We start from the raw sequence: 278564 nt of genomic DNA, 5'->3' as shown, positions 1-278564 counted from the left end.
GCACAATGACTTCAAGTTCAGGACAGACAAGGCACAAAAATATCACGATAAAAATAAAGACCTTGTGGGAGATTTTCGAGAATCATAACACGATGCAAATACCAAAAACGCATGGTTTGCATGCTGCTCTAAGCTGGCCGGCAACCACAAAGGTAGACAATACAGGCAGTTTATAATTCGATAACAGCGCAATAAACATTATAAATACGTAAACCGACAATTTTCTTTTACAAACGTTTTACGTCTAATAGTAAATTTTCCCTCAACAATTTTTTGTGAAGCACTTGCAAACCACGGTTTTATAAAATAATTCATCATTATTATTTTTTACTTCTCGGATATTGTAAAACGTCATCAGCAAAATCACAAAAAAAATTTCATTACTTCAATGTAGTAGGCCTAAGAATTTCTTATAGAATTGTAGCCACGTTGTTTCAACAAAGAAGCCATTTTTTAGCAATATAGAGTTATAGAAAATAATTTGCAATCATGCAAATGGTTGGAAAGAATCTAGGAAGTCTTCTCACAATCTGGCACAAAATGATTATGTTTATTGTATCTCTGTAAAATGTTTTACGACAAACTTTGAAGCTTCGTTATAATCATTTTTATCTTTGAAGTCAAAAGTTATTTTTTTTTTTTTGGCCAGAAACATAATCACTGCCTTGCTGATGTTGTCGATATTACGCGTATTTTTAGTGCTTCAAACAATAAGGACCCAGTCAGCAATCCAGTCCTTTTACATTGATTCAACATTTGTAAACGTTAAATTTATGTAGATTTGCTGACTGTGGGTTATTTCACATTTCCTTTGTTTACGCACGTTCCTCAATTCGCTGTTGCATTATTTCGACGCTGGCGGCAATTCGCTGTTGCATTATTTCGAATTGATTGACACAATCTTCAATAAAAAGTGAGCTTCGAACTTAGCTTTGTTGATATAAATGCTGTATTTTTTGTGGATGTAATTTATGAGTCATGTTTATAAACACCCGTAAGCGAAATGACTTATGATGTGGCCTGCATGATATTTGTGATGCGACTTGACACAAATCCACAATTTCAAAAGCACCTAATTTGAACTTAGAAATTTCAGATAATTTCAACAACTTGTTCAACTGTCTTCTCTCTACTAAAAATATTCATACTACAAACTCAATTGTAGACCTAAATACACAAACGAAGATGTAAACAGCTATTCAAGCAGGCTAAGGTGTTACTTATGAGAAATTTGGTTCCATAAAACTAGAAGCTAGCCATGAGTTTGGGAATGCATTAGTTTAGGATAAAAATGTAAGACAACAAACGCAGTTTTGTTTTTTTTTCAAATTCGTGTAACAATGTTACTTTGATTGTAACTATTTTAGAATCAGTGAGTAGCTTACAATAAGATTTGCTCGCAAGTCGTAAATTCTAATCAATGCAATGATTCGGCACACCGCACACACACTTCGTGCGTTCGATCGAGCTCTTTGTTATTCAGAAGTTTGCATGAAATCGGATTAGCACGGTAATTAAATAGCGGCAAGTTAAATCAAAATTGTCGTTTTTGGGTACCTTTGCAAAAATTGAAATATCAAGTTTAACATATAAAATTTTAAAATAATGACTTTTCAAACTTATATACAAATGATTTGCTTTCACACCAGTGCAACTTCTGTTCAAATAGCATCAGCGGATAACACGTAACAGCTGATTGAATTTGATCCAAAAACGGCCCCCCCTTGAGCAGTTAACTTCCAAAAAAACGTTGAAAAGCAAAGGGTTAAAAGGGCACCATTGCCCCCTGCCCCTCCATCCACAGAAAAATTAAGGGGCAGGGGGCATCCGCCCCCTCGCTTCCGGTGCCTCTGACTGACCTACTGTGTCATCAGGGGAGAATAGTAAAGAGAGCGTAAAAATATAATTTTTAGAAAAATTTATTTAAACATTCGCTCAAAGTTGGCAAAATCTGGAAATTTCTGCAAAATGTGACAAATCAGACCATACCCAGGTAGCAATAGTCGGCGTGCAGCTGGCGTCATCAGGGCGACGAGCGCTCACATTGGCGACATCGAAAATCGTTAGCTGTAGGACAGCGCCTCACTGGCGAATATCGTCATGATTTTTTTTCTTTAAAGTCATGACGATATTCGCCAGTCAGGCGCTGTCCTACAGCTAACGATTTTCGATGTCGCCAATGTGAGCATTTTCTGCTAGCTTCGCGCCGTCGAGTTTCGAGCGAGAGACGCGCTTCCGATTTTCGCTCGCTTTCCGCTGGCAACGCGCCGTCGAGTTTCGTCAGATGGTGTTGGTTTCGTACGAAAGGCCGAGCTTCGCGCTGGATTAGAAAAATTTCGCCATCATACCGTTTAGTTGCGCTTGATTGAAGTCACGTGCCATTTCAAACACGCGGTTGATTTGATTTGAAGAGCCTGTTTGTCTGATTAATTGTCATTTGCGCTTGTTCAGTTATTGAGTAGAGTGGTAGACTGCTGTACAATAAAGCTTACTTTGCACTTTTTTTGCTGTACCCGATTACGCCTACAGCATGTAAGAAAGTGTCGAAAGAGGGAACTGTGTCCTAGTCTGTTGTGTTTTAACCATAATTACATGAAGATTTAAGCAAGCTAACAAACGCTCTCTTTTTGATCTGGAAGAAAAGTTAGAAGAAGATGCGGATGTTTTGGCAGCTATTGTAAGTCACTGTACTCATTTGTTATACACTTTTATGCCACAAGCTACATATGTGTGGTAGGCCATGTCGGAATAGGTACATGCAATCCTATTCCGACATGGCTACACCAGTCTTATGTCATGCAACAACCGATCAGTTAAATTCTAACATGACGTGTTGACAAAATATTTGTTATTGCACCTATAAAGTAACTGTTGTCATATTAGTTACATGTTTGTTTTCGCTTTGCAGGTGGTAACTACAGTAAATCATACTCAAAAAAGATTAGAACCTCCCAGACAGCAAAACCCGTCATTTTTACATTGATGTGACGTCTGCGGACATTGAACCAATGTAAAAATGACAGATTTTGCTGTCTGGGCTTTTAATTATTCAACTGCTCAGTTTCAATTTTTAAAACTTGTTTGTTTTGCTCTAAATGCTTCCACATACATTTTGTGTGCAGAAATAATTTAGTTTGTAAAATAGAATCATGTTTATTAAACCAATTTATGATGATTTTTAAAGAATAACCTAACGATTAACCAATATATAGAACGTGTGGTTGTTTGGTTTGTGTTCACGATCTAGACTTCGCTTGTTACCTTGTTCAGTTCTAAACTGACTATAACGTGTGGATGTTCATTTAACAGCGATGGAAAATAACAACGGTTGGATGAAATGATTGTACAGAAACTGTGTGGAGAGTTATGCGACTTTTAATGAATTACGATCTGGCCGCTCAGTTTAATTGAAGTGGAAAAAACGAAAAAACTGCCTTTCTTGATCTGAAAATAAAAAAATGTAATTTGGTAAGTTTGTATTTATATAATTGTAGCCTATATTTAAGTAGTTTTACGAGCTACCGTCAGTAATAAGTGCTGCAGTGCTATTGCTAACACCATGCATACTACAGTACGATGGTGGAAAATGCCAGGCTTCTTTGTTTTTATGAATGGAAGTTAAATATAAATCAAATCAACTGAGGATTGACAAATTGGAAGATTTATCAAGGAATGGAATATTTTTCTGTAATATAAACGTTAAAATGTGACAACGTCCTGTAATAAGTTATATCAGTTTCTACTATTTAGCCATGCCTTCCCAATATCACATGCGTGGTTGTTGTTGCAAGATAAAACACGGGTTTCAGCAGCACCTTATCACAAAAGATGTTTCAATAATGCTGAGTATTATCACTGATGAATTATATTAAACCCCCTCCCCCACCGATGTGATGCTAACGTAACGCTTTACATAACCCCCCCCCCCCCCCCCCGTCGAAGGCGTTACGTAATATTTGAACGTTCCCTAATTACAATTTTTTTATATTACTACCCGTCTTGCTACGTCATAGGGGGGTTTATACAGTACATTTAATTGTAATGAACCCCGCTCATGTCCTCATGCAGGTTAAGGATACTTGCCATCGGTTCGATCCCTAATAATGAGTTAGTAGTGTAATTAAGTTGTTGTTGTGAGCGAAATTGTTTTCACAGAGAGCTCATATTGTATTATTGCAGATGTGATTCGAAGGCAAGCCAAGGCGACGGACAAAGTTTACAAATCTGCAGTGAAGCGGTATTTGAAGGCGGCTGGTGACAGAAATGAAAAAAAACGACGATACATGGACGATACATGAACGCTATCTGTTTTTTGATTGTTTGTTGACCTTTTAGTGTTCTATTTTAACATCTTGCTGCGAATTATTATTTTTGTGCCTCTTATTCGGTTTGCTTCCTTCGTACAGTAGTTGTATTTGGGAAAATCTTATCCCGACAAGCTATTGCCAAACACTGTTGTGCCGTCTATTCACTAATATTAATTCTTGTAGTGAAGTCGAGTTCAATGTTATTAATCATTTAATTAATATGTTTAATGTTGTTATTCAAACGTGTTTTCGGAGGGGTGTTTTGCCGCCAGTCCTAATCCCTAACATTACCCCAAACCAAAGCTCTTTGGCGTCAAAACAACCTGTTCCCATTTTTTTTTATTTACCTAATGGATGTCGGAACGCAATAATCACTTATGATTGTTGGTATACTGCATGTATCATACGTGGATTTACATTTGTTTTCATGCAATGGTATGTTACAGTATGAGGGTTTGAATTTTGTGCTATCTGGCTTTGAAGGTTGCCAACATGACAGCCACAACAGATGTGCAAACGAAAATGCGTTATGGTCGTCGTTCAGGCGGCCCTTCCCTATAATTGTGGTTGCCGTGCTGGCAACCCTCAAAGCCAGATAGCACAAAAAACTCATTAATTTGAATTTCCCTGCTGGCTACGTATTAATCTTTATTACATCATAGAGTACAGTGCAAGCAATAGTAGTGTTCTTGATGTTGCTGTGTATTTTCTTCCAGTGCTGTGATTTTGACGTATTGCAATACCTATCATATATGCTTAGCCTATATAATTATGACACTGTCGTATGTAGTACACAATTGGTTTCTAACCGGGAGTAAATTTTACTTACCCCTACCCTAGGCCTAAGGTAAATCTTGCAAGCAAAGATTTTAATCAGTTTGGAAAACCAAGAAAGTTTTTTTTTAATAGAATTTTTTGCTTAAAAATTATTGTTTCGCGAAAACTGTCAAAATTCACTTAACAGCTGCTGGGCTTTTACAACTAATTTCATGTTTATAGTCTTTAGCTTTGCTCTCCCATGGCTTGGACTTGTAAATTGTTCTGTTATTTGTATTACAAATGATCAGAAAAACCGCCATTCATATTACTGAAACATTTTTTAGCATTGTGTTACGAAAACGGAGCTGTGGTAAGACAGTGTAGGCTATTAAAAATCTTCATTGTTTTCGTTGTTTTACATTCTTGAATTGCGTCTCGCTTTAACCACAAAAAGACAATTAATACACGAAATGCTCAAGAAGTTTTAGTGTTTTGTTTTGATAATTTCGCAAACAACAGCTGCTGCTGGTGGCCGAAAAAAAAGGGCTTCAGCAAGGCGACATTCGTCAGTCCAGCGACAGCGCGCGCAGCCGCAAAAACGTGCCAGTAAGTTTAGCGAAATTCGTTGGCGTACAGACAGCGCGCCGTTAACTAACTTGAGCGACTTTCGCGATCGAGGCGCTTACGCACAGCCGACTTTATTGTCGAATTTCGCCAGCGTTACGCCGGCTATGCGATGAGCAGATCGGTGGCGGCTAGATGGCGATTATCGCTGGCGCGTCGCCAATAACTTCGCTAGCGTGGAGCTGGCTAGACGCCAATCTTTGCTACTTGGGTATCTTTAGGTAGCCATGGTGGGACTAATTTCAGCTGTTTAGAACCACTTAATATCAAACCATTTGATGAGGAAACAATACAATTTTAAGAATTCTTCACAAACTTTCGGGGGGGGACGGGCCCCCTGGGCCCCCCATAAATCCGTGCCTGATCACTCATATAGTGAGCAGTATCGAGAACGAGGGATGAGAGAAAGAGAAAGCGAAAAATCAATGAATGTCATCGCGGAGGTTCAAGAAACTTTATTTCAAGAGCTCTATTATAGCATTGTACACTCGCACCTACAATATGGAATTGTCAACTGGGGATGCGCACCCACAAAATACTTGAATAGAATTCAAGTTAGACAAAATAAGATAATTAAAATCGTTACAGGAGCATTTGAAATGAATACTGAATTACTGCCACTCTATCAAGAAAATAAAATACTAACTGTTAATTCTACTTATAAACTAGAAATAAGCAAATTTATGTAAGTTACAAATTTTATAATTATAAACTACCAGAAAACTTCAAAACTTTCTTTACACATGTATCAGCTATTCATTCGTATAACACCCGACGTTCAAGCTCCAATTCACTTTATACTAAACACTAACAGGCAATAAATACCCAATTATTTCAAAAAAGTTTAAAATGCATGGGAATCAAGGTATGGGACAGTTTACCTCAAAATATGAAAAAAAAACATGAAAAATGGCTTCAAATTTTTCAATAAAATGTGCAAAAAACACTTCTTCAATAATCAAGAGCTATAAAAACGACATCCACTACCTGACTATGTTAATTGTTATTATTTTTTGTAGTATCTGTATTTGTTTTTTGTTTTTTTCTGTTTTTCTTTCCTTCTTCTTTTTTTGTGTCAATTTGCTACAATATTTAAAAACGCAATACTTTCTTTCGTATAACTATTTGAATGAGAGAATGCAGACTCGACGACCTCCTACGCCTTCAGGGCTATACGGTCTTTCGCACTCTCTCATTGGATGCACAGTTGCACACTGTCAGTTTTTGTTTTATGTATGTTTCGGCGTTTCGCATCCAAACAAAAATAAAATGACCATCCATCCATCTATGTCCCTGAAAAGAACGATGTTGGTGCAGTGGACCTCGTTAAAATAAGATTTAAGCTTATATATGCTAAGCCATCACAGCACGCTTGAAACAGTGACAGGCTACCTTTCCGAGTAAAAGTTTTTAAGACTTGTTTTTGAAATACAACACACCAATACCATTCAGCGCTTCTGTGGAACGCTTGTTTTTGCTTGGAAAGTTCAGTTCAGTTTATTTTTTGTTTTGTTGGCGAAAAAGAAAGACACAAAAAGCAAAAACCCAATAAACACAAATAATTCGCACAACAAGGACATTATGTATCCCAAAAGCAGCAGATTGTCAGACAAACGTTTTTATTTCTACAATAAAATAACTAATAAGCTATAAAGCAGCTAATTACAACACAGTCTCAAAACATAAAACCTGCTCTTTATTTGTAGTTATTGTTAGCCTAAACTTGGTTGAAATACTTCCGTTTTGTGAGACCCTGGCTAAAATAGCGTTAGAAATTAGCGCTGACGCCGTCAATTTCTTTGAGAACTGGCGCAGTATTTTACGCCGTAAAGCTTTTAGGCAATTTGCGCTGACGTTGACGACGTCAATTTATTTCATTGACACGTACAACACTGCTCATAACTTTGTGGCATGTAGCGCCTGCGGCTTTTCTTATGTTTCCTTGCGTCTTATTGCCGTTGTGAAATCTGTGTTTGTTAATTAGGAATTCGAAACGCTGGATAGAATTCGGGTGTTTACTTAAGAATTTGTACCACTTATTAGGGTTTGATACACATATACGTAGATTTACGTCGTTTTACCGTTGTGCATCTGCCGCATGCTGCATTTCTTAGAGCACTGAGCTTATCTTAAATCAACCGTTAAACTAGCATATCAGTATGTTTTTCTCAGTCATTGGGTGGTGCAGCGGGGGAGGTTGTCGAAAGTTGTGCGTAAATGTTCCACCGAATTTGATGCGAAAATCCACGAGGCTTTGCTCATAAAATCCTGCAATCTTCGCCTCAATACGCAGTTGTTTGCCGCAGGTGCTTCCTATCTCCTGAACGTTTTTTCATAATTTGTTGTGTGATGCACTTTTTTGCCTAGCGTGATTAACCGCCATGTGATGTGCCTCAGTGTTGGGGCGATAACTCATTTTTCAGTTAAGCGATAACGATAATCGATATACGAAAAATGCCTCAAGCGATAACAATAAACGATAAATCAAAAAAAGTTACGCGATAACGATAAAAGATAAAATTATCGCCGATAATGTCTGATAACGATATTTTTTTTATTTTTGATTAGCGCTGCCCCATCCCATGCAGCACGAACTGTTTTCATCAATATGACGAAAAATCGAACATAATATAGCCTACTGTAAAGGGATAAAGTTTTTTTGTAAGTTATGTATGAATAGAATCGCAACAGAGGCAGTGGGTATCGAATCTTCAACCTCTTGATCCAGAATCAAACCACTGAGGTAACCGCCGTGCTTATAATTATACTTTCAGATACCAGTTGGATGCTTTTGTCAATTGAGTTACACTGCCGCTTACGTGCAGTAAGCAAAATAATTAAATCAAATGAAAATACCATAAAAAATTCCAAACTTTGTATTTTGCTTTCTGCTTAGGGCTGTTTACAGTTAAGTCTGCAATGATTGAAAAAATTCCAAAAAACGCAAAATCAAACGAAATTTATATCGGAACAACAATATCGGATTTTTCAATGTTAAAATTAGCCATTTATAATGCCAAAAACTCTCTAATAAACTCCTTGAGCTTCCGATCCTCGGATTGCCAAAAACTCTCTGATACACTCCCTGAGCTTCCGATCCTCGGATTCCACTGAGTGAGTTTGCAGCGCTTCCCCAGTTCTCTGGCTGAATAAATTTTAAATGATTTTTCATTCAACTTCACTTGGCTATTATTTGTTACGTTTTTGTCTCTGTGGCCTCTCCTTATAAATCAATTTCTTATTATGTTGATTAGTTATTTGTTAACTCTGATTTTCAAAATTACCATTCAGCATTCATAATATTGTTGCCCCACAAAAACTTATGACGTTTATTATGTGACGGCTTTTTTATGACTTGTTTATTAGGTTAACATTTTGGTGCCCCCCTTCCTACTTTTTTCACTCTGGCGAGAGCACTGAACTATATGCCTACTGTACTGTTTTTGCATATTTTCTCGACGGTCATACATAGCCTATCTACTTCATACTTACTGCATGGCTAATTTTTTTAGATGATGAACTGTTTTATTTTGATCAACGACGCACGAGTACAAAATAATTGACACGGCGAGAAGAACACAATAAACATAGCCAGGTCAGAGACTTTAAAGAACCGGCCTGCCACGCCCCGTGGAGGCGGGGAGCGGCGTGATTATGGGGTGGCGATGCACTCGGAAGGGAAGTCCACCAGCTTAGGTCGCGGGGGCCAGGCTGGGGAGTTTAGGTACCTGTGGAAGGAAAGTGTGGATCGAGAATTTTGTGCGACTCGTCCGCAAAAGTTAGAATGGTGGAACAGGCCAGGGAGACGGGCTTAGCTTTCTGCAAACGCAAAAAGGTCAGCTCACGACGGACCGGGCGACAGAAGTTTTATAAAGCCAGGCAGCGCCCACGTCTCCATCACGTGACCGTAACACAGGTACGTTTGACTCCTATACCCGGTCTGCCCGTAGGCAGAGCGGATAAACTTTGGGGTCTCCCACGAGGAAGAGAAGCTTAGCTACAAGGACGATTTGAATACTCGTGGAAGACGAAAATTATATAAAATCTGGAGCAATAGCTCAATTAATTGGTGTAAAAAAAGAAGGTATGTGGGAATATATTGTATGCTTTACTTACTGGAAAAGTGTTGACGTTGAACCAACGAGCACAAATGTGCACTGGCTAGACGTTGAGGCAGGTTCGCCCAGATGGGTCGGGGAGACTAGCGATCGAAGCGTAGATATAACTAGGCTACGTTACCAGGAAAAATATAGAATAGTGGGATGAAACTTTGGAGGTTGCATCGAGTTGATCAGAAAATCATGTTTATCGATGAGTTAAAAGCAACGCGAGGTTGATCCGAGCGAGAAAGAGCAGCATATCGGGAGAAGGTAGTGTGTTTAACTTGCAACGCCCGTAATCTAAGCCTAGGCTATATGCAATAATATCCCACTCTCCAGAGTCTTGATCTTGAAAAGTGCGCTAAAATGCACCATGTGACATTTTCCTATTTGTGGTACGTAAGCACCAAAAATAGTACGGTACTACTGCCAACCTTGCCAAAGTGCTCAAACTGCAAGCAGTGAACTTTGCGCAATGCATAGCAAGGTGTCTCCAGTGAAGTGCTCAATCGGCGTGAGCCAAGAGCATTCATAACTGCAGACAGTGCACACCATTTCTTCTGGTCTCCTCAGAGAAGTAGGTACATTGGTATGGCCATGGAGATATATAGCCTACCTCCTATTTGTGGTACGTAAGCACCAAAAATAGTACTACTGCCAACCTTGCCAAAGTGCTCAAACCGCAAGCGTCAGTGAGCTTTGCGCAAAGGAATGTATATATATATCCAATCAAAACTATACTTAATTGCTTTCAATCAATTTTTTGCTTGTTCAATTTCATTTTGTGTTTGCTTAAAAGATCAATAAAAGTCGTTTAAGACAACAAAAAAATCTCAAAGTCTAGACAAATGCTGATCGAGGTGTATATCATATTAGTATGGGTTGCCCACAAACCTTTGAATCACTGTGAGGGTAGCTCATGGTCTGCCCGTAAAAAATGTGGGCAGCCCATGGCCTGCCCAGAAACAAAGTGGGAAGCTCATCAATATTTCACGCTTAGCCCATGATCAATAATTTTATGTGGCTAAATTTATTAAAATGCATTTATATAATTACGTATTTGAAGATTGGAAGTTTTATATTCCACCTTGTCATTTAGCAACACATTCTGCAAGAAAGCCTGTATTGGACACATATGGCAAAAACACAAAAACCCACATAGAACCCACATGCTCACAAGCCCATCAAAATAGTATATGGGGCCCATATGGGCTTGCTGGCTGGGCACGCTCTAACCCCCCACCAGTTTTATTGCTTGCCTTGCTCAACCCACCAGGATACGCCACTGCACATCAAGTGGCGATGGCTTAAATCAAACACTTTGTTGTTCTCTTCAATTCATCAAATGTTTGGCCCCCAAAATCTTTTTTCTGGCTACGCCACTGCTCGTATTGCGACACTTTCACAAACCACTTGCCAATTTTTTTTGCTTCACTTCAAAGGAAGCTGTGGCGCCTGTGCGCTTACATTTTAATTGTAAAATCCACTCGCGATTGCCAATTGCGGCAAAACAACAAGAGAATTGTTGCATGCATTTCATTGCATTGCAATTTGCAACTTTAAAAATTATGGTGTTGTCAGGGCCGTCGCTGCAGGGGGGCGTACCCCTCCCCTAACAACTACCTGTGCACACACCAGGCACTGAAGAAGAACTGGTTTCAATTTTAGTTTCATTAACTAGGTGGCTAGTAAGAATATTACTTTTCATGGTCCTTCCACTTGTGTGTTGATCCGAAATAAAATTTATCGGCGATTTTTTGTTGTTGTTTTATTATCTTTAGCCTATCTTGCATTGCGGGAAAGCGGACTTGAGCGCTATGCATCGGTGTACGCCTTCCGACGTACACCTGATCCACGCTGCAGCCGACGGCATTGTCTGTTTCCGGTTGTCTTACTCTACTTGTGACTTAAATTTGGTACTACTCATTACTCGAAATCGATCACTGGGTGGGTAGAGGCAATTATCGTAAAGTTTCTTGCCCAGAGAAACAACAGCAAGTGCGGGTGGCTGGAGTCGAACATGCAGGCTTTCCACTGCGAGCCCAACGCGCTAACCACTCGGCCACTGCTGTCATCAAATATTGCTTTAGGCGATAACGATAAACGATAACTGAAAAAATAATTGAGCGATAACGATAAGCGATAAAAATTTATCGCCGATACTTATCGCCAGTAATTATCGCTGATAATGCCCATCACTGTGTGCCTTTCTCCTCTGCTTTGCTGTTTCTATGTTGTGCATTTCGTTTTTCAATTCATTGTGTAGATCAGTTATTGACATTGTCAATGTAGATGTTATTGTAAAATCAGTTATTTTCGTTACCGTACTTGAGAAGAGCTAACTTGAGTATGGCCGAAAGCGTTCGTAGTTTGTAGTTTTATGTTCACTCTAATTGTATGATGTTAAATGCGGCGTGGTTGCTTGGTTTTATTTGTCTATGGTTAAAGAAAGTCACCACGCTACCAAAATTGTATTAAATCTGCAGCCTACATCTCTGCTATTTGTCGCAATGACTCTTTTATATTGTTAAGATAACAATGCAATCATCAATGAAACAAAATGTTTGATTTCACGTTTTTCACTCCGGTTTATAAGATTTAAAAATCTGGTGAAGTTGTACCGACTGCTGTCTTATATTCGTCACCAGCCATTATTCTGCAGTGCAGTCCAACGTTCTCATAATTCCATAATTCTACTGTTTAGCCAACGTTCATGTTTTATTAACTCATTTCCTATGCGCCTGGCAGCACCGGCGTATAAATACTTTCGTGATAAAATACACTAGCTTGACAATATTCGTTCCTTTTCAAATTGACACAACTTGGGATAACACGTTTTTGTCTGGGCAATCTGATGACATCGACTTGTATGCTGGGTAATCAATAAAGAAACCCTTTTGAGAAACAACAGTAGTGCTCTAGCTATGTATACAGAATGTTAGCTTAACCACTTCTGTTACAAAGTCCTAATTATGTGTCATCTGGTGAAACTTGGAGAAATTCCTGGTGACAAACCTATTTGAGAATCTGGCAACGCTGGTTCTCGTTTGTGGTGATGGTGACGTGTGCACTGTGCAGTGTGCAGGCTGGGCAGTGTTGCCAACCTTGCGGTTTTCCCGCGAATTTGGGCTTGTTTTTTTCTGGGTTTGCGTTTTTTTTTAAGACTTGCAGGTTGCTTTTTTTGTGTTTGTTGTTTTATTGTTATTAAAATATTTCATTTTATTGGTATAATTGTTAGATGTTTTAAATTATTATGACATTTTTAAATAGTATGGAACTTTTGCTGTTTTAATTTTCTGTTTAAATGGATTTTGTATCTGGCAACACTGGGCAGCAGTTTCTTTTTCCACCAGACACTTTCCAAGAATTCCAGCACACATATCAATGACAGTGACCAGTCAGCAACTCAAGTCACAAGTTTAGTCATAAGTCAGTAGTTCAAGTTCGCAATGTCACAAGTCAGTAGCCATAGCCAGGTAGTCAACAGGGGTAACTAGTGTGTGCTTCTGCCTGGTAGTGTCACTATAGCCTAGTAAATCCTTATTTATTCCTTATCACATTTTAGTTACAGTGCAAAGTGAAATTTATCATACGATTTTTCATTTTATGTACCGTATTACCTTAAACAGTAAAACTATTACCTTAAATAGTTGTACCGTAAACAGTAAAACTGCAGTTCATATGATCAGTCACAATTGGCGGTGGAAGTCTCATGCAATTTCATTCTTCAAGTGTAGGTAGCTACACTTCTTTCGCTTAATAAAAATTCATTTACAGAAATTCTTAAACTCCAATGCAATCGAAAAAGCATGAAAAGCACGTACCCTGAACAGTTCGTACCCTGAAAAGATCAAGAAAAAATTAAAAAATTGTTAGCTTGCAAGGCTATAATTTTGTCCACTTTAATAGCAAACAAACTGATGCTAAAATACAAGCAGGTGGTGTCGGGCTATACGTAAGCAGTTCAATAAAGTATAATCAAATTAATAATTTAAGTCTAAACTTACAGGAATGTGAAGATCTCTGGGTAGATATTACTTTATCAAACAATAGACAGTGCACAGTTGGTGTAGTATACAGGCATCCCAAAAATAAGTTAATTGAGTTTCAAACCAAATTCTGTGAGTGCATTGATTCGTTAAATAATTTCAAAAAACAATATTACATTTGTGGTGATTTTAATATTGATATGTTAGCAAAGACAAAAAATTCTGCTGTAAAAAATTACTGTGATGCGTTTCTCTCTTTAGGCTGCAATCAATTAGTACAATCCCCAACCCGTGTAACTTCCACAAGTTCAACTTTAATCGATCATGTATACAGCAACGACCAATCAAATAAAATTCAATGCCATGTTCTTATTCACGATGTTTCTGACCACTTTCCTATTGTAGTTGTGATAAACTCTGTAAAACCAAAACAAGAAAAATATACACAAAAAGTAAGGAACATGAAAAACTTTGTTGCTGATGAATTCGTTTGTGATCTGGAAAATAGCTTGACCAACCAATACACAGAAAGGAATGATTCAGTTCATAGCAAATTTAATCATTTCATCGACACTTTTAATGACACTTTAAACAAGCATGCACCTTTACGATTGTTGTCTCGAAGAGAAAGAAAACTCAAGACCAAACCATGGCTAACAAAAGGAATTTTGAACTCCATCAAAACTAAAAACAGACTATATCACTTAAAAATAAAAGACCCAACAAACACTTCTGCACAAGCAACATACAAAAAGTACAGAAATGTACTTACTCATACCAAAGAGCAAGCAAAAAAAATGCATTACAGTTTTCTTATTACGCAAAGCAAGCACAACACTGGAAAAATATGGAAAACCATAAATGACATCATCAAGTACAAACATAAGCACACAGCTCACATACCAGAAGAAATAATTAGCACTGACAATGAAAAAATATCTGACCCTGTACAAATAAGTAACTGTTTTAATGATTATTTCACAGAAATTGGTCCTTCCATGGCATCTAAAATCCCTCTACCGTCTCCTGGCTCATTATTAAAATTGCAAAGTGTCCCATTCTCCTTTTTCCTAAAACCTGTCAATCAAGAAGAAGTATTAAAACATCTTAATAATCTTTCTGTCTCTAAAAGTACAGGACATGATGGAATACCTATAAGATTTGTCAAACTATCCTCACCAATAATCGCCCCTTTCCTCACCAACTTATTCAATGAGTGTATCGATAAAGGTGTATATCCTGATGTACTAAAGGTCGCTCAAGTTACCCCAATCTTCAAAAGTGGCTCCAGGAAAAATTGTTCCAACTATAGGCCCATATCACTATTGTCCCCCTTCACCAAAATATTCGAAAAATGCCTGTATGAACAAATGTACAATTATCTAACAAAAAAAGACCTGATCACACCACATCAGTATGGATTTAGACCACAATATTCCACTTCGTTAGCTGTGTCAAACGTTTGTGATAACATCTTAACTAACCTAGATAATAAAGATACAACTTGCTCTGTATTTCTTGATTTAGCTAAAGCCTTCGACACAGTTGATCACACTATTCTCATACAGAAACTGCAAACATACGGTTTTCGGGGCCTTCCATTACAATTGTTAAAAAGCTATATCAGCAATCGTCTACAGCACACGGTCGTCAATGGAATCTCTTCAAACTCAAGACAGGTTACCTGCGGTGTGCCCCAAGGATCGACATTGGGACCCCTTCTTTTCTTACTGTATATAAATGACTTACCAAATTCAACAAACATGAATGTTAAACTATTTGCTGACGACACCAATCTTACGATGAGCGACAAATGTGAAATAAATTTGCAGAACAATGTGAATGCCGAAATGCAAAAAGTTTACAACTGGTTGAAGCTTAATAGATTATCATTAAATTTCTCAAAAACTGAATACATACTAATAACAAATAAAAAACACATAAAAAATTTTAACATTAACATTGGTAACACAAGCATTCAACAAAAAGATCAAATAAAATACCTTGGCGTTTACATAGATAACAAATTAACATGGAAATATCACATAGATAAAATTTGCGGAAAAGTAGCAAAAGGTTCATGGGCGTTGCTTAAACTCAGAAATTATGTCAACACAGACACTTTAAAAGATGTGTATCACGCTTTGATTTACTGTCATTTGCAATATTGTATTTCAAGCTGGGGAAAGGCCTGTGACAGTGCACTGGATCCATTAATAAAATTACAAAAAAAGGTTATAAGAATAATTACGAAACAAAATTACTATGCTCACACTAATTTTTTATTTTTCAAAATGAACATCTTGAAACTAAAAGACATACATAACATTGAAATAAAAAAACACATGTACAAAGTTCATATGAATGAGTATCCGTCTACGTATTGTGATTTATTTACAAATGCTTCATCTATTCATCAGCATAACACAAGATATCAAACAGGCAACAATTATTTTATAAATAGATCAAACACAGAATTTGGCAAGAAGTCCATGCAGGTATTGGGACCAATGCTCTGGTCAGAGGTTCCAAGCAGGCTAAAAAACTTATCATTTCATTGTTTCAAAAAAGAGATCAAAACGTTAATTTTACAAAGCTACAGTGCATCGTAAGTGATATGTTATGGAAACCAACTTGTCAGTTGCTTCGGAAACTTTATTATTCTCTGCTTGCTTCATGGAATTTTGTGTTTTGGCCTACGTTATCATCAATATGTTTTTTTTTTGTTTTTTTTTTGTTTTTTTGTGCGTATGCTGTTGTTGAAGCGCGGGAACGTTTCAATTATTATTTTTCTCTTGTAAGCTTATTTTAAATGGCAAAATCTTAATTTCCGTAGGGTGGCAATTGACTAGTAGACCGTATGGTCGTCTCGTTGTCTCCCTGTCGGTATGGGAACTTGTGTAACTTTTGTACTGTGTATATTGCATATTTCAAACATGTACCTATGTTCCTGTTACTGACAAATAAAACATTGATTGATTGATTGATTGAAAAGAAGCGGAAGTCGCTGATCGCAGCTTCTGCAAACATTTTAAAATTTTCCTCCTGAAAAGATTAAGAGAAAGATAGCACAAAACCGAAGTCGCTGATCGTAGTTTCTCTAACCGTAACCCTAACACTAACCCTCGCTCATCGCAGTTTCCGCAAACATTTTTCCGCAATTTTCGCTAACCCTAACCATAGAGTAATCTATGCTCTAACCCTAACCTTCGCTGGCCGCAGTTTCTGCAAACTCGCAGTTTCCGCTAACCTTTACCCTAACCCTAGAGTAATCTATGCTCTAACCCTCGCTGATCGCAGTTTCCGCTAACCGCAGTTTCCGCTTACCCTAACTCGGCCCTAACTCTAACAATCGAGTAATTTATGCTCTCTAACCCTAACCCTTGCTGATCGCAGTTTCTGCTAACCTTTAGGCCTACCTTAACCATAGAGTAATCTATGCTCTAAAGTTTAACCCTAACCCTCGCTGATAGCAGTTTCCGCAAATATTTTTCCGCAGTTTAATTTTTCCGTAGTTTCCGCTAACCCTAACCCTCGAGTTTGTTTGCGGAAACTCCGATCAGCGAGTTCGCCTTTGTGCTATTAAACTGCAATCAGCGACTTCAGCTTTTTTTAATATTTTTTCTCGATCTTTTCAGGGTACGAACTGAGGGTACGAACTGTTCAGGGTACGAACTAGGTTGCACCCCACAAAGTAATAGATAGGTCAGTGTAACTGCATCCACTGCCTGTAATTATTTTTATGATAGCACAGTGCTATCATAAAGTAACGACTGAATAGCAGCATATCTTTATTAGTTGTTTACTGTACGTGATTGAAAGATGAATAAGCACTCTGCTTTACAACATCTCATATATTATTATTATTATTATAAGTGATGATAGGTTTTTGGATGGATGACTTTATCCAATATATCCATTTTACCATTTTTTATTTATTGAACCATAGAGAAATAAAACAAAGTAACTTCAGCGGGTTTAACATGATGTATTACATACACAAATATAACATAATTAAAATAAACTCAAACGTTTTCGACACGTACAGTATGTGTCCTCATCAGGAATTACATATCTGCAATATAAATAAAATGAAAATTGTAAGGTAAATTTGACTTTGCATTATAACTGTAACTGTATACTAACGACACTCCAGACTGAAAAACACACAAACTGAACGAGAGACACAGGAATGATTACAAGTAAATTATACGGTGGAAACAGATCACATGAGGTGTAAACTACAGGCATTTGACAAACAATTAGAACACACAATAGGAACGATGAGCCACAGGCGAATAACTGCCGGTTGAGAGACGGATTATTGCGTTTGATTCTTAAGGCTTTCATGATCTTAGTCTGAAATTCAGATCTGCCTCAAATTTTTGAAATGTAAATTACCGAACCTAACGGTGTACAAGAAATTGGACGACATTTTCCAACTGGTCCTCAGAAAAAAGTTGATAGAGATCTAAGATAATTTAAAATCAATTAACCACATGAAAACTACAGAGATTGCAACTTTCATGTTTAAATATTCAAAAAAGCTGCTTCCCACAACATTCAATGATATACTTATGTGTAAACAATCAAGTAGCCTAACAACAAGAAGTAATTCTCCTTATATTCCGATATATTGCAGAATTAACACTTGCAAACAATCAATACGGTACATGGGGCCTAGGCTGTACCAAATTTTGGTAACTTTGTCGGATTACTTAGCAAGTTTCCCAAAAGTTGTGGCTTAGGTACCTAATCAAAATGCCATATTTATTTTTTGAAAAAAAATTGGTCTTACGCCTCCTCAATGCTTGTTTCCATGACGACGGGCCCAAAATTGACGAAACAGCTATAACTCCGGAACCACAAGAGGTAGAACCAAATTTTTTTTTTCAAAAGATGCAGTACACCCAAGTTTCTATCTGTTGTCAATACATTTTGTAGGCCTATGTGCAGCACTTTTCCCAAAATTTACAAAAAACGTGTTTTAGCCTATTTATCAGCAACAACTGCAAACACAAAGCAATGAAAATGAATTAGTATAATAGCTAAAATCCTATTTAAGCAAATCAACAAAGGTTAAATAGTTTCACACATCAGTTAGCAAATAACACTTCTCTAAACTTGCACATTTCAGCATGTCTACCTTGAATAAAACATAAAGTATTATACTGTACAAACAGTCAGCAACAACTAAACAACAATCGATTGGCAATATTAAGCTGAAATCTCACGTTGCAACCAAAAAAGTTTAGCTTTGTATATACAATTGATATTGACATTCCCAGGCAAAGAACATTACACAGTGTAATAATACCATTATAGAATAGAATTGCTGAATAAGTTTCAACAACAAACTAAAAAAATTCATAGCAATAACTAGTTTATGCCAGAAAGCACAATGCAACACAACAGGCTGTGGTCCACAGTCAATTGATTGTTTAATCCATCACAAAACTCATCCTTGCAGCTTCAACAATAGTTTAGGTGCTGGTGTTCATGGTCTTGAAAAGACTTTTTTAGTCACTCTTTCACTAGAAATTGCTGCTCCAAGTTGAATATGTCGTAACTGAGAGACCATTTTTAACAATATTTGCTGTTGTTGCAATGAGGTGCTGCTGTTCGGACAGGATTTTCCTAAAAGAGGTCAAATTTCTGACCCAGTTAAAAAAGACCACAAAGAGTTCCTGTGCTTAAGCTTGATCTATTTAGGAGGAGTCTTACCTGAAGACACAACTTTTTCAATAAATGCTCCTGGTGCCATTTCCCATGCCCGTTGGATAGCCAAAGTAATTTATATTATATATTAGGGTGGCTCTTAAAATTGAGTTTTTGAATTTTGCTTGGGACACCCTTTCAAATGGTGAGGTTGTCAGAAAAAATAACTCTTGCAAATTTTTTTTTAATTTGAAGTTGATTTAGAGGTGGCCCTCCCCCCCTAAAGTTCTGTGCCCTCCCTCGAAATACCAAATCTGCGTATCTCGAAAACCAATTGAGCTAGAGATACAGTTTTTGTGTTAAAAGATGCAGAAAACATGGTTTTCTATCTGCTTTCTGAACATTGAATGCATCTATCTTGAGTAGAAAAGCAGTTATTTAGAAAAAACGCCTTTGACCAAATCTTGATTTTACAACCTTTTTTGTGACCACGAAACCGTCTACAAAATTTTGTTTTTTTGTCTTAATTTTTGCACCTTAGAGGGAACACTGGTAACGATATTCATATCAAAATGTAATTCTGGTCAGTATCATACTGGAAGAAGCGATATTATCGACAATATTTCACATATTGCCTTGCGCATCGTGACAGGATGTCTGCGACCTACACCATTGGACAATTTCCCTGTCCTTGCAGGCAACCAACCAGCTGAGTTTCGTCGCGAAGAAGCCATCCTGTCTCTTTCTCGCCGCACTACGAACCCCAACCACTTGCTCCACTTAAATCTCTACGAGTCTGTGAGCGAGCAATCGAGCATCCTCGGCAACTGAAATCGAGACACCCATTTGTATGTGACGCACAACTTCTGATGAAAACCGCTGAAGACCAATCCATCAGCGCGGCTACCTGGGAGAACAACAAATGGAGCTCAGAGTGGAAGAAGAACTCCTCAAGACTCTAAAGTTGTATCTCCGACACCAGCCCCCATCCAACCGGAATGCATAATTTGCCAAGGAAGGCCTGGGTGCGGCTCAACCGCCTGCGTACTGGGCTAGCCTACTGGAGTCAGACTATTTCGCACCAACATGCACAAATTGGGGATGGCTCCATCCGCAATCTGTGAGTGTGGCAAAGAGGAACAAACCACAGACCACACCATCTGTAACTGCGCCAAATGGTGTGCGTGGTCTGCTTGAACTGGATGACGAATCAATGGACGAATCAAAGGATTGCTGCTCGACACCTGCTCAAGCATCTAAACCGCATCGCCACTGCCCAAGAGTGGTAAAAGACAGAGCCCTTGACCCCTGGAGTAACAAAGAAGGTTTAAACGAAGAAGAATAGACAATATTGTTCTTGTTGGAATTTGGAAACAGTTTTCTGTGTTCAGTAACAACTTGCAAAAGAAACTGAAGTTGGTACTCATCTTCAGTTAAGATTTTGTTAAAATCCTGGATTAGACTTAGAGCAACTCCTCTCTCTGCTCTGTCATTGACTACTGAAAGTCCCTTTGCCATGTGTAAAGCTTGAATAAATGCACCATCTTCAGTCCAATGAGCAGGATCCTTTGAAAGTATAATTATTGCTTCATCTTCACCCAACAGCTGAAGAAGCCATTTTGAATTAGAGGTGCAATACTGTTCTAGACCCTTATTGCTAAGAAACGCATCTACTTTGATGCTTGGTCTCCTTGGTGGACGTTCTCCTGTTTCATCTAACATGGTTGCCACCATTAGCTTTTTACTTTCCACAGACAATCGAGAGTCAAACAAGGCTAGTCCAACCATTTCTTCGGACAGATACCATAAATGCACACCAAGCTTTTTGCATAAATCGCCTTTGCCATCCAACAAGTGCGATGCATAGCACCTGAAGCTTGAAAGCGGATTCCACGCTCAGGAGTTTCTCCAAGGAATATGATACAAAACGGGCATATTAGCTATGCATGAATGCATAAAAGTTTAGGAATACTTATTTCGTTTATTGCTTTACCAGTTTTACCGGTTAGTTTATGAACTTTGTTTATTGAATAGCTTGGGCCACAATACTTGTTTAGCACCGTTTTGTGCTAGAATACCGAAAACAGGTTTTTTCTAAATAACTGCTTTTCTACTCAAGATAGACGCAATCACTGTTCACAAAGCATATAGGAAATCATGCTTTCTGCATCTTTTGACACAAAAACCGTATCTCTAGCTCAAGCAGTTTTTGAGATATGCAGATTTGGTATTTTGGAGGAGGGAGCAAAACTTTAGGGGGGGAGGGCCACCTCTAAATCAATTTCAAATTCAAAAATTTTTTGCAGGAGTTATTTTTTCTGACAACCTCACCTTTTAAAAGGGTGTCCCACACAAAATTCAAATTTTTTTCATTTTTTGCCAAATAAGAGCCACCCTATTATATATACATTGAAAATTGATTTGTTTTCGTCTTCCCTGCAGCACAATGACTTACTGGATAAACAGTTACTGGAACAGATCAGATATTCGGCTTTGTTTCTTGTGACTTATCACTTGAAGCCTTGGTTACCAACCCAACTTTAGCGCCAGCTGCCGATTTGAAACTGCATCAAACCCTGAGAACCAACTTAACATCCATGGAAAGAACCTCTTCAACCCATCAAACTGCAAGGATGATGCCAATGTTTTCAGCATACCTCAAAAAACTGTACTACCATTTATGGTATTTGTCAGAAAGACTAGTCGTTTTGGCCGTTTTTAGTAATGTCGTACCCATTGGTGACAAGAAAGCTATGGTGAAATCTCGTTTAAAATGCAAGAATAGCAAAACCAAACTTTCATTACAACAAATGCCGGTTCTTTATGACACTACTGTACAACATTGGCAGACTTGATTGGTCCTGATTCTTGGACACTGATTGATATTTTGAATGTTGACTGGTCTTTTCTAAAGACTGATCCAGGGTGTAGGAATGTTAATACATCATACAAACATGCTCAAGCCTTAGTGCAGTCACTCAATGTTGTGAATGATGCAGCAGAACGGGCATTGGGTCTGTTGACTGCCTTCCACACCGGTAAAGTAACTAAAAATCCAAAACAACAGCAATATTGCTAAAAATGGTGTCTCAGTACATGTTCAACTTGGAGCAGCAACATCTAGTGAAAGAGTGACTAAAAAGAGTCTTTTCAAGACCATGAACACCAGCACTCCAACACCTAAACTATTGTTGAAGCTGCAAGGATGAGTTTTGTGATGGATTAAACAATCAATTGACTGTGGACCACAGCCTGTTGTGTTGCATTGTGCTTTCTGGCATAAACTAGTTATTGCTATGAATTTTTTTAGTTTGTTGTTGAAACGTATTCAGCAATTCTATTCTATAATGGTATTATTGCACTGTGTGATGTTCTTTGCCTGGAAATGTCAATATCAATTGTACAAAGCTACACTTTTTTGGTTGCAATGTGAGATTTCAGCTTAATATTGCCAATCGATTGTTGTTTAGTTGTTGCTGACTGTTTGTACAGTATATCATGTTTCATTCAAGGCAGACATGCTGAAATGTGCAAGTTTAGAGAAGTGTTATTTGCTAACTGATGTGTGAAACTATTTAACCTTCGTTGATTTGCTAAATAGGATTTTAGCTATTATACTAATTCATTTTCATTGCTTTGGTTTGCAGTTGTTGATTGATCATCATCATTTTCAGCCTGTGAGAGCCCACTGCAGAGCGTATGCCTTCCCCTTTTCATGCCAATTTACATGATTATGTGCTAGTTGGTACCAATTGGTTGTATTGCATTGTTTGTCAATGTCGTCCCTCCATCTCACTTGTTGATTGATAAATAGGCTAAAACACGTTTTTTGTAAATTTTGGGAAAAGTGCTGCACATAGGCCTACAAAATGTATTGACAACAGATAGAAACTTGGGCATTCTGCATCTTTTGAAAAAAAAATTTTGGTTCTACCTCTAGTGGTTCCGGAGTTATAGCTGTTTCGTCAATTTTGGGCCCGTCGTCATGGAAACAAGCATTGAGGAGGCGTAAGACCAATTTTTTTTCAAAAAATAAATATGGCATTTTGATTAGGTACCTAAGCCACAACTTTTGGGAAACTTGCTAAGTAATCCGACTAAGTTACCAAAATTTGGTACAGCCTAATGGGGCCAACAGTTTGGAACAAGCTTCCAACTACTATAAGAAATGAATGTAAAACTGTAAAAGGCTTTAAATCAAAAATAAACAAGCTAAATCTTCCTTGAAATAATCCCATCTAAGCATTACATCATGCACCAAACATACTAATATTTTTTTTTTTTTTTATTGCCCAGCAATGATTAGCCAATGTGTGTAGATTTATTAGCAAAATAATAAGATTGTAAGTACTCCTACTGGTCTTCTGGTTCTTGTGTTTTTTGTCCACAGAAGTTCTACAGAGTCTGCAGAAGTTTTTCCATCCTTTTTGACCAATCTCCATCTTTCGGTGAAGCAGTGGCCATGTGCTCCAACCAGTTGTTTATTTCAATATCTTGGACTGGATCGTCATGCTATTGTCTGATTGTTTATCTATTTTTTTAACGTAATATGCCAAATTGGATATTTTTTGTCACTTTAATATGGTTTAACGTGTAAAACATACGGTAACCCAAATGTATCATATTACTGGGACATACCACTACTACATCCCAGCTGGCGATGACTGTCATTTTTGCATTAATTCAACGTTAGCCAACGTTGGATCGGTGTGGAAGTGGCGAGTTTAGCTGACAGGGGTCTAAAATTATCGCTTTATCAACGCAACTTTTATCAAAGCACGCTTGATATCTTTTAAGACATAACTTCCCTGGGTATAATTGAATTTCCGCAAGATGATGATGTTGTTTTTTGCTAGTTTGATTTATTTGTTTTTTGTCATTGTTTTTTGTCATTGTTTCATGTCAAGTCATAGCCTATCTATTTTGTGAGTCGTGCAAGGCCTGGTGCGTTGCGCTTGAAATGGCTTTGCCCGTGGTAGGATTTCTTTGTGGGGTTTTCTTTGCCTGCCTTGCTCTTTGCTATGAGCTAAACGCATCAAGACGTGTTCCCCTTACGACCATCAGCACTCTTGATAACGCACCATGGCCGATCTTCATAGCAACTGTCCATACAAATCTTCAATATATCAGCTAAAGTTATGTAGGCTAATAAAGTTATAGCCTATATATATATGTTTATTTGTTTTGTAACATTTTTTATTTTTTTATTTTCCCTTTATACCTTAAATTTTTCTGAAGGTGTTGCGACCGTGCCAAATTTTTTTCAACTCATTAACTTACTTTGATCACAAGCACGTTTTAACGTTTGCGTTTTGTCGCTTCTACCTTTTTCTTGACCTTTGCTATGTTGACGTGTATTGTTTTGATATGATGGTCAGAAATAAAAAAACAACTGAACTGAACTGGGTACTACTGAAAAGCGTTACCAAGATATGAAAAATCGAACTCTTCCACTTCTCTCTTTTCTGGAAATACTTGTCTGATCTCTTTGCTTACTGATTACTACAAGCAGATGGCAACAACAAACCCTTCAAAAACATCACAAGAAACTCACAAATTTATGGAGACAGCAAAGACAAAAAAGCCCAAACTGCATTATCAATCTAAGCAGAAAAGCCTTTAGCCTAGAAGAAGAGGACACCCTACGTTATGGCTTAGACCACCACATCCTGCCAAACAAAATAAAACTGGAAGAAGGAAAATGCAATGTAGAGCAGCTGGTAGCATCAATAAAGCGAAAGACAGACATACCCATCGATGACGACACAAAAGACCAGGTCGTTAGTATACAGTTACAGTTGTAATGCAAAGTCAAATTTACCTTACAATTTTCATTTTATTTATATTGCAGATATGTAATTCCTGATGAGGACACATGTACGTGTCGAAAACGTTTGAGTTTATTTTAATTATGTTATATTTGTGTATGTAATACATCATGTTAAACCCGCTGAAGTTAGCCTACTTTGTTTTATTTCCCTATGCATGGGCGCCTAACTATTTTTTTGGCCGTGGGGGCGAAAGCGTGTTTCATCAGCAGCAACGTAAATTCAGCAAAATGTCACGCAGATGGATGACCTAATTATGTCGTCACACTAGGATTGCTTTTATTGCCACACTCGGAGTTATCGCTACGTTCGACCTACCGTTAATTATTCTAAACAAAACTCGACCAAAACACATGCTATGCGTCTGCGTTGGCTAGCGGTTGGTGGACTGCGACTCTGCTAAGCACAACATAAAGTTTAGCAACGAACTAGATTTAATTAAAGTAACGAACGAACCAGATTTAACAAACTAGATTTATTAGTATGAAACAAGATACGAAAAGGTTTACTAAAAGGTATACTGTAAATGGAATGAAAATACTAACTTGATCATACGCTTGAAAATATACCTGTTGAAAGCAAAATCATTCATGTTTACATCAATTCAACAGCACGTCACCTTTGAATAAATTTAAAAGTTGCTGACATCCGTAAACAGCCCTTGAAAAATAGTTACGGAGAGACGTTTGATTAAGTTTTCGACTTGATATTGCTCCCTTTTCACTACAATATCGGAACTTATCGCTTACCTGCTTTCAAGTTTCAATTCGCTGTAATACGCCCATTTTCGTGTTGCAGATGAAACAAAAGATGCGCATATTCCCCGATCGGGTTTCTATGGCAACGGTCGTGTGTGCGCCATGCAGTTCGCGCGAGTCCGTTGTTGTGTTGATTATGCCACGTGTGCGCAATGCGGTTTGTACCAGCCCTTGTTACGTTGGTTAGTGGTTACCTCGGGCCGAGACTTCAAGTTCATTTTCACAGCAAGCGATTCACTGCCGCGACAACTCTCTGCAGAGATTTCGACTTTCGAAAGCGACATCGAGTCTGTTTGCAAGCGCATTAAGCTAAACGCACGCTGCGTCAACGTAGCAAATTATGTTGTTTTTGGGTGCATTCAACATCTGATGACATTGAATCGACGCAAAATGGTAGATTTTTGCTATGTCTTAGGCAGCAAAATCATTGCTGCCTAAGACGCAGACGTCTGCGTCTCCGTCTGCAGACGTTAAATCAATGTAAAAATGACAGATTTTTTTGTCTGGGGTGGGATTGTAGCATCGCTACTCGTTCTAGTGATTATTTATCGCGAAGCTGTTGCGGTTCGCATTTAAAAATGTTTTCCTGCTGCCGATCGCTAGTTCATCCATGTTTTATGTATCAATGCAGCATAAAAAGTTGCTCCCACGCAGAAATATGCGTGGGGGCCTGGCCCCCACGGCTTAGGCGCCTATGTCTCTATGGTTCAACAAAGCAAACTCTCTACCAAAGCTTTATCATTTTTTATTTTTATGATTTTGTAGGTCTACCTCACTTAAAAATGGTAAAGTTGAGCTATGTGGTTGTGGCAGTACTGCTTATTGTAAGCTTTTGTCAATTGTCTCTGGCTCATGGAAATCATCAGGATGAAGAATCGGAAATAAAGAAAGGCAAGGAAAAATGGTTTAAACCTCCAACAGAAGATGGACATCCAATACCTGAAAGCATGCATGAACATCATCATGATAAAATTAAGTCTAAAAAAACTCGTGCATTTTCTGACACCGTAACTTTGTGGTGGCAAGCAATTTTGGCAACATTGTTGATTAGTGCAGCTCCATTTTTTATATTATTTTTTGTCCCGTTAGAAAGTAATGCAGAAGCATATCAGCCATTGTTAAAGGTGTTACTTAGTTTTGCTTCTGGAGGCCTTTTAGGAGATGCATTTTTGCATCTGATTCCACATGCAATACATCCCCATACTCATGGTGAACATTCACATGATCATGGACACTCTCATGATCATGGACACTCTCATGAACATTCACATGATCACTCAGCCACAACAGCTGTAGGTTTGTGGGTCTTGGCTGGGATTGTGACATTTCTTGCTGTGGAAAAGTTTGTTCGTCACATGAAAGGAGGCCATCATCATCATCATGCAGGAAAACCTGTAAAAGACAAGAACAGTGATTCGGAAGAAGATGAATCCAAGGATCAGAAGAAGACAGGTACCAATGCCTGGGTTTTTTTTTCGGTCATTTATTGGTCATTGACCGATTTTTTAGCAAAATGCCTGAAAAAAATATATGGTCAATTCTGTCAAAATGTCCGAAAAAATATTGTGAAACTCAATGTTGTAGCTAGTCAGGAAGTGCAAGTTTTGGTTTGTCTATTACTTGAAAGGAAATATTTTCATCAGAAAAAATGACCGAAATAAATAAAAAATTACCGAATTTTTTCAAGTGATTTCGGACAAATAACCGAAAAGTCTCAGCGAAAAAAAAAACCCAGACTTATGCTACTAGGGGTCTGCTACTATTCGGTGAGTCCGATTCGGTTAGACCGATTCGGTGAGTTCCTAACCTCTAACCCTAATCCTTAACCCCTAACCCTAAAACGGCAATGATAATTAGGCTACAGTACACGATAATTCAAAAAAAAAATTGAAAAAATTCCTCGTTAAGGGGTCGGACTCACCGAAACGGGCCATTCCGGCTACTAGGCTGCTTGCTTCATATATACATCCATGCAGGATTGTAAATGCATTTGTAATTTGACCCACTTGACAGACAGTCTTGCATAAAGACTTGTGCTATACAATGTGTTATACTATACTATATTTGGATCCAGAATTTTTTATGTGAAAAATTGCTGATGCATGAGAACGGCTTTATTGCAAGACTGGCTGCCTAATTGTTTTTGTGTTCTTTTACATGGATTGTGTTTAAATGTATTTATGACAAAAACTATCTTTGCCGCAAACTCACAATTAATTGTTTTAATAATTTTGTAGATGCAAGTGTTAAAGAGAAATAAATTTGATCTGAAATAATCTAGTTTAATCTAATTCTTCTGTGAAATTTTCAGCACAATGGAACTACAGTATCTTGTGTTCTCTTATATTTAGATGAAAAGAACCAAAAAGAATCGAAACAAGATGAACCCACTGAGCATGAAGGAATGAAGGTGGCAGGCTACTTGAACCTTGCTGCTGATTTTACTCACAATTTTACGGATGGCCTTGCTATTGGTGAGACGTTAATATATACATCACAACATCTACAGTATTGTTCGAATTAACTGTCTAAAAACAGGCTGAATTTGTGTACTTTTGGTTTATTGTGATAATTTAACAGATGTGTATAGTTTAATACCTAATGTGGCCTCTACCTTCTTTCAATATTGCACGAACACAGTTTGGCATAGATTCGAAATTTTTTTGCAGTTTTCTGCAATTTTTGGGTCCCGAAACCACACCTGAATGATGGCCTCCATGAGCATGAGGGAGATTAGTCATCTTCTGCTCACAGAAATATTGTATATACAGAACTTTATATTGCATGTAATCAGACCAATTCAAGATATTGTAAATTGATTTGATTGTAAGCAGAGTTGGTTTATCAAATTTCATAAACATGAAGTTAATTATATACTGTATATTGTTGAGTTACTCCGAAGCTTAGAGTTTTAAACAAGATTGTAGTGCCATCAACCGTAGTAAAAGAGTGGATGACAACTTCAATTACGATGAAACGTTTTAATTTTAATCCAGGAGCTTCATTTCTTGGTGGTCAGACGTTGGGTGTCATCACCACAGCCACGATACTTCTCCACGAGGTTCCTCATGAGATTGGTGACTTTGCAATTCTTGTGCAGTCAGGTTGCACCAAGACCAGGGCAATGTTCTTACAGTTGTCAACCGCAACAGGTAATTTGTCCTTCTAGAAGCATCCTCTCAGGATGATTGGTAATTTCACATTTAAACGTTGAATGGATCTGCAAGGGCCTTTGGCTTTTAAATATGCCATGCTGTTTCAACACTCTGCTGCATCTCAATATAATTGTGAAGAAGATGATCAGAAGTTTACGGAATGGCCCGTTTCGGTGAGTCCGATTCGGAGAGTTCGATTTGGTGAGTTCCCTATTCGGTGAGAACCTTTTTTGGAGAGTTCCCTGTTCGGCGATTTTTTGAAATTTAAAAAAAAAATTATTGGGAACCGTAGCCTAATTATCATTGCCGTTTTTACATCGCTAAACGTTGAAATCGTGCAGAAAAAATAGAAATAAAATGTTTGAACAATTAAATGAAAATTCGTCCTTCAGAAAAATTTAAGATATGAAGGAAATAAGATGAAATGAAAGAAAACGAAATAAAATAAAAGTGAAAGATATAAGAAATAAAAAAAGAAGCTGTTACAAACAAAAAATAACAGATAACCAAATGTGTGGCCTATCGTTTTAACGTCGCTAAACGTTGAAATGGTGTAGAAAAGGGAACTTTTGCTGACTAGGATACGGTGAAACTGAGAAACGTTCACAGAAGCCCTTCGATTTGTTCGACAAGAACCCAGTTAGCCTAACAGTTCATTTTTACATTGTAGTAACAGATAACCAGATGTGTGGCCTATCGTTTTAACGTCGCTAAAATTTGAAATACCATAGCCTAGTTAGTAGTTATCCCGACCAGCAGAAAATCGTGTAGAAAAGAGCACTTTTGCTGACTAGGATAATACCATACGTTAAAACTGAGAAACATTCACAGAAGCCCTTCAGTTTGCTCCAAGAACCCAGTTAGCCTAACAGTTCATTTTTACATTTATTCAACGTCTGAATACATTGAATCACCCAATTGGACTATCGTTTTCTTTACATGTTGATTCTATGTAAAAAAGAACTTTTTTTGCTGACTAGCGTGATGCGCTGGTAAATGCAATGTGTCGTTTCATCGATCAGTCGCAACACCGATTTGCACCAAACTTCAAAAGGCTTTCCGATTGTTTGGTAACAGATTTTTTCATTACCATGGCAACAAGAGGAAGGCGCTACATGACCTGGAATTCCTTCGATTTCAACGTTTAGAGACGATAAAACGATGTAAAAACGGCAATTTCTGCTGGTCGGGATAACTAGGCTACGGTATTTCAACGTTTAGCGACGTTAAAACGATAGGCCACACATTTGGTTATCTGTTACTACAATATTTAAATGAACTGTTAGGCTAACTGGGTTCTTGGAACAAATTTTTGCTGGTCGGGATAACTAGGCTACGGTACCCGATAATTTGCTTTCAATCCAAGCTGTAGGCCACACATTTGGTTAGCCTTTTCATTCTGTAACTACAATGTAAAAATGAACTGTTAGGCTAACTGGATTCTTGGAACAAATCGAAGGGCTTCTGTGAATGTTTCTCAGTTTCAACGTATCCTAGTCAGCAAAAGTAATAACTTACTTCGGTCACAAGCACATTTTAACGTTCGCGTTTTGTCGCTTCTACCTTTTTCTCGACCTTTTCTATGTTGACGTGTATTGTTTTTGATATGATGGTCACAAATAAAAACAACTGAGCTGAACTGACACGACGAATTCAAGCACGTTTTAACGTTCGCGTTTTGTCGCTTCTACCTTTGCTATGTTGACGTGTATTGTTTATGATATGATGGTCACAAATAAAAACAACTCAACTGAACTGATATGACAAATTTTCATTTCTTTGTTCAAACATTTTATTTCTATTTATTTCTGCACGATTTCAACGTTTAGCGACGTAAAAACGATGTAAAAGCGGCAATGATAATTAGGCTACGGTTCCCGATAATTTAAAAAAAAAATCAAAAAATCGCCGAATAGAGAACTCTCCGAAAAAAAGCTCTCACCGAATAGGGAACTCACCAAATCGTACTCACCGAATAGTAGCAAACCCGGATTTTTAGAAGATACGTATCCGACAGAAAGGAATTAATTAATGTCTGAAGTAATAAGAACATTTTCATTTTATCTGGCGCTCGATCACCGAGGGTTATAGGTGAATTGTTCGTAAACAGTTGTTCGTAAAGCAATTGTTCGTAAACAGTTGTTCGTAAAATCAATTCTTCGTAAAGCAATTCTTCGCAAAGCAATTCTTCGTATGCATCAATTCTTCGTATAGGTGAATTATTCGTAAACAGGTGATAGGTGAATTGTTCGTGAACAATTTTTCGCAACAGCAAGGTTTGTCTTGCAATTTCCGATGAAGGTGCGTATTGCAAATTTGTAGCCTACATCTTGTACTCCTTGTACTTCTTCTTTGGAGGGGGTCCTGCCTGGCCACTGACATACTGTTCAATGCGAACCTCATTTAGGTTTTGCTCTCGCTTGATTGCAGATATGAACTTCCAAATATCTGGATGATTTGCAGATACCTGGAACATGAACCGTCTGTGCCATCCTTCAATGCTATTATTAGTTTTGAGAAGGCCACTGAGGACGCCATCATAGCAGTTCCACATTTGAATTGCAAACATTGGAGGACGGCGCCCTTGACGACGATCTGGGCGCCCAACCCAAGTGTCTTCAAAGTAGTCAATTACTGGCTGAGCAACATCTGGTAATACATTTCCATGAATGAGAATGTCAAAGGCCCCCCGGCTGACTTTATCAATAGGCACAAAGGCCAGAGACGACAACATGCGCAGCCTCAGAGCAAACTCTGCACTTGTCTCGTACTGCTCCTTCAGGCCACTTGATTGCGTCTTTCTCCAAATGCACTGGCACAAATGGAAGAAACAGCCACGGTGAGTTGAAAGTGGGTACTCTTTGCTTACTGCATTAACCATGGCCATCTCAAAGTCAGTCATGATTGTCTCTGCAACAGCAGGTAACAACTCCTTGATTTTTGCAGCAGATGAATGTATGTCCCTCTCCTTTTGTACTCCAGCAGGGCATACACCAGAGGCACTGGAGTGTTTTCCTTCAGTCCGTGTATTGTGTAAAGCTGTTCAAACAGTGAAGGCACTGTCTTGAAGGTGCCGTCAGCATACCGGTGCTTTGAACGGGCAAGGAGCTGCAGATTTCTTTCAGTGGCAAAGAGGACCATACGGTTATCTCCAGGCCCAGAATCATCGGCCAAGAATGTTACACCAGCAAACGTTTGCTTGTACTCTACTGGAAGCACAATGTCACGGAAAGGATGTGGGATTGCCGGGCCTGCATTTTCCTTCAATCGCACTTGGGTGACTGCCCTTTTCATGCTCTGCACACTTGGCAGTTTTGCTGCCGTGGCTTGACTGAGTCCAATAGTTTTTGCTGAGACGAGTTAACTTGGGGCATCACGACTGTCTTTTGCTGCACAACGAATATTTTCAATAACCTTTGCTGCTTCGACATGGCCAGCATCTCCAGCATGATTGTGCTCACCTCTGGATTGTACATTGTACAATGGCGGCCATAGCAGTTGTCACTCGTGCAGGACATTTCTTATTAAATGCTCACATTTCCAATAAGTAGTTTCTTGCCCTTGTGCGTTAAGTGCACTATAATCTTTGTAATAAAGCTGGCCACTATACAAAAGTTTTGGCTTTCCTTTTTCGCTGCTCACAAACTGTAATGCCATTCTGAATCAGGGACTCTACACTCTACAGGTACAGCACGTCTTTAAGCACAATTAGCACATCTCTAGCATATAGGCTACCCTAATTGATTGTTCGTAAACATTTGTAACTGTTTTTTTTTTAAAGCTGTAGCCTAACTTTTATGAACAATTAGTATTATGGTCAATTGCATGCCCGAAGAATTGCTTTACGAACAATTGTTTTACGAAAAACTGTTTACGAAAAAAACGTCGGACACCATCACCGAGTATGAGATCTGCTACTGAACATGTGTTTCTAACACAAATACTGATTTGTGAAGCTTTGAGAGCAAGTAACCAACTCATATCTGCTATGGATACAATGTAACACGACATGCACGACAGCATGTACGTTTTGCGTGCTTAAAAGATTCATAAAGCGACTTTGTCGGATATGTAGCGCTTGTAGCAGTCCGTCTTTATCACCTATTTTGATTGAAGAGTATTGAATGAATGAACTTACCGTAATGCTTAACAATCGATTAATTATGTATGTCTTCGTTTTAACAGGGGCGATGGCTGGCTGCATTCTCGGATTGTTAGCAGAAAACATTGGAGAATCAGCCGTGTCATGGATCTTGCCTTTCACGGCTGGTGGCTTTGTGTACATTGCCACTGTTGCCGTGATACCCGAGTTGCTCCAAGACTCCAATCCTAAGCAAACGGTTAAGGAAATCATCGCCATGCTAATTGGCATCGCAATGATGGTTTTGATCACTGTGTTGGAATAAAGTAGCTATCACGTTAGAGATATGCAGCACTGCGAAAATGTGTGATAACATAAAATCGATGGTCTTTTGCAGGTATTTGTCATTTATTCACTTGTTAAATCAAGCATAGAAGAGATATTGCTACGCACTGCGTCATTGCCAATGTTTGTTTTGATTGACTGTTTGAACACTAAACAGATTTGTGCTGTGTAGTACTCATGCTGCGTTGCTCTGTTTCATTTATGATTGTCCAGCGGTGAAAGTATAAAGACATTGATATTGTAGCGAAGGAACTAACCAAGCTGGTTTTGTTTTTACGTTTCCCGCCTGTTTTGACCTGTTGTTTTTGCCAATGATTATATGTTATATATGTTTAGCAGGAATATTCAAGTATCACATGACGCCTCTGGTTGTGCCAGTACGTGACGCGACAATTTATCGAAAGACAATTTATCGAACGACAGTTTATCGAAAGACAGTTTATCTATCGACAATTCATCGAACGACAGTTTATCGAAAGACAGTTTATCTAACGACAATTCATCGAAACGACAGTAAATCGAACCGACTGTTTATCGAAACGACAGTTCATCGACCCTCTGTTTATCGGACGACGAATCTCTCGAAACAAATTGTATCTAGGGTTAGGGTTAGTCGCTCGATTAATTTTCGTTCGGTAAACTGTCGTTCGATGAATTGTCGTAGTACCGTGGCAATGCATTAAATATACACAGTAGGTGTGACGATGAACGTTCTCTTTGGCGTCATAATGATGTTTGAAAAAACTCTCACCATTGATTTGCGCGTTGCTGCACTTTTGCTGACCATGGCAATACATTAAATATACACAGTAGGTGTGACGATGAACGTTCTCTTTGGCGTCATAATGATGTTTGAAAAAACTCTCACCATTGATTTGCGCGTTGTGAGTTCCATTTTCATTCCATTAAACTAGCCAACACGCCTGGAGAAATGGCTTTGCTTATTTGGAAAGAGTTAATTTTATCGAAATAAAAAAATAAACCGTTTACCCCTGCGTCTACCCAAGTAATAAGGCTTAAGCAAACGCCTTTTCTCCTGTCCCATGAAAGGGCCCTTGTTTTGCGCTTGCAATCAATCGTCCTGAATTTTATTTTTATTATTCTTGCAACAAAAACCTTTTTACAATGATTCACCTGTTGTGTGGTTGTAAAAATTTGGTTTTTGTTAGCTTCGAATTCATCCAAAAATGGTCGTAGACCTTATCAAAGCACTCTATGGAGTCAGCAGACTCGTTACATTCAAGTGAAACTCGATCTACGCAAATACCTATTTATTCATTTATCGATCGGTCGTATGCTACAATCTAGATGCATGACGTCGCTTCAACTGTACTGCTGTTGTGAGAATTTTGAATTGCTTTTCTGAGTCTCCATTTCCAGCTAACAAAATCAGTACTTTTTGATTTGTTGCAACGCATGGAGACAAAGACGATTCAACGTAGTAGACCTTAAAGTTACCTGTTTTGCTGGTTGGATTATACGTTCCTTTTCAGAAGTAGGCTAATACCTATAACGGTATTTCTAAATCCTTTTTTATCAGCAGAACATTGAACTTAATACCATCGCTTTTTTCCTGCTTGCAATGTCAGTGGTTTATTTCCGTCAAGTCTGTGCTAATATTCTTTTGGTTTAGTGCTTATATCAATTCCGCACTGTCGTCTGTTGCTAAATAGATAATGTCTTGTAAATATTTTATTGTATTATGAAATCGATGAGATGCAAATATATCATTCGAAAAGCATTTGTTGCCTCTATGCATAGGTTACACTTACAGATCAGCAAGCTGGAACCTTGTGTGATAATAGCTGTCTTTGAAGCTGATGTTGAAGGTTCACGCTTCTGAGTTGCAAAACAGTGTAAATAGTTTTTGTTGGTGATTGTCTTAGCGCAAGTAGTTGCTATTCGGTAGCTTGCATTTTTGTCATTGAAGTGTCTACACACTCTACAGCTTCACTGCAATGAAGTTTTGTTACTTATTGCAAGAGAGGAAGTTTGAATCACTTAAGAAATTATCGCTATAATTTCCGGTTGTGCAGATGAACGGATCACCGCGGTTCGGATTTTATTTTATTCGAAGTCGATAAAAAACGAAAAGTCTCTTGAACTTCGAAACTTGATAAAAATTTGGTGAGTTGGAAGAGATTTAGTCTACCAAAGATACGATTTGGCAAAAATATTTTATTCTGACTCTTTATCATCTACTGGTTACGTTTGTATGATAGTTTGGTAGCCTACTTTTTTTTCTAATTTGATTTCAATAGGCTACATTTGGAATATGAATAACTTTGCACGAAGGATTTGAATCACAAATTGGTCTTGTAGCGTACAAAAATTTAGTGAATAATAACGCCTGTGTAGTATAAATAATTAAGAACTAATTTCTTATGTCCTGCCAAACACTAATCCTAATAACGACTTATTGTCCCGATCTCCACCCCATATCCTCCATTCAGCGATTCCTAATGGATGGAACAATTCAGAGACAAAAACACTTTAACAGCAAACGGTAACTTTATTTTGTCTATCTCGATGACCGGCCTGCGTCAGTAGTTCAAAGCCTTTACGAATTATCGTAGTGTTATTGTAAACACCCTAAAAGAAGGTTGAAACTACTGTAACTTAATGTTCTTTAAAATAAGTGAGTTTTACTTTACTAAGCACAGTGAACATTCAGTAAACCTTGTCAGTTGCATTGCTTTTATATAGGTCACATTTTATTTTTGCATTGAAAAACCTACATCCTTCAACATTATCTCACAATCAGACATTTTTTTTATAGATCAACTCGCTTAAAATAACATTTGCCATTCTTCTCCTTATCTGGCAATCTTTTTAGGTGCTTTTGGCATTTTTTGAGATTTGGGTTGGCAACTCTATCTGGGTGCTGTGTAAAAAAAAAAAACTGTATAATAAATCATATCATATTCAATTGTAGGTACAAAAGCAAAATGCTGTAGCTTACCGGTACCGTATTTAGATTTTAGAGTATTGAAAATGACGTAGGAAAAGACCACAAAGACGTCAAGTTGTTCTTAACTCACTGTAGGAAAAGACCACAAAGACGTCAAGTTGTTCTTAACTCACTGCTGTGATTTTCTTATTAAAGCAGTGAAGCAAGTTTTAACAAGATTTGCTAGTGTAAACGAGTTTTGTTTTCTTTCATGCTTATCTCCAACTGTTGCATTTAATCTGGAAGTAGCTTTATTGTCTGCTGTTTATGAAAAGTTGCCATTTTTAAGTAAAGTGGCAAAATTGGAAAACGTTGATACAGAATGGAGAGCACATGCACTGCATGGACAATTAGGTCCAAGCACGACTTTCAGCATATATATACTGGCAAATAGTACCTAGGCTAATGTACTAATTTGTAAGGAAATTTAAGCTCTGTGCAAGGAAATTGTAAGGAAGTTTTTAGCCAATTTTACTAGTTCAGTTCTAGGTTGTTTTTTTTCGGTCATTTATCGGTCATTGACCAATTTTTTAGCAAAATGTCCGAAAAAAATATACGGTAGTCAATTCGGTCAAAATGTCCGAAAAAATATATAGTGAATTCGGTCAAAATGTCCGAAAAAATATATAGTGAATTCGGTCAAAATGTCCGAAAAAATATATAGTCAATTCGGTCAAAATGTCCGAAAAAAACAACGTTTCTCAGCGAAACGTAATGTTGTAGCTATAATCAGGAAGTGCAATACAGGCCTCGAAATTCGTTTTTGTTGACGGCTGACAAACGTGTCCGGTCTGAGCAGCTATCTCGGCGGCGAACGCACCAGTTTTAGCGTCGATCGTCATGCTTAATCACTTTATCTTGATAATTCTTCGCCATTTAAGAGGTACCGTATGGCTACGGTTTGGAAGGCTTTTTAATATTTCAGCGAAGGTTTTCATCAGACTAACGAGGCGCGCTTGAAGAGTCAAAGCGCCGTGTAGCTGCATACGCCGCATAACTGATTAACTTCCACCGAACGAGGTCGTGTGGAATTTTGCGTCACAATGCTCTGGGCACAAGTCGGAAAACTTCTACACTAACGCTACTATTTTCTGCTGTGCAAAGTTTCACTAGGCATTTTTCTTTAGGTATATTTTTGCATGTTCTGTGAGCGAAAGTAAATTTTCCATGGCCCTTTTCTTTCTTACTGTAATACGAAAACCTAACAAATTTTGCTGCATCCTGCTGTAATAGGCTAATAGCCTATTTGTATAATCTAATTTTGTAAACAACCTTGCCTTATCAATATTACTCGGAGATCAAAGCCAGACATTGTGATGTAAGATTTGAACTAAGTTGCGCGTGCTCCTGCTCCCATCGATTCTTAGCAAAGAATTCACCTTTGTTACGCTGATTTAATGTCATCAATCGTTGAAGCAACCTAACAACCGAAAGTTTTTCTGCTTCAATGGAATCTAAGGGATATATACAATATTCACATTTTCTAGATGCGCGGAAAATTATATTCTCCCAATCGCAACAATTGTTCGTGCTACGGTATGCAATGACGATTTGTATCGCTAGTTCCTGTGTTACTTCTTGGCGGACAAATAGACCGATCTAGATGGTACTTCCCGCGGACATCTCATGCTGTGACGGCGGACATGTCCGCCGTGAATTTCGAGGCCTGTGCAAATTTTGGTTTGTATCAGCTACGTATTTGAAAGGATATATTTTCATCAGAAAAAATGACCGAAATAAATAAAAAATCACCGAATTTTTTCAAGTCATTTTGGACAAATGACCGAAAAGTCTCAGCGAAAAAAAACCCAGGTTCAGTTCAGTTTATTTTTTTTTTTGTTGGCGAGAAAGAAAGACACAAAAAACAAAAACACAATAAACACAAATAATTCGCACAACTAGCATGTGAGGAAATTAAAAATTGAATTGTGGAAGCACTGTATTCATGTTTCAAAGTATATAGTAGGAGCATAAATCAAATGTAGTTATTACTATCTGAAGCCTTTACAAATTGTTTCACCTAACGGATCATCAGAAGGTCTGCAAAAAACATGTAAACAGTAAAGAATCGATAATTCTGAAAAGATATTAAATATTACAACTGTAAATTAATCTGCCAAAAAAAATCTTTAAACCTGTACTTCCTGAGAAGATATTAAATATTACAGCTGTAATTTAATCTGCAAAAAAAACCTCTAAACCTGCATTCCTGAAAAGATATTAAATATTATAACCGTAATCCAATCTGCAGAAAAAAAACTCCAGAATTACTAAGGACAGCCTCCATCCGCCACGATAAAGTATCAATCAATTTGTCCCAATGGAAACCAAGCAACAATGATGGCAACATCTATGACATCACAAAGAAGCAAAATGCTTGCTATGAATATGCTTATGAATATGAATATGCTTGTGATGTCATAGATGTTGCCATCATTGTTGCTTGGTTTCCATTGGGACAAATTGATTGATACTTTATCGTGGCGGATGGAGGCTGTCCTTAGTAATTCTGGAGTTTTTTTTCTGCAGATTGGATTACGGTTATAATATTTAATATCTTTTCAGGAATGCAGGTTTAGAGGTTTTTTTTGCAGATTAAATTACAGCTGTAATATTTAATATCTTCTCAGGAAGTACAGGTTTAAAGATTTTTTTTGGCAGATTAATTTACAGTTGTAATATTTAATATCTTTTCAGAATTATCGATTCTTTACTGTTTACATGTTTTTTGCAGACCTTCTGATGATCCGTTAGGTGAAACAATTTGTAAAGGCTTCAGATAGTAATAACTACATTTGATTTAATTCGCTCTGCTTTGCCTTTTTGCTTGGCATTGAGCACTTTTTGTAGTATTAATAGTTTTCATTGTTTTAGTAGGAGCATAGATATCTTACATTTAGATATGCAACTCAGTGGTGCGTAACAATGTTTGAAGGCTAACAGCGAAGCTATGGCTGTATGCATTGACTTCAAACTTGGCAAAGCAAAACAACTTTATTTTTAATATATTTTTTTGGTTTTTGTTTAAATAAAACTTTCTTTGTTTTTAAGTTGACGTATAGATTGCTTGTGATGACGTCACATTCTCGTTCCGCATGGACTGCTTTATGGAGATTCTGGCGATTGAAAACAAATCACAGTCACAAAGGGTACCTTTAAATACCCATTGTCAGGCATTGTAGGCATTGTCGGGCATTGTCGGATTTTTGGGGGGTTGTGGAGCATTTTCAGGGGTTGTCGAACATTTTCAGGGGTTTCAGGTATTGTAGAGTAGGCTAACTACTTTCAGGCATTGTTGGGAATTTCTAGGCATTGTGTAGGATTTCTAGGCATTGTCGATCATTATCAGTGGTTGACAGGCTTGTGAGGCATTGTCGAACATTTTCAGGCATTATCGAACATATTCAGGGGTTGTCGAGCATTTTCAGGGGTTGTCAGGCATTGTAGAGTAGCTACTTTCAGGCATTGTTGGGAATTTCTAAGCATTGTCTAGGATTTCCAGGCATTGTCGATCAATATCAGTGTTTGACAGGTTTGGTAGTCATTATGGAACATTTTCAAGCATTTTCGAACATTTTCAGGGATTGTCGAGGATTTCCAGGGGTTGTCAGGCATTGTAGAGTAGCTACTTTCAGGCATTGTTGGGAATTTCTAGGCATTATCTAGGATTTCCAGGCATTGTCGATCAATATCAGTGTTTGACAGGTTTGGTAGTCATTATGGAACAATTTCAGGCATTGTCGAACATTTTCAAGGATTGTCGAGCATTTTCAGGGGTTGTCAGGCATTGTAGAGTAGCTACTTTCAGACATTTGTTGGGAATTTCCAGGCATTGTCTAGAATTTCCAGGCATTGTCGATCGATATCAGTGTTTGACAGGTTTGGTAGTCATTATGGAACATTTTCAGGCATTGTCGAACATTTTCAGGGGTTTTCAGGCATTGTAGAGTAGCTACTTTCAGGCATTGTTGGGAATTTCCAGGCATTGTCTAGGATTTCCAGGCATTGTTGATCATTATTAGTGGTTGACGGGTTTGCCAGGCTTTGTCGAACATTTTCAGGGGTAGTCTAGCATTTTCAGGGGTAGTCAGGCATTCTAGATTAAGCTACTTTCAGGCATTGTTGGGCATTTCCTAGCATTGTCTAGGATTTCCAGGCATTGTCGATCATTATTGGTTTTTGACACGTTTGTCAGGCATTGTCGAACATTTTCATGCATTTTTATTCCCAGCTCTGCATGCACAGCAGAATGATCCCTTTCTATTTTGCGTAGGTTGTAAACGTATTTACGGTATACACAAACACAGCAGCGTTTAAATGACCTGGCTATCATAAGTATCGACAATGCCTGACAAACCTGTCAAAACCTGGTAATGATCGACAACCCAAGAAAACGTTCGACAATGCCTAACAAACCTATCAACCACTGAATATGTTCGACAATGCCTGGAAATCCTCATCAATCCAGCACTGCACAGCATTTTGCAGAAACCACAAAAGCTAAAAGAAAAAGAATCACATTTTTTTTACGTAGGGGGCCCTTTAAAAATCGGAGGGTCCGGGGTACCTGCACCATCTGCCCCCCCCCTAAATCCGGGACTGTTTTCACATGCTTTTTCTTGAAGGGGCGGCAAAATCCGAATCCACCCCGGGCAGCACATTCCCTAGCTACGCCATTGCCGACAATGCCTGCCAGAAAAAATCTAAAGTACTTTACAATGCCTGAGAACCCCTGACACCTAAAAATGTTCGACAATGCTTGAAAATTTCCGACAATGCCTAACAACAAGCCTGTCAACCATTGATAATGATCGACAATGCCTGGAAATCTTAGACAATGCCTTGAAATTACCGACAATGCCTGAAAGTAGCTACTCTACAATGCCTGACAACCCCTGAAAATGCTCGACAATGCCTGAAAATGCTCGACAATCCCTGAAAATGTTCGACAATCCCTGAAAATGTTCCATAATGACTACCAAACCTGTCAAACACTGATATTGATCGACAATGCCTGGAAATTCCCAACAATGCCTGAAAGTAGCTACTCTACAATGCCTGACAACCCCTGAAAATGCTCGACAACCCCTGCATATGTTCGATAATGCCTGAAAATGTTCTATAATGCCTAACAAACCAGTCAACCACTGATAATGATCGACAATGCCTGGAAATCCTAGACAATGCCTGAAAGTAGCTAATCTACAATGCCTGACAACCCCTGAAAATGCTTGAAAATTTCTGACAATGCCTAAGAACAAGCCTGTCAACCATTAATAAGTAGGTAAAGACCTTTTTTGGAGCTGTAGTTCCAGGACAAGCTGAAGTTTTATTCAATTAATCTACTGAGTGTTACCAAAATGAAAGTTTACTGCTGGCTACCGAAAGCTGTGCTATAGCATTTGGTAGCCTAGTTATGGTGTGTACCAAACATTAAAATTGTCTTGGTTTGGCGGTTTGATCCGTGATGCTAATGAAGCTGTCTCAGCAGGGGGGAAGATGCCCCCTGCCCTCAAATTTTCTCTGGATGGGGGGCAATGGTGCCCTTTTAAGGTTATATGTAAGCTACTGCAAATTTTGCAATATAGGCTAACAACTTCTGCTATTTGCTTTTAGCCAAATTATAGGGCCTATAGCCTAGTGTAGGCCCACACAAATTATCCCGTGGACACATTTTATACTTTGCAGCAGATTGTGATGCTATGAATGTGAAATTTACCTTTCGTTTCTTGTTCAAGCTATTGCAATTATTCATCTGTCTCACATTTCGACTTTCATGGCTATAATAGCGGGAAAACGAACGAGTTGCCCAGCATTATCGCTACCGTATATCTCACCCTAAAATTGTTCCGGCGCCCCTCTATCTCAGGTTTGTAAACTGCCTACAACAAGCTTTAATGAGTCACTGGAAATAAGCTTAAATGATAGTTCCAACAATCATGAAACAGAACTTGCATAACCTACGTGAAGAAAGATTATTGTCTTGATTTTTCATAGTAGGCTATTCTGTGAAAATTTGAAATATACGCCAAACAAAATATTCCAAAGGAGCTCAAAAGCCACCACTCGCCAAGCCCAAACCGTACAATAATAGCCTACCATAGATACGCTAGCCAAGCTGGCAACCTTGATTGTTGATTGTGTCCATAAAGTCAGTAGAGCGTGACGATAATTCCACGATTGCTGAGTTGCATATCTATATGTAAGATATCTATGGTAGGAGTAGCCCTACCAGACCATCTAGCTCAGTGGTTCTTAAACTGGGGGGCGTGTGAAGCTCACAAGGGGGGCACAAGAAATTAAAAAAACTGTGCATGATTTACGACTAAACATGTCTTCAGAGGCTAGAAGTACAGCAGTATCTCCAACTCTACTATAGTACCATGCATGATAGCATAGCATGATACAATAGTATCATGCGTAAACTACTTTTTTACAGCTACCGCAAAATGACTTGAGACCTACCTTATTTTTAAAGAAAAACACAGGTTTATTTGTAATAACGCTTTTATTAAAAATAGTCACTTTTGTTAATATTTTGTCATATTGCCCTTGTTTTTGATAACCATTTGCAAGCGTTTGGGCATAGAGTCGCTTAAATTTCTAAAATAATCCGGTGTCATTTCCAGACACCACACTTTTTTCAGCTCTTCTTTAAGAGTATCCAGGTTAGGAGTTTTTTTTTTCGGCCATTGTTCTCTTCATTTTGTGCCAGCAATTTTCGATGGGATTTAAATCCGGGCTGTTGCCAGGCCATTCAAGAACATTTATTTGTTGGTGTTCAAGGAAGTTGTTACTTTTTTAGATTTGTGGCAGGGTGCACTATCATGCATGAACACCTCGGAGCCATGAATGTGGAAGAAATTCAGCATATGCTCCTCCAAAACTTGCATATAGAGATCAGCATTCATTTTTGTGTTTTTTGGAAGAAAGTGCAGGCCTCCCCTTCCCTTCTCTCCAGAAAAACTTCCCCACACCATGACTGACTGTGGGTGTTAACAGTCGGAACCGTATATCGAGGATCAAAACGATCAGATGACCTTGGACGCCGAACCGTAGTAGACTCCATCTTAAAGACCTGGAAGTTGTTCTCATCAGAGAACATTACTTTTCTCCATTGCTCAGTGGTCCAATGGGCATATTTCTTGGCAAATGCTAGCCGTTGTTTTTTCATCTGCTCATTGATAAGAGGCTTTTTGACAGCTTTACGGCTCGGAAGATCCAAGTCCTTTTGGAGGCGGTGCTGAACTTCCTCTGAATTCTCATCACCACTTTATTCTAATAAAATGCCCAAAGCAATTTTACAGTAACATTGTCTTGCTAATAGCCCATTGTGTACGTATTATACATCATAATTGATTTGAGTGAAACAATTGCCTTTTATGCAATACACAATGGTTTAATACTTATTGCAATTAAAAACGTGTGAAAATGATCGAGGTCTCAAGTCATTTTGCGGTAGCTGTAATTTTAGCATTTATTTAATTAAGTTTATTTTTGATTAATCAGTTTTATTGACATAATATGAGTGGGGAAAAAGAGAAAGTATGACGAAATTATCTGAAGTTTGGCTTTATAGATGCCATAATAAATGACCAAGTTGTACCACATTGCGTCGCATGTTTTTAAAATTTGAGCAACGACGGTTTGAGACCAACTCGTTCGCAGCGTTATCTTGAAAAAAAAAAACACCTTGCCTACCAAAGTAAACCTTTAGCTTATTCCCAAAGACTCTTTTACAAAAAGAAGATTGCAAGTAGCGAGTACTTTCGCCAATTGTCGTCGGCGGAAGTTGTAGAAGCGTTATTCGAAATTTGGCATCGTTGAGTTGGCCTACCTCGTGGACGTTATTGAACCCCTTAATAATTTAAATCTGTCCCTGCAGGGCAAGAATACTAATCGCATCAAAGACTATGGTGCCATCCATGCTTTCATAGCAAAACTGGGGCTGTGGCATCGTCGAGTTCAAAAAGGAAACGCAGCTTGATTTTCCAACCTTGATGCCGGAGAAAAACCAAATTGAACTGAAAGGTGAGCCTAAGTTCGAAGTGGATTGCCACCGTCAACTTTTGAAACAAGAAATTGAACGCTATTTTCCAGACTTGGGTGACACCGAACTTCCAGAATGGTAGATGACAAGGAATTCTTTTCGTCTAAATGAGGAAATTATTCCTGACAATTTACAAGAGGAATTCTTGAAGCAATGCCACTAACTGAGTTCTTGGCGAAATATGTGCACATTTACAAGAGTGTGGGTGCTGTGGCTGTACGCACGCTTCTTCCATGTTCATCCACTTACTTGTGCGAAAATGGTTTTTCTACTCTCGTGAACATAAAGACAAAATCTAGAAACAAACTTGAATGTGAAGCCGATCTGAGATGTGCATTATCTGCTACTAATCCCAAAATTAAACATTTGGTATCCAAAAAAAGTTACCGGTTACATCCTTCACATTAATGCAACTTACCTGAAAATGAATTGCTGTCCTAAATAATGTTTTTTTTTTGATTTTGAAACAAGGTGGGGCGCGAATGTTGTTCATCATCATCATAATCCATCGTCGGTTTGTTCCCCACTAGTGGGGGTGGCCGATTGTTTCCGCGCAGCAATTGTCTTAATCCCTTTTCTCCATTTCACCCTGTCCCTTGCATCTTCCTCCTTCAGTCCGACTTTTTTAAATTCATTCTTCACTTGTTGTTTCCACGTTCTTCTTGGATGACCGCGTTTCCTCTTCCCATCCACCTTTAGATCTAGTGCCTTTCTAAGAAAACTTCCTTCCTCCCTCCTTATCACATGTCCATACCATCTTACTCCATTTGCCCTTGCCAGTTGGTCTATGGTCTCTCTCATCTCTAGCATATCCAACAATTCTTCAGTCCTTTTTTCCTTTCTCGTTTTCACCCCACACATTGCTCTCACCATTGACCTTTCCGTTCTTCTCAGGATTGCCAGTTCACTCTCTCTCAATACCCATGTCTCGCTACCATATAGCATTGCAGGCCGCACACAGCTCCGATATACTTTTCCTTTCATCCTTAGTGAAAATTTTCTGCCATACAACATTTCCCCACATTCCCTGAACTTTGCCCAGCCCAATCTTGCCCTTGTTGTCACCGCTGCTTCACATCCACCACTTCCATTTATTTGATCACCCAGATAACAGAAGTCTGTCACTGTTTCGATGCCATGGCAGAACTCATCATCATGGCCTTCCACTTCATTCCTTCCTTTACTGCATTTCCCACAAACAAAACACTTCGCCAATCTTGTTGCGGCTCTCTTGACATTAGCACATCTTGCATGTACCCACTTTCCACATTCCTTGCATTGCATTGAATTTCTCATCACTCTCTTGCCACATATTCCACGAGAATTGTTAGAATTGTAAAAGGGAGGCATGCCTCAAAAAGTTTAAGAACCACTGATCTAGCTTATAAATGTTTTGCCGCCAAATTTGCTGAATTGTTTTTAGTCAAGATTTTCTATGTGAATTTGAAAATGTGTATGATCATAAGCGAAAAACAGTGATGAGTTTGACTGTGCTTTATGCATTAGCATATTATTTTATCTTAAACATTCAATGTTATATATTTTCAGGAATATTTTACAACTGTTCCCTATAGTTTTTAATGTTGCATTGCATTTGTAATGTCAGACATAATTGCACAAACCAGACAAAATATTTCCTACATATCTCAGGTGCGTAGCAAACACTATGCTTGGTTTAGTATCAGTTTTAATTATGGTTGGTTGGGTTGGTTGGTTTTGAATCTTTATCGTCGGACTGACAAAGCCTTGAGTAGTTATTCCTGGTAGTTTTGCATACTTCTAGAGGCTTTTGACGCAGGGCTGGCTACCGAGATTGGCAGAATGAAGTTTTCCAATTATTGAAGTGTTGTTGCCAAGGAATTGTTCCATTCACTAAGTGCCGCTGAATGGAGACTTCAAAGTCCTTAACGTGCGTTGCTCCAGGGCTGCGATTTTTTCTTTCTTGTCGAACGACCAAACTTTCTGCGTTTGTTTGTCGAATAGTAATATGACGTCACAAGAGTCAGATTATAAGCGTTTGGCCGCGAGTTACCGCACAAGTTGTGTGGTATCAGAGTCACTTAAGCTTTTAATCGCACGCTGGTTGAGTGATTGCAAAGGAGTATCAAGCGCTAAGTTATGTACCTACTGGACATGTATACATCCCTCGAAATTAGCTTGTATCTACGACGGCAAAAACATTGCCGTCGCTAAGTCAACAAACCTTGGATTACGGCGGCAATTGCCGTATGCTTTAACGTTTAATCAAACGAATTTTTATGCGCTTCTTCATCGCGTGTCACACGGCGGTAGCCCAGAGCATCACGCAAGCTATTTTATACGCTGACAATGCTCTTGTGAACTGTAAAAAGTTTGCAACCTTATAAATACCGGCCTGTTGTTACGCAAAAGTTATTTTTTCATCGAATGCTTATTGTTTACCGATGTCGTTGCGAATATAAATTATGGTGAAATAAGATACAGTTAAAAAGTAGAATTTACCTGCTATAGATTTTATCAAACAGAAGGAAAAGTTAGCGGGTATTTTGCAATATTTGTAAAGAACTTTATGACGGAAACAAATCGGAATTAGAAAAGCTACGGGTCAAGTTAAAAAATTAATACGAAATTCGATAAATGGTTCTTGGGCAGTAAAGTAATGCTTCCGATCATATGGCATCGCGCGTTCATGAACGGGCAGTTTTGCGTCTTCAAGTATTCTAGTGACGACGCGACAACCTCATCCTCCGATACAGCATCTGATAATTCCGATTCTGACAGCTAGTTCTTTATCAAACAGACTCGTGTTTGCTCGCAGTATCCCAATTGTGCCGAAATTATGTTAGTGTAAACGTAAATCGAGGCAATCATCTCGCAGTGAGCGCTAAATTTGTTACCGGTACCTGGTTGAACAATTAACGTTATTTTATGAGAATTCAATTCAACGTTGCTAGATGTCGAATTAATGTAAAACAAACGTAAATCTCTTCTTGGGCATTGATACGCAGGCATCAAAATTCGTTATTTTTGCATTGACTTCATGTCTGTAGACGTTGAATAAATGTAAAATGATGATTTTTGCTGTCTGGGTAGCCTACGCAATATAACCCTCCAGGAAATTTAAATCGATTTGTGCTGTTAACTTACTTTAAAGGTAACCCAAAATTAACTTACTTTTCCTCCCTGAGTTATTTAAGGTGAATTAACGTAACAGCGTGCGTATCGCTACTTTTGGTATTATTACATCACAACAAATCAAAAAATGCGGTCGTGATAGACTACTCTAGTATATTTTTCGCTTCTCGTTTTTTCGATTCAACGTCTGCAGACGTTGAATCAATGTAAAAACGACGGGTTTTGCTAGCTAGGTTGGGTGCTTTTGTGAATGCAAGTGCAAAATCGCCCATTACGTAATCACAGAAACCCTTTTAGTGGAAGGAAGTCGAGTTGCAACCGTGTTTATCTGTCTACTATTCTTTATTCACATTGCAAAAAAATTCTCTATTTTTGGAACAACAAGTGCATAAGTCAGACATAAATACAAACTTGCATAGACGTTGACAAGTAAAAGTAGCCTACTTCGAAGAAAGTTAGAAACTCGTTGTGTCGAATAGCACGAAACGTGTGTTGCGAAATGTTTGATGCCAGGCGTTGGAACTTCGATCAAAGCATTCTACCGCTGTGTTCAAAATGGCGGCGCTGACGCCTTGGGAGTTTCTCGTGTGAAGCGTCGCTTTTAGACCTTGCTTTGAAGAACCTGGCGAAGGAAAGTTTACGTAAGTCAACACTCTTACGCTTGCACCACGTGATGCTCCCCTCTCCCCGATTGTTCTCGACCTGACGATGTTTAGTCCTCTCTCATTTTTTTTCCTTTTTATTTTCAATTTTTTTTCGTTTTTTTTTTTCCGCAAGGCACGGCGTTTGTCGAATAGTGATGGCGCGTGTCGAGTGACCTCGTCACCGAAAAAGGCAAAAATCGCAGCCCTGCGTTGCTCAAGTGCACACCCCGAGAGTTCAACTTGCGCCGCATGATCTTCAGCCGGGCGGGGCAGCACTAAAAGGCGGAAACGCGGAAATAAGCCGGGCGTGAAATGGCGTATTGTCCGCAGAAGTAGCGCTTTAACACTGATGTAGAAAATGCGGAAATACGATCTTGGCATCCATATTGTTTAACATAGCGATAACTCCATCATGAAAGAATGAAATGTTGCAACATTTGCATTTTGCTTCTAAAAAATAAGAATGCAGTTCTAAATGACAATTTTGTGAATATGCTTTATGACAAAAAGCAAATATATATATGAGATTTCATAATTGTATATATATATATTTTTATTTGGTTGAGTTTTTTGCTTACTCAAAAGCCAACCTAATGTGACGCATTTGAAAGTGTTGTTTCTCATACTAAATTAAAGTCGTTGTTTAACTTCTACTTGTACTTTACTATCGTTTCAACTTTACAAAATGTCTTCTCTTGAGCTGTTGACAGTTTTCCGCGCTTATTTCCGCCTTTTAGTGTTGTCCAGCCGGGCGCGTAACCACTGAGCTAACGGGCAGGCGGACAATTAAAGTGCTTTGTGTGTATCAGTAGGTTATATATTAGGTGCTCTTTCACAGTTCACCCTGTTGGTCAACTCAACTCGATGATGACGTCATCATACGTCATTGGAATGGCAATTATAAAGGAGGAAGTACGGGGTGGAAATGCACTGAAAAATACCTGAAGGAAATTGTATCCCATTTATTCATTTGTTGTTCAAGTTCAACAAATTTGCTATCGTTAGAAAGCATAAGCATAGATCTAACCAACTAAGTTAATACCAAGTCCTAAAATACTACTAGCTCCATCTGGTGGCCACCTAAACTTGACCAAGTTCAAACCATTATAAAAAGTTAACTTTAAATGATAAAAACATTAAAGACAGCCAATTAAAAGAACATGTTACTGTGTATTGAAGTACTTACTTTCATGTTTATATCTTATTTAATATGCAAGCAATCGTTGTTCGAAGACAGCCCCCAACGAAGCTTTCGCCCAATGCATTTCAATGGCGAATCGATTGTCTTTCAGGATTTGCCCTGCGTGATCGCGATAATTAATTGTCTCTCATTTATTCATTTCTTGCTCAATTTCAACAGATTTGCTATCGTTGGAAAGCACAAGCATAGATCTAACCAACTAAGTTAATACCAAGTCCCAAAATACTACTAGCTCCATCTGGTGGCCACCTAAACTTGACCAAATTCAAACCATCACCAAAAATTTATTTTAAACGATAAACAATCTAAATCAAATCCAATTGAAAGAACATGTTACTGTGCATTGAAGTACTAACTTTCATGTTTATATCTTATTCAATATACAAGCAATCGTTGTTCGAAAACAGCCCCCCAACGAAGCTTTTGCCTAATGCATTTCAATGGCGAATCGATCGTCTTTCAGGCTTCGCCCTGAGTGATCGCAATAATTAATGCATTGGGCGAAAGCTTAGTCTGAACCCATAGTCGAAACCGGCCGGATGGGTCATGATGATAATGTAAACGATTTTGCCCACAATTTTGTATGCACTTTTTATTAAAATACACATTGTGAAATCGCAAAGTCTCATTTCTGTAATAAAAACAGCAGCAAGACAAAAAAATTTGTTTAGTATACTTCTTACTTATGTACCCCATCCTGAATTTTATCTGCAGGCTGCAGCTCTAGTTTGAAGTTTGAACATGCGAGTGGGCGATTAAATTTCGGGTCCACGTCTTTTAGGTGCTAGTCAAATAAGCGCGCACACTGTGGCGCTCGTTCATTTAGGTGCTATTCCTAGTAAAGTTTGCAGATTGTATCAGCTCAGCTTTGGCAAAACCTAGTCCGGGTTTGATGGAAAACTAAGTTACTCTTCACTAAAGTCTACCACCCGCTTGAATATAGGCTACGGTATATTCTAGTAGATCACTCTGTACTCTCAATCTGCGCTATTGATCGACTAACCGCAACACTAACCTTAACCTCGGACCCCCAATTCCAACAAACATCAGTTTGTTTTTGTATTTTTTAGTGATATACTACTTGGCAGATGACATAACACCAATGCAAAGCCAAAACATTCCATAAAATGCACTGTTTTTTTTATCTTAAGTCAACAAAATTTTTTGGGGTAAAAAAATACACCTCAATAATAATTTACACAAACATTTGGGGGTCTGCTACTATTCGGTGAGTCCGATTCGGTGAGTCCGATTCGGTGAGTCCGATTCGGTGAGTCTGATTTGGTGAGTTCCTAACCCCTAACCCTAAAACGGCAATGATAATTAGGCTACGGTACCCGATAATTTAAAAAAAAAATTGAAAAAATCCCCCGTTAAGGGATCGGATTCACCGAATCGGACTCACCGAAACGGGCCATTCCGAACATTTGAGGTCCCAGTCTTTGTTGCATCTAGTAGCCTCACAATATAACATTAAAACATTCATGCTACCTATCAGTATCACTAAAATTCAGCATAAACCTTTAATAAACTCCTCCGAACCTTTTTTTGCACCCTTTGCTGGCCATATTTACTCTATTTAACATATCTCTTCTTTGTCAAATCCAATCTTGTTCCTCTACCCCTCAAACTAATCACCAGAGACCACTTCAACAGACACTAAAAAGGTTGAGTGAATATCTACTCATTTTAGATGTGAGATAATAAGTGTTTTTTTACCCCAATAACCCCACTATTTTTTTTACCCCACTCGACTATAAATGTTTTAATTTTTATCTTCACAAGAATAATTTTATTATCTTGGTTTCCTTAGATAGGAGATTATGTAATCTTGATTCTCTCTGTATGGTATTTGTCTGATTGAATAATTAAGCCTAGTCTGAAGCTTTAAATTGAAGCAAATGCCAAAATTATTAATCATTTCAGGCAATTTCTGCAACACAGCAGCTGAGATCAACTGTTACGAATGTTTTCACACTTTTGTGTGAGGGAGTTAAACCAGATGAAGATCAAGATTCAAAAGCTGAAACTATTGAAACTGTTGGTAGTGTGACAAAGGATTCAAAAAAATTTTTGCATCGCTTTCAGGAGTATTTGCAAGCTGTAAATCAAAATTATAAGTAAGTAGCCTATTAACATTGCTGAGTAAAATATGTTACAATGTTATTCATTTAACTATGTATATATCTTAAGAGAGTTTCTTTGTTATAAAACATGTTCATGCTCCTCAGCTTTAGAATTATATCAAGGTTCTTTCCACTGACCAATTTCTTCCTACTCGCACATGATGCACTAAAAGCTGAACTGGTGTTGTGATAAACTAGCAAATTCTTTATGATTGTATAAAAAACTTCCTGCTTATTATTTAGAAGTATTAAAGCACCATAACAATTTATTTCCTTTTTCTTAATGTCAATACCGTAAGTAGTTTGTTGAAAGATGAAATGTGTTTTATATAATAAAGAAGCAAAAACTCTAAGTTCAAGTGGAAGGCTGAATCAAGATTAATACTTTTTTTTTATCAGTGAAGTGGAAAAATTTTGTAACTGCATGATCACCACTGCTGACTTTCCTGTTCTTGGGCCATCTGGAATTCTTAGTCAAGATTCTGTTCTAGACAAATCGTCACTGTATCGAGATGCGTCTTTAACATACCAGGTAAGAAGCTCAACAGTGAGACATGATGGTTAGAAAGTTGTATTTCCTAAAGTTTGTTTAATTCTTTTATATTTGTATCAACTGTGTTGCTCAACTGCATACAAGAGTTGAAAGTCTGTTGCTTGTTATTGTTGTGTAATTATGATGTACTTTTTTGAATACCAAACTACTTACAGTACCGTACACTCAGCTTCGGAATGGCCCGTTTCGATGAGTCCGATTCGGAGAGTTCCCTATTCGGAGACAGCCTTTTTCGGAGAGTTCCCTATTCGGAGATTTTTTGAAATTTTTTTGAAAATTATTGGGTACCGTAGCCTAATTATCATTGCCGCTGTTACATCGTTTTAACGTCGCTAAACGTTCAAATCGTGCAGAAAAAAATAGAAATAAAATGTTTGAACAATTAAATGAAAATTCGTCGGTATCGTTGCCTAATTTAGTAATTATCATTGCCGCTTTTACATCGTTTTAACGTCGCTAAACGTTCAAATCGTGCAGAAAACAAATCGAAATAAAATTTTTGAACAATTACATGAAAATTCGTCGGTACCGTAGCCTAATTATCATTGCCGCTGTTACATCGTTTTAACGTCGCTAAACGTTCAAATCGTGCAGAAAACAAATAGAAATAACATGTTTGAAGAATTAAATGAAAATTCGTCGGTACCGTAGCCTAATTATCATTGCCGCTGTTACATCGTTTTAACGTCGCTAAACGTTCAAATCGTGCAGAAAACAAATAGAAATAACATGTTTGAAGAATTAAATGAAAATTCGTCGGTACCGTAGCCTAATTATCATTGCCGCTGTTACATCGTTTTAACGTCGCTAAACGTTGAAATCGTGCAGAAAAAAATAGAAATAAAATGTTTGAAGAATTGAATGAAAATTCGTCGGTATCGTAGCCTAATTATCATTGCCGCTGTTACATCGTTTTAACGTCGCTAAACGTTGAAATCGTGCAGAAAAAAATAGAAATAAAATGTTTGAACAATTAAATGAAAATTCGTCGGTATCGTAGCCTAATTATCATTGCCGCTTTTACATCGTTTTAACGTCGCTAAACGTTGAAATCGTGCAGAAAAAATAGAAATAAAATGTTTGAACAATTAAATGAAAATTCGTTGGTACCGTAGCCTAATTATCATTGCCGCTTTTACATCGTTTTAACGTCGCTAAACGTTGAAATCGTGCAGAAAAAATAGAAATAAAATGTTTGAACAATTAAATGAAAATTCGTTGGTACCGTAGCCTAATTATCATTGCCGCTTTTACATCGTTTTAACGTCGCTAAACGTTCAAATCGTGCAGAAAAAATAGAAATAAAAAACAAACATTTTATTTCTATTTTTTTCTGCACGATTTGAACGTTTAGCGACGTTAAAACGATGTAAAAGCGGCAATGATAATTAGGCTACGGTTCCCGATAATTTTCAAAAAAAATTTCAAAAAATCTCCGAATAGGGAACTCTCCGAAAAAGGCTGTCTCCGAATAGGGAACTCTCCGAATCGGACTCACCGAATAGTAGCAGACCCACTCAGCTTACCTCAAAGATATTAAATTTTATAGATTTGATATATTATAATAGCTCTTTTGGTATTTGTGATGGATTGAGATCCCTCAAATTTGTATTGTTTTAAGTGTGTCCCGTTATTGGGGAGTGGTACCCTTTCGACTATATCATTTTTCATTTCTCATGATTATGAACAGTACGCTGCTCTAGAGAGAAATTCCTATGGCCCTCTGCGGAAGTGTGTCCTTACTCCTTAGCATTTATTTGAACATTTGTACAGTTTTTCTTTCTTGTTTAGTGGAACCAAAAGCTGCATGAGTATGCCCAGATTGCATCCAGTCTCATGCAAACAAACCCGATAAAAAAATCTCAACAGCAAAGTGGACCCCATCTTCTGGCAAGAAGAAGACGCCCTTTGCCTGTTAAATTCAACACCACCAACCGCCAGTGAGTAGACTACTTGTACACACAGTACCTTGTCATCATTAATAACCTAGTTTGCATAAAAAAAAATTATCAACATGCAACTGTTAAACTCTTTAACCTCCCCCGCCCAATATTGAAAATCAACACATTTTACACCTTTTCAAGGCTTTTGCTCTAATTATTCTAAAAAAAGCAAGAATAACCACTCCACTTTCGCCTCCACAGATTATACACTTGCTTGATTTGCATAAATTTTTACCATTCCTAAAATTGCCTTTGATCTAACTGCGTATAAGTTTTTAGTGGCAAGACATTGTATGATCCAATACTATAAACGCGATTACAAAATACTGAAAGTAAATTTAGATAGGATAGATTTCATTAGGGAATCTTACTTCAAATTTCAAAATAAAAAGTATTTTTGTACAGTACAGGGATTCATAGTATAAGGATCGCCAACTCAGCTGGATATCTGACAACCGGAGTGTAAAAGTGTTGCCAGATATTTAATTTTTTAGAAATAACATTATTTTGGCATTTTTAAAGTAGTGGTCGCCCAAAACTTGCCTGTTACTAATCTAAAGCAATTTTATTATTCACTTATCAAACTATTATATTTTTTGCAAATATAACCTTTCTTTCAAAGTTTTATTTAAATTTTATGCAGAAATTCACATTCTTATTGCAAAGTAAAACAACCACAAACTACTTTCTCAATCTTGTGCAACTTTAAACTTCAGGTTAGTTTTAAATGGACAAACTTTGGGCAACCACTACTTTTAAAAATGCCAAAAAAAATAGTTTTTCTAAAAATTGAAAAAATATCTGGCAACACTTTTACCCTCCGCTTGTCAGATATACAGCCGAGTTGGCGATCCCTATACTATGAATCCTTGTTACAGTATTATACATTAGGAAGAACGTATGCAACTAAATTTTTAAATGACTTAAGAAAGGTACTTTTAAAAAATTCCACAGGGGTTGCAAAAGTTAAAACATTCATTTTTTTTTAATTATTTTATTTTGCAAAGTAAACCAAATTGAATGACATACATTTATAATAGAATTGCACCGATGTGTAAGCGTAGTGCATTGTGACAATGTGACAGTCTTTCATTAGGAACCAACAGAGTTTGAATTTTCAAACACCACAAAAATAAGGTTTTGTGGCTTCACACTGCTATTAATGAAAATATTTATACAGGCATGTGGAAGGCATTGTTCAGTTATGCACAGGTCAACTTAAGCAAGATGCCTCGCTCAAAGTAATTCTTTGTGCTGGTGAGATGAGAGCACTTCAGTTGACTGTTAAGCGTGTTTTCAATGCTATTATCGTACTGAGGAGTCTTTATTTAGAGAAAGTTTTGGTGAGAACATGTTTAATTTAAATACATTCATCAATTGCATAAAAATTTAGCGAAATGTTACTGTTTGCCATTTAATAGCTCGCTAACAAAATGGTTAGAATTTTCGGGAAAGTGTTGGACGTGGTTTGAATGATGCGATCGGTATGCCACCACAGCCGAAGTGTAAGTCTGGCTTTTCCATATTAATGCACGCTTATTTGCATTAACACTGTGTATGCAGGTCAAGATTCAAAAATGATTTGAACATTAATCATTACAAATGGATAAAATTAAATTGTAAAATACTGCAAAAAGTATTCTTGACCATTGACCATAAACAATGGCGCTATGCTTATTCAGAGATTTAATTTTGTTATAGCAGCCTGTAAGTGATAACTCCAAACAGTGCAAGTACAGCAGCAGACACAAGTAATAACCAGGCTTGACTGTTCCGGTTGAATTCATTGCATCATCGCGGCATTGGTGTGATGACATACGAATCGCGTCATAATGTCATGGTTCTGAGCTCAGAACATGTTTTAAAAACTGACCTTTTTTCATCTTCAATGATAAAATTAGATCATAGAAATTCTCTTACAACCAATTGTCTGAAATTCAACTGTGGGCCTGTGGGGAACGTCACAACAGCAACGTAGAAATCACAATAATGTGCTCAACTAGTGCTAAAAGAAACGAGGCAGACCACCACGACGATGACATGACAAGTTGACAACATCCAGGCATGGACCGAACTCAATTTGGCGACGCTGGACGAGCTAGCTCAAAACCGTGACTCATGGGGGCAGATGATCCGTGTTGATGCGCAGTCTGCTTCCATCGGAGATGGCGACTAAACATAGTCGTGCCAAATATCAAAACGCGAAAAATTTGGAGTTGTTTTTTTTTTCAGCAGACAATGGCTCGTACTGCAATACATATTTTCAAAATTACTTAATTGTACATTTTTTTTCTGAGGATGCGCGAAGCATCAATGCAACAATGAAAACAATATATATTATATAATGGTCTCGCTTTTTGCGGTTGCTCTAACGGGCTGCACCAAGACCGTCTTTAAAAGTCGGTATTGGCTGTACGATTTGGCTAGCATACTGAAAAAACTTTTCATTCAAATCAAATGCAACTTCTGCTTTTTGAGATTGTTTTTGTTGTGCTCGTTGATACGCTCAATTGTTTCAGTTTGACCCATTCTTAAGTGAACCTTTTTGTTTTGAACAGAACACAGAAGTACAGTTTCTCTCTTTGTGTGCCTGAAACTTAGCTTATAACGTTATTTTTCAATGGTTCTGCGCGAAAACGGCGTGGCATAAAACGTAGAGAGTCAAACGTTTTAGCGCAGGTGCCCAAGTGTCAACTTAGTCGTCGCGTTTCTTCACCTGTTGGAAAGAGCTTGGAGTTTTTGATGTTTTGTATTTATTGAAATATCCGTTTTTTTGAATATCTACCTTTGTGTTCAGGTTCGAGGTTTGGATGAGGATATATGTGATGACAATGGCAAAGTTGATTTATTCACGCCATCACAATTTGAATGCATGAAGAAAATAAGCGACCACGCCACCTCGGCATTGTTGGAGTACAGTTCGTGTTATCCTGGTCAAGTTGAAGTGCCCTTACGATACATACTGGTAAACAATAAGCAGCACTATGATGTCAATGAATGTTATCCCAGTTGTCAAATCATTTCTTTTCAACATTTTTTTTTTCAATGTGGAAAAGAACTGATTTGTTGCTGGGCTACGCTTAGTACACAGTTATTTCGTATAGTACATAGTACACAGTTATACACATTTATTAGTATATACACAAAGATTTCGCAACGTTGCGTTTTTGCTGGTCAATGCTAAGTTATATTCTGCTAGCATGATTTGTGGTTACTTTTATTAAATTATAATGCCATTTCAAAACGGCAATAGATTGATCATATAGTTTTATCTGTCACTTTAACAAGAAATACTGGATTTCCTTTACCACTCTTTTTCTTTTGAAATCATTGGGTGGTTACAAGAGTAGGTGCTCACTGCCTTCCTACAATCCCTCCTCTGTCTGCCTCAATCATACTTGCAATTGTTTCTTGTTGTTTTTTGATTTATTGACTTGAGTTAGTGAGTTGGGATAAAACCTTGATTTTGTATAAACTTATAATGGCTTTAAGAACGATAACTTAAATCCGTGGTATACATTGGCATTCCTTTAGCTTGCTATTTCAATAATGAAATGAAACCCAACACAATGGCAAATAGTCTCCAGAAACCACGGCTCCCGGTACGCGACAAAGGCGACAATCAGAGATTAAACGTCTCGGTCATCAGGCGGGCTACGTGACGTAGAACAGTGAAAGAATGCAAATTCAACGTTGCTTAATTTAGCTAGCCAAGTTACAAAATTCATCACAATTATAATCAAGAGGGAAATTGACCCGCCGGAACATTGGGTTTCTCTGTTTAATTCAGTTTTCAAAAAACTATTTTCCGAAGTCGTAGGCTGTGTAAGCTACAGTTTACTATTTTTGATTATTCCCTGGTGAGTGTTTTTTGTCGTATCTAAGCTTTCGCCCGGTGGTTGAAGATTTAGATTAAGTGGACGGGTAGGCAAGGAAGCTTTTACCACTCGACAATGCAGCCGCCAGCCGGGTGAGGTTTGTTTACATACACCTCAAATCAGCATTTCGCACGGATCAACAATGATGTTAGCAATATGTTTTTCGACAGGCGATTGTGCAGTAGCAAGAATTAACAGCCATAGGTGATGCTACATATTAGTACTGTACAGTGTACAATCCGCTGCCGAGAAACATATATTTGATTGGATAGTAGTTGCAAGTAGGCTACGAGATGTCAGAAATGTTTTGAGAAGAACGCTCACAATATCAGGTTCATGTAACACTCCATCTGCTGCAGCTACCTACAGATTACAAACAAACACACCGTTATAGTTAGCGAATCACGATTTCTCGCTGCTCTAGTGAGTAGGTTTCTCAGCCTTGTGCTGTCAGATAGAACGTTCCTTTCTTATACTTAGTCATGTTAGCAATATACCGAAGCTAATTGAGAAAGTTTCTAGTAAAACAGCCTGTAAGGGCTTTAAGAGGCTTGTAACTGCATTTGATGTAATTCGCTCGGCTTGGCATTGGGCACTGTTTGTAGTACAGTATTAATATCGTAGGCTATTTATTGTTTGATTGCAATTAAACATGTTTTCCCAAACTAATTTTGTGCTATAGCATTGACTTGGTCGCGTCGCTGTGATGTCACATCCTGTGCTGAGTGGTTATTCATCGAGCCTGTAGCGCACCCAGCATGGGGCTAAGGGGGCTCAAGCCCCCCCCAAACCCGCCACTAAAAATGAAGTTTTTGTATGTTCCTCATTTAGCCTATACATTTTGCTTACAGGTTAGGTATGAATAAGACACAACAATACAACAGGGCTGAGCATTATAACAATATATTTTACATATTTAACTTAAAAATAGTTTTAACAGTTGAACATTTTCGGTTTAACTTAAGCCCTCATCAGGAATCTGAAAATATTTATAAAAATGCAATAAATTTCAACTTCTTGAAGGTAAAATTACATTAGGAAAAGGCAACTACATAAATAACTACCTACGAAAAAACTTGCTCCACGGGGAAGGTGATACATCAAGTAGGCTAAATGTTGAAGAGAATGGACTTGACCAGCAAATAATTGTTTGTTTAAATTTGAGTTATAGCGTTTGATTAACAGTGCTTCCTACATTTTGGTGTCAAATTGGGATTTGTCTTTGCGTAAAATTTTAAATGAGTCGGCAGAGAATTTTCGATCAGAGCAAAAAGAACATTCCATGATATGGTCTTTGATGGCACTTTTCTTTAACTCCCTATAAAGTTCAGATGCTCCTGTACTCTCGTGGTCAAATGTCTGGTGGACATACGTACCGATGTACCGTACGGTACGTGACGTACGTCAATGCCGAATCACACGGACATGTAAAACTGTTTACGACGTTTGAGCAGAGAGACGAAGGCGTCTGGGACTTTAGTTGAAAATACGAACTAAATTTGAATGTTTTGTAAGTAGAAAAAACGTCCACATCAAATTTATTGTTTACAAATTTAGTGTTTTGTTTCAAAGTGTTTTCGTGCTAGTTGTTGTTTTCGCACTTATTTGTGTTGGCAAACGAAAATCTAATTCTATTTTGTTTTTGTCATACATGACGAAAACGTCGAGATCTATAAAAGATTGCAAGAGTGGACGTAGGGATGAGGAAGCTGATGGTGCTAGTAGCATGGGGTTCACTAGGCCAACTTATAATCTGATTGAGAGAACGAATCCTGATGTATCGGCAACCGGTGGGTTGTGGGCTGTGAGCAGTGGCGTAGCCAAGGGGGGGGGGGGGACTTCAACACCCCCCTTTGGCACGCGTGTTACGTCACGATATTGAGAATGATGCTTTCAGTTTCTTTATGTCTTTAAAACAAAGTTTGCCTAATTTTAAGCGAAACTGCATTAAAAGAGCGAGTTTTGCCGATACCAAACATTCAAATATCTCAGCCAGGAATTAGCAACAAGAAAACATAGAGACTTAGTTTTATTTCGAAAAAATGCCGAAGAAAACATGATCTTATCCTTTTGCTATGCCACCAGACAGCACCATTTTACAGGAATATTTATACCCACATTGTTGTTGAAAATGTTCTCAGAATGCACCAATTCAAAGTAATTTTTCAAAATTTTCTGCGGGAGGCCCCCCAGACTCCCCGCCGCTGGGTGTCGTCTTAGGCGAACACGACGTCGGGCTTCGCCCGCCGGCCGTCAAACCCTTCCCCCCCTTCAAAATTCCTGGCTACACTACTGGCTGTGAGTGCCTTTAAATATTAATCAAGGGATGGGTATTGGCCTATTGTCGCAAATCACTCGGCCGACATCTCTGAATTAGCCCCCCCCAAACTTTTTTTCTGGGTGCGCTACTGCATCGAGCAATGTAAACCAATCCATTTCGTTTGCTGTAGTTCGCGAAACAGCTTGTCAAATGTCATTGTACAAACAGTTGTTATGCAGTCAGATATTATGTAAAAAACATTTTTCTTTGTTTTCAATCATTTTATCCATGTTTCAAGCGACAAAGAACAATATCAAGTTGAGTTAAAATTAACGTTCAGAATATGGCAACTTAGTACTTAGATCTATTTGCAGGTTTGCTAGAGCCCAAAATGTAGATTAGTAAATTCATGTTCAGTAAACGTTTCGAAAACTCTTCTGTCTTCATCTTCAGTGCTATAAGTGTAAATTTATGCTGTTTTTTCAACAACTTATACTCGATCATGTTTGAGACCATAAATATTGAGAACTTCGCAATAGCACATGGTTAAGGAACTGTGTTCCGAAAGCAAGTGCAATTCGCTATTATCAGAGTCCACAGCGAACTCACAGCATCGTGCTAAAGCAGGTCGTTAGTATCTACATTGTGAAATAGAGAACTCCCTTTTACTTGTGGGATCATTATCGGGTTCTTTGTAATGAAATTTGATTGTTAAAGTTAAATTTAAAATCTCAAAAGAACCACGTGATGTGTTATTTTTATAAAAGAAAACTGGGCAAGGAATATGGACCACTCGTTAAAGGCATTTGCAATATAGACGAAATGTATAAACCAAGAAATGATAGGGATAGACCTAAGTGAGGTGAAGGTTTTATGATAGATGCTTCAAGAAATCGTTGAATAAGAACATATTTTGGCAAAGAGGTGACTTTACACAACCATAGACAGATAAAACCAAGCAACCACAGGGCATTTAACATATTACATTAAAGTAATCATAAACTACGAACGTTTTCGGCCATACACATGTTAGCCCTTTTCAAGTACCGTAACGAAAAATAACTGATTTTACATCTACATTGAAAATAAATAACTGATCTACACTATGAATTGAAAACGAAATGCATAAGAATGAAACGGCAAAGCAGGGGAGAAAGGCACATCACATGGCGGTTAATTCCGCGAGGCAAAAAGCGCATCATATGACGAATTAAGAAAAGACGTTAAGCAGATAGGAAGCGCCTGCGGCAAACAACTGTGTATTGAGGCGAGGATTGCAGGATTTGCAGGGTGTTCCACTAAGACTAAGAGTATCTTGTTTCCCATTAACAAGCACCGGAATGGCATCTTGCAGAGTTGATTGTTTCCGCTTGTGGTGATGTTCTCTTTGCGTTTAAACACAGTGGATTTGTTAGTAGACCTACAACACTGTGCGTATAACATAACAGTTGCTTACAAAACAGTTCAGTAAAGTCTTAGTAGAAAAATTTATTTGTTCATCTTTTTGGGTCGATTGCATTATGTTCTTGGGGTGGTCTTGTAGCCTAGTCTTGATTGTGTTATTCTTTTAAATATATCGTTATGTTTTTTGTGACTGGTGAGTAAATCAAAATTAGGCTACCACAGAGCACAGAAAAAACACAAGATGTAAAAATACGACCATCATTTATTTGCTTTCATGTTCCATCCCACAACTCAAAAGAGACTAGCTAATGAACATGTATTCTGTTCACTTTAGATGTCTCGTTTTCTGAAGTTCTGTGTTGATTTGATTTGCTTATCTTGGTTTAAATAGCAAGTAAGTCAGTATTACATGTAGGCTACCCAGTATTTTGTGATTCATAAGTTTCTCGTGAGAGGTAATAATACAGAGTAGAAACTTAAAATGGATGTATGTTTGTATCTGTTTCAGATTTGGCTTCAAAGCTACAAGACTCTATTCGTCGAGAAATGCAGTGTTTGTGGAAAGCACCTATTTGCAGGTTTACCACCCTTGTGGAGAGATTTTAGAAGTGCCATTGCTTGCCACGATACCTGCAGACCGTAGAAGATGATTTTTGTCAACGTTTTACTGTTTGGCTTTGTAATGGCAACTGTACAAGAGAAGACAATCTAGATATCTAAAGTGATTGTTATCAATCCAAAGGAAAAGTTGCAGCATGGAGCTTGTAAAAAATATACTTTTTGCTTTCTGAAGAGTATATACTAAGCTTATATGCAGACGATAATGAGCAACAAGACGGTATTTATCATGACCTGTATCAAAACTTATACAGACTTTCGGTTGTATACCCAAAACAAGCTCTAATCGAGTATATGAAAACTGATTTCAAGTACACAAAAGCAGGAACTGCTAACAATAGATAACACTAGTCAACATTTTTTTTTTTTATGAGATTTTTTAACGGATTCTGTGTGAGTTTGGAATGCTATAAGGTACGCAAGGTTTCAGGAGCAATGGATTTAAGGGTGGAAATGTTTTCTGAACTCTAAAGCTATGAACATATTGCAATAGGCTATTCTAAAATAGATTCATTGCTCATTTAACTACTAACAATTAAATTGAGCCATTTCAATGTTTACAAAAATGTGAGGTGAAATGTGTTTCAAAATATTGCTAAAAGACTACACGACACTAAATAAACCTTGAAAAAAATTATTGAATCCTTCTGTGGTCAATGGTCATAAAAAAGCTTGTTTGAAACGTAACTTCAATTTTAAACCAAAACTTGTCGGTCAAATCTTTACGGAAATCCAGTTTTGATTTTATAAACTTGGGAAGATACAAAATAGAAGGCTTCATAACCCAAAATGTTTCCTCAAGTGCATCACTAATTACAACTTGCAAGTCAAGCTAAGCACTTTACATACTGGCTATCACATGCTGGCGTACAGCTATCTCCACAATAGCTTTTTGATTGCACTAGGTGGGCCTACTTTTTCATGGGTAGAAGTATCATTTTGAACATGTCTTAACCGGCAACACTGTCAGCATTGAACTGCTTATGATCTCTAACCACATTATTTATTTTCACTATTTTGCTGTCAAGGGTACACTCCTGATGGAATATCAATTCATCACCGCGCTTAATACATTGGTCGAAAAATGTGCTTAACTTTGTGTTGTTTGTTTAAAAATAAAATATACTAAATCTTAATTTGAAAAAATCTAGAGCTTGCAGAAAATACTAAGGTCAGATTCGGAATCAGCGCCCCCAAGTTATGTAAGAACAAGTGTTGGTATAAATACAGTAAAAACTTTGTTGACCTGTGTTATGAAATTATCAGCTTTAATATTCGCACACACCCAATGAAATGTACGAGAACCACTCTGATGGCTTCCCCATGTCGTGAAAGTCTTGAGAATTTTTCATCATACATAGGCTAATTGCCGTTTAATTGCGGTCAGTTAGCAGTGGTTGAGTGCTGCTGGAGCTTCGCTTCATCACCTCTCCCCTGGAAATCCTAAAAGGACCTGGCAACACCGGAAGTAATGAAAAATTTTGTAATTGATGAAAATTAAAGCTAAAGTTCAATCATGGCTTCTAGTTGAAAGCCTAGTAAAGTTCTGGAATTTATAAAATATTCACTTTACCGCTGCTAATTAATAGTGACCGTTCATCCATGCTTTGCGAAATAAACTTTTTCTATTTTTTCTGGTGTTGATTCATAACTCAAGACAGAATTATGTACGGTAGCTGTTTTATAGCAAGAGGTGGCCAGCCATCAACGATTGCAAATTTATTTTTTCCTTAGCCTACATAAGCCGTAGGACTATAACTTATTTATTTAAGGCTAACGCTCAAATGTGAGAACTCATTTTATTTCAAGTTAAATCGCTTAATTATCGTACAAAAAAGAAAGCAAATTGCAAGACACATGTAGGCTATGAAGTAGAATTTGTGTAATTGGTCAATTCGTGCAGTGCTGCGTTAAAGGGGGCCCACGACTTTTGGGTTTCAATAGCAACATGTTTAGGTTAAGCGCCCACTCAAGATGAAGTGGTGTTGGTTCGGCTCTCGGAGTGTGCGCTTTACACATTTCTGGACTGTTTTCCATTCAGCGACACTTAATTAATTGAATCATTATCCTCTGACTGGGAATGCTTCTTGCAGAGTTTAATCCCCTGGTTTAATCCTTACAGTTTCGCATACTTGTAGAGGCTTTGAATCACTGACGCAGGCCCGGTCACCGAGATTGACAGAGTTGAAGTTTCCGATTGTTGAAGTCTTGTTGCCAGGAAATTATTCCATCCATTAGATGCTGCTGAATGGAGAGCAATCCATAATGTGCGTTGCTCAAGCGCACACCCCTAGAGTCGAACCAGCGCCGCTTGGTCTTGAAGCTTCTTCGTTCCAGAAGCCACGCCCTAACCAACTGAGGCTATCGGGGCGGTAACAACTTCGTGGATGAAATAATTCCTCAGCAACAACTATCACATTATCACAAACTTCACTCTGCCAATCTTAGTAGCCTAACCGGCCCTGCGTCAAAATTCTCTACAAGTAGGCCTATGCGAAACTACCAGGAATAATTTATCAGAGGCTTTATCAGACCGAGGGTAAAGATTCAAAAAACTGCAAGCTAGCTACTGCTTTAGCCTTTCGTTCTGAGCAAAGAAAAAGCTGTGACTTGATTGGTGGTGTTAGGAGTATGGTTACATTGGTTAGGTCAATGTTTGTGGTTTGGTGCAGTGGGAGTGGTTAATTTTAGCATGCATGTTCTTCGCTCGAAGTAGCCTATTCTCTGGTATCGTATTCTTCCTGATCGGCGATGATAAGAGTGTGGTTTGATAATGTTTTTTCGTAAATTGCTTGGTGCAAAAGTCACTTGTAGTAGCCTAAATTACTGATTCGGATGAAACAGTTGTAAAACAGAAAAAGCACCATTGTAGGCCTACGGTGTTAGTTTCAGCATGCATGTTCTTTGCTCTCACTAGCCTATTCTTTTCGATCGCAAAGTTAGGAGTGTGGTTCGGTCGTTCGGACCATGTTTTTTTTCGTAAATTGTTTGATGCAGAGTCACTTGTAGCCCACTGTGACATGATTGATAGACTTGTGTTTGCTATTACTTACATTTGTGTTATTTTCTTTACTAGTTAGGATATCTTCGTGCAATCTTTTTTTTCTGATTTTTGTCAGATTTGCGAAATTGGACTGGTTTTGTTGTTTTGAGTGGCGGGTTTTGTACCAGTTGATTTCGTTTCGTTTCAAACCAAATTTTACAAAATCAATATGCCTACCATTTCTAGGTAAAAATCTTGATTTTTGACGTTAACTTGTGCAAAATTTTAATTTTGAAGTTTATTTCAACTTATAGCCTACATCAGTGCCGGTCGGTATTTCGGGCCCTGTGCGGAATATGCTTTGCGGGCCCCAATGACAATGATCCAATTCAGTAGCGTAGCTAGGTATTTTGAAAGGGGAGGGGAGTTTTGACGGCGTGTTCGCCGAAGGCGACACCCAGAGGCGGAAGGTCTGGGGGGCCTCCCCCAGCAAATTTTAAAACATTATTTTGAATTTGGTGCATTCTGAGAGCATGTTCCACAAAAATGTGGGTATGAATATTACTTTAAAATGGTGCTGTCCGGTGACATAGCAAAAGGATAAGATCATGTTTTCTTAGGCATTTTTCGGAAATAAAGCTGAGTCTCTATGTTTTCTTGTTGCTAATTCCTGGCTGAGATATTTGAATCGAATTGAATTTTTTCCATTGGAAATAACAAAAATTACTGCACTTTCTGAGTAAATTGCGGGCCCCCCAATTTGCGGGCCCTGCGCGATCGCACGGTTTGCACACCCCAAAAACCGGCACTGCCTACATAATCGAGCTATTTTTTGTGGCAATTGCCCTGGACATATAGGCTAGAAACAATATCTGGCAACTTTGCTAATTTGTCATTTGCAAATTTTGTCTCCACATTGAAGCGGTAGCCACTCAAGTCGAAATTCTGCCACTGCGAATGACTACAATGCAACCGCCAACCAATCAGAACATGTTATAAGAGGCTACCGTTCAATTGTGACCCTTCTAGCACTCATCCAGAGTGTTAATGCTTGTTTTGATTGAACTTTATTTGGTAATTACAGAAGAAAAAGAGCAATAGCAGTGGTGGGAATCGAACCCGCGTCAATGAAATGACTACTTTCTAGCCCTAACCCCTAAGCCAACCAGCTGACAAAAATCCATCACTTAATTTGCTTTCTATCATCTTCCTTTCGCCATTTTTTACGTCACTTAAACCGTAGCTTATGATTGGTTGGCGGTTTCATTCTAGTCAAGTTTAGTGGCAGAATTTCGACTTGTTAAAGTGGCTACCCATTGAAGCGATATTGGTAGCATAGTTGACAGAGTTGCCAGCTCCACGGTTTTATCACGAAATTGTGCTGGTTTTGTTTCTGAGTTACGGGAAGAATTCAGCAGTCACCGGTTGCTGGCCAAGTTATTTGGATTGCGTATGACTTCATGGTTTTTCATTAAAAGTGGTTTGCTTACATTTCACGGAATCATAGGCAAAGCTAATTTCATGCAAAGTTTTCTTCTAGTTTCATTTTGCATTTGTTTAGGATAGTGTAGTTATAACCAGTGGTGCCACTCCTAGTGTTTTTCCACTAAATCTAGTGTTTTTGGGTTGCATCTAGTTTTCTAGTGTTTTTTTTTTGCTATCTAGTGTTTTTTTAGCGATTTACCGCTATGTCGGTGTGCATATGTTTGGACAGTGTTCAAAGTAGCCCCACCTATTTTTGTTTGGCTGCATCAATGTGGTTGCAGTGCTTTTCAAAGTGGACTCGAGTTTTTTGTCTAGTTACACCCACGTGACCCAGTGCAGTGCCGGTCTTAGGGTTTTTCGGCCCCTGTGCGGAATATGCTTTTGCGAGCCCCAATGACAATAATCCAATTGAGTGGCGTAGCTAGGTACCTTGAAAGGGGAGGGGCGGCGTGATCGCCAAAGACGACAACCAGCGGCGGGGGGTCTGAGGGCCCCCCCCCAGAAAATTTTGAAAAATTACTTTGAATTTGGGACATTCTGAGAGCATGTTCAACAAAAATTTAGGTATGAATATTACTGTGAAATGGTGCTGTCCGGTGGCATAGCAAAAGGATAAGATCATGTTTTCTTTGGTGGCATTTTTCGGAAATAAAGCTATGTCTCTACAGTATGTTGAGTCTGGATGCAACCTATTTCGTCCCCTGAAATCGTGTAACAAAATTAAATTTCGACTTATTTCGTCCCCTGAAAAGATCGAGAAATTTTGAAATGTTTGCGGCAACTCCGATCAGCGATTTCGGCTATATCGTTTTTTTTTCTCGATCTTTTCAGGGTACGAAATATTCAGGCGACGAAATAGGTTGAATTCGTTGAGTCTCTATGTTTTCTTGTTGCGAATTCCTTTGCTGAATTCACTTGTTGAATTTTTCCTTTGAAAATGACAAAATTACTGCATTTTCTGAGTAAATTGCGACCCCCCTAATTTGCGGGCCCTGTGCGATCGCACGGTTTGCACATCCCAAAGACCGGCACTGCCCAGTGATCACCAAATTTGAGATATTTAGCATAAATACTTTAAAAAATACACACAAATGACTGTGAAAAGTGTTCAAAGTAGACTAAAGTAGGTAGCGTACCGGTAGTCTACCACAGGGCTTGCATTTCGTCGGCTTACATTTGATGAGTGTGGAGGGCTTAGACTACGCTACCTCAGAGATGATTGTGACTAATATTGCGTTTTTGACAATATATTTGCAAAGGCCAAATTTGGGAAAATTTTGTTCGCCTCCCCCAAAATATTTTACTCTCCTACGGCTATGACTTCATGGCTCTCACTTTCAAGGAAATTCAGTTGTACTTTGAAATTTTAAGGACTTTTAGCACTCACTAACGCCATTGGCTGTCATTTTTGTACATTATGCATGTAAATGATCGTGTATTTATGATACTAGTGTTTTTTTTGGGGAATCTAGTGTTTTTTTCAGTTAAATCTAGTACTTTTCCATGACAAGAGAGTGGCAACAGTGGTTATAAGTTATGACTAACCATGAACTAACCAAGCTCAGAATACTCATAAAGAAGCTTTGACGAAGGTGGCCTAATGGGGCAAGGCAAGTGGGTTAAACACAGCAAACTTTTTTACAAGGTTAGAGTAATCTACTACTGTAATTGCATTTTGGTAAATATTTTTCAATGACAATGTTCTGGCAAAACGGCCACAAAGCAGCAATTTATTTTGTTTAAATAGCGCCACGTATAAACAAACAGCAGAGTAAATGATTGACTAAATCTTCATCCTCGGACTGGGAAAGCTTTTTGTAGAGCTTAATCTTGGCAGTTTCGCATACTTGTAGTAGAGGCTTTGAATCACTGACGTAGGCCCGGTCACCGAGATTGACAGAGTGAAATTTCTAGCACTAGTTGCAACGTTCATTTGATGAACGCTACAACTTAAAACGGATAATATGGTAGCTCATTGCTTCCGACCTCAAGAGAACAAGCACAAAATTAGCGAAATCACGCAATATAACTGCTTGCAAACTTAACTGTAGGCCTAGGGTTAGGCTAGGTTACATTAGCTGCCGTCATAACGAGTAGGCCTACCGTAAGCTAGCCTTTTATACTGTAGTAGCCTATTAGATAATGTAAAAATTGAAACCCACCTAGTCGCAGATAGGTTATTATTCTCACCGGTAAGTCTTTGGGCACACCTGATTTACACAATTTAGTTGTTTGCTAAAAGTGTGATGTGTCAAAACAAAGCGATAAAGCTGTTCGATAGCCAACAAACTTAACAAAGTTTGCCACGATAAGTAAGCTAGGCTTGTGCATACCAGCGCAACCTTTTAGATTAAACAGGTTTAATATTTAATCCAATTAGTATAGGCTACGTATAACGTGGATGCCATTCCTTAACACAGTTGAATGGGCGATGAATTGTAAACCGCCAGGCCACCAATGAAGCGTTAAAAATAAAAATAGCTTCAAATTTTATAGATTTTCAATGTCTTCTGCAACAGTTTTCTTTATTGTTTAAGTCTGAACTTTGTCGATTAACAACAGTTCTTGACTTTAGGGCAATGGTTTCCAACAGGAAAAGAATTTTAGCTGAGAAAGAATTTTCGTTTTTCAAGTTGACATTGGCATCAATTGATTACACAGCTTCACTGCATATTGTAGGCTACAATTAAAACAATTTTGAAATTAGGTTTAGCCTATGCTGTGCAGGCCCGGATTTAGGAGGAACAGAGAGTGCAGTTGCCCCGGTCCCTCCTTTTGAAGGGTCCCCCGACGTGGAAAAATGTGATTTTGTGTTGCTATTATTATTTTCTCTCAGCCTTCGAAGTTTCTGCAAAATGCCTCCGATTTCTTACAAGGTTAATTTTTAGCCACAATGTGGCGACTGAGCGTGGCGTAGCCTAAAGGCATTAGCAACGGTAGTTACTTTAACGTACTACACTTTCCCAAAACAATAACGCAATCATGCATGATGCTGTGAGCGTTCTTCTAGAAAGTTTTTTATACAGACTAAACTAAGTGAACGAATCGCCGTCACCAGCGTAGCCTAGCCCTAGTGCAGTGATTCTTAACCAGGGTTCGATCGAACTCCTGGGGTTCGACGAAGTTGTTTCAGGGGTTCGGCGCGAACGTCCTCTAACATTAACACACGGCCTACGAATGACATATCAGCGAATGTTTTTGGAAAGTATTGTCCAGCCGAAACTTGATTGCGGCTTACGTGATGGTAAATAAACATCTGTGTGTTTGACGCGTGATGTAATGATGCCATCTGCATCTACAAAACGCTACTTTCATTACTCGCTGACGTTCTCAAAATTGTTGTTGAAACGATCAATTTTGTGCAGGGTCGGGCTTTGAATCATCGAATTTTGATGCAGCTGTGTGAAAAAATGGAGTCACAATTCAAAATCCTTCTCTACACTTTGAAGTACGATGGCTATCGATGGGGAAAGTGATGAATCGCGTTTTTGCTTTGCGTACAGATATATTGGAGTTCTTGAAAAGTCACCACCATCGGCATTCAAAACACTTTGAGAACTTGTTTTATCCTTACTTTGGCTTACATCTTTGGTGCCCTCAATCAGCTGAATTACCAAATGCAAGGAGGTGGTTGTTTAAACAGGAAATATTACATCAGCTTAAAACACCTGTTGGAATGACTTCATAATTGTCTTTCATTTATTGCGTCACAGTTACTTTCTACGTGAATTTGAGATATTGATATCTATTCTGGTCATTCGTAAAATAATTGTTTGAAAGTTGGCCGCACATTTAACTGTTGGCTTAGTGCTTGCTAGCTGGACAAAAGTTCCGTCTTTTATCCAAGTAATCTGTTGTGTAGTGACAGTTTAAGTGGTGTAGGCGTTGCACCCCCTCGTTTTCGGTAGCCTCGGGCTAATTTTACAGGAATACACTGTTTGAAAAGAAGTTCAAGTGTGTGTTTCTTCGGTCATTATATACAGACGAACGGATTAGGGAACTTTATGTTAAAATTTTCCCAAGAAGAGATTATGGTTTACCGCTGTGACCAGTGGTAAAAATGTATATGACTTAATAGAAGCTGAAAAGCAAATGAGTGCTTTTCAGAGGAAATTGCAGTTGTGGTAGCAGCGATTGGAAAATAACAACTTCGCTAACTTTCCACATCTGGACGAGGTAGTAAGTAGTTCCGATACAGCAATTAATGGCGAAGTTGCAGAACTTCAGAGGCCAGTTTAAGCCAGTTCAGAGGCCAGTTTAAGCCAGTATTTACTGAGCATTTCCCAGAGATGTACGTTACGCCGCAAATTCTACGCCTTAGACTTGCGACGTAGACTTTTTGTTTACGCTAATGCTTACGGCTACATTTTTTGGATAGTTGTCGATTGAGGTCAGATCAGGAGCATTAGTAGAACTTCTACAAGTAAAGTGTAATCCTGTACCACCTGTTGCATAGCCCTGCTGCTTAACCAATAGGGTGGATCAAAAGTGGCAGAAAAAATTTTTCTCAATTTTAATTAGCTAGATATTTCAAGTTGGCTCTGAAAAAAATTTCAAAGTATTTATTTTAGTATTTATTTAACCTTGCTGTGATGTTGATTTGCTACCATTTGTGACATTTCTGGAAAAGTTGAACACTGAGTTTTTAAGTAGGTTCAAGGAATTTTATGCAATCAGTTCAGTCATAGACCTTGTGTCACATCCACTGTCCACTGATGTTAATGGCAGTTGGAAAACCCAACTTACAGCTGAGTATGCATTACGCCTACTGGTGCCTCAAATACAGATAGAGCTGTGCACTTGTGCAGTCTCAAAGGAAATGAGATTTCTATTTCAAACTCAAATGTGTTTTGGTCATCGCCTGTAAGCTTGGAAAGGTACCCAATTACTGCTAGGCTAGCTAGAAGACTATTTACTTGCTTTGGCTCCACTTACCTGTGTGAATCGTTGTTTTCAGCAATGAATTTTGTGAAAAACAACCATAGAACACGACTTACAAATACTCATCTTCATGAACTTGTAAGAATCGCTGTAAGTAGCAGGAAACCGCATTTCGATAGTATTGTGAAATCAAAACCCATTCATCATTTTTCTCACTAATACCAGACCTGTTTATAACAGCACACGCCTTGTTTTAGATGTACACAAATAATTGCATGTTTTTTGTATGATACAAAAGGAAAAATGCACATCTTCAGCTAATTGTGGATCTCTAAGTTGTCAGATTTGGCGGTAGTGGATCATGGCCAAAATTATTTGGCCATCCCTGGTATATCAGATAAAATAGTAAACATTATCAAAAATACATACACAAATGGCACTGCACAAATCAGAACCGAGAAATTAAGTGATAAAATAAAGATTCAGAAAAGGGTGCGCCAAGGTGACACTCTTTCACCTGTTAGCCTATGTTTACAGCTGCAGTTGCAGAGATATTCAAGAGGCTGAAATCTAAGACTGGACTTGTCATTAATGGACAACTGCTGACCAATCTCAGATTTGCAGATGACATCCTTCTTTTTGCACAGTCAGACTGTATTCTGCAACAATTTCTTGAGGAACTGAATCGAGAAGGGAAACGAGATGGAATGAAGATGAACAAGAAAAAGACAAAAATAATGCGTAACGGGGAAATAATGCGAAACGATAGCAGGGAAACAACCAAGGACGGGTATTTTGATAGATGGAGAAAAGATAGAGGAGGCTGATCAATACAAATATCTAGGGAAAATGATAACAGCAGGAAACGACATCGAAACCGAGATCACCCAAAGGATAACATCAGGCTGGAGAAGATTTGGTCAATATAACACTTTTTTAGAGAGCAAGAATATTCCAACTAGCCTAAAACAAAAAATCATGGACGCAGTAATATTGCCAATATTAACATACGGAGCAGAAACATGATCACTCACAAAACAACGAACAAGAAAACTGGCAGCAGTACAAAGGAACATGGAAAGAATAATACTGAACATAAATAGAAAAGACAAAATTAGAAATGAAATCATCCGAAACAAAACTTGTATCAAAGTTGTCATAAGAAACAGCAATAAACCTAAAGTGGCAATGGGCAGGACATGTTGAAAGAATGGCAGACAACAGATGGGCCAAGATAACCACAGAATGGAGACATAGAAGAAAAGCTTGGCATCACCTGGATGAAAACAGCAAAAGACAGAATGGTGTGGAAACATATGTAGAGGCCATCTACCAGCAGTGGCATGACCGGCTGATGGTGATGATGACGTCACTTGAGGCTACGCCGTAATGTTTTCGCGGTTTTTTAGCGTGTAGCGTCAACGCATACTTTCAATGTCTTTTTTTCGCTACAACACGCCAATACCTTCCAGCGCTGCAGTTGAAAGAATGTTTTCAATAGGCAAAGATAGGCCTAAACCAAAACGCAGCAAAAGGTCAGATGAACACTTTCAGATGCTGTTTCTTCGTAGAAATTCAAAATATAATTTGTTTGTTTCGAGTGTGTCACAATCAATGTGCAAGGCCTCGCGTCGGGCTGCTTTGCGTCTTGACAGAATGTGCTGTTTTCATTATGGAATTCTTGAGCGGTATGTTATTATCGGTCAATGACCAGTAGTAACCTCTAATTGTGAAGTCGTTGTTCTGCAACGTAATTCTAGATCATTCTGTATCTGGAACGTTCTGTTGTTTTCACAATTGCCAATATCGTTTGTCATGATGTCACAAGGTTGTTTACGAACGGACCTCTGATTACGAAATCTGTATTATGTAACAGTCCTCTACTCCTACGTGAAATTCTTTAGATTTCTTTAAACTTGCTTGTTTATGCCGCTCAATGCTACGTGACCGACGATGAGTTCGTGTGATGCAACACTACGTAACCTTCTCGAAGTTACTGGACTGAACAACCAACTATATAAATAGTGGTGTAGTTTGTGTAATATTATTATTATGGCGATTATTATGAGTTGATTATGAGAGTTGTGCTATGAGTTGTGGATTGGTAGTTGATGCAGAAATTAGAGTTATTTGAGAAGCCGTTCGTTAAAGTTCTTCAAGAAGTCAGATTATCATTTCACTAGTAGAATTATTCGACATTTAATTGACTGCTTTTCGGTTTGACCCATTAAACTACGTCATTGAACCTTTCCAAGTCTTTTTCCTGGTAAGAGATAGAAAGAAATCGTGACAGAGTGGTTTATACCGTGTGAATGTTTGGCACATAGCAAACAAAATGAGTTTACGCTAGTGTATGCGCTGACGCCGCCAACTTTTTTTACAAGTTACGTTGACGCATACGGCGTATGGTTTTTCGAACGTTTGTGTTTACGCTGACGGCGTCAATATTTTTTGTATACGCGTATCCATCACTGGCATTTGCAAAAGTTGCAAAACTCATTTCAAAACTATTTTCCTGAACAAACGCAATATCTAAGCTCATGGATAGCCTACGTCAACCATTTGCTTATGATACTACAACAGCAGATATAAACAGTCTATACTTGGATGACCTAATCGAACTTCAAGAAAGTGAGGTGCAAAAAAGAAACTTCAACACAACAAATCTTCAAACGTTCTGAGCTGGTGCAACAAATGGAAAGTTATCCTCTTATTACAAAAGTTACCCTTGCAGTTCTCATGCCATTAGTAACCACTTGTTTATAGGCTACGATGCGTTTTCTATTCTGGTTGATGCTAAAGCAAAAAAAAAAAAAAAAACGGCTTGCATGCGAAAATGACATGAGAATTGCTGTTTCCGAGACAAAGCCTCGAATCTCACTATTGGTCTCAGAAAAACTACAGCAGCAGTCTCATTGATACAGTAGTGTATTACTATTAAATGTAGTAGATTTTTGTTTTTGTGACTCAGCGAAAATTTGGTGTTCAACGAAAGCTTGCAGATTAACGTAAGGGTTCGACAGTTTGGTAAAGGTTTAGAACCACTGCCCCAGTGGATATGAGTTTGAGCAAGAGATATAGTCATTTCGATTGCTTGGGTTCGATTTCCATCTCATGTCTTTATTCTTATTTATTCTGTAACTGAACTGAGTGCAAAAAGAATCTTTGGCTGCAATCAGGTGGTTTCAAACATTAGTGATGTCATACGTCACGCATGATTGCGTTATTGCTTTGGGAAAGTGTAACACGTTAAAGTGCCTACCATTACCAACGGTGTAGATGACTTTCAGGTATCCCTCCTTTCAAGTTATCTTGCAAAGTTTTTCTCGCTTTTGGCGCGAAATTTTTTTTCATGTTGTGCCCCGATTTAAAAGTTCCTTGGCCCCAGTTGAACTCGCCCCTGATGTTGTGGTATTCCGGATAGTTAAAGAGTTTTGCTTACCTAGATTGAACAGGAATCTTTGTATCCAACTTTAAAAAAAGGTAGTAGACTATGTGGCTTGTATCTTTTAACACGTTGCGACCGTGCCATATTTTAAGTTCATTAATCCTGCTTTGGTTTCATGCATGTTATAACATCCGCGTTTTGTCGCCTACCTTTTTCTAGACCTCTGCTGTGCTTGGCATAATATAAATTATTATTTTTTGTTGTGATGGTCGGAAATAAAAACAAACTGAACTGTCATTGCAACATACCCATAATAGGCTAGTCTATGTGTTAAAATTGACAGAGGTGGGCAATACCGCGCTACTTTTGTAACGTGGCGCTACATTTTTCTCAGAGTAGCGGCGCTACACTTTTTCAATGCAGTGGAGAGGCACTATATTTTTTTAATCGCAACCCGCTACTTTCTTATTTAAAGTTTAAAAGAATGAATCATTTTTGGAGATTTTTATGGTAACACTGCGTAAAAAAAATCAAGGCCGAAATAATTCGATTATTACGGGAAACATCAAGTCACGTTCATATCGACAACAGTAACACCACCAGTCAGGTCTCCGAGGATGAATTATTTAGTGCGTTGGTGTCATCGCATGAAACGTTGGTACGGAAAGAAATGTTAATTGTGGAGGTTTGTTATCAGACAGAAACAAGTTCTCGAACTTTTCAAATACCGACTTAAAACGACTGTTCATTAAATACACCACTCCATTCACCATTTCAGCGGTTGAGAGCTCTGTGACACAGTTTAGTAGAGCAATAGACCTACTGATAAGCCTATACAGTTATAGACGAAACATGTATTTTTGCTCTGAATTTTTGTTAGCCTACACTTGATTGCTAAGAAACGTTTGTTAATTGGAAAAGTCTTCATGGCTATCATGGAGGTAACACCGGTATGGTTAGCAAAACACAACGCTCGTTGTGTTAAGTGAGTATGAATGTGCAATAACCTACTCAACCTTGTGTATTATATCACATAGATTGTTCCTTCTGCATAGGCTAGGCCTGTGGTTCCCAACTCATAGGTCGCGACCCAAAGTTGGGTCGCCTGATAATTTTTTTGGGTCGCTTGTTTTTCAGGCATATTGTATCTTGGGCGAAAAAAATAACAATAAAAAAAATTTAAAACGTGATGAGATCGATCACAAAACTGAAAAATATAAACACAAGTCATGAAGCGTTTCATGTCGAGACATCGGAAAGATTTGTAGCATGATCGTAGTGCAAGAAGTTTTAACAATTTTCGCTTTTGTTGTTGTTATTATTATTATTAAATGTAAACCCAACAAAATTTCAGTCTCAAACATAAATTAACATGACAAAGTTACGGGATATATATTGTAACGTGCACTATATGTCACGAACTCTATGTCGGACAAACTATGACAAAGTTTTCCACACGTTGGACCACGCATAGTCTGGTGTGGTAAAACGCATCAAAGACAAAGCCCCAAGTGCTGTATGGACTTATTGCTTTCTCCACAGAAAGGCCTTTGCTGCAAAAAAGCTGTCTCAAGAGCTGCACGAAGTGTTGAATGATGTGAAGTGTGTAAACTTCATCAAAACAAGTCCACTAAATCGGCATTTGTTTTCGTCTTTGTGGATTCTGATTATTATTATCAAGCATTGCTGTTGCTGGACTGGACACGCAGTAGCCAACATGTGGCCAAACAGTTGGTACAACAGTTGGCCAACAGTGGGCCAACAGGGTTAGTTTCTTGGCTGTTGGCTCACTGTTGGTCAACCGTTGTACCAACTGTTTGGCCTCATGTTGGTCACTGCGTGTCCAGTCCAGGTGCTACTATTTAGAAGTCCTTGGCTGTTGCACACAGAAGTGCGATAGTTGTCACGACTCACGAGGTCGTGTCCTGAAGCGAGTTTGTAATTTGCGAGAGGAGATTGCTATTTTCCTGAGGTAACAGAACTGTGTGAGAATAGCCGAGAAGTTTTTGCAAGAAGATTTCAAGGCAAAAGTTGCTTACCTTGCCGATGTATTTGACTCTCTGAATTGTCTAAATTTATATATGCAAGGCAACGGTTTTACGGTGATTGATCATACCGCAAAAGTTTCTGCTTACCACAAAAAACTCATATTCTGGAAAATTTATGTCACCAGCATTCGTTGGAAAAGATCTGCCTCAACTTTCCACCCATGTTGCAGAACAGTTTATGGACATAACGACAGAAGTAGCAAACCGTATTTCTTTTGCGTCCTTCAAAGACAAATACCCCAAAGATTCTGCAAACATCCACTTTTGGGCTTCCATGTACAAAGTGTATCCCACAGTTTCACAATTAGGGACTCAAAAACAGATTCCATTTGCAACAACTTGGCTTTGTAAGATTGGATTTAGCGCCATGTGTGTATTGAAAACTGAACAGCGAAACCAGCTGGAAGTTAAAGCCGACATGTGGCTATGCCTAAGCAAAATAACGCCTCGATTTCAAAAACTCACTGACAGCAAGCCAGCACAGCTATCTCATTAGTGATTTGGTAAACATATTATTTTCGGAAAAAGTTACTGCTTTTGTAGTGCTGTTTGTTTGCAACACAATCGTCAATCTTGTATGGCTTTTAAAATATTAACTTACGACAATTTGCTGGGGTCGCAAGATTTTACCGAACTGAATTTTTTTTTAAAATGGGCAGCCTTAAAAACGAGTTGGGAACCACTGGGCTAGGCTATATGTTATTTTTTGCATAAAAAAAAAAACACAAAATATTATCTGACAAACACAGTTTTTTATAGATTGACTCCCTTAAAATATCATTTAGTATTTTTCTCACTGATTTAGCAGTTTTTTGAGGTGCATTTGGCATTTTTTAAAATTTAGGTCTGGTAACCTGAAACTGGACTTCTTGTAGCCTTTTTTGTTTGTCGTATCCAGGCTTACACCCAGTGATTGAAGATTTAGTTTAAGTGGACAGGAAGGCAAGGAAGCCAATCTTCGTGTCCACCTTCAGGTATGTCTTTAAGTGTCCTGCCAGAGACACAGCCGCATGCCCTTGAGCGGTATCGAACCGGCGCTCTTTGGATTGCCGTTCCAGGGTAATGTGCTAGATCAGGAGTGCGCAACCCAGGGGAGCTGGAAGCGGGGGGGGGGGGGCAGGGGAGGCGGATGCCCCCCCTGCCCTCAATTTTTTGTGGATGAAAGGGCAGGGGGGCAATGGTGCCCTTTTGAGGTCATGTAAGCTACTACACATTTTGCAATATAACAATTTCTGTTATTCGCTTTTAGCCTATAATCTTTCATTTTTGCCGCAAAATTCTATTCGTGGCATAAAATTCTGCGGTAGTCAAAGGTAGACTGTAGACAGCAGGTTATGTGCGGTAGACAGTAGGTTACATCATTATAACATAGCATCATTACCTTCTTTGTACACCGGACACTTGTATCACTACTCGATGGTGAGCTGATAGATGAGCATTATCGTTATATCTTATATTAAAGCCTTAAAAAAGAATGTCCTTTCAGCAATAAAAGTGCCCTTTTTTCATAATCCTGCCCCCCCCCCAGTCAAAAATCGTTCCGGCGCCCCAGGCGCAACCTTCTGCCCGCAAAACAAAAATATTTGGACCGAGGCAAGCTTTGGTTTCTGCCCTGGCAATATGAAGGGTTACACACCCCTGTGCTTGATTGTTAGAGAAAAACGTAGCCAAGTGACCTAATTGCTTATCAAATCTTTTACTTAATCGGGCTGAGCTCGAGTTGTAGAGAGGCAAATGATGCTGTTGTTTTACGTTTGTGCAGACAACTACACTCATGCACAAACTCATTTTTGCAGGATGTTCCCGAAAAAGGAAACTGATCTGGTAGCCTACGGCTGTAGGCCAATGTTTCAAACTATGTTTGTGTGAAATTTAGTTTTGTGTTTGTCTATGCTTAAGATGAAGCACAATGACTGAAAATGCTTCCACAAGTAACGCAGCGACTGTTGGTCCTGGTACCAAGGTTCCACCACTCTTTTTTCAAGCCATTGACAGTCATCCCAGTGCAAGCAAAAAAGAAAAAAATATTTTAAAACGGAAAGCAGTTCATTTAGCATCAAAGTTTTGGAATAACTGCATTGATCTTGGTACTGAAATTTGCTCCTATGAAGCAGCTTACAGATTTAATCAATTAGGGCTTATCTACAAGCTTTATGGAGCAAACCCAGAGCTGACCCATTTTTGTGCAAGTTTTTTAAATGCTGCAATAAAACGCAATCCAAAATGCTCAAAATACAAACAAGACTTTAATGACCTTTGGAAGTTTGCGCTTGATCAAGCCAAAGCAAGTCATAACCAACTCAGTCTTGATGAAATTACCAGAAAAGTGCATAACCAGTTAAAGCAAATGAGAGACTTTGCAAAGGCAAGCTTGAGTCGGATAGAAGTGATGCCAGAAAACTTGACTGGGAAGGAGGAAATGGATTTCAAGCACAAATACATTGGTACGATCCAAATTTTGCAAAGATCTCTTACCGAAAAGTACACGGCTATAATGAAAAGTGTATTAAAAACATGTTTTGAAATAATTGGCACTCCATCCGGAAATTTTGTGTTTTTGGATTGTGGAAGACTTGGTGCAGGAGACGTCACCCCCTTTTCAACCTTTTTTCCTTTGTTTGTCACAGATAACTTTTCCTCAGACTTGACACCAAATGAACAACCACTTGCATTATTTAACCACCTCCAATGGGCAGCTGTCATTTTCAACATGATTATTCTAAGTCTGAATGAAACCACTTTGTTTTGCTTCTTTAAGACTGTTTCTGCCAGTTCAGGCAACAATACTTGGTATGAAAAAAAAGTTGGCTGTGAAGGTGTTGCTTTTCGATTTCCGAATCTGGCCATGAATTTTCCATATTTGCTCAAAGAGGTCACCGTGGTGCAACCATTAGACAATGCTGTCATACAATTGAAGCGCTACTTAAAACCAATTTGTTATATTGATGGAAGCGTAACTTTGTATCGCCAAATTGTTCAAAAGATCGGCAACGATTTCGATACAGAACACATTATGCGAAGCTTGAGACTATTTTCTTCTGACTTGAGACCATTTTCTACCGGCCTGTCGTTCACAGCAAACCTATACAACGCAAAGATAAAGAGTGTGATTTACAAATGTACATATCTGTTTGTGCGTATGTTGGGATCAGATCATTCAATCACAAGCAATTCTGTGGTAGAGGTGATTGATAAACTAGAAAGTAAAAAACATATCGCTGCTAAATATGCTTATTATTTGAAATTTGCTGTAAGCTATGCAACCCATGTTCGTCTTGCGGGCTTTTCTAATCAAAATTCTCGCTACGACTACATAACCGAAGACAGCTACTACACTCTTGCAGATGGTAACTGTGTTAAAGACTTGATTAACATTGCAGGACAAAGACCCTTAGTGGATGCTACTGAAACTGCATTCGCAATGTTGCGGTTTTGGGACATTGGAAAGTGGTTATTTGAACAGTCTCCAACGATTCAACTTACCATAAAGTTTAAAATATGGAATTTTCTACAACTTAATCAGACGATTTATAACCAATCACGTGTATCAGCTCCAAAAATTAAGCAAGCGTTTAGTAACTTAACAAAATTTTATATTGCGATGGCGAACTACAACCTACAGCATTTTGGAACTGCTTTGGATCTTTTAATATCAATTGAAAATCAAACCGATGACTATCCTTTGAAGGTAAAAACAGCATTAGTTTTTATTAGATGCTTATTGTCCATGCAAGACTATTCTGGTGCATTGGAGAAGATTGCTCTAACCAAAAAGCGGCTTCCAGCACTAGAACCTGAGGAATCCTCTCAACAAGCTACCTTAAACAAGCTCATGTGTTTATCAGGAAAATGCAAACTTCGATTGGGTCGTTACGGAGATGCTATAACTGACTTCAAAGAACAGTTGACGCACGTGACACAACGGAAGCACGCAAAAGTATTTAGAAGAAGTATTGCTGACGGCGTGTGTTATGCTTACATGGGAAGGTGTTGCATGTTGCTGGGAAATGATACAAAAGCGGTGCCATATTTTCAAACTGCAGTGGAAACACTGAAAAGACTTTGTGTTCCCCAGTCATGGATTTGCAGGATATATCATTTGCAAGGGATTTGTTACAAGAGAATGACAAAACTAAACGACGCGTATGAATGTTTCAAACTGGAACTTCAGTTGAGAAGTAAATTTGTAAAACCAGAAAAAAGATTTTTTGACAAAGACTATCAAGCTGCCCAAGATGAAGAACGTCTTATCCGCTTGTCGCAAACTTTTTAGCAATAAAGCAAGATGAAACATATTGACATCTATAATGCTTTTCATCATGTTACGGTACATGAAGTTTTAAATGGTTGGTTGGTTTTGAATCTTTATCCTCAGACTGACAAACCTTGTTAGGTTATTCCTGGTAGTTTCGCATACTTGTAGAGGCTATTGACGCAGGTCAAAAGCTAGGCTACTAACTTACTGAAGCGTGTTTACTTTTGAGGATCAAACTCGTGGACCTGAAAAAAATGTTTGGTTTACGATGAAAAAAAAACTTTAAAGTTCTTGTACTGGATATAAGTTTCCGAACACTGATCAAGTTAAATATTTTACAAATAAGCTGCTGTTTTATAAAATTTAGTTTATCATCAGAACGTCAGTTGGCTCCAGTTGACGCAAATATGTTATTGATTTCAAGCTTGACAATCACATATGTTGCCTAATTATTGTGGATGCATTATCGAGCTTCAATGCGCCATGAAATTGAGAAAATATTTTTTTATTGGAGAGATTATGACACTGTACCGCAGTAACGCGCTTCTGATCATTCTGTTGTTGCCAGTGACAAATCTGAGTGAGAAAAATGAGTGACGCGCTTCTGTTGGAGTAAACCAGGAGCGCAGCCACGGGAGTGGAGGACTTGGGAGACCAATTGCTTTTCAAAACTTTATCTTGCCTCCCCTCACCCAAAAAAGTTTTTAATGCTATTACAACATTTTAATGACGTTTTATTAGGTCTACATGTTTCATGAACGTTAGGCTGATTAAGCAAATCTTCTGTTGAGCAATTAATTTGGTGGACTATTTTTTCGTTATCATCATAATCACGTGCCGTTTCCGATCCGAAGGTTGGCTGCCATTTTCTTCCACAAGTCACGTTCTTTCGCTACTCTTTTTGTTTCTCCGACGCTTGACAAATCAGCCCGCTGTATTACGTCATCTCCCATGTTCGTCTCCTTCTTCCACTACACTTCTTTGCTTCCACCATACCTTCAATAACCAATTGATGTAGCTGTCCTGCCGATCCTCTCAAAACATGTCCCGCGAATTTCATCTTTTGTTTTGCTAAGTCGTTTGCCCATCTATCTTGCACTCCAATTCTTTTCGTAATTGCTTCGTTTGTAGTGTGTTTTTATATGATACCTATTTTTAATATTCTTCTGTAGCATTTTTTCGTCGTGCATGAACCAAAATTTGCTGATTAGAATTGCTGATCAATGATCCACTCAAAAACTTCGTGCGAATTGATTCTCGATTATCAATTCAGTCACATAAGTGTTATGTTTTGAAGCTGATTACAAATCGAATCACATTTAAAGTAATCATAAGCCTAATCTCTAGGGAAAGGCGGGGAAAAACGGACATTTGCTTTTTTGAAAAAATTACAGACAAAAATAAAACTTTTTTCTCTATCTTCTAAAACTACTTTTATGAATATTCCACATAAAAAGTTTAAAACTTTCGCGCGACACTCGGTCGCAAAGAGGTCGAAGTAGCTTTGTCAGTAGCCTACTTTGTTACAAAAACTTGTCTATTGAAACTTGAAGATATTTACGCCAAGGCGTTTTATGAAAATTTCTGCTTCTCTTTTAGTTTTGAACATGGGTGTACCATGGATCACTTTATCCTCTAAAAATGAGCTTTCTACATATTGTAGTTTTTCCTATAATTATAGACTTTTTAGGGAGCTTGTTTGGGGCAAATCGGACAATGAATGATTGGGGCAATACTGACATATCGATATCACTTGCAACACAGCCTAAAAGTAATAACTTACTAGTTTTGTTTGGCTTGGAAATTGTTTTCAAATAGGTAGCCATTAAATTTGTTTTGGAGACCCGAAACAGCAAAAATCCATTTGTCAAGTAGCATAGGCTACTGTTTGACAAACAGTTAGTTTGATTATATTTGAATAAGAATACTGAAGAAGTTGATTTTATGGCGGCGAAAGATTTCTTTATAATGGCTTTACTGGTTACCAAACTTTACTGTTTTTATTAATAGATATTCATTCTAACACCTTTACAAAAAATTGCTTGATCTTAGCAAATGATTAACAAAATAAACTTCCTTGCAAAGCGGTCATATAGCCTACTATTTCCGTTTTTCCCCATGCCCGGGGTAAAACGGAAACCCAGAATAAAAATCATTTTTTGTAAATAAACAAAAAAGCATAAACACATTAAGCTTCATATTCTGGGCAGTTGTTACGTGACATGTTAATTTAAAAAACGCAGTAGGCCTGGGTACTGGGTAGCCTATCTGATTTGTTTCCTCAAATAGACCACTTTTAAGTTAGAATGTCTGTTTTGCTCCGCTTTCTCCTAGCAGCGGTTCTCGACCGGGGTCCACGAAACGTTTTCGGGGGGTCCGTAAAAGTTTCCTGGTTTGCAGCTTGATTGGCAAATTACGACATTTGGAAAATGAAATATCTACTGACAGGTGTCAAACCCACAACAATGCTTGATATGAACGACTCGGTTACATGTCTTGTAATGCAAAGGAATTTATTCTCACACGAGTCAGTTCAATCATAAATAGCTAAAAATCGATTTCGATCAGCTAGTATAGCTAGATCATCTTCAGTTAAGCTTATTCAAATAGAATAAATTATATTTGAATAGATTCTATTTTATTTTTTATTTTAAATAGATTCTATTTGAATAAGCTTAACTGAAGATGATCTAGCTACTATAGCTGATCGAAATCGATTTTTAGCTATTTATGATTGAACTGACTCGTGTGAGAATAAATTCCTTTGCATTTGAAAATTTGGTTTTGCTTTATTTGTGTATTACAGTAATTCTGCAACTCTCTGCTGTGATGCGTCGTTTGAAATTTCAAAGGATATCGCACAAAAGTTTGGTGTCATAACTAAAAAAAGATATATATGCATTGTTCACGAAATTATGGCCAAGCTATCTGTCTCCGTATTGTGACATAGATTGTAGCGCAATCGTGACGTCATCATTGCGATGCACTGTCACGCTTGAGCGACAATCTCTCGTCATTCTTTCTCTATTTTTACTGACTTGTGTTTTCCAAACGTGTTTCGTCTTTCTTTTACGATGTGTGAATCTAAAGGACAGACGTAATAAGAGTGTGAAGTGACTATTCCACATCACAATTGAACCCGTCTTTTGTTAACAATATACAATCAATCTTCACTCAACACATGTGGAACTTGAGTCGAAAGTTAGGAAGAAGACAGGTTGGATAGCAGTTCATACATAGCTGTTATCAGAAAGAAAGAACATCGATGTTCTACAGACTCACGATTGAAGTGACCAGAGCCACACAATTGAAGATGGGTAACTACAACCTCACGATTGAAGTGACCAGAGCCAACGCAATTGAAGATGGTACTGTAACTACAGACTCACGATTGAAGTGACCAGAGCCACACAATTGAAGATGTTCTTTTTTTCTGATAAATAGTTCTGCTAGTGAAATGATATATGAACACGCTTGAAGGACTCCGACGAATGGTTCACCACTTCCAGCAATTAATCAAAGTAACAGTAAACAGCAATAGATTCCAATACTTGCGACTATTGATCGAGTTTAACGTAATCCACTCACAGCTTCTCATACGATTCTAATTTCAATCAGAAATTATATTAGCATCAACTTTGCTTTGCTCGTATTTAATAACTTCAACTCTCGATCAACAATAATCTTTGCATCTACTACCAACTGCCACCACTACAACAATGATCTCTCACAATCAACTCATAATAATCAACTCCCATAATAATGACTCATAATGATTACGCAAATTACACCACTATTTATAGAAGGTTGTTCGGTCTAGTAACATTAAATCGTAAACAAGCAGAAGTTTCTAGATTGTCACGTAGGGTAGCCTAACGGTTCTAGAAAATACATTACAAAATAATGATTTCGCAATCAGTGATCCGTTGGTAAACAACCTTGTGACATCATGACAAACGATATTGGCAATTGTGAAAACAACAGAATGTTCCAGATTCGCATCTTACAGAATGATTTAGAATTACGTTACATAACAACGATTTCACAATCAAAGGTTACTACTGGTCATTGACCGATAATAACATACCGCTCAACAATTCCATAATTAAAACAGCACGTTCTGTCAAGATACAAAGCAGCCCGTCGCGAAACCTCGCACATTGATTGTGACAGTAGGCTACAGTCTTAAAAAATCCCAACATGACATTAAAAACTAAAATTAAAGTTTCAAAATCATATGTAAAATCAAGTTTAACCGACGAATGCGATTGCTGGACGATAAGTAATGAAATGAAGAAAAGATTAGAGGCTGCTGAAATGTGGTTTCTCAAAAGAATGTTAAAGATCAGTTGGAGAGAAAAAAAAGTATCGACAATGTTCTGGAATTGGCAAAACACAAAGGAGTTTAATAACAAAAATTACAAAGCGCCAGACAATGGTCGCCAACGTCTGCATTTGATCAAGCACATAATCATCATAACGTTATGATTGTAATATGGACCATCTTGAGTCTGATGCAAACACAATAAATAAATAAAAAAGGGTGCGACCTACTGCATTATAGCCAGGGTTGGAAGTAACCACTAGTTGTCACTATTCGATAGCATTATTCGTTGCTTTCTGAATATCAAATGCTTATATCCATTCCTTTTTTTAAATAAATATTGAATGCGCGTTATTCACTGCTTTTTTATGCAAGCAACGAAATCATTATTTGTTTTTCACTAATCAATATTTAGGAGAACTGCTGAATCATTTTTTGTTGTTTACTTACTTCGTCGTCAAAACGAATTTACGAGATTTAGTTTTCGGATTACTATCCGACCTACTGTAGTCCCCTTTCGGTTTTCGAACTTTAAAGGATTAAGGAAAATTTTGTAGCAACACAGTTCAGAAAAACCATGCCAGTGAGAGTCGTTAACAGTGTTGCGAACCTTGCGGTTTTCCCGAAAGTTTGGGCTTGTTTGTTTCGAGTTTGCGGGTTGCTTGTTATTTTTTTAATTATTTTTAGTAATTGCTATTCATTGCTTTTTATAAGTATCGATGATGATGATGATGGCGTATGAGCGATCTTTCCAGGCTAGATTGGAGGGCAGGAAATCTTCAGCCACTCAGCAGTCTCGTCGTCCAGGATTCTCAGACCATGCGCACCGTGTGGAGGCCGGTGGGTTAGGCAGTGGTGGATGACATGGTCTGCGGTCTGTTCCGTGGTACCACACTCGCATTCTGATGAAGGAGCCAGGCCCCACTTGTGCATGTCCGAACGAAAGCGGCCGACGCCAGTTCGCAGGCGGTTAAGCCTGACCCACGCAAGCCTTGCGAGGGACATCCCTGGTGGACAGGGATCGGCGTCGGGTATGAAGTCACGGAGCGTGGAGGTGTGATTTTGCCACTCCGTGTTCCACATGTGGTTCGTCCAGTGTGCCGCACTTAAACCAAGTTCTTCTGCGTTCTTAAGGAGTTGTTGTGCGGCAGGCACAAAGGGGCGTCTTGATTTCAACCGCTGCTTTATAGGTGGTGGTCTCTTGAGTGTTGCATGGAGGAGATGGTCGGGGTCCAAAGCGCGGCGAGCGAGAGAAATCGTGGCTCCTTTACGGCGTAGCTCAGCGGGTTGGATGCCTGCTAGGATGGGTAGGCAGTCCGTTGGAGTGGGACGCAGGCATCCAGTCACAGTACGCAGTGCGTCGTTGATGGCGGTATCAATCTGGTGGGTGTGAGAACTACGACACCAGACCGGCGCGCAGTACTCAGCGGTGGAATGAACAAGGGCTGGGTAGCTGTACGAAGAGTTTTAGCACCAGCTCCCCAGCCGGAACCCGCCAATAGCCTCAAAAGTGCGACGCGTGTACATAGTTTTTTGCGCAGTGACTTCAAGTGCCGGCGGTACGTGAGTGACCTGTCCAGGGTTATGCCGAGGTATGTAGGTTCGGCACAGTAGGGCAGGCGTTCCCCATCAATCTTGATGTTTATCTCACGCTGTGCCTCCCGGTTGTTAAGGTGGAAGGCCGCCGACACTGTCTTTGACTTGCTGAGCTGTAGCTTCCATTTCTGGAGGTATGCTGATAGTGTTTGCATGTCTTGGCTGAGGTTCCTCTCCACTGACTGCCAGTTTCCTGCTGAGTGCAGGAGTGCCAGGTCGTCTGCGTAAGCATATTTCCTGGAGGTGGTGGGGGGAAAGTCGTAGGTGTATATGTTGAACAGGAGAGGAGCCAAGACTGAGCCCTGTGGGACGCCGTTTTTAAGTCGGCGTAGTCTGCTTCGACGACCGCTACCGGTTGTGAGGGTAAAACTGCGGTTTTGCACAAGTTCCATCATCATATGGACCATGTGTCTGTCAGGGAGCAGACGGAGTAACTTGCAGGTAAGGCCGCTATGCCATACGGTGTCATAGGCAGCCGTGAGATCAACAAACACGGCGCCAGCCTTCTTCTTAGCCGAGAAGCTGTCCTCAATGTCTTGGGTCATAAGTGTGACCTGATCTACGGTTGATCGTCCGTGTCGGAAACCAGCTTGTTCACGGGGGAGCTGCGGATCTATTATTGGTTCGACACGGGCGTAGATGAGTCTCTCGAGGATCTTGAAGGGGATGCAGAGCAGTGAGATTGGACGGTAACTCTTCGGGTCCCCCGGGGGCTTCTTCGGCTTAGGGACTGCAACCACAAGGGCTCTTCTCCAGATTCTGGGAATTCTCAGGTGGCGCAAACAGCAGGAAAGGAAGTCTTTTAACCAGGACTTTAAGGGGGCAGCAGCATGGAGTATCAACTCCGGGCATAGGTGGTCAGGGCCCGGGGCTTTACCTGGCTTTATGTGCTGGAGGGCGGCGGAAAATTCTTCCGGGGTGAACTCACCCGAGATGTTGTCCCCGTCTGGGGTTGTTACCCTCCAGAGGTCCGTCATTTCTTGCAAGACGGATCTATCAGATTCACGGTCTCTCGATTTGTATTTCCCGTTCTCCACAAGTTGTGAGGCGATGGAGTTTGCTGAAACGGGACATTGTTGACGAGAGGCACGTGATCTGCCAGTTAGGTTGTTCAGTGTACTCCATGCTATGCGGCTGGAGTGCGTGAAGTCGATTGATTCAACGGCTTCTGTCCAGCGCTCCTTCCTCTTTAAGTCCAGCCTTGCCAGCAGAGCTGTGGCTGAGCTGTTGGTGTCATTGCCCTGAGGGGCGTGGAGGAAGTCGGAGTAGAGGCTTTCGCACTCCTTATCCCAGCACGGTATGTAGGTCTTTCGTCGGCCGCGGGGGATGGATTGTTTTGCCGCTGATGTTATTGCATCACAAAAGTCCTGGTAGGCTTCTTCCACGTTGTTGGTGTGAGGGGATGGGAGATACTGTGTGGCTTCATTGGTGAGGAGGCTATAGTACTCCCAGTTAGCCATTCTGAAGTTCCATCGATTAACAGGCTTGCTCGGGACAGGCATTATGAGCGTTGGAGCCGTGATAATCGAGGGTCGATGTTGGGACCTGGGGAACTTCTCTAGCACACGTCTGTCCGGTTGGCAATTATCGGGGTCATCACTTGCGAAAGCCAGATCGGGGTTTGTACCAGTGTTCCAGCGTCCGGAGAAGAAGCTCGCTGCACCCTTGGGATCGTGCAGTAGGGTGAGGTTGTTATTGGCTGACCATGAGGCCAGGCTTTCTCCGTCGGTGTTGGTGGTGTTGTAGCCCCAATCAACGTGGTGGCAATTAAGTTATAAGTATCGATAACGGAAAGTCATTGCTTTTTTGGGCACTATCGAATAAGTTAGTAAAATAGCCTAGTCATTATTTTTGACTAACGACTTTCAACCCTGACTATAGCCTACCTACATAGTATTAAAACAATTAGTTTTATGCAGCACCAGTACGCTACTGCACATTAAAGTAGACTACTTTCTTTGGTGTGTTTTTTATTTGTCTTTAACTCTTTAAAGGTTGGGGGAGGGGCTGTCAATTCAACTCTTTTGTATCAACACTTGTATCTTTAAAACCACTGAGGCTGCGACTACAACATTTCTTGACTTTTCCTACCTTTTATTCACCTCTATTGAGCTGAAATTTTAAGCGAAAAAAGATTATAAATTGAGAGATATAAGGCATTTCTCAGCACATCCTCTGAAATATTTGATATTCTATTGTTCAAAATTTTCCCACCAGTTGGATGAAAGTAATTAATTTGGCCTTCCTAACTGCTTCACAGCGTGAAGGGAATTGGCTGTATGTAAAATTATGTAAATAAATTTTAATCACAACATTGCAATGCATGTTCTTCATTACTTTACTAAAAAATAATGTGTAAACTCACGCGACAATTACAGTCATAAGTCACCTCAACATTTCAACGTATATCAGCAGTTCTAAAATTCACATAGTTTTAATTTTCGGATATGCTCAGCGTGAATAATTGTAGGCTACAAAGTGAATCCTAAATTTTGAAATCGTGCCTTAAAAAATAACAGAGATATCACTTCTAAACCATAAGAAGAATCGACAGCCCTCCCAAACGGAGCAAGACTCCAGGAGCCCAACCTTCTAATGGTTAAGATTTCTGTCTTTTCTGTTCTTTTTGATATAACAATGCAGCTATTATACAGTACAATAGAAGCATAGCATAGGCTAACATATCAGATCAGCTGTAACTATTTCGTAAATCGATCAAGCACAAAAATTCATAATGGTAGACCTACTTATAGTAGGCTACCAATAGTCGTCAGTGGTCACAGATTCCAAGCAGCTGAATAAACTTATCATTTCATTGTTAAAGAGATGATAACTCTAATTTTACAAAGCTATGGATAATCGTAAATTGTATGATATGGACATTCAATGTGTGCTTATTTCTTGAAATTTTGTTTTAACTTCATTTCAAATACTTTGGTGTGTAGCCTATGTTGAAAAGCGAGAACAATGTATTTTTCTTTTACATATTTTTTTTGTATCTGAAATGACAAAATTATCATTTCTGTATGGTGACAATTGACTATAGTAAACCGTTTGGTCGTTTCGCTTTCTCCCTGTCAATAAGGGAACTTGTGCCACTTTTGCAGTGTATAGGCTATAGGCCTACAACTTGCATATTTCGAATATGTAGCCTACTGTTCCCATTTCTGGCAAATAAATCATTAATTGATTGATTTATAACCTCTTGGTTTGCAGCCCAACTGTAGTGGTGAGACTAAAAGTAGGGAAAGAGGGAGAAGAACTTTTATTTTGTCTGTTGTGAAGATAGGCTACTACATTAGCCTACGAGTATAGCCTAATCAATATGGAAAAAGTAGCATCTTAAAAAAAAATAAAACTTTTAACAGATAGAAAGCAGCAAAAGACTACATCAGCCATTGAGTTTGCTGTTTGGCGCGTTCTCATCACGTTTGTCAGGTGGCCTAAAATTCGGACAAAAAAATGATAAGTTGGCCTAATTTTATATAATGTGTCCGACGGCTAGCAAGTCATTCGAACATTTTTTCGTACAAACGTTTGGTTTTTTGTGGTATCAGTGAAATGCCGGACCATAAATGAAGCATTTGCACATCGCAAGCAAAAGCACACCAAACCTCACATGAGTGCTGAACCCTGAAAACCAGTGACGAACAATCCAGACGCCCCGTCGTTTAAGGAATGACGTAGGCCTATCACGACCTTGTTTAGCACCCATATTATACAATATTTGCATTACCACACAGTACAGTTATGCAAACGATCTGACACTACCATATACAAACAAATCTGACCAAGGTATAAGATGTCCTCACCAAGGATATGAAGCTAATCTCACAATACTTCATGAAATGGAGACTAAAACTCAGCATAACTAAAACTACAATCACACCTTTCCACCTCAACAACAAGGAAGCTGACCGTCAGCTACGAGTCCCTCTGGTCTAGACTCTAGACTAGATCAAGGGTCTCAAACTCAAAAAGATCTTAGGATTAAATGAATGCCGCATGGGGCCCGCAGCCAGCATGCTTGAGGCCCTTACTTTAGATGGAATCCTTTCTCTACATACCTGGCAGTGACCCTAGATCGGCAATTCACGTATGAAAACATTGTGACTAAGATTGTGCCAAAGCATCAGCAAGAATCAACCTTCTCAGATGCTCAGTTGGTTCGACTTGGGGATCCGAAACTCCAATACTGCGTACAGCGTACAAGTGCCCCTGCGCTTGTGTACAGTACTGCAAATACGCTTCTCCAGCAGTGGCTCCGAGAGGGGAGGGGAAGTCGGGCCAGTTTCCCCCCTAGCAAAACATTGTAAAAGAAAAACGAGTAGTTTTTTTGTTTTTGCACTTTTGGAGGGGGCCCATTTTTAGTACTAAAGTAAAAATGTACCAACTAAATAATCATTAATCAACAATTTCTTAAATGAAGTGCGTAGTTCCCAGTATTTCTGAATCATTGTCAATGTCACTCTCGATGCTTCTCATCAAAAACAAATCATTTTTGTGTTAAGGTAGGCGATGTTGAACAGCTTCAAAACGTAAAATCTGAAGCTGAAATGATTTCTGTATCACTGAACGGTTTCGATTGTATTGATAGTTTCAACTTGAAAACTGGTGCTGTTTTAGCTAAGAGGGAACTATTTTTGCTTGACAACTGAACCTTAACTTCAAAATCTGCGTTGGCTAGGCATAGGATGTTGTATCCAACATAAGTTATCTGGGAAAGTTATAGGTATCAGTTCAAGCACGCTTAAAGAAAGTAAATCCTGTAGGTATTTTTTGTTTATGGATCATCATCATCATCAGTCAGTCATCATCTCAGCTTGCAGCAGATTGCACATCAACATGAGTTATTTGTTTACAAGAGTGGCGATTTTGAGCCAGCTCGCCCAGTGTCGCCAAGTTGAGTCCGGTCCGTGATTAGATGTTGTCTTGCCATCATTTTGGTTGTCTGCCACGTTTTCTTTTTCCTTCTACTTTTCCTTCTGTGCAAACTTTGCTGATTTCGAATTGTGATCTTTTAGTGTGGCCGAACAGTTTTAAAACTTTTGATTTTATTATTGCTGCAATTGAATGTAATTTTATCATGGTTAAAAAATCTTCTGTTTTCGTATGGTCAAGTAGCCTTTTGTTGGTCATGCTTCTCATGATGTGATTTTAGAAGGTAGTGAGTTTTTTCTTTATGGATGTTGTTGCTTAGGCCAAATCTAGTTGGAATTCATAATGTTGCCTACAGACAGCGTTGTTCAAATGTTTTATCATTTTTGGAGTAATTGATTATTTGTAAGCTTGTGGCATCTTTAAAGTTATAGCCCAGTCAGAGAAAAAAATCTGAAAAACCTAAAGAAAGCTGTCCTATCATCTTGCAAAGAAAATTGACTTCGAGAGGGTAATCAAGGTGTGGTGCAGTCAAACCCAATGCTTTACATTACCCTTTTGCAATTGAAGCTCTAAAAACGTTTCTTAAATGCATCAAGTTGGAACCAACAAGAGCTTGGTCGGAAGCTGAGTTAATGCTGAAGTAGCCTACAACTAGCAGTTTTAAATTTGTGACTGCTTTGCATTATGTGGATCACGGTCCTAAACAAGATTCACTGATGAATTTAATGAAATTAAAGGAAGGTGTAATCTAAGTAAGAGAAAGCTGAGAAGAGTAGGCTACTACTTGCAAGCTAAAGTTGCAGTGGCAATTATAAATTTAAAAGAAAATGACTTTCTTTTCCTGAGGACAGAACGCTTTTATAACTCGATCCACTTAACTAGCTGAATCATTTGAAGGAAATGTACCAGCTCAGTGGCCGAGTGGTTTCGCCTTCGGCTCTGGTGCTGGTAGATCTGAGATCGACTCCAGGTCGGGTCAAACCGAAGACTTTAAAAACGGTACCGATTGTGTTCTATCCTGCATAGCGCAGTGAGAATGAGTCGGGTAATAATGTGATAACATCGTAAACCTGATATAAATTAAAAATGAGCCCTGTCGCTAAAAGACCTTAGCTGTTGTAGAGCGACAATAAATAAAACCATAACATTATTATTATTGAAGGAAATGTATTCTACCGTACATTGCAGAGGACTCGATAGTTGTTGGAATTGACAAATGTAGCCTATCAACAAACTCAAACATATCGTCGATGAGTTTGAAGTTCCATGCAAATTTCATCGTATGTCTGTTGTGCAGTTGCGGAGTGTGGGACAAATTTAAACCATTTGTAGGCTACCCACAACAATGACATGGTTGGTTGGTACTTTTGACAGAAAGCCACACAGCAAACTTCAGCTGCAAACAAGAACGAACCACTCCATAATCTCTACACAAGGAATTATTGATTGCAACTTTCGAAAAGTTTTTTCAAATAGTTTTGTTATAATTTTTTTTGTGTTCCCCTAGCTAACGTGGTTTTAGCAATTACTGAAATTTGTAAAGAATTGTTTGCGCTCCAGTAGGCCTATGACTCAAAACCGATTGAAAAGCCTAACTATACATGTTGTGCATCAAATCAGACGTCGCAAAATTTTATCATTTGATGCTGTGATTCGTAACGTTGCATTGCAAAAAGTCCAAAAATGGTTGAATTAAATCAGGAATGTCCAAAGTCCGGCCCACGGGCCAACTCCGGCTCACGAGACGTTTTTGTATGGCCCGCGCCTGTTGTTTTACAATGTGTTATTTTTGGCCTGCAGACACACAAAATCATATAAATTCAACTTGCAGTTTTCAGAAAAATTATTGTGGCTGTTGGCCCCCGAACACTTATTATCAAATCTGGCTCGCGTGGGAAAAAGTTTGGACACTCCTGAATCAAATGCTTGGTTGAACTATTTTCGTTGCCTCAAGGCCTATTGTGTGTTTACAAAGCTTTCTAGACAAAATAGTTTGCCTCAATGGCATTTTTGCTGCAAGTGTAATCCAGTAATTATTGATGATTTTTACATTGAACGAAGTTCTTTTCATGCTGAGAAAAGTAGGCTAATTTCAGCTTAACACGAACATGCAACGCAAGATAGAAATTAGTTGTATATTTGCTAAAAAATATTATGGGGCCCATTTTTCGTATTGTTTCCCGACCAGTGCTGACTTCTCTCGGAGGCCCTGTTCTCCAGTCTGGTGCCTCAGCACACATGCAGGAAAGGCAAATATCGCCTTTAACGACACTATGCGCATAATCACTGGATGCCTGCGTCCAACCCTTACAGGCCTATTACGGACGCGAAATTTTTTTTCCCACGAGCTTTCTGTCTCATTGATTCTAGTCACTCTAAAAGTAAGACTTTCCGAAAGTGTTTTGAGAGATTGGTTGATTCAGATTGCGAAATAACTATTTACCAATGAACTTCTGCAATGATAATAAAATATAAGCTTTCCCTAACCCTACTTTTTTTGAAAAGCTCTTGTGCACTGCAAAAATTAATTTAAAGAAAAAAAAGTTTGACTTCGACGGGCGTCGAACCCTCGTTCTCATGAACACTAGGCAGAGGATGAAACTACTGAACCAACCGTGCCAACGAGAAACTGTTGCATTCACACGGTTTTAATACAAACTTTTACCAAAATATGTAAATGGGACAGAAAGTACGTGGGAAAAAAATTCGCATACCGGACACCGGTGTAACATGTACCATGAACAACCGGTATCAGTGTTTGAAAACTCCGGTATCAGTGTTTTCAAGCATCGCCCCACCAAAACGACGCAGAGAGCACTCTACCATATTGCTCGCGATAAAGGCAGAGGTCAATGATCGCCATCTTCTCCACACTGTAGTCTTTGACACACAACAGCTCATACGTCAACGCTTGCCTTTCAGGCGCCCCTTTTCTCGACACATTGTGGGTCTTAGTGCAGATCACTTCAACGTCATGTACGGTATAAGTCATGGAAAGACTGCTGGGAAGATATTTCACGGTCCGACCGACTTCAAGTTGACTTAGACCTGCCCGAAAAATAATAAATGACATTAAATTGCCTTTGTAGCGTAGCCTAGCCTACATGTGTTGGTCGCTTCAAGCACAACATATTTTCTTGGGGTTTGTGTGATTCACCAGCCTGTGTTTGGGGCGAACCTCAAACAGAACAGCACATCATAAATCATTGCCCAGTGTTTCTACATGGAGAGCATGCGGATCTCATAGTTTAATATGAAGATATTGCACTGGTTGCAGCAATTGGGAGATGTTGCCTGAATTGCTGCCTCATAAACAAGAAGAAGATTTCAATTCAATTTTATTTTTTGCTGCTGGCGCAAACATGTACAGAGCGGCAAAGTAAACATACGAATTTGACACCAACAAAAGGGAAAGATGGCAAAACCCAAAAGCTCAAAATATACATCGATAAAACAGTGTTACCACTATTTTATAATTGCACAGCCACCAAACCTAGAAGCGAGATAGAAAAAATATTTCGTTGGTGTGAAATAGTCCTACAATTACAATTAACACTTGCAAGTGCAAGGGCGATTAAACTTTATAACACAAAGAAAAATTTCAAAAGATGACAAGTTTCCTGAACTTTTGCTTTGTGAGTCTTCAAAAGCATTTAAAAAAATTGATTGTATAAAAGATTCAGCAAGGCGAAATTACAGGAAACCGACTCAGTGTGGTGTGACCGCACAAATTTAGAAAAAAGTAAAAAAAAAAGCAAAGATACGATTAAATATAAAAAAATACATACATAGCTCAACTACATTTTTTTTCTCAGTTTCACAAAAAAACAAAAACGTGCATACTGTACTGTACAATTTTATTAAGTTATTAACACTTGCAACAAGGGCGATTTAAACTTTACCAAATTCAAGACGTGAAAAGTTTCTCAAGGTTTTAAACTAAATTATGAAGTCTCAAGACAATTAACAAAATAAAACTGTGATGTTATAAAGGAATGACTCAGAGAGAAAAAGTTACATAAAACTGGCTCAGTGTGACCACATAAATTCAGGAAAACAAAATACCGGTAGTAAAAAATGAGATACAATTAAGCGAAATAAAAAAAATATATAGGTGCTATTTATTTATTTTTTAAATAATGTTGGATTAACCAAATTTAATTCAAAATTTCAAAAGCTTAATGAAAATCACAAATAAAACAAGTTTTAACAATTTAAGTCGATTTGCAATGCCACCAAAAGGTAGCCTTAAGCGATGAAAAGTTAAAAACAAGTATTTAAAAGCAAATTAAGAAAAAAGATTATTATTGCAACAGTTTAAGTAACAGAAGAAAAAATCATTTTGAATTAATTGTCTTAGACAGTTTCAGTTTGTTTTTATTTCTGATCCTCACAACGAAAAAACAATATTACGACAAACATTGCAAACTTAAAATGTCCGAATTTCAAATTAAAACTGTCCGAATTCTTTTAGGATTACCTGGCAACTCCGGTTCTTATAATGTGACATTGTGACAAATGTCAAACATCGGTAAATTGTGTTCCAAGTAAAGATAGGCTGATGTCCACAAAAATTAAAAAAAAAATTATTTGCTGTAAAGTCTTAAGGTTTTATTCAATAGTTTATTCAAGAGAAAGGATAACGCTTCATTCACTCATTTTTTGTGGTTTTGCCATCTTTTCCTTTTAGGTGTGCCAAACTCGTGTGTTTACTTTGTTGTTCTCTACATGTTCAGTTGTTCACGCCAGCAATTAAAAAAAATGCATTGGATTGAGCACAATGGAAATGAAAGGAGCTTGGTAGGATTTCAACCAGAAGTCTCAATCCAAAAATCGTATTTTGGCATCATAATTGTGCTTGTGACGTATCTACTCACTTATTAACAATGTTTTTATATCAAAGCAAAAAAATTACTGTCAAGTGTTTTCAAATGTCTGAATCATGAATGAAGAAAAGAAGGATGACTCTAAACAGACCAAAAATAATCAATCTTCGTCCAGTATTCAATCAACATCCTCCAAGAAAAATGATCAAACGAATCAGCCTTCATCACTTACCAGCAAAGAAAGTAAGTGGTGAACCAATGGCCAATGTACAAACAAAAATTACGGAGCGCTAACCTTCTGACAAAACAAAAAATTATGAGGGAATGAGCAATGCAAAAGTTTAGGTTTAAAAAAGCAAACAACTTAAAGGATGTTAGGATTTGTCCCCAGAACATTTTTCAAAATTTTATCTCGGTTTGGTCTTCTTTGAGTATTTTGTGACCCAATAATAATAATTTTTGTTTGCCACGCGCTGTTTGTATTCGACCATGGTTTGGTTGGTTGGTTTTTAAATCTTTATTCTCGGACTGATAAAGCCTTTGATAGGTTACTCCCAGCAGTTTCGCAAACTTGTCAGAGTTATCTTTGGTCTGAATCTGTTATTACTGGCCGAAGCTAGTGGTCACAGCGGTAAACCATAATCTCTTCGTGGGAAAATTGTAACATAAGATTCCCAAATCCGTTCGTCTGCATGTAGGTGACCGAAAAATAAACACTCTTTCGAAACGTCTTTTCAAAAGTGTATTCCTGTAAAATTAGCCAGCGGCTATCGAAATCGAAATGCAACGCCGTACACCTCTAAAACTGTCACTACGATACAGATTACTTGGATAAAAGACGGAGAATTTGTCCAGCTAGCAAGCACCAAATAAACCAGTTAAATGTGCGACCGACTTCCAACAAACAACTTTGAGAATGAATCAGAAAAATTTGTGATAACTCAAAGGCACGAGAGCAGTTCGTGTGACGCAATATTTCATGTTTAAACCGGTTTCAACAGGTTTGACACAGGTCTTACGATTGATGGTGCAATTTTGGCACATGTTTTAGGAATTTCCATGACGTAATATTCAGTAGACCCGAACGGTTTCTACATGACGTTTGACCAGGCGAACAACCGTCTGGAACATAGCGGCCCCTAGTTATGACAGTCTGACATGGCATAACTAAAAAAGAATTGACGACAATTGTGAGCCAATGAATAAAAACACATGATACACAAATTGTTTGAATCACTCACGTTTAACTTAATACGCAAATACAAAGGGCATGCAAAGAATGAACAGCAATAAGAATAAACACGACGATACATGAAATTGGTACCATAGGTATTAGGTACACGCAAAAAATGACGCTATATACCATGGTTGCGATAATAACCGACTGTTCTGGGCTCAGACAAGTGTCGGCCACCGCAGACAAAACCAGGCTCAAACCCTAACACTTAGGTGTTCTTTACGGGGGCGAGGCACGAAATATCCCTCAACACACAGTCTACTTTCACTTTCCCCGTACTCTCATCATAGTTGCAGACGGCAACTTTAGCTCTACGAACTACAGGCTTCCCTTTCCTAATTTGTGGAACTACCTCATGCACCCTCCCAAGTTGATACTTCCCACGTTTACCAATGTCCTGGAGAGAACCTACCACTACAAGTTGACCAGGCTTCAAATTCTCGGCCATTTTTTCCGGCCCTGAAGACCTGGCAAGTAAATATTGATCCATTTACTCCAAAACTGCTGAGAAAGTGACAAATTGAACCGATAATCCCTTCTTAATTGGTCACGATCATGTGGTTGCCCAACAGCACAGTATGGGTCTAAGTATGGGGTCAAAAGTGAGGCAGGGGTGATGACAGCAAAATCCCTAGGGTCGTCACTCAAAGGTACCAAAGGGCGTTCGTTCACGATCCGAACGGCACTACTGGTGTACGTAAGCAGTTCAATAAAATTGGGCTTACGACTTGAAGAGTCCAAATTGTGAAAAAATGCAATTTTAAATTGTTTAACCATTGCCTCCCAGGCGCCACCTTGCGCTGGAGCATCACTAAACCCATGCAATTGATATGAAACAATATCATCCGGACTGCACACACCAGAGTTTGCAAAATACCATCTCGGTAACGAAAAATCCTTAAGCAGGTCCAAAGAGCGAAGCCACGACTCCCACTCTTTAACAAAGCTATCAGGGACCTCGGTGTCCCAATCAAACTTGTCTATCGCCAATTGCTGAAGTATAAGGCGTGCTTTTAGAAAAAATGGCGCTCCAAAGCCTAGCGGATCAAAAACGATACGCATCTCGTCAGACTCGGTTTGCCACACACAACCCAATGTCTTCGCTGATGGCAAAGTCATATTTTCAGTCTGAAAGTCAATGTCACGAATCAAAGGTGAAAGCATCTCATTATCCAAATTTGACAAGACAATCATAGCCTCCTTGTTAGCACTCCACTTACCAAGTTTAAACCCACGGCTATCAAACAAAGCAATTGATTCATGAGTGATTTGCTGAGCTTCCTCTAAGCTATCAGCCGAAAATATAAAATCATCCATGTACATATTATTTGCAATATTGCAGAGAGTCAATTCACCAGCACTGCTGGGATTCTGCTCGATCATTTTCTTTATAGCCAAGCAAGCGATATACGGGCTACTCTTTATTCCCCAAGGGTGTACACAAAAACGAAATGGTACCATCCTACCATTTTCAAGGTCATCATCTTCAAACCACAATATACGAAACAAATCCCTTTGCGACTCAGGTAACTTTATTTGAAAGAAGCATTTAGTCACATCAGCCATGAGACCAAATCTACCAAGCCGAAATCTAGCCAAGACATCTACCAGAGGGTTTAACAAGTCAGGACCCGAAAACATTACATCATTAACACAAGTTCCTCGAAATTCAGACTTGCCATCGTAAACAATGCGCTTTTTTAATTGTGACGTAACAAAGTATGGTAAATACCATTCAAATCCCTTGACATTTCCTGCTTCACCAGTACGCTCAATATAGCCATTTGATTTAAGATCTTTCATGGTGTCAGTAAGGAAATCACGAAGTTCAGGTTGTTTTAAAGCTTTCTTTCTTAAAGCAGCAGCTCTATCTGACGCCAACACAAATTGTTAGGTAGATCAATATCTTCCTTCAACGGAACAGGTATCTCAAATCGACCATCTTTCAACTCAATATTCGGTTCGACAAGTTCTCTAGCCAAATTATCATTGCGAGACAATTCACAGGTTTCATTTTGCAACGTCAAATCCTGAATGACTTTATTCAGGTCTGCTATTTCCATATCACGAGACTCAATTTTACGCTGAAAGCCAGAGATGACATCCGACTCTGAAGACGTCTGCACTCTGCACACTTTAGCAACGCTTTCATCTAAGGGTGACTTACCACCACAAGCCAACCAGCCGAGAGGAGTGAGCAAAGCATGTGGTTCACTACGATTTTCACCAACACGCTCTTTTTTTGCACACATCAAATAAGCGTTGTCGTTGCCAATCAGTACATCTACAGTACTACAATCATTCAAATGAAACATATTCACGTCATGAAAATGACGGAAACCATTTAAATCTTGTTTATGCGGTAAAGTTTTAACATCATCAGCCCAAGCTGGGTTAACCACCGAGGTTATATCACAAAACAGTTCATCTGTCTCTAACGACTGGATGTTGAGTTTGACAAGGTCAGCACAAGTAGCTTTCTGACCAGCCAGGGTATCCATTTTAAACGACGCTTTATCGTACGGTTTAAGATCAAGTTCACACACCAAATCACTCGAAACAAACGTCAACTGCGAACCAGGATCATGCTGACAATACACCAACTTCGATTTGCCAGTCATTGGATTCAAAACACGAGCAGCAGTAACGCGGTTAAAGGCTGCTTTAACATTTCCAATCTTAACATTACGCACAGGAACTCTGGCACGAGCATCATCTTTCCCAACCGAATCCAGAGAATCACGTGACGTCACATAAAAATCATGCAGAAGAAAATAGTGTTTCCTATCGTTGTTAGGCCCACACTTACGACAGTTATTTGCATGAACGCAATCCCTAACCATATGCTGGCGCAAACAATTCAAGCATTTGCCAGCTTTCACAATGACATCTTTCCGATCTTTAGGTGTCAAGCGCAAAAATTCTTTACAATTAGACAAAAAATGATATTCAACTTGACCACGTGACGAACAACAAATGCATGCCGGTAGGTTTTTACGTCTGGCTTCACCACCGCGCGGTGCGCCAACAACAGTCGAGTACTGCGAACTCCCTGACATCACATCATCATGGGGTTTTACGGACGTCTGCCTAACCGGACATGAAGGCAGTTTTCCTTTGCCAAACTTTTTAAATTGCTGCGACTCACCAGAATCGCCCATTAGCATAATGCTAAAATCAGTCGACTTACGCGTTTCCTCCCGTACTACAAATTCAAACAAACTCTGAAAAGTAGGCTCATCAGTGCCACCATACTGATCACCTAAAAAGTCAAGATAACGCTGCTTAGCGTCAAACGGGAGTCGCTTAGCCAAATCCAAAACAAAACGTCCTTCCAATTTGTCACGCTGACCATAAGCTTGCGCGTAAAGCAAACACTGCGATAATTCATCTTTAAACTCTTTCAGATCACTGGAAGAGGTCGAAGTCAATTTGCTACCATAGCGATACTTTCTAATTTCCGGTTCTGCAAAAAGACCTCCACGAACCCCAAAACGCTGGGACAAGCGAGCTAACGACATTTCTATCCTGTCTTCCTCTGACAAGCCAGGGGTGTCAGAAACCAAATTAGCAATCGTTTGCGCAGCTGTTCTAACACAAGCTGCTTGTAACAAAGTCAAACGAGTCCCCTTAAAGGGCGAAGCTGCCATTAAGGCCGTAACACGATTTTTAAAGAAGATAAATGGCATATTGTTACCATCGTAACCAATCAAGGCCGCCTTATCGAAAAACGTCCTACTATTTTGGTATTCAAAAAAGCAATCCTGCTGTTGAGAACTCGATTTAGCGGGAAAAGACAAGCTATATCCCTTAAGGGGCTGAGTAGGCTCAGTCACGTGCACAGCCCGATCACGATCCTCACACACGTTAAAATCAGGAGACGCGATACGCCTCTCACAACCACCCAAATTACGTGTAGCTGGGCGATCAAAACCTAGCGGCGCAGAAAACTGTGAAGGGGGCAAAGCATTGCTACTAATGGCGGCCCCGTGACCTGTACGCTCTGGGGGAGGAGTTCGGTTGTAATTCGCAGACCTTGGCTCTACAGCATTCGGAAGACCCTTAGCCGCGGCCCCGAGACCTCCTGAAACAGCTGGAAAACGTGTGGATTGCCCTGGTCCACTCACAGGTTGAACAGGCGTTTGGAAAAGGTTATGTAAATTAAACTGCGATTGATGTTCATTTCTGGAATGCCTAAAAGAGCTCTTCTTAGAGCTACGCCGGGAGCCCGCCTCTGATCGATATTCAGCTAAAACTACCTCTTTACGTTGTTTAGCCCTCAACTGAGCGTCTTTGAGTGCGAACTCAGCAGCTCTCGCTTCGGCTTTCGCGGCGGCTTCAGCAGCTCTCACGGCAGCCTCAGCTCGTATGGCCTCAGCTCTCGCGATGGCCTCAGCAGCTCTTGCTTCGGCCTCAGCTCGTATGGCCTCAGCTCTCGCTTCGGCCTCAGCTTGTATCTGGAGCTCCTCTCGTTTTAACTGTAGGTTAATTTGTGTAACTATCCGTGACGAGCTCTCAGACATCCTAGTGCTTACGTTTGAGGCGCTATCCTCAGGATGTATGTCAGCATCCAACCTATCTGAGAACTCACTTTCTTTTTGTTCGAAGTTATGTTTTAAAGAGTTAAATTCGGGATCTACCCTATCACGAAGTTCTGCCAAGATTGCAGAGTTAAAGATTTTAGTCAAAAGAGCATGGAAATGCAGCAATTCCTCTTCTAAAATAGATAACTTAGATCGAAAAATTAACAGTTCCTGCTTATCACTCAAAGAACCTAGGGCTACAGAAAGTTCCCCAATTTGAGTCAAAATATTCCGTCTAAGATGCCGGGCCTCTCGAACTGACTTAGCCTCATCGTTATTGGGTCCCTCCCCAGAATGGCCTGCCCGACCGCAAAGAACATCATCAGGCTTAAACTCAGTCGAGTCTACGGCGGTCGAGTCCTTGTCGCCACCGAGTGTAGACATATTAAATGTTGGGGCTAAATTAACAATTAAAAAAAAATGAAGTTACACAAACACACAAAATTATTAGGCTACAGTAGTTATAAAAAACTTAACTGCCAAGACCGTCAAAATACAAAAAAGAATTTAAATGCACGATACCGTAGCTGTACGAGTATGAAGTCCTAAAGTCCACAAAACTTGCTTGGATTCTTCCACTTGAATCTACAAGCACAGATGGATTGTCTTTTAATCTTCTTTCTTGCCAATAAATGTCAAAGTTATTTTTCTTCTGTACCAAACTGAGAAGAATTGTCTTTACTTTTCTTTGCTTCTGTAAGAGTGTAGACTACCAACCAAAAAATCTTCTTTTATTATTTCTTGTACTTCTAAGTAGTTTTTCTGCACTAGCTGACAACAAACACGTCGTTTATTTTTATGCCTTCAAGTGCTTCTTGGCCTACCAGCTAACAAAAATCTTCTTTTATTTTTATTTTTTGCTTTAATTTCTTCTTGACCTACCAACTGACAAGAACTCGTCTTTTATTTTTTCTTGTTTTAATTTCTTCTTGACCTACCAACTGACAAGAACTCGTCTTTTATTTTTTATGGTCACAGCGGTAAACCATAATCTCTTCGTGGGAAAATTGTAACATAAGATTCCCAAATCCGTTCGTCTGCATGTAGGTGACCGAAAAATAAACACTCTTTCGAAACGTCTTTTCAAAAGTGTATTCCTGTAAAATTAGCCAGCGGCTATCGAAATCGAAATGCAACGCCGTACACCTCTAAAACTGTCACTACGATACAGATTACTTGGATAAAAGACGGAGAATTTGTCCAGCTAGCAAGCACCAAATAAACCAGTTAAATGTGCGACCGACTTCCAACAAACAACTTTGAGAATGAATCAGAAAAATTTGTGATAACTCAAAGGCACGAGAGCAGTTCGTGTGACGCAATTTCATGTCCAAACAGGTTTCAACTGAAACAGGTTTAAACAGGTTTGACACGAGTCTTACGGACGATGGTGCAATTTTGGCTCATGTTTTAGGAATTTCCATGACGTAATATTCAGTAGACCCGAACGGTTTCTACATGACGTTTGACCAGGCGAACAACCGTCTGGAACAGCTAGTAAAGAATAGCCTAATGAAATTGCTTTGATATATTTGCAGAACTTCGAGCGTCTAAAAAAAATCTGCGTCTGAGGAAAGAAAAGGTCAAGACGCAGAATGCAGGTAATTAATATCTTTATTTTGTTGCTGAGTAATTTCCTTAGATCAGGGGTGTGCAACCTACGACCCGTGGGTCAAAGGCAACGTGCAAAGCTAGAATATGTGGCACGAGCGGAGGTGTAGGCATGCAGGGCATGCAGATTTGGAGTATTTGGGAGCCGGAGTCTCGAGTATTGGCAAGAGTCGGAGTAGAGCTGGAATCTGAAATTTATGGCAGAAATAGAAGCTGGAGTCTGATTTTTTTGTTAGTTGACACTGTTAGCGTACGGCAGCCTACAAATATTTTCGCTGCTCTTGGGACAATGTACTCCTGTTGTTTTTGTGGGTGTCCGACGTTTTTTTCGTAAACAATTGTTCGTAAAACAATTGTTCGTAAACAATTGTTCGTGAAATTAATTCTTCGTAACACAATTCTTCGTAAAGCATTTCGTCGTGCATGCAATTGACCGTAATACTAATTGTTCGTAAAACAGTTACAATTCTTTACGAACAATTAAGGGTAGCGTATATGCTAGATATGTGCTAGATGTGACGTGCTGTGGACGAGCAGACAGAGTGTAAAGTTCCTGATTCAGACTGGCAGCGAAAAGGGAAAGCCAAAACTTTTGTATGGTGGCCAGCTTTATTACAAAGATTATAGTGCACTTAACGCACAAGGGCAAGAAACTACTTATTGGAAATTTGAGCATTTTCAAAGAAAATGTCCTGCACGAGTAACAACAAGGGCACCGAAACAATTTTTGACTGGGGGGCAAGATTATGAAAAAGGGCACTTTTGTTGCTGAAAGGCCAATTTTTTTAAAACTTTTAAGATAAGATATAGCGATAATGCTCGTCTATCAGCTCACTATCGAGTAATGATAGCCTACAAGTGTCCGATATACAAAGAAGGACATCATGCTATGTTATAATGATGTAACCTACTGTGTTGCAGAATTTGTGCTGTGAATATTATTTTGAGCTTTTGATTGAAAGCTTTTGATTAACGATTTCAAAAATATTTTCATTGTCGAATATCTCGAAAACTAGAGCCAATTTGAAAAACTAAGTGTTTTTTCGGAATCAGGGGCCTTGAAATACTTTACAATGACTCTCACTTTTTTTTGTGCCAAATTTTTTTTGTTGGTCTGTGTTATAATTAGGCTAAAAGCAAATAGCAGAAATTGTTATATTGTAAAATGTGCAGTAGCATACATGACTTTAAAAAGGCACCATTGCCCCCGGTCCCTCCATGATGCCCCCCTGCCAACCGCTTCCGGTGCCCCTGAGTAACAACTGAAAAATTGTTCACAAACAATTGACCTATCACCTGTTTACGAACAATTCGCTATACGAACAATTGATGTACATGAAGAAATGATTTACGAAGAATTGTTTTACGAAGAATTAATTTACGAACAACTTTTTACGAACAATTCAGCTATAACCGTTTTTGTGTAGGCTACTTGTGTGGTTTTATTTTCTAAGCAGTCATTTTTACTTTTAAAAGTGTGTTTTTTTGTTTTTTTTTGATGTTAGATAAGGAAAGTATAAGTTACGGTATAAAACAACCTGGACTGTGGTTTATGGTTTGCGCTCGGAGTCGAATTGGAGTTTGGAGTCAATATTCCTACTAAAATTGGAGCAGGAGTACAAAAATCTGACTCCGTACACATCTGGCCGGCTTTAATTTCTGGTCGGCGACACGAATACTTTGAAATGAAGCATATTTATATAATCAATGAAAAATGCAGGCTTTGCCCTCGGTATACGGATGCGCATATTTGGCCGGCGGTGTGAAAAGTTGCACAGCCCTACCTTAGATCAACAAATATGAATCCCATTGTTCATATTATCTTGTTTGAGTCCATCATTTCCAAATTTTTTTAGAAAAAAAAAACATAAACATAGCTTGTTTTGGCTGTTGTTGATGCTGCAGCCGAAGCTAACATTGTGCCAGCGGTGGCTCGACATGAGAAGCAAGGTAGACATTGCGTATTGAAATGTCGTTGAAGCTTTTTATCATATTGCGTAAACTAATTGTACAATTCTATGTTCTGTTCATCCTTGGCTAGGCGGGCTAGGCCATAATTGGATAACAACATCAGAGGTTGCCAAATAACAACACAAGGGAATCTATAGTGTTGCCAGCCAAATGTGAAAAGGTATGTTCTAAAATTTACATGATTAGTCGTGTTTGTTCATCCTGCTCCCTTTGCAGAACCGGAAGAAGTTTCTGAGTCTGAAAATGAAGAAGTTTTGCAGCCTGAGAATGGAGAATATCTGCAATCTGAAAATCCAGGTAGGCTAAGTAATTTATTTTATTAGGAAACTCATAGATCATCAAAATGAACACATTGAGTAGGCTACATTTTTGAAATTTATCATATAGGAAAAGCAGTTGTCAGTAGGCTATACCCATTACTCAGGGCTGTTGAAAGAATAACTTGGGTCCGGTATTAATGACATCTTCTGGCCCCAAATTAAAACACTTCCAAAAAACGCATTATAGCTAACGAATAAAAAGTGGTTTCGTCAAGTTCCGGGCCCCTTGGAAAGATTACAGACCCTTAAATTCATCTCGAGTCTGGGTCCAAACAACCGTTGTCAACCCTACTGGCCATACCTCGTTATTTTGGTCAATAATACTATAGGCAATACGAATTAGCTCAGCAAACTAGTATAAACAGTTAAACACTCATTGCTCACTAACCTACATAGTAGGCTACATAGCCTACACTGGTATGGCTTGTCTGTCAAATTTTAAAAAAAATGAGGCACCTGTGTCAAAAACTTTGTGGACCCCTGGTTTAAACTCCCAAGCAGACAATTATAAAATTTAGGCATAACAAAAATAAAAAGATTGTCATTATTCTTATAAAGTATTAACAGTGCAGTAAAGGAGGTAGGCTAATTGAATTAATTGGTGATGTAATGGCTGGTCCAAATCAATAATATAACAAACACTGATCAATAAAAAAAAAGTAAAAAGAAAATTGAGAAAGCACGTGTTCTTGTTCTCATAGTTTACTGTATCCTACAGTAGGCTATCACACGAAAATGTTATATACAATGTCAGGCACGGTACCTTAAATAAAACAATAAAAGAATTAGGCTATGCGCTATTATCGGTGATTACAGATTAAATTTTCTGATAATAAAATATGGTCTATAACAATAATTAAGGTAATATATATCATGAATACTGAAAAGTTTGGGTGTTCATCAGGACAATTATCGTTTCTAGCACTAGTTGCTACGTTCATCTGATGATATTGAAAGTAAAATTAACAACAAACAAGATAGTTTATTGTTTCACTGACGTTTCGCGCACCATGACAATGCGCATCTTCAGAGCGAATAACATACAAAATAAAATTTCACCAGGTTATATACTACTGTTGTGCAATTGAAGGCAAGAAAAAATAAAACACGCAATATTTTAAAAAATTGGCCAATGATGTGTGAGCGGTTACTTTCCACGTTAAAATTACGTAAACATTTCCAACAAAAACATAAAAATTCGAAGCAGTGACGACCAACAGAAAAAAGTGCGATTGAAGGCAAGAGAAATAGAACACAATGTTTTAAAGATTGGCTAATGATGTGCGGTTACTTTCGACGTTAAATTACGTAAAAAACTTCCAACAATAAACATAAATTCGAAGCACTGAAGACCACTAGAAATTCGAGACAAAATTAGATACTCCATACATACAAGGAGTTTCTGAGTCGATAAGACGAGCATTGAATCGCGCCGGAGTTAAAGTCGCTATGAAACCATTTCGAACCATCGGCAATATGTTATCACTACCAAAAGACCCTACCCCTTTTCACAATAAATGTGGTGTTGTTTATGAAATACCGTGTAATGATTGTGACGCAGTTTATATTGGCCAAACTGAACGTAGTATAAATTCCCGGGTCAAAGAACATCGCAGAGCTGTCAAAAAATATGGAACATGAAAAGTCAGCCCTTTTGTTCACACATGTTAGAAGAGGATCACAAAATCAACTGGTCAGAAACAAAAATTTTGAAAAATGAAAGTAATTATTATCAACGCACCACCGCAGAAAGTTGCTTCATCAACATTACATTTCAAACATTGCAATGTACTCAACCGGAACGACGGAAACTTTTTACCAAAACCTTATAAATCATTATGGTCTCGACGTGCAGGCTTCAAGCCTACTTAAACACAATTGGAAACGTTATTGCAATCTAATTTTGTCTCGAATTTCTAGTGGTCTTCAGTGCTTCGAATTTATGTTTATTGTTGGAAGTTTTTTACGTAATTTAACGTCGAAAGTAACCGCACATCATTAGCCAATCTTTAAAACATTGTGTTCTATTTCTCTTGCCTTCAATCGCACTTTTTTCTGTTGGTCGTCACTGCTTCGAATTTTTATGTTTTTGTTGGAAGTTTTTACGTAATTTTAACGTGGAAAGTAACCGCTCACACATCATTGGCCAATTTTTTAAAATATTGCGCGTTTTATTTTTTCTTGCCTTCAATCGGACTACAGTAGTATATAACCTGGTGAAATTTTATTTTGTATGTTATTCGCTCTGAGGATGCGCATTGTCATGGTGCGCGAAACGTCAGTGAAGCAATAAACCATCTTGTTTGTTGTTAATTTTACTTTCAATTTCATCAGATGAACGTAGCAACTAGTGCTAGAAACGGTAATATATATCATTATAACTCACAATCATTCAGTTTTCAGAACCGAAGATTAAAACAGTTTCGTTTTCAAAACGTTTATAAATTTATTTTTTGATTTAGTTCAGCTACATTTTGAAGGTTTAGCTCTAAAAGTAAGAACCAAAAGGGTTTTGAAGGTTTTGTGTGCAAATGAGTCTTCTGTGAAGCTTTTGAAGTCTTCTTTTGTTGACATAAAATTAGTTATTTTAGTACGTGCATAACGCTGCGGGACAAAAAGGTGTTAAACATAGGTTACTGAGTTTTCCAAGGCATTCTGTTTTCGGTTTGCAAAGATGAAACTACTAACTTTGTTAGAGACATTCGGATGTTGATGCCAAGATGATTTTTCGCAAAGATAAAAGGAAATATTGCCAAAAGTATCTTTAAAGAGCTCATATCAATAAACTCAACCGTAAAAGTGATTTTTGTAAAGTAATCCTGGCAAACAAAACGTAGCCTGTGTGCGAGGTTGGAGATTCATTTATTCAAGCCAATGTTTTATTGCAAGTTAACTTTGGTGTGCTTACAGCTTTCACAAAATATTACTTCATCAAGGCTTCGATCGATCGAAAATGGAAGACGTTATAGTCGAGTTTTACCCTTGTTTGAGATCATCAGTGATGTAGGCTATGTCGAATGTCCATGTTGTTTTCAGCGAGAACCGATCGATCGAGGACTTAATGATTTTACAAAATCCCACATCTCCAAAGCTTAATTCTTCAAATATTACTTCATTTTACTAAAGGAGAATTAAACTTTTTTTTATACTTTTGTAAACATTTTACGTATGTATTGTAGAGCTCACTGAAGAACCTCTGATAGAAGATGAAGAAAATAGAGAAGTTTCACAGTCACACATAGGTAGAAAATGCACTTGTTGTCGGTTTATTAGTCTCATTTTGCACATCATTCACTGTCCAAGTTTTGTATTGAATTTTAACTTAACACTTTCTTTTAGAACGTTATTGCTCTTTTGCTTGACATGCTTTATATCTTCTAATGAAGATCGAGGAGAAAGTGAAATATTGTGACACGTGGAAGAAACAGGCTTCCTATCCGAAGATGTTTGCATTGGGCACCCTGTTGAAGACTATGACTGGTTTACAATAAATTAGCAACATCTAAATGCTTGGCAAGAAACCAAGGCTACGGACTTTATAAATCCTTGCCCATATGACAACAAGCAAATTTAGAAAGCATTAACTTGGTTTCATTCTCAAACTTTACTGTATTCTCGAGAGACATCATTTTTGGCTGCTTGTTGTTGGTAAATTGCTTGTAGGCCTATACGTTAATTGTTGCACTTTACATTCAGATGACACAACTAAACAATCTGAAACTTCTTCAGAAGATCAATTCCTCGACAATACAGGTTAGTTCAATAAGCCAAAACATACAGCCGGTGGCGTAGCTTACGCAGGATTTTCTTGAAGTTAGAGCAGGGGATATTTTTTTTTCTTTCTTCAAAAAAAAAACATATTTTATTTAAACGCGTTCTTGATGAAAATCAGTAAGCCACAGCACAAAAAACTTTAAGAAATGTTCTGAAAGTTACAGCAATAGACAAATACAATATGGTCCAATTTTACGAATGGCCTCACTGAGCGCAATTTCAAAATTAGTCTTACTTGGCCAAATCATGCTTTAAATTTTTGTGGCCAACTTATTGGCAAATAGCGCAATATTATTGGGTCGAAGTTTTAGTTTTCAATATATTTCTAGTACTAGTTTGGAGTTTAGATTTTTATGATTCCTGCTATTCTAAAACCATCCAAAAATTTAGTCCTCAAAGGACAACTTTAGAGGGAAAGGGCTTGGCTTAACGATCCTCCTCTGCATGTACCCCATATATATTTATAACACAGGCTAAAAAGTGATTTATTGTGTCCAACCCATCGAAGATGTATGTTTTTAGTACCGTACTGATATGGCATGTCAAGCAAGAACAAAGTAGGCCTAAACTAATGCCTATAACCACTCAGGCAAATGAAAACATTTATTAGTTCATTTGTAGATCAGATTTTGTGTAATGGCTAACTACAATCTATTGTTTCTTTTACAGATGAAGCAACTGAAACTTTGGCAGGTAGGCTACAGTAAGTAAAACCTATGCACAATGCATTTTATTTTCCTGATGCATTTTATTTTAAGACATTTTAACAGTCATCCAAATTGTATGCGTTCGAATCTTTATTCTCTCTCGTGTCGCTTCGTCTCTCTTGTGTCGCTGTTTGTCCCTCTGGTCAAAGGGCGAGTGTGAACAGTTTTATTATCTGTTCCCTTTTTTTATGTAGAGAAGCTTAAATGGGAAAATACAAAATTTTACAAAATGACGTATGGGTTAAAATGGTTCATTTTTTAGGAATGAAAACGTATTTGCCATGATACTGGCTTGCTACATTAGTATCTACATTGTGAAGTAAACAACTAACCTATAATACTGCCAAAAGCGAAATTTAATCTACGTAGGCCGATGGAATAAAAAATAAATTTTGGTAGCTAAAACGTCAATGATGCAAGAGACACAAATACTTATCACTTGTTGGTGTGCGATATCATTGACGTCACAAAAAATAACGTCATATTTTGCTCAGATAAGTTTTGATTCGTTAGAAGATCACAACAGCTCTTTTTAGAAAACTAACAAATCTTGATGGACATAGTAGGCAACTAGGACATAGTTTTTTTAAAGTGCTTTCAAAGCTGTTTTTATTACTGTTGTATGTTTGGTTATAGATTCTATAGAAGAAGGTGGCGGCCCATCCAAACCTCATATTGCTGTCCGATCCAAACCTCATATTGCTGAAACTGGACAAAGCAGTAAAGCGACTTTTCAAAGTAAACTAACATCTTAGGCTACTTTTCCTACTAACTACACGTTTGGTGTCTTGGGTGTCGTACTTGAAAGGAAAACAATGAATAAAACGTGAAGATCCCGTTACTCAGATACTGCTTCTGCTTCGCTATCTCAGCTGTCATTCTTTCAGCAACCAGCTTACTCCCAACTAAATTACTCTTGGTGTTTTTTTAATCTCACCAGGTTCGTTCTATTAGAAAGCAATTTCTTATCTGCTACTTTATCCCACTGTTATAAAAGTATAAAGGGGTAATATGTATAATTTGAGTAAATTTAATAAGAGAAACCTGCAGACATTATGCCAAAATTTTCTTCGTTGGACAGTGTGCTCCCAATTCTCAGCCAGATCGTTTTATCAAGGAAACTAAAAAACAAATCATGGTCAATATGTTGTACAAAGCCAATATGTTTTGAGTATTTACAACCGCAGGCTATTTCCAGTTTATGCTCACATGGCTGAACTTGCATATTTATTTACAGAAGAAGGTATCCCATCCAAACATCATATTGCTGAAACTGAAACTAGACAAAGGAGCAAAGCAACTTTCCAAAGTAAACTGACAGCATAAGCTATAGGCTATTTTCCTCCTAGCCAAATAGTGTCATAAATCTGTACGCGCAAAAAGTAAAAAAAAAAAGGGCAAAAGAATGGGCTACTTTTGCTGAAATCTATTTTCTTGAATATTTTTGTAAGCTATACTGTAGGCCAAATCAAAGTCAATTTCGTAATTTCAGTTCAATCTCATTACAGTTATAACTACAGTGTATCGAATTTTTCCAATTAAGTTAGCCTACAATTAAGCTTAATGTGTAATCAATTTTACAGCAACAAAAGTCTCAGTTGCAATTACATGAAAATGTTACTTGAAATGTTACTTTTCGTTCCTTGAAAAGGGTAACATGTGTAATTGTGTATAATTGTGTATGGCCGAAAACGTTCGTAGTTTATAGTTTATGTTCAGTTTAATATATTATGTTAAATGCCGTGTGGTTGCTTGGTTTCATCTGTTTATGGTTGAAGAAAGTCACCTCTTTACCAAAATTGTACATGACAATGTGTAATTGATTACAGTCAAATGCAACTTTAATTGATCCATCTCTGATATCCTAGACTGAATCAAAATTTTTTAATTGGAAGGAACGATATTTTTGTAAAGATATGTTTTGAAGCTCATACTACGTATGACAAGAGAACTGTCTTTCTTTCAAAGTTATTGCGTAGTTTAATTTTGGAATGAAAATCAATTTCTTAGCTTTTTAGCAATTGGAATGTTGGGTCATTTGATCAATTATTTCATAATTATGTTCCAAACGAATGGCCCTCATGCCCACAGCCCACTGTATTTAAGGAGTGGTTTATTGATTCTACTCATAGTTTTATGAGTGACCATGGTGCAGCAGTTTTCTAACAAACCAAGGTCTTTAAATCTTATTATTTAATCATCCCAGAGGAACCCGTCAAGCATCCTGTCATTCAACAAAAGAAGCAAAGTATGAAGTCTAGTCACAAGAAAAGTAAGCTTATAAAGGTGTTAACTTACTCAAACACTTTGTTATGTTTAATATTTTGATAGGATAAATTTCTTCCATTTTAAACAAACTCTTCACGATGCAAAATTTCACCGATGTTGTTTTATTTGGTAACCTTATGCTACGCATCTCACTGAGAAATACAATCAAACAATTTAAAACTCAAAAAATTTTGAGATCAAACAAAATTACGATCTTATATAAGACTCCAGTTTTTAAGACAAAATTTCACAAAAAGTAAGTAGATTACACCAAACATGTTATTGCTTACTCCTATTACAAGCTAGTCTTTTCTTCTGTTGTTTTTATCAAACAAACTGTAAATAAATTATTCCTAAAACCTATTTTTATTAGCCTACTATGAATGAATAGCTATAGAAAATAGAAAAATTAATTCCAAATAAAAAAATCAAAGTAGCCTTAGCTAAAAATAAAACTGCTATTGTCCTGCTGGAACTCTAACTTAGTCACTGGTGAACGCTTCCACTGGCTGCTACTAACTTTCTTGTATTCACGAACCACTATCAAAGAATTATCAAGTCTGTTTGTCCACTTTAAAAAGTGACCCTCAATTAGCATGTTGAAGAATAATTCGTACTTAAATAATCGTAGGCCTATTTTATTTCTTACATATTATCACGTTTTTCTATAATCTTTGCATTCACGAACTTTATTTCAGACACCAGTTTGTTAGATCTATTACAAAAATTAAATAATGTTTTCTTAATTTCAACTTATTGCAAAATTCAACAAATGTTAGCAGTAATAGTAGGCTAATGTTTTTTATTAGTGTTTTAAAAATATTTCATCTTGCATTTAGGACCTGGTCATTACACATACAGAGGAAGCACAAAACTGCTTATTTTTGTCACCATGTTGGGGATTATTCTTGGAGGAGGTGCTATATACTTTGGCAATACAAACTTCCAAAATTCGATCGAATTTCAAAAAAATCAGACAGCTCTTCAAAAGAATGTAAATAGGCCCTAAAGATACAACATTGTTTTTATGAAGGCTTAAAATACTTTAAAATATTTTCATATTTATATATAACCTACTGTAGGCTATGTGTTCTACAATGACATGTAATATTGCTTGCAGACGGTACAGCGCATAAAGTAGCTTTATAGAAAGGGAGATGTGAGACCTATGGATACAGTGGAACCATTGGACCAACGGATTATCTAGTTTGTTATAAACTGTACAGATTTTTTCCGTTGATGAAATCTTTGGAACCAATAAAGTTTTTTTTTAAGTTTCTTGCGATACACTATTAAAATAGTAAAACTGGAAATTGATTAGTTGTGAACAGGGAATGGAATGGAATGGAAGGCATATTTTCGGATGGAAGATGGAAAATGTCAAAAATGGAATGGGATGAAAGATTTGGATGGTGGGATGAAAGACAATCTTCTATTTTTCTATTTGAATTCCATAACTTTCTAATGCGGTTTTAAAACATAAAAAAAATTGTAAATAATTTGAGTCTTCTTCTTCTATCGTTTGACTTGTAGTAGCTTAGATTGACAATGCCTCCTCGTGCAGCCAAGATACGGTAGTTGGGTCCAGTTGTCGAATACCAATGATTCCACTTGGGGGCCGTAAGATGGAACATTCGTGGAATATGTGTTGCATTGTTTGTTCTACCGCTCCGCAGACACATATCGGCGTATTATGCAAACTCCACCTAAACAGATTAGCGCCAGTGCAGCCGAAGTGGTCAACCTCCTCGTGACGAGCCCTGGATTCGACTGATGACAACAAACCGACAAGTAGCAAAGAGAATAATTTGAGTAAAAGTTTACGTTTGTTACACCATGGCCACCTAAAGATTCGGCCTGATTTGTCACATTTTGCAGAAATTTTCAGGTTTTTCTAACTTTGGGCAAACATTTAAATAAATTTTTCTAAAAATTAGATTTTTACACTGTCTTTACTCTTTTTCCCAGATGACACAATAGGTTTTAACATCCTCACATGTTGAAAAACAAAGAAAATTTGATTTCGAAGATTTTAGTCAGACTGTTAATTTTTCAATAACAGTCTGATTTTGCGTTTTTCAACTTACTTTTTCTCATTTGCTACTGCTTTCCCAAGGCAACAAAAAAGTTTTATGTCATTAGGAAACCGCAAAAAGTAAAAACATCTCAAAAAACGTCAGTCAAGCACTAGCAGTAGCTGTAATCAAAATCTGCAAAATGTGACAAATCAGGCCACATCTCCAGGTGGCCATGGTTACACTTAAAAATCTTAAATTTTGATTCGTATTGAGCCAATGCGATTGTTGCGCGAACGGCTGCTCGAAAACGAGAATTCGGCAACATCAAAGTGAAACCAGCATCCTCGTGAGTACCATGGTTTCACTCCAATCATTTAAACGCACTACATCGCTCTCGACTCATTCTATTTGTGTGAAAGCGTAAACAATTAATCTAACAGTCTGCGAACCAATACAATTATGTGCCAGCATGCAGAGCTCTTTGAAGACCAAAGCGCTAACGGTGTTAATAAATCAATCAAGTTTATTTTAGAATTGCTTCACATACCGGTATGGTAAGCTACTTTTGACAAAAGTCCGAGACAAAATAGTAGGCTATATCAAACACATAGCTTATTTGTTATCCAAATCGACTCTCCTTCTTGGAGGCACCGAAACATGCGATAGTTCACGACAAAGTACCTCTTCCAATTTAAACAAAACTTGAGCTATGGAAGAGTGGGTAAGTTTGCCCAGCTATACAGTAAACTCCAACACACACCGGACAGAAATTATAGCGAAATCAGAACCAACAAGGATGGGTGGTCATTTTATTTTTGTTTGGATGCGAAACGCCGAAAGGTACATGAAACAAAAACGTACAGTGTGCATCCAATGAGAGAGTGCGAAGCTCTGGAGGCGTACGAGGTCGTCGAGTCTGCACTCTCTCGAATGCACACTCTCTCGAACAAATGCAGCCGCTCCCACGCTTCACCAACCTGCAAAAACATGTTGACGATGCACTTGGAGAAATGGAAGTCATCACAAGAAAACAAACATTTACCTAAGTGAGATTCCTCTGATGTTTCACATGAATTGACGAAAAACAGGCACTCTACTACGCTTCCTGTACAACAAGGGTTGAAGTTGCACCAAAACAAAACCACTTTCAAGACTACAGATATAGGTCTTCTAGTTCTAACTTCTGACACCACCAGTTTGTACGTAATTCTTAGAAAAATCATGTTGTTAGATTTTTAGCTTAAATTGGCTTATAGTCGGTGAGCTTACATGTGACATAGTCTTCCTATACCAGTGTTTCTTAACCTTTTTAGCGCTCGTACCCTTTGAGCTTTCATGAAAATTTCTCGTACCCCCATTTCAGTGCCGGTCTTAGGGTATTTCGGGTCCTGTGCGGAATATGCTTTGTGGCCCCTAATGACAATGATCCAATTCAGTAGCGTAGCTAGGTATTTTTAAAGGGGAAGGGGGGTTTGACGGCCGGCGGGCGAAACCTGACGGCATGTTTGTGGAAAGCGACACCCAGCAACGGGGGATCCGGGGGGCCTCCCCCAGAAAATTTTGAAAAATTACTTTGAATTTGGTGCATTCTGAGAGCATGTTCAACAAAAATACCGGTACTTGGATAGCGGTACTCGCTTGTGAATCGAATTAAATTTTTTCCATTGGAAATGACACAAATTGCTGCATTTTCTGATAGGGACAGTACATTAGGTCTACAGTATGATCTACAATCCCTAATTTTCTGAGTAAATTTCGGGCCCCCTAATTTGCGGGCCCTGTGCGATCGCACGATTTGCACACCCCAAAGACCGGCACTGCCCCTGTCTACAATGGCCAACGGAAGCAAATGAAATTGTAATAATAGGATTTAAACTCAGTGTATTTATAACTTACGTGTTAAATGTATGCATTAAAAACAGTCTTGTAAGTTCAACAATATTCATCAGTCAATCTACAAATCGCTATTTTGTTGATCAATGTCAATGATCATTTTGAAACGAGGTTTTTTCTTTAAAATGGACATACGCATATCATCTCATGGATCTGTAGCGCCAGAGAGCTCTGTCTCTGACGTCACGCGTTCCACGTTACTAGAATTGTATACCAGAAGATTCTGGCCCTTGACCACACACCGCGGACTGCTCTTTACGTCTCGAAAATTCAATCTAGCAATCAACCTTTTGTAAGGCACCTTGCCGAATTCCAACTATGGTTCATCGATACGTAGATCTGCCGTCGTGTTGCGTTGTATGATCGTGTGCAAAGCTCGCTATTCCAAACTAGAACCTTTCTTAAGAAGTTTAAACCATGATTCTATATAACCAGTATTATCGTTGCTATTGCTTCTGCTGCTGCTGCTAGTAGCCTGCAACGTTTTTGGATCAGTATAGTATTATGTTTAGAACTTGTATGCTATGATTTTGGTGCAGCAGTAATATGATTTCTGACTCAAGACTCAATTCTCAAGTCGATTCCGGTTGTAATCGAGCTAGTTAACAATGTAGAAGCGACAATAGATTGTATCCAGTTTTGGTGGTGGAGCGTTAGTCATTCGGGTGTTTTTCTCACTTTTTGTGTTACTGGATTCTATTCCTTGAAAGCGCTACTCAGTCGAAGATTAAAGTCAATAAACAAATACACTCGTATGCAAGCACTATTCGGTTGAATTTGAGTCAGTGGACGATACAGCAGTAAAGACGACTTCGTGTCCGATCCTTCCTTGCTGACTTCGCCCAGGAATGTCGCCGTCCTACTGATGGCTATGTATGAGCGTATATGCTGAACAGCAGCGTCCGCTACAGATCCAAACGATTCCTCGGCTTAGTTTTGATATTTACAAGAGTTGAAAACCCAGTTTCACATCGGTAGGTTGTCGCAAAAGCCACAAGGATTTCTAAAGCTTTTTTGCTAACTGGGAAAATACGTTGAATTGTGCACACCAGAAGGCATCCAACTGCATTGGATCAAACTCCGTTTTGCTTTCACTACTAGCTTTCATCTCAAGAAGATAGTCTTTCATTTGGTCATTAAGCATTCTTTACACATATGCCTAAATAGCGTATAATTTCACACTGCATGTCGTACCCCCTGCTTTGGTGCTTCGTACCCCCAAGGGGTACACGTACTCCTGGTTAAGAACCCCTGTCCTATACAATGTGGAAATCACAAAATTTGCAGATAAAAGTTGAAAGAAAATTTTGAGATGGAATGAAAGATTTGTATAAAGAAATGGATATGGGATGGCAGAAAATTTCAGGATGGAAGATGGAAAAAACTACTTCCACTATTACATCTCAAAGCCTAGTTGCGGAGGTAGATCGATCACACCACAATGCAAGAAAAAAAGGATGTTTTAATTGAATTTGTAGGCATGGTGGTCAATTGACAAAAACTGTTCCATGGGTCTCATACTTCCTTAGGTACCTTAACTTTTGTGCAAAATTTATCCGCTTTTATTAAAAGGAATAACTTAAATTTGAACTGAACACTTCTTGGTGTTTAGGAAGAATATTTGCTTCCTTAAAACTCTGCTGCCCCTCCACCCCCGAAATTTGTCTACATCCGTTACTGGCTATGCATATATACTTGTAGCGAGGCTAATATTTATCCGTATTTTCATCGAAACAAGAAAACGTGCTTACCTTTTAAAGCATTTTTTTTTGGTGTTTAGTTCTTAAAGGAAATTGTCACAAAGGAAAATTACACGTTGCACTTAAGGAAGGAAATCTTGGAAAAAGAGGAGGAGCTTAAAATCATCAGAATAAGTAAAGATATTATTGTTCTTTAATTTTCTTAGTTAACGAAGTTTAATATTTGGCCATGGTTTGACGTCATTGGAAAATTATGAGATTAAAGACTAGGTCCTTGTCAACTCTTCATGTTCGAGTTAGGTATATAATTGGTTTGAACATATAAAATATATGTTTGATTATGCTGCCCATATATATTTGAAGATTTAATATGAAAGATAAATTTAACTTTGAGGGCCCGGTCTTGTGGTAATAGCTGTGGACAAAAATGTTTGAGACCTATAGTGTACTTAAACATCTAAAACATTTTATTGAATCATAGATATTGTGTCGATGCAATGTCAATAACTCGGTTTTGAGCACTGAGCAGGATAGAAACCATTTTGATATTTAAAACGTTACAAAATACGATTTTAAGAAAAAGTGACCTTTGAAATTAACTAAGAAAGAAAATCTGGTGACATTACCACCCTCTTCCAATCTGCCTTGAACCAGCATGGAAGCAGTAGCCTACGGCTCATAAAATCACATGAAACACTGTCAAGTAGGCTAAGCTAACCCATGTTGATGAGCAATCTGCTGCAAGCGGAGATAGCGAATGATTATTAAGAAAGAAAAAAAACAAAAAAACAATTCAAACATGCATTCAATTTTATAATCTCGTTTGACGGCCTACTTCAAATAAATTTCTCCCGAACAGTTAAAACATACAGGTTTTGTTTTTCCACGTTTCTTTTTAACTACGTTGTTTGAGTCTACCATATTAGTTACAGGCTTAAGTGTGCATGCACATTGAACAATTTTTTCCGTATGCCTCATTGTTTATGCTGTTGCAGGCGATAAACTGTTTTCTGTATATAGCGCGAGTGTTCTAATGTGGATTAAATCACGATGATATGAATAAACTTTTCAGGAAATGTCAGCAGATTACTGAAGAAAGTTCGAAGTAATGACAGGGAAAGCCTAGCCAATGGTAATTAGACTACAGTGGACCATATTATTAATTTTGTGCAGTTGCTAATATTACGTCAGAACAGTTTAATGTGTACTCGTAAATTTTTTTTCTTACTACTGCGGGTAACCTTGAAAAGCCATACATCACCTTTTTGAAATGCCTAGCCTAGAATCAGTGCAGGATCTATAAAGGAAAAAATGTGAAAACCTTCTATGGATAGTCGCATTTTAGAAATTAGGTTTGTATGATTAATTGCAGTGTTGTGATGTATAGCCTCCATTAGGTAAATGCTTATTGCTGTCTCGACCAAGGGTCTTGAAGCTTTTCCGTTTATAGCAAAACATAGGCTAACTGCATGGCCAAAATTAATACAGTATAACTTAACCAGCTGCAAGAACACTGAGTATTTTGATGAAATTACCCAATATATACTTTTTACACTACAACAAAGGTATATAGTCTGTAACTCCCTGGCATTTGTAGACCAGGTGTTTTCTTAAACATTTAGAAAAAAGTTGAATTTTACTTTAGGTGTTACATTGCAATGTTAACATAAATTGGCCTTTGGCAATCGGTAAAAGTTTATACAAAAAAATCGACACAGAAACACAGAAAGTATTTATACAAAAAACATTTCGACTGAAAAATATACATACGGAAAGTATCAATGCCAAAAATATCCTCTCTGTTGAAAAATAAGGGCATTTTCGGTATGGATATTTGCCTACATTCTAGCCTACAGTGCATATAAACTTGACCAGTTTACTGCGCTAATTTGCAAAAGGAAAATTTATCTTTTGTGAACTGATATGATCATGTCACCTGCTCATGTTCATTTTAAATCTGAGATTATCCTATTTATTGGATAAATCTGTTTTACTACTTTATACGTGTGTAATGCGATGCAGCTGTAGTTTTCGCATAAAATAATATCTAAACCTAAAAATCTAATAAAACGTATGTCCTATCCCCAAGTGTTTTGATTGAGGATTTTATAATTTGGGGCTTATTCTTTGAGGTTCCACAAGCAAATACGTTCAATTCCCCCTACACCATCGTAGCCTACTTGCTTACTGTGGTGAGCTAAGCTGGTGAAGTTGCTACTTGAATTGAGTTTTGTATTGCTTGCATGTCCATTCGAATACTTGAGATATATTTTGAAGAATAGGCCTACCTTGCCTTTCTAAACCAACCAAACATATTTAGCGGGTTAACAAATGGCTGTAGACTACTTAAAATATCGGGCCGCTTACCTTGAAGCGTCGTGTTTGAAACTTCGAGCACAAACGATCAGGCCTGTTGTTCAATTTTGTTCCTGTCTTGTGTAAAGGTTCTTATTGCCAAATAAGATAAGTTAAGCCTGATGTTCACTATCAGCGAGTTGCAAAAGGTTGCTACCTGCCGAATTATTTTACTTGGGCTATCCTAATTCGGTTGCAAGCACGTCTGCACTTTTGCATTTTTTCGCTTCTGACGACCTTTTTCTAGACCTCTCCTGTGTAGCCTCATGTTTTTGATGTAGCCTACGGTTCCGAATTAAACACAAACTAAACTATCATAGCCTAGTGTTAATATTTCTATAACATCAAAAATAAAATCCCCATAGTTTGTCGTTGACCAGGGGTGTCCAAAATGCGTCCCGCAGAAACAATATTTACGGCCTTGTCTGGGCTCATAACCTACTTAAGTTAATGCACCTCATGGCTACAAATTTTTGGGCATCTCTGCCATAGACAATTGCGCACCTACCCACTTTTGTAAAGAAAAGAAACTCCTCCGTAGTTTTATAATGCAGTATTATTGGTAGCTTGGCACCAAGAATGACTTTCTATAAGTGAAAAAAAGTTATACTTTAAAAAAGCAACAATTTTGGCTTGCGATGATCGATGAATGCAAAAATTTTAATAAAAATTATATTTCATTTATTAAATTACTATTTAAAGAACTTTGAACTGGCATAATGCATGTTAAATTGAACGAACTGGATGATAAAATAAAATAATCGAAACTTTGTGCCCAATGTCATGGCCAAACACAAAGATTTTTTCAATGGTATGCTCTTTATAGCTTATGTCACCGTACCTAAAAAAACTTGGTAAACGTCGGCTGCATAGCCAAGTGGTGAGGGTCCTCGTTTGCCATTCGAAAGGGCCCGGGCTCGATACCGCTCTTGAACAGGTCGCTGTGTCTATGGCAAGACACAGGCATACTTGAAGGTGGACACGGAGTTTGGCTTTCTTGCCTTTTCGTCCACCCTGTCTAAATCCCAACTACTGGGCGTAAGGTTAGGTACGGCCAGCTAAAGCAAAATAAAATGTGTGAATAAGGATGATTGCAAGGTATGCCTGTTTTCTAGAGGTACAACTCAGGAGAGCAACTGGTAGAGTTGGAAAAAGTTGCCGCGACATATCTATTTTGTTACAAAGAAACATATCTGGAGTATACTTCATATCCCCCGTGAGTAACCTCACCAAGCATGTTTATTGCGACTTGGAGGCTGATGAAGGTGGATGGACGGTAAATTATAAAAGTATTTTATTTGTTTCTTCTTCTCGTATTGTCGCTATATATCAGGGCACCCATCGGACAGCCACCGCCTGTTGTAATCACTAATAATATCAACGAAAACTTCCATAAGGTGGTCTGTACAGCAGGAAATCCTTGATTATGTGGGCTGTCGTCTGCATTTCACTACATTCACAGGCAGCACTCTCTGCCAATCCCCAACGCAACATTTCTGCACCTGTCACTGCTAATGTCGCTGTAAAATTATCAAATTTACTTCTTTAAAACATTGTTATGAAACGTTTGAATAATAAGCTAATTAGCTACTGTCTAAAGCCAAATTTTTCTATGGAAACGTGAAAGTTGGCGTATATCAAGCGTGGTAGGTGTGCGGCAAAGGCACTATACCATTCGGTATTTTAGTTAAACGTTAGATCGATTCGACAGCACTATTGTTGTAGGGTAAGATAAAAACAATCATGATTGTCGATAAGTTTGAATTAAACCTGTGTTGGATCTGGGAGGTTTTCAGTTGTTGAATATGTCAAAATGTATAAGATACTGCACAGTAGCCTACACTCACACACCTAAACAAATAATTGCGAATAAAATAATAATGTTGAAAGACTGATGAATAGTTACAATTTATAGCCTAATATTAACGAGTATTTATTTTGTTGTTTATCTTCTATCTGTGGTATTTTAAAATTACTTTTCTTCTAAAGCTATGCTATTTTATCACTGATGAATAGCTTGGCGTTTTCATAATTGAATCCTACTACAGTAATCTAAATCTTATGACGAACATGAATATACAGTATATAGTAATTTACTGTATACAGTATAAGAATAAGCTACATTCAATAAAATTGACCAACGCTTTCAGAATCTTTATTATCTTCTATACACAATTACACATATTCAATTTGCGATTTATGGGATTGAGATACACGTTGCCTAAATATAGCGGTAGGCATTCTCGTTAAAATTATCAGTAATTTTTCTTTCATTTTTAACTCAACATCTCCCATCATACACTGCTGTAAATCGAAGTACACTAAAACCGCTTTCAATTTGTGCTCATCATGAAATACGTTTGTACCGTAGTTTTCACTTAAAAATCAACCAAAAATATATCATTAATATATTAAAATTTAACTGTGTAGTGTGCTATTGTTTCAGGTTATCCAAAAGAGAGTTGATGGAAGCGTAATTTTTGGCAAAGGCATACTTGAATATATAAGTGGCTTTGGAGATGGTGACGGAAGTTACTTTTTAGGTTAGTGTTTTATGAAACTGTCACTTTATGAGGCGTTAAGCGCTAACAAGCAAATTAGTGGCCTAATCTAGCAATAGAGAAATAAAACATAGTAACTTTAGTGGATTTAGCATACTTTATTTCACACAAAATATAACATAATTAAATTAAATAAACTCAAACGCTTTCGACACGTACCTATCATTTGTTCCGTTTGTGCTTTCAGTCCAGAGTGTCGTTACAGTTACAGTGCATAGTCAAATTTATCGTACGATTTTTCATTTTATATATTGCAGATTTAATTCCTGATGAGGACACACGTACGTGTCGAAAACGTTTGAGTTTATTTTATTTAATTATGTTATATTTTGTGTGAAATAAAGTATGCTAAACCCGCTAAAGTTACTATGTTTTATTTCTCTATGGTTCAACAAAGCAAACTTTCTACCAAAGCCTAGGTAATCTGATTTGATTTAGGAATCTTTATCTTCGGACTGACAAAGCCTTAATAGGTTCCTGGTAGTTTCGTATACTTGCAGAGGCGTTTAAGGCAGGGCCGATTACCGAGATTGACAGAGTGAAGTTTTCTGATTGTTGATGGGGTGTTGTCTGTGATTTATTTCAGCCACCGTGGGGCCTCTAAATGGGGAGTTGTCCTTGAAATGCGTTGCTTAAGCACACACCCCGAGAGAATCGAACTAGAGCCACTTGAGCTTGCGGTTTTTTCCTTCGAAAGGTTAAGCACTTTGAATATGATATTTTATTGACTAGTTACTAATTTGATTATTTCGACAATGTTGTGTTTCAAATGCAGGTTTAGAACACATCCATGCGTTGGTGGAAACAGAAAGGCACACTCTTCGTATTGAATTGGAAGATTTTGATGGGAACAAAGTATACGCACAATACAGGTTTTGACCAATTGTTACATAACTTTGTTTCACCTTATGAAGAATACTAGCTTTGTCACTAACTTAACTATTTTATAATGTAGGCCTAACCTAAAATTGAAAATATTTAAAATAATTTTATTATTTTTAATCAAACTCTGTAAAATTTTACAAGTTACTTTTACTACACATAAAGTTTTAGCCTACTCGTAGTAAGTTAGTAGAAGTAACAGTAGCCTTGTAATTTGCATTCAACAATTGCCGGAGTTTGCACAACACTCCTAATATCTTAACAATCTATTAAAGAATCGATTTCATTATAATAATAGCATCTTCGGCTTGTTGAAATAGAACAAGAAATGTATTTTCACAAAGCATGCTCTTTTAGATGTGTCAGATGCAGAGGGAGTATTTGATACGTTATTTGATATTTCATACGTTGCTTCTTCATGTTTGTTTTGCTTTCAGTTCGTTCTATGTTGGAAACCGCAATTCAACTTGGGAACTGAGAGTCTCTGGCTATTCTGGAACTGCTGGTAAGAATATTGCTGAAAAGACAGAGTTGTTTTTAATGTACCGTAATGTAAGCTACCATAATAGCAAGCCAAAATTGCAGTACGTATGATAGCTATATCAGCAATAGCGTTGACAGGAGGAGTTCAGGGTTTTGGGACGTGCTGCTCAGACTCGTACCAAATTGTTTTATTTTTTGAATCTGAACTTTTACTTGTCCATTTATCTTACAAACCTTTCTTTTGTTGAACCATGGTTGTCTTCCACAAAAGTTTATTTGTAGACCCCCTATAGGCCTACTAACTGTATCAACCTCCAGCAGAAAGAATTATTTTCCCTAACATTGGAAATTCAACTTGCATCATTGAAAAAATGGTGACTATTCCAGGTTCGATGCAACAAACAATATGGGGATAATTGGATTACTCTTACCACCATTTCTGTACTTTCCTAAATCCAGTTTAGCAAGCAAACCTTGCATTTCGTGGCAACCGGTTTGCGCAAACTGATGAATCTCTCTCCACTGCATCCTAACCAGCCTGTATAAAAACCTTGGTTGGCAAGGCTTGTGTGTATAGCTTATACGTCGCTATGACGAATTGAGCTGTACCGGTAGCAAAAAAGTTGGGATACCCCAAGGCTTTAACAAAGCCAAATTTGTAACATAAAGTAAACAATATAAAATTTTTAGTTTGATAAATTAATTACAAGGTATTTTGAATGGGGTCTTGGGGATTGTGCCAGATAATTTTAACAAATTTTAAGTTGTTTTGATCGCTTTGCGCGTATTTTGCGACCATGCCTGATTGTCTAATCTGATTTAACTAACAGCGTTTCTTTTTTTTTTGTAATGATGTACACTTTGTAGTTAACTAAAAATGAAACTAGGTTTCTTTAGAAGTAGGAATATTCTAGATTTGATGCAAAATTACAGTTAAGCTTTAAATTACCTTTTATATGGCTAAAAATATATTTAAGAAAATTTGTATTTGTCAAAGGTTAGTAGACTAGCCTGCAGTAGTCTAATTTTAAGATTTGCATCTAAAATTTGTTATTGAAGTTGATACTGAGTTGCTGTTTTTTCTTTCTTTATAGACTACAATGCACATTTCGCTTCATAGCTCTGTCGAAGCTAGATAAGCTAATTTAATCGTTCACTATCTGAATCCGGATCTGAATGACCAATCTGTTCACTTTACAATACAGTAACGCATTACTTTTGGTTTTTTAGGGTCCAACTTTTTTTTGTACAACGGATGGCGCAGATCATAATTGACATGTTATTCTAACTTAACATAAGCTATCTAAAAGCACTTGAAAACAGCGTTGACATTGCTTTCATTCAAATGTCTTTTGCCGATGATTGATATGTTATTGTGGTGTCCGACGTTTTCTTCGTAAACAGTTTTTCGTAAAACAATTCTTCGTAAGCAATTCTTCGTAAAAGCAATTCTTCGTAAAGCAATTCTTCGGGCATGCAATTGACAGTAATACTAATTGTTCGTAAACAAATGTTCATAAAAGTTAGGCTACAGCTTTTTTTTTAAAAAACAGTTACAATTGTTTACGAACAATCAATTAGGACCTAGCCTATATGCTAGAGATGTGCTAATTGTGCTTAAACACATAATTGTGCCACTGAAAGAAATCTGCAGCTCCTTGCCCGTTCAAAGCACTGGTATGCTGACGGCACCTTCAAGACAGTGCCTTCACTGTTTGAACAGCTTTACACAATACACGGACTGACGGAAAACACTTCAGTGCCTCTGGTGTATGCCCTGCTGGGGGACAAAAGGAGATGGACATACATTCATGGAGTTGTTACCTGCTGTTGCTGTTCCAGAGACAATCATGACTGACTTTGAGATGGCCATGGTCAATGCAGTAAGCAGAGAGTACCCACTTTCAACTCACCGTGGCTGGTTCTTCCATTTGTGCCAGTGCATTTGAAGAAAAACGATGGGAATGTATTACCAGATGTTGCTCAGCCAGTAATTGACTACTTTGAAGACACTTGGGTTGGGCGCCCAGATCGTCGTCAAGGGCGCCGTCCTCCAATGTTTGCAATTCAAATGTGGAACTGCTATGATGGCGTCCTCAGTGGCCTTCCCAAAACTAATAATAGCATTGAAGGATGGCACAGAGGGTTCATGTTCCCGTATCTGCAAATCATCCAGATATTTGGAAGTTCATATCTGCAATTAAGCGAGAGCAAAACCTAAATGAGGTTCGCATTGAACAGTATGTCAGTGGCCAGGCAGGACCCCTTCCAAAGAAGAAGTACAAGGACAGTGCAGAAAGACTAACTAGAGTCGTCCGAACCTGGCGTCAAGACTTTCAAGATGATGAAATTTGTGATTAGCCTACTTGCGTGGAATTGCACACAATACTTCATACTAAACTTGGCTTGTGGACAATTTGTACGAAGTTACTTAAAGTAGTATTGGTAGTGTTAGCAAAGAATTGCTAAACACAGACAATTGTTGTATTCCAATAAATAACAAAAAATGCGCTTTTTCATTGTGCTTATTTGTTTATGTCTCGTAACTTGGTTATTCAGGAAAATTTGCATTATGCACCTTCATCGGAAATTGCAAGACAAACCTTGCTGTTGCGAAAAATTGTTCACGAACAATTGACCTATCACCTGTTTACGAACAATTCACCTATACGAAGAATTGATGTATACGAAGAATTGCTTTTACGAACAATTGTTTACGAACAATTGTTTTACGAAAAACTGTTTACGAACAATTTGCCTATAACCGTTTTTGTAATAGTTCATTTATCAAACTGGCAGAGTTGGTCACTCTATTGTCTGGTATCGTTGGGGAACATATTGTCTTTCCGAATAAAGCACCAAACTGTGTGTTTAATTTTATCATCACTTTTTTCAGGAGATAGTCTACTGGCAAATAACGGAACAAAATTCTCAACCTATGACAGCGATCATGATAATGTGGGCCTCAATTGCGGCTTGACACATTACGGAGGTTGGTGGTTTACTGACTGCGGGGAATCCAACCTAAATGGATTATATGTGAGACCAGGGGAAACAGCTACTTATACCATCATCTGGACATCTTGGTCTAAGACTGTTCGTATTAAGAAAATGGAAATGAAAATTAGACCAACTTTGAGCAAAGATGTGAAAGCTGGAGGCGGTACTTAAACGAAATCATTAAAGTTTAATATGCTTTCGCTTACGTGTCTTTGGGGTTGATTGCAATATACACCCGTGTGCTGTTACTTTTATACTTTTTGCTTATACCCAAGGAATGGAAATGGCAGTTAGGCTGGTTTTAGTCAGGGATGTAAAAGCAATATTTGTTTGATGAAGTGGAAAACCGAAAGATAAATTATCGACGTAGTTTCCATCATCTTTACTTCGAGAAAGACAAAAACTATGATATTGCTTTGTATTATATAACAACCCGTCTTTTTTTAAATTTTGTGGCAAACATGAGACAATGTGACGTCATTGCTTTTAAACTTATTAGTTATCAACCTACCATCAAAAAAGTTCTAATAATAGAACATACCCAGTGACGTACCGTACGCAGGAGGAGATGGCTTCGGACATGACATAGCCTACCCCTCTTCAAAAATATTAATTTTTTTAGCGTTGTTGTGATTGTGTAGTACACACATATTATTGTGTGGTTTTAGGTAGCAGGACTATATTAACCGCTTCTCGTACCCCCGGGGGGGGGAGAGGCACGGCTGTTTAGGGGCCCACTTATTTTAGTTTGTTTAACATTTTTTTGACAATTTGAAGTAAAAAGAATGTACATATTGCTACAGAAGCTTGATATGCAGTAGATTAAATCACGCAAGGCCCCATTTACCGCTTCCAAAACCCCGGTTAGTGGGTCCACATCTCTGTTTAGGGGTCCACTCCACCCATATACATGTTTAATTGGAGCAGCGTTTGCCGACAATTTTAAATAAAAAATGTGACAATACTGCTACAAAACTCTACATTTTGTGGCTTGACTGCATCCATCGGTTTTCTATTGTTGATCATCATTTGAAATGACTATTTTAAATCAGCGTAACCAGTAAATCTATGCTATTTTGTTGGAGTTTACAAAAATAAATAATACTACGCTTTCGCTTTATGTTTCTCGGCAGCCGATTGTAGCAAGAATTGATACAAAATTAAATGCTCGTGAAACGACGAAGATATTCAATAATGTCGCCCAGAAGCGTTGACAAGGATTATCCAGCGTATAGCCTACTTTTGCATTCAACATGATTTTTTTAATTTAAAAACTTTTTTGGAGAGGGTAGTTTGCATACGAAAGGAAACTCCATGTCGGCAAATGTTTTGTAACCACCTTGTTGAAGTAGGCTAAGCTGTTTTGCATTCAACCCAGCGTCTTAGCCCTATTTTATTTTTTCAAGACAAACACTCCGTCATTGTTTTCCTTAGTGTTTAGTTTTTGTAGAATGTGGAACAACAAACTGGTATAAAGAAAAAGAAACACATGATCGACTACATTGGCAAAAAAGGGAAGGCCTTCGCTCAGCAGTGGGCTACCGTAGGTTGAAAATGATGGTGATGATGATTGAAATCTTTTAGTTATTTTAGTTCAACATCATAGTCCTTTGTATAGTTATGTAGTCAAAGATGGTGTCCCAACAAATTGTGGAGTCAGTCTAATGTTTTTGATCTAAATTTACAACTTATGGTTTGACAATTTTTTTAGGAACCGTACCTTTACTAAAAAATAGAGACCCACTAGTAAATTTCGAAGGAGGGAGGAGCGAGTTGGTGCTCACACAGCCCTGTAGGGTAGGCCTTCTTTTTCGTCATGTAGGCTACGGTATGTTCAAAGTGCTGTAATTTTTGTTCCAAGCACCGTAATAAATTGCATTCGATGTTTAAATTTTTATAGAAAAGTGCAATTTTGCTTTAATCTGAAAACATTGCTTGTTAATCAAACTATTACAGTTTTTGCTTATCCAATTAGGCCTACTATCATGCTTTTCGTATTCACATATCTAATGATTCAATCCAAAAGTACAGTGAAAAATACGCAAAGACCGTGAAAATTTAATATATTTCACCAACAGATAGCCTCGGCTACCTCACACCTTGGTCAGACTATAAAGTAGCATTAGGCTATTAATAAAAGATGTCAAATTATATCGAACGCTTACTCTCCTCCAGCAAGAAAATCCTGCGTACGCCACTGAATGTATCCTCAATACGCGTGTTTCATTGGATTGAGCAAGCTAACTACGTCTTCTACGTAAAGCACCTATATGCGAGACGTCAAAAGTGTTACGGTATATCATATTTTTTCTGTTTTCAGTATAAAATCTATCTAAATGTGTAAACTAGTTGCTGCAAACTAAAATTATATCGTCAATGCAAGTTGAGTATGTACGCAATATGACTTACTGGTTATTATTAGAAAATGAGGGTTTTTTTTTCAATTCGATTCGAAAAAAAATAGGAGCTCAAGTTGTACTAGACGGTGAAGACATTATAACACGGAAAATAGTGAAATTTGTTCTATCTTAATCCGATCATCAGCTAAATTGGACCAGTTTGGCTTGGTTCCGAAGTAGTTCTAATCTGACTAAGCGGGTTGACGGCATTATAGTAACTACCGTATAACAAAAGTTGATATTTTTGCTAAACTTTATATTAGGCTTATTAGCCTGCGTTTTATTTTATACCACAGCTTAAAATAGCAAGTTCATTGTCTTGGTTCTCAACCTGAGCGCTACCGTCTTCTAGGGAGCGCTGTTGATTTTTCGAGGAGCGATAATACTCAGGTAGCGCTAGATTCAGAAGGTGTAACGATATTTTCCTCACTGCAAATTTGCTTTAGTAGTTCTGCTGGATCAAAATCTATGTATATTCGTGCTTCGTATACGCCTACAAGCCCAATGGTGATTGCATAGACCTAGCAAGTAGATCTAGAATCTATAAGAAGCATTCTATTATGCAACGGTTGTACTTTGATGTTTTAATGCGCCTTATCTGAAGTGATGTTTATACAGTTATGTCATAATCCTAGCTATCTGCATAATCCTAACCTGGCATAATCCAAAGCTGACATAACCCTACCCGGCTACAAAGCCGAGTGATGAGAGCATTGGAACAGTACTCGAAAGGGTGATAGTTTCGATACCACTCAAAAGCAAGTAGCTGTGTCTTTGGCAGGGCACTTAAAAGGCATGTCTGAAGGTGGATACGAAGATTGGCTTCCTTGCCTTCCCATTCATTCAATCTAAACGAACTACTGGGCGAGAGCTTAGATACAACAACAAAAAATAAGCCTATAAAACTTCAATGTTTCACTCATTATATTTAGTAGGCCTACAGCCGTTATACTATGGTGGGCGCCAGACTATGGAAACTCTCAAAGGAGGCGATGAGGAAAACCCATTGTGAAATATGGACCACCGAATTTGTTAGAAGAAAACAACTGTTCTTCGTCTAATGTTGACTCAATTAACTACCCAGTTCGTAAATATGAAAAAATAATTTAATAATTGAAAGATTTTAATCAAAATAAGAAACCCAAAACACAATCAAACAACAAACTAAAAACACATCACACAGTACTTAAAAGTTGATACACAAATATAAAAAAATGTTACTTATTCTCGCAGAAACATAAATTTGCCTGAGGTAAAACAGCATAACCTAAGCCTTATGACTATGTGCCCCTTCTTGATCTTGATTTTTATATTTACTTCACTTTTGTTAATAGCTTATGAAAAATTAAGTTAAAAAAATGTCAGGCATGCTCAGGATAAAAAGAATAATACCAGGGCATCGTTATGGCTGCGATATCAACTAATTTGCCAGCCAACATACGTTTTTGCATCATTGGTAGGTAGGCCTATGAATATAAGTAGCCTAGTTCAGAAAGTCAAAATGGTAATGATAATAAGGACGATGGGTTGAGGACTCAGATCGGTTTGAATAGGCATCAAGTGAGTTAAATTGACAAAAGCAAAGAGCAAATAATGGAGTTTACAATTGAGGTAAGTTCAAGAATAGAGTAGCTTACGCATATCAACAATAATATAAAAAGTTATCCAGTGACGTAGGAGTATATGCTGCTGCCCCTGGCTTTCGTTGAAAATGCCGCCCTAAGTAGACTGCAGCAAAGTTTGAAATAGTTTCATGTTCAAGCAATCTTTTCAATAATTCAGTAATTTTAATTACAAATAATGTGCCGCGTCTCAGAAGTTCTATCTTGCTTGAGAAAGAAGCCTCACTGTCTCAGCGTTAAGGCCAAATATAAAACACAAAAAATGAACAACAAATGTATTAGGCAAATAAAAGATCAATAGCCGCCTCAAAATCGAACTTTTCGAGCTTTCGCCGAAGCAAAATCAGCGATAATATCTTTAAAATCAAGTTTTTGAACGTAGTCTCTTTCTATAGAAAGAATCGATAGAGCTGATAGCCGATCATCATTCATGGTAGAACGTAAATACGACTTTTTCCTTTTGAGCTTTGATTTGTGCTAGCTGTCTCTTTGTTAACCATTTTCTTGTTTTACTTTTTATTTATTTTTGCATTACTTCATTTCTCGTGCTGTGTGCACTGTGCAGCCTCATTTTGTAGCCCCCTTGCAGCCTGCCGCCCCTGGCGCAGAGCCAGAACCGCCAAGTGGCTGCTACGCCACTGTGTATATCATAAAATTATTAATCTCGATTTAAAATGTTACTAATTCACTGGTGCTTCAAGCATTCACTTTTTAAAATTTTCCAAAGCGATCCGCTTTTTTTTGTTCCAAAGTAAACTTGAGCAGAAAGGTACTCATCTAATCTCAGCTTCCTCTTTTTACTGATAAACCATTTGGTGGTACCGTAGCCTGCTGCAATATTGTGAAATACAACAATTCACTGCTTTGGAATTGACTTTGGACTTTGGAAACTCAGATATCAATAAGGTACCTGCAGCTAATAAGGCCCGGTCAGTAGTAAGGCCCACCCCCCGGATCTCCGTTGTTCCAAATATTTTATACAAAAGTGGAAGCTATGATTGCTGCTATGGTGAATTGAGACTGACTGGTAAAGTTTGACAGACTAAAGTTCAGAACTTTTTGAGTTACGGAAAGTTGAACTTGTGGGGACTGAAATTGAGTGGTTTTCTTAATTTTCACATGTTTTAGACTGCTCTGCAGTTAACAAACCGCTTTGACTTCCGTTTTTTTGCATTTTATGTGAAAGATATGTGCATGCTGATGCAGTAAAAGTAATAAATTTGAACTTTTTTTCTAATTAAAGCAAGACTGATAATGATGATCACGACTAGGCTAATGTTGGCAATAAGGTCCATGGGCACATGGGGTAGGAGAATTGTACCGTTGTGCACCACTGGTTAAGAAAGCGAGGGTTAAAGACTTGAGTATTGAGTAACCCAAAAAATTCTTGTTACACCATCAATCCAATTTGTTATTGCAAAGGAAGTATCATAATTTCAGTATCAAAATACTTTAGTATCCCTACCACATCTAAAAACACCATGTCGCTTTGAAAAAAATGGAGCATGGGGGTGAGAGGGAATAGTTGTCTCTGTGTATTTAGTTATTAGTTCTGTATCTGTGTTGCCGATTAGAAGTTGTTTTTTTATTGTGAAAATACACCTTTTCTATCATTTTTGGTGCAAATTCAAACCGGGCCTCATTCACAACACATGCATCTAATAAGGCCCGCTTGAGATTTTTTTATTTTTTTAATATTTCACAACTCCTTTTACTTAGAAACTTGTTTCATGTTGTTTAATGTTTAGATAGACCAAAAGTATCCGTATTCCAAGTTTCGTTGAATTATGCAGTATTTACAAAAATATTGAGGTTTGAAAATTAGCGGGCCTTATCAGCTGCAGGCCTACCTTATGATTAATGCAGTCTCTACAGTCTACAGTCTCACCAATACGGAGTGACGAGTATTGAGTGCTTAAAATACTTAGCCTACTACACCAACATTGAGTGCTTGCAATACTTAGCCAAACTACAAACGTTTTATGAGGAATTGGATGCACCTTACATAGCCTAAATGTAACCTATTCTGAGACTGCAATGCATCTGACTTCAGCTCCTCTGGTACAGTGCTAAGTAGGTTTTCCAAGAGTATGACCTACTTTTGTCCGATAAAATTTTACTGTCCAAAGATACAGTAGGCTACATTAACATACTTCAGTGGATCTCATTACTCAAGATGCCTAGCTGGAACATCCTGGGGTGCTAGTACATCCACACTCCGTAGAAGTGCTCTTGCACTTGTTTACAGCACCTCCGAATATGCTTCCCCCACTTGGTGCCGCAGCGTACACACTTCCAAAATTGACACTGCCCTCAACACCAACATGAGAATAATCACCGGTTGCCTGCTTCCAACTCCCACTGACTTTCTGCCGGTACTATCAGGCATCGCCCCAGGTAGACTTCGTAAGGAAAACCACGTACGTAGTCTGGTCCTACAAGCTATGTCAAGGGATGACCACCTTCTCAACCAGATTGTTCTAAACTCGCACTCCCAAAAGCCCCAGCGCTTGAAATCTCGACGCCCGTTCTCCCGACATGCTGCAGCTATGTGCAAATCGAACTTCTACATTTCCGAAGTTTGGAACCGTGAATGGAGAGAAGTTGCGAGACCAACCCAATTCACAGTCCTTCCCAATACCAACACCCCACTTGGAGCAGAATTACCCCGGAAGGAATGGGTGAAACTCAATCGCCTGCGGACTGGAGTGGGCCGTTTTAGCAGCAACATGTTCCAGTGGGGCCTCGCCGATTCACCATCTTGTGCGTGTGGCTCAGATTTTCAAACTGCACACCACATTATCTATCAATGTCCTGTATACCAACCACAAGATAGACATGAGGACCTAACAACGCTCGATGAATACACAATCCATTGGCTGCTGCCCCTGGACGTAACAACGTGATCTGTGGCGGCCTCAAACGCAAGAAGAAGAAGAAGAAGATTACTCAACTAGTTGGTTAAATCATTGTTTATCTTCTATGATTGTTAACCAAACAATGACAGACATGTTAGTTTTATATACTGTACATTAAGTGCATGAGAGCCTGAACTACTGTAGCCTACAAGTGTACAGTAGACCTTTTACGATCAATGTTCTATTGATGCAGAGATTGAGTAGGTGTGTATCAGACTATACAATGTCAATATTTACAAGCCCAGCTTGTAAATATTCCGTCCTTCCTGTCTTTGCCATCATTTCTTCTTGTTCCTCTTTCCCGGCCTCTACGCTGATGACTTCAAAGACCAGCACAGTAACTGGGCCTACAACAACAACCCAAACCACGACTGAGAACTGGCTGAGTGTGCCGCTACAATCCGTCTTGCCCTCCTATACCAACTCAAAAGAACCGGCCAGTTTTAACTCAGACCGCTGGGGAACAAAGAAAATTCCTGATTTTGCTTTGTAGTTTTCGACAGCTTTCTTCCAGACAAACGTGTGCTTGAGAATTTCCAGCAATCCGATAGTGCCCCCCAGGGAGGGCCATGTGAGCACCATCTTGGCCTTTCTGCACGAAATCCTCAAGTGGACCCACATGCTTAGTGATGAATCTTAAAAGTAGGACAAGAAACCGTTAGGTTAACCGCAACTCTTTCAAATAATAGGAAAAAATTTACATTCATCATTTCAGCAGGAATAAACAAGATTTTTTAGAAAATATAGTAAATAGGCTATGCCGACAATGCAGTAGCGGATCTGGAAAGAAGTACGGTAAGGGAAAGAACCAGAGTTTTGATGAAGCAAAGTTAGTAAGATAAATAGATAATGCAAAACTTAATGTTCAAAAAATTAAGCATGACAGGAGTGTGGGTCCGGGGACTTGCCCTCAGAAAATTTTTAATTAGTATAATTTTGCTTTAGTCACTTTTTAGGCATTTATGCTATTTTAATAATGATATTTTTATCATGATGCAGACTTTATATGGTAACCATAGGTCGTTTTGTATGTAACCAAATTCATCGAACTAAAATCGGATTTGCCTAGAAGGTTTAGTTTAAAATTTAAGTTCCTGTACCTATTACCATTTAAAAAAAATCATTTACGAACACACGAACACGAACACTAGTGTTTCGTGAAGCACCGGTTGAAAATCACTGCCATAGCCCATAAACTTGTAAAAATTCCAATCAAATTAGAAGTGAGTATATTTCAATTTATAGCTCTTTCGCTTCACCAAAAATGCATCACTACAAGCATAATTTTCAAGCAACCTCTCTTGATGTAGGGAAAAGACAGTGTAAAAGTAGAAACACATGGTGCAAATTGTAATCATCTCCATTAAGATGCAAGCGAAAGTGGACTGAAGTTCAATGATTCCGCTTTTATCTTAAAAGCACCGTTTCTGTTTTACACATTTGTGTTTTAGGCCGGTCTAATTTTCATTTCCGTTTTTTTGAGAGGAACATCTTTTGACCATGACTCCCAAAAAATTGTTCTGTATGTTGGCTTTCCCTCCGGATTTATATATCTTCCGTTTAAATTGGAGTCTCCACAAGTAGGCGTGAACCACCAGCCACCGAATCGATTCAAAGCACATTGGAAAGCATCGTCGTTGTCAACAGTTGCAAATGGAGAGCCGTTGCTGGCAGACAGACTGTCACCTGTAAAACAAATCGTTGAAAGCCTACACTCAATGTGTAGTTTTTCTTTTGAAAAGACAGGTAGGCCTACTTAGTAGAGTTGACAGGGGGTTCTACGGGTACGTTTGAACTTAGGTCCACGATGATTTTAGGGGCTTGCAATCTGTCCAAGGGGCTCGGGATGTGAGGCCTAACAATGTTATTAGTATCAGGCCCAAATTATCCTCACAACAGCCTCACTGGCGCATACTGCAATGGTTTTGCTGTGTAACTGTGCAACGAAGTTTTCTCAAGTGATTTTGTGTTAACTTTTCATTCATGGTGCGTCTTTAACTTGAATATTGTCGTTTTTGATTTATCGATGTTGAAGTGTGTGCTTTTTATTGTTTACGGGTTTTACTTGCTTCTTTTTCATGTAAGAAGAAATCAAGTTAAGAAATTAAAAAATATATTTAACAATTATTTACAAACATTTTAAGTTTCTGTTTCCTAATTTATAAACTTACATTCATTTATTTACAAATTTTATTTACAGAGTATTTTAAAACTTGTGTTCAGAGTTTTTCGGTATGTTTCACGCATCCTCAAGTGCGATTATGTGTTGCAACAATTGTGGTAGGGTTTGTTTGTCGTTTTCCTGCTTGTCTGGCAATAACAATATGATTATTATTTGTGCTAGATTTGTTTACTTCTCCCAGTCTTGAGGTTCTAAAAATATGTGTTGCAACAAACTGTACTTCGGGTGTTTTCATTGCAAAAAGGGAATGTTGCTTGTTGAGTTGTTTATTAATATACAAACAAAAAAACGAAAGCTATTTACACACACATAAAAAAAGTTACGTCATTTATTTTTTTATTAGCTAATAAAATTAGTTTCCAGGTTTGTTTCGGTTATAAAGAAAAATACTACCAAGATTTTAATTGAAACCGTTGTTGTACAAATCTTGACAAAGCGATCACCTAACAAGTACATTACGCAGGTTAACAATTTGAAGTGTCAACCATTTTTTTCATGAAAAATCGTATGCATATGCTATTACCTACCGAAGAATTTCAGAGCTGCAATGGAAATTTTTAATTTATTTAACAACCTTTTTACCAGCGGTTCCATTATAACCAGAAACGTTCAACTTCCACATTGTGTCATTGTTTCCAATAAAGAATGAACTAAAAAAATGCAAAACGTAATGTTGGTTCACTTCGCATTCAACACCAGATTTACAGTAGAACATTCCCTATTTGATGACATTTCTGGTTATTTAGGCTATTGATGTAGCCTACAATAATTTCTAGAAAATGTAACTTTTTTTGTTTGTCGTATCCAGGTTTACACCCGGTGGTTGAAGATTTAGATTAAGTGGACGGAAAGGCAAGGAAGCCAATCTTTGTGTCCACCTTCAGGCATGCCCTTAAGTGTCCTGTCAACGACACAGCCGCATGCTCTTGAGCAGTGTCGAACCGGCGCCCTTTCGATTGGCGTTCCAAGGCTCTCACCACTCGGCCATGCAGCCGACAAAAATTTAACTCAAATACTCTCAATGCTCATTCTTGTATGCCATAAGTAAAGTTAGTCTGAGCCGAGTGGTTAGCGCGTTGGGCTCGCAGTCGAGAGCCTGCGTGTTCGACTCCAGCCACCCGCACTTGCTGTTGTTTCTCTGGGCAAGAAACTTAACGATAACACTGGTCTACACGATTTTTGCTCTGTGAACTTTGAAAACTGATTTAGAGTAATTTTGGGGTGCTGAATCCGAATATGACCTCAGATTTATGCTATCACGTCAGGTTTGTGAGATATGATAACAGCATATTGTTACTTTTGTCAAAAGTGGAAGATTTGACGTTGCGTTTATTGCACATACACATTGTGCAAAATCCAGAAATCCAGGCCATGTGGTGCATAAGTAGCTGAAATACACCTACCAATTATAATTTTGATACCAATTTGTTTTCTAAGCAACATTATTAACAAGGCAGTAATAACAAGCTAAAAGGGAGGCTATAAGTGTAACTGACCCCCTCCCCCCGTCAATGTTTTGCATAAAACCACAAAGATTTAAGCAAGCCTATGGCAATGCTTGTTCAGTAACCATATTTAGGCTGTTTTGGCCTGTCTAACACTAACCTTTCGTTACAGCACTGCATATGTTGGTGGTAAACGCAACGCCAAATCTTCCACTTTTGACGAAAGTACCAATTTGTTGTTATCATATTTTACAAACCTGACGTGATAGGATAAATCTGAGGTCAGATTCGGATTCAGCACCCCAAAATTACTCTAAATCAGTCTTCAAAGTTCATGGAGCAAAAAAAAATTTTTTTTTTGTAGACCAGTGTAATTGCCTCTACCCAGTGATCGATTTCGAGTAATGGGTAGTACCAAATTTAAGTCATAAGTAGAGTAGACAACCGGAAACAGACATTGCAGTCGGCTGCAGCGTGGGTCAGGTGTATGTCGGAAAGCGTACACCGATGCATAGCGCTCAAGTCCGCTTTCCCGCAATGCAGGATAAAGATAAACAAACAAACAGTGCTTTGTTAAGCTGTTTATGGGCCCAAGGGCCAAAATAATTTTTGGACCCCAACAGGCAAGAAAATCTATGATAATATAGTGTGTATTTTCACTGCATCGATATGGAAAGGTGGTTTACATTCATAGATTTTCTGACCAGTTTGGTAAATAACATAAATGTAGGCTATAGGCTAAGGGATAGCAAACACAAGTCTATTGTGTCATAGCTACACGTCCATTGCTCGGAAAGAAAGCCAAAAGCATTAAGCATAAATACTCCCAATGGTCATGAACATTGCGGTCATTCAACTCAGAATTTATATCACACAGTAGAAGCTATAGCATGGTAATTTGGCATGCTCATTAAATTGACTTTTTTTTAAATCGGGCAAGAATTGAAAAATTTGGAGATTTAATTGGCTTAGCTACCTTTGAAAGCGATTTTTCCCTAAAATTACAGTTATTCGAAATTTTACTCACATATCATTTTTAAATACGTAGGCGTAACAGAGCAAAATACTTTCTGGATGCAACAAAATTGGTTTTAACAAAAAGAACATTTCAACACTTTTACCCGGTGGATATTATGTTTTTCCTGGTAGGTTTAAACCACTCCATTGTAAACTCATGCTCAAATAAACCTACCTGATTGCCAAATACTACAGGGGCTCAGGAAGTTATCTGAGGTCACTCCACTGCATATTAGCCCCGTTAATTATGATATTTTTATTGTAAAAGAATTTAATGTAATGTAGCCTTAGGTTTCCCCGTTCAAACTCGAAAAAATTGTCTCAAAAAAGAACAAAAAATATTTATTGTGCTTATTTTTATTTCTGAAGAGCAAAAGTTTAATTAAAAAGCCCCTGTGCAAATCTAAATGCGTTTGACTTAATCTATGCAGCAATCGGTCAAAACCTGTATTGTGCGTACGCAGTTTCTCCATCAAAGTTTTCCAAGTCAATACGAAGGGTGTAATTTCTTCTACTCGTCAGTTCACGGATGGGTTCTAAACCTAGTAGAAATTAAAAGTCATTGAAACAATCAAATTTAAAAAAGGTAAATTAATTTTTATTTAGGTATAGAGTAGGTTGCAGTACATTTATGCTTTGTTTCCTCTCCCCTAGTTTTGCCACTCTGAACAGTCAATAGATTTTATTGGCTTTGCTTTCTGTGCTTTTTACTAATCTAGTACCGGCAGTCTGCAGACCTAAGCTATGTGCCGCACAATGCTTTCTGTGTCAGAATATATTTATCTGACATTATCTCATCCACTGATGTTGGTGAATATTTGGAATTTATAACAGACTTGTGATATTAACCTTTTAATGCCCAGTACAGCCAAGTGGCGAACCCTAATTTCAGGGGATTAAGCTTATTTCTTTTTTTTCAATCAAATATGCTCCTAATATGTCGTAATTTAGTTCATCATTTTATCTCTTGTCAAGGCAATGACTTCTTTAAGACAATGACTCCTTGACTCCTATAAATAACCCTCTCGTTTCCAAATGGAAAAATGTGTGTGTGTATCATTTGTTCCTGGTCGCTGGCTGTTGAGTTTCCTGAATAGCTTGAGATTGATCTAATTGTATTAATATTAAAGTTTATATGTACTGCAAATTGAGAACCTTTTTATGTGCTACACGTAGTGATAATACTTTTTAATGAATTGATACTATATTGCTGTTACTTGATGGCAGGCAGCACCTCGACGAGAAAACCGCAAAGGTTATTCGGTGCTACCAGTCTTTTCTCCATGATACATATGTTCTACTGTGTAACTATTCGATTTTTTTCGTATTGGCAAATAAAAAAACATTTCTCTCTCTCAATGAAGCAAACAAAGTAGCTAAACACTGATTGCTAAAAAGTAAAAAGACGACTTAGGCTACAAATAAAGCTTAATATGGTTTTGGTTAGCTGATATTATTTGTAAAATGTTTTCGGCTTAACCTCAGCCCTCATCAGGAATCTGAAAATATTAATAAAATGCAATAAATTTCAACTTCTTGAAGGTAACTAGCTAACTAATTGTAAGCATCAAGAAATACGCAGCGGTTAAAAGCAATAGTGTGGAAAACAAACAGACGGACGGAAAACAAAATTACATTAGAAAAAGGCACCCACATGACTACAAACGAATTAGCACCACAGGGAACGTGATCCATCTAACTTAGTAAATGTTTAGTAGAATGGATTTTTACTACTAAGTTAGATGGATCACGTTCCCTGTGGTGCTAATTCGTTTGTAGTCATGTGGGTGCCTTTTTCTAATGTAATTTTGTTTTCCGTCCGTCTGTTTGTTTTCCACACTATTGCTTTTAACCGCTGCGTATTTCTTGATGCTTACAATTAGTTAGCTAGTTACCTTCAAGAAGTTGAAATTTATTGCATTTTATTAATATTTTCAGATTCCTGATGAGGGCTTAGGTTAAGCCGAAAACGTTTGATTGTTAAACTATTTTGTAAATATGTAAAAATATATACTGTTGTAATGCTCAACCCTGTGGTATTGTTGTGTCTTGCCTGTCTTTGGTATAAAAAAGCAAACTCTCTCCCGAAACTATATTATTTGTAAAATGCTGATGATATTTCTGTACTGCTTTTTCAGTTTGCAATCTTCAACATTTGAACTTTCAGGGAAATCCTCTATCTAAGATCTTATTTGTGCATTCTGTATGCCAATGTAGCCATTTGGCAACGCTTTTAAGTTTTTATTTAAAAACACAAAAACAATTTTTTGATAAAAATGGGTTTATTGGTTTACTAACAACACTAAACCAATCAACTTTGTTTGGTCAATTTTGATGTACGGATGTGCAACCTGGACGCTAACGTCAAAAACCTGAAAATAGCTTGAAGCTGCAGAAATGTGGTTTTACCGAAGAATTCCTAAAATTCCATGGACAGTTTTTCGAACCAACAGAGCAGTTCTCCAACAGATGGGCCAGGAGCAGCAGATAATGAGATCTTTAGAAATGCGGCAGCTGAAGTTCTTGGGTCACATCATAAGGAAAGGCAAACTTGAAGATTTATCTTTAAGTGGAAAAATACTAGGAAAACGGTCAAGAGGAGCTTAAAGGGATACTAAATGAAAAACCTGACTTGGCGATTTTCCACGTTCTTTGTGTTTAACATGCTACCATAAAACGATTTTCAATAAAACTTTGCCCCATTGCGGTCTGACCACCATTGTGCGCGTGCTTTTGTCAGAGCTTTCAAAACTAGATTCGGCCTGAGCAACGAAGCGTGCGACTGTACAGTGTACAGTCTACGTAACAAAAGACTAGCAATCAACCGATTACGCAATAATTGTTACTGCGGGCGATTTGACTGTAGGCTATGTATGTATGTACATCAAAACAGCACATTTCAACACCAAAACAGCAGACAGTTTGCTCAAAACATCAGATGTGCTAACGTGGCTTTTGTTATTGCTGTCTTTTATTACGTATTCTCGAGCAGTGTTTGAACGTTTTGGTCATTTTGAAAAAAATGAAAATAAATGAAACACTGGACTTTGGGCCTTGCCAGCGCCATTGAAAACAATTTTTTTTCGGTAATTGTTTTTGAAATGTATTCTTGAATGTTCAGTTTACTCATTTTAATGCTTAATTCCGGTTTGAAATTTCCCTTTAGTATGCCTTTAAAGATTCACATTTTTGCACAATTTTCAACCACATATCAAAAACCCCTACTAAAATTTGGCAAGACGCACGAGACCGATCAAACTGAAACATCATTGTACATCGAGGGCTGTATCAGCTATGATACCTCGGTTACAGAGAGAGAGAGAGAACAACACTAAAAAGCAAAAGGAGTTTTTTTTTACAAAAAGTCATCCAAACATTAAAAGGTTCAATGATCACGTGTCTAGTGTGACATATTAACTTCAACTGTCAAATTGAGCGCCAATGAACAAAATTATATGTATGGAAGCTTTCTTGGTTAGTTGTAATAAATGTTTTTATTTCAAAGATGTCATTATGTATTTAGTATTAAAAATGCTTGTCATTGCATACAAGTAAAAATGCCATCTTGCAAAAATGAACCATATCTATGACCAATTAAGCCATCACAAAAATCAGTTACTCTGTGCATATAAACATCCAAAGCTAGCATAATTAAAATTTTGATGGAGAAAAAACTTGACCTGATTGAAAAAAACTGGTTGCATTTTTGAAAGCAGCACAAAAAAAGGGAGTCAGGAACAATAAAACATCTTTGCCTTTTGCAAAAAAATTCAAACGCAGCGCAGTGTTATTAGCTTAACATTTCAATATCAGATTAGGCCTAACAGTTAACCTACTCGCTTTTATTAACTAACTATAGTGGGTCTATCTTGTCCTTTGTAACCACAAATTCGCACTTATTGAACAATACTCTTGTTATTACAAAAAATACTGGATTCTCGATAATACAGTAATGCGCTATTTAAAATAATCGTTACTGTTTTTCAGGGAAACGATTTCGTAATATGCTTACCTAAAAAATATTCTTTTGGGGCATGTCCGAAGCCACTTGCATACTGTTCTATATATCTAGAAAAGATAGTCATGTCGCTTTTTCGTCTTTGAATAACCTAAATAAGCAAAGATACGATAAGAATAACGATGTAACTTAAAATTTCAGAACATCTCTGGACAGGTTAAACATTTCAAACACACTTTCATCTTGTAAATTACTTAGTCATTATGCAACATGCATATAACTAAACTGCCTATAAATTCGCAACCCATTCGATACACCTTCATCTGACCATGTTTTTCAGCAGTTGAAAGTTGAGCGAGAATTGACAGCGATAGACACGTGTTTTTCCCATTAGATTGGGATACTATTTTCCGGCCATACCTTCCAGTACCCAATACAAATTTAATAGGTCACTGTTTACTGAACAAAACTAAAACTATCTTTGGTAGCCTACAGTGTGAAGTGTTGGTCAGCAGTTTTTTCAACTTTTTACACTAAGTTCCACTCGAGGCAGGGCCGGGTTTAGCTGATGAGGAGCCCTGGGCACTTTTAGATCCGGGGGCCCCGTGCAAAAAATTTTTTCGCGCCCTTAAAAGTAACTTAAAAGTCACCCACACCGCTAATGCCTTTACGCCAAGCTCAGTCGCCACCTTGTGACTAAAAATTAACCTTGAAAGAAAAAGGAGGCATTTTGCAGAAACTGTAAAGGCTGAGAGAAAATAATAACACAAAATCGAATTTTTCCACGTCGGCGGGCCCGGGGCAACTGTACCCTCTGCCCCCCCTAAATCCAGACCTGACTCGAGGTTACAACACAGTTACGTTAAAAGTCTTGCCGGTAGGCTACGCCATACAGACACTGTAGTCATTTAGTGTGTAATCTATTAGTCACTATCACCAAAAAAAGAGGGACTTCCAGTGAATTTCGGGAGGATAGTGGCTGAGATGATGCTCCTACGGTCCTGGTTATGCCAACTCTTCGAAATAATCAATGAGTAAAATATATTAATTTTATTAGTTACCGTCCATCCGCCTCCATCAGTTTCCAAATCACAATAAACAGGTTTAGTGATGTTACGCACGATGGTTATGTAGTACAGTCCGCTTCTGTTGATGCCTAACTTTGGATACAGGTCATGGCAACTTTTTACGACTCTACCAAGGGATCTTCTCATCTGATAATCTGAAAAATGTACATAGCTTACTCACAGTTTTGGTCAAAGTTGCAAAATCATTAGCCATTTTTAGACTGAGGAGCAGACCGCAAACCACATCCTCAACGACCGTAGCCTACCATCTTCAAGCCACCTATGGAGTGAAAGGTCTGGGTGTCTTGGATGATGACTGGCCAAAAACTGTGTTATTTTGTAATGTAATAACTGCTTTGAATGTGGTGCCGAGGAACAGGCCGCAGACCACATCATCAATGACTGTACCATCTTCAAGCCACCTAACGGAATGGAAGGTCTGTGTGTCATGGATGATGAAACCAAAGACTGGCTGCTCTCTAGTTGCCATCCAGGGTAGTCCGGGAACATCGTGAATCGGGTGGTAATAGGATAGATCCTCGGCCTCAAAGGCTCACACGACGACGACGACGATGGTAGTAGTTAATAACGGTATGCAACTTTGAAAATGCATGCGTTGCTATAGGCTGCTAGAGATGTTCATTGAATCCGGAGGTAAAAGATCATCAAATAACCATTGAAAATGGAAAACTTAGAAAAGTGTCCGGATTAAGATCAAAACCGGATCTTGAATTTCACAGAAAAGCAGGATTCTAACAGGATTCAAAAGTTTTACAAGAGATCAAAGGTTCAGAACAACGTACCAGATTTTACTTTTTGCATGACATAAAACTAAGCTATATTTCGTATGCACTCGCCACTCAAGTTCTATGGCATTGACATGTCATTTGGGATTCAGTTAAGTTTTTGTTAGTGTGTATGCCTCTGAATCGGTAGAAATGGATTTCATGCACTGTCGTGTCATACCAAATACTTTTTAAAAGTGTAGCCTACTAATTCTTGTTTCTGCTTGGCGCAAAAAGAGCTCAGCGCTAGGTAAAAATGCATTATTACATAATTTATTTTTGTTTCTGCTATTCAATGAGGAATAAATTGTTTCTAATATTTGAAGGGAAAATTTTATCTGTTTTTATTTGATTTGACTTAGGTATACAGTGGATTTGGATAGTGGATACCCGTCATTCACGGAGAATACGTTACTGTCATGGATGTAGCATTGAACTTTTAGACTACTGTGTGGTTATCATCATCACTTAACATTTGTCAGCTAACAATAACACTGTAATTACCATTGTCTGAGCTTTGTTGGAAATTGTCTCGAACATTCTTGCGAAAATTAGTGATATTTCCTGAAAAGAAGTCGTACGGTATACTGTATTTACTATTACTGGCAATTACAAACATTAATGTATTTATTTCATGAAGTCATGAGTTAATTTATTATTTATTATAAATGGTCTCCACTCTCGAAAATTAGAAAAACAGCATAAGAATGTGACATACCTATGCGTCAGCTATAGCAGTATAATTTAAAAGCAAGAACGAATGTCTGCCCAATAGCTCAGTTGGTTAAGCACCTGACTTCACAAACGAAAAAAACTGCAAGATTTAGCAATGCTTGGTAAGTGGAATAATTCACAGACAAACAATTGGAAACTCTACTCTGTCAAGTTCGGTGTCCGAGCCTGCGTCAGAGGTTCAAAGCCTCTACAGGCATGCGAAACTACTAGGATCAAGCATTCTCAGTCGGAAGATTAAGATGCAATCAATCCCACAAAATAAATATTATAAATTGTGAAAGTAAAGAACAAAGTAAATGACATGTCATGAAATATAATAATGATGCTTCTTTTGTGAATCGTTTTTTTTTTGTGGTCTTTATAACATATCGAAATTTCTTAGATAACACCATAAAACCAAATCAAAAAAATTCCGCGTTAAAACCAAATTTATCTTTATTATAATGCCTATAGTATTTGCCACGGGACCCAATATCATTGTATTTGCATAGTTCATTGTATTTGCTTAAAAAACAAAAACCAGAACCATGTGTGATCACGAACTAGATGCTTCCGAAATGGTTAAAAAGGATTTTTGTATTTGCATGAGGACTACAAATATGCATTTTGCTATCCCCTTCTCAAACCCGGTATGGAAAGATCTAAACTTTTTTGCTTTCCATAGATTTGAGTTGCTTTTTGTAAAGATATTGCTTTCCAAATACATGTTGCTTTCCATAGACACATATCAAGTGCTGAATCTGGTCGATCTTGGTAAAATGGACCTTCTGTAAGCTGGGAACTATATGCTCTCTTTCTAGGAAGTAATAATGGTTCTAGGAAATTTTTGAAATAGTTGTGATAGGCTTAGGAAGTATTCGGGCAGTGCGTACCTTCAGGCAGAGCGTTGAAAACATAATTTGGCCCGCTACCAATGAGATTTGAACCCTAACTCAATAGACGCGATGGTTCCTAAACATTTCCGGGCTGTCACTCCAAAGATCATCTCGGTGACAAAAGCATCCGCCTAAACCCCATGTCAACGCCACTGCCTACAGGTGTCACACTGGGTTTGCCTATATGTCCCATTAAGGGGTTCTCAAAATGATATGTAAGCTATACTGAGAAAAAAACGCTTATGACAACCTTACAATTCTACTTAGGCTACAATTCGTTAACGATATGAAATTACAATTACTTTGCTTTGCTGAACCAGATAAATCAATGAACGCTGTTGGTTTATTTATCTGATTTTACAAAGGTTTTAACCTTTTTGCATGATTTGAACTTCTGCCTCTTTTTCCAATATTTTTTTCCTCAACTCCAACGTGTAATTTTCTTTTGTGACAACTTCCATCAAGAACTAAACATCAAAAATCCTTGCTTTTAATGCAAGAACGTCTTCTTAATTTGATGAGAACACCGATAAATTTTACAAGAAATTTTCTTGCCTAGAGTAGCAGACACAATCTGCGATTGTTTATTGCTCTGTTCGCAATAAAAGGATGCAGAATATTACTATAAACTATAAAGCAACAAATTCGTACACCATTATACAACTAAAACATACCGGTAGTCAATAAAAACCAGGGATACCTAAACTATTCATCTGCGCATCCCTAACTATTCATCTGCCCATTCTGCGCATCCCGTACTAGTTTAGGTATCCCTAATAAAAACTAAAAGAAAATGAAGTAGGCTATAGCGTATACTTACATTTTCCTGAAGAGCTGTCTGATTTCTTTGCATTTCGAATATAGTTTGTAAGTTTGTGTAACCAATGTACCCACCACCTCCCGCTAAAAGAATTCCAAACACCACGACAGAGACAAGCAGCTTCGAACCCCCTTTGTACGTGTAATGCTGTACTTCTAAATAAAATATAAAGAATTTGTCAAGAATTTTGTTATAAACTTTAGTATAGGTTATTATGAAGAAACGTTGCTTACTTTAAAAAGTTTTATGGCAGACTTTCTACAATAAATGCTGACCTTCAAGAAAACAAATAACTGTTTATATATCTAAAACAGCCTGTAGGCAAAGCTAGGCATCAAGAATATGTGATCTTGAAGATCTAACTCAGATCACTAAAACAAAGTGATCTTGAAGGTCTAGATCACTTTCAATAAGATCACTTTCTGTGCGGCTGCGTATTTGAAAAATGCAATATTTGATCAATGAAGTTGCAAAAACAATTTTTTCTTGTAAGCAACCTGGTAGAAGGTAGTAGGCTAAGTATTGCTAAGTTTTGTCTCATTCGCTGGCCTAAGAATTGTAGTACGTCAGTGACTGTTGCTTTACTATTATGCCTATCACTCGTATAAGTTAGTAGTTTAAGTAGAATCGCAGCGACACACCCACAGCGGAGTGTTATTAAAATACTGAAGGAATCACAAAGTTCTGCATTACATTCATGCTTTTTTTAAAAGAACACCTTTGAACTACACCATATTTCAAATTTTAGTGTTTATATCTACATTTATTGCACCATTTTGTCTGTTATCAAAAAGTTTAGAAGTCTAAGGTCAGACAAAGCGCTACAAACAAAATGAAAAACAAAAGCTATACGAAAAAGAGGCAGCATATATAATTATATATGCTGCCTCTTTTAATGTATTTATTTGTATTCAAACCAGTGATTCCAAACCGGGGAGGAGTTTCAGAATTTCAATGGATGAAACGTTTACTTGAGTTTTTCATGGTTATTTGAGTAATTCATGGTTTAGGAAAGTTAACTGTTGACTGCCTGTTGAGTGATTCAATGTCCGCTGCCCCGTTAGCTGAGTGGTTACGCGCCCGGCTCAAGATCACGCGGCGCAAATTCGACTCTCAGTGTGTGCGCTTGAGCAACGCATTTCAGGACTGCTCTAGTCTCCATTCAGCAGCACCTAGTGAATGGAATAATTTTCCGGCAACAACACTTCAACAATCGGAAAAACTTCCCTCTGCCAATCTCAGTAGCCGGCCCTGCGTCAAGAGCCTCTACAAGTATGCGAAACTACCAGGAATAACCAACCAAGGCTTTGTCAGTCTGAGGATAAAGATTCTAAACCAAAACCAAATCATTTAAGCGTAGCCTATGACGCCAGAAGGTACCTATAGGTGCGACGCCAGAAGAACAAGACACTTAATTTTCAACTACATTGAACGCAAGCCTGAACACGACAAAATAGCATTTTGATTTTAAAATTGGCATTGGCTTCATTAATTAATTCGTCCGCTTGTGTTGTACAGTATAATTTGGAAAAAATTTTAACTTATTTTATCGCATCCAGATTTATACATTTTGGTTATAAATGGGTATAGGCTATCTCTACAAGGCAAGATCAAATAAGCTTAGTGATGTTCAAGATCAAGATCACACCCATCTCTTGCTGTTGCGTAAATCATCTATTGTAGCCTACTGCTTGCATTCTTTGGCTGTAATCTAAAAGAGCAGACCTGCCAAATCTTCTGTGCATTTCCAGACAAAAAGCTCTTTTTGATCACGTAGCTCAAAAATCACACATATTGATTTCTAGTTTTAAGCCTCGATCACAGTTGGCAAAAACTGCATAGCCTATACTACTACAGTATCATAGCCGATGCGGCCTTTGATAAACTAGATGCTGAGTTCGTAAATTATTCTAATGTTCTCTTTGTCGTGCAGTGTCCCAAAGTGTTCTTGATTGGCCGATTGATGTATTTCGTTAAAAATTAGATATAAATGTTATTCGTTGCCTGCCACGAGCACGTCTCCCGAAAAGGCGACCGCTTAGACAAAGATTTTCGAATTCTTTATTACTGATGATGTGACCGAGAAATTTGAGTTATGTTGTTCAATAGTTCCTTATCTTGATGTACATGGTTTAAAACTTCTGCATTTGTGATGTGATCAGTATATGAAATCCTGAGCATCCTTCTGTAAAACCACATTTCAGCTGTTTCAATGTTACGCCGAGTTTCTTTGTTGAAGGTCCATGTTTCACAACCATACTGGAGAACAGACCACACCAACACTTTGAGAAGTCGCACCTTCAGAGGAATAGAAAGTTTGCGATCCAATAGAATAGGTCGTAGTCTATTAAATGCGTCTTTGGCTAGGCCTATTCTTCTTCGTATCTCTTTTTTACATCGTGCGTCCGCTGTTAAGAGAGAACCAAGATAGTTAAAAGAAGACACTTGTTCAATTGTGCTGCCTCCCTGGTGAAGTGCAAAGTGGGGTTCAGGACTTTGTTTTGAGATAATCATGCATTTTGTTTTTTTGTCATTAATTTGGATTCCATATTTTGCACTGATGTCTGCAGTTTTGTTAATTAGTGTTTGAAGAACGTCCGGGGATGTCGCTATGAGCACAGTGTCATCAGCATAGCGAATATTGTTTAAGGAGATGCCGTTTACTAAAACTCCCTCATCAGTGACTTCTATTTCTCTGAGAATCATTTCACTATACAAGTTAAACAGATCTGGTGACATCACGCAGCCTTGTCTGACCCCACGTTGAATTTCAAAATATTTAGATAGACCTTCAGGTAGGCGAACTGCAGCTTGTTGTTGGTAATACACATTCTTAATTATGCGCAGGTCCTTGTCATCAACGTTAATGTTGTTCAGCATCTCAAAAAGCTGTTCGTGACGAACTTTATCGAAGGCTTTTTTGAAATCTACAAATGCAAGATATAGGTCTTGTTGGACTTCAATTGCTCTTCCACCAAGCATTCTCATGGTGAAAATTGCGTTGGTTGTTCCTCTGTCTTTCATGAAGCCAAATTGATTGCTTAATATTTCTGGAAGCAATTGCCTTCTAAAGCGTTGAAGGATGATCTTTAGCAGCAATTTCATAGTGTGTGAGATCAGACTAATAGTGCGATGTTTGTCACAATCAAGTGTTCCTGGGACTTTAGGTAGTGCAATGAATACTGATTTTAACATTGTTCCGACAATGGTTTACCAAATCAAACGTCATATAAAAACCGTTCAGGTCTACTGAATCTTAGCGTATTACGTCATGGAATTTTTCCTAAAAATGAGCCAAGATTGCACCAGCGTTCGTAAGACTTGTATCACACCTGTTGAGAATTACTTCACAATGTTTCACTATGACGTCACAGTAACTGCGTACGTGAGTTTGAGATATTGCAATGTATTCTAGTCATTCGTAAAATGGTTGCTTGAAAGTTGGTCGCATATTTAACTGTTTGCTTAGTGCTTGCCAGCTGGACGAAAGTTCCGTCTTTATCTAAGTAGTTTGTATCGTAGTGACAAGTTTTTAGTGGTGTACGGTGTTGCATCCCAATTTCGACAGCCAGGTGGCTAATTTTACAGAAATATAATTTTGAATAGACGTTTTCAAAGGAGTGTTTCTTTCGGTCATTACATACAGACGAACGGATCCGGAAATCTTATGTTACAATTTTCCCACGAAGAGATTATGGTTTACCGTTGTGACCAAACATGTCCTCAGGAATCACACCACTTTCGTATATTCTGTCTAAGAGCTTCCAGATGATGTCTATTCCTTCTTCGTCTAGGACTTTAAGCATTTCCACACAGATTTCATCTGGGCCAACAGCTTTTCCTGTTTTCAGTTGATGCATAGCCCACTTAACTTCGGCTTTCAAGATCGGTGGACCTGTTACATCACGAGATACATCTTCAGTAGGCTTGCTTCTGCTCGCATCACGAAAGAGGTTCTGTATATATTCTTCCCATCTTTGAGTTACATCTTTTGGGTCATGAAGGATGTCTCCATTTGCCGCTCTGATACACTTCGATGTTGGTGCTGATTTTTTGCCTACAAGCTCGTTTATCTTTTTGAACATGTTTTTCCCATCAAGGCGAAGTTTCTCAATTTCTAAACATTTTTCTTTAAGCCATTTTTCTTTAGCTTTATGACACTCTTTTTTAATTTTGAGGTTTACTAAACGATATTGTATTGGATTTTGTTTCAATTTACGACGTTTGTCCATTAAATTTTTTATTTCAGAATTGAACCAATATGTTGAAGTTTTCTTGTTTGTATCCATCTTAGGAATATTAGTGTTTGCGGCTTCCTTGGTGACAGTTGAATATACATTCCAGTAAGCTTCATGGTCTTGCGGCAATGTATCTGGCAAGTTTTTCAGGACATCATGTTTAAAGTTTGCACAAACATCTAAATCACCAAAAGACTGTAGGTTAAGTTTTTGTTTTAGTTTTGGTTTTGATGCGCTTGAAAAACAGTTAGAATCTTGCAACGACTGGATCGTGGTCCGAGTCAATATCTGCTCCTGGATATGCATGGCAATCTTCAACAGCGTTCCTGTATCTAGTGCTGATCAAAATGTAATCTATTTGATTTCGTGCTCTGTCTCCAGGACTTTTCCAGGTGTATCTTCTTCTTCGATGTACGTTAAACCAAGAGTTAATAATTGTCATGTTTTTGTCCCTACACCAGTCAACCAGCCTGTCACCTCTCTCATTTCGTTCACCAAGACCAAAATTGCCAACAATTTTACCTTCCTCCATACATCCAACTTTGGCAATAAAGTCTCCCATAACAATTGTAACTTCAATTGGTTTGCAAGTCTTGTAGAGATCATTCAAGGACTCATAGAACTTATTGATTTCATGTTCGTCCGAGTCAGCTGTGGGAGCATATTATACAACTATAATGTTTACGTTGAAAGGACCATGGCCACCTGGAGATGCGGCCTGATTTGTCACATTTTGCAGACTTTGATTACAGCTACTGCTAGTGCTTGACTGACATTTTTTGAGATGTTTTTACTTTTTGCGGTTTCCTAATGACATAAAACTTTTTTGTTGCCTTGGGGAAGCAGTAGCAAATGAGAAAAAGTAAGTTAAAAAACGCAAAATCAGACTGTTATTGAAAATTAACAGTCTGACTAGAATCTTCGAAATCGAATTTTCTTTGCTTTTCAACATGTGAGGATGTTAAAACCTATTGTATCATCTGGGGAAAAGAATAAAGAAAGCGTAAAAATCTAATTTTTAGAAAAATTTATTTAAACGTTTGCCCAAAGTTAGAAAAACCTGGAAATTTCTGCAAAATGTGACAAATCAGGCCGTATCTTTAGGTGGCCATGAAAGGACTTGATTTCAGTTTCACCAATAGCATTCGTTCATTCTTCGGCCAGAAGGAGAGCACTGACTTTGTTAATTGCTCAGACAGTATTAAAGCTACTCCATATTGATGTTTTAAGCAGGCTGAATAAAAAATCCTTCTTTTTATTTTTTGTAAATTCTCCCGAATTAACCCATCTAATTTCACATAAACCCAAGCAATCAACTTTCATTCGGTCTAGCTCTGCCAATACGTTATCTAATTTTCCTGCTTGGTGGAGTGTTCTAACATTCCATGTTCTAATTCTAGATACCTTTTTTCAAAATTTTCCTGCATTGTTTGAGTTGGCATAATGTACCACGGTTGCTGAATGACGATCCTGTGGACCCCGTGGTCAGTGCTCTGCCTCTGCCTGTGGCACTTGTAAAGATCCTGCGTTACCGGACGCGACACCTGCACGCATTGAGCGGCGACTGGTCTTGTTTACGTCGTTTGTCGTTCTTTCAATTTGATGCATCATAGTTAACTAGGCCGAATACTGGGGTGGGTGGCCTATGTATCCTTCCCCAGGGGACGATATTGGTTCAAGAAGAGACGCGGTTAGCAAGATCTCCTCTCTATTCAGGAGCGCCGGTGATTTTTTGTTTGTCGTATCCAGGCTTACAGCCGGTGGTTGAAGATTTAGATTAAGTGAACGGGAAGGCAAAGAAGTCAATCTTCGTGTCCACCTTCAGGCATGACTTTCAGTGTCCTGCCACAGACACAGCCGCATGCTCTTGAGCAGTGTCGAACCGGCACCATTTCGATTGCCGTTCCAGGGTTCTCACCACTCGGTTATGCAGCCGACAGCTCGGCTATGCAGCCGCCGGTGATTGAAAATCGATCACACACGTGGAGGCTCCGTCTCATTAGCTCCGCATAGCCGATAACGGTAAAACAACGATAAAAAAGTGTTTCATGCACGAGACGGACTCATCAGCATTGTAGCGCAACAGAGAAGGAGTATATTTAGCCTAGTCCACAGGCCTGTGTTCAAAACTATATTGCTGTCACGAACAGTTTGCCTAACTCCTGAAAATGTAATTAGCTATCTAGCAATAATAACTTTCTTTAAGATGTAAAGCTGAATGCGGCTTGCCAGGTTATCAACAAAAGAATAGGTTAAAACATTTATGAGCTTACTTTTCGGGATCTGGGGGTTGGGTTGCACAATTGGCTTTTTAGGTACAACAGTCTTGACAGGTTTCTCTGCAATGATTATTGTAAAACGTTTTAGGAATTTTGTCAAAGACTCATTATAGCCTACACCTTAAGTCTGGCTTACCCATCAGTTGTTGACCGATTGTTGGTTTAGGCCAGGGGCGTCCAAATCGTGGCCCGCGAGAAGATTCTGAGTGGCCCGTGTGATATTTTTCGAAATGACATATATTATATAATCAACTCAATCGCCAACGTAATTTATGGCGCACTTACATTCCGATAAATTGGCATTTATTGTTTGCTTTCTTTCTCTATTACTCTATAATCCCTAGTGCACGGGGTGCGCAACTGTTCAAGTTAATTTTATTGTATCACAATGCACATTGTTACGCATCACATTTTCCACATTGTTACGTCCACCCTTTTCCACACAATAGTGCTGGTGCTTCAAGAGTCAGTCAATCAGCAATATTTCTTGCTTTTAGCGAGAGAAGTTTAAAACTTTCTATTGCTAGAATTTTACAAAAAAAAAATTGTTTCTTAAGAAAAAGATCAGATGATTCATAGATTGGCAGTTTTCGTGACATCATTCGGCAGCACTTACTTGTGCGAGCAAGTTTTTCGTGGATGAACCTAGGGACAGCCGGACAATACATTACGGGACGCGCAACTCCGCTGTTCCAGCAACATCAGAAGGGTCAATTGCCAATTTGCCATTTTTTAAACTTTGCTGCTGGCTTGCTTTCAACTAAAAACCTTAAACCACTTTAAAACCAACTTCACTCTTCTTATATAACCCATAAAATGTACAAACACATTTCTAAGATTAGAATTTGGGTGTGAGGGTTTTAATTAGAAATTATCAGACAGTCATCTTTAAGATTACAAATTAGCAGTAAATACTCAATTGGCCCGCGCAACCATTCGTGAACTACATGTGGCCCTTTGGCCAAAAAGGTTGGACACCCCTGGTTTAGGCTACAACTGTCAGCAGTTGTAGGGAAGAGGAGGACCCGACCCACGGGTCCACCGGCTCAGGGGATTAGAGCTTCAGTAACAACCTATTTATCGTAGCCTACTGCTTTAGACTTTTATTCCGAGCAAACGTGTAGCTATGACTTGATAGATCTGTGTTTGCTATTAGTTACAATTAGCCTATATTGTTTTCTATACTGGTCAGTGCTGTATTTTTTAGTTACATAAACAAAATGAAATAAGTTAAGTCAAAGAAGTGTCAACTGTAACACCCAAGAAGCATAAATGTAGGAGCTGGTGGTGCAACCACACCTCAAACTTTTAAATTTGTCCAGGATTCGGGAAAGTTTCTTAAAACATTGAGCAAAAACTTCAGTATGTTTGCGTAATCAAGGTTATGCTCGTTAATCGAATTAATTGCATGTAAACTTAGCGTATAGGCTACATCTAAAAATGTGCATGTTTTAGTTTGTAGGATTTTAAACATAATTTTTCATCTATTGAGATTTTGGACAGATAGGCTATGCTGAGATGTTAAACTTTGTTTTAGTTTTATCTCTTTGTGGCTTAAAATTAGTAAAATTTGTACAAAGTTCATAGCCTACATGCTAAGCTGAAACTGTGCTTGTCTTAGTTTGTCAGATTTCAAACATAATTTTTAACTTTCAAAAACAAAACTTTCGTTACTAAACTTTTCATCAAATCTTATTATGACTTTACCGATATAATCCAAAAGGATGTGATAAATATATGTGTGAAAAGTGTAAAACAATGAAAACTATTAATACTATTAATACTACAAAAAGTGCTCAATGCTAAGCAAAATAGCAAAGCAGAGCGAATTAAATCAAATATAGTTATTACTATCTGAACCCTTAACAGCCTGTTTCACCTAAATAAGGTACTGATAACGTAATAACCAATTTATTGCTTTTGCATGTTTTTCACTTTCTTCTGATGATCCTTATTTAGATGAAACAGGCTGCTAAGGGTTCAGATAGTAATAACTATATTTGCGTGAAAAGTGCGATAAATATACAATAATTTTTAACCTGCTGAAATTATAAACACCTGGTCTAAAACTTTGGGCACAAAATGTTAAACTTTTGTTTAGTTTTTCTTTTTTAGATAAAAACTCACTTTGATTGCTGGCAGCTGAGTCCAATCTCTTTTCTTCATCCATCATTCAGATATTGTTGAAAACTTTAGTCAAACATATTTCCGTTTGGCTTAAAAGTATGATGGTCACATAAATAGGTGTTGCGTCACAAGCACTATTATGACGACAAAAGAAAAACCAACGAATTAAAGGTGTATGGATCAGGTTTTCTAAACTCTTGTCCCACTCCGACTCCGAATTATGTAAATCCAAACTCTACTGTAACTCCAAACACTTCTCCAAATGTTTGGGCATATTGATTCCATGCTCCGCTCTGACTCCGAACACAGACCATAAACCACAATCCAGATGTTTATATTATACACTTATATCTTTCTTATCTCCGATTATTATGAAAAGCATATTTCCAAATAAAAAAACTACTTTTCCAAAACAAAACTTCTTTCCTAAACTTTTCATTAAACTTTCTTATAATTTAACTGATGATCCAATTGGATGCGCGGTGTGATAAAACATTTGAAATAAAGTTAACAATATCACACCAAATCAGAAAAATCAATTTATTAAAATATTATATTTAAAAAAAATATATTTTGATTTTAATAAATTGATTTTATGATTTGGTGTGATATTGTTTACTTTATTAAAAAAACTACTGCTTGGAAAAGAAAACTATAAAAGTACCGTACACAAAAATGACAACTGCGCCAAGCACAAGCGTAAATATTTGTGTTCTAAAAGTATAAATTGGCTCAAAATCCAAATCCAGATCCAATTCGGCTCCTGTTTTTGGAAAGAATTTCAGACTCCCACTCCAGTTCGACTTCAGCCGAAACACGAGACTCCGGCTCCTAAATACTCCAATTTATGTATACCTCTGCAACAAATAAACTCATTATGTCTTCTAGATGTTTGGCACGGATCTACTAGCTTGCAGTCCCACCAAGCGTCGCACAGAAAATTCTCATTGTAATTGAGATTTACTCCATCGCCTGGTCTAAAATTCTTGGTCTTACTTTTGCTCGACTGAAAGGAAAACCTACACATATGACAGATCACTAAACGTACCGATGGGCTTACGATGAATGTTCTGATGGGAATTTCTCCCAATGCAAAATTCTTTATGGTAAGAAACTCCCGTTTAACTACCGGATAAGTGGCCTACACATTCCAACTGTCAAAACACCCCGATTCAAGGTACAATTGTAGTGTATGTTGTAAAAACTTTAAATTTTGTATTTAAAAGATTCAGTTAATGTATAATTATCGAAGCGGTGGGACCACACTTAGAAGAAAGCAGTAGATGAAGTATCGTGGAAGTAGAGAAACCTGAAAAATGACCCTACATTCTACCATATAGCCTGCATCCTAGCTCCTCAACCTTTTCGTCATCGCCGAGCCCCTGATTAACGTTCCCGTTTGTCACAGAACCTTACTAACAAAGTTTAGCTTAAAACAATAACGTTCTTGTTAATAGAATGACAATGAACAAGTGTTTGTTTCTTTCTCAGCAATTGACTATATTTAAACTCTTCTCTACCTGCGACCTACTTGGAGTGTGAATGCAGCAGGGTGATTTAAAATTTAGAATGACGCAATAACAAAGCCTATTAAACCAACTTCTTCCAAAAACGAGGAAACTTCACGAAACCCAACTCACGGAACCTCACTATAAGTTCCACAGAACTCTGCGTTGCGTGGAACCCCTTTTAAAGAGCACTGACCTACGTAGTCGGATCAAAGGCAGAAATCTTAATGCAGAGTTATGTTTTGTCATCATAATAGTCTTTATGACGCAAAACCTGTTATTAGAAAAATCATGCTTTCAACTTGACACGAAAAAGTTTCATCTAAGTTTTTTAAACATCTTTGCCATGAGAGAGGAAAGTAACAATGGCTCAGCTAAACAGTCTGAAACCGATCAACCTACATCACTTGTCAGTAGTCAAAGTAAGTTTAGAACTTTTCAATGAAAAATAAAGATTTTAAGGGTTTGATTTATGTTAGCCCTGATTTTTTGGGCTACGTTGATATGTGTTGTTGGTAGATAATATTGCTTAGTTTTTGGCTTAATTCGTAGAGTGTAAAAATTTTGTTTGTTTATCGATAAATTGATAAAATAGAGTAACTCTTTTTCAAATAACTTTAGGCAGTTAAATCATGTAATTTCCAGAAATAAAAATATTTGCAGTTTTTTCCGAGTTATTACTATTCAATGAATATAAATTCAATGTTATTCAATGAATCAAAATTTTGCAATAAAAAAATCTTAATTTTTTTTCCTTTAGTGCACCCAGGAGCAGATTTGGCCTGGACGGCGCTCATTTAAACTAAAACACATCAATGCACTCGCTTTACCATTTACTTCAGCTTTTATCCTTTTCAACTTCAGACAGCGCTGGCACACCGTTTCGGCCTTACAGCTTTTTAATTGAATACAGTATAGCTTATCAACTAGAATTAAAGCATAATTTTAATGACGCAAACAAGCTGAATTGTCTTCCCAAATTGTTATCAAACTTGCCCAAATCCTCGACAAATTGAAACTGTTGGAGGTGCGCTCGCACCTCCAGCTTCCACACCTATATGGTGGAAGGCAATTTAATTTACCGTTCCTAATAATAAAGCTTAAAACATATCAATGAGACGTGATTAATAACGGGTAGGCTATGAATTAGTTTTAAAATTTGTGTTTATCGCTATTTGCGTTTTATGTCACTTTAGGTGAGTCTACCACTGTGGTGCCACTGCAATCGACTACAATATTTCGCTTCGACTTGTTTTGCCTCTTTTTGATTTGTTCTGTCTTTTGTTAAATACAAGTCTGGTAAAAATACAGCATTTATGTGCAGATCAACGCGTTGTGCCATCAAAACCTGCTATTGCTGAAACTGAACAATCGAGTAAAGAAACTGTTCAGAGTGAGTCAATGTAGGCTATAGGTCAGGTTTTCGACCGGTCATAATTTGTTAGCAAAATAGTGAATGAACTCGGGCAAAAGAGTGCTTTTGCATGCTGTTGATTACATTAGCATTTGTGCATATATTGTGAAGCAATTCCTCCTTTGTCAGTATGTGTATTGGTGTGAGCAGTGGCGCCGGAACTGTTTTTCTCTAGGGGGAGCTGAAGCTGCCGTAGTGTTGTCAGTTTCTGGGGGGCTTCGCCCTCCAAACCCCCCTTATGCGCGACAACATGTAAAAACTGGTAGTGGGCATCCGGGCACTTCCTGTGTAAAAAAAACGACTCCAAAACACACACATTGGAAATTGTAACAAATGAAGAACGGCGAACAACAAAAAAGCTGTTTAGGAAATTAAAATGAAAACGAACAAATTAGAAAATGATATGAAAACGATAGTTTGGGGAAATGAGTTCTCACACGCTTCCGAAAATTGATTTTAGCTTAGGTGTTTTCTCTATGAACTGTGTCATGAGTTCTTTGACATCGACAGTGTCAAAAATGCTTTGGTGGACATGCATCAACGCAACATTAGTAAGCTACCGTGGGTCTTTTTTGTGTCATTGAGCTTTTCAACCACATTTTCAGGCGTCTTAGGGCAGAAAAAGAACGTTGTGATGATGCAGCTGAAACTGAGAAGCAAAAGAAGAGCTCCACGAATTTTCGCGTTTTTTTGAAAATATCTAGTGTTTGAGGGTTTAATTGCGATAGTATCTCAGCAACCTTCTGAACGGAGTTTGCGGTTTTTCCACTTACAACATCGCTGAGCAAAGTAGGGTAAGTTCCGTTCTTAGGCGATCTTTTCTGATGGCATCGGATAAGCTGATCTCAGTAGGCTAGCAGATCTATGCTCACCGTTTGCACAGCTCAGAAGGGCCTTCTCTCTGTTCGCTGCTGTAAGCAGATCCGCCTGGTTGCATCTTCGATCAAGCTCAGCTTGAACCAAATCAAATCGATGTAGTCCTATTGCCGTTTCCACGCTCCTTCTCCCGCAGACGACAAAGCATCCGATTCCTTTGTGTTTCGAAATCTTTCTGGAGTTTTGCTCACTCGGGGATCCTTTGGCGTCTTTAGGTTATTGACAGACGCAAAGACGTTCGCTGCTTCCATAAGCTTGGAAACGGATTCATCTTTTCTGAGATTTTTGATTGGTTCGCGGAGAATGGTGATTAATTCCAAAGCTGAAGAAGCATAGATCTTCTTGTTTTGGAGCTGTCTTGCGACGGCTTCTGCAGGCAGAAAAACTTCACCGCTGCAGGTAATCGCAAATAAAGCCGCATCGTGCGTAGGCTACTTAATAGTTTTACCAAGCCGAATATGTTTGCACGTGCGTCTCCTCTCATTGCACTATCTTCTGTCATGTCAGTCAGACATGACAAAGCAATAGGCCTATCATGTATTATAGTAATGTTCAGAAGTACGTATGAAATGTAAATATTGCAGAATGATGTCCAATAAACGATGGACCGCCGTGTTAGTAGGGAGGGTGGCTAGTACCGCTACTGCGAGGTATAACTCCCTGTGATTGACGACTCTTTATTGCGAATGATGAGCGTGACCACACGCAACAGGAACTCGAGTCATCGTAACAATTATTGTTCGAAAAAATGCCTGAAAATAAGTTATGTAGGCCTACCTTAAATTGTCAGAATTTTCTAGGGGGGGCTGAAGCAATTATAGAAAATTCCAGGGGGGCTGAATTTGCTCTAGGGGGGCTGCAGCCCCTTGAGCATCCCTACTTCCCGCGCCCCTGGGTGTAAGAACGTGTGAATACGGCGTTCCAACACCTTTTTGGTGAGGAAATAGCGTTTACACATTTATTTCGTAATTGTTTATTCGAAAATCTGTATTTCTACTCAAACTATTGGGTGGACTCCTTGATATGCTGTAGAACAAACGTACAAACCACAAATTCCAAGCAACTCTTGCTTGAAACTTAAGGACTTCTTGAAAGACATGAACCAAAAGTGCCTTTTGAAAGTGAGGGCGGATCCATGAACAAAATAAAAAACAGAGCAGGGATACGTTATGGTCTACATTTGATCTTGCCAGTCAAAGGTCCAAGTATGCCTCCAACCCGATTATATACCAACCAACTGGGAAAAAAAAGAAACTAGTGAACCAGACAACAGAGACCAACCAGACAAGTCAATTTGTTTTTATCATTAAAATGTAGAAGACTTTTCCAAGATCAAAAAGATTACATTTTGATACGGATCTTTTTTTTCTTGATTTACATAGTGCCTGTCAATGCTTTCCTTGTTTTAACTCAGAAAGAAAGGTGATTCAGTATTCAATGTATGCAGAAACATTTTGTAAATTTTATCTGAAAAATGTTTTTCGAAGTTTATGTATATGGTCAGGGGCGCCGGAACGATTTTTGACTGGGGGGGGCAAGATTACGAAAAAAGGGCACTTTTGTTTACTAAAAGGCCAATTTTTTTTCAAGTTTTAAGATAAGACATAGCGATAATGCTAATCTATTAGCTCACTATGTATTGAGTAATGATAGCCTACTTGTGTCCGGTATACAAAGAAGGGCATTATGCTATGTTATCATGATGTAACCTACTGTCAAGCCTTAAAGCAGCCTGCAGCCATGGCCGCTAAGTAGTGCTTGAATGACCGCCGGTGCTACCTCCTCAATCGGCCAAGTTTGGCCGCCGGTCTCTTCTAGCCAATTATTTAATTTCGCAATAGAATGATCGTGGATTAACTGTGGAAAATATGTAGTATCAAAGAGTGGCGCAAAATTAGGTCAGCGCGTCATAATCGCCACTGTTGCATTGTGCGGGAATATTGATGGAATATATCCATCTGCGATCACCAGCGCTTGTAAGTCTTGTTTGTAATTCCCGACGTTTATTTTAACAAAGTCTTAATCCAAAGTGCTAATTTACATCGGCTGGCAATATTGTCGTTTTTATGTCGATTCGATGTTGTCGGACATTGAAGCGTTGTTAAAAAGGAGAACTAGGTTAGTTGACATCCGAGGGGAAAACATTTTTGGATCATAGCCTATTATGCAAAAATTGTGCTTCTTTTAGAAATGTCCTTCACATCATTGAAATACTTATTTTATTACCTTGCCGTCATCGTCAACACATGTCGAAAGTTGTTTTTCGTTGCTAAAAAGAATTCTAGGGGAGTGTCGAACTTTAAAATCAGCCACATTGGAGACACTCGTGCGAGTGTCGTTAGATAGTCCCGCAGTACTGGATTACAATCTATTGCGTGGTGCAACGATTCTATTGTAGGACGTCGCCCAGGCCCAAACTTCAACAACGCTAAGTGATCATTTTAGCACTGTTGCAAGTTTAATTCTATTTACTTGTGCTATCGTTATTTTTTTTTGTATTTTGGTCTCCAAGCACGCAGATTTGGCCGCCGAGAAGGAGCACCCGGTAGTCCACGATGGCTGCCGGAAAAAAACGAGTTTTAAGGCCTGTAGCCTACTGTGTTGCAAAATTTTGTGCCGTAAATATTATTTTGAAGCAAAAATGAAAGATTATAATTAGGCTAAAAGCGAATAGCAGAAATTGTTATAATGCAAAATGTGCAGTAGCTTACATGACTTTAAAAGGGCACCATTGCCCCCCCTGCCCTCCATCTGCAGAAAAACTGAGGGCAGGGGGGCATCCGCCCCCCCCCCCTTCCCCCCCGCTTCCGGCGCCCCTGTATATGGTAAGGTGTCCTATACCGTTTTTGTGATTTTGCAAACTTACTGCATTGCCTTGAAACAAGGTAACGTAGGGAAGGGGCATTAGATCAATTGTTTTAAGAGAAATTTTGTTTCAATGTTAAATATTTAAATTTCCAACAGTTGTACTGTTCATACTTAATTAATCGTAGTAACGTGAGTTTAATAAATAAATAAGCCACACTTGTCAGTTGTTACTGAGAGATTCTAATTTGACTATTACATTAATCTACAGTAGAACTAAACCTGAGTTTTTATCTTTATTTACTTTAATCATTGCAGATGAACCTGCCAATCATCCTGTTAGTCAACATAGAAAACCAACAATCAAGGCCAGCCAAGTGTCCAAGAGAAGTAAGCTCATATTATGGTATAATAAGTTGATATTATTTCATATTCTCCTGAAACTTGTTTTACGCTTGTCGTATATTTTGAAGTGACAGAATCATTTCACTTCAAACTTCATTATGATGTTGTTCAATTATGACATCAATTGACGTGGTTCAAATAAGTAAAATCAGAAGGCTTGGCCATGTCTTTTCTTCCGTTTTGTAGCAAATGCTCAGAAGCTTTAAATAAAAGTCGAAACTAAAATCATGGAAGTATAGCTCTATTGTAAATGCTACAAAACTTTAAATGTCAAAAACGAAATAGATACTTATTCAATGACCAATTTTACTCAATCACTAGAGATGGAACGGTGGAAAAGACATTAACAAAAGCTAGTAAAAATACACAAAACATTCCACCATGTTGCTTTTCGACTAAGAATTGCTGCGCTTTCTGTTTAACTTGAACATTCGATTTTGTAAGGACAAGTTGAAAGTTTCAATTTAGTAGGCCTACGACCCCCTGATGAAGAAGATTGTACGAGTTCGTGAAACATCATTAATCCGTTTATAGCATAAACTTTTGGACGGGAAGATGCCTTAATTGTTCATTTAAGCTGCATAAGTTTAACATTAACTCAAACTTAATGTTAAAATTGTGATTTAGGCCTTAGTAGTTTGTAAACTCAGGTCATCAGTACCGTGGTTTGTTTATGCAAAAAACAACAATCTTTTTTGATTCGGATGTAAAAAAGTTAACAACAAAGCAACACTTGTCCCTGATGAAATAGCATTTTTCAAGAAACCTGCTATATATATAATATATTTTTTTACATTGCTTTTAGAATCTAAGCATCACAGGTACAAAGGAAGCAAAGACCCCTTGATAATTGTCACCGTAGTAGGGACGATTTTAAGCGGAATTGGTTTTATTTTCGGAATTTCCAACTCCGGAAGTTTGTCCGAAATGCAGAAAAATCAAAGAGTAATTCAGACAAATGTAAATATGAATCTCTTATTTTTTGGTTTACATTGTTGGTTGTAGATGCTTTAAGTTGCTATGCAAATGACACAGTAATTAATGTAGTATACGCGCAGTAACAGATCTAGAAAAAAAGTTGTTGGGATGGGCAGTAGGCACCAAATTTCTTAGGAAGTAAAATTGAAGAAAAAAGACATAAGCAATGCTAAAAGTTTGTCCGGAACATAAATTGTTGAGAAGGGGCCTGGGGAATTTATATTCAGAAACATGGACAAGTTTAGTTTATTAAAAAAAAAAAAAAAAGTTTATTGTGACCACTTTCTGCATAATTATTTCATTTCCCACTAATGCTTTTTTGTTTAAGACTCACAATTTTTGTTTGACCAAAATTTTATCAAGTTCAGGCTTATAGTAGATTGTTGTAGAATTTGGAATAAAAAAGTTTGGTTTAAAATTGGAGCTTAGCTTCAATGTTTTTTATGACCACAAAGGGATTTTGGAGATGGTTTTAAATGGTTTAAAATGTTGTTGAAGAACCTTTCAGTCAAAAGGATCCACTATGATAGTGGATCCTTTGGATCCGTTATCAGTAATCCGTGGTTGTGGATCCGTTGACAGTATAGTGACTATAGGCTACTGTCAACGCGTATAGTCTACGTTTATTTCTGCTCAGCGCTTCCTAATCGGTCGGCCACGGCTCAGTAGCGTATACATGGCACATTGTAACGGGGAGGTGGCGTTGTGTTCCTAATGTTATTTGTGAAATAATTTTTATCTTCTTGAAGAGTGAATAAAAAAGCTGGTGTGCCGTTTAACAAGACACATATGCAATAATTTAATCAAATATAATTATATAGATTTTATTTGAATAAGGACCTTCTGATGATCCTCCTTTTAGGTGAAACAGGCTGTCAAGGGTTTAAATAGTAATAACTATATTTGATTTAATTCGCTCTGCTTTGCTTTTTGCTTGGCATTGAGCACTTTTTGTAGTATTAATAGTTTTCATTGTTTTATGCAATAATTTATACTGTATATTCTTTTTTATTTCAAAATTTTCCCTACAAATAAACTATGGCAAAATATTCAATTGACTCTGTTTTTGAGACAAAAGTTGATTATTCTTGATGTTCTCATGATTAACACAAAACTATTACATTGGTTTGTCTTGGACAAATTAAAATGGGACGTTATAATGGGACTTTGGGACTTTTGAATGGGACTTTAGACTTTGGGACTTAAAATGGGACTTTGGACAAATTAAAATGAACAAATTAAAATGGGAAAAAATGGGACAAAAGTTTTAAGTTACGCCATGGCTATACCGTAGGGCGTAGGCTACATCTTGATTACACTAAATTAAGACAAGGTGACTTCGAAGTCAAGAAATGTATTCCAAATCGAAAGCATAAACTCACTTTATTTTAAAAGTAGTCTATGTTCACTTTGCTAGAAATATTTACTTTGAGTAAAAAAGCGGCTAAATCTAAGAGCAACTATGATTCGACGCTCAGCATTTGCTATTGAGCAAAACACTTTAAAGATACAATGAAAATGACTTTATTGCAGGTGGGGATGCTCAAAAGCAAGAACACGATTTGCCCTGCTATTTAGCCTATTCAGTATTTAGCCTATTTTTGGCATCTCAGTAAAAATTATTACTGTCGTCGCGTCAGAAAAATTGCAAAAGGTGACTAAGGCTACTTGCTTGTACGAATAACCGTTCACAGAAGTGTACCTCGCTTTACTCTACGCTACTGGCGCGGCCACTGGTGAATCGCAAAGTGTTTTAACTGGCTAAACTGTTTAAGCATTCAACCGAACATGCAGCTCCAAATTGGCTCATAGCGTAGCTTCGATCAACAGAAGTAGGTAAAACTGCGACTCCTTCCTGACAGGCACATGGTCCATATGATTATGGAACTTGTGCAAAACCGCAGTTTTACCCTTTCCACCGGTAGCGGCCGACGAAGTAGACTTCGTCGACTCAGGAACGGCGTCCCACAGGGCTCTGTCCTGGCTCCCCTCCTCTTTAACACTTACATCTACGACCTGCCTGACACCATCTCCAGGAAGTATGCTTATGCAGACGATCTGGCTCTCCTGCATCCAGCCGGAGATTGGCAGTCAATGGAGAGGAACCTAAGCCAGGACATGTCAACTATATCAACATATCTCCAGAAATGGAAGCTACAGCTCAGCAAGGCAAAGACAGTGTCGGCGGCCTTCCATTTAAACAACAAGGAAGCAAAACGTGAGATCAACGTTACCACCGATGACGAACACCTCCCCTACTGCGCCGAACCTACCTACCTCGGCGTAACCCTGGACAGGTCACTCACGTACCGACGACACCTGGAGTCACTGCGCAAAAAACTATCTGCGCGCGTTGCACTTTTGAGGCGGCTGGCGGGTTCCGGCTGGGGAGCTGATGCGAAAACCCTTCGCACAGCTACCTTGGCCCTCGTCCATTCTACCGCTGAGTACTGCGCACCAGTGTGGTGCCGTAGCTCTCACACCCGCCACATTGACACCGCCATCAATGACGCACTACGCACTGTGACTGGATGCCTGCGTCCCACTCCAACGGACTGCCTTCCCATCCTTGCAGGCATCCAACCTGCTGAGCTTCGCCGTAAAGGAGCCATGATTTCCCTTGCTCGTCGCGCACTGGACCCCGACCACCTCCTCCACAGTACACTCCAGCGCCTACCTGGAGGACAGCAGCGACTGAAATCAAGACGCCCATTTGTGCCCGCCGCACGACAGCTTCTGAACAACGTTGAAGATCTTGGAATAAGTGCGGCACACTGGACGAACTACACATGGAACATGGAGTGGCAAAACAACACCTCCCGACTCCGTGATTTCCTACCCGACGTCGATCCCCACCCTCCGGGAATGTCCCTCGCAAGACTTGCGTGGGTCCGGCTTAACCGCCTACGAACCGGCGTCGGTCGCTTTCGTTCAGACATGTGCAGATGGGGTCTGGCTCCCTCACCGGGATGCGAGTGTGGCGCCACAGACCAAACAGTAGATCATGTCGTCCATGACTGCCCAATCCATCAACCACCACATGGAACGCTTGGACTGAAGGCCCTGGATGACGAGACTGTCGAGTGGCTGATGACATCATGTCCAAACATATAGTCCGGAAGAACAGCTCATACGACGAAGAAGATCAACAGAACGTAAAGTAAACTCGCCAAAATTTATTTTACGGTTTACTACCAGATACCTGCGCAACTGTCTTCTCTACTACCCTAAAAAAATCGAAGACACAAAACTGTCACTATGAGGCTTATCAAAGCTTGGTTTGATTTTACATCGATCAAGCAAGGTCATGTTTTCAATCGGCGGTAAACTTCAAATTTTATTCGATTTTGTGTTATTCGTATTCGTACGTTTTTCAAAGTTAATTTTCTTGTAAATTCATTGAAAAATATCACGCTGGGCATCGAGGTTAATGAATATGAACCGCGAGCTGAAAATGGTTGGGAAGCACTGCTTTTGGTTATAATATGTAACCTATGCCAGCTCCTTAATTAAGTAGTCAAATTTATGTTGGTGTACTGTAAAATATACATTTTATGCTCTTAAAAGATTAATCCAAATATTAGTATTCAGCTTGTCACCTTTTTATTGCTTGTGGCTTTTCAGTTGAAGCATCGCTCGTCGTCGTCATAGATCCGCCGCCAATGTGTGAGACCGGGCTGGAGGCTTCCAGCTCTACCAAGCCTACCCCGTTACCCGTAATATCATCGCCATTGGGCTTTGTTCGGTCCTGGTCCAAATTGAGACAAAGGCCATTCGCTTGTGTGGTTGTTTAAGGTGGTCGTGACTAAGCGAGGGCTACGCACACACTCTTGGCCAGCTCCATGTCCACTGCGGTCCAATAAGATCAGAACGTGCAGATTCAGGGGAACCGGTTGCAACGAACTGCCGGGTGCTCTGTTCATTGAGGCCCGCCTTACAGGATGCCTGCTCGTCAGACATTGCCCTCTTCCGCCAAAAAGAGATTACCGTTGGGGACTTTTACGTGTGTCTATTAGCCCCAGGAGTTGCTAGGAATGAGCCTAGTTTTCAGCTTGGGTTCACCTCTACACCACGTTGAGGCATCTCTATAAGATGGGGGCTGAAGAAAGTCAGCTCCCTAGACACTTCGATTTCGTAGAGGAAGCAGCGCTAAAAGCATCGCTAAATCTAAGCTTAAAACAACAACAACAACAAAAAATCTTGTCACCACAAATAGGACTTTGTTGTGTTTAGTTCTTGAGAGAAGTTGTCGAGAAGGAGAACCACACTTTGGAGTTAAAGAGAAGAATCGTGGAAGCTGACGTGGAACTTACAAACATACAAAGACGTAAAAACATTCATAACTAGATTTCTATACTTTTTCAAGTTAAGTTTACTGTGTGGGCGTAACTTTGTTTGATTGTTGAGTCTTACGATGGTGACTCTGTCGTCTTCTGCGCGTGTTCAATTGGAATTGCATTCTGTCTAAAAAAGAATAAGTGTGACTCGGGGCGACGAGGAATGTGATTTTGAATGCACAACCTGTGATGAGGCAGTCGCATGATTTTTAGTTTGTCAAAAGTGGTTTTCATCTTGTATGATTTAAAGAAAGGCGTGATATTAACGGAATTTTGTGTAGATGATGCAATACGGTAACTTGGTCTTACAGAAGATAGTTTCTGATTTTCATTATAGGCTATATGATTAAAATGCAGTAGCCTACAATTTTAGAAGAAATTGTTTGTGTTTAGACAAGTTAGTAGCCTACTGTAAATGGACATTGGACAAGTCAAACAATGTTATTTATCAATACTTTTAAAATCCTAAACCAATCCTGTTTTGACGTAGATTAGGTTTTGTGTTTAAGTATTGACTTCTAAAAATAGACGTACCTTGCTCAAAGTCTATAATAATAATATAGTAATTTCTTTAAAAAGAAAACACTTGGAAGTTAAAATGATTAGTTGTTTACTCAATTTTACATTTGTAAGGCTATTAACTAACATCTCGTATGCTGTAGCTGACGCTTTTCAATCTGGAGACTTTATGAATTCAAATGAATTTCCTGTCAATTCATAGTGATGGTAAAAATATACCTTCACTTCAGGAAACGTCAGCAAACTACTTAGACGAAGCTACAGCAGTGAAAACCGAAGCAAAAGCAACGGTAACTATTTTATCAAATTGTAAGATTGCAAATTCGTGTCACACCGAGGCCATCGTGAGTATACAGTTATAATTTAAGTAAAAAGTTGAATAAACCATAGATTATGGAAGTTTGTAGGCGTTAGACATTGAGAACCATATCAAGGGGGGGGGGCATTATTGGTTATCGTAACTACGGCCCACAACAAAGTGTGGCACCATGGCTAACATACTAACTGCTTTTCTGTGCTCTGCCAGGCATATGATCTTTTTTAGTCGAGTCAAGGAGCTCATTTAAAAAACAAATTCTACTATCAGAAATAACAAAAAGGAATTTTCAAGACACCTAAATATGGTATCTCACAGAGATAGGTCCTTTCCCTCATGCCTTTTTTTTTATATCAAAATCTAGAAACTGTAAATACGTTTTTGCTGTTTTCCTTGTTATCCTACATTCGTTGAAACAATTAAAAAACCTTGAAACATATTTTATAGTAGGTTATGTGGTGACGTAAAGCCTACCTTCAAAATAAAGTTTAACCCTAAGAAAATCCAAACCCGTGATGATGGGCTTCCGCTCAACATTAGAATTAGTACAGTTATGAGATTCTTACGTTTTAAATTATTTTTGTTTGTCGTATCCAGGCTTACACCCGGTAGATGAAGATTTAGTTTAAGTGGACAGGAAGGCAAGGAAGCTAATCTTCGTGTCTACCTTCAGGCATGCCTTTAAGTGTCCTGCCAGAGACACAGCCGCATGCCCTTGAGCGGTATCGAACCGGCGACCTTTCGATTGTCGTTCCAGGGCTCTCACCACTCGGCTATGCAGCCGACATTTAAATTATTGAAATAGGCACATGTAAAAAAAAACTTGCATACTTTTACTTTCAACGTTGGCCTCCAACCCATTGGAATTTTTCAAAGAATAGCACCTGACTTAGGTATCAATCATTGACTCACAAAAGTTGAAAAAATTTGCCGGCATGTTGTTTTAACGAAGCTGATTCATGGTGACCATTTAGCTATATTGCCAAATATTAGCACCCCTTATAGTCAATTTCAGCACTCCCGACTAAAAAAACACTGGTGAAACACGGAACTCATGTGTAGAGTTAGAGTATGCACGTTTTTCAGATGAACAGCTCAGGAGATTCCTTGGAAAAATCGCAAAAAGTTGCAGCGAATTATCTTCATTGGTTGGTAAAAACAAAAGCGGAGTTTACCACATATTAGCCAAGAATCACTTCACCAAGCCTGTTTATTGCGATTTGGAAACTGGTGAAGGTGAATGGACGGTAAGCATAAAGTTCATTATTTCTATGCAAACATTGTCATGAACTTATAAAACCAACTTTGATATGTAGTTTGTTGTTATGTAAGTATAAGCAAGCTAATGGAGTGGGCTATTTTAAGACCTCCGATATAATTGTTTTAAAATTTCTATCCAAAACTAAAACAATATAAAATTATAACATAAAAGTAAAAAATAAGGTATAAGTTTTGTTATTGCCAACAGTTCTTAGACTACTTTTTGTTACCATTTTTTTTCGCCATGGACGAGTCCGGGACGAAAAAGATTGCACCAGCTGCATTAGTCGGTGAATAACGTATCAATCTTTTGTAGGCTATCTGTATATTTTAATTTTCTTTATTATTCTCTTCAACGCTGAGTAACTTTAAGAAAATTTAAGGCCCCAATATTTTTCTATATTGTGAAGAAACACACTAAAAAAGAAACAAAAAAACTTTAGGTTCAGGTCTTTGTTTAGGTTATTCAAAAGCGAGTGGATGCAAAGATCTATTTTTCTAAAAGTATGTCTGATTACACAACCGGTTTTGGAGATACTAACGGGAGCTATTTTTTGGGTAAGTTTATAGCCTGTTATGCATTCCATTTATTTTTGTTGATTAGCTCATATGACGAATTATTGCCAGTGAGAACCCAGTAGGCCTACTAAAACTAATATAACTAATGAATGATGTCTCAAGCAATTGATGAATGGTTACATAGGGTGCAAATATAAGCATTAGAGACAAAGCTAAGAATGTAAACTTGTAGGCCCAGGAATTTTTTAGGCTTTATTTTTGCAATTTGTACGTGTGGAAAAAAGTTTGAAACCGTTGTAATCTACTAGAATATTGCAAACTTGAGTGCAAGCCAAGTTGGCTGTGTTGGCAAGTGGTTTGCAAGGAAAAAACGTGAAAACTCAAGATAAGACCATAGGCTATACACATATGGCAGATTAGTTGACATTCTAACGTGATTGTTTCAATATTGACAACTTTGGAATGCTTGAAGGGTTAGAAAACATCAATAGACTGACAGAAAGAGGAAATCACTCCCTTCGTGTTGACTTGGAAAATTTTGATGGAGACAAAGCATACGCAAAATACAGGTAACTTAGCCTACCAACCGATTGTAGCACAGGTTTTTAAATTGTCACGTTGTAAAAGATGTTTGCTTTGTCTGTAACTTCGTTTTAACTAGGTTACCTAAATTGAAAACATTTGTATAGATTTTTGAGAAGTATTTCAATGCTGTATGTTTTCATTTATAAAATCTTGGTTATTTTTTTTTAATTTGGACGGACTTTATTTCTTATTTTAGCACAGTAAAACAATGTTCCATTACGCCGTTAAGCTTTTTCATTTCAACCAATCAAAAATATCCAATTTATCTCATGCGTAAATTTTAGCACAAATCTAGGTTATCAGTATCACAGATCTACAATCATTGTATCAGAGTAGCCTACTTTAACTGAAGTTTGTGTAACCTAATGTTTTCACTCCTATAGGCCACAGTAGGCTAATTTGTCGCCTCACGCCAAACACACTCTTACCAATGTTGGTGTTGCATGCAGAAGATGTATTTATTTACCTGGCTTTCATATTGCTTTTAGCTCGTTTTCTGTTGGAAACAGCAGCACATCTTGGGAGTTGGAAATCTCTGGTTATACTGGAACCGCTGGTTAGAACTTTATTAAAAACACTAAGTTTTTTCAAATGTGAAATTCATAAAAACAGGTTTCGTGGTTTAAAATATACCAATAAGAGCGGTTGTTTATAACTTAATAGCTTGTTTAAGCTGGCAAATGCTGGGTCAATGGAGATAGCTACAAATACACAATTTTTAACAGGTGGGCAAACAAAATGTAGCCCAAGGTAAAAATTAAACCAAGCAATGCGAAGGCTCGCAGCAATTGGCCTTTTTCTTACGACACTAGAAGGGTGGTAGTTGACACCGCGTTAAACATGCTGCTCTTTTTTAGATGACAGAAAGTTGAGTAGTGCTGCTGGTACAGTCAGCTCTGAAACGGTAGGCACTTTAACAAGCAGATTTCTAATAATCCACGCGCGTATCCAATCCAACCACGAACCAATGAGATGCTACGTTATCTGCTATTGTGACCATTCCAGCATTCAGCCAGAGAATTAATAATTACTTTGAACTTTGTTTGGTAATTAAAGAAGAAAAAAGAGCTATAGCAGAGGTGGGAATCAAACCCACGTCATTGTAATGACTACTACTGCCCTAACCCAATGCGCCAAGCCAACCGATGGCAACGCATTGATTTAATTTAGCTAAAATTTGCGTTTTTCCTTTATTCTTCCCAAACGCAATCTTGATGACGTCATGAAAAGCGTAGCTTCTGATTGGTTCGTGCTGGATTGGATATCTGCATGTTAAAGTGCCTACCCTCTGAAACGGTTGAACTGCAAAAATGCTGAACCACCTGCTAAAATGCAGCGTACTGCACGCAAGCATAATAGCAAAGTCAGTGCTAAACAAACTTAGCATGCAAATTAAATTAAATTCGGCATGCAAATTAAGTTAAATTCGGCATGCAAATTAAGTAAAATTCGGCATGCAGATTAAGTTAAATTCGGTATTCAAATTAAGTTAAATTCGGCATGCAAATTAAGTAAAATTCGGCATGTAAATTAAGTTAAATTCGGTATACAAATTAAGTTAAATTCGGCATGCAAATTAAGTTAAATTCGGTATGCAAATTAAGTTAAATTCGATATGCAAATTAAATGGTACAATAAATACTTAACGAGGTTAACCATACACGCTATTTAGGAGTTATAATAGCAATCCTCGAAATTAGCGGCGGCACACGGCAATTGCCGTGGTAAATGCTGCCGCAAACGTCATAATGGCCATTCTGCTACGGCAATAAAAATGCCGTCGCAAAATGAGCATTTAATTTGGACAAAAATTGTTCAAAATTTCTTCCTGTTGGATTTACTCGCAGCTGGAGTTTAATCAGCAGAAACATCGCACCAAGAATTAACCTCGGACTATTTTACTTGCTGTGAACACTCACACAGTCTTCGCAATTAGCATATTTTACTTCGCAAAAACGTTGACGAGGCCAAACGGCAAAAGTTGAAATTGCCTTGGCAATTGCTGTGAACGTTTATTACGAAAAAATTGTACCGAAACATGTAAAACGAGAAGAGAAAAAAATAATCGAACAGTTGATCACGACCGCACTGTTTGATTTGTTGTAATGTAATAATACCAAAAGTAGCGATAAAGCGAGCAACGCGATACGCACGCTGTTACGGTGATTCACGTTAAATAACTTATTGGAGGGGAAAAGTAAGTTAATTGTGGGATGATTCAACGTTCGAGTCAGCACGTTGAATTATCATGAAATAAGGTTAATTGCTCAATCAGGTACCGGTAACAAATCAATAGCTCCCTGCGAGAAGATTGCCTCGATTTACGTATACAGTACACTAACATAATTTCGGCACAATTAGGATACTGCGAGCAACACAAAGTCTGTTGGATAAAGAACTAGTCCGAATCGGAATCATCGGATGCTGTATGGGAGGATGAGGTTTTCGCGTCGTCACTGGAATACTTGAAGACGCAAAACTGCCCGTTCATGAACGCGCGATGCCATATGATCGGAAGCATTACTTTTCTTTACTGCCGAAGAACCATTTATCCAATTTTGCACCACTTTTTATATTCGCAACGACACCAGTAAAAAATAAGCATTCGATGAAAGATAACTTTTGCGTAACAATTACGGTTAGCCAGTATTTATAAGGTTGCAAACTTTTTACAGTTTACAAGAGCATTGTCAGCGCGTAAAATAGCTTGCCTGATGCTCTGAGCAACCGCCGTGTGACGCACAATGAAGAAGCGCATAAAATTTCGTTTGATTAAGGCATGCAATCCAAGGTTTGTTGATTTGGCGACGGCAATGTTTTTGCCGTCGTAGATGGAGGCTAATTTCGAGGGCTGTAATAGATAGGAAGCTCAACTGGAATCAGCACATTGATAACCTTTCGATAAAAACATCCTCTTCAAATGTACTTAGTAAACTTAGACAATACAGTATATTTCTAGAAAAGTTCTCATAAATGTTTATTATACAGTAGCATTGCAAGCCTACCCACTCACCTACAATATGGAACTAGGGATATGCATCTACAAAATACTTGCATAGGATCCAAATTGTTGAAAATAAGGAAATTAAAATTGTTACGGGAGCATTTGAAATGAAAACAAAATTACTGGCACTTTATCAAGATAATGGTATAATAAATGTAAATTCTACTCATAAACTAGAAATAAGCAACTTTATGTTTAAGTTTCTAATAACAAACTCCTGGAAATCTTCAATGATTCCTTTACACATGCATCATCTATACATTCGTATAACACCCGACGCTCAAGTTCCAATTCGCTTTCCACTCAATAAGCAAATACTCAATTATTTGAAAAAAGTTTAAAATGAGAATTAAAGTATAGGACAATTTACTGCAAAATACAAAAAACACATGAAAATAGGCTATAAAGGGTTTAATAAAAGTTGTAAAAACTAATTCTTCGATAAACAAGAGCTGTAAAAGCGACAACCACAAAGTGAAAGAAAACAAGGTTGATTAAAAAAATCCTGACTTACAATCCACTTTTAAGCTCTAACCCAAACATTTATTGAAACTACAGTACAGCAGACATGCAGTACAAAAAATCCAGAAATTAAAATTCTTGGTAATTCCAAGTGGTAAAAGTAACTATAGGTCTTCTAAACTCGCGGGATAAAAGTATGATTTATCTGATGTAAATAAATAATATAAATAAGCTTGTGTAAATTCATTGAAACAGTAGTGCAATTCGGGTTTAGGGTTAAGCTACGTAATGTTAAAAACATTGTTCATCCTTAGCCAGGGTGTAATAAATTGGGTGAGGTAGTTGCTGAAAAAAGCGGAAGATTGGTTGGGCAATCGCCCACTTAAAACACAGAAAGTACCGTAACTTTATTTACGGTGGATTTGCAATGTCTGATTATAGACTTAAAACATCATTGTGTTACAAGTATCTACAAAATATCAATATTATTTTGTTATGAAATAATTTTTTACAGGTGATTCTATGCTGGGTAACAATGGTGCCAAATTCTCAACTTTTGATGAAGACAATGATGGAGAGATTTTTGACAACTGTGCCCTCTTTAATTTCGGAGGTTGGTGGTATACTGACTGTGGAGATTCCAACCTTAATGGAAGATATGTTGATGCAGGAGGATCAAGCAGCAACAGCATCTACTGGAAATCGTGGTCACCAACCGTCTCTATCAAAAAAGCGGAAATGAAAATTAGGCCAGCTTAGAGCACGGATGTGGAAACTTACAACGGAAAAGATGTTTTGTGGGCGGAAAAGATTGCTCTAAAACTTAAACCACCATCGCTTTCAAGCCCATAAAGTTGACACAATATACATTGTCTGTTTCTGCTTATTAACCGTTTGTTTTCATAATAAAAAGTGAAAATGAAGAGTAGAACAGTTTTGGAATCAAACTTAGTCGCTGAATCAAACTTATTGTAGTTGCTAAAATACAAAGAAAAAAAATATTGTGAGTTTTCTTAGTCAAATATCCTCTCAGTTTAGCAAACTATAGACAAATGTGTGTGTTTGTGAACTTTAGTGAATGATGTTCATTGAATACTCCCTGGCTCAACAATACTTATTACAGAATTAGTGTGTATACTGTATTACAAAAAAATGCATAATGCACAATTGTGTACAAAAAAACAAGATATGAACTCCCCAGCAGGCTGATTTCCACAAGCGAATTGTAGTTTGCTCTGCTGCAGATATATCCGGCTTAGTTGAACAGGTGGTCAATGTGAACAGTATCAAACGCACCAAAAAACGGAAAGCATCATATAGTTTTTACAACGCAAAAAATTTACAGAGAATAAGCTATGAAAAATTTAAATTTTGAGAAAAGCCAATGCTTTGAAAGTTTCTTCCTTCAGAAAATTTTAACATATTATTGTATTCTGCTTTATTCGCTTTTCAAGTAATTTATGGCCATTAACTTAATTCGTTTTGGATTAAGACGCACTCTTTGTATTTGACCATAAACCCATTCAGACAAATAAAGAGCGCACCATATGCGCAACTGACTCATCTTAGTTCTACATGAGGATGTAAGTCGTTTTTTGGCGCTCGAATTGTTTTGACAATCAACAATCTGTCAAAAATTTAAATGCTGGAACAACATTTTGACTTTTGTTTCCTTGAAATAACTGTTCTGAAATAATCAAGACATGGATAATTTTTCCTGTATCAGTCGACTAGAATAAACTGCAGATTCATGAACCTTTGCGCATTATATAGGCTATACAAGCCTACAATGACAGAAAGATATAAATGAAAAAAATTAATGTTTATTTCGACCCCAGGTAAAAAATCCAGGTATAGTAAATTCAGACCTCCAGGTATAGTAAAAAAGTAAAGATTTTGAATTAAACTTTTGCACTTAATTGTTTATGTTTGGATGTAGGCTACTTTTTTTCTAAAGAAATCAGTGCTTACTGCAATCACTTTCATAATGGATTCGCTGATGGTTACGTTTGTATTTTTTGTTCTTGAAACAGACTACGAAAATGATTCTAAAAAACGTATTTGATTAAGAACACTATATTTTTACGGCTATAATGAATAGGCAACATTTGGCAATGGAATACCGAAGTCATACGAAATAAGCCAGACTGGAACGGCCTTATTTTACGCCAAGTAACATGGAAACTGTAGTGAAGCCAAACAGTGGTACACTAGGCAAGATATTCAATTTATTTTTCTTTGTCAGATTGCAGAAGAAACGATATTGTTGAAATAAAATACAGTAACAGAACCAACAAAAGGAAAAGATGGCAAAACCATAATGGAAAACCATTTAAGACGTCCATGCAAAGATTTAGTTCTATATGGCATATGTATCGATTTATTATTATTGTTTATTTGCATCACACAAGACAAGAACGTCCATATTCGAATTACCAAACCAAAAAAATATCCCAAAAATAAATGGCATACAGTTGAACACAAACAGCAGCAGAGAAAAAGTAGCCAGAAGACAATTTATCTCAATCACTAGCATGTAGGCACGCCACAAAACCTAAATACCATAAATAACCTAACCCAATTTATTACACCTTGGGTGGAGGTGAGAGGTGTTTTTCAACAATTAGCTGTAAGCCGGGGTTCGAACCAAGAATTCATGATAGAAATTGGAGCGCCTAATGAGCTGTGTCACCCAACATCCAGGTAGGAGCAATGAAGTCTAATTTTTCTACATTTGAGACTTGGGGGACAACACGATAATTAGACACAACTAAGCAACAGCACTACATTTAACATTATAAAAAGAAAAAACAATAAGCAGACGTTTTTGGTTAGTCATATTATAGCACTTTTCAAGCATATAAAACAAATATTTTAAAAGAAATACTAAAGAATCACACGGTATCCTAACAAAAATATGGTCAAATCAAAACCTTTGAAAAACTTACTGCTCTTGCTCACACAAAATGATAACTGAAAGCTGTGCTGCGTAATCTTTCAATTTTTATCTTCTAAAAATTGCAACAATCTTAGGCTTTTGTGACGAATTTGCAAATGCTGTTCGTATTTCCAGATGAGCTCTAAGATTTGCGGTTTTAATGCATCAGAGCGATTTTCTCGTTTGTCTTGTAAAGCAGTGTTTTTCAACCTTTGTTGAGCCACGGGACACTTTATGTACCAAAATAATCTTGTAAAAACACCAAATAAAATTTTACAATGATGCAATAAAATAAACAGCACAATAACAATTACTTCCAGTTTTTCTCAGTACGATATCGGGGCTGATACGATATCTGATTTTCGGCATGTGTTCCGTGCAATGATGCAACACTAGTCAAACTAATAAAATTCTTGTGACACATCTGAAGGTCTTTCGCTGAACACCAGTTGAAATCACGGTGCAGTTCGTACGATAATATTCGAAAAACAAATACTGCAAATACTGCATAAAAATACTGCAAGAAAAGTTCTGCGCCCTAGACGACCGCCTAGTTCACCTAATGGACGCACCGGCCCTGATGTCTCTACCCAAACTGTATCACGATAATTGTTCAATTATAATAATACTACTGTTTATTGTTATAATCATTGATTTAGTAATCGTGATGTCACTGACGTCTTTACCCTACTGTTGTGATGGATTTATTGGATTGGTCGGCATTACCTCACAGCTTTGTTAAAAAATACCATCAAATAAATACAATTGTGACATCATAATGCAATTAAAATATAACAGTTTCTGGTCTAAAGCATACGATCTGTTCATAAATATACAAGTTGCTTTGAAATGCTTTAGCAAATTTTTCTTGTTATACTTGACTATGGACAACGAAGATCACAACGAACAAAGTGACCAACCTACTCCATCATCGAAAGGTCAGTGGGGCTAACATACTACACTACTGCAGTACCGTAGGCTACTTCAAGAAGTTGGATTTATGTTTCAACCGTCTTATGCTCCAGTGCTTTAGATTAGCTGCTTAATTTCGAAATTTTGAGACTGTTTTCCTGCTCAACCTGTTTTATTTCATACAAAAAACTACTTGTGTCTCATTTCATTCAATTTCGAGTTTCGACACCTTTCCCTGGCGATTTTCTACCGTTTATGTGTTTTGGTAAAATTCGTTATCGGTAGTTATAATACTGTGGGCTATAATATGCTGCTTCGAAACAGATAACCAAGGAAGCGATAGTTTTTCTCCGAGTGATAATAATACCGGTAATGTATTTTATTATATCGCTGTATTCATCGCAGATCAGCGTTACTTACCACACTAAACCAAGCAGTGATTGTCAACAAAACCACGCGCTTTATTACCCTGATACCGCCTTTGCTAAGTGACAGACATGAATTAAATTCAGTGCCTTTTTGTTTCTTTGGTGGATCCCACAAAGTATCCAAACTACGCGTACCGATTCTAAGGCGGATTCTTTTACCACAGTGTTATATAAGTTAACCACGAGAACTTTTTTGCTCAACCACCCAAATCGATAGTCGTAAACGTGCTTCCTCAATCCGCATCCCGCTGATGAGTTTGATGAGCATTGAAAAACAGACCATAAGAAAGAGTATCTCACTGTAGTGTTGACAAACGCCGTTGTCGTTACTTTTCATTTTGAATAGATAGCCTTGATGATGACAATCCAGCACAGCAAGCAATAGGTCAAACAAAAAAGAAACGTTGTGTCCTTTTTAGAAAAGCAGAATACTATCCACGAAATCGATTGGCAGCTATATTGTCTAACAAACTAGGAAAAATCCTTGAAGCAATTCAAAGAATGGGTATTTTGTGGGTACCAAGCCAAAGAGAAGCGCCTTAAATCCTTCACAGTTATAAGTTTTAGGTTAGAAAGATTGTAACATTACCAGCAATCGGTCTTAAATAATTTCTGAATCGGACTTATGTTATGTGGCCTTTGTCCAACTCCTAAGGCCAAGCACCGGTTGGAACAAGTAAAGAGTTGGACCGGTACCATGTTAAAAAATACTTACAAATATTTCAGATGAACCAGAAAAAACTGGAAAAACGCCACTAGAAGAAGAACACACATGTAAGCTGTTTATGAAATGACTACGTAGGCTATAGTCCTACTGTATTGCATGATCATTTAGATATAGTTTCTTTTTGTTCATTATTCTCAACTTGAACTGGTGCACCAAAAGCAACATTCTGTGGTTCACAAGAGTATTTTTTGAATCTTTGCAATTTCAACGTGAAACTCGGCTTGCAGTATTTTAATTTCCAAAACAGGGAACATATTGCCTCAAAAAAGATGGCCACTTTATTAAATGAATTCAAACTATTAAGAGAGTTAATGCATCAGCAAAAAATGAGAACTTTGTCTCTGGGCATGGCATTTTGCTTGGCATTGAGCACTTTTTGTAGTAATAATAGTAAATTATTTATTGTTTATATGCATTATATATCTTATATCTACAGTATGGCTTAAATAATTTGCATATATCGTTTTAGCTGCAAATGATAAAGAAATAGCGCCTCAAGACGTTGTCGTGGAAGTCAAAGAAACTGATCAAAGTGTAAACGGTGAGTAAAATTTTGTCGCCATGCAGAAGTTAGAAGCCGTGAGATTTTTAGGTTGAGCTGACACTGAAAGAAAATACAGCGTAGGGGAGACTGGGGTTAGTTGGAAAGCGGGGTTAGTTGAAAAATCAGCATTTTTGCAACTCCCGAAAACTTTTTAAAATATTTACTGCCACCATGTGATGTAGTTTGTCAAAACACACAATCCATGTTAGTTTCGATTTGCTGAGTCCAGGTATACCTGGTTGGGCGAACATTTTTTATTTTTTTAGCTATGAAGTAAAATTTTTGGCTCTTTGGGAAACATCTTATGCGTCCATGGCGTTAAAGATAGACACACGTTTTTTGGTGTGTGTTAGCTGTAGTTGTTCCACAATACTGAGAAATAAATAAATGTTGGTCAAATGAACCATGCTTGAATATTTTAGGAAAATTGTTAGTCATGTCCTGATGGGGCTAGTTGGAAAATTGTAGATGGGGTTAGTTGGAAAATGTTTTGAATACTTTTGAATTTTTAAATTGTGCTTTTGAAAGTAGTATAAGCTCTAATATACTTGTTTTTAGCACATTGTAAGGTTTTAGTTAGAACTTTGAATAACTTGGAAAGTACAAAGGACATAGAGTAAATAAATTAAAAAAATTATTTTTTTTCAATGGCGCCCTTGAAAAAGGCTCATGGCCTACTAGAGTCCATGGCCTCCAGGATGAGAAACCCTGGTTTAAAGTAATTGGTTGTTGAATTTATTGCTTTTTTACTTGAAAGAAAGTAATTTATTTGCTTACAACGACATGTAAATGTTAACCTCATGACGTTTTCCAACTAACCCCATGATGTTTTCCAACTAACCCCAGACATGGGGTTAGTTGGAAAATCAATTGTATGTTTGTTTATTTTAAATTTCCATTAAAAGCTGAATTGACTCAATACTTATTTTTGGTTGTAAGATACAGGACACCATAGGTGATAATTTAAGCCGCTTCAAGTTGTCAGGTTATGCACCAGTTGTTTTAAATTTCACTTTAAAAGAAAAACTTTCCAACTAACCCCAGTCTCCCCTACTTTTTATTGTGATATTGTGATGTAACCCATCTGCAATTCTTTATAGAGTATCTTTTTTGATGGAGCCGGAGCTAAAATGGGTAACGGGTCCAAATTATTTTCTCAAAGGCCCTGACCAAGTCAAAAAGCAATCATTTTTTAAACCAAGTGTGAGCATTTAACAAAAGGGAGGCTATCAAAGTTTTTAATTTTATCACATAGATGTTTTGAGCACAATTTTTATTTTTTGCAGCGACACTCCAACTATTTGTGGAAACTATTATGTTCTCAGTGCTAGTGGCCTGGGTTGGGTCAGTTGTTTAACGCTCCGATGAGTATGAAAACTGTAGGAATTGTACCGCAAAAGCAATGTTCTCATTTCTAGAGCAGATATATTGTCTTCAATGAATAACTTGCACTTTCATACCTGCCTCTTTATCAAAAACCAGCAACTTATTCTAAGCAGTTGTAATTCAAAACTGGACATTATAGTTATAACAATATTTATAACTTGCAGTTATTATGATTACGTTATTTTGTTTTTTCAGACAAGTCTCAGCAGCCAATTATTGAAAATGATGAAGGTAAAAGAAATATGTTTCCTTTGAAGATATTGCATCTTCAGCATTTCAATTGGTTATTGCATGTAGGCTATCAGTAAATTTAAGTACCGTACCTACTTTTGAGTAAGAATTGCAAAAAATGAATTAGTGCAAAAGTCGTTTACGATTGATTACGTATAACTTCATCAAACAAGACCTTACCCTTACACAACATGCTTACATAATGCATACGCTTTATGCTTACGCGTATACGCTTTACGCTTACAGCATGTATCCTACTCCGGCATATTATACAAAACAGATGAAAAACATAACAACTGCATTCACATATACTGTAAAACTAAAAGCGTGGAAACCAATTTTCATCGCATCTTGAAAAGCAACAAGTCTCATCAAAGCAATTGAAATTTTACGAGTTGATGTTGTGGGCTATAGTCTATCTATGGCAGGGGTCACCAAATGGCGGCCCGCCGAGTTGTTTTGTGCTGCCCGCGGAAGGTATCAGCGTACAAGTACAAGTATAACCAAAAATGCTTTTTTTGAGAAGTTAAAGAGCATGAAGGTAAAAAATACTTTCCAGCAGTGGTGCCGAAGTAGGATGGGGGGGATATATCCCCCCAATATTTTGGCAGCATCTCCTCCAATAGTTTAAAAAAAATATTTGCTATGAAGTTGTACCGTTACTTCGATTTAGTTGTTTCAAGCAAGCATCTCGAATTTCTGTTGTTTTTCTTTTATTGATGTTTGATCACAGTTCTAAATTGTCTTGGAGTTGACGCTAGCTAAACAATGAAGGATCGACCTTCATTGAAGCGAACTGCATCCATTGTGCCCGCCCCAGCGAGATGGTTGTGCAGGGTGACACCGATACAGTCAACGGTGGTCAACTATCATGCCATCACGAAAACTTTGCCAGAAATTCTTGCTTCTGGTCTGCTGTCTACGCTATACGGTTATAAGTTCAAATCCCGCAGGAGGTACCAACTTTTCTTTGTCTTAATCTTGCAGCAGTCATTCACAAGAGCACTGGTAGCACTTTTATCTCCATGATTTCTTATCTGTATATTATGCTGTTAGCAGCTAATTTACCGAGGTCCGGTGATTGTTTAATAAACTCAACACTGGTACGTAGCCTACCACTAAAATTGTGTATAAAAATATGCATCCCCCCAATGTTCAAAATTGTCAAAAATTTGATGAAATATAGATTTATCCCTCCCAATTCTCAACTAACTTCGGCACCACTGCTTTCCGGGAAGCATATTTTCGCTTTGCATACGATTCCACCGACCAACCAATCAGATTGTAGTTCTAGGTGGGTGTCGCCTAAAGTTATTTCAATGCTATGTCTAGCCACACTGTCCCAGTGGTTGATAACGCGTACAAAGTGGAAGTATTATGCCTATGAAAATATTTAGCTTAGTACAGCAAAATGTTGTTAATCAACAATTCTTGCCATGCTGATAAGCACCGCAAGTGACAGTTGTCTAATAATTAATCAAAGACACGGTTTTATAGACTCTCACAAAAAGGATGAAAAACCAACTCGTTGCTTGTTTAGAGGAAACACTGTTCATGAGTTACGATGGAAACGTTTTTTAGGTGATTTCAACAAGAGTTTGTTTCATGGTGCCTGGTTTCTTTCTCCCTGTTATTGGAGCCTATTTTTTGCTGATATGTTTGCAGGTCACTATTGTTGCCTGTATTGCGATGTGTCAAACATTTCGTTGTGTACTGAAACTGTTAATTGCAAGATATCTTTTGTGAAGCGAAGTGACAACACCACCCTTGCTTGGCGATGAATATTCTAATGAAACCGCTCGTCTCGCTATAAGTGCGCAAAACAAGTGGCCTCGTTTTTAGGCATTGTTAAAGAAGTCAAAAGTGTTGTTAAAGGAGTTTGGCCTGGCAGTAGCGTTGTTCGACTAATTTTGTTGCTGCGGTATTCTAAGATAAATATGAACAACATGTAGGCTAACGCTGGATAATGGATACGAAATGCGTTCTTTTCTAGCATAAGAGTCATCCTATCTAAAAATTTATTAGTGCGGCCCGCCACAGCTCTCCTTAGTGCCAAAGTGGCCCACATGCAAAAAAGGTTGGTGACCCCTGATCTATGGTAACAGCTTTCCTTCATCTCACATAAAAGGGGTCGACAAAGCGTTCTCCAAAAGCTTACAAAAGTTTGAGATATATCAAAGTGTAAGATGACAAAATAGTCCGCTGATTCGTGTTCATGTGCATTTACATGTATTAGTGTTTTTCATGGTTCTTGTTATTCAACTCTATTATATCCTGATTAATTTTTACTTAATGAGCTTGCACTTGAAAACTTGCAGAAGAAAAACCAAAAGAACTGGAAGAGACTGAACTGTCAATGCATGAAGGTAAAGAAAACAGTTTTATCTACACAGCTTCTGTATTTATGTTGTTTTATTACAATTATTCTCACTTGTGTTTTTTGCGTTGTGAGGAAGGAAATAGTTGGAAATGAATTACTCTGCATAAACATGTTGCGTTGATGTTCACTAAATTTTATATAAAAGTTATCACAAACATACAATAGCTATGGGAAATCAAATGAACATCCAGTAGCGTTGACAGGTGGTCTAGAAGGTAGCCTACCTTTAGACCCAGGCCCGAGATGATTTTAAGGGCCCGTAGGCCCGGAACCGTAACCATTCCAAGGAGCTTGGGAACTTGAAGAAATCACTTCGTATTCGTTGGAGAGTGCGTTTTTCTTAAGATGTCTTGATTTGGGACCCGAGGATCTTGTTGATACCAGGTCCAAATGATTCTCTCAACAGCCCTGAGTGCAGCAAACCTTTAAACAATTGTGTGGTACATGTCATTTCTTACGTTTGGTATGTTTTTACACTTTTCAATACTTTTGTTGATTTGAATAGTCATAACCAACCTTACGATGACCGACAGTACAAAACCCTATGCTGTGATGAATTTAATGTTGAACTTTCGTAGCAGCAATTTCATCTTTTTCATTTCAAATAACCGAAAGACGCTAAACAAACTGAAAATGGTGGCGCCTTAACAGAGGTGGCCTCTCAGTCGAGGTTTGGGAAGTGGTTCACGTAGCCTTGCGTGAGAGTTTCTGTTGTAGTTTTTTGATCCTTTTTCTTTTCAAAAAACCAAAAGATATTAGACAAGTTAAAAATTAGTGTTCTCCTAAACGGCCGTGGACACCCCAGATAGGGAAGTACGGGGTCAATAAACATGTCCTTGTCACAGACTTACATAGCTAAGAAGAGTCAAAAGACCAATGTCCAAAAAAACATCTGGAGTATGCTCACACAGTTGATGCTGTATAGCCTATATCTATGGTGACAGCTTTCCTACATCTCATGTAAAAGGGGTCGACAAGTTTTCCAAAAGCTTACAAAACTTTGAGATATATCAAAGTATACAGACGATGATTAATAGTCCGCTGATTCGTGTTCATCATGTGCATTTACATTTATTAGTTTTTTTATGGTTCGTTCTATTTAACTCTATCATATCCTGATTTTTTTTACTTAATGAGCTTGCAATTGAAAATTTGCAGAGAAAAAAACAGAAGAACTGGAGGAGACTGAACTGTCAATGCATGAAGGTAAAGAAAACAGTTTTTATCTACACAGATGATCTTTTTGAAAATTAATTGTAGTCTACTAAGTTGTATCATAAAGTATCCGTTACAAAGTTTACCCAGTAACTTACTTTTATTGTTTTATTACAGTTATTTTCACTTGTGCTGTTTTTTTTTGCGTTGTGAGGAAGAAGAGCTTCTGCTGTGGCAGTTTTTCCATCCTTTTTTTTCAAAGAGCCAAAAAATATTAGACAAGTTAAAAATTAATGTGATTCTAAACGGCCGTGGGCACCCCAGGCAAAAGGGTACGAGGGGCAGTTAACACGTTTTTGTCACAGACATACATGGCTAAGAAGAGTCAAAAGACCAATGGCCAAAAAAAGCAAATTTTAGGTATACCCAGTGCTCACACATTTATTTTTCAGGTGCAGCTTCTAAAGAACAGGTTGCAGCAAGGCCATCAATGCTTAAAGGTGAAGGAAACATATTTCTCGTAAAAACTTAATGTTTGCAAAAACTCAAGTGTTTCGTTCATGTGTCAGTTTCATAAAATAATTACAAGGATTGAAAACCAGCCAAGGCAGCACTATAGTTTCAAGTCACTAACGATATTCTATGTGAATAAATTGACTCTGCACAAGCAAAGGAAAGAAACCCAACATGCAAGCATTAGGCTACTACAATAGGTTGAAAGCGATTTCTATCATGCCCATAACTGCACACATGACAGTGGTCTATAGATGGGCCTACTGTAGCCTACTAATGCAACTAAGATTGGGCAAGCTGGTCTTCAAACCATTACCTGCCTTAGTAGTGTAGGTCATTGTAGCTTGGTGTTTTTACTGTGCTCATTGTTATTTGATATAGTTATTTTACTTTGTAGATAATAACTTATTTAATTATGTATTATGCTATATAATTATAAGTAACATGTCAAACAAATCAAAGCATACAGTATAACTTGCAAAACACACGAAAGGGAAAAATGAAAGAGGGGCTTCATGTCTTTCCAAACAATTACAGCCTCTGTAAATGATGCGTCGCCAACAATTAAAACCAAAGCTTCCGCCTAAAGCTCAAAAATAAGAGGTTTAATTTTAGCGAAACTGCATCAACACCAATTTGTGTTGTTTTGATTATGTTATGTTTTGTTGTCATCGTATAAAATTTTACTAAAACTTTTAAATTCCAATTAACACAGGCGAAGAAAGGAAGCCGTCTGCAGCCGTCACTAAAACAGTTAGACATTCAGTCACTAATGATGCTCAAGGTGAGCTGTGTTATTTTACTTATAGGCTACTGTTGTGTATGTTGGCAATAAAAATGAAGTTTGATCGCTGCTAAACGGTAGCCTATGTTTTACAAATCAATAGTTGCAATTCAATAAATAACTTTGATGTAAACAATAATCTGGCATAATAGGTTTGCAGTAAGTGATATCATATTTTCTACTTAACTAAATACTTTATTTTGCAGGTCCTCATGCACAACCGTCAGCATTGAAGACAAAACCACACTCAAAACCTATCCACAAGCACGGTAGATAGCACATCAGTTAGAATAATAATTTAGACGACAAAACTTTTTTCGTTTTTTGTGGGTGGTTACATACAATTGTTTTTATTGCAATAAAGTTTTTTCCATTTTAGGGAAAGCATTACAATTGCAAGTCAATGTCAATTTTGACAATCTTTAAAAATGAGCGCCTTTAGAAACTTTGATGTCGTATTGCATTATTATTCATAATATACCGGTGCACTTTACGATATGAAGAGTGAAACTTTATCGGTGCTACAAAGCTACAAAATGATGCATCGACAGCAGACGTAGGTTACGCTTCAGAAAGGCGTATTCTCCGGAACGGATTAATTTGATAAGAACTGTAGCCAAAAGGTGAAAAAGGATGTAGCCTGCAGCCAGTGCCGGTCTTTGGAGTGTGCAAACCGTGCGATCGCACAGAGCCCGCAAATTAGGGGGCCCGCATTTTACTCAGAAAATGCAGTAATTTTTGTCATTTTCAATGGAAAAATTCAACAAAAGAATTAGCAACAAGAAAACATAGAGACTCAACGGGTGCAACCTATTACGTCCCCTGAACATTTCGTATCCTGAAAAGATCGAGAGAAAAAACAACAGAGCCGAAGTCGCTGATCGGATTTGCCGCAAACATTTCAAAATTTCTCTTTGTCTTTTCAGGGGACGAAATAGGTTGAAATTGGATTTTGTTGACAGCGGACAGCACCATTTTACAGTAATATTCATACCCAAGTTTTTGTTGAACATGCTTTCAGAATGCCCCAAATTCAAAGGAATTGTTCAAATTTTCTGGGGGAGGTCCCCCAAACCCCCTTCCGCTGGGTGTCGCCTTCGGCAAACACGCCATCAGGCATCGCCGCCGACCGTCAAACCACCCCCCTTCCCTTTCAAAATACCTAGCTACGCTATTGAATTGGATCATTGTCATTGGGGCCCGCAAAGCATATTCCGCACAGAGCCCGAAATACCCTAAGACCGGCACTGCCTGCAGCATAGGCAACTAGACTAAAAGATCGTTATAAATCAACGACCGTGTATTTTTATCTGCATTTTTACTTTCAGTGGAAATGCCGGTGAAGTCAGAACTTTCAACAATATCATCACAAAGATCTTACGACGGGAGACACAGGAGAAAAAGCTCAAGAAGTAACTTTTTATTTTATTGTTATTTACAAACTTAGAATACTTTATTTTTAAAAATACGAATGTATAGACCTACAGATCCTATAATACCTGCTGAGTGCTGGGTTTGGTCTGCATAGTGCATATTTATGCTGCACTATGAAGCAGCATAATCCTGTTTATAACTCCTAGGTGTTCACGCGCACTTGCATAAATAATTATGTAGAAAATCTGTTTGGCTTAGGCTACTTATTGACGATCATAAGCTTTTCAACACATTCATGATATACACGATTCTTTAAACTGCTCTAAAAGTCGCCTACAGATTAACTCTATGATGTTTATTTCGTTTACTCAGAAATGAGTGACTTATAGAAAGTAAATTTTAGGAGGGCACAAGCAAGTGTTGGGGAGGCAAATATTTTATTGTGTGAAATTCAGAGTTTGTTTGCATTATAGAGCTACTGAATGCAGTAAAAATTTATAAAACGTCATTCAACCTTTAATGCAATGTCGTTAAAACGTTGTACGTAATAACATTAAAAACCAATTTTTCTGGGAGGGGAAAATCAAATTTTGAAGGGTGTGATTGTTACGTCCCTACCTCCCTACCGTGGCTACGTTCCTGTCACAAATTTGATGCATTTTAGCCAGGAAACGAGAGGAAGTTCACTGCCGTGTGCGATTCGCAATGCTTGGAGTTGTTATGGCTGCTGCCGGCTTGGCCGGTGCAGTATACTCGTTGCAACAGCTTATCAGAAACAAAGCAGCTCAAAGTGTCTTTAACACCAAGGTACTGTACTATGTAGGCTACCACTAACTTACCAAATAATTTTGCACTAAAACTGTTACTGCTATTTCGTTTATTTTTCTGTAAATAAACAGACCAATCAATCTTGTTTATGTGAGTATAGCCCTACCTTTGGTACAATGTATAACAGCACAAAAATACTGTACATCACATTACTTTTGTTCATGGTAAAGGTACATGTTGGAGGCACCGAAAAACATGTGGCTGACCAGTCTAAGGTGCATAAGTTGACTAATGAGCAAGCTACATGATTTGGTGAAGAATTTTTTCGCATCCTTAAATCCAGTAAACAGAACTTACTTTATAACTTAAAATAAACGTTATCAATAGCCCACCACAAAAGAGTGCTCCTTGTTAGAAAAGTAAATCCCAATAAGTCAAAATGAAATGGAAATTCAGTTCAGTTTGTATTCATTTCTGACCATCACAACGAAAAACAATATGATAAATAGGCTATTATAGGCCTACTAATTCTTAAAAGAGTGATTAACAGTTATTGGGATTTGCGTTATAAAATACAAGAACTTTCTACCGATCTCACATACGGTGAAGTGTTCTTCCAAGGTTACTCTGATAATATTTATCTAACTTTTACACCGTAACTTGTTTTACTTGATAGTTCGAAAACACCTTGGCATGGCTGGACAACCTTACAGCAACATTAGAAAACAAGCTTGTGGAACACGATAGAATTATTGCAAAATTAAGAACAGGTAAAGAACAAGTGATTTTGAATATTGAAAATTCATGTTAACAGCCAAAAATTTGTTTGAGTACCGAGCGGTTACATCTACGCTTGTCAACGCAACGTTGTTAATGCCCAGTTGTCAACGCAACGTTGGTAACGCAACGTTGTCAACGCAACGTTGTCAATGCACATTGCACAGTTGTCAACGCAACGTTGTCAACGCAACATTGTCAACGCAACGTTGTCAATGCACATTGCACAGTTGTCAACGCAACGTTGTCAACGCAACATTGTCAACGCAACATTGTCAATGCACAGTTGTCAACGCAACATTGTCAACACAACGTTGTTAACGCATCAACGCAACGTTGTTAACGCAGCGTTGTTAACGCAACGATGTCAACGCAACGTTCCATGATCCCTTCGGACAAGAAAACTTCATTTATAGCCCTGCTGCATATCCGAGTGGTGAGAGGCCTGGAACGGCAATCGAAAGGGCGCCGGTTCGACACTGCTCAAGAGCATGCGGCTGTGTCTTTGCCAGGACACTTAAAGGCATGCCTGAAGGTGGACAAGAAGATTGGCTTTCTTGTCTTCCCATCTACTTAATCTAAATCTTCAACTAATGGGTGTAAGCCTGGATACAACAAACAAAAGAAAACTTTACACTATCAGCCTCGGTGGCCAAACCTTCTGTCCTGATTTAAAACCTTAACAAGAATGCTAAGCTCCCAGCAGTAAATTTGAATGCGGAGTAAATAAAATTGCAAGGGCAACTGTCAATGGTCTATTAAACAGTCTGCACAGAGAGAAAAATATAGGCTAATCTTCAATGGAAATTTAAGGTATGTTTGCGACCTTTTAAAAACAAATGTCCAAATTGTATTAAATTCACATACGATTGATATTTGATGTTTTATTTCTTGCTGGCCTGTAAAAATAGTCAACCATGAAAACCAGTTCCTACGTTATTCTGACTCAGAATGGAATAAATATAGTTGCCTACTGAACTATGTTATTCTGGTCGATTTGTAGCCTACCCGTCGTACGAGCCTGATCGAAACTTTAAAGGAATTTGAAACTGTAATGTGAGGTTAACGTTTGTTTTACACTGTTTTACACTGTCAAAAAACATGAATTTAAAACTACTGCCGAGTTATATAAAAGTTACAGAAATCGTTTTTTACAGAAAGCTTTCCACTCTTGGAAATATCCATAAAAGACAACGACGCAAGAATTGCAGCTGCGGGTATGTGGTTTCTAACAAAAGACAATGAATTATCTCAGACACTCTGACAACTCACTATAGCCGATTAACATGACAACAACTGTTGAGAAGGACCGATCTTCTTGACGTCAGCACTAGGCTACCTGACTACTCACGATAGAACCGCGAGCATTGTGTTTCGCTAACCATACCGGACCACCGGTGTATTTTCCACACTAACCATCAAGACTTTTCCAAAAACATGTGTTTCCGGCAGTCGAGTGTAGCAAAAATTGACAGCGATAGACACGTGTTTCGCCCATGAGGCTGGGCTCATCAATGAGGCTCATCAATGGGCTCATCAATGGGCTCATCAATGAGCCCAGCCTCATGGGTCTATCGCTGTCAATTCTTGCTACACTCGACTGCCGAGAAACACATGACTGCAACCGGCACATACTCATAGACTGTATGGTTTACGAAACGTTTGCTGAGCATGAGTTTATTATATTTTAGGCTCTTTATTTTTGATCCTATTTTTCATTGTTGGTAAAGCGAGCATCACAAACATCATGCTCTTTAAAACACAAATCCTTCACTTTTTTCGCATGAAAATGCATAAAAACGCATAAAAAACGACTCTGACGTTTTTGATCAGAGTCGCTTCAACTTGCTGACAAAGTTTTAACAGACTGATATTCGTGCAATAATAAGCAAGTGAATTAATAATAAGCAAGTGCATATAAAGCAAGCTTGTACAATATATGGAACAGTAGCCTACTTTTGTTATCATCTTTAAAACTCAAATCATAAACTATTAAACACTTGTTCTTCCCTTTTTACATATGCTTGTGAAAAATGGAAACCAACATCAAAAAATTTCAAAATACCACTGACACATGCCACATGCCACACTGACACATGCCACATGCCACACTGACACATGCCACACACCATCATTCAGAATTTTCAAAATTCTTTTGACTAAGCATATTCACAATAAATGGTTATATGGTGCTGTAGGAGAAACTCTTCTGCTTCAGCAAATCAGCAAACGTCAATTTCTCTTGTTGGAACATAAAATACGGTACCCAATAAGCTCAGTTTTTAATGATACTCTCGTGTCAAAACTGATCAAAAGCAAACGAAACCAAGGAAAACCAGCACAAACTTTCATGAGAAGAGTTCGTTCCCTGAAAGAGTACAGCCCGGAAGAACTGCGACATTTGGCTGAAAAATGTCAATTATGGGGATTTTTATTCTTGCTATTTTGCACCGAACTGGTGTAAAATAAATTACTTTTATTATTATAAAATTAATGATACATGATGACGTGTCATTGTTAGCTGAGAGCCGAGCAAGCAAAACCTACATTTTTTACACATTTTCCAAACGTTGTATCAATGTAGAAAACTGACAAGTTTTAAACGTTGCATCAATAGAGAATACTGGCAGGTTCTGCTGGGTGAAAAAAAGTCAAACACGTGTCATTGTCGCCATCTAAGGAGGACCAATTTGTATGTTTGTTTTGCATATAAACAGTTGAGGAAAACCGTAAACTGGCTGCATTTCTCGCATCAGACTGCGAAGAAATATTTGGCCTTTTCCCTGAAGATAAAAGCGGCATTTACTACATAACGATAGATGATATCCACACTGTGTCGGTTTATTGTGATATGACCTCCGATGGGGGCGGCTGGACGGTGAGTAAATCAGGGAAAGTTTGGTAAGATAAACGTGAAAATGAATTTGATAATTACGAAATGAATTAAAACATGATATATTCTTATACTCTCGAAAGTCAGTTAGGCTATGTCTAACTGAAAAAAAAAAAAAACTTGCTACAACGGGTCAATCCGCATTCCGCGTTGTGATAAAGTGTGTGCTACTTATAATTCAAGAATTAGGCAAAGCCGAAGCATAGCGGGATGCTAACAAAACGTGATTATGCCACCAAATTTAGCTTTCTAATAGCCAAGTTTAGCCAGTTAATAATTTTCACGTCAAATAAAAGGTTTCTTTGTCGATTTCATATTGCTTGAAAAAGATATTGTTAAAATTTTAATGTTAGATAATTATAAATCTAAAGTTACTAATTGCAAAAAAATGTTCCACTTTGTCTTGTCACTGGGGCAAAGTGGGAAAAGTATCCGCTTTGCTCTAAATGTATTTTTAACAGTTTTTTTTGTCTAGAAGGTTACAAGACAACGCATGAGCGAACATGAGCAGTGAGCACGCATTATTCTTACATCTTGCAAAGATTTTCTTTTTGTGTTTTTTTAGAGCTTTCACATGGTTTTACCATGTTGTAACTGCTGTATTAAGATCCTGCGATACGCAGCAACACCAGCGAATGTATTATTATCGAACAGCAGCACAACATTAAGTGTCACAATAATAAAACATCTAAGTTAGAACAAGGAACACGAACAATGTACATTGTGCAATAGGCTGAAAAAAAGTGTTTTTAAATTTAAAAAACTGTTTTTCTTACAAACTGACTTTAAACCAACTTCAGGTTTAAAAATGATTTGAACACTGATTGCATGTCAGTTTCAGCTTTTTAGAAATATATGGTAGCCTACTTTTATAAATTTGACTAGGCATGACCTTTAGGCCCGTTGATCGGACAATTTAGGGATCAAAATGCCCAAGAAACTTTTAAACTTCTTTCTTCTCTAAAACCGAGTTCATTTTTTATTTTCGAAAATATTTTTTTCAGCCTGCCTTACAAACCGCAACACTTTGCTATGTGCTGTGTCAGTCATTTCATTTGAAACTACTTTGTCAAAATACTCCACTCAGCAAATCGGTCACTTTACATTGATTTATCGTCAGCAGACTTTACAACAATGTAAAAGGCTCGATTTTACCAGACAAGGCAATACAAATGAAAGCGGCACTTGATCTGAAACCGGCAGCAGACTGATTCCTAAAACGGTAGTTCTGAAGGGGTGTACATAGTTCTGAAGGGTTCTAGAGGTTAAGCGCAAGGAGGTGTACAATTGTACATATATGAAGCACAAGATGGGAAAAGGGATCAAATGTTTACAGATGGGAAAACAGATCAAAAAAGGTAAAAAGCACTGACGTCATATGTGAACGCTCTCATTGGCATCGAGAGGCCCATTTTCAGTCCAGGGGCACGTTTATGAGCAATGTGGAAAGATGAACCCTTAACAATTCCTTTGAGATAAATTTGTATCGAACCAGTAACGAAATATGTAAAACAGACACTATTTTGGAAACAGGCTCAAACAAGAAGACGAGAAAAGACTGTCTCACTTTGCTTCAAGCACGCTGCCCGCGTTGCAGCACGGAATGTTGCTAGAAATTTTTATTTTTTATATACTTTAGAAGGCAACCGTAAAAGTTCTTTTGAAATTTTGTACAGCATCAAGTACAATAAAAAAGATCTTGAGGTTACAATACGAAAACAAAAATTGCTTTATTGCTTTTTATTAGCAATTGGCTCCAAATATCAAGATAGCCTACTCCTACCTCACAAACGCGATCTACTTTGCTGCTGATTTTTGTCATCAGTTGCTAAAACTGACCCTCATGCACATTATATCGCCGCAGGAATGTAATATTATTTTAAAAAATTTCCCGCTTTGTCCCAAGTCTGACCTGTCCCGCCTTTGCTTAAAACTTCCCTTTTGTTGAATCAAATATTTTTCTTAAATGTTTGACAACGTCATTCTGTCATTCGTTTTGTTGTCAGCATATTGAGGCTGATGTGTCTCAATGTGTAGGCTACATTTATTCTTACACATTTTTTTGCTCCTTTAGGCTTTCCAAAGAAGATATAATGGAATTATCACCTTTAATCGAAATTTTGATGAATATGAAAAAGGATTTGGATCGGCAAAGTTTGACTACTGGCTTGGTAATTTACACTGCAAGGGTTGGCAACCACCGGGCCGTGGACCGTTTTACCGGTCGACCAAGACCATGCCAGCATAATTTGCAATTTTTTTTAAACCGGGGTAGTGCTAGAATATAAACCTCATTTTTAATAATAAAGAAACGTTTGCAGTTTGCTGCGAAAAAGACTCCAACAAATAAAGAAAAAATTTACAAGTTTTTTAAAAAAAAAACAGCTCAACACAACAACAATAAATATAAAATTACAAAATGGTTCGGGCGTAACAAATACACTGTGGGTGTCATTGGTTACCATAATTCCTAAATGGGAGCGGCTTGTTGCTGCAAAACAAGCCCAGAGCTTTCAGCGTTCCGGTGACTGAATGCGTGGTGATATACAGTAGGCCTATGTGCAATATGTAGCCTATGCACCAAACATGGGCTACGGCAGTAGCGGCTCCACGGGGTGGACTGGGGTGGACATGTCCACCCCACTCCTATTTAGAGTCGATTTTGTAATTCGTCGAGTTCCGATGAGAAAACTTGGGGGGTGTATGCGGGGGGTTAGGGGAGCCTAGTGACAGCGTCATAAATTAATTTCAACTTCTTACGTATAACTTACTATTACTTTTGCAGCATTGACTTACACGAAGAAATGAAGAATCTTCATTGTTATCGCTCTGTTGTATTGATTGATGATTGTAGTTTAATTTTACCATTTTGAGGTGATGGCTTTTGTCACGTCACAGCTGAGACACAAGCTTTTGTGGTGTTTGCTAGTTCACCACGTTTTTTTTGTTCTGTAATTGTGACGTAACAATCAAGATATAGAATTAATGGAAAGAGTCGATGGCCACCCTCAGAAGCCAAAATCTTAAATCAGTAATCATTCATGAGTTAAGTTTAAGTGAAGGTCGATTTTATTTGGCTCGAAGAGGTAATTGGAATATTGCTGTCTTGCTATTTATCGAAATGTCTGAAAGGAATCCGGCGTCTGAAGTGATCCACAGCGATAATCGCAAATTTGTTGTTAAATCTGACCCGATTCAGCCCCTGATAGTTTTTCCGCAGTCGGAGCAGTGCAAAAAGAATTACCGATTTCAAAAGAAATGGTATTCAGAGTTTGGGTGGGTGGAGCACTCGACTTCGAAAGATGCTGCATTTTGTTTTATGTTTGCGCATCGAAATCAAATTACCAGTGAAACCACCACGTCGGCTGAGCGATGCCGCTACCTACCCAGCCAATTCCGAGATGTTCAAACATTATTGACAGGTTGCAACAGTCTTCCATGGAGTGAATCTGAATCCATTACAGGATGTTTAAGGGGCCACCCAATAAATTTTTATGAGGCCGCCTATCATTGCAGCAGCTTTATCACATGAAATAACGACATGCTTGCTAACATCAAGATCGTATAGTCGGCAATTCTATGGACCGCAGAGGAAATGTATGGGAGCGTTTGGCCCCATAAAACGCCTTAAAACACTGGTTATAACCAGCGAAAACTGAATTTTGATATGTCACCAAGATTTTGGTAATTTTTGATACCTTCGTACTTTATAAAACGGATCATTTCCGTTTTATCTGTTCTATTGTTCATAATTCAGAGTGCTCTCAATGGAAAACGAGCTTTTTCCCCCTTGCAATTTCTTTTGTTTATTTTTCAATAAATTTCACAACCGAGCTGCAGTGAATCACGTTGCAATCGGTAATATTAGTGAACATACTTTACGCTAGTAGGCTATATTACCTCGAAATACTTTTGTCCACCCCACTCATTTTTGGCTGGCGCCGCCCCTGGGCTACGGTATGTGTTTTATTGATAGCCGGTCCACAAAATAAAGCCTTAAACCGGTCCATACTGCGAAAAAGGTTGCTGACCCCTGACTTACAACATTTCTGCACTGTTATGGCTAAAGCCTATACGGTTGATTTAAAATACCTACTATATTAGCCAAAAAAGTCCCTTTTTACATTGATTTGTAACAGTGCTTCCCAACTATTTTCAGCTCACAGCTGTATTTTGCTGAAAATTTGATTTGCGGCATATTATGAGATACAATAGGTTACCGATCGTTGGTTGGGAAGCGCTGGTTTAAAATATAAATCATTCTGTGTCACGTGTTAGCCCTAGCCAAATAAAGGTGCAAAGAGTTGCATCCTGCTTGTAACTCTAAAAGGGGCTAGAACTAGCTGAAGATTTGAAAGTAAAACAAAAAAACAGTAGTTACTACGTCTGGGACGATTAAATGCATCTTTAATTGACTGTGATTAGTGATGCAGCAAAACATTTCATTATCAAGTTTATCAATGTCCAGGTTTAAGGCCTGTAGCATTGATGATGAAGAAGAAAAATTACATGCTTCGAATCGACCTGTTTCAAAGAGGTGGTGCCCATGGACATGTAACATACAGGTGGTGTAAATGAACGTGACTAGCCTACTTATCATAATATGATTATTTTTATAAAGTGTACAAAAGATTCAGGCGTAAGCGTATAGTGCAAAGTTGCTGAAAAAAATTTTTTTGTAAACACCTCTTTTGGTGCATGAGCGCTGAAGAAAAATTTACGACATAGCTTTCGTGATGCGATAGGCTAAAACACTTGCTGTAGCAGGGACCTAGCTACATCTGTAAGCGTTTAGTAGAAAAGCAGTAGCCGCGACAACTCGCATTCTATTTTTATTTTAAAGAAATTAGTTCAAGGTTAATAGACTACAAGTTTTTTGAGGCTCACAAAAATTCTGATACAAGCAAACGTCTGCTTGATGTATTTAATTGGCTCGTATCAACCAAATCACCTATCCGATAAAATCAGCTTAATCGCATTAGACAGATCGTTCACGTACCTCCACCATTTGGTGTCACAGCGCAAGAAACTCTCATTGTGCTCCGCGCTTCTCAAGCGCTTGGCAGGCTCCAGCTGTGGAGCGATGGCTGGCACTTTGCGTATAGCAGCCCTCGCCATTGTCTACTCCTCAGATTAGTACTGTGCACCTGTTTGGTGCTACAGTGCTCATTACCACAACATCGACACAGCCACCAACAGTGACCGGGTGCCTGCATCCAACACCATTGGACAAGTTTCCTATCCTTGCTGGCATTTAACCCACTGAGCTTCGTCGCAAAGAAACCACTCCGTCTTTTGGTCGACGGGCATTGAAGCCCAACCATCTTCTCCATTCCAAGATCTCTGCTCCCCCAAGAGAGCACCCCCGTGACTGAAATTAAAACACCCATTTGTGCCAGCCCCTCATCAAACATCAAACAGGATCAAACATTTCTGCGGCTAATTGGGAGAACCATAAATATAACTCTCAATGGAAGTCAAGCACCATTAGACTCCATTCGTTCATCCCCGATGCCGACACCTGTCCCACCGGCCTGACCCTACAAAGACAGGCGTGAGTGCGCCTCAAACGTCTCCGTACGGCCATGGGGCTTTTCCGTTTAACCATCCACCAATAGGCAGAGATGGGCAAGATAACCAGTTTTGGTGATCTTGAAGATCAAGATCAGATCACCACAAAAATGTGATCTTGAATATCATTAACAAAAATGCATTGCTATGTTTAAGGAAGTTTTGTTTGGATTATTATGCAATGCACCCACCTACGCTTTAATTTGGCAAAACTACAGTAGTTAGTCGGCATATGTCGAATGTAAGCCTACATTTTTTTGGAGCATCCTTTCACAACTAGTGCCTGATAAAATTATGTCAAGAAAGCAATCACGTCTGTTTTCCTGACGTAGTAAATTGGTCCACTTTTAATACATAAAGTTCAGATATACTGTAAATAACCCTGTTCTATAATGACTGTTGCTTTTGATATTTTTTTTGTCAACCGGCTCTTTGGCCTTTATTATACGTGTAGCCATTATACAACTCAATAACTTCTATATAAAACTGACGATAAAACTTTTAAAAAATTGTGTTTTGAAAAAAGCATGATAGTAGGCCTACAGGTAGCCTATTTTAAACTTAAGTAGGCTAACATGTTGTTTACTTCCAAAAGCTTGGTAAAGTAAAACAGGACTTGTAATCTTTCATAGCTTGAGGCTTAAATAATGCCACAAATATTGTTGAAATGGTCATCTTTTGATACATCAGCCAACACAACCTGGAGTAGCCTAACCAGTAACCACTATATGAAAGTAAGCAATAAATTGAGTTTCGCTTTTAGCAGTATGATCGTTGCTTACTTCACAAAGTAAAAATTACATCTACATAATGAAGTATGAAAGTAAACTCCACAGAAAACCAAATCACACCCTAAGGTTTTCCTGCATGGCTTCAAATATATAACTACTGTATTCTAAATAGTAGTCTTTGTGGTTTTCAGGGACTTCAGTCTTAATACCACAAATCGCTTGTATAGCTTGGAACTGGGAAATTACACTGAAAAAAATATCTGTAAGTTTTGCAATAAACCAAAATTAATCACCTTTAAGTATTCTATCGAAGAAAAGAGATCAAACTTACATGAGGCAGGTATGCTTTACAAAATCAATAGGTAAATACTTCAACATAGATTTTTAATCCTGGAATTGTCCTTCAAAGTAACTAAAAGGCCTCTTTTTCTAAAATAATTTTTGAAGAAAAATCTATATTAGCCTAATTTGTCGACTACATCCGGAAACCCTCAAAAACCCTGGAAAAAGAAATTAACTGATGAGGAAACATTACAATACATTTTTAAAAAAAAAAAAAAAACGATTTTTAGCAAACACGTTTTTGGGCATAAATTTCTACTGTTTAAGTTTTAGCACGAAATTGAACTTCTAAACTCAAACTGTTGTTTATTGGGTTGTAGTTGCCAAGCTTTTACCATGTTCTGTCATCAGTCACACTTTTCGCTCTCAATCTCTCATGTTTATCATACTTAAAATAATGCTGATGTCTCTCAATCTCTGTTCTGGTTCCTCGATGGTATAAAGGGTGAAAAGTTTGAATTTGCATAAGATACCGGTACTGAAGAATCCACCTTAACGGTGGAGAAAGCTTTATCAATCAATTATACAAGTTTCGAACATAGCTTATCATTATTTATCATCTCTGCACTGCGAGTGCACTCTATGCTGCGTATGACTTATGTTTTAGTCAGTTGGTGGATGAGTCGGTCTATAGTATTCGGCGCTGCTGCAACTCAACCCAGCTGGTAGCCAGTACCGTTGACAGAGTGTCCAGAGGATACTTTTGGACCCTACACGAGACGAAATTAGGGATCCGTAATCTTTCAAAGGGGCTCAGGAACTTGAACAAACCACCGCATACATTTTTAATGTAATGTTCTTTTCTTAGAAGTGTCTTAATTTTGGGCCGAGGATCTCATCGCTATCGGCCGAGGATCTCATCCTACCGGGTCAACTTATCTTCTCAACGTCAATGCTGGTAGCGTGCGCCAACTTGGTCTACCCCCGGTACTGGTCTCGACTGACTTGTTAAACTAGATGAGGTGTTTGTTTTTTCCTATCGATTTGAGGAGCCCTTGACAGAGAAGTTACGTAACCACTGGAGCAGCGTGAGGAAGCGAAAGAACTCTGTGTCAGCGTTTTTTTCCGGTGTGTGCAGCACCACGACCAGTGGTAAACCTAGTCATCACTTCTATCGGAACACGATCGAAACCCTTCTCTAAATCAAGGAAGACAAAATACAGTTCTTTTCAGATTCTTTCATATTTTTCTTACATCTGCCGCATAGCAAATATAGCATCCAGGCTACTGTCCCTTTCCTTAGCATAATACCCGTTTGAATTTTATTTATGTCAATGCTCTGTCGGATTCGCTCGTCAACAGCTCTTTCAAAAGCTTTTATCGAATGCTTAAGCATTTTTAGGCTTCGATAACTTGTACATTCCTTTAAAAGTAATTTAAACTTAATTAATTACTGTACTTTATAATATTTTACACTCGCCTTCTCGTCTTCTTGATCCAAATCTTCAACCACCGGGCGTAAGCCTGGATGCGACAATATAGGCTATTATTAAAGTATTTGAAATGAATGGAGAAATTTACTTTTGCAGTCGATGGCATGAGAAGATACGTCGGTCAATCTTTTTCAACACGTGACCGGGATCTGGACAGTCACGTTGGAATCAATTGTGCAGACGTTTACGATAGCCCATGGTGGGTGGATAACTGCCGCACGACATCCTACACATGTCTCAATTCACTATTTCGTCCGTATGCACTCACGCCAATAAATCGTGACGAACTTCGCTGGTATCAATTTGAAGATACGAGGATAATACGTACAGAAATGAAAATTCGTGAACAACGTTGATAGAAATAATTAAATATGTAATATACTGTTGTAATGCTCAACCCTGTGTTATTGTTGTGTCTTGCTTGCCAGTGGTATAAAAAAGCAAACTCTCTCCCGAAACTATATTATGATAGAAATAATCTGTTTACTTTGAATAAAAATTGAACATGAAATTTCAAACTTGTTTATTGGCTTTGTGCTTCATTTAGGCTAAGCTATTAAAACTATGAACGAAAAGAGAAAGTGAATTTGTTTGATTACAGTTGTTTGATTGGTTTTAATCAAACAAAGAGGCGTTGCTCTGATTCTCAGGGTGTACACTTGAGCAACGCTTGCAAGAACTGCTCTTTATTCAGCGCACTTTGTGGATGGAATAATTCTCTAACAACAACACTTCAACAATTAACAACTATGGGAAACTCAACTTTGTTAATCTCGGTGACAGGGCCTCAAAAGAAGCTTTCCCAGTCCGAGGATAAAAATTAAATCAATCATTAAAGGATAGACCTATTATATTTTCTAAATATGATTGAATTTTTATCTTTGAATGATATTTGGGGTACCGGTAGTCTTTTTTTTTTGGTTAAAACAAAAAAGCAAAGCGCCAAAAATCGCAAATTCTTACGTTAAGACCGAAACAAATGCAATATGAAAAAAAAATGTTTAGCCTTAATAAGCTACGTGAAGTAATGAACCTCCAAAAAATATAGGCCTACAAAACAAACAACTTAAGACGTTTTTATTTTTAAACATACTGTACTTTCCGAATAAAGACGTAGGCCTACACTTGCTGCAGCAGTGCGTTAACTCACTTAAAAATATATCCTCACTGTTGGAAATCAAGAAGTCTCCCATTGTTTTCCTGACTAACCGTATTGGCAAAGGTCAGTTAGTCTGTGCTTTCATGTTTAGAAAGACTGTATGTAAAAGTCTGCACTTTCATGTTGTAAATAGATGTGCTTCTCCCATATGGGCTACAGAGCAACTCCTCGTCAAGCTACCTTTGTTGTAGTCAGCAAGTGACCGAAACGACACAGGTCAATGAAAGCTATGGTCTGTTGTTAGTCGCTAGTATAAAGCACTTAGTTGACTGTTAATTTAAACTCAGTCCGTCCAAGTTAGTTAAACGCCTGACCATGGCCTGACTTATTGAACGAATAAGACTTAATTTCCAAGTGGCGCTGGTTCGACTGTCGGGGTGTAGGCTTGAGCAACGCATTTCAACAGCTCTCCGTTCAGCAGCCACTGATGAATGGAAAAAGTTAGAGGGAGCAACACTTCAACAACAAGCGGAAACTTCACTTTGCCAATCTCGGTGACCAGGTCTGCGTCAGCGGTTCAAAGCATCTGCAAGTATGCGAAACTCTCACGATTAAGCTCTAAAAGAAGCTTTTTCAGTCCCAGGAAAAGGATTTCCACAACCAATCAAACCTAGATTCACAACTGACCAGTGCAACCACCCGGACAAATAAACGAACAGTGATTGACTTAAGATATTCAACCAGCAAGAAATAGTAGCCTACCTATTACAAACAAAAAAATAACATCTTGACGAACTGGTATGCGCATCCGCTTCATCCAAGTGAAATATTGTATTCACACAGTTTCTTTGCCACACTTCACGCGGGAACAATTACTGTAAAGTATCAGTATTCAGTAGGTTATAAATTCAAAGGGTTCATAAAGCGAAACAATAAAAAAAGTCAATGAAAAACTGCACAATTTTACATCAACGTCAGAAGCTCTGACATAATCGGAAAAACCTGAGCAACAAAAGCGGTGCTTTTTAAATGTCTTTAACGTCTGATAGGCCTACGTTAAAGTTATGTGAAAACAGCGACTTTTGGAAGTGGAATCACTGGTATTCGACAACTGGACCCAACTACCGTATCTTGGCTGCACGAGGAGGCATTGCCAATCTAAGCTACTACACGTCAAACGAGAGAACAGAGAGCGACTTTTGAAACTAGGGACGGGAAATTGACGGACGTTAACGTGTTGCCGATTTGTCAGATGAAGCATTTGTTGGGTTTTGCAATGGGATATCTGTAGAGCCGTGCTTGTCACGCATGTGGTATCTGAAGCTTTGCTTGATACCGTAGGCTTTGTGGCAAATATGGCATTCGTACGGTTTCTGATCACAGTGGAAGATCTTGATGTGTCGTCTCATGTTTCCCATCTGAAATAAAGACAATGTGAGAAAATCGACATCATTTTGTATTTTTTGTCCAAACGAACAAAGAAAACGACCATGCTGAACGATGATACTGTGATTTCCGGTATGGCAAACACGTAGCTACGGTGGGAGGCTTGCCTTGTCTGCCTAGACACAATAACGCAGTACTGCTGTAGTATGAAGAACAACAGTTCGACAATGAAAATAGATGGAAAAATTAGAACCTTTGCTTGGGCGTTCCTCAAGGGTCTATGGATCAAGAAATGTTTCAAGATTTTTTTTTAGCACAAGCGTGATGCATTAGTCTGTAGTTAGTGTAATAGTAAGTAGTATTTTGCTAAAACAATGAGCCTCAGTTTAGATGCTCAAGCAACGGTCCTATTTCCATGAAGCAAAAATCGACCAAATGGTCTTTGTTAGGTGACTGGATCGATTATAGTTGACCAAACATTAAACACAAACCTGCGAAAAACCTCGGTGGCAAATCGGGCATTCGTGCTTGTGACAAGCTCGCCTATGACGCGTGTAGGCGTGAAGAGTCGAGAAGATTCTGGCGCAATGGTCACATCGGTGCAGTCGTGGCGTCACTGTTACATGTAACTCAGACGTTACTTAACGAAAATCCGAACCAGAGTTATCAAATATGAAAAACCAGTTAATAATGATCCCTAGCTTGCCAGTTTGCCTTTTTTCAACGTCGGTAGACGTTGAATCAATGTAAAAAAATGACTGATTTGCTGTCTGGGTAGTTGTATGACCATCTCAGCATAAGTATCCATTCATCTACATCTATTCACATTAATATAACGTTGTTGTATAATTGCGATGTTTTGAGTAAAAATGGTCAAATTTGACACTTCACAAATTCAGTAAACCATTTTGTGAATATCCTGGCCGTAGAGTGTTAACAAATTGTTATTAATCTTCAGCTTACACAAAGTTTTTTACAATAAAAATTGACTCGTTTCGGTGAAACACCAAGAAACACAAACCAATGATCACGTTAATTTTTTAGAAAAATGCGATGCTTCCACTCACCCACGCCGCTAGTGGTTGGTATAGTTGACAAACCAGACGAGTTTCCATTGTCTGGAAAAAGAATTTTTGTGATTGTTCACAATGCAAACGCTCACAATAAAATGCCAAGGCGTTGTAAAAGCTATAGTAGATACGTTTAATGTCCGTATGTACACTTGTACAGTTACGATGGTTGACGTTATGAGTCACTGATATCATAGAAATCGCAATGGAAAAGTTGTTGCTACACAAGAAAAATAAACCATCAATAAAATGCATGAGACATAAAAGGTAAAGGTGGCTTCCATACTTGAATCAAAGCATCGAGGGATGATAAGACAAAAGCCTTCGGCACTAACGAGAGTAGGGTGGCCAGTTCCTTTCGGCCGCCCTTCCTTCAGCCACTACGCCCCACCTATATTTATTACATCTGGAGTGTTTCTCAACGGTGTATTTTAACAACCAGCTAAACCTGGGAGTCGAACCAGGATTGCATGATTAGAAAGCGAGCTCCTTATTCGCTGCACTATCCCACTTTTAGAAATAACCACAAAAAAAAGAAATAAAGTGAGATTGTGGGTTTCATAAAATCAACCTGGAAAAGCTTGGACTTTTTTGTTGGTGGCTTGGTTGGCTTGGCCGTGCGGTTCTGCCTGAAAGTGAAAAGAAAATGCGCTTGATCTCAGAACGATGAAGTGGATACAATTAAACGTTAAACAAACGCAAATACACAAAAAAGTTACGCAAACGTATAGCCCAGTGGTATGGAAACTGTTGAGATGTTAGTTTTAAACAAAACTTGACTTCAACTAAGCACAAACTAAGGATTAAAACTCAGGAGCAACCAGCACCGTTGACAAGGGATCCAGAGGGTATTTTTGGACCCGGTCAGAGATAATATTGGGGGCTCGTGACCTTTCCAAGAGGCCCGGGTATTAAAAAAAATCCACTGATTTGCTTCAGATGTAGTGCGTATTTTTTAGAAGTGTCTTCATTTGGAACAAGAAAATCTTATTGGCACCGGAGCCAAATCCTCTCAACGGCTTTAGTAGCAACACTGCGCTTTGAAGCTTCAATGGAGTGCATCTCATTTTTTCCCGACTTAAAAATCGAGTGCTACCACAATATGATCTCTTTCAGCAGGAAACGGTTTTAGTATTCTGAAGCGTTAAAACGCTTAGATGGGATGTTCCGCTTGAGCTGTAGGCTAGGTTGGTACAAATTGGGGATGTTGGAAGTAACTTTTTTTTACTGAAGCAAAAACAAAAGTTAGTTTTATGAAAGGCGGTTTGAAACGAAACGACAATTTAATAACAAAGTAATACGAAATAGTTTTGCTTTGAACCTTAGTAAGTTTGAATCGGTAAACCTTCAATGAACATTGTGTAAGACCGCGCACTTCACACTTTATGATGCATTCTGCGTTGAGGTTTCACCTGACTTTTATTTTAACAACAAAGCAAGATCACTTTTATTTGCAAAAAAAAAAAAAAAAAACATGACGAGGTTTACTTTGAAACGAATAGACAAATTATTGTTTCAAACAACCCTTCCAGCCAGAAAATCAGTCCATTTTTACATTGATTCAACATCAGCAGAGGTTGAACCAATGTGAAACAGGACTGATTTGCTGGCTTGAAAATATTTACTTACACCATAACTAACAACACAATATACTGCAACATGTATCCATGCAAGCTTTCAAGCCACACACCAACCTTCACATTTTTCGCATCGGAAACAGGCTGCTCGTCAGACTTTCGTTTGTGCAGAGTCTGTGAATAAAATCTTCGATAATGCTAAACACTCTGACTGTTTGGTCTGGCAAGCGACTGTATGTAAACATTATCATACCCTTTATCCAAAGATACCTCTATGGAACGGTGATTGCTAAGAGAAGCGTTCAAAATAACAAAAGGAAACCAATCTAAACAAGTCGAAGCAAACGGAACTGATAAAATAATCAAAACTTCGACATTTTGAAATTGTTATGTTTACTTATCACTAACAGTGCCTTCAGCTTTTGACGTATAAAAAGAGAGTAGTATTACGTAAAATTCCGTTAAACAAAACACTAAAGTGAGACAGGAACCAGGGGAAAGTGTTGTTTCTTTACGTTAGGATGGCTTCTACCACTAGTTTATAATGTCTTGGCACTTGTCGAGCTATCCGCCATTAAATCAATGCTTTTTCTTACTGTTCATGAAACAATAAACATGTACGTACTATATTACATTAAATGGCTTATTAGCCTACATATAAAATAATATATTAACAATAAATACTATCAACATTCAACACTGCAAAAAGTGATTAATGCCAAGCAAAAAAGTCTAGCATAGTTAATTCCATATACTGTAATATAGTTAGTATTCACGTAAAAGCCTTTACAGCCTTTTAGGTGAAGAGCAACTATATAGTTATCATTGATAAATCAATCAAATATATTTAATTGTTTATACTTTGAATAGAAACCTTCGTTCTATCCTTCAAAAAGTACGATACAAAATAACTTTGCTTCACTTCAACGTGGCATAAACTAAGATCAAATCACCTGTTGGCTTCTTTCTGACGCTTGTAGTGAGGTTGGCCGGATGCTCTCGATGCGCTGAATTGTGGGAAGGTTGCTGTCGTCTTTCCCGCCCAAACCTTCTTTCAATTGGTTGTCGGGAACTGAAACGCAACCAAGCATGACGATGTGGAAGATTTTGGTTGGTATGGAATATGAAAGTCTTCTTGCAGACGAAATTAACCCAAAACAAGAACGATTTAAAAAATGCTTCAAGTTTAAATGTATTGAGTACGAACAAATGAGACCGTATATCAGTGTGGAGTTTACTCACAAAAACTGAAGTATTCATGGTGGAGATTATCCAAAACTCGGGGTTTTTCGACCAAATCCAGCTTTGTTAGTTTAGTAACTACAAAAACTTGACTAGTATTTCTACGCTGAAACGTGAAAACCACCGACAACTGGTGAGAGCTTTGCAATTAGTGAAGTGAATGAAAGACCTACCCGATCTTAAAGCCACCATGGCAAGATAGGCACCCGCCGACGTGAAGGCAGTATTCGACATGTTTTGATAAGCCTCTACTGTGGTCGGGTTGCTGCTGGTTGAGGTCACGACTGAAAAACTACAACAAAGTAACAGGTTTTGATCAGAAATGGTTTAGAAAAAGAAAATTAGTCCCGGTATATTGGTTCAGGGGAAGGCTAAATAGGAAAATTTAATGGTGAGAAAACAATGGGAGGAAATTTTAAGCTTTTTGGTAAAATTTACGTGTGACAGAAAGGATGAGCTGCAGAATGTAAAAATTTATACGGAAACTTATTATACCGGAAACATGCATGTCATAATAAATTATTCTTGTGAGATGCAACCGCACCAAGCTATCTGTGATATCAGCCGCGTTTTTTCGGCCACACTTCGCACACTGAGACCTACAGATACATTCACATCATGGGGACCTTTGTATAAATTCACATACAGCTGCTTCAAAAGTAGGACTATAGCAAGGAAGTTGGCAATTTTTCTAAACCACCAGTGAGCCGCAAGGTTACCGCAAACGTGTAAACAAATCTACCAAGTCTGATTAATTCCCACAATCATTCATTACAAAGTTAAAAAAAACTTAACAGGGTTGATTAAAAACCTGAAATTTTCTGTTGTTGGTTCCGAGACGTTGCTCAAAGGGATGGGATCAAATAGATAAGATGAGGAGGTCGGGGATAGAGCAGCCTCGTTACTTGACGCTGTCTTCGCTTCATCAGCGTCATTACCGTGAACCGACCTCATGTGATACTGCAGCGATTGACGAATGGCGTACCTGACAAATTCAGCAAAGGTGTTGTCGTTAGAACGTACCTTGAACAAGTCAATGTTGTAGCACAATTGAAAAAAATGCCTTGAAAGAAAACCGAACTAGAAAATTTTACAAGGGAAATTCAACCCCAATTTTGAGCGCCAAGTCAAATTCTTGAACAATCACAGCAGCAGCTTATATCTAAAACAAAAGGTTAAATGAATTCTAAGCTTTCGGACAGAGAAGTGTCATTCAAAAGAGTCGACAGAGAAGGGTCAATAGAACTACACGTTGGAAGAAAAATGCAAATCGCTTGAATTGAAGAGGGAAGTTTTAAAAGTGCTGAGTCACACCTTGGTCGATTGAAAGTAAGCAGTTAGAAGAAGACTTTTGGCCACTTGTCTTTCTATCAGATTGACAAAAGCGTTCCAATCATTGTTCTACTGGGGTTTTGCTTTGGCAAACAATCTGAGCTTCATATTCTGTAAACTTTCGGTTGCTTTCAAATTTAACGATTGGCGACGTTGTATCAACAAAAAACATTGCTATTAACTAACTCAGGCGGCAAATCAGTTACTTTTTTACATTGATTTAACGTTTGCAGACGTCAAATCAATGTCAAAAATGACTGGTTTGCTGGCTGGAAACAATCTCCTACCTCCTTCCACACTCCGAGCACTTGAATCTTTTATCGGCAGTGTGCTTGATAAGAATATGACGTTTCAAGTTATTTTTGTTGTTGAAGATGCGACCGCAGTGGGGACAAGTGTGATTCTTGACAATGTGTGTGGTGTGTGAGCTGCAAGGAGAACAAGCGCTGCTCAAGTGGTTGCGAGATCACAGGGACACAAAAACAGAGCGGGATACGAAACTCCGCTTTTCCGCCACCGCAAGAAGGGTCAATTCAATTCGAATATTATTTCACACTCTAAATTTACCTTCAAGGAAAAACTTAACATTGTTTTAAAAGTACCTTAATATATTAAATAAATATAGCTCAAGAAAATATTCAGTACATCTACAAATTCAGCAAACATCTTTTTAACTTAACTAAAAGTATGATCAAACTGTCGCTTGCGGCCAATACACCCTGTTAGAACACCTTGATGTGTTCAATCTAACAAGATTCATAGCTTCAGTTGCATGTTCCACAATTCAAACGTCGTCCACGAGCTAGTCATGTTCATTAGTTTGCTACGTGAATGTCATTGGTCTTCTTCTCAGTTTCATTTATTTTTGTAATCAAAGTGCTAATGTTTTTTTTCAGCGCTGCCATCAAAAGTGTGACCAAATATTTTATAAATAGTTAAATAATATGGCTTGATAAAAACGTATTCCGTAAAGACCATACAAAAAAAAACACGGCGCTGACCTGCTGGGCTGCCGGCTAACAGTGTTAGTGATGGCCTGATGCTCAGTGTAGAAGTGACTGAACGCTTCAGGAAGACTGGAGAAGTACTTCAAGCATTCTTTACACGTGTACACGGAAGGCTGTTCCTGCAATAGCGTGGTTGTTTAGAAATATTATGCTGTTACGTTGCGATAGTGAAGCTGCTTCTACACATAGAGTAGGAGGTATAGTATGGTACACCTTAACCCTAAGATTCCCATCCAGTAAAGTCGCCGTTTAAGTCGTTTCAACATCGGTAACGACGTTTAAATGATAAAAAAATTGCAATTTAGACTAACTAGAAGGATAAACTGAAGATTTTTAGAGCGAATCGATTTTTTCATTAACAATGATACAATAGATTAATTAATAATAATATCCACTTAGAACAAATGCGAACATCCACAGATGCCATCGATTCAACGGAACATGACACCTACATAAATGTACTGTGTTTTTCAGTCAAATCGATTAGGACTTATACAAAAGAGTGCAGTTGTGACACTGGGTACTGTGACTGGTGACGCATTATGCCCTTGCATGATCGAAGCTTCTTGCACAATACCACGTAAACCTAAGCGGTACTTACACCGACCGCAGCGGCTCCCGGGCTTTGTAATGATGGGCTCGATAATGTCAGCATATTGCTGACGCTCTGTGGGACTGAAGGGGTCACAGTGGGTATCTGACCGGATTCTAGGGCACTGGGTACAGTATCTCTATACCGGCTCCATTCTCTAGAGCTCACGGTTGACTTGTGGGTGGTTAGCTTTGGAGACATGGAGAAAATCGATTGCAACTGAATAAAAAATAAACCATTTAATAAAATATGGTATTCTTCAATGGCGTTACTGTACAGTGTACAGCAGGCATGCACAACACATGGCAGGCGGGACAAATGTGGCCCCCGAGATCATTCAAATATATTTTCCAACTGTAATAACATTTTTTTGGTTTATTAATTAAATTTTAAATACGTAGGCTACGGATTAACCTTTTTTAAATACAACTGTAAAGATAATAATAATAATAATAATAATAATCGTGTTTTATTTGCGCCCATTGCGATAACATACAGTTCACTGCGATCACAGATGCGATACAACAGACGACAGGAAGCAGCGAAGTGACATATAGTCTTCGAGTCAGCTGCTCCCCTTATTTTGGCTTGCCATTAAGTGTCTTTGCCGAGACACAGCTGCGTGCTCTGGAACGGTGTCGAACCCACGTCCTTTCGAACGTCGCGCAGGCGTTCTCACCACTCAGCTACGCAGCCGGCAAAGAAAACATAGTGAGGTACGCCTCTTCGACGATTACTTTTAGAATAATTGGTTTCTTTTTTTCCTTATTTAAATGATATTTGTTACCAGATAGTCACTGAATAGAAACGATACAACAACGTTTGTATGAGGCTCGAGAAATGTAATTCTTCATTTTGCTGCCCTTGTACCATTTTGAGTTGTGCAGCACTGCTACACAGTGTGCAACGAATTACTGAAACAGTTGATGAACTGCATGTTGGGAATCCAAACATTTACTACTATGAACATTGAACAAGTTTCAATTTAAAAATAATTGCAGCGACGAATCTTCTCTTCCAAAAATGTACAACACAGTACGTACTTGTAAGGGGTCGGAGGACTTGGTGGACACAACGGAACCACTTTTTTCAGTAGAAGAGGTAGATACAACACTAGAATAAAATATACAGTTTAAGTTACATCAAGTAACAAAGTCATTGCATTAGTATGTTACACATCACACAAAAAGTAGCATTACTTAAAATGCACAAACAGATCACATGATGTAGATTCTGGCCCAATTAGAAAGCTAGGAAGGTTAAAAGACTAACCGGAAACCCTGCATGAAATTTCTGATATAATTTTATTTCAACTGCAACAACATATTGAAACGTTGAGTTTCAGTAATTTTCATTGATCTATTTGTGTGTTCAGCTTTCATAGCTCGCAAATTAGAATTATGCTACGCGATTGTCAGATTACAATAATAATTCCTACAGTTTTGTAATGATCAGTTCGAATGCACATGTCAAGGTATGATATCTGAAAGAATTTGATTACCGCAATTGAGTTAGATACGAAACGAAATGATTCTGCGACACCCTTGAAAATTTGAAACGACGCAGTTCAAAAACCTCTGAATTAAGCTATCGGGACGGGCAATCTGACATTCAAAGTAAAACTTAGCACAAGCCAGAGATTTCTAAAAGTACGAAATGTCCGACAACCTGCCAAAAAGAGAGTGTGTTAAATATCAGTGTTGCCAGACAAGGGCGCAACTAGGGGGGCTGTTTAGTCGACATGACAGCCCCCTTTAACATTTGCAACTTCAAGAAGACGGACGACTAACTAGAGTCTAGAGTCTCTAGACTGAGACTTTCCTACTACTTAACGCGTGCCAGCTTAAGCTACGTTCTATGCATACCAAACTTGTTTCACGCTCAAGTCGCATAAACCGCAATACAAAATATTAACAGGCCGTCGTTTATTCACGCAAACATGTGTCAATGGTCGAATAAAAACAAATGTAAACACATTGTACCTCTGTACTATTCTGTAAGGTTGGGATTAACGTAACGAAAATTACGAACGAATTACGTAACAAATTTACGGGATTATGAGAATGAGCAGGGCTGCGATTTTTGCCTTTTTCGGTGACGAGGTCACTCGACACGCGCCATCACTATTCAACAAACGCCGTGCCTTACAAAAAAAAAAAAGGAAAATAAAAAGGAAAAAAAACTGAGAGAGGACTAAACGTCGTCAGGTCGAGGAACAATCGGGGGGGGGGGCATCACGTGATGCAATCATAAGAGTGCTGACTGACGTAAACTTTCTTGCGCCAGGTACTTCAAAGCAAGGTCTAAAAGCGACGCTTCACACGAGAAACTCCCAAGGCGTCAGCGCCGCCATTTTGAACACTGCGGGAGAATGCTTTGATCGAAGTTCCAACGCCCGGCATCAAACATTTAGCAACACACGTTTCGTGCTATTCGACACAACGGGTTTCTGTTGTGTCGAAATAACCTATGAAACGTCGAAATAACCAACAGATGTGTCGAAATAACCAACAGATGAAATAACCTAGGCTACGTTGAGTTGTCAACGTCAATGCCAGTTTGTATTTCGCAGTTTGAGCTAATTAACAATATTGCTCTGGTAAAATGACTGTTGGATACTTGCTATGAAAGTTTTTCACATGTAGAAAACAGCCTAGTTTCCGACCAGACGTGCAGAAATACAGATGAAAAAAGCCGCTATTTTTATGGAAAGGAACATTTTGAACACTGCGGGAAATGCTTTGATCGAAGTTCTAACGCCTGGCATCAAATATTTCGCCACACACGTTTCGTGCTATTCGACACAACGGGTTTCTAACTTTCTTCGAAGTAGGCTACTTTTACTTGTCAAGGTCTATGCAAGTTTGTATTTATGTCTGACTTATGCACTTGTTGTTCCAAGAATGGAGAATTTTTTTGCAATGTGAATAAAGAATAGTAGACAGATAAACACGGTTGCAAACTCGACTTCCTTCCACTAAAAGGGTTTCTGTGATTACGTAATGGGCGATTTTGCACTTGCATTCACAAAAGCACACAACCTAGCTAGCAAAACCCGTCGTTTTTACATTGATTCAACGTCTACAGACGTGAAGTCGCAATGCAAAAATAACGAATTTTGATGCCTGCGTATCAATGCCCAAGAAGAAATTTACGTTTGTTTTACATTAATTCGACATCTAGCGACGTTGAATTGAATTATCATAAAATAACGTTAATTGTTCAACCAGGTACCGGTAACAAATTAACAGCTCACTGCGAGATGATTGCCTCGATTTACGTTTTTTTACACTACCGTAACATAATTTCGGCACAATTGGGATACTGCGAGCAAACACGAGTCTGTTTGATAAAGAACTAGCTGTCAGAATCGGAATTATCAGATGCTGTATCGGAGGATGAGGTTGTCGCGTCGTCACTAGAATACTTGAAGACGCGAAACTGCCCGTTCATGAACGCGCGATGCCATATGATCGGAAGCATTACTTTACTGCCCAAGAACCATTTATCGAATTTCGTACTACTTTTTTAACTTGACCCCGTAGCTTTTCTAATTCCAGTTTGTTTCCGTCATAAAATTCTTTACAAATTTTGCAAAATACCACACTAACTTTTCCTTCTGTTTGATAATCTATAGCAGGTAAATTCTACATTTTAACTGTATCTTCTTTCACTATAATTTATATTCGCAACGACATCGGTAAACAATAAGCATTCGATGAAAAAATAACTTTTGCGTAACAATATGCCGGTATCGCGATGAAGAAACGCATAAAATTTCGTTTGATTAAACATTAAAGCATACGGCAATTGCCGCCGTAATCCAAGGTTTGTTGATTTGGCGACGGCAATGTTTTTGCCGTCGTAGATACAAGCTAATTTCGAGGGCAATTTGTATACATGTCCGGTAGTACATAACTTAGCGCTTGATACTCCTTTGCAATCACTCAACCAGCGTGCGATTAAAAGCTTAAGTAAGTGACTCTGATACCACACAACTTGTGCGGTAACTCGCTGCCAAACGCTTATAATCTGACTCTTGTGACATCATATTACTATTCGACAAACAAACGCAGAATTTTTGGTCGTTCGACAAGAAAGAAAAAATCGCAGCTCTGAGAATGAGGGTGGAGAAACTAAAAGGATTTCTTTTCCTTTCTTTGAATTTGGTTTCTAAAATTTGGTAAATTGGCTAACTTAGGATGCAACCGTATTAACCCACAAAACGAAACTGCAGCTGGCTTTAGGCTAGTCTGATTTGTAATTTTCGTATGATCGCAACTTCACACATTCTTAAACCAATTTTATAATTTTGGTATCAAAAAGACGGCAATTAAATTTTCTTTACAATCTTGTCAAACTTGACGTGTATCCAGGTCCTAAGCTTGTGTGGACTACTTTTTAAAATTTCCAAAGCGCGGGAAACTTTTTTTGAGAATGAGTAGCAAGCGCAGACAGAGCGAAAAAGGTCGCTTCGCACGTCACAGAATTGGATCACTGCGATGTCAATTTACACTAGGCTAATATTCTAACAATCTAACTGTGATATATCCGCTTCTACAAATAATTGTTAGTTTTCTCTCTCGTTGCCGACTCCCTTTGATTTTTTCTAGTTGCGCCGCTGTTGCCAGGTGTTATTTATCGTATACTTTTCGGATAAAGTGTTGTTTTTTACTAACGGTAGCCTAACTCCTGCCCATTGAAGATTATTTCAAAACAGAGTGCTCACTTACTCTACTATCTAAAATAAAAGGGTTGCCACTCACTGTTCACTTTGCATGCTTTCCATTATCAAAGCGGAATCGGCCCCAAATAATGTTTCTAAATTAGTTTCAAATGGAAGAGGGTCAATCGTGAGGGAGCTGCTGGGGGTTAAGGACTTAGTAAGGTTGTCGGAAGATGAGATACTAGGTAGCATGGGTGACGGCAGTGGGCGTGACCGGCTGGACTGGTTTCCACTTACACGACCAAATATCGACGCAGGAGACACGGTCGCTGAAAAATTAAACATTCAAGTTCTGTCATATTTGTGTTTTTGAGCTGAATAAAAACGGCCTACACCCTACGCCTACAGTGCATGCAATCGTTGGCTTATCACAGTGATGTGTATATTTGTTACACTCAATCCAAGGATATATGAGCGGTCCAAAGATACCTGATTCTGCATTTTTAAGCGCAAATTTCCAAAAAGCTGAAACTTCTTTCAACTCCACACCCCAGAAACATTACACATCTAGATTTTAGACTGTGAAAAAGATTGTATTCTTGTTGAATACTAATACAGCAGTTAACAGTGTATATATCCAGAAATTAATTTTAATCTTATATATATATATACTTAAGGATAGTGATAGCGAATAAAGTAAATCAAGGGTGGTTTGTCTTGAACGCTGACATCCAAAAAAAGTTGATTTTGGAACCTTTTTCAACTTATCGGAAGCACAAAAAGGATTTCTTCATATTTTAAATTCAAATAAACAGTGCACAAGTACAGCAAAGTATTAACGGAGAGGGACGTTCAAAACAAGTGATTATGGTAAGTCGATCGACACAATAACACTTATGCAGTTACTACCACTTACAAATGTTATGAACCGGTGACATTTGATCACTGGTCAACAACGCGGGCACTGTTTGGGTAAGTTGCTGAATTTTTTTGGGAAAACCCTTTTTCTTCTGTGTCCTTCCGCCACGTTGTTTCGAACCTACCGCAAGAAAGCATGTCATTATATGACGAATAGACAAAACCATCGTATGTGCGACTACTTCATGATCGACGCAAGGAAAACTTCTAAGCGTTCTGTGGTAACAATTACAGCGCTGACAAATATAACAGTCATTTTCGTTGGTGTATAAAATAGAATTCTCAAAAATATACAACTTAGTATATATTTATAGAAAGTTTGATCAATGTCAACTTACTGTGTCCCTCAACAGAATATGACTGCGTCGGCTGCACTGCACTAGCTTCAACTGGTTTAGGCAAGGTTGATCCTGTCGCAACAACTTGATACTCATCATCGTCTTCTGACCGTAAATCAACGTAAAGAACGCTTTGTAATGAATTGCTTTGGGTTACAATTGTGTCCGACGATTGCCTATTGCGTACTCCATGCAAACTTGGCAAAACAATATCTTCTGACAGCAGCCCATCACAAGCCTAAAAAATATACAGTTAGTTATAAATGAAAACGCAAAAATGTGCAATTGGCTTATTGATCCATGTGAATGTTCAATATTGTTCATCCTAGAATAGTGAAAGCTTCGGAAGCTTCATTCTGGCAGTTTCTCGTACCGCCCTTGTGGAGTCTTTGAACGATCGACGAAGGTCTGGTCACCGAAATGTGACAAGATTAAAGTTTCCGCTGGTTGAAATATTGTCTGTGATTTACTCCATTCACTAGGTGCAGCAGAATGGAGAGCAGTCCTTTCAATGCGTTGTTAGTGAGCCGCACATTCCTAAAAATGAGCGTAATACCGGGGCAAACTATTGGTTTGAAGCAGGGGCTCTCAATAACGTTTGTAAAAATAAGAACCGGGACGTTCTTTTACAGATCTGAAAGACAGTTAGACCAAATCTGATAAATAGAAAATACTTTTTGAGTTCAATAGTGGAGGCAGAAAATAACAAGTAAAACATTGAAATAATGTAAAAAAAAACACTGACTTTCTGACTAGGTACATAAGCAGAATACAAATTTCATACCACTTAAATTAAAATGACAAAAACTGATTGCCTTTTCAAGTAAATATCATACCTTCACAATAGTGGAGGCAGAAAATAACAAGCAAAACACGGAATGGCCCGTTTCGGTGAGTCCGATTAGGTGAGTCCGATCCCTTAAAGGGGGATTTTTTAAATTTTTTTTTTAGATTATCGAGTACCGTAGCCTAATTATCATTGCCGTTTTAGGGTTTGGGGTTAGGGTTAGAAACTCACCGAATCGGACTCACCGAATAGTAGCAGACCCAGTAAAACATTGAAATAATGTAAAAAAAAACACTGACTTTCTGACTAGGTATAAGCAGAATACAAATTTCATACCACTTAAATTAAAATGACAAAAACTGATTGCCTTTTCAAGTAAATATCATACCTTCACAATAGCTGATATTTGAAGCTTCCGTGCCGTTCTCATTAAATCACGAATATTCTCAGCAAATACATGGAGCCGGGAGGTGTACAGGTAATGAAGTATTGGTATAAATGTGTTGATTGTGATAGAGGATAAATGTATAGTGGTGACATTACATGCCTGCAATACAGACAGTACCATAACTGTTATATGTCACACAGCTACAATTTTAAGAAAAATAATATTAAAAGAAGTGCTGCATGATAGTGAATTTTTTATAAGATTAAAAGGTTTAACTTAGAGCATTTCGACCTGATACTGAGATTTTTTTTGCTAAAAGTAAGTTACATTTTTATCATATTGAATTGGTTTGGTTTTGAAGCTTTATCCTCGGACTGACAAAGCCTTGATAGGTTATTTCTGGTAGTTTCGCATGTTTGTAGAAGCTTTTGACGCAGAGCCAGTTACCAAGATTGACTGAGTAAAGTTTTCCGATTGTTGAAATATTGTTGCCGGGAAATTATTTCATCCATTAAGTGTCGCTGAATGGAAAGCAGTCCTGAGTATGCGTTGCTCAAGCGCACACCCCGAGAGTCAAACCAGCAGCGCTTGATCTTTAAATTTCTTGGTTCACAAAGACACGCGTTAACCAACTGAGCTGTCGGGTGGACAATTATGTTATATAGCCTATTCAAATTAACGTCACACGTGTGCATGCTCTGCACCCACCGCTCACTCAAATTGTGTAAAGTTGCTTTTCATGTTTTAAGTCAATAAACATTTACAAAAAAGTTGTGGATTGTAATAACAAAAGTCCAGTTATTCAGTAATAACAAAATAACTGTTCCGGTTATAATATAGTATATAATTTATGCAATAACTAAAATTTCTTCTCATATAAGATTGACCAAGATTAGTTGTACAATTTTTTTTGATTGGTTTTGCAAGTAAAGTTTGTCTGAGTAAAGAAGGGGTACTTAATCTCTGTTAACCATAACAATGACTTTGACTACGCAAATGGACAAAAATATGACCAGAAAATGTTTAATTTTGGTGTTGTATTCAAAAATGGTTGTTTAAGCAAGGTGTGGTATTTCCTTGGTATAAGATAAGTTAGAACACATAAAAGTGTGCAATTGTGCATTCTACTGAAATCTTACTGTTAAACAAAGCTATGGTAATTTACCTTTGAACCTGCATCATCAGACTGCTTTCCTTCATCAAATAGAGCATAAAAATAATCACTGTGAGCAGCTAATACACATTTGTGAGCTGGAAAACTGACGTTTTCAACTACAAGAGAAACATCGCACAGTTGTGACTTCTTTTGCTGATCATACAATGCCTGTAATAAAGCAACAAGTTTAAGGGCTGCTGAAATACAGGATTATGATATCTTTTTATACAAGATTTCACAAAAACTCACAGGACTTCACAACATTAATTAATCAACTAACAGTTGACTAAGAGGCATACCAACAAAAAGCAAGTAGCCTATTTAATAAAAACAGAGTAGTGAACAATGACAGTTCAACTGTAGCTGTCAAGGAGCACACTTCAAGAGGGTTTTTTTAATCAGCATAGCTAGGGAGGGTGGAATAAAACACTGAAATAAACACCTCAATCACATGAGACATAAAAACTGCATTTTTCAAACTTAGCAATAAAAATTTGCATGAATAGACCTAATACAAACTACTTGTACAAAGGCACAATACACACATAAAATTGAATATACAAAAAATTCAAAAAAGGCTTTTTTAATTCAGATAGAGCTAAAGTTACAATAAAGTATAAACTTATTTCTAACGAATTAATTTAATCAAACAATTTATCGTACAACTGTTTTAGCTCCCAGCAAAAATTTACTGTCTGTATGATGCTAATTACATAATATTATACTTAATGGCTAATAGCTCTGCTTCAATTTGAAAAGAAAAACAAAAAAACTGCAGCAGCCACTTTATTTCGTGAGTTTTATATTTGAGATTATTAAAATGAAATACAAAACTGAGATTACAGAATATTTATTAATTCATCAAAGGTGAGTAAACATAACTGGAAAAGCCAATCTGGTACTAAGACACTTCCTTAATCCTCATATAGGCGATCTATCGTACCTAATGCAGAAACAATCATTAAGAAAACAGATATTATATATATATATATAGTTTTATAGCTAAAGTCTAAACCTTGAAAACATTTGGCCAGGCCATCACTCACAATGTTGTGAAAGATAGCCTGGTGATAGCCATTTGGCCAAATATTTTTAAGGTTTAGACTTTAGCTAAAAAACTATTGATTTGTTTTTGCTTATTTTTTCCATACTCACTTTCAACAGTTTACTTTCACCACCGCGATCTTCAAATACAAGTGGAATACTTTTGAGAAAAACACTACTTTCCATCACCAGTTGGTGATGATCTAACAATCCAACAGAAATTTGATAGGCCTAATTTCTCATACAATAAACCTCTTCAAGTATGTCCACATAGAAAATAATGGAGCTAGTGTACAAGTCTACACCTTGGGTCATAAATGGAATCAACCAAGACCTATAGGGTGAAATGTATGAACAGTAAAACAAAAGTAAAGTAGTTTCACCTTATATGTTGTCGGGTGCATAGCCGAGTGGTGAGAACCCTGGGAAGGCAATCGAAAGGGCGCCGGTTCGACACCGCTCGAGAGCATGCGGCTGTGTCTTTGGCAGGACACTTAAAGGCATGCCTGAAGGTGGACACGAAGATTGACTTCCTTGCCTTCCCATCCACTTAATCTAAATCTTTAACCACCAGGCGTAAGCCTGGATACGACGACCTTATATGTATGTTGATTCCAGTGCACCGGCGCCGAGTCCCGGGCGGGCGGGCCGCGCCTGCCGGACATTTCAGGAATTAAAAAAAATTAATGCAATTTTAAGTCCCAAAATTTCTGTAACCATCTGCCACCTTCTGATACTAGCCTACTTACCTTATTCGCAGGGTTTTGTCGTCATATGATAGGCTCTACTAGACCTATTAATTAAGCGATTAGTTTTCGTCAATTATTGCCATTGCTACATTCATGCAACGTTAAACAACATTGATTCGCCGTTAAGCGAGCAAAAGTGTCCAGCCGCGTTGTTTGTCTCCACTCTGCCTCTCGTAGCCCAGTGCTATAAATTAAGCAGCGTTTAGACTACATGCGTTTTTCTTGCGTAACCACTCCGACAAAACGTATCGCCCGATCCATTACACACAAGTGAATGGGAGTGTTTACATTGCGCGCGTATTTCGTGCGTTTGCTCTCAGACAATCGCAAGCCGTTGCAAGCGATCCATCTGAATGCAAGCTGAAGCTGACGCAACCGATCCTAGGTCGCGTATTTGCTAAGTCAGTCTAAGGTAGTTTTGCGAAGAAACGCCGAGGTAGGTTAGTTCTTTGTGAAGTATTGATAGAAAAATTACTTTTCACATCAGAAGTGACTTGTTGGGCAGATTCTGCTGAAGTTTAGACTTTTTGAAAGGGTTTTATTGTATTTTTAAGCAAGATAGATGCGCCTCCCAGTAGTGTTTTTCTTTCAGATCAAACTTAATTATTTTTCATTCCTCATGGTTTAGGCCACCGTTTTGAACTTTATGTTCGATAGATTGTCACACATAAAAAAATCTATGATTATGAAGTAACAGTGAAGTATGAAGTAAAACTTATGTTATGAAAGTTATGAAGTAAAACCAACCAACCAGTGATCACCATGCTTATGGGAGGCTACCAGAAGGTGAGTAAAATGACTAGTTGAATATCAAGTTCCTACTACCTAAATGTTATTTTAAAGTATGAAGCTAATGATCATACCAAATATCTATTCCATATTTGGAAGTGCTGATTATTTCACTTAAAACCATTATGGTTTTGCCACCTTTTCTTTTGTTGGCTTTATTATTTTGTTTCTACAATTGGTTTGATTTTTGAATCTTTATCCTCTGACTGAAAAATCCTTGATAGGTTAATCCTAGAAGTTTCGCATACTTGTTAGAGGCTTTTGATGCAATATCGCTTGATTTGCATTTCAACAAAGAAAAATGAATTCAATTGAAGGCATATTTTTAACTTTTAAAAGTCATCGCAAACACAAACATGCTAGGCATGTCCAGTGGCGGATCTATAAAAACATTAGGGGGGGGGGGCACCAAAGTTTAAAACAAAGGAAATATGTAATACAACATAGACAATGCAAAATTTGTTAAAAACAAACAGAGTGAAAGGGCGTCTGGGATGCTTGCCCCCAATAAAAGTTTACCTTGCTTTGGTGACATTTCGTACACTTTAAAAGCCTAATAATGTAAATTTTGTATCAAGACACACACTTTATTTTTACCAAGTTTATCAAAACTGGACTTCTGTAGAAGTTTGTGACACAAATCTTGATTTCAAATTAAAGCTTTGTTTTAAACATTTTATGTTCATCATGGCCACAAAGAGATTTTAATGATTGATTTGTGGAAGGTTTGTAGGCTATAGTGCTGTGTTGGCTTTCAATATAATTTTGAAAATTTGCTAGTGTGGTCCAAACTTCCCTTAGTGTTGGCACATTTCACCTCATACATTGAAATAGGCCAAATTAATTGTCAACTAGTTGAGTGAGCAATGTGTTTGTAGATACTACTATACCGTTCCTATTATACAACCTAGTTTACATTAGTCTGTTCTAGGATGGACCCTCGGCCCCAGAACCTCATACGAGGATGATCTTATTCCTTTAATGCATATCTTGATCATATATACTGCATAAAAACAAAGTGTGCCTGATACAATTGCCATCACCGAACACTGTTTTGGCTTGTCCATTGTACTTTGTGGACAAAATAAAGTACCGTAATATTCCTTTTCAGAGGTTTATAGGCTATGTATTTTGCTATGAACATAAAAAGTGCATTTATGTGTATCGTCGTTGATTGCAATTTGATTTGTTTTGCAGATGTGTTTGTGGTCTTATTGGACTCGTGATGATTCTTCTACTGTTGAAATTTGAAGTCTTGCACTTTCTACTTTATCAATGCAAAGTCAATGATAAAGAATTTGAACTACATAGTCATTGCACTATCATGGGCATATACTATATCAGAATTAATGCACTATATACAGTGGTACACCTATACTCTAGTATGATACAATATTCCAAAAGTATACATGTAAACTTTTGCTTATAGCCTATTTCATTGGTATATTAAAAGATATTATATAATACCCTTCAATTGTTCTAAAGTTATGGGTTTTTATGGTTACTTTGACTATGCATTTTGTTATAATCACTCTTAAAATGAATTATTCTGAAGTCAGGAGTTTTTATGATTACTTTGGCTGTGCATTTTATTACAATCACCCTTAAAAAGAATTTTATGGTAAGAACACACATCAGGGATTCATACTATACTATAATACTATGAATCCCTGACACACATACAGCATATCATGTTATAAGATGTGTTCTTAGGCATTAAGAATTGTTTTGACAAAAATGTAATATTAACTGACATTATTCCATGCGTGTGTGACACAAACATGTTAAAGAAAATTGTAATTTCCATCATTAGACAGATTAATGGAAGAGCGTTGTTTGCTGCAAATGATTTGTTGTTGTGAATAACTTAACTACCAATTACCATTGCACTTGTAGGCCTATAGATTTGTTGATAACAGCCATAGATCGTCAACTATAATGGTGGTTTATTTGTTATGACTTTGCAACCTTTTTAATTCTATTAGTGCTATTTTATTTGCTTCTACCAAATTTGTAGCATCTGTTTTTTTCATTATCTGTGCATAACCTATAAGCAATTATACAGAAAACTGCCAACATGCAAAAATTTTGTCTTTTTGATTCGCTGGTAACAAATAAGATTGAATAGCATTCAGTTTTTTTGTATTAGCCTAATAATATTTTATAAAAGCAGAAAATAAACAGCTATTAAACTATAGCCTATCAATCAGAGAATTTAGTCCATCATAAGTGATAGTGATCTTTGAAGTCTCATACCTACTGTATATTTATCACAAATATGCATTGCTCAGTGGTTTACAATGCAGGCATTTTCAGTGCTCTTTATGCTGAGTGCAAAGTAGGAAAGCACTTTTCTAAGGTTTTTGATGACCCCAAGGGGTAGGCTATTTGCCATTTTCACTGACTTAGATGTAGGCACTACAGTATATGAACAAGGCCACATTTATAGTAGTGGACTTGTGATCTAGTATTAACGTATAAAAAAAACAATCTATTAAAAAGCGAACAAAGAATTCAAAGTTATTTTACAAAGGTCATGAAACAAGGAAGGTTGTTGAACAAAGATACCAAGGTCAGGAGTAAAATGGCTGGAATGCGAGGTTAATCTAATCAAAAAATATATAGCTCAGAAATAGACAGTTTGGTGTTCGAAATGTTTGCTAAACATGAGTTAAGAATCCAAAGTTATTAAAAATCACATCTAAAAGCATAGCCTGTCCAAACATTACAATTACAATTAAAAAAATTACAATTACTCGGTAATGTATTGTAACATAACAACCCACCCACAAATGTATTGCAATGATCGCATTGACAGAAGATGTCAACTAGATCAGCTGATTGACATCAATGTAGGGGAATACCCTATATTTTCCAAATGGCGTAACACAACACGCAAGAAAACCGCAAGTAGTGTAAACGCGAGCTGTTTGAGACAAGACGCACGAAAATCGCAACGCAACAAAGACGTACGGAAAACGCACGTAGTCTAAACCCACCTTTAAGCAAATTGCACAAACCTGCGAGGAATTTCATTTGTGGCAAAAGTCTGACCGCAATTTCCACTGCTTTTACATCGTTTTAACATCGCGAGATGTTAAATCGGTGTAAAAACTGTAGCATTGTTCTTCAAAGGAGTAATTTTCTCTCAAACGACGTTATCAATTAACTCTGCTGCCGAAATGCTCTATTTTGTCCTCTCAATCATCACAGTTTCGTCTGTTACGTCACTGATATTAAACTATGCACACCTGTTGGTTTGGCCGGATGAAACCGTTGGTTGTCATTAGTTGCAATTCAGCTCATTCGTTCTATAACTGTTCTAATTGTAGATTCAATGTAAGCTTGGTTCAATAGCGCAGTTTATCGCTAGATGGCTTCTCGGGAGCTGAATTGCCGTAAAATCGCTTCTGCGTTGCATTACTGTATCTTGTATCTTATCTGTGCGCCCGCTAGGAGTGACTTATCGTATGAACCCACCGATGTATTGTGTGTGTGTTATCGTGTTGTATCAACAATAGTAATGTAATTATGGAACTAGTACAGTATTGCAGTTTTCGTCCCGCAACTCGCACATACCAATCACAAAAATATGCGGAACTGAATTACCAGGACCAGACGTTGTTGCGCACCAATTATATTTATTACTTGTTTCCAAATCGTTTAGAGGAGACATAAACTTAAATGTAAAACTAGGCTAGCCCAACAACCTAACAAAATCGCCCTTTTGAAAAACGCACAAAATAACCTTTATGACGTGACAGTATGTATTCGCCCGCCCAGCTATTTTGAAAACTCGGCGCCTATGTTCCAGTGTATGATGTATTTTTGGCCAGGGCGCAGACTTGTACAATGTACACCACCCCCAAAATAATAGTGTTGCCTAAAGAAGCCTAAAGATGCGTCTACATGACGACTGTTTTCTTGCTTTTAAAAGCTAGCTTAACTTCTTGTTTGTTTAAAATAATCGCACTTTGTGCTGCTTACTAAAACCTAAGCGCAGATAAGCGAGAGTTTGTGAGAAAAAATATGCTCCAGACTGAAAAGCTAAGCGAGAACCCTTGCTTAAGCAAGTTCTCTTGCTTAGAAATACTTTCGCGTCAAAACTTTACCAAGGTGTCAACTTTTCTTTCACACTTCGCGTCAAGTAAAGTTTTCTTTCACACTTTTTTCTGACGTAAATTGCATGTTTGCAACCTTATCTTTTTGCAGCATTTTTTACACAAGTTCAGTTGTTTTTATTTCAGACCATGACCATCACAACAAAAATAATTACACATTAACATTTGAAAGCCATTATTGAATGACTGCAACAACTCAAAGTGCCAGCTCACTCCAACTAGTTATTAAAGAACAGTTGGTTTACTTCTTGCTTTGGCGCAAACTTTTTGAAACGTGACGTCATTGCGGTTGAAATAATCACGTGACCGTGCTTCAAGCAAGCAAAATCTTTTTTTAAGCTTGTAAGTGTAGACGAAACGGGCTTAAAAACCAGCTTAAGCAAGAATTTCTCAGTAAGAACACTTTCTCGTGTAGACGCACCTTAAAGCTTATGGCGCATGCTACTTTTTACAGTTTAAAATTATTAAAAATTAGAAAGTGGCCTAAAGCTTATGGTGCATGCTATTACAAACTAGAAAAGTGGATATATGTGGAGACATGCATATAGCCAGTGTTGGGCGCGATAAGTCATTTTTCAGTTAAGCGATAACGATAAACGAAAAATGCCTAAAGCGATAACGATAAACAATAAATCAAAAAAGTTAAGCGATAATGATAAAATTATCGCCGATAATGTCCAATAACGATATTTTTTTTTCTTGATTAGCACTGCCCCATCCCATGCAGCACGAACTGTTTTCATCAACATGATGAAAAATCGAACATAATATATTATACTGCAAAGGGACAAAACTTTTTGTAAGTTATGCATGAATAGAATCGCAACAGCAGCAGTGGGTATCAAATCTTCAACCTCTTGATCCAGAATCAAACCACTGAGGTAACCGCCATGCTTATAATTATACTTTCAGATACCAGTTGGATGCTTTTATCAATTGAGTTACACTGCCGCTTACGTGCAGTAGGCAAAATAATTAAATCAAATGAAAATACCATAAAAAAATCCAAACTTTGTATTTTGCTTTCTGCCTAAAGGGCTGTTTATACTAGCAAAGTCAGCACTCAGCAATAATTGAAAAAATTTCAAAAAAAGCAAAGTGCTTGAAAATTTATCAGTAATCTTAAGCGTTATGGTAGTAAAAATGTGCATACTGTAAAATCCATCAAGCTTGTCAAATTAGTCCTGTTTGTTTTAGAACAATAACATAATTATCGTAATTTACTGATAATTTCAGATAAATTTTTTTGTTTTCTTTCTGAACACTATCATTAAAGCAATGGCAGAACGCTGAGTTGTTGAGATAAGGATTACAACATAGGCACTGTATTAGTGGGAATAAAAATATTTGATTGAGGTGGGCTATGTCGGATGCAACCTAATTCGTACCATGAACAATTCGTACCGTCAGTTCGTACCTTGAAAAGATCGAGAGAAAAAATTTAAAAAAGCTGAAGTCACTTGATCGCAGTTTCCGCAAACCTTTTAACATTTTCGGCAAACAAACAAAAACTCTTAGGATCATTACCGTACCAGAAATTTTAAAATGTTTGCGGAAACTCCGATCAACCCTAACCCTTTTAAAATGTTTGCAAAAACTGCGATCAGCAACTTCGGCAAACTCTTAGGATCATTACTGGAAATTTTAAAATGTTTGCGGAAACTGCGGAAAAACGGAAACTGCGATCAGCAATGTTCTATTTTTTTCTCTCGATCTTTTCAGTTTGTTTGTTTGTTTGTGGAAACACCCTAATCTTTTTAAAATGTTTGCAGAAACTCCGATCAACCCTAACCCTTTTAATATGTTTGCGGAAACTGCGAACAGCGACTTCGGCAAACTCTTAGGATCATTACAGGAAATTTTAAAATGTTTGTGGAAACTGCGGAAAAACGGGAACTGCGATCAGCAATGTTCTATTTTTTTCTCTCGAACTTTTCAGTTTGTTTATTTACGGATACCGATACCTAACCGATACCTTAACCCTTTTAAAATGTTTGCGGAAACTGCGATCAGCGACTTCGGCTTTTATTAATTTTTTCTCTTGATCTTTTCAAGGTACGAACTGACGGTACGAATTTTTCATGGTACGAATTAGGTTGCACCCGGCTATGTCGCATAGGTAAATGAGAAAGTTTATATATACTGTATTTAGCATAATTTTACCACGCAACTCGATGCGCCTATTGTCATGCAAAAACTACTACAAGATGCAAAAAATGTGATGTTGGTCGGGTACTTCTAAATACCCATTGTCAGGCATTGTAGGCATTGTCGGGCATTGTCAGGCATTGTCGGGCATTGTCGGGCATTGTCGGGCATTGTCGGTCATTGTCGGGCATTGTCGGGCATTGTCGAGCATTGTCGGGCATTGTCAGGCATTGTCGGTTTATTGGGGGGTTGTGGAGCATTTCTAGGGGTTGTCGAGTATTTTCAGGGGTTGTCAGGCATTGTAGAGTAGCTACTTTCAGGCATTGTTGGAAATTTCCAGGCATTGTCTAGGATTTCCAGGCATTGTCGATCATGATCAGTGGTTGACGGATTTGTTAGGCATTATAGAACATTTTCAAGCATTGTCGAGCATTTTCAGGGGTTGTCAAGCATTGTAGAGTAGCTACTTTCAGGCATTGTTGGGAATTTCCAAGCATTGTCTAGGATTTCCAGGCATTGTCGATCAATATCAGTGGTTGACAGGTTTGGTAGTCATTATGGAACATTTTCAGGCATTGTCGAACATTTTCAGGGGTTGTCGAGCATTTTCAGGGGTTGTCAGGCATTGTAGAGTAGCTCCTTTCAGGCATTGTCGATAATTTCCAGGCATTGTCTAAGATTTCCAGACATTGTCGATCATTATCAGTGGTTGACAGGCTTATTAGGCATTATAGAACATTTTCAGGCATTGTCGAACATTTTCAGGGGTTGTCAGGCATTGTAGAGTAGCTACTTTCAGGCATTGTTGGGCATTTCCATGCATTGTCTAGGATTTCCAGGCATTGTTGATCATTATTAGTAGTTGAGGGGTTTGTCAGGCATTGTCGAACATTTTCAGGGGTTGTCGAGCATTTTCAAGGGTAGTCAGGCATTCTAACAAACCTATCAACCACTGAATATGTTCGACAATGCCTGGAAATCCTATACAATGCCTGAAGATGTCCGACAAGGCCTGCCAGAAAGAATCTAAAGTACTTTACAATGCCTGAAAACCCCTGACACCTGAAAACGCTCGACCACCCCTGAATATGTTCGACAATGCCTGACAAACCCCTCAACCACTAATAATGATCAACAATGCCTGGAAATCCTCTAGACAATGCATGGAAATGCCCAACAATGCCTGAAAGTAGCTACTCTACAATGCCTGACAACCCCTGAAAATGCTCGACAACCCCTGAATATGTTCGACAATGCTTGAAAATTTCCGACAATGCCTAACAAGCCTGTCAACCATTGATAATGATCAACAATGCCTGGAAATCCTAGACAATGCCTTGAAATTATAGACAATGCCTGAAAGTATAGCTATCCTCTACAATGCCTGACAACCCCTAAAAATGCTCGACAACCCCTGAAAATGTTCGACAATCCCTAAAAATGTTCGACAATGCCTAACAAGCCTGTCAATCACTGATAATGATGGACAATGTCTGGAAATCCTAGACAATGCCTGGAAATTATCGACAATGCCTGAACGTAGCTACTCAACAATGCCTGACAACCCCTGAAAATGCTCAACAACCCCTGAAAATGTTCGACAATGCCTGAAAATGTTCTATAATGACTAACAAACCTGTCAACCACTGATAATGATCGACAATAGGCCTACCTGGAAATCCTAGACAATGCCTGAAAGGAGCTACTCTACAATGCCTGACAACCCCTGAAAATGCTCGACAACTCCTGAAAATGTTCGACAATGCCTGAAAATGTTCTATAATGACTAACAAACCTGTCAACCACTGATAATGATCGACAATGCCTGGAAATCCTAGACAATGCCTGGAAATTATCGACAATGCCTGAAAGTAGCTACTCTACAATGCCTGACAACCCCTGAAAATGCTCGACTACCCCTGAAAATGTTTGACAATGCCTGAAAATGTTCTATAATGCTTAACAAACCCGTCAACCACTGATAATGATCGACAATGCCTGGAAATCCTAGACAATGCCTGGAAATTCTCAACAATGCCTGAAAGGAGCTACTCTACAATGCCTGACAACCCCTGAAAATGCTCGACAACCCCTGAAAATGTTCGACAATGCCTGAAAATGTTCTATAATGCCTAACAAATCCGTCAACCACTGATCATGATCGACAATGCCTGGAAATCGTAGACAATGCCTGGAAATTCCCAACAATGTTTATTTGTTTGTTTGTTTATCTTTAGGCTATCCTGCATTGCGGGAAAGCGGACTTGAGCTCTATGCATCGGTGTACGCCTTCCGACATACACCTGACCCACGCTGCAGCCTACGGCAATGTCTGTTTCCGGTTGTCTATACTTATGACTTAAATTTGGTACTACCCATTACTCGAAATCGATCACTAGGTAGAGGCAATTATCGTTAAGTTTCTTGCCCAGAGAAACAACAGCAAGTGCGGGTGGCTGGAGTCGAACATGCAGGCTCTCGACTGCGAGCCCAACGCACTAACCACTCGGCCACTGCTGCCGATGCCAATGCCTGAAAGTAGCTACTCTGCAATGCCTGACAACCCCTGAAAATGCTCGACAACCCCTAGAAATGCTCCACAATCTCCCAAAAAACCGACAATGCCCGACAATGCCTGACAATGCCCGACATTGCCCGACAATGCATGACAATGCCCGACAATGCCTGACAATGGGTATTTAGAGGTACGGTACCGATGTCGGTCTGCATGTCAAAAGTCAATGCTTCAAGCAATATCATATTCCGCAATGACTTGTTTCAGTGATGTTGTGTTACTTGGAATTGTTGCATGCATTTCATTGCATTGCAATTTGCAACACTAAAAAATACGGTGTTGTCAGGACCGTCGGTGCAGGGGGGCGTGCCCCCTCCCCTGACAGCGACCTGTGCACACACACTTCAGGCACTGAAGAATAACTGGTTTCAATTTTAGTTTCATTAACTAGGTGGCTAGTAAAAATATTACTTTTCATGGTCTTTCCACTTGTGTGTTGATCCAAAATAAAATTTATCGGTGATAATCAAATATTGCCTTTGGCGATAACGATAGGCTAAACGATAACTGAAAAAATAATTGAGCGATAAAGATAAGCGATAAAAATTTATCGCCGATAATTATCGCCGGTAAATTATCGCCAGTAATACCCATCACTGCATAATAGCCCTGTCATACAAATAAGGCTGTGGCTATATTTACACTATATAGTGTAATGACAGCCTCAATAGTGTTGCCAGTTAAGGAATTCTGCCCTATTTTTAGAAAAGTTTAGAGCTGTTGAAAACAAAAACTTGTATTATGGAAATTCTTTTTAGTCCTGGGCAAGGATCAAAACCCTAATCTTATTAGTAACTCTAAACCTTTCTAACTTTAATCCTAACTCTGGCAACACCTGATTGTAACCATGGCATGAAGTGTGGAAAAATACCTTAGTCACTTCCTACAAATGAATTTACATATATGGCACTTTTATTGTGCTTGTGCGAAGTCATGCGAGCAACAGGAATGCAACCTAATTCGTACCCTGAACAATTCGTACCCTCATTTTAAAAAAGCCAAAATGGCACACGAATCGGACTTTCCGCTTAACCCTACCTTTAAATTTTTGCGGAAACTCTGATTAGCAACTTCGGCTTTGTTGTGATCAGTGACTTCGGCTTTGTGCTATTTTTCTCTCGATCTTTTCAGGGTACGAATTGTTCAGGGATACGAATTAGTGTTGGGCGATATATCGATTTTTCGATACGATACGATATCTTTTCAATATCGATATTTATTTCAATAACGTTCGATATTTTAACTATTGCTGCCCTAACTCGTAACTGCAAACCCCTACAAAAACGTTGTCGAGGCCAAACGGCAAAAGTTGAAATTGCCTCGGCAATTGCTGTGAACGTTTATTACGAAAAAAATTGTAACTTACCAAAACATGTAAAATGAGAAGCGAAAAATATACTAGAGTAGTCTCTCCCGACCGCTCTGTTTGATTTGTTGTGATGTAATAATATCAAAAGTAGCGATAAAGCGAGCAACGCGATACGCACACTGTTACGGTAATCCACGTTGAATAACTCATTGGGAGGAAAAGTAGGCTAAGTTAATTTTGGGTTGATTCAACGTTCGAGTCAGCACACATCGATTTAATCTTCCCGGCAGGTTATATTGCGTAACAACAATGCCCAATAAGAAATTTACGTTTGTTTTACATTCTGGGTTTGTTTTTTTTTACTGAGATTTTTCGGTCATTTGTCCGAAATGTCTTGAAAAAATTCGGTCATTTTTTATTTATTTCGGTCATTTTTTCTGATGAAAATATTTCCTTTCAAGTAGCTGATACAAACCAAAATTTGCACTTCCTGACTAGCTACAAAATTAAGTTTCGCTGAGAAACGTTTTTTTTCGGATATTTTGAGCGAATTGACTATATATTTTTTCGGACATTTTGTCCAAATTTACTATATTTTTTTTTGGACATTTTTCTAAAAAATTGGTCATTGACCGATAAATGACTGAAAAAAAAACAGTTTACATTAATTTGACATCTAGAGACGTTGAATTATCATAAAATAACGTTAATTGCTCAACCAAATACCGGTAACAAATTAACAGCTCCCTGCGAGAAGATTGCCTCGATTTACATATGCACTAACATAATTTCGGCACAATTGGGATACTGCGAGCATCACAAAGTCTGTTTGATGAAGAACTAGATGTCAGAATCGGAATCATCAGATGCTGTATCGGAGGATGAGGTTGTCGTGTCATCACTGGAATCGGACACATCTAGAGGCTCATCGCTTGGCTGTAAATCTACACTGTCTTTCGCCGTTCGCAATGAAGCGTCCACGTTTTGCCGCTTTCGTGCTTTGATACCCATCCACACGCCTCTTTCGCAGAGCTCCATCAGGATATTGACTAAGGAACAAATCTATGGCTGTGGCATAACGACTGGGAGGAATGTCTAACTTTAACCCTAACCTTACAAGCGCTAGTGTGGCCTCGGCATTTTTATTGCCGACGCTAATGCGCCATTCATGCATCTGCGTCGGAAATCACCTCGGCAATTGCCGATACTAATTTCGAAGACTAAGAAACTGCTGAGTTCGCACTCAAAGACGCTCAGTTGAGGGCTGTACAACGTAAAGAGGTAGTTTTAGTTGAATATCGTTCAGAGTTGGGCTCTCGGCGTAGTTCTAAGAAGGGCTCTTCTAGCCATTCCAGAAATGAACATCAATCGCAGTTTAATTTACATAACCTTTTCCAGACGCCTGTTCAATCCGTGGGTGGACCAGGGCAATCCACACGTTTTCCAGCTGTTTCAGGAGGTCTCGAGGCCTCGGCTAAGGGTCTTCCGAAGGCTGTAGAGCCAAGGCCTGTGAATTATAGCCTAACTCCTCCCCCAGAGCGTACAGGTCACGGGCCGCCATTAGCAATAATGTTTTTCCCCCTTCACAGTTTTTTGCGCCGCTAGTTTTTGATCGCCCAGCTACACGTAATTCGCGTGATTGTGAGAGGCGTATCGCGTCTCCTGATTTTAACGTTTGTGAGGATTGTGATCGGGCTGTTCATGTGACTGAGCCCACTCAGCCCCTTAAGGGATATAGCTTGTCTTCTCCCGCTAAATCGAGTTCTCAACAACAGGATTGCTTTTTTGAATACCAAAATAGTAGGACGTTTTTCGATAAGGAGGCCTTGATTGGTTACGATGGTAATAATATGCCATTTATCTTCTTTAAAAATCGTATTACGGCCTTGATGGCAGCTTCGCCCTTTAAAGGGAACTCGTTTGAGTTTGTTACAAGCAGCTTGTGTTAGAACAGCTGCGCAAACGATTGCTAATTTGGCTTCTGACACTCCTGGCTTGTCAGAGGAAGACAGGATAGAAATGTATGATATAAATGTAATATAAATAAATATAAATATAAATATAAAATAAAATAAATATAAAATAAAATATAATATAATATAAATGTAAATATAAATATAAATGTATAATATAGAAATGTATAATAAATATTTTTCTAAATACTGCATAATTTTGAACGAAACTTGGAATGAGGATACTTTGGGTCTATCTAAACAACATATCTATGAAACAAGTTTCTAAGTAAAAGGGGTTGTAAAATATTAAAAAAATAAAAAAAATCTCAAGCGGGCCTTATTAGATGCACGTGTTGTGAATAAGGCCCGGTTTGAATTAGCACCAAAAGTGATGGAAACGGTGTATTTTTACTATAACCACACCACAAAACAAATTCTAATCGACAACACAGGCACATAACTAATAATTAAATACACAGAGACAACTATTCCCTCCCCCGCCCCATGCTCCATTTTTTAAAAGGCGACATGGTGTTTTTAGATATGGTAGGGATGATAAAGTATTTTGATTCTGAAATTATGATATTTCCATTGCAATAACAAATTGGATTAATGGTGTAACAAGAATTGTTTAGGTCACTCAAGTCTTTAACCCCCACTTTCTTAACCAGGGGTGCACAATAGGGTGGAGTGAAAAAACTTTTTATAAAATTTTTATTAGCGTGGGGTTGGAAAACTTGCCAATTACTACTAAAACTAGTTGAGCAAAATTAGAATGTAATCTGACAAGAGCTTGATCTGCCACCAGCCACTTGAAAATTTACCATTGGGCCATTCGGTGTGAATTCACACAGTCAAGAAATTCAACCTCTTCAATTTTTCTTAAATTTTACACACCTTTTCATTATCTTATATGATGAACACCTGCAAAATTTGAGTGAAATTTATTGAGAAACACGAGAGTTATAAAGCATTTAGTTTGGGGGGGTCTGCCGAGGGGGCAGAATTTTTTTTAATTTTTGGCCTTGTTTGAGGTCCTATTACTGCTTAAGTAAATTAGGTAAGAACCTAATTTTTTTACAGGTGATAGTACTGCTGACAAGTATTGAAAACACAACACCGTTCACATTGTCACTCTAAAAGGTCAGACGTCAAAGACATCCAAATGTGGCCCTTTCCAGCTCTCGGCTAAAATTTTCTAAAATGTTATAACCGTGCCAAGACCCTATTTTTGATTAGTTTTGGCTGACATTTAGTAGAAATGTTGTTTACCAGATTCTCTATAAACTGAGAAAATTTCAGTACAAAATATTAAAGGGGTTGGGAGGTATTTAATGTGAAACATTGGTCAAAATTACAAAAAGCAAAAAAGAGGTCCTTTTAATATCCCGATTACCCATGACCCCAGTAAAAATGTACTCTGAAATTTCATAGAGAATCTTGTAAACAACATTTCTACTAAATTTCAGCCAAAACCAATCAAAAATAGGGTCTTGGCAAGGTTTTGAAATTTTGGAAAATTTTAACCGAGAGCTGGAAACGGCCACATTTGGATGTCTATGAGTGACCTTTGACCTTTTAAAGTGGGAATTTGAACGGTGTTGTTTTTTCAATATTTGGCAGAATTATTATCACCTGTAAAAAAATTAGGTTCTTGCCTAATTTACTTAAGCAGTAATAGGACCTCAAACATGGCCAAAAATAAAAAAATTGTGCCCCCTTGGCAGACCCCCCAAACTAAATGCTTTATAACTCTCGTGTTTCTCAATAAATTTCACTCAAATTTTGCAGGTGTTCATCATATAAAATAGTGAAAAGGTGTGTAAAATTTAAGAAAAATTGAAGAGGTTGAATTTCTTGACTGTGTGAATTGACACGGAATGGCCCAATAGTAAATTTTCAAGTGGCTGGTGGCAGATCAAACTCTCGTCAGATTACATTTTAATTTTGCACAATTAGTTTTAGTAGTAATTGGCAAGTTTTCCAACCCCGAGCTAATAAAAATTTTACAAAAAGTTTTTTCACTCCACCCTAGTGCACAACGTTACCCCAGGGGCCCATGGGTCTCATTACCAAAATTAGCCTAGTCTGATCATCATTATCAGTCTTGCTTTAATTAGAAAAAAAGTTCAAATTTATTGGTTTTACTGCATCAGCATGCACATATCTTTCACATAAAATGCAAAAAAACGGAAGTCAAAGCGGTTTGTTAACTGCAGAGCAGTCTAAAATATGTGAAAATTAATAAAACCACTCATTTTCAGTCCCCCCAAACTTCAACTTTCCGTAACTCAAAAAGTTCTCAACTTTAGGCTGTGAAACTTTACCAGTTAGTCTCAATTCACCATAGCAGCAATCAGAGCTTCCAATTTTGTTTAAAAGATTTGTAACAACGGAGATCCAGGAGGTGGGCCTTATTACTGGCCGGGCCTTATTAGCTGCATATGCCTTAGCACTAATGAACCTACTTTTCAGAGTTTGTTCGATTTTGTAGTACGGGAGGAAACGCGCAAGTCGACTGATTTTAGCATTATGCTAATGGGCGATTCTGGTGAGTCGCAGCATTTTAAAAGGTTTGGCAAAGGAAAATTGCCTTCATGTCCGGTTAGGCAGACGTCGGTAAAACCCCATGATAATGTGCTGTCGCCTGTCAGGTAGTTCGCAGTACTCGACTGCTGTTGGCGCACCGCGCGGTGGTGTGAACAGACGTAGTGACATACCGGCATGTTTTTATTGTTCGTCACGTGGTCAAGTTGAATATCATTTTTTGTCTAATTGTAAAGATTTTTTGCGCTTGACACCTAAAGATCGGAGAGATGTTATTGTGAAAGCTGGCAAATGCTTGAATTGTTTGCGCCAGCATATGGTTAGGGACTGTAATCATGCAAACAACTGTCGTAAGTGTGGGCCTAACAACGATAGGAAACACTATTTTCTTCTGCATGATTTTTATGTGACGTCACGTGATTCTCTGGATTCGATCGGCAAACATGATGCTGGTGCCAGAGTTCCTGTGCGTAATGTTAAGATTGGAAATGTTAAAGCAGCCTTTAACCGCGTTACTGCTGCTCGTGTTTTGAATCCAATTACGGGTAAATCCAAGTTGGTGTATTGTCAGCATGATCCTGGTTCGCAGTTGACGTTTGTTTCGAGTGATTTGGTGCGCAAACTTGGCCTTAAACCGTATGATAAAGCGTCGTTTAAAATGGATACTCTGACTGGTCAGAAACCTACTTGTGCTAACCTTGTTAAACTCAACATCCAGTCGTTAGAGACAGATGAACTGTTTTGTGATATAACTTCGGTGGTTAACCCAGCTTGGGCTGACGATGTTAAAACTTTACCGCATAAGCAGGATTTAAGTAGTTTCCATCATTTTCATGACGTGAATATGTTTTATTTGAATGATTGTAGTAGGCTGTAGATGTACTGATTGGCAACGAAAACGCTTATTTGATGTGGGCTAAAGAAGAGCGTGTTGGTTAGAATCGTAGTGAACCACATGCTTTACTCACTACTCTCGGTTGGTTGGCTTGTGGTGGTAAGTCACCTTTAGATGAAAGCGTTGCAAACGTGTGCAGAGTGCAGACGTCTTCAGAGTCGGATGTCATCTCTGGCTTTCAGCGTAAAATTGAGTCGTGATATGGAAATAGCAGACCTGAATAAAGTCATTCAGGATTTGACCTTGCAAAATGAAACCTGTGAATTGTCTCACAATGACATTTTGGCTAGAGAACTTGTTGAACCGAATATTGAGTTGAAAGATGGTCGATTTGAGATAGCCTACCTGTACCGTTGAAGGAAGATATTGATTTACCTAACAATTTTGTGTTGGCGTCTGTAGAGCTGCTGCTTTAAGGAAGAAGGCTTTAAAACAACCTGAACTTTGTGATTTCCTTACTGACACCATGAAGGATCTTAAATCTAATAGCTATACTGAGTGTGCTGGTGAAGCAGGAAATGGAAAGGGTTCTGAGTGGTATTTACCATACTTTGTGACGTCACAATTAAAACAGCGTATTGTTTACGATGGCAAGTCTGAATTTCGAGGAACTTGTGTTAATGATGTAATGTTTTCGGGTCCTGATTTGTTAAACCCTCTGGCAGATCTCTTGGCTAGATTTCGGCTTAGTAGATTTGGTGTCGTGGCCGATATGATTAAGTACTTTTTTCACATTTTGGACTCTTCAATTCGTAAGCCCAATTTTATTGAACTGCTTACGTACACAGGCAGTGCTGTTCAGATCGTAAACGAACGCCCTTTGGTACCTTTGAGTGACGACCCTAGGGATTTTACTGTCATCACCCCTGCCTCACTTTTGACCCCATACTTAGACCCATACTGTGCTGTTGGGCAACCACATGATCGTGACCAACTAAGAAGGGATTATCGGTTCAATTTGGCACTTTCTCAGCAGTTTTGGAGTAAATGGATCGATTTTTACTTGCCAGGGCTTCAAGGCCGGAAAAAATGGTTAAAAATGGCCGAGAATTTGGAGCCTGGTCAACTTGTAGTGGTGGGTTCTCTCCTAGACATTGGTAAACGTGGGAAGTGTCAACTTGAGAGGGTGCATGAGGTACTTCCACAAATTAGGAAAGCGAAGCCTGTGGTTCGTAGAGCTAAAGTTGCCGTCTGCAACTATGATGAGAGTACGGGGAAAGCGAAAGTAGACTACGTGTTGAGGGATATTTCGTGCCTCGCCCCCGTAAAGAACACCTAAGTGTTAGGGTTTGAGCCTGGTTTTGTCTGCGGTGGCCGACCCTTTTCTGAGCCCGGAACAGTTGGTTATTATCGCAACAATTGTATATAGCGTCATTTTAGCGTGTACCTATAGTACCAATTTCATGTATCGTCGGCGTCGCGTATTATTCTTATTGCTGTTCATTCTTTGCATGCCCTTTGTATTTGCATATTAACTTAAACGTGAGTGATTTAAACAATTTGTGTATCGTGTGTTTTTATTCATTGGCTCACAATTGTCGTCAATTCTTTTTTAGTTATGCCATGTCAGACTGTCATAACTAGGGGCCGCTATGTTCCCGACAATGGTTCACCAAAGTCGGCACCGTGGCCGAGTGGTTAGCGCGTTGGGCTCGCAGTCGAGAGCCTGCATGTTTGACTCCAGCCACCCGCACTTGCTGTTGTTTCTCTGGGCAAGAAACTTAACGATAATTGCCTCTACCTTATAGTGATCGATTTTGAGTAATGGGTAGTACCAAATTTAAGTCATAAGTAGAGTAGACAACCGGAAACAGACATTGCCGTAGGCTGCAGCGTGGGTCAGGTGTATGTCGGAAGGCGTACACCGATGCATAGCGCTCAAGTCCGCTTTCCCGCAATGCAGGATAAAGATAAACAAACAAAGAAACAAACGTCATATAAAACCGTTCAGGTCTACTCAATCTTAGCGTATTACGTCATGGAATTTTTCCTAAAAAATAAGCCAAGATTGCACCATCGTTTGTAAGACTTGTATCACACCTGCTGAGAATTGCTTCACAATTGTTTCACTATGACGTCACAGTAACTGCGTACGTGAGTTTGAGATATAGCAATATATTATAGTCATTCGTAAAATGGTTGCTTGAAAGTTGGTAGCATATTTAACTGTTTTCTTAGTGCTTGCCAGCTGGACAAAAATTCCGTCTTTATCTAAGTAGTTTGGATTGTAGTGACAGGTTTTTAGTGGTGTATCGCGTTGCACCCCATTTTCGATAGCCGCGGCTAATTTTACAGAAATACACTTTTTGAATAGACGTTTCAGAAGAGTGTTTCTTTTTCGGTCATTAGGCTACATACAGACGAACAGATCCGAGAATCTTATGTTACAATTTCTCCACGAAGAGATTATGGTTTAACGCTGTGACCAGATATATGTAGGCCTATATAGCCAATAGGCCTACTGAAATTTCGAAGGCTTAGTAACATTGAACGACAAATGAACATGTTTTCTCTCTTTTTCCGTCTGTTTTTAATTTCGCGATTAAACTTTCGTATTTATTATTGCTTTGCTTGTGTAGTTTGTTCGGCAAACGCAGTCAATTTTCTTCCTCCATCTGATTTCTATAAAGTGATGCAAAAATAACGTAACAGCAACAATATTTTAACGCCAATCAATCAATAATTTTAGGCCTATATCTCACTCGTGACGAGCTACCATGGTATGGACCTGTCTCGAAGAATCTGGGTCAAGATCAAAAGAATTCGAACAGGAGTCGGCCGCTTTCATTTCAATATGTATAAGTGGCAGTGGGGTCTGCCTCTCTTAGGCTATAGGCCTGCGAGTGCTGCGCGGAGGAACAAACTGCTGACCATGTCGTGCTTGAATGGCCTAATTAAAAGACAAATAAAATTTATGGCATAGCAGAACTGAACGAAGGTATACTCACCTGGCTTTCCATCACCTGTCCGTTCCGATGGCCCCTTTCAGGGCTGTTCTCCATTCAGCGGCATCTAATGGATGGAATAATTCCCGGCAACAACACTTCAACATTCGGAAACTACACTCTGTCAATCTCGCTGACCGGGCCTGCGTCAGTGGTTCAATGCCTCTACAAGTAGCCTATGCGAAACTACTATAGAGATAACCAGTGGCGTAACTACCCATTGGATCTTGTGGATAAATCCAGGGGCGGCACGTTGCTAGAGGGCGGCAAAATGTGATAACGTATTAAAGTTTAAACAAACAAAGACAGTTACATTAATTTATTTTCCGAGAGACTCAGACTTAAACGACCTAAGTAAACATTGATCTACAGTAGCCTAAGTGAAGCCAAAAAGTTAAACAAGTTAGCCTATGCCTATAAACTAATTTGCAACTTTTTTAGATTGTGCCTCACCATGTGGTATTTGTGACGGTTTAACCGTATCTGTCACTGCCTCCTTTTGGCGGCAAGAGTCACTGGCCGAGACCATCAGGTCTACGTCTCTCTTATTGCTAATTACTCCGTCGGCTTATATCAAATAACAACGGGAAAAAGTATGCCGTTGGTCAAAAGCCTTATCTATCACTTTAATCAATTTATTTCGCAAAATACATTCGTGATTGTGTATTTTAGGTAGAAAAGGTGATAAAGACTCGGTTTTTGACCTATTTTCGCCATTTCTTGGTCAAATTTCTCTGTTCACATTTTATTTTAAAAGTCTTCTTGTATTGAACACAGAATTTCATCAATTTAGTTTTTACGTTTCTGTGCAAACAGTATTCCATGCACTTTTTGCACTACAAAGCAATTTGTGCGAATAACAAATTACTTTCCTGATTATTGTCTGCCAGCAAAGAATGACTCATTCCAAGCGCGGTCTCTCCTCATGCAGCGTGAACGTCTGAACTGTCATAAAATGCCATATGTGAAAGTAACTAATGGGTTGTTGTCCATATTTACGTCGATTCTACGTCAAGTAATGTCGAATAATTGTACATAACCCTGCAGCAATTATTTTCGAATTAGATAGGCGATAGCGAAATTCTTTAGTCAAAAATCTCATCTTAGGTAAATTTGACATTAGTAGATGTTAAATCAACGTAACCTCTTCATTGACTTGCATGGCTGAAAGCGTTTTCCGCAAGCTAAGGAAATAAACTCAATCATTATCACTGACAAACACAAAATGAAACAGCACGCTAATAGTAAACTGTCAATCAAGCTATTGAATTTCAGCAAATGTTTTGCATTCATAACTGGCTATGACAAAAGGTTTATTGTGAACTTCACAATTATCCGATACCAACATAATAGGGATTAAAAGTTGGGGCAAGAAAAAAAAGTAAAAGCCAAGAAATCTCAGGTTTCTAGCGTCACTGCTTCTATATGAAATTGCTGAATTAGCAGAGGGCGAAACCATAAGGTCTACGCCAGTAACAGATAGGGGAGATGTGGGACCTATCGGACAAAATTGACCTAACTCCTATTATTTCTAATTTTCAAAGCGGTGTTGAATGTTCTTATGTGTTTTTGTTTACGTACATTTACAACGAACTCATACTGACCCATAGACAGCGGTTCCCAATAATAACAGTAATTTTATTTACATATGAAAAAGATGACTCAAATATCCGAAGGGTCCCCACCGGTGGGGATCTTTCGGACACAGGATGGGGACCTTCCGGACATAAAAAAATGAAGTAAAATATCATGAAATAATATTTTTACAGCTTTAACAATTGCCGATGTTACAAAAACTGTGAAGATTGGCTAGCCTATATAAAAATCGTCTTCAGAACACGATTTTATTTACAACCCATACAAAGCCAGATCAGCCCCAAACCTAAAAACTTCACGTAGTCGTTTCGTAGTGGCAACTGGGATGGTTTGGGAAACACTTAAACAATGTCGGCAGCTGTGGCCGAGTCGGCAGCTGTGGCCGAGTGGTTAGCGCGTTGGGCTCGCAGTCGAGAGCCTGCATGTTCGACTCCAGCCACTCGCACTTGCTGTTGTTTCTCTGGGCAAGAAACTTTACGATAATTGCCTCTACCTAGTGATCGATTTTCGAGTAATGGGTAGTACCAAATTTAAGTCATAAGTAGAGTAGACAACCGGAAACAGACATTGCTGTCGGCTGCAGCGTAGGTCAGGTGTATGTCGGAAGGCGTACACCGATGCATAGCGCTCAAGTCCGCTTTCCCGCAATGCAGGATAAAGATAAACAAACAAACAAACAAAAAACAATGTTATTCAACGTAACTGATGCTGCATCTACTTCTTCAGGAAAGTGAAAGCTGTCTTTGATCTTCTGTGATCGTTTCACAAAATTTACCTCAAAACCACCATCTCCATCTGGCCCGGCACAGATCTTTCCGATAAAATTTCTATGTTTTCCCTCTGATGAAAAATCTTTAATGACTGCAAAATCTCCAACTTCCACCTTGTGCTCCAAAGAAGGTGGATCACCTGAGATTTCACTTATTCCACTTAAGATAAAATCATCGTCACTTACAGTGTCCAATGATAAGTGTAGCCTACAAATATATCACTTTCGCTGGTGGAAGAAACGGCTCTTTTTGGGCGTTTTGCCGGCAGCTTGTTGCGACGTGAAAGAATAATTTCTTTTTCTGGAGTATCTGTAATTATTGCATTCCTGCATCTATTTTTATTAGAGCGTTTGGAACAGTGGGGACCTTTCGGACAATCTCTTTATCATGTCCGAAAGGTCCCCTGACCTCCATTTTGACCAAACTTACAAATTTTTCTGAAGTGAGAAAGGCGTTTTTATCTAAACTCTCTTCCTTCTGTAACCATTAAACAAACTTAACCAAACAGCATAAATAAAGTTACAAGAATATTTAAAAAATGCCTCAAAACTCTAAAAGTATCTGGTTCACTATTTTTACTTTGAAGCATGAAAATCACTTTTCTCTTTACAAATTTACACCTCTTGCTTAATGTTTACAAAAACATGTGGTCTGATAAAGATTGAAATCTCGGTTCCATATAAGAAAAAGAGCGCGTCACGGTCACGTGGTATCAGAAATATGCCGCTGTCCGATTGGTCCCCGTGTCCGAAAGGTCCCACATCTCTCCTACGGTTAATAATATTCGTGCTGTTGAAGTAATGATAGAATGTCGGTTGTAACTTGTAAGCTATAGCATTGCTCAGTCAATTTAGCTTTGGTACGGTAGTTAACTTCAGATAGTTTTAAGTTTATTTCACTTCTTCTTCTACTTTCGTTAGAGAGATTGTTTTTTTGGACTACATTTCATTGGGGTCAAACGAAATGTTTATTTCACTTTCCGGAGGAGACAGGAATAGACCGTGAGGTCATCGAGTCAACTGCCACCTTTACTATCTGTCTGTGGTAGATAGAGGGGATTCCTCCATCTTCATGTGTGAAGATGGGTTAGATTAGTGAAAGGTTTAAAGTTTCAGGTCTGAAATAGATCACTTAGCTTAACTCAGCAAATTTGCAATTATGGTTATTGTTTTTAACCAATGTGCTGCAGAAAGATTCCAGAACAAGATTTAAGTTGCAATTTTTTTAAGTTAATTTTTAACTATGACGAGAGTAAAAGAAAGTGAAGATTTTTTTAGAAAGAAAAAGAAAGCTAGAGAAGAGGAACTAAAAAGAATGAAGTAGTCATTTCGAAGTTCGTTAAAATTGCCTATGCTAAAAAAAAAAACAGAAGAGATTCGCACAGTATATCTCTACGATAGGCTACCTCAAATTGAGACGGAAAAAGAAGTGTAGGCTATACCTCAAGCAAAACAATAACAAAGTGATCATTGAAAGCCTGTGAATGAAACACTGTCAGATCAAGATAAAATAGATGATATCTATTATTCTCATAACGATGTGACTATTTGGCCAGAAACATTAACTCATAACATGAAAGTTGAGATAATCAAACTAGGGCCCGAAAGGTTTCAGAATAAAGAAGGCCCATTCAAGCCAGCGATTAGAGTAATTAAAGGAGACAAAGAATCCTTCAGCTGTCTGAGTAAGAAGTGGTTTTATTTTGAACTTTCAAATATATTAAACAAAACTGCTTTAATTCTTCTGTTGTGTGGAATTTTAATTAGCTGTTACGACGGTGTCAAGGGGTTTAGGGGCGGCGTTTCGTGCAAAAATCCAAGGGCGGCATATTGCGTTGCTACGCTACTGGAGATAACCAATCTCAGGTTTTGTCAGTCCGAGGATAAAGGTTCAATCAGTTAATTTTGAAATCTGAACAATCCTGTCTCACGTGAAAGAAAAAGAATACCAATCAAGCATTTTCCAAAAATTCAAAACTTTCAAAGAATGCAACAGAAATCATAGAAAATGCACAATTTATTTGAAAGTCGATGTAATGTGTCTTCTAAAAATATCTTGCTGAGGATTTATTGCAATGTTAGCAGAGCAGCAAACCTTTTTCCGTTACGAGAGATTAAGCGCAAACTGCGTAACTGTGTGACGTACGATGACGTCAATAAAGGGATATCAAAAGGGCACAAGAATAAAAGGAGGTTGAGTACGGTACCGTTTGACGTTTTTGTACACAGGGCTTACCCATTCAGATTATTGAGCTACAATTTTTCAAAGGTGTGTTTTGTCCGATAATGAATGTTAATATAATGTCTTCGTCATTTCAAGCTGCCAAGAAACATATTAGCATGTATGTGAATTGGCTAGCTCGCCTTTTAGAAGTCAAGTTAATCATTTTAACATAATGGAATAACATAGACTGCTAAGTAAACAGCGGCTCTGACGTTGGTTTTTATTTGCTCTATCGTAGCGATGTGTACACTGGAACACCGGTGTCTGCAGCTTTGTGCACAATGCCTCACACTGATGGAATATTGCTGCTCAACAGGTTGGACCATTTGTACAGTGTCACTGTACTTGCCTTGAGATCAGAACTCGGCTAGGTAAAATAAATAGTTTAGTCTTACAAGTCAGTCCGAGAATAGAAAGTTGGATACTGACTCATGAAAACGAGAAGGGAAAAAATGACTGAAGAATTGTTGGATATGCTAGAGATGAGAGAGACCATAGACCAAATGGCAAGGGCAAATGGAGTAAGATGGTATGGACATGTGATAAGGAGGGAGGAAGGAAGTTTTCTTAGAAAGGCACTAGATCTAAAGGTGGATGGGAAGAGGAAACGCGGTCGTCCAAGAAGAACGTGGAAACAACAAGTGAAGGATGAATTAAAAAAAATCGGACTGAAGGAGGAAGATGCAAGGGACAGGGTGAAATGGAGAAAAGGGATAAAAACAATTGCTGCGCGGAAACAATCAGCCACCCCCACTAGTGGGGAACAAACCGACGATGGATTATGATGATGATGATGATGTGTACTTGAAAATGTTTTTTTTTTCTTTATATATTTGTTTGCTGATGTGAATGATTAAGACAAGGCGTGTGTTGCAACGTTTACCAGCAACTACCAGACAATAGGCTTGCCCCTTTTTAGGTTGAGAAAGCACGGACTAGGCCTCTATTTTCCTCAGCTTATGATGAGTTAGTTATATGTAGGCTACTCCTCTAAAAGTAAAAAAGTAATGCAATATTCCGAAGTAATCACATTAGGCCACTCACTCAACCAGTCAAACAATTATATACGGTAGTACAGTATTGAATTTCTTCTGTGGTCATGAAAAAAGATGGTTTAAAACAGAAGTTTAATTTTAAACCAAAACTTGTAATCTGAAACTTCTAGGAGTCAAAATTTGATGAATTTGGTCAACCTTATGTTGATATATTGTCATTCGGAGCTGCTATACAAGTCCCCCCCCCCCCCCTTGGTAACTCATGACAAAGAGGAATTGACCAAAACATGTGAATTGAAGTGTGTGAACAGTAAAGCAAAGGTAAAGTAGTTTCACCCTATATGTTTGGTCGAGTCCTGTCTTTGTCATGAGTTACCAGGGGGGGACTTGTATACCAGCTCCTGCCATTAATATCAGACTAATTATACTAACATGTGATACAATAGCTAAGTGCAATAGGCTCTAATTATGATGTAGGCCAGCGGTTCTCAACCAGTGGGCCATAGAGGCATTTTGAGGTGGGCCACAGACTTATTTAAAAAACTGAGTGATTTATTGAAACATTTTGCTTCATTTTTGACAGTGTACTTAATTTTACACTTGTGTGTTTGTTTAGTAACAATGAATGATGCTGCTGTTTTCAACTACAAAGTGGCAATCATCATTTTTTTTTATTGCAACACAAAGTTTTACACCAACTCTGTTTTTACAACACTTTTTGATGTAATAAACTAGTTTGTGGTTACAATTAAGCTATCTTTAAAAGTGGTAGCCTACTTGAATTTTTGCAGATCCGTTTTTTAGTACGTGCAGCATTTTATTTTCTGGATTATTTTGGGGAGGAATTGATAATACTTGAGGCTTTAATAAGTTTGATGAAAATTACATTCAGTGTGGATTTACATCAATTTTTGATAACAGAGAAGAAAAAAAGGCAATGTGTATTTGGTCACAGCGGTAAACCATAATCTCTTCGTGGGAAAATTGTAACATAAGATTCCCGGATCTGTTTGTCTGTATGTAATGACCGAAACAGAAACACTCCTTTGAAACGTCTATTCAAAAAGTGTATTTCTGTAAAATTAGCCGCGGCTATCAAAAATGGGGTGCAACGCAATACACCACTAAAAACTTGTCAATACAACAAACTACTTAGATAAAAGACGGAAATTTTATCCAGCTGGCAAGCACTAAGCAAACAGTGAAATATGCTACCAACTTTCAAGCAACCATTTTACGAATGACTAGAATAATTTGCGATATCTCAAACTCACGTACGCAGTAACTGTGACGCAATAATGAAAGACATTGTCACGCAATTCAAACAGGTGTTCAAAGGTGGTGATACAATGTTACATCAGGTCTTACGAACGATGGTGCAATATTTGGACATTTTCTAGCAATTTCCATGACGTAAGATTCCAGCTAGGTTAAGTAGACCATAACGGTTTTTATATGACGTTTGATTTGGTGAAAATTGTCTGTAACAGTATTATGTTCTAAAGTTCTCAGTCATCATTCATTGAGGCCATCAAAACTCTAATTTCACCCTGGAAAAAGTTCATCCAAATTACAAGGATAAAGATGTGTGATAATGATAAAGATGAAAAGAAGATAGTGTGAAGCGACAGCGCTTGGATTCAACAGGGGTATTCCAGCAACATTCCAACTTGACGTGGAAGGTGGTATGCGTTGTGCGCCATCTTCAACCCTTCCAAAAATTGACATGTTGGTTAATAATGTTCAGGAGCAAGCATCTCACTATTCGTCGGTTGAGTAAATAATCTGTTTTGAAATATGTTCTGCTGCTTTTTGTTTATAAACGGAACCTATTTTGTAGTTTTTACTTACATAAAAACTTAATGGGCCACGAAAGAAAAAAGGTTGAGAACCACTGATGTAGGCCTACGTTGCACTCTTGGAGTTGTGTCTTACTCTGGTGTTGATCTTTCTCCAAGCTACCCTTATTTTTACAATTGTAGTTACTTATGGAGTTTAGGAAATAAAAGATGCATACAGAAACTGCAATTAAAGTGTTTCATGCAAACTTTAATGCCGATTTATTGCATGGAATAAAGAGCCTGTGGCATGGGAGTATCCACAAGCTTTTTCATGTGTGGTTGTAAATTTTATCCTGGAAGAAAATCAAGTAAATCTAACAACTTGGTAAGTTTTTTGTATAATAATGCTTATATGCTAGACGTAGATTTTAGAAGTCATGGTGTGTTGATATTGTTACTCTAAGTTTTTCCTATAACTTCTTATAGACAGTAGAACGCATAAGACTATCTCATTATCATGGTCACTTTGGCATGTTCTAAATTAATTTTTATGGTGTAACAATGTATTTTGTTTCACTAATGTGAACACTGAACACTCTAGTTTCCAGATTGCTGCACTATAAAGTTAGTTCAAAAGTGTAAATTTAGCTCCCTTTTATGCTCAATATTTTACATGATTAGCACAATAAAACATAAGATGAGCTTGCACACACAAAAGGAGAATGTAATTGCACAATGAATGACAAACTTGCACAACTTTGCAATTTTCCCACAAATCAAGCTTGTTTTTTGAGTCTGTATTTGAGATTTGTGGGTAGCTTTTTTAGGCTTGTTTTTTACAACTACGGCATAGCTTTTTAATTTAAGATTTGGCTTTTAAACTGCACTTTGAGAGTTTTTGTTGTGGTAAATATTCCACCTTTCTTTTCTGTTTTTTTCTTCATTTTTTTAACAAAACAAAAGTTGCTAGCACTATTATTTGAATCTTGTAGTGGTCACTGGTCACTGAGGTTTCATTATTACTTGATAATTATTTGAAGGCAAACATTAAGGATTGTTTTTGCTTTAACTTACAGCCAAACTTCGATATTATGCCACCTTGCTATTATGCCACCCTCGCTACTATACCACTTTTGATTGTCACCAGCTAAATTCAATAGAAAATATATTTACTATGCCACATGAGAGTAAAGTATTACTGTATTAACGAAACGATTAAACGGTTGTAAAACGGCAAAAGTATATTTATGTGCAATGCATGTAATAATGTGTTCTCTCAAGTTATCTACTGTAGGTCAGCCCAAAACTATGAGGAATCATCAGCTGGCGCATGTTCTTTTGGCGAATTTCGCACACCTCGTCGTCTAGCTAGTTGATCACATCACACTGGGCTTCCCGCTTCTCTGTTGCATTAACTTCCAGACAGTGCTCCATGCCCGCTGGGCCTGGGCGTCCTCGAATGAAACGATTTCCTCCTCAACAGTTATTTCATCATCTTCGCTTTCCACCGGCTCCTCGCTGCGCAACATCTGCTTCGCAATCTCATCCAGTGTGAAAGATCCACCAGTCTTGAGGCGCTCATCAGCTTCAAGAAAGTCAAGACAGCTTGATCTCTTTGTTCTGGTGCATCTTTTCCTCGGCAGGCAGCGCTTCCCAGATCTCGAGCAGATTAACATCATCTGGCTCAGATTGGATTTCCTCGTACAATTATAATCGTACAACACAACGTGGCATTACATGGTCACGTCACAAGGCTGTTTTTACAAACTCTTGCTACTATGCCATTTTCTCTCGGTCCCAAAGGGTGGCATAGTATCGGAGTTTGACTGTATTGTGTTTTTTACACTTGCGTACGTATGTTTTGAAACTTAATGTTTGTTAAATTTTACTTCAATTTCAGTTACTTTCAAACGGCAGCGTTTCGATTTGTAGTCATTTGCCACCAGAAAACCATCACTCTTGTAAAGTTCATAGCCAAAGTCTAGATATAAAGGGCGGTGATCTTGTGGATAGTTGCCCTTTGAAAACGCAAAATAATATTATTCCATGGTGCCAAAGAATGGATATGCACATGGATGGACAAGACAATTTAATGACTGTGAGTAAAAACTTTGTTGTATTTATTTTTACCACAGTGTAATTGAAGATCCGTAATGAAAAGTGGACTTAAAATGGAGTCAAAGTGTAAAAACAGGCATTTGGCTAATGGCTATCAGAACCACTTGTCAAATGATTTATTTATTGTATATATATATATATGATATCTTAAAAGCTGCATTATGTACAATACCAAACCGGTAGCCTATAAAATAAATTTTATGAACACACTTGTATATCAAGTGTGGTTATTTTCACTCTAGGTGATAAATTTTGTTTTAAACTTTCAACTGATGAAATATTAAGTTTCATACCATTTTAAGTATCCTAACTAAACTGTGATAACCAAGTAGCCTACCATTCCTTTCTTATATGCATTGTTATTACAGAACTTCTATTTACGTTATTGCAGAACTTCCATTTTGGATTTTTAGATATACAGTACATACTGTATATATAATATTTTGTCTGTTCGACTCCTGTGAGAAAATATTTCTTTTTTTTCTTATTTATTTTCCATGGTGATTTCATTCACCTTTTATTGGAAATAGCCAACTGGCTAACTTTCACAGTGGCATTTTTTACTGATACATATTGCATATCATCCAACTTTTTATATATATATAATGTAATAAGTTGAGGTTAGCAGAATGGCCTGTTTCGGTGAGTCCGATTCGGTGAGTCCGATCCCTTAACGGGGGATTTTTTCAATTTTTTTTTTTAATTATCGGGTACCGTGGCCTAATTATCATTGCCGTTTTAGGGTTAGGGGTTAGAGGTTAGGAACTCACCGAATCAGACTCACCGAATCGGACTCACCGAATCGGACTCACCGAATCGGACTCACCGAATAGTAGCAGGCCCGTGGTTAGAGAGAGTAACTTGCATCTTTGTGATGTGATGTCACATTTTTATGAACAAAGACTGTTAAAAAATTTCTGTCTTTAGAATTCACCGAGCTCCAATCTGGAAATTGGATCGATGAGAATCACCAAACCACAGTTCAATGTAAGATTATAATTGAATAGGCTACTTGTTTTTTAAAAAGATTTTTGACCTGAGTTTGTAGCCTTTTGAATTTAAAAGTATAAACAGTGTTGTTGTACAACAATGTACATGTCATGGAATATGGCGATGCTAAAGTTTAACAAAATTTTATGCTGGTCCCTGTACTTTTTAGATAGCTTGTGTTCCTTCCTTAAATTAAGACCACTAGCTTATTTTTATTAAATGCATTTTAATCATTTATATATATATATATGTTCTATCCTGTCCAGTGTCCACACATTTAATAGAGTTGAGTGCACCAGTTTGGTTGCAGCTAGTTACGTTTTTGCACGACTTTAATATCGTTACTCAAATTCACCCTGTTATCAGGATTTCGGTTTTTGTAGCGAGCAGTGTAGCGTTTGTACTTTTGCAATAGTGGTCGTTTGTTGAAAACTGAATTGGCACCAAGAGCCATCATTGTCATATCAGGATAATGTAATCATCTTCAATCTTCCTGCACAACATGACAGCCTTCCATTTGACAGAATACGGTACGTGGTGTTGGGGTCTGCTACTATTCGGCGAGTCCGATTCGGCGAGTTCCCTATTCGGCGAGAGCCTTTTTCGGCGAGTGCCCTATTCGGCGAGTTTTTGAAATTTTTAAAAGGAAATTATCGGGTACCGTAGCCTAATTACAATTGCCGTTTTTACATCGTTTTAACGTCGCTAAACGTTGAAATCGTGCAGAAAGGAATAAAAATAAAATGTTTGAACTACCGTATTATTAAATTAAAATTCGTCATGTCAGTTCAGTTGTTTTTATTTCTGACCATCATATCAAAAACAATTGCGACCTTGCCAAATTTCTTTCAACTGACTAACTTACTTCGGTCACAAGCACGTTTTAACGTTTGCGTTTTGTCGCTTCTACCTTTTTCTACACCTTTGCTATGTTGACGTGTATTGTTTTTGATATCATGATTAGGAAGAAAAACAACTGAACTGACATGACGAATTCAAGCACGTTTTAACGTTCGCGTTTTGTCGCTTCTACCTTTGCTATGTTGACGTGTATTGTTTTTCATATGATGGTCAGAAATAAAAACAACTGAACTGACATGACGAATTTTAATTAATAATACGGTAGTTCAAACATTTTATTTTTATTCCTTTCTGCACGATTTCAACGTTTAGCGACGTTAAAACGATGTAAAAACGGCAATTGTAATTAGGCTACGGTACCCGATAATTTCCTTTTAAAAATTTCAAAAACTCGCCGAATAGGGCACTCGCCGAAAAAGGCTCTCGCCGAATAGGGGACTCGCCGAATCGGACTAGTCGAATCGGACTCGCCGAATCGGACTCGCCGAAACGGGCCATTCCGTGGTGTTGAGTGCAGCAGGCCAGACTGCATTGTAATTTCTCGAGTCATTGCTTTTAGTCGCAGCACATCGGCAACTGCATTGTTTTTTTTTTGGTTTGTTTCGGCTCTTGATTTATGTAATTTCATCTATTACAAAATTAAGACTCAACAAGTCCCTGTTTTTAAACTTTTTAACATCTTATTGGTCAACGGCCTTTTTTGTACACACCACACCATGCAAACGTTAGCCTAGTCAACCATTGATCAAACTGACCATAGGAGGGGAAATTTCTCATCATTTTTCAGCTCAGCAGTAAATTAAATTTAACTGGCATTCGCAAGCTTTCGTCCACATCTACATCAGAAATGATTTTTTTTAGGAGACGAAGGCCTTCAAAATGCAATCTTTCTTCACTACCAAAACTTGAGAAACCATTATAATATTGTATCTCAGTACGTAGCCTAAACTCTTGCTTTGGTGATGAAGGCAATGTTGCAAGACGTAATGAATTGAATTTTCTTTAGGCGCTTTTAGTGTTTTCCAAGAAAGATGACCTGTGCAGAGCTTGGCAGACGGCGCTCGACAAACTCGGATTTCAGTATGACGTTGCGATTAATGACGACAGTGCTCTAGAACACTTTCGGAGAAGCCAACACCATTTGGTGGTCATCGAAAACCAACGTAACAGCAGCGACTCTGAGGCATTGTGCAGGTGCCATGTTTATTAAAATGCTTGTATCATATCAGTCATGATAATACTTTCCATTCTTATCATGTTTTTAAATGGCTAAGAAGAAATCTTAGGGGAAAATAAGAAGAAATATATACAAAAGAAAACGAAACCTTTCTACCAGATATTAGCATTAACTAATTTCTAACACTCAGTTTATTTATTTTTTCTACACCTCTTCGTGAAACTCTCAATGAGAAAGTTCACACTTTCTATAGATATGAGTTATGAACATGTTGTGACTTACTACTTGAAAGCAATTTTTGCACAAACGTACTGGAAATTTTGTAGAGCTTAAAGTATTTAGTTTCTACTTCAGTGGCATCTTGTTTTCTTGGCTGCAGTTTTTAAGTAGTGCTAATGCATAAAACATTCTAATATTTTGCTTTGTTCTCGATCTAACAAATATAAAAATATCGCAAAATGAAGGTGTGCCGACCCAGAAGCAATTCTTTTTTTGTTTTCCCTTAACCGTTCTTTCAGTTCATTTCTGCTTATTCAACTGCATTAATGACAATCAATAGAAACTCAATTGTTGTAAGGAAGGCACCCAGTCCTAAAAGCCAAAGCGGAGATGGAATCCGTCTTTAAACAACAAATGCATGACACCATTTGCAAAGAAGATCTTTGGCCTGTCATGGAATGCTTTTTTGATGAAATTGTTATTTACTGAGTCATTGCCGTTGATTGTCTATGGGCATTTATTTTTTACTGCAGTAATCTCAATTGTGAGTCTTTTGTTTACACCAGAAGAACTAAAGACGGAATCGAACTTGATTGTTTTTGTAACAGTTTCCTTGCGCTTGGCATTGATTGTGTTGAAATTAATAACATTTTCAAGAAGTGAACTTTTGTCCTTTGCTCATCCATTAAATAAATTTAGCAATTGTGATATTAGCTTCGTGCTATTGGAAGTAGCTGAGCGACTGATTCTCTGTCACCTTTACGTTAATTTCACTGCTATTGTTCTTCTAAAATCCATATGATAATTGCTACTATTTTTCTTCAAGTAGAATTCGTACTATGCTGACATTATTATATTGTAGATTGTCGAAGTCGGCTATGCTGAGATTTCGCTATACTGTATTGGCAACTGTCGCAAAGTCCCGTTTTTAAACCACAATTTTATCCAAATGTCAAACATACTATTACAAGTTGTGTACACTCCCTCATAGATTATTCGGTATACTGTATATAGCAGAAAGTATTAAAATTAAGTGTTTTGATACAGCTCGTTCGAGTAACACTGTTTTAAATGTTTATAGGTCACTGCGAGGAACATATATCGGGAGCTTCACCACCATAATTGCTGTAATGAACAGCAGGTACAAAACCCCGCAAGCATCCACTGTGAAACTGCCTTGCTTTTTAAGTTGCGATTTTTACACAAGGTATACTAGTGCATGGCCAAGAAGAGAATTGGTGTTTTGTCAAATTGTCATGGATTGTTTATCTTTTATTTCCCAATTTGCTATTTCATGCAAATTTGGCAACTTTCTGGCAAGGCACTGCAATGACGGCCGCTTGAAAGTCAATTGTTTACTTAAGTGGAAATCTTCGTTCTCGGCAGTTCAGTTTGTTTAATTTTGAAGAAAATTGTTTTGTTGTGCGTGTTGTAAAAGAAAAACTTGGATCATTTCTTATCTTGATAAATGGGTATGTATATAACACTGCTCGCACTTTATCTTTGATGCATGAAACAAAATACACAATACACATCACACATATATTATGTATACTTTTTGTTGTTATGTCAAGTTTTTATTAGGGCTCTTTGGACTTTTTAGGACTTTCTTCAAAAAACAGATAAGGTTAATTGTATTTATTTTTATACCTGATATTCGAAAACATGGTTTTTGCTTTTGATTGAATAAAGTAAATATATAATGATAAAAAAATTACTTCAGAAACTTTTCATTATAACTTGAATTGTTGTTGCCTGTCCAGTTGGTTGCGCTTGGAAGTGAGTTTGTAACCTCGGTTGTCCGTAAATATTTCGAATTTTGCCAAAAAGCTGTTTTCTAAACAGTTTAAACCTCACTGTGCGGTTTCACTTCAACCCTGTAATTTCAGACTCCTTTCACCTCACAAAATTGTTTTGTTAACGTCGCTGAACGTCGACGTCTAACGACGTTGAACTATGTAAACAAATCAAATATTGCTGGCTGTGCCATTGCCACGAGCAGTTTATCTTTCCTTGGTCTTCACATAATTGCATGTTTTCTTTTACTTATGACATCAAAATGAACAGAGTAAATTTGATGTCACAACATCTTTCAAGTTTTAGTAGACTCTGGTTAAATGGTGATGCTCATCGCATATCAACAAGTCTGAATCTTTAGTTGTAGCCTATTTCCAAAACGATATTACCCTGACAAAGTTGCTCAGAAAAAAATTGATATTGATCCATATTTCTATTGTTTGAATGAGTATTTGTTTATAAAAGTCAGGTGGGAATCTAGATCATAGTCTTAAGTAGATGGAATGATTCAATAATTTTCAGTGGTGTCTACATTCACATAATCAGCAAGCAAAAGATGCATATCAAGAACCCAGACTGCGTATCAGTCGTTTTTTATATTCTTATGGACACTGGTGTTAAAACGTGCACCGATTACTACATAAGTCTTCACATATCACGAATTTTGATATAACGTTCTCGCCTTCTGTTAATCTAGGAAAGCACAGTGATAAAGGTTTCAAAATTCGAATTATAAACTAGTGACCTGATTCAGTGCACCTATGGTTTCAAGTGCGCCCACCAACAGTATTGGTTTTGGTAAAACCTATGCAAGTGAGGTTAATACAAGACTTCAAAGTGACCACTTCATTTTACGCTTGGATTACCTGAGGACAACAGAACAACGTTGTTATATTATATCGTTTTTTTCTTGCATTGCAAAGTTGTACTTAGTTGTACTCCAACCATTCAAGAAACATTTCTGTATCAGCTATTAAAATTTTCAAATCGGAGCCCAGCTCTAACATGTAATTTGTTAAAAAAAATTATGCATTAACATCTACTTCTGCAGTATAGCTGAGATTTCTTTGGTTTATTAAACATTAAAGTAAAGGACTGGACGCAATACACGTTTCAAACTTTCAACCTGAGTTTTTCTATAGAAAAACCCTACGCAGATTTCCCACGCTTTTTTACTCTTCACAGGTATGCTGCTTCTTTTTCATATATCATACATCTAGGCTATCTACTGCTTTATTTTTTCTTTCACAATGGAAATTCCGCTTTTTCTTACAAAATGTAACATTTTCGTTTTCCTTTAATTTTACCTTACACGCTGCTCTAAATTTCTTTTTTCAGTTCCTCTCGTTATGTAGAGCAGTGATTTTCAATCAGTGCTTTATAGAGTACGGGCAAGGCTTCTTTATGTCTTGGCTTACATGATTTACTGTGCTATCATGTTTCATTGTTCAATATTAAGGCTAAAAAAGTCTCCATTTGCTGCGTAAATGCAATACTACTTCATAAGCTTACAGTTCGTAGGACAGTGATTTACAGTCTTGACCTGTAAAGTGTTCTCATAGACTATAGTACCGTATTCATTCCAGCATTTGGTGTTTTTTAAAGATATTTTCATTCAAAATAAGTTCTTTTTGACTTTAAAACTCTAGTCAATCAATACAAAAGCAAGAGATGCATCTGGGGTGACAACTGACAAGGGACCTTGACAAGATGTCAGTGTTTCACAATAACATTGCTTTGCTGTGTCTCTACCGAACTTCAAGGCTACTTGCTACATCGAAGATGAAAGTGGCACTATTTTGGAATCAGGACATTCTGTCGCAGCCCATCTGACGCGAGACAACTGACTGCGCCCGACCTGTCGCAAGGACATCTCATCGCGAGACTACTTGACGCAAATTCTACTTTACCATGAAGCATACCTTGCCTTCTACAGATACTTTTGTTTACCTATATATTTAATTCCCATCACAATTGTTTTACTAGGCACTTGCTGTGATGCTAAAAGTTATCCAAAATGTATTTGAAACAAGAAAACCCAAGCTAAGCACTAAGCAGACACCAAAAGGTTACAACATCAATCTATTCTAGTGTAGCTTGAATATGATATACTTTAAATTTAAAGTAGCTTTGTTATTATTTGGTTGATTGGAAAGCGTAAATATCGGACTTGTAAGATCAACAAAAAGTTTTGAGGTTGCATAAAGTATTCGAAAAATGATGTAGAATTCACATCAAGTAATCCTTACGGGAGATGTCTCTGCGACAGGTGGGTCACCGTCAATTGTCTCGCGTCAGGTCGGCCGCGCCAAAATGTCGTGTGAAACACTATTCTTGCTGTTGAACTTCATGCACTTCTGAAAAAAAGGTTTTCAAAACAATATTTTTGCTGTTTTTTCTTTTTCACTTTTACTTTCTAAGTCAAAGGTTAATATTTAATTAAAAAGATCACTTTTCAGTTGATTTTTTCCTGCACGGCATGCACTAGTATACCTTGTTTTTTTGTAAATATATGTTATGTTTTTGTGTTCCATTAACTGTCTTTGCAATTTTATGTTGCGTATACTATACCCTTTTATATGAATGTATTTCAATAAGAACCTGATGATCTCAGAAAGGCTGAAACAGAATGTTAAGGTTTTTAGGTTAATATAACTATATTTGATACTCTTTATATAGATTTATATATGATTATTATATATGTATATATTATTAATATTTATTATTATTATAAACTTTTACTTTTATACAACTTGTAAAAAAATTCTGTTATGCAAACATAGTATATATAATAGAATAAGGAAAACAAAGAAATTGTTAAATCAATTTATCTTTGAATTGATTTTCGTGACATTGGTTTTTCAGTTCTTTTGAGTTCCTGATGTATATATTGATGTTAAATTTATAAATGAAGTTTTACCATCAAATATTAATTGTAATTTTCCTACGTTGTATAGAATATTCTAATGGTACTTTAGTCTGCGCAGTATGCTAAAGGTGATGGTTAAGACAAATTTAAGCATCCGACATCATTTATTCAAAAATGCAATTAGCTTTTAGGTGATTAGCCTTAGTTTCATTAAATTTTAAAAATTAGTACCCTATTTAGCTTATCATGTATCAAGCATATGATGTCAGATCTGCTGTGTGGCTTCAATAATTAATGCAGAAAAACTCCTTTTATGTATATATTAGCATTAATTAAATCTTCAAAAAGAAGAAGTAATGTAAACACCATTTTTTTCACTTCAAGTGAAGCATTGAGCTTTTTATGAAGTCATGTGTACTGTGTAGTGCATCTGTCTTCACATATGCACATTGCACACAGAAGCTTTGTTTTTAAATAGTTTTTGTAGTTATTTGTTAACTTTGTTGAAGTTTCTTTAATTGTTTTTGTACGGAAATTGTCACTTAGGACATGCAGTTTTGAATCATGCATACAAATGCATTGGAATGAAATGATTTTTCCAAAATACCCTGTTTGAAGCAGCCACAATATCATACAACCTTTTTCTTCCTGTACTCAGACTTGTGTTTGGTAATGAAAATTGAGGTTAAGGTTATCCAAGTCAGGTCAAACTCAACCGTGTTTATTCATCGTCTGGCCAAAGCACACAGGCATATGCTCTCAATTGTTGACTAAGCTCACTGTGTGGATTCTAAATGTGAAGTTTTTAGCTCTTGCCTAAGCTCACAACCTGCAATGCTGGGCAGGAGATTAACTATATTTGTTTTGATTCATAGACTACTTCTTGTCTATGTTATAATGCAACCATTCCAGTGGTAAATGCATGCACGAAGTTCATCGTCAATCAGTAAAAACACAAAATTATTTCAATATTAACTTTCACGTTAAACATCATATCATAGTTATGTGATAAACTCTATTTTACTGCAATTTAATCCCTTTTCGACACATTGTAGAATGTTTTAAAAATCTGGTTGCCAAGAAAGCGTTTCTATTCAAACAAATTGGGCTCAGCTGGATCAGTGCTTTTAGTATCCAATAGCCTACATAGTTCAATTTACCCACTATCAAGTATTCCATTGTTGATGATTCATATTTGGAAAAGCTCATATTACATCTAAGCAAATATGTTGGATAGATTTTTTGTTTCAAATTTCTAAGTTGTCACTTTTAAGTTTTTTGATAAAAAGTTTTTTTTTTCTACTTTTTGTCAGTGTAATGTACATTGATGTGAGATTTACATACAATGTGGCCTTTTAGTGAATCTTATGGTCAAATTTTTAAGCGATGCTTCTTTAGGTAACCTAAGTCTTGATGAAGCGCAATCGCTTTGTGCAGCGATTTCATTGTTTGTTACAGCGACATGTGTTTACGAGGTTCGAGGAAGATATTATTTCTTCGCTTTGTTATTGTTCATTATTTGAAAGCCTTCAGCAGGTTGTATTGTGGCTGCTTCATATCCAAACATGCCAAAAAAATGAAAACATAAAGACCTTAGCTTTTCAGAAATTGAAAATAGAAAATATTTTCTCATTCTGAGTAAACTATAGAAGAAGTGGCTGTTCCATTAAAATTTCCTTTCTTATACTTTTGTGTGCGTCATCAGTATGCTTCTATAAACTTTATTTGATTTAGGAACCAAGTTGATGAAATTTCATCGACACGTGATTTATTGCATGCTGGGTATGATCGGGTAAGTCAAATATATCACCTTCCATAATTTGTTGTCCCAGCTTTTGAAAGTTCACTTATTGAAGAGTTTCCAATTGTGATCAAAGTAGCTTTCAAGGTTTGGACATTCTGAGCATATTTCAAGCTTTTCCAAATTGCCCAAAGGTCACATCTTGTAACACATTTTTAATGGTCACATCAAAAGTTTTACAACTAAACAAATACAGCCAACACCCTCCATCTTTTCAGGTAAACACTGTATTGCTAAGTTTCGGCTATCTACTACTGTATATATTCTACAAAAAAAAAAAAAACGATGTACTTCTCCACTGCTGTGTATCCGAACTACAGCTTCTACAATTAAAATGTAACTGTATTAACACTTTTTTGCCTTTAATTGTTGCGACCTGTAAGACTTATAACTTAGTTTATGCTTTTCAATTTGTTCTAATGATAATGGTTATCTTTCATTGCTTGCAAATCATACAATATTACTGTAATTGAATAACTAATGAGGTGTCTTGGGTAGTTAGTTATCATCAACGTTTTTTTTCTTGTTTATCTTATAAAATCCACTCAGGGCTTGACTTGGTTTGAACTGTGAAAATTAGTATCCACAGCTGATTGGACAAAATGTTGTAAATATTTACTCTGTAATTATACTTGAGCAAGAATACTTCAATATTCTTTGTTGATCCTTATTTCAGTTTTAAATCATCTTCTTAAATACAGTTACAGAATAATTGGAAAAAGGATATAAAGCAAAGTACCTCAACGTGGTCCTATTTTAATAATAAATTTTAATTTTATATAAAATATTTGCATGTAAATGCAACACTGACCTGTTTTTTAATGAAACAGACCATTTCAGTGGCCTTTAGTTAATCTTATGCTTTAAGAAGAAAGTACACTCATCTCAATGCTTCCAGTGTGATAGCCTAACACGACATGTAAGCATAAACCGCTCAGCACTGCACTATGTTGGCAAAACGAATTGAAGGCATTAAAATATTTAATCAACAGTTTTAAAAATTTGAGTGTGCTAACTAGGTACTTAAATGGTCAAAGATTTTGCCATGATATTCTGGATAAAATTGCTCAATCCCAGATTTTCTGCAGCTTCCCAAAACTTGAAATCTTTTTTTTCTCAAAAACTGCACTTTTTGACATGAGAGTAGACCTACTTTTAAACTTGACTCTTTAATTTAAAAAAAAAACATGTTGTGGAAGTTTGTGTCTCTGTGGATTGCCAAATACGAACTTATCACTCAGTATATTTTTCCAAACTTTTTGCAACAGCTACTGAATGACACAACAAATACCGAAGAAATAGAAGATGAAATTCTGCAACTTGAAGCTGGACCTTTAACACTGCAATTGAAATTTCGGTAATTACATTAGCAGATGCTCTTACAGCATATATATAGGTTTCATCATATGTTGTAAAGTGAAGGTACAATAAGAATGTGCAACAGGCACTGTTGGCCCAACGGGCCGACAGTTCCAAATTACCCCAGTTGGCAAAATCGTTCTTTTATGTTGATTTAACATCTGTAATCAATTCAAGAAGAATGGACTTAGGCTAGCTACACGGGACAACTGTTCAGTGTTCAGCCACAATTTGATGGCTAGTTGCTGTTGGCTAAGATGCTTCCATTTCTAAAACTTGAAAATCTCAAAAAAAAACTGATTAGGTCAAACCCAATGCTTTTGTTTCCATGTTTGTTTTGTTGCCAAGCAAAATCCTGTATGTGTGATATGATTTGTCAGTTTACTGATATATTTTATTCATTACATGAAAAAGATTGTGGGTTTTTAAGAAAAGAAAATTGAAATTTTGATGATAATTATAATCCTATAGGAAAACAAGAAAATAATATCTGGTCAACACATTGGCATTTGTAACAAACAGTTAATATTTTTGTATTTCTGCTTGTTGATCTCAAATCCAAGACAGTAATGGCATGATATTAATAAATTTTATCTCATTGATTTGGAAAAAGCTGCATAAAAAATGTCTGAAAGAAAATCAATTATTAATCGCTTTGTACTCGGTTGATCTTGGGTAGTCATGACAAAGGATTTGCTGCTACTGGTACCTTGTGTATTAGAACGTGATGATAAAAAGTAGTTTCACTTTTTTATTGATCATGATTCCTAAACGTGCGTAATTTAGAAAACTGTGTAGGTGTAAACTGCGCAGGTGTATCTTTCTCTTGTTTAATCCGCTATTAGATTCCTTTTTAATATTAGTTTTAGGTCTGCAGACATTGAATCAATGTAAAAACTACCGATTGTGCTTGTCGCGTTAGGTTTCTCTGGCATGACCACTGACCAGAAGATGGTCATTTTTTAACAAAATGTTGATTTTGTTGTCAGGTCTTGTCAAGCTGTCTTTTTGGCGTTAGAAAAATCAAGGGATCTCATTCAAATTGCTGATGAAAACTTTAAAATTCAGGTACAAATTTTCGTTATTGTGTCGTTGGTGTCCAGATCTATGTGTTGTGGTACTGAGTTCTCTTTCAGTTTCATTTTATTTCCATCATATCCAGCAAGCACCGGTACCAAAGAACCAAACATTTTGTGATCATAGCCGTTCCCAAATGGCCACAGCATTTGTTGAAACAAGCTTATGTCTGGTAGTGGCATATTTACCTTTATGAGAAGGGAAAGAAACCGATCTTCAAGTATTGTCTCTTCATTAATTGAGGCGGACGTAGCTGTGTTCTCAGCTATGTTCATTAATTGAAGCGGACATAGCTATGTTCTCAGCTGTTGAACCGATGTCCTTTCGAGTGTGGGGCGGACGCTTTCACCACTCGGCCACACAGCCTTGTTTCTTGTACTTTTAAATTGGCTCGTTTTTTGTTTTGTTTTTTTGCGCACGAAATTGGCTCGGCCGAACATACTAAACTACTATTCATCCTCGAAATGGCAGCTTAACCTACAGTAGTAATTTTTTTAGGCTATTTTTGAAGTTTGTGGAAAAATCACCCTTTTCATGACTAAAAATAATACTTGCATTTTTCATGTGCCTTACATTTTTGTGCGATTTTTACTTGGCTTTTTGAAGCATCGGAATAGATAAAGCTTATCACCCACAGCATCTTGTTATAGTTTGGCTTATTTCACACTCAATAGAACTTACCATGCCCTTAACCTCTCATCACATCTTTAGTGATTTCTCACTCGTTACCTTTCTGCTTTCAGTATGTCAATAAAATGTACGAGCGAATAACCGGGTATTCCTCCAAGCAAACGATAGGAACCGACCTGTCTAGCTACTTTGACAATGAAAGAAACGAAGAGGACACGTGGGAGAAGATTAAAGATGAAATTCAAAGTGGAAAGGTTGGTCTTCGTTTTCAGTCGATTTTTTGTTTCAGCCGAATTTTGCTGATTAATTTTTAAGTCATAGACATTAGACAAGCAAAACAAAGTAACCTTAGCGGGTTTAACATAATGTATTACACACAAAACAAAATATATAACATACTTTTTAAGTTATAAGGATAATATGTTTATTTTTATAAAATAATATTTTGCCTTCTTTTGGTGACTGTAAACTAGGCTACTAGTACTACAAGATGTTGAGAATGACAACTGGCTTGACCTACTTATTTTTGCTTTTATTATGACATCCGTTCTGCGACTAGCAAGTCTCCTTCATTAATCGATCCTTATAGCTATGTTTACGAGTGCTGCATCATTCATCGGCTTCAAAATGAGAAGCATTGGTTAGGCATCCAAACAGCCCTATGATTCTCAACCTTTTTGTAGTCACGGGTCTTTCAAACAGAATAAATAAACAAACTAATTCTCCGGCTTTTGTAGTCACGTGCACTTGTTTTCAAAGCACTATCAAGCCCACCAAGCCTTCATATTCTAAGAAAGGACCTGCAGTGAATTTTTTTTTTTTTTTGAAATACCGGTACTTGAATCATGTCAGTGCTCAAACTTTAATACTGTTTCTAAAATCAATGCATTTGCACAAACTCTGAGATAGAGGTAGAATTCAAATTTTCAATTATACAAATTCATTGGGTCATGATTTTGTTCATTGCCCACCTAGAAAATCAGTCTTTTTTACACCGTAAATGTTAAATAGAACTGCTCCGTTGTGTAAATGTTTACTGAGATGCTTCTATCTTAGGAATACGATGGATACGTGTATACGAAACGAAACCAGGGAGAAGACGGCCACTTTTCTGTTCTTGTCCTCCCCCTTACCAGACAAGATGAGTGAGTAGACATTCCCTATCATAGCAACTCAGACAGCAAAATCTTTCATTTTTATATTGATTCAACGTCTGCAGACGTTCCATATCTTCAACATAGCAGACAAGTGTGTTGCGAAACTTTTCATTTGAGGATTTTTAACTTGCGTTGAACACTGTGTCTTGTGGCTTGCGGTTTGAAATCAACTGCATTTTACTGTTGTTTGTGTGTTGTATCTAACGTGTCGATTGATAACGCATTTCATTCTCATACAGGTCAATCCATCAATATGTTGTTTTGAGCCGTCTCACTGGAAATAATTCAATGGTTCCCGTGAGTATTTTCAACGTATTCAATAAAACATTGTATTTTTAGCTAGTAAATTTTCTTGTAGCTTATTGAACCTTGAATTAAACTGGAGAATCTAGCTAACGTTTACCTGAAAACGATTGTTCAATATGTTGACGACCTCAAAAACTGTTCTAAACACACGTTTATTGCCTTATTCCACTTTTGGTTCCACGGCTTGGCGAGTACTTTTGCACGAGCTGCTTGAGTCGAAGAGATTTTAACGCGCTGGGCTATTCACTTAAGTGAAGTCGTAAATCATTCATGATGCTAAACTACCATCGCTTTTGAAACACCTGCTTCGTCAATTTCTCCGCGACTGTTTTCCTGCTGCAGGATTTATCCCAATTTATCGGAATAAGGCGGAAAAACTCCCATGAGTTTAACCGGAAACACTCAGGAACTGGGGATCAGCTCCAACTACGACGACTATCGAACGCGTCACTTTATCTAGAAGGTTCGTCGTCGATCGTTTGTAAATAGCGCCTGACCCAGACAGCAAAATTCGTCATTTTTATATTGATTCAGACATTGATCCGCTTGCAGACATCAATGTGAAAACAACGGATTTTGATGTTTGGTTAAGTGATAAAAAGGGCTTTGGGCCAAATTTCGTTTCAATACATTCAATTTGCATTGTGAAACGTTTGTCTGTGCAGAAATTCTAATCAAGATGTCGCTGAGCTTGCGAACTAAAAAGTGTAACTTACCTGCATTCAATTTTTCATCAAGTAAACCTTTTAGATTGTTCATGCATTTAATTTTATGGCGTTTTATGTCTTGCGACATCCAATCCTCACGTCGTTGAAAAGCTTCCAAATGTTTCATTCCAAGCATCTACCTTCAGGTGACGGAACCCACCGGCGTACCAACTCCCTAGCCAAGATTTATTCCATGGCGATAGAGGCTCCCATCACCCAGGTAAGATTAACGCAATATTGCGTCATATGGACTCTAAATTATTTCACTTTTTGAAATGGCAACACTAATCTTCGAAGAGATCCACTCGAAACTGAATGAATAGTTTCCAGTTGAAGGGTTGCTACAGAAGATAAACGACGAAATGGTTTGACGAATGCTTGGTACATCTGTCGGCAGCAGTGGCGGCAGTGGTTAGCGCGTTGGGCTCGCAGTCGAGAGCCTGCATGTTCGACTCCACCCACCTGCAATTGCTGTTGTTTCTCTGGGCAAGAAACTTTACGATAATTGCCTCTACCCAGTGATCGATTTCGAATAATGGGTAGTACCAAATTGAAGTCATAAGTAGAGTAGACAACCGGAAACAGACATTGCCGTCGGCTGCAGCGTGGGTCAGGTGTACGTCGGAAGGCGTACACCGATGCATAGCGCTCAAGTCCGCTTTCCCCCAATGCAGGATAAAGATAAACAAACAAACAAACAAATCTGTTGCGCTTATCACACAGTCTAACACTATTACGCATTGACGGCAGTTAAATTATTTCAAATTGCTTTTCAGATAATCAATTTAATCAGCATTATAAGAGACAGCAGCCAGCCATCCGTCAGTGAAGTTCTGGATCAGATTCTAGAGATTCTTCGAAACTCTGAGCTTTACTCGCCAGCGGATCTCCCAAACCGGTCACGTGATCCAATGCTTACCGACTTCGTCGAAGGCTTGGTTACGGTAAGAAGCGCTGTGATTATAATTAATCTTTAATTAAGATAATTAGGTTAATTTTGAGCTAAAAGACATGTTTTTATCGAGCATAATCGCAGGCATGACTACTGTCTGAAAGTAGTTTTTATTTTTCTGGCATTACTTTTGTTTTTGTGAAACTAACAAAAATGGAATTAATTTATCGCAAAGGTTACTTTCGTGATTAGGAATAGCAAAAGAGGTGAAACTTGAATGATTAGACTCAGAAACTGATAGAAATGCGGTTTAATTACACCAGAATTTCAAGCATAGGATGAATATAGAAATCTCTCCCATATAATGACTATATAATGCGTAGTGATCAATATGGTTACTCTAAGTGCTTTCGAGAATATTAGCCCAATGAACTCCTCTAGCGTGCGACAGCCTCGGTAATAAACGAAAGCCTCGTTTCCCATTTTACTTCGCTTCAACAAAAGCCTCGTTGCTCATTTTAGATCGCTTCAACGAAAGCCTCGTTGCCCATCTTACATCGCTTCAACGAAAGCCTCGTTGCCCATTTTAGATCGCTTCAACGAAAGCCTCGTTGCCCATTTTAGATCGCTTCAACGAAAGCCTCGTTGCCCATTTTAGATCGCTTCAACGCTGAAACCATTTGTTCGTGCCCTTCGAGTTCTGTGAGGGCATCTGTGCGACGTTCGAAAGGACGTCGGTTCGATACCGCTCCTGAGCACGCAATTGTCTTTCGGCGAGCGGCTTAAACGGCACGGCAACAACAACGGAAGCAGCTGACTCGAGGACTATACGTCTCTTCACTGCTTCCAATCGTCTGTAGCGTTGTCGCAATAGAAACAAAATAAAAACATGATTATTATTGTATTTCTTCAGGGATCAGGATACAGCCACAGACGGGCTTCTGGAGGAACTGGTGAAAATCTTTTAGGAAGAAGTGAGTATTTTTATTTACAATTTTATGTTAGGTCAATTCTGCATCTGCTCATTGTAGCCACGTCTAGCTTTCCTAAAAATCTATCTACACTTGTATTTTATGAAGATCTTGAGTTTCCATTGTTTTCAATCGTTTGATGTCTCAGCTTATCGCATGTTGTTATGGTACTGCACTTTATAGGGATTTTAGATCATGGGGACGCGAAACTACATCCGCATTTGGACTATACCCGTACACTAGAAGGTTGCGTTTTTTATTGTATTTACCAAGTTATGTACATTTTATGGGTCATATAAGTGGAGTTAGTTTTAAAGCAATTTCAGGTTTTCTGTTAAAAGCAATTTTGCATCGAGGCGTAAAAAAATTGTCAAATTGGCAATTGACCCTTTTAATGTTGCCAGAAAAGCGGAGCTACGCATCTCGTAGTGTAATGTTCCTATGTATTCTACAGTGTAATAAAAAAAGCCATGTAAAATCGAGAGTTATCATGAAACGGAATTCTGCATTTGTTTTAAAAGTATGCGCCTTCGACGATTAGTGATGCACTCTATCATTTTTTTTTAGCCCCTCCCAGTGGCGGTATCAAGCCCCCACCCGCCCCGGGTAGTAAACTGGCCAATGTGATGAACGCGGACCCGCACATTGCCGAGTGCCTTAAGAACTTGGAGTCTTGGGATTACGACGTCTTAGCCTTGGAGAGGGTCACTGCTAAAAAGTAGGTCGCGCTTTGAACAACTCAAAAAAGTTGTCATCAGACTGGACTTGTAAGTTCTTGCCTGTGAATAGCTTTGTTGGAAAAAGTACCCAGCGTTTCAGTCTATTCTAAAAAAAGTCATTTTTTGTGTCATATAACCCAGCAGCTGCTATTATAGTTTTATACATGGGAGTATCAGGCAAGAAATTTATTTATTTTTGAAGTGTTTATAAACGTCTTTGCTTTTTACTTTTCATTGATTTAACAAATCAAAATCTTTGATGCTTGCTATTCTAGTGGATCTTCATCTGGACAGCAAATCAACGTATTTTTACAAGTGAAAAAACGGTTGATTCGCTGTCTTGGGTACTGCCTTGTGGCCAGAATCGTGTTCGCGATGTCGGGTGATAAGAACAGAAAAAAAGTCCAAACCAGCTACAACCCCTTACAAAATCTCAACTTTGTTTCAGACCTTTAGTGCATTTGGGGATGCACACTTTAAACCAGTTCAATACCTGTGAGGTTCTTTCATGCACACCCACAACTTTACATTCGTGGCTCCTTGAAATTGAGTCGAATTATCATTCATCGAATCCTTACCACAACTCCACACACGCCGCAGATGTGCTTCATGCCACAGCTTATTTTCTAAGGAAAGAGCGTGTCAAGGTTAGTGAATGCTTTTTGAAGTCTAACCCAGGTATAAGAATCATTCCATTTTGCTTCAAAGAAGCCCTGTCTTCATCCCTAATTATCAAGATCGCCATGTCGGTTGTATCACCGAGTGGTGAGAGCCCTGGTACGATGCTCGAAAGCAAGCTGGTTCGACACCGCTCAAGGACATGCGGCTGTGTCTTTCGTCAAGTCTGAATACGACACAAAAATGAATCGCCCAGTTGTCTGCAGCGATTCCTCAATTTCTCTTCATTGTTTGCATCTTCAATTTTCAAGTTTACTTCATGTCATTGCTGTTTCTTCCCACGTTTATTTTATGTTGTTTTTTTTACGTGTCCCATGGTCCCATCCCGACCGTTACCCTGTTTCGAAAAAAGATAAGCCTAAATATGTGTACCGACTCGATGACTTAGTGGTTAGTGCGTCCGCCTTTGAATCGGTAGACATGAGTTCGATACCCTGTCGGGTCATACCAAAGACTTTTTAAATGTGGTACTGAATCTCACTCTTGCTTGTCACTCTGAAATAAAATGGATGCGGGTAATAAAGTACTCAGTGGCTCATCTATGCGGCTGCATTGACACTGCCTGCTTTGTAAAGTGCTGAGGAGCAACGCGTTCTACGATGGACACAATGCTATACAAAACAAGCATTATTATTACATGGCTGTCAAAATAAATGTTAAAAACTTAGCCAAACTTTTCTATAGACCTGGATGGAACCAGTGGATGAAGTGGCAGCCCTGCTAGCAGCCATCATACACGATGTAGATCACCCTGGGAAGACAAATGCTTTTCTCGTCAACTCTAATAGCCCGTTGGCTCTGCTCTACAACGATACGTGAGTGCTATCTTTTAATGATACTCTACTACTGTTAAAATTGAACGTGTGTTATGCACTGTGCATCTAAACGGTTGGTTGCATTACAGCTACCAAATCAGGCTTTTTTACATTGATTTGACGTCTGCATACGTTAGATTTATGTTTGTTATATTTGGTGGCCGATGTTTATATTCGAACTGGGAGCGAATTTTATTAATTCAGACGAAACGAAACAAAGTCCCAGACGACAAAATCCGTCATTTTTACATTGATTCAACGTCCGCAGACGTTGAATCAATGTAAAAATGACGGATTAATGTCTGGGGTGGCTGAGACGACGAGCGAGATTTCGTCGGTCGATACTGAATAAAACATCGCCTTATTTCTACGACAGTTGTTGCTGGAATGGAAATGTACAGTTTGAGAATTTGAACAAATCTTTTTATCGTTTCAGCGCCGTCTTGGAAAGCCACCATGCAGCGTTTGCATTCAAATTCACTGTGAATAGCGGCACCTGTAACATTTTCAAAAACATGTCAACGTAAGTAGTACTTTAAATACTGCATGTATGTTTAACATTTATCAATACAATGGAATCCTTGATCTAATTTTAGTAAAGTCATCTCTGAAAAGTGTTGTTTATTCTTGTATTGGGGTTTTGTACATTAACGTTTTTTCTGAGTGACTATATGAAGGAACAAAGTCCAAGTTTTACGAAATTCTATTTTATCAGGAAAATCAACCTTGTTTTCAATAAAACTAAAGTTGTTCCATCCTTGCTTCTCAGCCGTTTGCCTGTTTCTAAACGTAGACAAGAAATCATCAGTGGAAGACCTCAGCCAGTAAAATGTGTCATTTTTTGCATTGATTCAGCGTTTGCAGACGTTGAAACAACGTAAAAATAAAGAATTTTGCTGTCTGGAAATGACTGTATTGTGCTGCTCTCTTACTCCCCACCCGAAAGCTTTAAACTCAATCTATTCCCAGACAGCAAAATTCGTCAATTTTACATTGACTCAACGACTGCAGACGTTGAACAAAGTAAAAATGACGGATTTTGCTGTCTGGGTTTTTATTCCCACCCAAGTTTGAGATTGCAAAGTTTTTGCAAGTTTGAGTTTTTTCGTTTTAAATTTGTTGGCATTTGTTTATTTTCTATCACTTTAAACACTTATTTTCTATCACTTTCAGCAAAATGCCAAGTTTTTTTTCAGGCCATTCTTTGAAGTTTCTTGCTTTCTATTGAATTTCCTTCTTTAATTCCGATTCACGCCCTTGTCAGTGGCATCTGCTCTGCAGCAGATCCAAAAGATTTCCGTTTCCAAAATTATCGAACTCAATCGATTTTTACCCGGCCAGCAAAATCCGCCTTTAACATTACTGAAAAAAAGTCTGCAGACGTTAAATCAATGTAAAAAGACGGATTTTGGTGACTCGGTGATCTCCTGCTCCACCACCATCTGTCCAGCCAGCGAAATTACTGTTTTTACATCGTTTCAACGTCGCTAGCGATGTAAAAACGACAACTTTTGCTTGCTGGGACTCACCTCTAATATTTTTTCAATCACCAACTTTTCCACTTCCAGAGACAACTTCCGGAACATTCGACAATCCATCATCGACATGGTGCTTGCTACTGAGCTCTCGAAGCATTTTGAGCACGTTAACAAATTCATTGCAATCGTTACCAAAAGCAACAATAACAGTAACTCGCCTCTGGAGCAGGTACGGTGACCGTGTGTTTTTTAAACTGTGAAACTTGCTTATAAATGTCGATTCTATCTCAAAGAACGTCAAATCAATGGACTGCATTCAAAGTCTGTAACTGCTGGCTTTATATATAACGTTATATAATGTGAATATAACGTTAAAACAAAGAAAAAAATGTCACAATATGAATGTGTTAAATTAACAACGTTAATCAGACGAAATTGAAAGTTATGATTCTGACAAAACTGTCTTTCAGGAGGGGTCCGCGTCCTTAAGCAATCGGGCATCAGGTACAAGCACTCCTGTGGTCACCCATGAACTGAAGACCTTGATCAAAAGGATGATGATCAAGGTTGCAGACGTGATTAATCCGGCTCGTAAAACTGAACTCTGTGTGGAGTGGGCCCGGAGGATATCGGAGGAGTATTTTACCCAGGTGTCCTGATCTTAAATTTCTTTGTTTTCTTGGCTTAATACCTATGGCTTCTGCGTCTATGACTTTTAATGTTTTCTTGGCATGTTGGGGCAAGAGGGCCTCTGCTGCGTGTCAGTTTGGTGCGACGAAGCAAACAGCTAACCACATCATCTTGGGCTGTCCCATGTATTCCCCTCCCAACGGAATAACAGGCATCCGCAAACTTGATGACCTGTTCAGTTCAGGTTATATTTTTGTGCTGGCGAATAAACAAAAATACGCAATAAACACAAATAATTCGCACAACAAGGATGGCCGATTTTCCGCTGATGATTGCTCAAAATTTGCTCAAGTTTTTACTGACTCACACTTAAGCTTTTGGTTCTTGTTAACTGCCAGTCTCTGCGTTTATGAATTAACTTAGCTCAGTAGATCACTGGCGGTGACTCCTGGTGAAAATGGTGCTTAAAGTCGGGAAAAGACATGTTGAAATTCTTAAAGTATTGTAAGTGAGCTGCAAACAACACCACGTAAACGCATAACCAGTTTTCTTGCATGAGAATTGTCAACCCAGACGATTTACCGAGGATTTGTTAAGCGTTCCGATAATCACATACTGAAACATGATAAAAAATCAGTCCGCATTGGTGTATTGTACACACGCAAGAACACGGACGCACTGATTTTGGTGCTGCCATTTATAAACAACCAGGTCTTTGCAGACGGATGAAGAAAAGCGGCTAGGGTTGCCAGTTGTTATGCCTCATTTCGACAGGAAGACTTGCAGCATGCCGAAATCGCAGATGACCTTCATGGACTACTTTCTTATGGACATGTTCGAGGCTTGGCACGGTAAGCAGCTGGGTGTTTGACGTGGAAACTGCGTTTTTGAATGTAAAAGGCTTAATGTAGGTGATTGCAGTGCATGTCTGATCGTTTTCATGTTGTCGTTAGCAAAAGTTGTCGTTTTTACATCGATTCAGCATCTGGATGGGCGATTGAGTTAGGCAAAGTCAACGAATTCAATTTTGTGAAACCACTGAGGTTTTTTGACTATCTAGAAGTTTAAAGGCCTACTAAATGATATTTTCAAACGGGAATTAAGCATTAAAATGCTTAAACTGAACACTGAAGAATAGATTTCATAAAAATTACTGAAAAAAAATTGTTTTTAATGGCGCTGGTAAGGCCCAAAATCCAATGTTTCTTTTATTTTTTTTGCAAAATGACCAAAAAGTGGAAACACTGCTCGAGAATACGTCACCAGCGACCAGCAGTAGCAATATCAAAAGTCTTTTCGTGCGTTAACTTGGAAAGTTCAGACGTGTTGCGTTCCAAGAATTTTCACCTTGATTCAAGGCCTGGACACGTTGAATCCATGTAAAAAAAATGCTGATTACTCCACGCCTGCTAAATTGCCTAGCTGAAATCGTTTCACATGAGTTCACATGCCTTTGTGGAGTTTGCCTTCAAAAAGTTGCTTTTTACGTAGTCATTAGTCATTTTACATTGATTGAAGGCCTGAATGCGTTGAATCTATGTAAAAGAGGTTGATTTACTGTTTGAAGAACAAGATCTGCCATTTGACACTATGGTTCATGAGAAAATACATACAATTAAATCGCACGTAGTAAAAACTATTGCCCGATCAGCTGATTGCTAGTCGCTGGTGACGTAGACTGCATAACTTCAAAAATTGATTTTATTGTCTCATATATATCTTATTGACAACGGACCAATGGGAATGAATTACATTATTCCAAGTCTTGAAAAACCAATAAAAAAATATTTCTAATCCAAGCGATTTCGGCGCAACTTTTCTCTTTTATCAAAAATAATTAATATCAGATGAAGAAACAGTAGCAGCAGATGCTTAGAGATTATATATGATCTTGGTTAAATTATCCCTGAAAGTTTTACTGCTGCTCCCAAAGAGCTAAGCTTCTTTATTTTTGTGCAGAGTTTTGCTCCATCCAGGATATCATGACTAACTTGTTGGAAAATTATCAGTACTGGCAGAAGCTCCATGATAAAGGAATAATGCGCCTTGCTGAACTGGAAGACACTTCCTTCTCAGATGATGAGGAGCTCAATGAATCAAATATTGACGATTTCGTTCCATCAGAGAACAAAGAGGAAGTCTCAAAAGAGACAGCTCCTCTTGAGAATCATTTGTCCTGATACATCCTTGTTAGGTTAACTCCTTGTCGTTTTCCTGCGTCCTCCTTTCTGGAGGAGACAACACTGAACAGCTCACACCAGGATCAAGAGTTTTTGTTCAAAGCAGCTAAATTCCACTGCCCTCTTGATGGACGCAATTTTTCCGTATCAACTCCAAAGATCACTCGACAATTGCTTTGAACTAACATGAAGTCGAATTTCAGGAGGAGCTGCATCTTTTGACCATGAGACTACGAAAAACGGCGAGATTTCTACTAAAATATGCTTTTTTTCTGACTTTATGTTTTTTTGTGCTCGGAGCCAAGTTACGTTGGGAACTGTTTTTTTTTCGTAATGATCTCTCCACAGTTGCAAGTGTGGTTTGACGTGTTCCCAAATGTCCATTTTCTTTTTTGACCGACTCCCATACACCATAGAGACCATTTTACAACACCAACAACCATCCCTACCAAATACACAAACAATTTTTACTCAAAATGATCACATTTTCACCAAAGCTTTTGCTTCCAAAAATACAGAACATCTTTAAATTTAAGACAAAAATTGATCACAACTACGAAACAGAATAAATAATAGAATGACAATAGCAAATTAATTGTCATGTGAAATCAATAGATTCAATTTTATCATAGAGTTTTGCCGCTCATATCTGGCTTCATCAGTACAATTTTCTGCCACAAATTTGATTGAAATAGGTGACATACCCGATGCGTGTAAATTGAAGTACAAATCAAAGTTATCTGTAAAAAGAAAATATGTAAAATCCACGTAGAAATTAAAAAAAACAAAACATTTACATTACTTGAAATTTCATCTGCTGATGTTTTTCATGAATGCTGCATGTTTCTTGATGCAACTTAATAGTATGAAGGACTTACTTCGGCGAAGGCCTTAGTATTGAGACATTGTACAAACTTAGATCGCCTTCAGTCATGATTATGATTAACTGGCTGTGGTCTCTGAAAGAAAATTTTTTGTTTCAATTGTAATTGATATAATAAATTTGCGTGAGACGATTTTTGCAACTGTTCAAATCGTTTTTGCATTTCTGTCAACGCTAAGAACTTCTTAATGGATAAATCTCGTTTAATTGAAATCATATATTCATGACGATTCTCGTTTTTTCTGGTCTCAACTCTTTCACTCTTTTTCCTGCAAAATTTTGTTTGAATTTTGAACAACAAACATTTTCAAACGCGGGTAAGTTTCAAAGCAAAATTTCATCCCTCCCAGAAATCAATCCTTTTTCACATTACATGGCTTTAAAACTATTTTTTATGATTAGAAAGAAAATACTATACAGGGCATTTTAACTGCAGAAAACAAAAACAATTTTAGAGTCATGTAATTTTCACTTTGTGTAGAGCTATATGTGCTTGGGAGGTTGCTGATTGTTTTCACTTGTTGAACCTACATAAATCAGTTTATATCCTTGTGGATCGTTTTCATGCTTCATGGGCTAATTCGACAGAAGTCTGTAGGTGCACTTCCTGTGTTTCTTATAACCTTTTTAGTTTTTACATTAATTGGATTTAAAAAGGCCTGATATACTGCTCGGGTTGTAAGATGACCAGCTGTAGAAGAAAGGTTATTTGTTCACGCTTGGTAAACTCCCCTCCAATTTATGTTACGTCATCGCTTCTCAGGTGAAAAGGAAGCACAACTGCAACAGTTGATACACCAACTGTAGATAAACCAACTGTAGATAAACCAACTGTTGATACACCAACTGTTGATACTCCTAGACTTAAAGCAACTGTTGCAGAAAAGGCGACTGGGAGAAAGGAACTTGCCACCTTACTTTCCCTAGTGCCGAAGGCTTGGTACGATGAGAACCATATTTTCTCATTGCCGACTCTTAAATCAAGTATCCACCTTTACTTTTTTTAACGCAATGCAGACGTTGGATCAAAACATAAAAATAAACGTTGCTTTCGGGTATGTCTAGCGAGCATCAGCACAAATCTTAAATCCAACACAGTCACGTGACAAACTGTGCGGTTGTTTCGCGATCCAAATGTTGCTTTCAACTCAAATAACGTGGCTATATGTACGAAAACGTCATGACACAGTCGCATCGCAAGAAAGTCGTTAACTGGAATATGGGCTGCACAGCACCAGGCGGTGTGTTTTGACTGTGACCTCGCACATCTTCTACACTGCAACCATTAGAACTTTCCTGAAATGTTTGGAGTCGAATGCATTTTAATAAAACGACGACAACAAACAATTACGCTTGCAACATGAAAGTTTTCAAATTTACTTTATCTTTCAACATTTTTTGTACAGTATTTAAAAATATTTTGTTTTTATTCGATATACACGAAAGATGAAGTTGAAACGTGATTGATCATTGGTAGAGCTTTATGAAAACTATCCTAATCACAACAAAAAACTTACTGTTGGTTTCTTGCAAAGATTTCCCATCAAAACCATTGTTTTTTGCCGATTGGATGACATCACTACTTTGCTTCTTAGAAATAGATGATAATTCAGATATCTAAACGTTAATCCTATGTCGAAAAAACGTGGGATTTGAATAGTCAACATTGCACCAAACTGTTGTGTCAAATGGACAACTATGGCAGTTGAGGGAGATTATATTTCAATGTAAAATGAAAAAAGTCTTCATGAAATAAAGAACTTTCAAAAGTTGCTATTTAGTATTTCAGGGGTGTACACTGTACAGCACACTAACCTCGGGTCAGAGGGTTGCCCGATGTTTCGCTTTTATTTGGTCTTTACTAAATTCGTTGCAATGTAAAGTGAAGTTGGAACTGTTTTTCCTCGGCTTCTACATTGAAAATCATTTCGAGTTTTTTTACACCTTTCTAACACTTTTTTTTGTAAGGCCGCACTACATCTAACCAACAAAATAAGCAGGCTCTTTCTATTTTTAAAATAAGGTTTGTTTTGACATATTGTTTAATCCGGTGGCTTCCATCAACATCGTAATCATACAAATCTCTCAGACAGCAAAATCAGTCATTTTTTGATTAAATTTCTTTTATGAAAAGGTTTAATTAATGTAAAAATAACGGATTTTGCTGTCTGGGGTGGCCCAAGAGGAGAAATAGCTGCACACCACTGATTAACCCGAACACAGTCACAAAAAGCTTGGTTTTCATGCAGGAAACGAACATTTTGATTGCATCTGTTATCTTCTTTCCGCAGGCTGTCTGCAGACACATATGTTGCCTAAGGCTTGTTATTCTGACACAACAAACGCAATGCCACACAGCCAACATAAGTTGCCACCTTTCAATTGTTTCAACTTCGCCAAGCGTTGAAATGATGCAAAAAGGTAACTTTTGCTAGTTAGGACTTTCCTGAGAAAGTGTCATCCAACAGAAAAGGGACAATCTCTCGTATCGAGAAGTAAAAAGCTCAACATCCCAGACAGCTAATCAGTTCTTTTTTACATTGATTCAACGTCTGTAAACGTTGAATCAATGTAAAGAATAGCTGATTTGATGGCTAAAATGTCTGCACTGAAAAGAAATACGATTATTGCTTTCACTTTGGATCGCCTTCCATTTTTACAAATCAGTCTTTTTGGGTTGATTCAACGTCTGTTGACGTTACACCAATCTAAAACAGATTAATTTTTCCAGCTGGGCAGCTTACAGAATCAAGTCTGTGGACTGGGATGAAAGTGCCAAATATGACACAATAAACTCGCGCTATTAGTAAAATATTTTACATCTTTTTAATGTAATTTTATCTGCTTGCGATGTAAATTTGTTAACCAGCATACTTGACTGTTAGGAGAATTTATCAACTAACCATTGAAAACATTTTCAATTTTCGTGTCAACTCGTCCGAAATAGAATCGTTGAAAACATAACTGAAATGTTTTTATATATTTTGTTGTTGTTTCAATGGTGTACATGGTTTAGGGACTATAGACAATTTGAATGGAACAACGCGTCTAATTTCTTCCCAGTTTGTATTGCGTTGTTGCTTCAAAATACTTGTTTGTGGCCAGTTAACGTCTCTTTGCATTTCTCCGAAACTCAACTTCTAGCTAATGAAATTCATCCGCGTTCGGACAGTGAGAAATCTCAGGCGGAAATTCAGTCTCCAAACTGACTTGCTTGACGACTAAGCTTGGACGCTTAAAGCCTATAGTGTCACGATGGAAATTTCCAATGTTATTTGAAGCGAAAAAAACACTATTTTCTCTTAAACTAAATTTTGGAAAGCTACTTTGCTTTTCAGCAAATGTTTCTTTTAAAACGAATATTTTTCATGGGAAGAAAATTGAAAAAATAATTCGTTTGACGCTTTGCATCAGCACAGAGACACCTTCAATTGAGGAAAAGTGAATCGACTTCTACAAGTCATTTGTTTTATTACCAATTAAACCAAGTTATCCAGGGAGGACGTATTTGCATTTGTGATCAATAGTCAAGTTGTAGCCTATTAATTGATTTTAATGTCGACTATCAAGTAATTAAAGCGTGAAACGAGCTCGCCTACTGATTTGTTTCGGCTCCCAGCCAGTAAATGAGTCCTTTTTTACATTGATTTAATGTCTGCAGACGTTGAATCAATGTAAAAAACGTTTTATTTTCTGGCTAGGCTACGGCTTCAGGTTGTGTTTTTAAAGTTACGTTGTAAATTTTTACGTTTTTCTTTCGTACTGAAATTTTTCTTCATTGTCATTATCAGTATTTTACTGCATTGGCAAAATCTTTCACTTTTACGTTGTTTTTTTGTCACTTGACGCAAAAAAGCTATGACGAGAAAAGTAACGGATTTTGCTTAGGGTGTTTTTGTCACTGGTCTTTTTCCTTTGTCGTTTTTTAACGTTGTTTGACCTTAAATTAACATAAAAAAGACAGTTGATCGCATATTTCGACTTCGCGTCAAGGTGCTGATTTACCTTGGCAGATTATTTCGGTGTTTTTACATTAAATTTGGATCGGCAGACGTGAAACGAACGAAAAGATGAAATAATTCGACTCCATTAAACTGAAACTGCTTTCACACTTTGTATTTTAGCAATTTCCTGTTTTGTATGCTATTACATTACGATTGATTTATGAGCAGCTCAGGCCTACTTCAGCAAAGGTCAGTTTTAGTTTTCCCTTTTTACATAAAATACAAGTTCAAATTCTTTATTTTATTTTTTATCTAAATGCTGCTCCTTGCCATCACAAACAGTGTTTATGTGAGATAGATTTTAATTAAGTCTGTTATTTGAAGGTTTTTGTAAAAAAGAAAGAAGATATACGGCTGTAGTCCCAATTGTGAACCTTTTATCAACTGTTGCCTTTTTTAACTTTGACTTTGCCAACACATTATTTTTGTTCCTGAATGAAGACAAAGTTTTGTTGAGTGTGGAATCCGAAATTAGTTAATTCGCGGTCTTTTTTTCCCCGAATTGCGAAGGTTGGACGTCAGTAAATTT

General features: G+C 37.9%; 7 protein-coding genes across 12 annotated transcripts; 5 read left to right on the top strand and 2 right to left on the bottom strand.

Annotated features, from left to right (window-relative positions):
- Nucleotides 1–25740: 25740 nt before the first annotated feature.
- LOC145770282 (zinc transporter Slc39a7-like) lies at nt 25741–35536 on the top strand. The gene is made up of 4 exons (XM_082581880.1): nt 25741–27475; nt 28375–28497; nt 29020–29175; nt 33364–35536. The coding sequence occupies exons 1-4, from the start codon at nt 26602–26604 to the stop codon at nt 33582–33584; spliced, it is 1374 nt and encodes a 457-aa protein (XP_082438006.1). The 5' UTR covers nt 25741–26601; the 3' UTR covers nt 33585–35536.
- Nucleotides 35537–46150: 10614 nt separating this feature from the next.
- Nucleotides 46151–63977, top strand: LOC145770376 (mediator of RNA polymerase II transcription subunit 27-like). Its single transcript, XM_082582008.1, has 7 exons — nt 46151–46254; nt 51490–51683; nt 52089–52221; nt 54034–54182; nt 55366–55528; nt 56983–57150; nt 62236–63977. The coding sequence occupies exons 1-7, from the start codon at nt 46204–46206 to the stop codon at nt 62368–62370; spliced, it is 993 nt and encodes a 330-aa protein (XP_082438134.1). The 5' UTR covers nt 46151–46203; the 3' UTR covers nt 62371–63977.
- Nucleotides 63978–97113: 33136 nt separating this feature from the next.
- Nucleotides 97114–128855, top strand: LOC145770719 (uncharacterized). Its single transcript, XM_082582416.1, has 17 exons — nt 97114–97255; nt 104371–104433; nt 106631–106711; nt 109914–109976; nt 110431–110487; nt 111178–111201; nt 111852–111953; nt 112453–112524; nt 113422–113487; nt 114323–114477; nt 119175–119268; nt 120167–120226; nt 122565–122725; nt 123896–123992; nt 124786–124882; nt 125330–125397; nt 128272–128855. The coding sequence occupies exons 1-17, from the start codon at nt 97129–97131 to the stop codon at nt 128544–128546; spliced, it is 1662 nt and encodes a 553-aa protein (XP_082438542.1). The 5' UTR covers nt 97114–97128; the 3' UTR covers nt 128547–128855.
- A 7682-nt stretch (nt 128856–136537) lies between these two features.
- Nucleotides 136538–156906, bottom strand: LOC145770785 (microfibril-associated glycoprotein 4-like). Of its 3 annotated transcripts, none has more exons than XM_082582504.1 (10): nt 156843–156906; nt 154710–154775; nt 148199–148353; nt 147752–147845; nt 146273–146332; nt 144978–145138; nt 143971–144067; nt 140404–140500; nt 138079–138146; nt 136538–137000 (listed from the first exon to the last, which is right to left on the bottom strand). In XM_082582504.1, exons 1-10 carry the CDS (start codon nt 156886–156888, stop codon nt 136762–136764), a joined length of 1083 nt encoding a protein of 360 aa, XP_082438630.1. In that variant the 5' UTR covers nt 156889–156906; the 3' UTR covers nt 136538–136761. The 3 variants fall into 3 exon arrangements, with proteins under 3 accessions (XP_082438630.1, XP_082438632.1, XP_082438633.1); XM_082582506.1 differs by having other exon boundaries at nt 136793–137000; nt 138071–138146; XM_082582507.1 differs by lacking the exon at nt 138079–138146 and having other exon boundaries at nt 136919–137000.
- A 1775-nt stretch (nt 156907–158681) lies between these two features.
- On the top strand, nt 158682–202229 carry LOC145770820 (uncharacterized). 2 transcript variants are annotated; one of them, XM_082582550.1, is made up of 26 exons: nt 158682–158772; nt 159675–159743; nt 163764–163835; nt 164656–164810; nt 169062–169155; nt 169915–169974; nt 171087–171247; nt 171722–171818; nt 179665–179706; nt 180835–180882; nt 181305–181376; nt 182961–182996; nt 185315–185362; nt 186535–186582; nt 186984–187031; nt 187760–187828; nt 188035–188097; nt 189157–189240; nt 189867–190009; nt 190647–190740; nt 191905–191964; nt 193465–193625; nt 195715–195811; nt 198109–198205; nt 200134–200204; nt 201814–202229. In XM_082582550.1, exons 1-26 carry the CDS (start codon nt 158697–158699, stop codon nt 202071–202073), a joined length of 2325 nt encoding a protein of 774 aa, XP_082438676.1. In that variant the 5' UTR covers nt 158682–158696; the 3' UTR covers nt 202074–202229. The 2 variants fall into 2 exon arrangements, with proteins under 2 accessions (XP_082438676.1, XP_082438677.1); XM_082582551.1 differs by lacking the exon at nt 159675–159743 and having other exon boundaries at nt 158690–158772.
- Nucleotides 202230–203632: 1403 nt separating this feature from the next.
- LOC145770452 (uncharacterized) lies at nt 203633–220630 on the bottom strand. 2 transcript variants are annotated; one of them, XM_082582105.1, is made up of 18 exons: nt 220431–220618; nt 219285–219443; nt 218120–218278; nt 216945–217182; nt 216605–216727; nt 215789–216017; nt 212066–212135; nt 211032–211241; nt 210425–210549; nt 209711–209851; nt 208903–209076; nt 208265–208383; nt 207803–207921; nt 206967–207023; nt 205844–205901; nt 205270–205320; nt 204694–204818; nt 203633–204234 (listed from the first exon to the last, which is right to left on the bottom strand). In XM_082582105.1, exons 1-18 carry the CDS (start codon nt 220503–220505, stop codon nt 204046–204048), a joined length of 2421 nt encoding a protein of 806 aa, XP_082438231.1. In that variant the 5' UTR covers nt 220506–220618; the 3' UTR covers nt 203633–204045. The 2 variants fall into 2 exon arrangements, with proteins under 2 accessions (XP_082438231.1, XP_082438232.1); XM_082582106.1 differs by lacking the exons at nt 203633–204234; nt 204694–204818; nt 205270–205320; nt 205844–205901; nt 206967–207023 and adding an exon at nt 207063–207175 and having other exon boundaries at nt 220431–220630.
- Nucleotides 220631–247990: 27360 nt separating this feature from the next.
- On the top strand, nt 247991–278004 carry LOC145769863 (high affinity cAMP-specific and IBMX-insensitive 3',5'-cyclic phosphodiesterase 8A-like). Of its 2 annotated transcripts, none has more exons than XM_082581406.1 (23): nt 247991–248102; nt 249618–249815; nt 250763–250822; nt 252693–252880; nt 254164–254223; nt 259483–259540; nt 260818–260906; nt 261898–261976; nt 262729–262869; nt 263672–263760; nt 264012–264069; nt 264421–264541; nt 264932–265005; nt 265562–265729; nt 266591–266651; nt 267216–267366; nt 267816–268014; nt 268730–268860; nt 269297–269383; nt 270429–270567; nt 270809–270988; nt 271690–271819; nt 272928–278004. In XM_082581406.1, exons 1-23 carry the CDS (start codon nt 248025–248027, stop codon nt 273146–273148), a joined length of 2760 nt encoding a protein of 919 aa, XP_082437532.1. In that variant the 5' UTR covers nt 247991–248024; the 3' UTR covers nt 273149–278004. The 2 variants fall into 2 exon arrangements, with proteins under 2 accessions (XP_082437532.1, XP_082437531.1); XM_082581405.1 differs by having other exon boundaries at nt 254164–254289.
- Nucleotides 278005–278564: the final 560 nt, after the last annotated feature.

This window comes from Aplidium turbinatum, chromosome 5, assembly GCF_918807975.1.
Source record: "Aplidium turbinatum chromosome 5, kaAplTurb1.1, whole genome shotgun sequence".
NCBI lineage: Eukaryota > Metazoa > Chordata > Ascidiacea > Aplousobranchia > Polyclinidae > Aplidium > Aplidium turbinatum.
Note: the sequence above shows the minus strand (reverse complement) of the source record. Positions and strands in the feature narration are given on the sequence as shown.

What these genes read in the sequence shown, in the direction of transcription:
- LOC145769863 (XM_082581405.1), top strand. Translation starts at nt 248,025, where the DNA reads ATGGGAGTATCCACAAGCTTTTTCATGTGTGGTTGTAAATTTTATCCT. An exon ending in ATGAAATTCAAAGTGGAAAG is followed by an intron (nt 262,870 to 263,671) that starts GTTGGTCTTCGT and finishes CTTCTATCTTAG; the next exon opens with GAATACGATGGATACGTGTA. An exon ending in CGGAGGAGTATTTTACCCAG is followed by an intron (nt 270,989 to 271,689) that starts GTGTCCTGATCT and finishes AGGTCTTTGCAG; the next exon opens with ACGGATGAAGAAAAGCGGCT.
- LOC145770452 (XM_082582105.1), bottom strand. Translation starts at nt 220,505, where the DNA reads ATGGAAAGTAGTGTTTTTCTCAAAAGTATTCCACTTGTATTTGAAGAT. An exon ending in CGGGAGCCGCTGCGGTCGGT is followed by an intron (nt 210,550 to 211,031) that starts GTAAGTACCGCT and finishes ACGCTATTGCAG; the next exon opens with GAACAGCCTTCCGTGTACAC. An exon ending in ACCAACCACTAGCGGCGTGG is followed by an intron (nt 204,819 to 205,269) that starts GTGAGTGGAAGC and finishes TACATGTAACAG; the next exon opens with TGACGCCACGACTGCACCGA.
- LOC145770376 (XM_082582008.1), top strand. Translation starts at nt 46,204, where the DNA reads ATGTCAGACATAATTGCACAAACCAGACAAAATATTTCCTACATATCT. An exon ending in GCTGTAAATCAAAATTATAA is followed by an intron (nt 51,684 to 52,088) that starts GTAAGTAGCCTA and finishes TTTTTTTATCAG; the next exon opens with TGAAGTGGAAAAATTTTGTA. An exon ending in TTTATTTAGAGAAAGTTTTG is followed by an intron (nt 55,529 to 56,982) that starts GTGAGAACATGT and finishes CTTTGTGTTCAG; the next exon opens with GTTCGAGGTTTGGATGAGGA.
- LOC145770282 (XM_082581880.1), top strand. Translation starts at nt 26,602, where the DNA reads ATGTTTTCCTGCTGCCGATCGCTAGTTCATCCATGTTTTATGTATCAA. An exon ending in CAAGGATCAGAAGAAGACAG is followed by an intron (nt 27,476 to 28,374) that starts GTACCAATGCCT and finishes TCTTATATTTAG; the next exon opens with ATGAAAAGAACCAAAAAGAA. An exon ending in ACAGTTGTCAACCGCAACAG is followed by an intron (nt 29,176 to 33,363) that starts GTAATTTGTCCT and finishes TCGTTTTAACAG; the next exon opens with GGGCGATGGCTGGCTGCATT.
- LOC145770820 (XM_082582550.1), top strand. Translation starts at nt 158,697, where the DNA reads ATGAGAGAGGAAAGTAACAATGGCTCAGCTAAACAGTCTGAAACCGAT. An exon ending in AAAGAGTAATTCAGACAAAT is followed by an intron (nt 164,811 to 169,061) that starts GTAAATATGAAT and finishes TGTTGTGTTTAG; the next exon opens with TTCTTGAGAGAAGTTGTCGA. An exon ending in TATTGCAAAATTAAGAACAG is followed by an intron (nt 190,741 to 191,904) that starts GTAAAGAACAAG and finishes CGTTTTTTACAG; the next exon opens with AAAGCTTTCCACTCTTGGAA.
- LOC145770785 (XM_082582504.1), bottom strand. Translation starts at nt 156,888, where the DNA reads ATGATGGATGAAGAAAAGAGATTGGACTCAGCTGCCAGCAATCAAA. An exon ending in CCAACAAAGCTCAGACAATG is followed by an intron (nt 145,139 to 146,272) that starts GTAATTACAGTG and finishes TACATTTTTCAG; the next exon opens with ATTATCAGATGAGAAGATCC. An exon ending in TGGTTATAATGGAACCGCTG is followed by an intron (nt 137,001 to 138,078) that starts GTAAAAAGGTTG and finishes TTTGTTTTACAG; the next exon opens with GTGACAGTCTGTCTGCCAGC.
- LOC145770719 (XM_082582416.1), top strand. Translation starts at nt 97,129, where the DNA reads ATGAATGAAGAAAAGAAGGATGACTCTAAACAGACCAAAAATAATCAA. An exon ending in TGACGGAAGTTACTTTTTAG is followed by an intron (nt 123,993 to 124,785) that starts GTTAGTGTTTTA and finishes TTTCAAATGCAG; the next exon opens with GTTTAGAACACATCCATGCG. An exon ending in TGGCTATTCTGGAACTGCTG is followed by an intron (nt 125,398 to 128,271) that starts GTAAGAATATTG and finishes CACTTTTTTCAG; the next exon opens with GAGATAGTCTACTGGCAAAT.